General features: G+C 43.0%; 3 protein-coding genes and 1 non-coding gene across 4 annotated transcripts; all 4 read left to right on the top strand.

Moving 5' to 3' along the window:
- Nucleotides 1-24,103: 24,103 nt before the first annotated feature.
- LOC135542155 (leucine-rich repeat neuronal protein 1-like) lies at nucleotides 24,104-36,893 on the top strand. Its single transcript, XM_064968865.1, has 3 exons — nucleotides 24,104-24,273; nucleotides 24,399-24,497; nucleotides 33,676-36,893. Exon 3 carries the CDS (start codon nucleotides 33,925-33,927, stop codon nucleotides 36,085-36,087), a length of 2,163 nt encoding a protein of 720 aa, XP_064824937.1. The 5' UTR covers nucleotides 24,104-24,273; nucleotides 24,399-24,497; nucleotides 33,676-33,924; the 3' UTR covers nucleotides 36,088-36,893.
- Nucleotides 36,894-75,569: 38,676 nt separating this feature from the next.
- LOC135542824 (U7 small nuclear RNA) lies at nucleotides 75,570-75,622 on the top strand. Its single transcript, XR_010456143.1, has one exon. It is a non-coding gene; the product is annotated as a U7 small nuclear RNA (small nuclear RNA).
- Nucleotides 75,623-102,260: 26,638 nt separating this feature from the next.
- On the top strand, nucleotides 102,261-252,316 carry LOC135542154 (inositol 1,4,5-trisphosphate receptor type 1-like). Its single transcript, XM_064968864.1, has 62 exons — nucleotides 102,261-102,381; nucleotides 107,546-107,659; nucleotides 115,523-115,593; nucleotides 134,152-134,267; nucleotides 134,794-134,880; nucleotides 140,784-140,942; nucleotides 144,428-144,526; nucleotides 145,562-145,645; nucleotides 145,755-145,901; nucleotides 148,615-148,710; nucleotides 148,980-149,024; nucleotides 150,365-150,519; nucleotides 157,282-157,381; nucleotides 157,474-157,634; nucleotides 157,907-158,048; nucleotides 158,189-158,347; nucleotides 158,486-158,658; nucleotides 160,225-160,344; nucleotides 160,548-160,742; nucleotides 160,923-161,174; nucleotides 161,292-161,433; nucleotides 161,530-161,683; nucleotides 161,884-162,074; nucleotides 162,271-162,403; nucleotides 162,638-162,692; nucleotides 162,802-162,967; nucleotides 163,187-163,351; nucleotides 163,460-163,531; nucleotides 163,673-163,810; nucleotides 164,009-164,134; nucleotides 164,245-164,445; nucleotides 164,612-164,863; nucleotides 165,062-165,187; nucleotides 165,506-165,634; nucleotides 167,293-167,413; nucleotides 167,610-167,794; nucleotides 171,478-171,626; nucleotides 172,749-172,860; nucleotides 173,609-173,644; nucleotides 180,128-180,169; nucleotides 182,701-182,748; nucleotides 183,315-183,444; nucleotides 187,409-187,596; nucleotides 201,847-202,036; nucleotides 202,336-202,610; nucleotides 203,375-203,575; nucleotides 203,938-204,048; nucleotides 206,681-206,776; nucleotides 206,885-207,022; nucleotides 209,414-209,512; nucleotides 210,139-210,331; nucleotides 223,593-223,715; nucleotides 228,610-228,785; nucleotides 228,939-228,945; nucleotides 229,300-229,451; nucleotides 229,538-229,727; nucleotides 229,955-230,047; nucleotides 231,745-231,893; nucleotides 232,550-232,715; nucleotides 239,590-239,750; nucleotides 248,961-249,122; nucleotides 250,833-252,316. Exons 2-62 carry the CDS (start codon nucleotides 107,568-107,570, stop codon nucleotides 250,920-250,922), a joined length of 8,286 nt encoding a protein of 2,761 aa, XP_064824936.1. The 5' UTR covers nucleotides 102,261-102,381; nucleotides 107,546-107,567; the 3' UTR covers nucleotides 250,923-252,316.
- Nucleotides 252,317-260,566: 8,250 nt separating this feature from the next.
- LOC135542153 (class E basic helix-loop-helix protein 40-like) lies at nucleotides 260,567-264,572 on the top strand. Its single transcript, XM_064968863.1, has 5 exons — nucleotides 260,567-260,954; nucleotides 261,084-261,147; nucleotides 261,289-261,396; nucleotides 262,152-262,275; nucleotides 262,442-264,572. The coding sequence occupies exons 1-5, from the start codon at nucleotides 260,878-260,880 to the stop codon at nucleotides 263,296-263,298; spliced, it is 1,230 nt and encodes a 409-aa protein (XP_064824935.1). The 5' UTR covers nucleotides 260,567-260,877; the 3' UTR covers nucleotides 263,299-264,572.
- Nucleotides 264,573-288,358: the final 23,786 nt, after the last annotated feature.

The raw sequence follows: 288,358 nt of genomic DNA, 5'->3' as shown, positions 1-288,358 counted from the left end.
CAATTGTAAAGTACCCTTTAGTAAAGTCTAACAGACACCCAATCAGTTTGCTGCCTGGTCTTGGTAAATTAATTTAGAAAATTGTTTGACCAAATACATTTTTTTTAATTCTGATAAAAAGTTAAATATTGACATCCAACTTGTACTGTACTGACTCAGATGACTGATAATTGGTTAAAATAAATGGATAATGAGATGATAGTTGGAGTTGTATTGTTAGATTTCACTGCAAACTTTGATGTTATTGATCATAAATTGTTATAAAAAAAACTCACTTGCTATGGCTTTACATCACCTGCCATCACATGGTCAGAAAATTATTTATCCAATATAACCAAGAGAGTGTTTTTCAATGGAAGCTTCTCTAACATCAGATATGTATAGTATAGTGTCCCTCAGAGCAGTTGCCTTGGGCCATTACTCTTCTCTATTTTTACAAATGATTTGCCACTAGTCTTACACAAAGATGGGGAGGGGTATGTCTGTTCTAAAAATATTTTAACACAAAAATCAATTGTACTAATTGTTCAGGCTCTGGTCTTGTCCTATCTTTACTACTGTCTGGTAATATGGTCAAGTGCAACAAATAAATACCTAGCAAACCTGCAGCTGGCTCAACAGAGAAGCACACCTTGCACATATAGAACTAACATCAACAATATGCATACCTGTCTTTCTTGGTTAAGGGTTGATGAGAGATGAACTGCTTCTCTTCTAGATTTTATGAGAAATATTATTGTGCTGAAAATTCCAGATTGTCTGCATAATCACATAACATACATCTCAGACACCCATACATACCCCACAAGACATATCCCATACATACTTCAGTCCCCAAGTCCAAAACGAATTCATGGCAACGCACAGTATAATACAGAGCCATGATCGCATGGAAATCCCTTTCATCTCCAATTATGGAAGCAAACAGCATATAATGACATTTTAAAAATATATCAAACAACATCTCATGGCACAATAGGGTCTGTTCTTGTCTATCAGTGTATCAGTTTTTGGTTACTGCTCGGGTTTTATGTTTTTGTGTGCCCCCCAGGAGCAATAGCACATTCCCGGTTCTAGCTTGTATGGCTCCCTGGGTGAACCCCCTAATACTGAAAGAGAAGGATTGCTGTTTGAAATGTGGTCAGGTTAGGGGAGGTGGAAAAACTATTGTTATCCATCAATGATGATAACCCACCAGGTATAGACAACCTTAACGGGAAACTATTGTTATCAATAATGATAACTCACCAGGTATATACAACCTTAATGGGAAACTATTGTTATCAATAGTGGAGTTTGGAGTGTGACTGTTTGAGGTTGTGGACAGGTGTCTTTTATACTGATAACAAGTTCAAACAGGTGCCATTAATACAGGTAACAAGTGGAGGACAGAGGAGTCTCTTAAAGAAGAAGTTACAGTTCTGTGAGAGCCAGAAATCTTGCTTGTTTGTAGGTGACCAAATATTTATTTTCCACCATAATTTGCAAATACATTCATTAAAAATCCTACAATGTGATTTTCTGGATTTTTTTTCTCATTTTATCTGTCATAGTCTAAGTGTACCTATGATGAAAATTACAGGCCTCTCTCATCTTTTTAAGTGGGAGAACTTGCACAATTGGTGGCTGACTAAATATTTTTTTGCCACTGTATGTCTATGTCCTGGGAAATATTCTTGTTACTTCCAAACGCATGCTAATTGCATTAGCCTACGCTAGCTTAACCGTCCAGTGGACGGGACACCGATCTCGAAGATGTTAACGATTTCGTACAAATCAGAAAAAAATGCAACAATGTCTGTGAAACTATATATTCACAGGTATTATGAATGAATTGGGCTTTATCTGGTAGCATTTCGTAGTGTGACTGATTTTACAAAGTTGTACAAAGTTAGAGGTGCGCTATTTGATAGATTCCACCACTCCCCTACCTCGGACTTCCAGTGGGGAGACCTGAGGTCAACCTACACCCGCCCCCTCCCCATCTCGTACTTCTGAGTGGGAGACCTTCCCAGGCAGTAGCCTGCCTAGCTCACAAACTAGAATCAGTGCGCCCACTCCGACAAGTTAATTGACCCACAGTCCTAAACTGTGACATGATATCATTGACGTGATGTGCAAATTAGCGATAAAAAACTGATTGCGTAAATGTGACCATTCCAAGTTTTTTTGTGCGGGCGCCCCGTGCCGCCCCCAGAATTGATGCTAGACAGAGATACATGGGACTCCTACTGCTTACAGACATTGGAAATCCTATTTGTCACAGAACTTTGTGTGGAGCTGAATTAGTTTAAATAAAAAGGCTTCTGGTAGTAGAACATTGAATTACATTATTAGAATGAACAATAAGGAAGAGAATATTGGAATTGAACTTTGCTTTTGGTGGTGAACAATCATAGAGAAATATGACGATTTACCTGTAATAAGGTCTTTCCTACCCTCCCTGATCAGAGCCTTCACATGGTGTCATCAGAATCTGGCGCTGAATTGTTCAACAGAATTCATAAGGTTAAGTGAGAACAGCTCAGTGGAGGCAATGGCCTCTTAGGAATACAAAAGGACACGAAAGGTGCCCTGTCTAATGCAGAAGAGACACTATATTTGTATTTTGCACTCACCCAGTTCTGCGGCCTCAGCACAGTGAGTTCTCAAGGAGAAACAGACACACTTCCTGGGTCCAGGGAGGACTTTTGCCCAATGCTCTGAGGCAACCTCCTCTTTTTTTCTGCTGTGTATCACAATGGCACCCTGCCCTCCTACCTCAGACACCACTGTCAGGTACAGGCACTGCAGAATAGTGCGAGATAAATCTGGATCTCGGAGAAGCATTCTCCCGTGTGTCTGAGATGATACTCCCCACATGGGGCTCCCATAGTCACAGTGAGTAATGTGTTTCTGTAGTGGCCTATGGATGGGGAATACAGACGCATGGTGCCGTCAGAGATTAGATCTACTGCAGTAGATTAATACAGTTTATGCAGTGATGTAGTTGCTGTATGCTTATGTCCTCAGGGGTCTGGTTTACACGTTGGTTTTAGGGGAAACTGCACTGCAGAGAGGTGATGAGCTCCACACTATGCTGCTGATTCTATCTCTTTCTTACCTTCTTGAGGGGTTTGACCTCACTACATTTGTCTTTGAACTTTTGAGTTGCACTGGCCTTACAATTTGTTGGCTGTTAATGAATGACTGAGTGATTAGGAAATACTAAAAAAAGGTGCTACTGTATATAGAACCTTAAAGGGTTCTTCGGCTGTCCCCATAGGAGAACCGTATGAAGTACCCTTTTTGGTTCCAGGTAGAACCCTTTCCACAGAGGGTTCTACGTGGAACCCAAAAGGATTCTACCTGAAAAAGGGTTCTAGCTGGAACCTAAATGGGCATTCCTAAGGGCACAGTTGAAGAACTCTTTTGGAACCCTTTTTTCTAGGAGTGTAGAGCTGTATTGTGATGCATGTCACTCTGATGTCATTAGTAAGTAGCATGTCACTGTGCCTCCAGCCCTTTTGTATGCAAAGGTCACTGTAATCAATTGCCATTCGGAGACAGTAGGGCCTTTCAAGACTGAAAATTAAATTCCCATCATAGTATAAAAAATCACTTCCCCACGAAATACCATGCTGGGCAGAACAGATCATAGGCAGAGCATAAATAGCCATTTGAATTATGGATGGCAGCCATTTCCTTTCCATTTTTCACTGTGATTGTTTTTCTCTGCCTGGCATGGGTATAAAGGTTAATTGCATTATGAAGTGGCCATCACTGCTTTTGTTTTCCAGCGCACAAGGCAACAGAGTACAGATTATTCAGTATCATTGCACTGTTCCTCATTCCTCAATAAACCTACTCATATCACTGTTAGTCCTGGTTCAGGATTTTCCCTATTGGAATCAGACTGGGACCAGGCTCTGTGGGAAACGAATGGTCATGCTGGTCCATGTACCCTCACCACTCAAGACTAATTGATCAGCTTTGTTCTCTTAGCTGAGACTTCAGGCTTCCGCTTGAACGGTCAGCATTGTTGGCTTTACTCCTCTCTGTTTGTATCTTCATCCATCACCAACCAACATGGCTTATTGAAAAGGTGACCAGGCAGGCAGATGTTCTAAACTATAAGAGGCCTGCACTCCACCACACTCTGAATACCGAGAATCACTGGAGGCATGAAGCTTATGCATTTTTCCCCCATGCATGCCTGGGATAAAGCGCCTCACACAGGGCTCTACCGTGGCGTAGCCCATCCCCATTCACTCCCCATAGAGCCCAGGATCAGAGTCCCACGGCAGGGTCAACGTGACAGGTGCTGGATCATGAATATGGATGGAGCCTCTCCATCTGCTCCACTGCCGTCTGTAAACAAATAGACAGCGCTGGCTGGCGTCTGAGGCTCAATGAGTAGCACTGCCAGACCAACATGGCATTGGTTATACATGTTGGCCTGGGAGTTTGGCTATTCAATAAATGTTTAGCAAAAGTGCAATGAACAGACATATGAATATGTGATGACACAACAATTTAAGATAATAAATAAATCACTACAGTACTCAAAGCAAAAACCTTTACTGTGAAAATGTTAAATAAAAAGCTATGCCAGTTTATAATGTTACATATTTTGATGTATGCCTCACTTAGGCCTAGGCCTCTACATTTTGTTCACTGCTTCACACTGAGTGGGTGTTAAGGATGTGGGAGATTGGTCATGTAATTGCTGGGGGGATTTGTTTCTTCGATAACAGTCCCCTAGGGACTTATCAGCCTGTGTCTAAGTCCGCCTAACTTTCGGCCCTTTTCTATCCAGCTCGGTTTAGTCACCTGATAATGATGTGGAAGATACTAGATGGCAGTATAAACAACAGAAGATCCCCTGTGTTGTTAAAAGTGTAATAAAGGGAACTCTGCCGATCATAAATAGTTTGCAGGACGCGTGGGGGTGTGTAGAGAGAGTGATAGAGACACAGCGACAGAGAGAGAGATGAGGAGAGACATCATGATGCTTATAATAAAGGATTTTAGAGATAGTACTTAATTAAAGAGAACTAATTTTGAGGCTTGGTGGGTGAGGAAGCCAATCAGACCAGAGTTGTCTGGCGATCTTGATAAGATTTCAAGCTGTTTTCCATGGGGTTTAATGTTGGTTGTTAGTTGGGCTCTCTATGTGTGATCCCCATGGGGCAGGGCTCTAAGCTCCTTCGTTCTGAAGTGCCAGTCAGGGGAGGGGACGGAATACATATGCATCCCCCTTTGCAAATGTCACCACGATGTGTTTAAAAGAGCAGCACTGTGTTCTCCCTGCCGAGGAGCAGCAGGTGTAACAATAATCTGCTTTGTACAGCGTTTTCAAGCAGCTTAGTGGTAGCAGGGTTTTGCTATTCATACAGTACAATGGCAATCCTCAGACTTCCTTCAACAGCTTTCTTATACCCCAAATGTCTGGGCATTATTCCAAAGCTCATTTTCCACCAGTAAGTGCAACTTCTGTCAATTTCAATTGATGTTTTTTGTTGTTTCTTTCTTTTGTTCAACTTTCAAGCTCAAATGTGGGTCAACCCCACGAGAAATTTCAGAGGACACAGTCCCAATTTTAATTATTATTTTTAGTCTATATTTTATAGGCCCACTGTTAGCTTATGTCTTTGTTGAGCTCTTTTGGAGTAGCTGTTCTTTCTTTGCTTGTGTGTTTGTGTTCATTAAAAGCTTATATTCATTCGCAAACATGCGATGCCCAAACGTACCTACTTCAATCTAAGATAAGCATTGAAAAAGAGAAGAACAGATAATAAAATGTTTACTGAAATCCAAAACTAGAGTAGAAATCTGTGGTTTGGACATTATAATAACCCACAATACTTTGGGCTTCTACTGCAGTCCACGGTAGCATTTAGCAATCAGTACCACTGGAGGACAAATAACAACCCCTGAAGTATGGTCATGGCTAGAAGGGATACAACTCTTGTCAAACCTGATGTAAATTCAAATCTGGCAAAAGTTATTTACATCTCGTCAAACCCCTGAGGTATGGCTGAATCTTGGAAGATGACCCACTCACTGTTCAATTGAACAAACTTATTGTTTGGGCATCTCAGTCTCTAATGTTCAACACTACACTGTGTGACAAGTAGGAGGGGTATACCACTTCTCTATGTTGAAAACCCTGTAGCTGTAGTAGTTAGAAGTTCACAATTGACACACGTCATATTTTTATGACCAAAGGGAATAGCTAAATATGGTTTTGGTTTGTTATGTTTCCATGATGAAATGAGTTAAAAAGCTTTACCACATTTTCCTGAACCTTTGTAGTATGATATTTCAAATAGGGAGAAAACTTCTCTTAACCTGAGTGCTGCTCAAATAAAGAGTTCCTGCATGGTGTTCCCTGGGGCTCACACTTGATGTTCTTTGAAGAACAAGTTTAAAACGCGTATATCAAACTCAGAGTTTAATTTCAGCCTAACAGCAGTGATGGGGATCACTTGATATTGTTCATAATGATGAATAAATGACAAAAAGATCCTTACCACTGGCTGTGACCGAACAATTCTAACCTTTCAATGTTTATTACTGTACAGTCAATAAAATGTATGGGCCATGTGGGTGACATCTATAAATGAGAGCTGGTACAGATACATTTTTTCTGTATTATCTATGTGACATTGGCAAGCACTGCAGAGTTTAGACATCCTGGTTGATCCTCTGTAGCAATCATTCCACCGGATATGTGATGGAAACGGAGTAAAAACAAAAGAACAAGAGAAACAATCAAATGAAACAAAACTAAAAGTTTTCAGTGCCAGACTCCCAGCAGACATAATCTGTCAATGATCAGATTATAAGGATTACAGTATGTTGTTTAGACAACGTTAAGTATTTTAAGAGGATTTCTGGTTGGTGTACTGTCTTTAGGAAAAAATAAATTCTCCATAATCTCTGGCAGACGTTGGGGTATGAATAGAAATATCATAACACTTACTATAGGGTTTATGGAATGGAATGCTGTGATAGTAATATCATTTAGTATTCAAAACGCATTACCTTCGGGATTAGTGCGAGTGTGGAAAAAAATCCTGTGTGTACAATGTGTTTTTAATGTGTGCATATTGAACATTCATTCAGATTCTCTCGTACTCTCAAAGGAATATTTATGGGGATGGTTGAGGTACAGTTGAAGTCGGAAGTTTACATACACCTTAGCCAAATACATTTAAACTCAGTTTTTCACAATTCCTGACATTTAATCATAGTGAAAATGTCCTGTTTTTGGTCAGTTAGGATCACCACTTTATTTTAAGAATGTGAAATGTCAGAATAATTGTCACAACAGATTTCCTCCTCTTCCTCTGAAGAGGTGAAACAAGGATCGGACCAATACGCAGCGTGGTAGGTGTCCAATGTTTTTAATAAGAAAAACACAATATAAACACAAATACAAAAACGTGAACTAACCGAAACAGTCCCATGTGGCACAAACACTGACACAGGAAACAATCACCCACAAAATGCCCAAAGAACATGGCTGCCTAAATATGGTTCCCAATCAGAGACAACAATAAACACCTGCCTCTGATTGAGAACAAATATAGGCAACCATAGACTTATATAAACACCTAGAATGAACACAACCCCATAAATCTACAAAAAACCCAAGACAGTACAAACACCCTAGATGAGACAAAACCATACATCACCCATGTCACACCCTGTCCTCACCAAAATAATAAAGAAAACAAAGATGACTAAGACCAGGGCGTGACAATAATAGTAGAGAGAATGATTTATTTCAGCTTTGATTTCTTTCATCACATTCCCAGTGGATCAGAAGTTTACATACACTCAATTAGTATTTGATAGCATTGCCTTTAAATTGTTTAACTTGGGTCAAGCATTTCGGGTAGCCTTCCACAAGCTTCCCACAACAAGTTGGGTGAATTTTTGCCCATTCTTCCTGACAGAGATGGTGTAACTGAGTCAGGTTTGTAGGCCTCCTTGCTCGCACACGCTTTTTCAGTTCTGCCCACAATTTTTCTATGGGATTGAGGTCAGGGCCTTGTGATTGTCACTCCAATACCTTGACAATGTTGTCCTTAAGCCATTTTGCCACAACTTTGAAAGTATGCTTGGGGTTATTGTCCATTTGGAAGACCCATTTGTGACCAAGCTTTAACTTCCTGACTGATGTCTTGAGATGTTGCTTCACTATATCCATGTAATTTTCTGTCCACATGATGCCATATATTTTGGGAAGTGCCCCAGTCCCTCTTGCAGCAAAGCACCCCCTCCCCCCCGTGCTTCACAGTTGGGATGGTGTTCTTCAGCTTGCAAGCCTCCCCCTTTTTACGCCAAACATAACAATGGTCATTATGACCAAACAGTTCTATTTTTGTTTCATCAGAGCAGAGGACATTTCTCCAAAAAGTACAATCTTTGTGCAGTTGCAAACTATAGTCTGGCTTTTTTTTATGGCGGTTTTGGAGCAGTGGCTTCTTCCTTGCTGAGCGGCCTTTTAGGTTATGTCGATATAGGACTCGTTTTACTTTGGATATAGATACTTTTGTACCTGTTTCCTCCAGCATCTTCACAAGGTCATTTGCTGTTGTTCTGTGATTGATTTGCACTTTTCGCACCAAAGTTCATTCATCTCTAGGAGACAGAACACATCTCCTTCCTAAGCAGTATGACAGCTGCGTGGTCCAATGGTGTTTATACTTGCGTGCTATTGTTCGTACAGATGAACGTGGTACCTTCAGGCGTTTGGAAATTGCTTCCAAGGATGAACAAGACTTGTGGAGGTCAACAAATTTTTTCTTATGATTTTCCCATGATGTCAAGCAAAGAGGCACTCCTCCAATGGACTAAAATTATGTCAATTAGCCTATGAAACTCTTCTAAAGCCATGACATAATTTTTGGGAATTTTCCAAGCTGTTTAAAGGCACAGTCAACTTAGTGTATGTAAACTTCTGACCTACTGAAATTGTGATACAGTGAATTATAAGTGAAATAAGCTGTTGGTAAAAAATTGTTGGAAAAATGACTTGTGTCATGCATAATATAGATTTCCTAACCGACTTGCCAAAACTATAGTTTGTTAACAAGAAATTTGTGGAGCGGTTGAAAAATGAGTTTTAATGACCTAAGTGTATGTAAACTTCCGACTTCAACTGTATGTGTGCACATAGGATTTTGCTTAGTGTAAATAGAGAGGCAGAATCAACTCTAGTCTCTATTAGTCCCCTTTACATGCCCTTTGCGGTCCTGATACAGGTGTTTTCAGAGGTGAACTTGTATTAAATTTGCCCTGCAGTACTTGTCTGCCAGTGTCCGTGGTGCTGATATCACCATGAGATACTCATGCTGGGACCCATAATTGTGTGAGTGCTGTGCAGCAATTTCTGGAAGAGGTTACAACAAATACACACTGGGAGTATAACAGCCTCACAGCTGCAGGCTACATTTTATCCTACAGGCCCAGGGTTATTACGTCTATACACATTAATACAAAAAATGGAGCTGGACAGGATAAGGTGAATTCACCAATTTGTAAGTCGCTCTGGATAAGAGCGTCTGCCAAATGACTTAAATGTAAATGTAAGTCCAAGCCAGAAAACACAACTGGTAGGATCATGAATCTAGTGGGAGCATATTCGTTTTCTTCAAAACATCTCTCCTTTTGCCACATTTCAGGCTTCAAACATAAAGATATAAAACTGTATTTTTTTGTGAAGAATCAACAACAAGTGGGACACAATCATGAAGTGGAACGACATTTATTGGATATTTCAAACTTTTTTAACAAATCAAAAACTGAAAAATTGGGCGTGCAAAATTATTCAGCCCCCTTAAGTTAATACTTTGTAGCGCCACCTTTTGCTGCGATTACAGCTGTAAGTCGCTTGGGGTATGTCTCTATCAGTTTTGCACATCGAGAGACTGAAATTTTTCCCATTCCTCCTTGCAAAGCAGCTCGAGCTCAGTGAGGTTGGATGGAGAGCATTTGTGAACAGCAGTTTTCAGTTCTTTCCACAGATTCTCGATTGGATTCAGGTCTGGACTTTGACTTGGCCATTCTAACACCTGGATATGTTTATTTTTGAACCATTCCATTGTAGATTTTGTTTTATGTTTTGGATCATTGTCTTGTTGGAAGACAAATCTCCGTCCCAGTTTCAGGTCTTTTGCAGACTCCATCAAGTTTTCTTCCAGAATGGTCCTGTATTTGGCTCCATCCATCTTCCCATCAATTTTAACCATCTTCCCTGTCCCTGCTGAAGAAAATCAGGCCCAAACGATGATGCTGCCACCACCATGTTTGACAGTGGGGATGGTGTGTTCAGAGTGATGAGCTGTGTTGCTTTTACGCCAAAGATAATGTTTTGCATTGTTGCCAAAAAGTTCAATTTTGGTTTCATCTGACCAGAGCACCTTCTTCCACATGTTTGGTGTGTCTCCCAGGTGGCTTGTGGCAAACTTTAAATGACACTTTTTATGGATATCTTTAAGAAATGGCTTTCTTCTTGCCACTTTTCCATAAAGGCCAGATTTGTGCAATATACGACTGATTGTTGTCCAATGGACAGACTCTCCCACCTCAGCTGTAGATCTCTGCAGTTCATCCAGAGTGATCATGGGCCTCTTGGCTGCATCTCTGATCAGTCTTCTCCTTGTATGAGCTGAAAGTTTAGAGGGACGGCCAGGTCTTGGTAGATTTGCAGTGGTCTGATTCTCCTTCCATTTCAATATTATCGCTTGCACAGTGCTCCTTGGGATGTTTAAAGCTTGGGAAATCTTTTTGTATCCAAATCCGGCTTTAAACTTCTTCACAACAGTATCTCGGACCTGCCTGGTGTGTTCCTTGTTTTTCATGATGCTCTCTGCGCTTTTAACGGACCTCTGAGACTATCACAGTGCAGGTGCATTTATACGGAGACTTGATTACACACAGGTGGATTGTATTTATTATCATTAGTCATTTCGGTCAACATTGGATCATTCAGAGATCCTCACTGAACTTCTGGAGAGAGTTTGCTGCACTGAAAGTAAAGGGGCTGAATAATTTTGCACGCCCAATTTTTCAGTGTTTGTTTTGCTAAAAAAGTTTGAAATATCCAATAAATGTCGTTCCACTTCATGATTTGATTAACAAGAGGTTAAGCTTTTAAATGATGCATGACACTTGTATTTTCATGAATGTTTAATATTACAATTTTTGTATTTTGAATTTTGCACTCTCCAATTTCACCGGATGTTGTCGTAGGTGTACCGTTAGCGGTTCAGTAACATTTAACAAGAAACACCTGTTAATTGAAATGCATTTCAGATGAATACCTCATGAAGCTGGTTATTAAGAGAATGCCAAGAGTGTACAAAGCTGTCAATCAAGGCAAAGGGTGGCTACTTTAAACAAATATTTTGATTTGTTTAACCTCTAGTGACACCCCATCCTGTGAACGGGACCGTTGTCATCATCTGACACTAATTAGCATAACTCAACGGACATAAATATTACTAGAAAATATTCCTATTCATGAAAATCACAAGTGAAATATATTGAGACACAGCTTAGCCTTTTGTTAATCACCCTGCCATCTCAGATTTTCAAAATATGCTTTACAGCCAAAGTTAAACAAGCATTTGTGTAAGTTTATCGAAAGCCTAGCATAGCATTTTGTCCAGCTAGCAGCAGGTAACTTGGTCACGGAAATCAGAAAAGCAATCAAATTAAATCGTTTACCTTTTATGAGCTTCGGATGTTTTCACTCACGTGACTCCCAGTTAGATAGCAAATGTTCCTTTTTTCCAAAAACATTATTTTTGTAGGCGAAATAGCTCCGTCTGTTCTTCACGTTTGGCTGAGAAATCGACTGGAAATTGCAGTCACGAAAACGGCGAAAATATTCCAAATTTGCTCCATAATATTGACAGAAACATGGCAAACATTGTTTATAATCAATCCTCAAAATGTTTTTCAAATATCTATTTGATAATATATCCATCGGGACAATTCGTATGTCAGTAGGACCGATTGGAGTAATGGCTACCTCTGTATCCTACGCGAGAATCTCTCTGGGAGCATCAGGTGACCACTTGCGCAATGTAGCCGCCTACGGGTATTCTTCAACATAAATGTGTAAAACTATGTCACAATGCTGTAGACACCTTCGGGAATACGGAGAAAGAGTAGTGGTTGATAGCCCATTCACTGCTCAATAGGGACACATTGGAACAAAGCACTTTCAAAACATGAGGCACTTCCGGATTGGATTTGTCTCAGGTTTTCGCCTGCAACATTAGTTCTGTTATACTCACAGACAATATTTTTACAGTTTTGGAAACTTTAGAGTGTTTTCTATCCTAAGCTGTCAATTATATGCATATTCTAGCATCTTGTCCTGACAAAATATCCTGTTTACTACGGGAACGCTTTTTTCTCCAAAAATGAAAATACTGCTGTCACCCATTTTGAAACTAACAGCAGCTCTTTGTTAAGTGTTAATGTCAACCCCCCCTTGGGTTGTGCCGTGGCGGAGATCTTTGTGGGCTATACTAGGCCTTTTCTCAGGATGGTAAGTTGGTGGCTGAAGATATCCCTCTAGTGGTGTGGGGGCTGTGCTTTGGCAAAGTGGGTGGGGTTATATCCTTCTTGTTTGGCCCTGTCCGGGGGTATCATCGGATGGAGCCACAGTGTCTCCTGACCCCTCTTGTCTCAGCCTCCAGTATTTACGCTGCAGTAGTTTGTGTCGGGGGGCTAGTGTCAGTTTGTTATATCTGGAGTACTTCTCCTGTCTTATCCGGTGTCCTGTGTGAATTTAAGTATGCTCTCTCTAATTCTGTCTTTCTCTCTTTCTTTCTCTCTCTCGGATGACCTGAGCCCTAGGACCATGTCTCAGGACTACCTGGCATGATGACTCCTTGCTGAATGAAATCCATCTGATGTTTACTCCTGAGGTGCTGATTTACTGCACCCTCGACAACTACTGTGATTATTATTATTTGACCATGCTGGTCATTTATGAACATTTGAACATCTTGGCCATGTTCTGTTATAATCTCCACCCGGCACAGCCAGAAGAGGACTGGCCACTCCTCATAGCCTGGTTCCTCTCTAGGTTTCTTCCTAGGTTTTGGCCTTTCTTGGGAGTTCTTCCTAGCCACCGTGCTTCTACACCTGCATTGTTTGCTGTCTGGGGTTTTAGGCTGGGTTTCTGTACAGCACTTTGAGATATCAGCTGATGTTAGAAGGGCTATATAAATACATTTGATTTGATTTGATTTGAAGTGCAGCATCTGGTTGCTCGTCATTACACACCACAGATCAACAAATATTATTCACGTCAACAACACAGGAATCACTACAAAATGTATTGTATAACCACTTATACACAAGGCCCAGCCTTTGAAACGTTGGTTTTCCTAGATATGGCTACTAAACTCAGCAAAAAAAAACCATCCCTTTTTCAGGACCCTGTCTTTCAAAGATAATTCATAAAAATCCAAATAGTTTCACAGATTTTCATTATAAAAGGTTTTAACACTGTTTCCCGTGCTTGTTCAATGAATCATAAACAATTAATGAAGATGCACCAGTGTAGCAGTCGTTAAGACTCTAACAGCTTACAGATGGTAGGCAATTAAGGTCACAGTTATGAAAACTTAGGACACTAAAGACCACTTTCTACTGACTCTGAAAAACACCAAAAGAAAGATGCCCAGGGTCCCTGCTCATCTGCGTGAATGTGCCTTAGGCATGCTGCAAGGAGGCATGAGGACTGCAGATGTGGCCAGGGCAATAAATTGCAATGTCCGTACTCTAAGACAGCGCTACAGGTAGACAGGATGGACAGCTGATCGTCCTCGCAGTGGCAGACCACGTGTAACAACACCTGCGCATGATCGGTACAGCTGAACATCACACCTGCGGGACATGTACAGGATGTCAACAAGAACTGCCCGAGTTACACCAGGAACGCACAATCCCTCCATCAGTGCTCAGACTGTCCGCAATAGGCTGAGAGAGGTTGGACTGAGGGCTTGTTGGCCTGTTGTAAGGTAGGTATTTCAAATAGGGAGAAACATCATCACGGGAAACGACATCACGGGAAACGTCGTCGCCTATGGGCACAAGCCCACCGTCGCTGGACCAGACAGGACTGGCAAAAAGTGCTCTTCGTTGACGAGTGGGGGTTTTGTCTTACCAGGGGTGATGGTTAGATTCGCGTTTATCGTCAAAAGAATGAGCGTTACACTGAGGCCTGTACTCTGGAGCGGGATTGATTTGGAGGTGGAGGGTCCGTTATGGTTTAGGGCCGTGTCACAGCATCTTCGGACTGAGCTTGTTGTCAATGCAGGCAAACTCAACGCTGTGCGTTACAGGGAAGACATCTTCCTCCCTCATGTGGTACCCTTCCTGCAGGCTCATCCTGACATGACCCTCCAGCATGACAATGCCACCAGCCATACTGCTCATTCTGTGCGTGATGTCCAGCAAGACAGGATTGTCAGTGTTCTGCCATGGCCAGCGAAGAGCCCGGATCTCAATCCCATTGAGCACGTCTCAACATCTCACAGCATGAACTGGAAAATCTGGTGCAGTCCATGAGGAGGAGATGCACTGCAGTACCTAATGCAGCTGGTGGCCGCACCAGATACTGACTGTTACTTTTTATTTTGACTTTGTTCAGGGACACATTATTCAAATTCTATTATTCACATGTCTGTGGAATCACATGTCTTTGGAACTTGTTCAGTTCATGTCTCAGTTGTTGAATCTTGTTATGTTCATAGAAATATTTACACATGTTAAGTTTGCTGAAAATAAACGCAGTTGACATTGAGAGGACGTTTATATTGTGATCACTATATCCGATGGATTTGGATACCGCTTTTAAACTAATTTCTGCTGCATTAGTAAGATATGATCAATACATGTTGATGATTTCATTCCTGTACTGTTTGTAAATACCATGGTACGTTGACTGATAACCTGAACCAGGTTGTAGGCACCAGTTACAGTTTGAAGCTTTCTCTTGAGTGGGCAGCTTGATGAAAACCAGTCAATATTTAAATCACCCAGAAAGAATTACCTCTCTATTGATATCACATACATTATCAAGCATTTCACACGTTATTTAGATACTGACTGTTAGCAATTGGTTGTCTATAGCAGCTTCCCACCAGAATGGGTGGGTGAGGCACATTAACCTGTAGCCATATTACTTCAACAGTATTTAACATGAGATCCTCTCTAAGCTTTACAGGAATGTGGTTCTGAATATAAACAGCCACACCTCCACTTTTGGCACCACTTTATAATCAAATGTATTTTTAAAGTGAGTTTCAGAGACTGTCAGAATATGAATGTAATCTGTTACATCTTTCGCCTGTTTCTTCAGCTACAAATGTTAACGTGGGCTATTTTTAACACATTTATGGGATGCTTAATTATGTTTCTTGCTTTACTGGGAAGTTTAGCAGAGAGAGACATATTCAGGTTATTTTATTAGTGCAGGGTGAGCTGCACATGGTGGACTTCCTACTAGGGCACACCACCTTAGTAGTGGTAACAGTATTACTCTGGTTCATAGGCATATTATTTTTTTAAACCTTTATTTAACTAGGCAAGTCAGTTAAGAACAAATTCTTATTTTCAATGACGGCCTAGGAACAGTGGGTTAACTGACAGATTTGTACCTTGTCAGCTCGGGGGTTTGAACTTGCAACCTCCCGGTTACTAGTCCAACGCTCTAAATAGCATACAATAGCTACAGGATCAGCAGAGGCCTTCCGGGCAGTAAAAGGGATATAAAGTTGGATAAAGGCAACCTTGTGAGGGTTAAAAAGCTTAAATTATTTACTCATGTCAGCCACGGAAAATGAGAGCACAAAGTCCTCGTCAGCGTCGGGGCTTGATGATGTTTTCCTCAAAGGGGGCGAAGAAGGTGTTTCGCTCGTCCATTGTCTGGAGTCCCTGCCACATACGTCTCGTGTCTGAGCCATTCAATTGCAACTCCACTTTGTCCCTGTACTGTCGTTTTGCATCTTTGATTGCCTTACAGAGGTCATAGCTGGTATTTTTGTACATATCCATATTCCCAGTCCCCTTGCCAAATGCAGTGGTTTGCGCTTTTCCATCTTCACAAATGCTACCATCTATCCATGTTTTTTTCTTGTTCTCATCATCACAGTGGGAACAACATCCTCTATGCACTTCCTGATGAACCCAGTCGCTGCGTCAGTCTATACGTGGACACTATTCTCAGAATCAACCGAGAACATTTCCCAGACTGGGAAATTAGCAATGATAACAATGTTCCAGGGTCTGTGTTACGTATGTAGCACAGGAGATGTGTGGATAGAATTTCAATATCGTTTTCCTTAGATTTCCTTTATTGAAGTCCCCTGATACCATAAATGCGGCCTCCGGATATGAGGCTTACAGTTTGCACATAGTCCCTTCAGAGCCGTCGCTGTGTCTGCTTGGGGGGGAATATACAGGTACATGGCAGTGAAGATGATCCAAAGAATATTATCTCGGGAGGTAATGCGGTCAGCATTTGATGGTAAGGTATTCCCGATTGGGAGGACAAATGGACTTAAGTTTCTGTAAAAAAAAAAAAAACGTTCTTTTCCCCAGAGAGTTCTTTCTTTCTGTCTGTGCGATGGAAGGAGAACCCTGTTGGCTGAAGGGACGGGACAATATATTCGTAGAGTGCCATGATTCGGTAAACAGAGTATGTTACAGTCCCTGATGTCTCTCTGGGAGGAGATCTTCACCCTGAGCTCGTCTACTTTATTGTCTCACTACTCTGTGGGAGATGGCCGTACAGTATAGCAGCCCATGAAAGGCACATGTGTAGATACTAGATAGAGGTTATTCAGTATTTAAAAGGCGTGGTCCTGTGCATGTGCTGAGTAAATTAATTTATGCCATCTCCAGTGATGCAGAGGCAGTGGACCTTCCCCAGGAGAAATGCTGGGGGATTCCTGTGGATGTTTAGCTGATGACTACACTACCACCATCTCTCATGAGTGACAGCTTACAACAAAACTCTCTTACTGGATGTTTATTTATTGAAATACTCAGGTACTGAGGTGGTTCACTTCCAGCTCCTCCATTTTTATGAATTTATCTAACCTGAATATTTCTGTTAGCTATGCATTGTGTGTATGTGTGTGTGTGTGTGTGCATGTGAGTGTGCGTTTGTGTGTATGTGTGTGTGTGTGTTTAAGAGAGAAGGATAAAAACCTTTTAGACCTGAGGGAGAAAGAGAGAGCGTAGGCAAGCAGAAGAGATGAGATTCCCCCAGTCAGGGAAAGGACAGGCTGCATAGCCAACGTCAAGCTATCAAATCTGCCTGGCAACTGTAGCAATGCACGCATTATTAGTCTATCTGCGATATCTTCTCTCCCTGCCTGTCTCCTCCCATCCCTATCACTGCACTACCCCTGACCTTGTTATCCCCAGACATCCACTTTGTGATTCTCACTTTTGACCCACAGTCACTAGCTACTACATTGCCTGAGGATAGAGCAATTCTGAACACAGAAACACTAACATTTGGTATTTTCTCCTCAACGCCACCTGGGTGGTTATTTACTGAAAGTGAGAGGAGGAGTGAGGAGTGGGGTGAGGGGGAGGGGGGGGCAGTGAGGAATCTCATACCTAGAGGCACACAATTCGATGTACACATACTGTACAGTGCCTTCAGAAAGTATTCACACCCCTTGACTTTTTCCACATTTTGTTGTGTTACAACCTGAATTTAAAATTAAATAGTGATTATTTTTTTAATCACTGGCCTACACACAATAACCCCAAAATGTTAAAGTGGAATTCTGTTCTTCAAGATTAATTAAAAATGAAAATCTAAAATGTCTTGAGTCATTAAGTATTCAAGCCCTTTCATATAGCAAGCCTAGATAAGTTCAGGAGTAAACATGTGTTTAATAAGTCACATAAGTTGCATGGACTCGCTCTGTGTGCAATAATAGTGTTTAACATGATTTTTGAATGACAACATCTCTGTACTTACAATTATCTGTAAGGTCCCTCAGTCGAGCAGTGAATTTCAAACAAAGATTCAACCACAAAGACCAGTGAGGTTTTTCCAATGCCTCTCTCAAAGAACGGCACATATTGGTAGATGGGTCAAAATAAAAAAAGCAGACATTGAATATCCCTTTGAGCATAGTGAAGTTATTAATTACACTTTGGATGGTGTAGCAATACTCCCAGTCACTACAACGATACTTGCGTCCTTCCTAACTCAGTTGCTGGAGAGGAAGGAAACTGCTCAAGGATTTCACCATGAGGCCAATGGCGACTTTAAAACAGTTACAGAGTTTAATGGCTGCGATAGGAGAAACCTGAGGATTGATCAACAGTATTGTAGTTACTCTAAAATATTAACCTAATTGAAAGAGTGTCAAGAAGGAAGTCTGTAGAGAATAAAACTATTCCAAAATATGCATCCTTTTTGCAACGAGGCACCAAAGTAATATGGAAAATCATGTGGCAAAGCAACTCACTTTTTTGCTCCTGAATACGAAATGAGTTCCACTCTCCATATTTTCAAGTAGTGGTGGATACATCATTTTATGGGTATTCTTGTAATTGTTAAGGACTGGGAAGTTTTTCAGGATAAAAAATGAATGAATTGGACCTAAGCACAGGCAAAATCCTAGAGTAAAATGTGGGTTAGGCTGCTCTCTACCAGACACTGGGAGATGAATTCACCTTTTTGCAGGACAATAACCTAAAACACAAGACAGCATTTATGCTGGAGTTGCTTACCAAGAAGACAATGAATGTTCCTGAGTGGCCGAGTTACAGTTTTGACTTAAATCTGCTTGAAAATCTATGGCAAGACTTGAAAATGGTCGTCTAGCAATGATCAACAACCAATTTGACAGAATAATTGTCAGGATTTGGCCAGGGTTGTTCCGGTTTTTGGTCACTAGATGCCCCCATTGTGCTTTTTGACCTTTTGCTTTCCCTTGATCCCCATTATTATTTGCACCTGTGCCTCGTTTTTCCCCTGATTGTATTTAAACCCTTAGTTTCCCTCAGTTCTTTGCTCTGTGTTTGTATGTTAGCACCCAGCCCTAGTATTCTGTGTACTCTTGTTGATCCCGGTGGACGCTCTTGTGGAATTCTGTTTTTTGTTCTTGTTTATTTATTTTTGAGTATCTTTTGAGGCTTTTTATGCTTTACCTACCACCTTGTGGATTTACCTTTTTGTCTTGGAGGATTACCTTGTGGATTACCTTGTTCTTGTGGAATTCCTTTTGAGGTTGTGGAGTTACATGTTTTCCTGAAGGACTTCACTTTTTACTTTATTAAATACACCGTCTCAAGTACTGCTGTGTCTGCCTCATCTTCTGGGTACTGCTGACTATTCGTGGCTCAGTTGGTTAAGTGACTGTTTCTCACTCTGGAGACCCGGGTTCGTAACCGGGTCCTGACAATAATGGGCAAATATTGTACATTCTAGGTGTGCAAAGCCCTTAGAGACTTATCCAGAAAGGCTCTGTAATAGCTGTAATCTCTGCAAAAGGCAATTCTAACACTTATTGACTAAGGGGGTTGAATACTTATCTAACCAAGATATGTTAGTGTTTTATTTTTCCTTGCAGAGTATTTTGTGTAGTTTGTTGACAAAAAAAACAATAAAATTCATTTTAATCCCACTTTGTAACAGAACATGTGGAAAAAGTCAAGTGGTGTGAATACTTTCTGAAAGCACACACACTCACACATTATTTTTGTCATGCTAATGTTATAGGTGTTCATCTGGAATATGAGAGCTCATGAATCTAGCATGTCTCATGTTCAAGTCCTGTGACTTTAAATGGAACTAATGTCACCAGATTGTTTATGTGCTGGTTAAGGGGAAGTATACAACTGTGGATTCCTCCAATAGATGAAATGATAACATAACCTTCTTTTCTATTGGCCAGAGCTTTGAAACTAGTATGTCTAAACTGCCATAATCCTGCATCCTTTATTACAAGCAAGAATGGGACGTTGAATGGAAATTAAATAACGTAACAGTAACATATCTGCAATTTGCACTACCTCTGCCTCAGGTAGCAGATTAAGAGGACAAGTTGGTCTCAATATCCTGCAGAGGCTCTGGCTTAAGCCTGCCCTACATTCTTATTATCATCTCCGAGTGAAATATGAACAAACTTCAATCAGCCAGTGGAGGCGAGAAGTGTGGTGTGAGGCTCGACTGTTGTAGGAAAAGGGCTGGAAGAGCCTTCAGAGCTATGCAGAGCAGAAAAGACCTTTAAACAGAAACTAAAGAGGAAGCGAGACACCAACCCCCTCCATGTTTTTTTCTCTCTCTTTTTTCAGTTCAATGAAAGTCAGTGAATTAAGTACACCAGTCCCAGCTGCAAATGCGTTGGTGTCTATGGGAGACACACCCAGTTCAGTAGACCGGAGTGAACTATCTTAATTTTCCACCACCTTCGCTTTGTACAAGTCTGGGAAGAGCAGGGCTGTGCTCTGTTGCAGGAAAGACCAGTGTGATCTGTGGTGAATGTTGAGAAGATCATGTTCAAAGAGAGAAAGGTCACGATGTGCTGCAGTGGGACGATGTTTGACTTGTCCAAGAGGAGGAGTGTCTGAGCTCCTTCCCACTCGATCACATTCAGTCAGTAGGGCTGCAGTGTGAAGAGAGATACTGTTGTTACTTCTGAAGAACAGTTATATGAGGCTGAGTGAATGTCTCCATCTGGTGCTGCCTCCTCAAAGTAGTGTCAGTAGGCATGTACATGGCTAACGGTCAGTGGTCCTGACAGGCTGACCTCCTGGCTGAGTCACGGTTAAATGCCATGTCACTTTGGCCAGGCATCATGCTCACAGTCTGACCAGACTCTCCCACAGCACCTCTCACTTCGACTTGACACATCATCCTGGAAATGAGTAACGATCAGTCACATTAATCACGCTCTCTGTTATCACTGTCCATCATCAGACGTGAAGTTAAACTGATGGAAACAAATTCACTTGATACAGCTATCTATATCAACGCACTCCTAAACAGTATTAGTTACCAATAAGTATTCCTTACATGGTCCATATTCTGAACTGTTTTAGTTCTCCTCACACTCCCTAACATTTCACATAAAACATCACAGTCATTCAGTTGCAGCTGGCAGCTATGAGTGATAGCTTTTTGGCCATTCCAGAGACTGTCCCTTTGTGAGATTAAGGGATATTATAAACGGAGACACCAAGCACAAATGTGTTTGTTGTTTGTCCTCCCGAGTACCCCTTTAACGCTTGTTATGCGATGTGGACTTTAGTATTCACAGAGAATCATACTGGAAGCAGATGACAACACCTGATAAACCACACTGTTTACCGCACAAGTTAATGGGAGGAATCAATACCCGGCATCGATACTGTGAATACAAAATCTTTGGAATGAAAGCAGGACACGCTTGCCAAAGAGTCTATCACAACTGGAGCAACTATCTGTGTGTCGTGATCTTAATGAGACAATATAGTCTTTACCGCCATTATATTCTCTTTTGTGTGATATGCCCATTTGACTACACCAAGGACCATGTATCAAGACCTTGAAGAACTACACAACAAGACCTTCAAATCTACTGTCATGACCGGTGGGAGATGTCCCTTCGAGACGTTCCTCAATGAAAAGGCTGTGAAGTTCTCATGAGTAACAATACATCATAATTTTGCTTTAATTACAAACAGTCGATGCCTATGATCACCCCAATGTTGCATTTTTCCGATATGAACAGACATGAATCATCAAAAAGCAGCTCCACTGTCATATAGCACCACAATACACCTAGAAGAGGTAGCGGTGCAAGATGGAGCCTTCTTCCTGACATTCCTCCCTACCTTATTTGGTCAATCCATCTGCCCATCCAGCTCCAGACAGCCTGTGCTTTCACTGCAGCCTCTCTCTATCAGGGCCAGAGCTGGCCATCTGTCTTCATCTCTCTCCGTGGACAGGGACGGACAAACAGGGCCCTGGGAGGAGTCAATAAGAACTTTCCTCCCTACCTGCCTCCTCCCTGCCCACCTCTCATGTCACCTCACCAAGAGTGTTTTGAAGCAATGGGTCTTGCACAGTCTGCAAGATCTACTTCTGGTCTACAGCTAAAACGGTTTAGTTTATCTTTCCAGAAAGGATGAAAGCTCAGGGTCATTTTTTAAAGGCTTGGTATCAGTCCTTTTTATATCATGTTTGACCAGTCAATCAGTTCACAAACACATAAGTCTTTTCATGCCTAGGGATCGTAGAAAGAGGATAGATTAGGTTCAGGATTAAATCTTTAAATCTGTTATGATTTCAGTCTCAACCTGATGTGTTCACTTTCAACTGGAATGAATCACTGAGCCTAGACTTGGAATAGTTAATCTTGCCAGTCATGAACCTTAGATTTCAAGAGTGAGCATGTCTCATCTATCTTATGTTGTGGAGTGCATTGGGATCACGGTGCTTCAAAGTGAAGAACACTCAAGGAGAGCAGTCCAAGTGACATAAAGCCTCACTTTCTTGAAAATAAACTTGACCTTTTTGACATTTACAGAGCAGGGTAAGGGGTGTCTACCAGAAAAAAACATTTAGGTCTACTGTATTCAAAATGACATGGATTGCTTGGAGTGCATAGTTCTTGTTCTAATAAAGAAAAGCTCTCCAGCAACACATGGATGTGAAGAGAGCAGGAGATGGATGGAGAATATAGGTGGAGGAGCAATTATTCATGCAGGTCTTCCACTTCAACCCTTTCAGCTTTCACTTGGCTCCCCTCTGATTTGTTGCCATGTACTTTGAGACATGGCAACAGGGTTGTGTTGCATGAGCAGGTTCACACAGCCTCGTGTGTTCCTGAACCTGGAGTGGGTTCATCCCTCACTAAAAAGATTCTCAGCATCATTAATTTTTTATTTTAACAAGGAGTCTACACTGAGACATGTTCTGGTGCCTAAGTGGTAACAGAACACCCTATTTTAATAAGATCTGAGAATTTTTTATTTATTTTTTAACCAGGCAAGTCAGTTAAGAACAAACTCTTATTTTCAATGACAGCCTAGGAACCGAGGGTTAACTGCCTGTTCAGGGGCAGAACAACAGATTTGTACCTTGTCAGCTCGGGGATTCGAACTTGCAACCTTTCGGTTACTAGTCCAACGCCCTAACCACTAGGCTACCCTGCAGTGAGCTGCATTAAAACTAAAAGCGAATTTACCTAATTCAGTGGTGACCTGAGGAACCTCAAGAGTGAACCAACCCTATGAATGCGTTTTGTAACTCACGTTTTTATACTTCAACACCGAAGTTAGGCAAGTCTGAAGCTTGTGTAGGCCTAGCAGAGCTTTGTAAACAAAGAGGGACTAATGAAGTGACCTACAGGACATTAATGAGGACCAGCCAACCTTTTGACACAGGACGCAATGATGCATACTAAAACTGCCCCCTGTGATAAATGTGATGCCATCATACACTATTGCGCAAATCTTAATGCTGCAACTACAACACTGGTTAATGTGTTGGGTCCATTACATCTGAGTCACTGCCTAGGGAGACCTGAAAAGATCTGGTTTGGGATTCAAATCCTTTTCAGGTCTTGCCATGAACCTAGGGTTCTGTCTATCTGGTCTAAAATATGTGAGACTGTCAATAATTAATCAGCCAATTCAACTTTGCTGAAGGTCTGCAATATATCTCTATTCAAACAAAAAGACCCCTCCAGTTATTGCTGACATTTGCTAAAAGTATACAATGTTACACAGTTCAAGTGAAGCAACAAATAGAATGGGTTGCATATTAAACAACTTTAATCAGAGCAACTTAACAACCGCAAAACAAAGAGGCACATTGTCTCCTTGTCAAGCTGGGGCAACAGACGTAGCATTGCAGTCTGGATGAAGGAGGGGGCCGCAGGCAGAAGACATTCTCACAAGGAAAATCAAGAAAAAGTGCCCCCCTTTGCGTTTCTCTATCCACTCCCCTCGTTCTCCAACTGCGCAGCCCTAGCGCCTGCCTTTGTCCCCATCACAACAATCATCGAACAGATGGTGCTATGCTTGGGCGAGAATGACAGGCACCAGCCAGCAGCCAATCGCGTAGTCAGGAATCAGCTGACTCGTCTGGACAGCGCCAGGTGCTGTTTTCATATTTTCCTTGAAGGAGCAGTGGGCTACGGGCGAAGAGTAGAATATCGGCAGGCAACTAGTCAATGTGGCTTCAGTTGGCGTTTGGATGTCTCTGCAATCTGCACTATGCTCTGCTCGAAGGTTAGCTTACCTGAGTTGCTGCTTGAATCACATGGAATAGGGGAAGATTAATTGTACATGATCATATTTAAGGAATCCGTTCATGCTATCTATGTATTTATTGTATGCATTTGTTGGGGATGTAGGCTGTTGACGCATAGAGGTGAAGGCTATTTGCACAAACCTTACTGATGTCCAAAGAAACTGGATGCAACTGAGAAGAGAGGGGATTGCATGTCAACGAGGTGAGGCCAATACTTAAAATTATTGCTTTAATTAGGCTACTGTTTGAACAAAGTCAGAATATATTAAACGGAAGCTGTTTATTTTGTAGCCTGCCATGCTCTTTCGAGGTATTTTGCAGTAGTATGAGAACAGGTGGATGTTATGAAAACTGGAACTCCGTGGCTGTGCACGGATTGTCTGACACTTACCTTCACAATAAGGTTAAACGTGGCCGAAAAAACAGGGGTCATAGTATCAATTTTCTGTGAAGGACATTTCCCTAACAAAATTGTATTTGTTTGCCAACAACCTACCGTTACTGCATCACTGCCAGGGCATGTCTTGCTGTGCATGGGGTGGAGGGACCCAAGGCAATAGCCTTTTATACGACATAATACTTAATAGGCAACCGATTTCTATAATAATGTAATATCAGGCGATCTATATAATTGATCAGGATTAAGACTACTCTGCCTGTTGTTTTATATCTGCATCTATTTTTCTTGTAATTATATTCCGGTCATTCACAGTCAGAATTATACAAATTTCAACATCTCAATGCGTCAGATAACGTGCTCGGAAACAAACTTTGATCCTCGTGTGGCTGCGCATACATGTAGGTAGGCTCGCGTGGTGCACGCAACGTAGGGAAAATGTGATTTGCATATAGATGCGAAAGCATGTGGGCAGATGTCTCGATTATTTCATTAGTCTATATCCGCAGAATTCGAACAGGCAACCGGTCTGTAAGAAAAAAAAGTTAAATGTTTCAAGAATATCTAAGTGAGAACAGGTTGTACAAGGGGGGCAGGGAGTGGGGTAGCCTATTGTCATTGTATATACGCGTCTGCTGTTTTGCAGCTGTTGCTCCTATGCAATAGCTGAGGTTATTAACTTAAGACTATTGTCTCACAAGCTTCTTATTCCCCCTTTGTATGGCCGACAGTTTTTGTCAACACTAAGGCTAGGCTATGGTAGTGGAGCAGTATCTTTGGCACTGTTTTAAAACAGTAATCAACAGTAGAAAAAATAACAAAGATGATCCCAGCCCATACTTCGATAAAAAGCTGAGGGATGGGGTTGGAGAAATGTAACCACTCTCAAATTCATAGACAGAGCTATGGATTCAAGGACTGACCATCCAAAATTATAGTTTTAACCGAATCCAATTTGTTATCGGTCAGTCTGTTAAAGTTGTCTTTTGTTATCACTTAGCTACAGACTTTCATTGTTTTATACAATATCACTCATTGCTGTGGTTTCAAGTTGCCTATGCTAGAATTGTCAAGTCATCACTTTGCCTACTGAGCCTCAGTCAGTGTTGGCAGTATGGCATAGGCTGTCAGTGTTGAGGATGACCTTTTTCTTACAGCAGTTCAAAGAAAGAGATGAGTAATGCTAAAGACACAACACTTGACCTTGTTGTGAGCCCCATGTGATATGTCAAGTTTACAATCCAAGACCAGAACTGACAGTGAACAGCGGGCAAATCCATTTCTCAAAACTCAAATAACAAAGTATTAGAGGAGGGGCAGAAGAATGGCAAGGTGCCCGATGAGGGGTCTGGCCTTTTCTTCATTCTCCCCTGGGGGTATAACCCTTCCCTCCCACTCCACGCACACACACACACACACACACACGCACACGCACACAAACACACACACACACACACACACACACACACACACACACACACACACACACACACACACACACACACACACACACACACACACACACACACACACACACACACACACACACACACACACTTTACTGTGAGAACACTCTGTGACAAAGGCCTGCTAATAGGGTGCGTGTGTCTGTCCACCAGGCAGGGTTGTTAGGAGTCGCTGAGAAAGCCACAATGCTCTCCACCATGGAGAAGTGTGTTCCCTTGGGGCTGGGGCTGGGGATAGGGGGGCTGGGGATAGGGGGGCTGGGGAGGGGTGGGTGGAGGGTGTTGCAACACATTAGTCTTTGTGTGGATCTCAGAGATAAGGCAGGCACAGGCTCAGCAGCTGTTCAACTAATTCTGTCCTCATAATCAGCTGAAGAAATCATTCTGTGCAGAATGGAAATTTTACAGTGGGCTTAGTGGTGGGGGACATTACTGTTTTATTTTCTCAGTGCGAAGGACACAGGCTACAAATACGAGCATACATTTCAGGTAACGCTTCACTTTACAGTGTTCTTAATACCGGAAAGACTCAACACACCTCTCTCACAGATATCTTATGACTACAGAGATGTACAATATTAATATTTGTCATATTCTAATCTAGCCTATAATCAACATGCATCTTCTCATGTTGACAGGACATGAAGAGGCTGAACCATTTAATGCAGGACATAACTTGAGTCGGCCAGTTGATTCTGCTCCTCGTATCATACTGTACAACATACTTCCCTCCCAAACTCTCCTGTATGTAACTTATTTCACCTCTCCCACCCTTTCAGGGGAATATAGTTATTTTAATACTTACTGTTCTTAAAAATCTTCTCTGTGCTAGCTACCAATTTCCTTTCCCAATCCCAGCCCACCAGACTCTTACGGAGGTGTAAATGTTCATGGGCTTTTAGGAATCAGAATAATGGATTCTGAGCACCCTTCAAGCCTGCCCCTCGAGTGCCTCAGGACTTATCAACCCTTTTCGTTGTCTTTGACTTCATGTTTACACTACTCAAATGAACCAGTGTGTTGAAAATCTACCTTCTCATTTTGTATTGCTCATTGTTACTCAATTATAGAGTTAGCATAGGACTCCCAACTGGCGCAACGGTCTAAGGCACTGCATCTCAGTGTAATAGGCGTCACTACAGTCCCTGGTTTGAATCCAGGCAGTATCACATCTGGCCGTGATTGGGAGGCCCATAGGGCAGGGCACAAACCGGCCCAGATAGGCCATCATTGTAAATAAGAATTTGTTCTCAACTGACTTGCCTAGTTCAGTAAAGGTTACATTTGAATATTTAAAAACATTTATTTGTCGTTCTGACCCTGAACAAGCAGTTAACCCACTGTTCCCAGGCCGTCATTGAAAATAAGAATTTGTTCTTAACTGACTTGCCTGGTTAAATAAAGGTAAAATAAAATAAAATTTAAAAAAACATGGAGGGCCTTGTGTCTGCAGGTTTTTATTTTTTCCTTTCAATTAAGCCCTAGATAATCAGGTGTGGGGAGTTCCTTACTAATTATTGACCTTAATTCATCAATCAAGTACAAAGGAAGGCAGCGAAAACCCGCAGACACTCGGCCCTCTGTGGAATTAGTTTATTCACTTGGTTTAGAGGGAGTTCTCGAGGGATTGGTGATGGTGGAGAATTGACTTAAATTTGATTGTCCCAAAGGGAAGCCTTATCTTGTTTATTTAGATGTCAGAATTATGGGATGGGATTTCATGTCTTCTATTGCTCACATCTCTGTGAGTAATATGCACTGTGTACACAGGATTGAAAGTAAACACCCTTCTCATGGAAAAATGGATTTCACTCCTCATTACATATCAAAGACCTGGGAACAAGCAAATCCTTAACCATCAGCATTCAAAAAGAATCCTGTAACTCAAATATTTCTCAATTGTCAATTTGTATTCATGTATTCTTTGCATGATTCAGTTTTATCTGACAACTAGAGGTACTGTAGTGAAGTGACCCATTAGATTTTCCAGCACAGTCTCTTCTATTTGATTACACAGATTTGTATTGTAATGTTTAACTATATAACAAGAGTACAGCTAACATTTGATTTTTTTAAAGCTCTGTGTTGTGTGTCTATTATGTGTAGTCTGAGTGTCTGTGTAGCAGATATTTACTGTGCGGTTGTCCTCTTGGGGTTTGATTGAAGTATTTTATACACTGTAAATGTTGAATTTTCCCATACATACTTTTGTTTAGTTTTACCATCCATTCAAGAACACCCTTATTTCCATTACCACCCATTCAAGGACACACAGTCAGACCATGAACGTCATTATTTTGTCGCAGTCTCTTTATATTTAAAATGGAGTACATCAGATGAAAGCCAACATGGAAACGTTCACACGAAACAGAATAGCATACTGTAACATTGACTGCAATAACTTGGTGTTGAAAACATATTTTTGATTGACACTGTTTTGCGAGTTGGCATTCAAATCAAATCAAAGTGTATTGGTCGTGTACACAGTTTAGCAGATATTACATGTTGTAGCAGGTGCACCAAGGTAGAAGTAGTATGTGTTCTTGACAAAGGACAGAGAGTTTTCTGGATAGACAATGGCAGGTGTATCGCTCATAAATAGTCCTTTTTATGGTTGTCATATGCCATTTTGGCTCATAGCAGACAAGCTACCACTACTGTGCGTACCAGTAACCACTGATGCCCAAGAATCATGTATACCAAGGAATTTTGCACTTACATATCATGTGCTAAAGTAGCTTTATACCCATATGAATTCATACACATACACATCTCAGGCTGTACTACAATATCACAGAAAATTGTGATCTTCAAATCACTTACCCATAGGATCACATAGTATTAACTGTGACTGCTGTATTTAGGTGAAGTACACCCATTGAAAGATACAAAGGCTGTCGTGATTCAAAATGAATAGCTTTCTCTTTCTTTCCTTCCATGTAGTGTTGTTTTCTTCCCCCCTGCTGTGTGGCTGTGGAAGCCAGGTTTCAAGGCTGAGTTTCCTCTGGCTCTGAGCCCTCTGGGTCAGGAGAACACGGTCAGGGCTGTTTCAGGGTAGTGTCAACGTGGCTCTACAGCTGTTTATTAACACAGCATTGGCCAAGTTCACAAGCTCTCTTCAGCTGTATTGTCATGGTTCCAGGCAGTAATGATACACCCACACCACTTAAACGTTCATATACATTTTTTAAATGTGTCACCCCCGCCGCCCGCTCCACCTGCCTTATAAAAATAAATTGTTTCCAATATAATCATATTGATACTTGTACATGTTTAATGACACTTATCTCGGTCTGACAGAGATAAGTGGACACAACAATATTTGTTTTGTTTTCATTGGTTTCAACTGTTGTCAGGGAAGCTACAAGAGTAAAAGAAACAAAAACGTGTATGTGTTTAATCTTTGGCTTAGACCTTTTAGATAATATTTAAACTGAAGCCCTTGTCTGGAATACAAAGACTTACATGAAATGATGGCCTCTTAAATGTCACCTCTCACAATGAAATGGTCCCATCTCTAAGGTCATTCGGAGTCATGAACAGAATCTCAGATTAACCCCATTGTGATAAATGAAGGCATTATGAGAGAATCTATAACTACAGTAGGAGTAAATTGAAATATCAGATTTAAACCAATGGTATCAATGGCAATCCTTTAGCTTGTGAAAACTGTTAGGCTCCATATTTATTGCCTAAAAATTCAGGATTTAAGAACTTGCATAACTTTGTCACTTGTATGTGTTTTTGAGGCATTGTGGGCTACTTCTAAGCCTATTTAAGCCTATCAGTAATGGCTGTCGGAGGACTCTGTTCTGGCTCAACCTTTGTCTCAAACGGTGTGTTCAGAATACATACACTACTATCATGCTGTAGTGCATTAAAAGCATTAGTGCAATGACATAAGGGTCCCATAATAAGCAGTTTTCTTACATTTCAATAGAATGGTTTGAATATGTTGTTTTTCTGTGAATAGTCAGTGAATAACATAATTCGATCGGCTACAGTTGTTTTTAATTGAAGTAGTTAGACAGTGAGCTGTATCTCGGGGCGGCAGGTAGCCTAGTGGTTAGAGTGTTGGGTCAGTAACCGAAAGGTTGCTCAATCGAATCCCCGAGTTAACAAGGTAAAAACCTCTCGTTCTGCCCCTGAACAAGGCCGTTAACCCACTGTTCCTAAGCCATCATTGTAAATAATGTTTTTTTCTTACTTGCGAATTTAAATAAAGGTTAATAAAATAAATAAAAAATCTCTCCTGAGTGTTTCAACTGTAACATTTCCTTGGATTGATCTCCACCTCTAACTAACCACTCACTTATTCTGCTTTAGCTTCAGGAACATGTCTGTATTACCCTTATTTCACCCTGTCCCAGGAGAAAAATCCATTACATTACATTTTTTACATGTAATGTAAAAAAAAAAAATAATGAAAAATCCCCTGTGCAGGAAGAGCTTAAACTTGTTTCATGTCACCCTTGTTCTGTTGCCAAGCAGTTTTGCACTCAGATGAATTAGTCAGCTCTTTAGTTCCAAAGCCTATTAGCGAGTGTTGACCACAGACTCTGTTAGGTTAAGAAGGCCTATGACAATGCAGTACTCACTCACTGAGATTGATACCTCCTTTAGTAAATTCACCTAGTTAGGTTACAGGGTTTCTTAAGTGTTGCTCAGATTATAATGCCCTACAGGATTCCACCATGGTAGAGCCAGCTAGCCCATCTACATTATATACTTTTACTACACATACAGAACAGGTTGGTACTCAAAGAGTTAAGCACTATTTCAAATAGTCTGAATGTTCCGGTAGTTACAGAAGGAATCAGTGCTTATTGATTTCCACTTGCCACATTCAGAACTCAATTACAGAACCTTGTAGTTGCTCAAGTGGGCATATGTGCTTGCCTCTCCTCTGCAAAATCACTAACACTCTTTAGTGATGGGAGCAAAAGCCTAGGAACCAACTCAATTATCAGTGAAATCATTATGTTCAAGAACATTACCACAATTAAAGTCAATGTTAATTGATATCACATATTAACTTGAGGTTTAATAGTATTGTGGCCTATTTGTTAGTCAGCACTGTATGGTATGGCAGATGCCAGTGCTCCTGTTATGCTCCTCACAAGACTAGATTCTCGATTTACAAGTCCTTCTCCTGAAATTCCTGTCCTTGGACAAAAGTAGTTCTGGATGAATAACTGACAGTTGAGGCTGAGGAGAAGTGTGATGTATGCTTTTTACAAAATACTGTACTTGCAATGCTCACTGAAGGCTTCTCTCAGAAATACACAACACATGTTAAAGAAATCCACCATATTCCTGTACCAAAACCAGGACACAGGGGCTCTTTCATTAATAATCTAGGAACATATTTTTGCCATCATTTATTTTCTTCAGAGGCATGGAGAATACTGACATATCTCAGAGTATTTAATGATGTGCGGAGACGCTAATGATCTATTGCTGATGGGCCTGCTGGATAGATGAAAGCACTCAAGTGAATTTGATCTGTGTCCAAGTATATACAAGTTTTTTATTTAAATATTAATTGTGCCTGCATTATAAGGATCTGATTTAGCATTTTTCCTCAACTGATGATGCCGCATAATTCACATTAACAATCTCTCAGGGAGATGAAGATGTATTACGACAGCCAAACAGAAGGTTTGCTCTCAACATCATCATGAGCTGTGTTACATTCATGTTCTATTTAACATGGCTGACATGTCACTTCTGGTTAACATGATATGACTAGACGTATGATACTCTTACATTTACCCCAGACACTACTTTTCACCAACTCCCTGTCTCATAAATCAAATTGTTTATGCTATGCAGTTGAAGTCGGAAGTTTACATACACTTAGGTTGGAGTCATTAAAACTTGTTTTTCAACCACTCCACACATTTCTTGTTAGCAAACTATAGTTTTGGCAAGTCAGTAAGGACATCTACTTTGTCCATGACACAATGAATATTTCCAACAATTGTTTACAGACAGATTATTTCACTTATAATTCACTGTATCACAATTCCAGTGGGTCAGAAGTTTACATACACTAAGTTGACTGTGCCTTTAAACAGCTTGGAAAATTCCATAAAATTATGTCATGGCTTTAGTAGCTTCTGATAGGCTAATTGACATAATTTGAGTCAATTGGAATTGTACCTGTGGATGTATTTCAAGGCCTACCTTCAAACTCAGTGCCTCTTTGCTTGACATCATGGGAAAACTAAAAAAATCAGCCAAGACCTCAGAAAAAAAATTGTAGACCTCAACAAGTCTGGTTTATCCTTGGGAGCAGTTTCCAAACACCTGAAGGTACCATGTTCACCTGTACAAACAATAGTACACAATAAACACCATGGGACCACTCAGTCGTCATATCGCTCAGGAAGGAGATGCATTCTGTCTCCTAGAGATGAATGAACTTGGGTGCGAAAAGTGCAAATCAATCCCAGAACAACAGCAAAGGACGTTGTGAAAATTCTGGAGGAAGGTACAATAGTATCTGTATCCACAGTAAAACGAGATCTATATCAGCACAACCTGAAAGGCCGCTCAGCAAGGAAGAAGCCACTGCTCCAAAACCGCCATAAAAAAGCCAGACTACGGTTTGCAACTGCACATGGGGACAAAGATCGTACTTTTTGGAGAAATGTCCTCTGGTCTGATGAAACAAAAATAGAACTGTTTGGCCATAAGGACCATCGTTATGTTTGGAGTAAAAAAGGGGAGGCATGCAAGCCAAAGAACAGTATCCCAACCGTGAAGCATGGGGGTGGCAGCATCATGTTGTGGGGTGCTTTGCTGCAAGAGGGACTGGTGCACTTCACAAAATAGATGGCATCATGAGGAAGCAAAATTATGTGGATATATTGAAGCGACATCTCAAGACATCATCAGTTAAAGCTTGGTCACAAATGGGTCTTCCAATGACCAAGCATACTTCCAAAGTTGTGGCAAAATTGCTTAAGGGCAACAAAGTCAAGGTATTGGAGTGGTCATCACAAAGCCCTGACCTCAATCCCATAGAAAATTTGTGGGCAGAACTGAAAAGGCGTGTGCGAGCAAGGAGGCCTTACAAACCTGACTTAGTTACACCAGCTCTATCATGACGAATGAGACAAAATTCACCCAACTTATTGTGGGAAGCTTGTGGAAGGTTACCTGAAACGTTTGACCCAAGTTAAACAATTTAAAGGCAATGCTACCAAATACGAATTGAGTGTATGTAAACTTCTGACCTCCTGGGTTTGTGATGAAAGAAATCAAATCTGAAATAAATAATTCTCTCCACTATTATTCTGACATTTCACATTCTTAAAATAAAGTGGTGATCCTAACTGACCTAAGACAGGGAATTTTTACTTGGATTAAATGTCAGGAATTTGTATTATATGTATTTGGCTAAAGTGTATGTAATTTTTCTACTTCAACTGTATATGTGTTCCTGGTTGTCCATGCATTAAACTAAACTGTACAGTAACCCATAGTCTTTTTTTGTCTTTGTTTTACAGACTCACCGTGCAGTCCTGAGGTTTTGATGAAAGAAACACTCTGAACAGTGGGAGGCTCACTGTAACTCAGGGACTGTTTCACTGGAACCCCCTGCACATCTTTTCCCACCTGGACCATTTTACAGGGATATAACTACAAGTCAGCAAAACCTCTGGTTAATGACAATAACACAGCTCCTGCCAAGGTCATCAACCTTTTCTGGTGTCCAACCCTCTGTGGGTTTGGACCGGTGAACACAGACAGACAGCATGGCTAGAGGGAGATTCATCTACTGTCTACTAGGGCAGTTGTTGTCTGGCCTGATTCTGGCGTCCGTTGGTCTATCCTCCATCCAGAGAGATAATGAGTGTCCCCAGCTGTGTGTGTGTGAGATCCGACCCTGGTTTACCCCCCAATCCACCTACAGAGAAGCCACGACGGTGGACTGTAACGACCTCCGTCTCACACGCATTCCAGGCAACTTGTCCAGCGACACTCAGGTGCTCCTCCTGCAGAGCAATTACATCGCCAGAACCAGTGAAGAGCTGGAGCAGCTCTTCAACCTGACAGAGCTGGACCTGTCTCAGAACAACTTCAGCAGCATCCACGATGTGGGCCTCACCAACATGTCCCAGCTCACCACACTGCACCTTGAGGAGAACCAGATTACTGAAATGCCTGACTACTGCCTACAGGACCTCAGTAACCTGCAAGAGCTCTACATCAACCATAACCAGATCAACATCATCTCCCCAAACGCCCTCTCTGGTCTGCACAATCTGCTCAGGCTCCATCTCAACTCCAACAGGCTCAAGGCCATTGACAGTCGCTGGTTTGAGTCAACGCCCAACCTTGAGATCCTCATGATCGGGGAAAATCCTGTTGTTGGCATCCTGGACTTTAACTTCAAGCCGCTTGTAAACCTGAGGAGCTTGGTTCTGGCTGGAATGGATTTATCAGACGTCCCTGGAAATGCCTTTGTGGGACTAGACAACCTAGAGAGTCTCTCCTTCTACGACAATAAGCTAATTAGAGTTCCTCAGAATGCCCTTCAGAAACTACCTAACCTCAAGTTCTTGGACTTGAACAAAAATCCTGTGCACAAAATCCAAGAGGGGGACTTTAAGAACATGCTGAGGCTGAAAGAGCTGGGCATAAACAACATGGGGGAGCTGGTCTCCGTTGACCGCTTTGCCGTCGATAACCTCCCTGAGCTTACCAAGCTGGAGGCTACTAATAACCCCAAATTTTCCTACGTGAACCGCCAGGCTTTCCGTGACGTCCCTGCCCTGGAGAGCCTCATGTTGAACAACAATGCCCTTAACGCCCTCTACCAGTCCACTGTGGACTCCCTGCCCAACTTGCGTGAGATCAGCATCCACAGCAACCCCCTGCGATGTGACTGCGTCATCCAGTGGATGAGCTCCAACAAGACCAGCATCCGCTTCATGGAACCCCTCTCCATGTTCTGTGCTCTTCCAGTCGAGGTCAGAGGTCAGCATGTGAGGGAGTTGCTCCAGCAGGACTCAGCAGAGCAGTGCCTGCCCATGATCTCCCACGACAGCTTTCCCAACCACCTGAACCTGGACATAGGCATGACTCTGAACCTGGACTGCCGTGCCATGTCTCAGCCTGAGCCAGATATCTACTGGGTCACACCTGTAGGCAACAAGGTGATGGTGGAAACCCTGTCTGATAAATACAGCCTCAGTAGCGAGGGAACACTGCGTATCTCTCAAATCCAGGTCGAGGACTCTGGCAGGTATACCTGTGTGGCTCAGAATGCTGAGGGGGCGGACACTCGGGTGACTGCTATTAGGGTGAATGGTACTCTCTTAGACAGCACCCAGTTGATGAAAGTGTACGTGAAGAAGACTGAGTCCCACTCCATTCTGGTTTCCTGGAAGGTCAACTCCAACGTCATGACCTCCAACCTCAAGTGGTCATCTGCCACAATGAAGATAGACAACCCTCACATCACCTACACAGCCAGGGTCCCAGTGGATGTCCATGAGTATAACCTCACACACTTACAGCCCTCTACCGAGTATGAGGTATGTCTCACCGTCTCCAACATCCACCAGCAGACACAGAAGTCCTGTGTCAATGTCACAACGAAGCACGCTGCCTTCACTGTGGAGATATCTGACCAAGGCACTAACACCGCTCTCGCAGCGGTCATGGGTACCATATTCGGCATCATCAGCCTGGCCTCTATGGCTGTGTACATTTCCAAGAGGTGGAAGAGGAAAAACTACAATCACTCCCTGAAAAAGTACATGCAGAAAACATCTTCCATCCCCCTCAATGAACTCTACCCTCCCCTCATCAACCTGTGGGAGGCGGACAGTGAGAAGGAGAAAGAGGTTTCCTCCTCATCAGAGACCAAACCAGGCCAGGTGGACACAACACGGAGCTACTACATGTGGTGAAAGCCACTACATGTGGGGTAAACCAGAAATAACACATTTTAGGAGCACAAAGTCACTTATTTTGCTTCTTTGTGTGACAGTAATATGAAATATTTTTTTGCAGTTTTCTGCTTTGCTCATTTGAGGCGAAGAACAGACAGATATTTCAGACTTTTTAGTATAGTGTATTGCCTTTCTCCTCTTGGCCCCTTTTTGACAGTCGATATGGCAGCTTTGTTTAGCTCCCAGGACTTGGTAGTCATTGTGCTTTATTTTGAGTACTTGTTTTGATATCATAGCATGGGTATTGTCATGGATTCAGTCTGGATCAACTTGCTGGAGCTGGAATTGGATCCATTTTGATTTCTTTCTCTGGAAGTATTCTTAGAGAATACAATGGTTTTTTTCTCATAAAACAGTTTAAGTGTTAACTGTTGTACAATGCAATATATAAACCAATTTGTCTATGGACTACAATATAAGCTGACAAAGTAAGTTTAGACTTGATATACTGTCTATTGAATAATGTTAGCAATTGTTCTGTAATGTTGTATCAACTATGATTTGAATGACTTTTTTGACATTAACAAACAGTAATTTTTTATTAAGAACTTAAGTTTGCAGAGAAAATACCATAAACCAGCAATAGAAATATGAATGTTTAATAACTAGGTAAGTAGACATAAAGCTTTTTAAATTATCAGAATATTATTTTTGATTTTGCTAGAATCATTCAACGATCACTAAGTTTGTTGTGATTTACACACGCAAATACTGTATGTTGTATATTGAGGAGCAAGCAAAAATAAAATACTTTTTTCCTCATATTTTTTATACCATTTCCAGACCTTGTGTCATTATTTGCATGTTACATCATATATAGTAAAAACAGGCTCTGGAATAATATATTAATTTCAAACCTTAAGCATTTACTTTGACAACAAAGACGGTGTTTACCATAATTCCATATGACTAAAATGAAAACATGTAACGCGGGGCAGATGGAAAGATGTGTTTTACATTATGACATTATGGTAAATGATGCATTATATCAGTTTGAGTGTAGGTGTAGGCACAGTGTAGATTGTGATAAAGAGAGATGGAGTGGAGAGATACTAACTACAGAGGCTGAGATGCTGCAAAAGCAATTATCAGAGCGTAATTAAAATCTGCCCCTTCAGTCTCCAATTATTGCTGCAAAAAGCCTTTGAGGAGCAAACAGCCCTAAAAAAACACAGATGAAAGATTTTGGAAACCAGGAAGAGGACATATGGGAGTAAATGGCAAGACAAGCCTCCCAAAGTGATGAAGACCACCGGGCAGAGGACAGATCTTCAGTGTTCACACTGCCATTTAATGACATATAGGGCAACAGTGTCCTCCCTTGCCATGCCCACTCTCCAGGATGAGATGAGATGGGTGTGGGCAGCTTTGAGGGGAGGAATGAAGTGGCTGAGCTTAGATCAAAGGAGGATGAGATGATGGATAATGGGCACTATTAAGCAGCACAGAATGCTGCATTATCTTACAGTCAGCAACACAGCTTTATTCAGAGAGATGCTAGCAGCTCCCAATTGTCTGCACCCTCATACTGTATGAGCAGAGCCTGTTCCAGGCATAAGCGACATAAGCGGTCTCTTAGGGCCACGGCCGCTCAATCGGGGTCTCAACTTACTATTGAGAGTAAGAAGAGTAGAATACACCAGGTGCAATCATAGATTCCTATTGGTTAGACCAACGTTGAACAGTCCTTACAAAGGGTGCTGCCTGTTTAAGTTTCTGACTATAGGTGGGGAGGAGCAGAATGGAGGCATGATCTGATTTGCTGAAGGGAGGACACTGATCAAGAATGTGTGATGTGTGTGTGTAGCACAGGAGATGTGTTGATAGAATTTCAGTAGCGTTTTCCTCAGATTTCCTTTATTTAAGTCCCCAGATACAATAAATACGATTTATGCGATATGTGGTTTACAGTTTGCACATAGTCCAAAGTATGTTACAATCCCTGATGTCTCTCCGGAAGGAGATCCTCGCTCTCAGCTCATCTACTTTATTGTCCTGGGTGATATATTCGAAGTGGTGGATGGTATGCACACCGCTTGAGTTTGACTACGGCCCCACTTGTTCTTCACTGTCTTTGGCATCAGCGTTTTGGTGCAGGCCCCGTGATGAATAAAACTGTGTCTGGAAGTTCAAACAAAGGACCCTGGTCAGGGAAGTAACATTTTTGCTTGAATTTCTGGCGAGTGACCGCCAATCTAATGTCCAAAAGTATTTTCCGGCAGTAGGTAATAATACAAGGAACTTTCTGAGCAAATCATGTAAGAAATAATACAAACATTTAAAAGAATACTGCAAAGTTGGCTAGGAGCTAGAAATAGGGTGAACATGTCTATTGGCACCATCTTGTTATAAATTGAGTAACACGAAGTGACACTTTGGATTTAGACACACCAAAGAATCAATAGAATCCTCAAAGTAATGACATACTAAAAGGAAGCTAATAATTGTATTTAATATAGATCCCTCCCTCGATAACAGTTTGCCACTGGGGGGAATGCTCAAGGCCCTTGCATATCTATGTAATGAGTGATTTTCAAGATGGTGACATACAACTGAGGGACAAACAGTAAAATCTAATGTTTTTTGAAAACATAATTTTTTATAATACAAACAAATACAACAACTTACAGACGCACACAAACAACGACTACATCTCATCTGACCAGAGCCACATTCTCACACCTTCATCCCAAGTGTCTGCATTATTGTTTTCCACTTGGCCTTAAGTTGTACCAATTTTTTTTTCTCAGTCGCCCATGCTATTTCAATATTTCAATAGTAAATCATTACATTTTTCCATTGTGTTAATGATTGCGGATTGATTGATTTCCAAGTTTTTAATATACGTTTTTCAACATGAGTGGTGAGAAGAGAATGGTCCAGACCATTGGGCATCTCACTACACCCCCATATGCCATGTCTTAAAATATGCAGACAGACAGATTAACCCTCCTGTTGTGTTCGTTTCATGTTAATTCATTCTGTGTTCCTGGTCCAAAACGACTGCCCCATTGTAGCTGATTATAAATCCATAATAATACATACATTATCAACCTAATATTGTGTTAGATCTTTTTATCAACTTAAGTTCTTGTGAACATTACAGGTTTTGAACTTTTGATTTGCTATTTATGGCCTGTAGGCCTCATTGACCTGAGCTCATTCAACTCGCTTTTGAGTTACAAAAGCATAATGTATGGATTATTTTGACTATAACAAATACTCAGATGAAACACATTGTGCTATTTATCACAGACTACATTGTGTCAAAGTTTAAAGTTTAACAAGGACTCTCCTTCTCACCAGTGTCATGATCAAAGATATGATCAAGAGCCTCACATACAGTATATCTGTAACGTCTCTTGTCAGAATGAGGATCGGACCAAAGCACAGCGTGCTAAGTGTTCATGATATTTATTGATCAAAACACTCGAACAAAATAACAACGGGAATAACGAAAAGTTCTGTAAGGCAAATAAACTATACAGAAAACAACTTCCCACTAAACACAGGTGGGAAAAAGACTGCCTAAGTATGATTCCCAATCAGAGATAGATAGCTGCCTCTGATTGAGAACCACACTCGGCCAAAAACAAAGAAATAAAAAATATAGAAATAAAGAAACTAGAATGCCCACCCTAGTCACACCCTGGCCTAACCAAAATAGAGAACTTAAGCTTCTCTATGGCCAAGGTGTGACAATATAGTTTGGTAATTGTGCTGCCACAGAATGAATTCTGAGCAAGGCCTCAAAAAAGCGTTATTTATACCAGAGCGGTGAGAAAAGTTCTATATATTATTGAAACAATATTGCGATTGTTTGTGAGAATGTCAAAAGGTGTGGTTCCTGTGGGGAAAATATTATATTGGGGAAAGGTTCCCGTGGGGGTTGCCATGGAAGCCAAGAAGAAGAGTGAGGTGTGTGTGTGTGTGTGTGTGTGCTCAAACACACATGCATGTGGGGGTCTGGGAGAGGAAGTGTGTCCATCTGATGAATGAGCATGTGCCTGAACTCAATTGTATACACTAATTGTAGTTTCACCAATTCATTTCTAATGACCGGTCATTTTGACTGGGAACACCACAGGTGTACAAAGTTAAATAAAACACTCAAAATGTAATGAAAATCATCAAAATGTATTTTGTGTGTTCAGATGCTCTGTGTGGACAATGTCATGGAACTTTATGACAATCAGATTAAATGAACTACATTTTTCAGAGAGAAAATTTGGAAATCGGTCCAATTCGACCAGAACACAGTAAGAGGGTTAAAAGTATGTTTACATTGTAATACCTTCTAATTTCTAGCTCCTTCCATAACTTCTGGACTTTATTGCATTCACAGAAGGCATTGATAATTGAGTATTTATTAGTTTTACACTTATAGTAAGATATGACTCTGCCGTTGTTCTGTAGATTATGTGAATTTTGTCTCTTGTATAATAAATCGATACGTTTGTTTAAACTGGAATACGTGTACATTTTAGTTAACTGTAATTTCGTTAGTTATGCTTCAACTTTCTCTCCATCTTGTGAAAACATCAGTACTTTTTAAGTCTTTGTTCCAATAGTTTATATTTTTTTCTAAGAGATTGTCAGTTGGATATGCTCTTTACATGGTTTTATATATCTATTATATATCTATATTAATTTGTGATTCAAATAAGATTCCCTCAAGGTTGCTCTGACGTCCAAAAGATTTAAAATCCAAATTTCATGAAATGCAAAAAGTTGCATGTATTTGAAACTATCTACATTGGTCAGTCCAAAATTACTTTTTAATTCTGTCATGGAAACATATTTATTTCCTGTTACCAGTTTACATTCCTTTAGTTTTCCATGTAGACCAATTTATCAGTGAATTCTGAAAAACTATCCAAGGCTTGCTTCATAAAGGTTTTGCTTTTAGGGTGTTATATTGGTTCTTGTAGAATACATTTAATTTCCCTCCATATTGATATATTGTTCTTAACTATGAAGCTGTTAATGTTCTCAGCTTTATCCTTTGAAAGTATAAAAAAATATTGAACATGCACATCTTCAACATGAACATGTACATCTTCAATTAGTGCATTTATGTAACTATGTAAAAGTAAAAGCCTTGAGTAGCGAGTTGACACAATTTCCAGTCTGGAAGGTTAACCCCCTTAAATAATTTTGTTAACTTTCTAGCATTAAAAATAATAGATATAGTCAGGTCCAACATTATTGGCACCATTGATTTAGAGGAGCAAGAAACACTGTATAAAATACTGAGCTATATTAAATGCTACATATAATTATATTATTTTATACTAATACAAATGCTCAGGTCAATAGATTTAGTTGAACATGTAATACAAAAATTCTCCAAGATATTTTTTAATTTTTAATTTTATTTCACCTTTATTTAACCAGGTAGGCCAGTTGAGAACAAGTTCTCATTTACAACTGTGACCTGGCCAAGATAAAGCATAGCAGTGCGACAAAAACAACATTTACATTTACATTTACATTTAAGTCATTTAGCAGACGCTCTTATCCAGAGCGACTTACAAATAAATGAATTCACCTTCTGACATCCAGTGGAACAGCCACTTTACAATAGTGCATCTAAGTCATTAAGGGGGGGGTGGTGAGAAGGATTATTATCCTATCCTAGGTATTCCTTGAAGAGGTGGGGTTTCAGGTGTCTCCGGAAGGTGGTGATTGACTCCGCTGTCCTGGCGTGTGAGGGAGTTTGTTCCACCATTGGGGGCCAGAGCAGCGAGGACTGGGCTGAGCGGGAACTGTACTTCCTCAATGGTAGGGAGGCGAGCAGGCCAGAGGTGGATGAACGCAGTGCCCTTGCTTGGGTGTAGGGCCTGATCAGAGCCTGGAGGTACTGCGGTGCCGTTCCCCTCACAGCTCCGTAGGCAAGCACCATGGTCTTGTAGCGGATGCGAGCTTCAACTGGAAGCCAGTGGAGAGAGCGGAGGAGCGGGGTGACGTGAGAGAACTTGGGAAGGTTGAACACCAGACGGGCTGCGGCGTTCTGGATGAGTTGTAGGGATTTAATGGCACAGGCAGGGAGCCCAGCCAACAGCGAGTTGCAGTAATCCAGACGGGAGATGACAAGTGCCTGGATTAGGACCTGCGCCGCTTCCTGTGTGAGGCAGGGTCGTACTCTGCGGATGTTGTAGAGCATGAACCTACAGGAACGGGCCACCGCCATGATGTTGGTTGAGAACGACAGGGTGTTGTCCAGGATCACGCCAAGGTTCTTAGCGCTCTGGGAGGAGGACACAATGGAGTTGTCAACCGTGATGGCGAGATCATGGAATGGGCAGTCCTTCCCCGGGAGGAAGAGCAGCTCCGTCTTGCCGAGGTTCAGCTTGAGGTGGTGATCCGTCATCCACACTGATATGTCTGCCAGACATGCAGAGATGCGATTCGCCACCTGGTCATCAGAAGGGGGAAAGGAGAAGATTAATTGTGTGTCGTCAGCATAGCAATGATAGGAGAGACCATGTGAGGTTATGACAGAGCCAAGTGACTTGGTGTATAGCGAGAATAGGAGAGGGCCTAGAACAGAGCCCTGGGGACACCAGTGGTGAGAGCGCGTGGCGAGGAGACAGATTCTCGCCACGCCACCTGGTAGGAGCGACCTGTCAGGTAGGACGCAATCCAAGCGTGGGCCGCGCCGGAGATGCCCAACTCGGAGAGGGTGGAGAGGAGGATCTGATGGTTCACAGTATCGAAGGCAGCCGATAGGTCTAGAAGGATGAGAGAAGAGGAGAGAGAGTTAGCTTTAGCAGTGCGGAGCGCCTCCGTGATGCAGAGAAGAGCAGTCTCAGTTGAATGACTAGTCTTGAAACCTGACTGATTTGGATCGAGAAGGTCATTCTGAGAGAGATAGAGGGAGAGCTGGCCAAGGACGGCACGTTCAAGAGTTTTGGAGAGAAAAGAAAGAAGGGATACTGGTCTGTAGTTGTTGACATCGGAGGGATCGAGTGTAGGTTTCTTCAGAAGGGGTGCAACTCTCGCTCTCTTGAAGACGGAAGGGACGTAGCCAGCGGTCAGGGATGAGTTGATGAGCGAGGTGAGGTAAGGGAGAAGGTCCCCGGAAATGGTCTGGAGGAGAGAGGAGGGGATAGGGTCGGGGCAGGTTGTTGGGCGGCCGGCCGTCACAAGAAGCGAGATTTCATCTGGAGAGAGAGGGAGAAAGAGGTCAGAGCACAGGGTAGGGCAGTGTGAGCAGAACCAGCGGTGTCGTTTGACTTAGCAAACGAGGATCGGATGTCGTCGACCTTCTTTTCAAAATGGTTGACGAAGTCATCTGCAGAGAGGGAGGAGGGGGGGGAGGGGGAGGAGGATTCAGGAGGGAGGAGAAGGTGGCAAAGAGCTTCCTAGGGTTAGAGGCAGATGCTTGGAATTTAGAGTGGTAGAAAGTGGCTTTAGCAGCAGAGACAGAGGAGGAAAATGTAGAGAGGAGGGAGTGAAAGGATGCCAGGTCCGCAGGGAGACCTCCATTTCCGCTCGGCTGCCCGGAGCTCTGTTCTGTGAGCTCGCAATGAGTCATCGAGCCACGGAGCGGGAGGGGAGGACCGAGCCGGCCTGGAGGATAGGGGACATAGAGAGTCAAAGGATGCAGAAAGGGAAGAGAGGAGGGTTGAGGAGGCAGAGTCAGGAGAAAGGTTGGAGAAGGTATGAGCAGAGGGAAGAGATGAAAGGATGGAAGAGGAAAGAGTAGCGGGGGAGAGAGAGCGAAAGGTTGGGACGGCGCGATACCATCCGAGTAGGGGCAGTGTGGGAAGTGTTGGATGAGAGCGAGAGGGAAAAGGATACAAGGTAGTGGTCGGAGACTTGGAGGGGAGTTGCAGTGAGGTTAGTGGAAGAACAGCATCTAGTAAAGATGAGGTCGAGCATATTGCCTGCCTTGTGAGTAGGGGGAAGGTGAGAGGGTGAGGTCAAAAGAGGAGAGGAGTGGAAAGAAGGAGGCAGAGAGGAATGAGTCAAAGGTAGACGTGGGGAGGTTAAAGTCGCCCAGGACTGTGAGAGGTGAGCCGTCCTCAGGAAAGGAGCTTATCAAGGCATCAAGCTCATTGATGAACTCTCCGAGGGAACCTGGAGGGCGATAAATGATAAGAATGTTAAGCTTGAAAGGGCTGGTAACTGTGACAGCATGGAATTCAAAGGAGGCGATAGATAGATGGGTAAGGGGAGAGAGAGAGAATGACCACTTGGGAGAGATGAGGATCCCGGTGCCACCACCGAGTTACACATAAATAAATGTACAATCAATAACACAAAAGAAAATAAAAATAGAAAGATCTACATACAGTGTGTGCAAATGGTGACAAGTAGGGAGGTAGGGTAATAAATAGGCCATAGAGGTGAAATAATAATAATAATAATTACAATTTAGCATTAATACTGGGGTGATATATGTGCAGATGATGATGTGCAAGTAGAGATACTGGGGTGCAAAAGAGCAACAGGGTAATTAATAATATGGGGATGAGGTAGTCTGGTGTGCTATTTACAGATTGGCTCTGTACAGGTACAGTGATCGGTAAGCTGCTCTGACAGCTGATGCTAAAGTTAGAGAGGGAGATATAAACTCCAGCTTCAGTGATTTTTGCAACTCGTTCCAGTCATTGGCAGCAGAGAACTGGAAGGAAAGGGGGCCAAAGTAAGTGTTGGCTTTCGGGATGACCAGTGCAATATACCTGCTGGAGTGCGTGCTACGGGTGGGTGTTGCTATGGTCACCAGTGAGCTGAGATAAGGCGGGGCTTTACCTAGCAAAGACTTAGATGATCTGGAGCCAATGGGTTTGGCGACTGATATGTAGTGAGGGCCAGCCAACGGGAGCATAGAGGTCGCAGTAGTGGGTAGTATATGGGGATTTGGTGATAAAACGGATGGCACTGTGATATACTACAGGGTTTGCTGAGTAGAGTGTTGGGGGCAATTTTGTAAATGACATCGTCGAAGTCAAGGATCGGTAGAATAGTCAGTTTTATGAGGGTATGTTTGGCGGTTAGGAGGCTTTGTTGTGAAATAGGAAGCCAATTCTAGATTTAATTTTGGATTGGATATGCTTAATGTGAGTCTGGAAGGAGATTTTGCAGCCTATTCTAGGTCAGAACCGTCCAGAGTAGTGATGCTGGACGGCGGGAAGGAAGTCGTTAGAAGTAAGTACAGATTATTTGCACCCCCATTTTCAGTACTCCACAAAACTGCGCTTGCGAGGTTAACGGCACTGAGCCTTTTTCTAAAATGTTTTATGAGATTGGAGAACACATTGGGAGGAATCTTAGATAATTACTCCATAGACTTTCTTTCCAGATCCTTTATATCCTTCGTGTGTGCTTATGGACTGCCCTCTTCACTTCAAACGACAGGTTTTCAAATTGGGTTCAAGTCCGGAGACCATTGGCCATTTATTTGTGTATTTTGTTATTGTCTTGCTGGAAGATTCACTTGCGGCCAAGGTTTAGCCTCCTGGCAGAGGGAACAGGGTTTTTGGCTAATAGTGGTAAGTGGTATATTTGGATTTGTATCCCTTTTTTGTACCTACTGTCTTATTTATGAAGGTCAACAACCATTTGTCTCTTTTACTTTGTGAGTTGTTTGCTCTCAGTAAAACAAGGAATCCATGGAAGGCCATAATACAGTTCCTTAAACTGAGATACATTTTTTTTAAAGTAGAAATTTAATGCAGATTAATCATTGTTTGCAGCACTGCACATACATAAACGCACAATGGGAACTGAGGCTGATAAATCAGGATTCTGCCTATTTTAAAACTCTTTACAGAGCAACTGGCAGGTATTTTCTCTTTCGTTTTTAAATCCTCTTTGGATCAGCAACATGCACCTACACTCTGGAAAACTTTACCATAGTACCCATCCCCAAATTGACAAACGCATCTGTAATAAATTACTACAGGCCAGTGGCATTAACGTCCCTGGTTAAGAAGTGTTTTGTGAAGCGGATTAAGATACAACAGCGTCTTATTTGCCTTCAGTTTGCTTTTGTGACTGGTGGTGGTGGGGGGGGTTGTTGATGCCCTCCTTATGCTACTGAACCTTATTGTATCTACAATCACCTAGAGGGTCAAATGCCATGCTAACGTCTTATTTGTTGATTTCTCTTTGGCGTTTAATACAATCCATCCCTCCACCTTGGCTCAGAGACTGACAGACAATCTATCATTGGATGGAAGCCTGGTGCTGTGGATCCTGGATTCCCAGGGCAATAGGACACAGCAGGTCAAGGTGGGACAGTGGATGTCAGACAAGCACACCACTAGCATGGTCTCTCCTCAATGGTGTGTGCTTTCTCCGCAGCTGTATACCAATGACTCTAAAAGCTCCTACCCTGGAAGACAATTGATTAAGATTGCAGACAACACAGCACTGGTCAGGCTAATCCAGGATGAGGAGAAGGAGCACGGGCCAGTCTTGGAGAACTTTGTTAAGTGGTGTGATGACTCTCACTTAGTGCTGAACACAAAAAAAGAGAAAAGAAACACATATTGACTGTAGGGGAAACATAACACCCTCCCCACTGACTGTTGTTCAGGGGCAATACATAGAGGTAGTGTAGGAGTATAAAGATTTGGGTGATGTACACAGGGTTGGGGTGTAACGGACTACATGTAATCTGTTACATGTAAGGCATTACAAAAAACTGTAACTGTAATCTGTTACATTACCAGCAACAATTGTAATCAGATTACAGATACTTTTGAAAAACTAGATGATTACTTAGAGGATTACTTTTAAATACAGAAAGGATGTTTGCAAAAAAATATTTGACATTTCTCTGTTTTCTCAATGACATTCAAATGAGCATTGAAAAAATGGCGTAAATTTATGTTTGTTCCACCTGAGCGAGTCTGACCACAAGTTAGAGACCACTGTGATGACACACCAAATGTGTTTGATGGATCAAGGGAAAAGAGCAGGAATAGGCTTTTGTAGGCTACAGTCCAAGCTATGTCTTCCAATGGTGCGACTGCTGTTGGGATCCAAAGATGAACCAACTTGAATAAACGCTTGGAGGTAAGGATGACAGCAGTGGTGTAGTCTATGGCGATACGGATCACTTATTATTGATATCTACAGTATATATATATATGTGTATATGTGTATATGTATATATGTATATGTATATATATGTATATGTATATATATGTACATATATGTATATATGTATGTTTATGTATATATATATGTATGTATATGTATATATATGTGTATATATATATATATATATATATGTATATGTGTATATGTATGTATATATATATATGCATATCTATGTATATGTATATATATGTATATATGTATGTATATGTATATATATATGTATATATGTATGTATATGTATATACATATATATATGTATATGTATATATATATATATATATATATATATATATATATATATATATATATATATATATATATATATATGTATATGTATATGTATATATATATATATATATATATATATATATATATATATATATATATATATATATATATATATATATATATATATGTGTATATACATACATGCATATGTATATGTGTATATAACCATAGTTCCTGTTTCCAAGAATACCAAGGAAACCTGTCTAAATCACCCCGTAGCACTCACATCTGTAGCCATTAAATGCTTTGAAAGGCTGGTCATGGCTCACATCAACACCATCATCCCAGACACTCTGGACACACTCCAATTTGCATACCGGCCCAACAGATCCACAGATGACGCAATCTTTATTGCACTCCACACTGCCCTTTCCCATCTGGACAAAAGGAATGCCTACATGAGAATACTGTTCATTGATTACAGCTCAGCGTTCCACACCATAGTGCCCTCCAAGCTCATCACAAAACTAAGGACCCTGAGATTGAACACCTCCCTCTGAAATTGGATCATGGATTTCTTGACGGGCTGCCCCCAGGTGGTTTTGGTTATTGAACTACATTAAGTGAAGTGGATTTACAGCCAGTAACAGAATTGCGGTAAAATAATTTCATCATGTGTCCCTGATCTGTACTATACTGTAATGCATAATTATGTATGTCATTCTCTTCATGGTGATGTATCATAATAGGTACAACAAGGTAGAAAAATGCAATGTCCTCTGTTGCATATTTGGGTATTATTCTACACTCGGGCTATTATTGTAATGAGCTCTGCCACCAAACAAAACCAAATTTGGTTTGTCCAAATCGGACCAAATCTGAACCAAACATAGATGTCAATGTTTCAGAAGTTTGGACATCAAAGTATAGCACAGTGAAGCACAGTACAGTACACTATAATACAGAAGAAAGCATTCAAGTAGAGTTCTGTATAGTACAGTCAAGTAGATTAGAGCTCAGTACAGTACAGTACAATAAAGTACATTATAGTTCAGTACAGTACCGTGTATTATAGTGTAGTCAATTTAGTGTTCTCTACTGTGCACTGTATTGAACTCTACTCCACTCTATTCTACTCTACTGTACAGGACTTTACTGTACTGTACTGTACTCAACTCTACTCTACTTTTCTTTACTTTTCATTCATGTACTGTACTCTGCTGTGCTCTACTGTACTGTAATGTACTGTACTGTAAATTTGACATTTTGAGAAATGGAATGATACAGATAAGCAGGAGCAACAAAAACGCTTTGAAATTTGATGTTTGGAGAACATAGATGAACGATTAATTCTACAGTGAGACAGTGAGAGCTTGTTGGATATATGTAGTTACCTTGAACATCTTGTGGTACAGTACCTCTTAAACTTTAAGTCCCCTATTTCGGGGAGTTAATAAATATATGAAATAATTTAATATAATTTAAACAAGACCACTTTCTCTTGATCACAGAGGGACAAAATCAGAGGAAAAGCAATGATTCAGCAGGCATTTGAATGGCGTCTGTGCGTCGCTCAGAGGACGCTGGGCAGAAAATGCTCTGTCGTCAGTTATATGAAATGTTGCTAATTTTGTACTGTCACGAAGTATAATCATATATATGTCACATATATTTTACAGTTCTAAGAAAGGTGAAATATTATAGAAAGTTGTTTATAATTTGATTGTTACTATATTTAGATAGCATTTAAACAATTTCAAGCCTTTACTCCCCCACTTTTGTTGAATAAGAAAAAACTTACTTTTTCATATTTTCATACACTATATATACAAAAGAATGTGGACAACCTTCAAATTAGTTCATTTGACTATTTCAGCCACACCCGTTGCTGACAGGTGTATAAAATTGAGCACACAGCCATGCAATCTCCATAAACAAACATTGGCCTTTGAATGGCCTTACTGCCACCTTTCCAACAAGTCAGTTCATCAAATATCTGCACTACTAGAGCTTCCCTGGTCAACTGTAAGTGCTGTTATTGTGATGTGGAAACATCTAGGAGCAACATTGGCTCAGCCGCGATGTGGTAGGCCACAAAAGCTCACAGAACAGGACCGCTGAGTGATGAAACGGGTAGCTCGTAAAAATCACCTGTCATCGGTTGCAACACTCACTACCGAGTTCCAAACTGCCTCTGGAAGCAACGTCAGCACAAGAACTGTTCGTTGGGAGCTTCATGAAATGGGGTTCCAAGGCTGAGCAGCTATACATAAGCCTAAGATCACCATGCGCAATGCCAAGTATTGGCTGGAGTGGTGTAAAGCTCACCGCCATTGGACAATGGAGCAGTGGAAACGCGTTCTCTGGAGTGATGAATTACGCTGCCTCATCTGGCAGTCCGACGGACTACTCTTGTTTTGGTGGATGCCAGGAGAATGCTACCTGCCCCAATGCATAGTGTATACTGTAAAGTTTTTCATTGTTAGGGCTAGGCCCCTTACTTCCAGTGAAGGGAAATCTTAATGCTACAGCATACAATAACATTCTAGGCAGTTCTGTGCTTCCAACTTTGTGGCAGCAGTTTGGGAAAGGCCCTTATCTGTTTCAACATGACAATGACCCCGTGTATAAAGCAAGGTCCATCATAAAATGGTTTGTTGAGCCTCCTGAGTGGTGCAGTGGTCTAAGGCACTGCTTGAGGTGTCACTACAAACCCAGGTACCGTCCCATGCTGTGTCACATCTGGGAGTATCATAGGGTGGCGCACAATTGGTCAGCGTCGTCTGTGTTAGGGGAGGGTTTGGCCGGGGAGGTTTACTCAGCTCATCGCGCTCGAGCGACTCTTTGTGGCAGCCCGGGTGCCAGCAGGCTGATCTCGGTCATCAGTTGAACAGTGTTTCTTCTGACACATTGGTGTGGCTTGCTTCCGGGTCAAGCGTGCGGGTGTTAAGGAGCGCGGTTTGGCGGGTCATGTTTTAGAGGACGGATGACACAACTTTCACCTCTTCCCCGTTGGGGAGTTGCAGCAATGAGACAAGATCAACAATGGATATGATGAAAAGGGGGGTAAAAACATATATATGGTTTGTCGAGATTGGTGTGAAAGAACTTGACTGGCCTTCATAGAGCTCTGGCCTCAACCCCATCGAATACCTTTGGGATTAATTGGAATGCCAACTGCGAGCCATGCCTAATCGCTCAACATCAGTGCCCGACCTCACTAATGCTCTGGTGGCTGAATGTAAGCACATTCCCGCAGCAATTTTCCAACATCTAGTGGAAAGCTTTCCAAGAAGAGAGGAGGCGGTTATAGCAGCAAAGGGGGGACCAACGCCATATTTAATGCCCAAGATTTTGGAATGAGATGTTCGACGAGCATTTGTCCACATACCTTTGTTCATGTAGTGTATTTTTTATCACATTAGTATCAGTATCACTCAATCAAGGGAAATATAGTATTCTTTCTAATGAAGAAGAAACAGGGTCCTGAAAGAGAAATGTCCCTGTCTTTCAAAGATATTTCGTAAAAATTCAAAGAACTTCACAGATCTTCATTGTAAAGGGTTTAAACACTGTTTCCTATGCTTGTTCAATGAACCACAAACAATTCATGAACATGCACGTGTGGAAAGGTCGTTACGACACTAACATCTTAGGGTAGGCAATTAAGGTCACAGTTATGAAACTTAGGACACTAAAGAGGCCTTTCTACTGACTTTGAAAAACACCAAAAGAAGGATGCCCAGGGTCATCTTCATGAATGTGCCTTAGGCATGCTGCAAGGAGGCTTAAGGTCAGGGCAATAAATTGCGATGTCCATACTGTGAGATGCCTAAGACAGCGCGACAGGGAGACAGGATGGACAGCTCATCGTCCTCGCAGTGGCAGACCAAGTGTAACAACACCTGCACAGGATCGGTACAGCCGAACATCACACCTGCGGGACAGGTACAGGATGGCAACAACACCTGCCTGAGTTACACCAGGAATGCACAATCCCTCCATCAGTGCTCAGACTGTCCACAATAGGCTGAGAGAGGCTGGACTGAGGGCTTGTAGGCCTGTTGTAAGGCAGGTCCTCACCAGACATCACGGGCAACATCGTCGCCTTTGGGCACAAACCCACCATCGCTGGACCTGACAGGACTGGCAAAAAGTGCTCTTCACTGCCGGGTCGCGGTTTAGTCTCACCAGGGGTGATGGTCGGATTCGCGTTTCTCGTCAAAGGAATGAGCGCTACACCGAGGCCTGTACTCTGGAATAGGATCGATTTGGAGGTGGAGGGTCCGTCATGGTCTGGGGCGGTGTGTCACAGCATCATTAGACTGAGCTTGTTGTCAATGCAGGAAAATCAACGCTGTGCGTGACAGGGAAGACATCCTCCTCCCTCATGTGGTACCCTTCCTGCAGGCTCATCCTGACATGACCCTCCAGCATGACAATGCCACCAGCCATGCTGCTCGTTCTGTGTGTGATTTCCTGCAAAACAGGAATGTCAGTGTTCTACCATGGCCAGCAGGAGCCAGGATCTCAATCCCACTGAGCACATTTGTGACCTGTTGGATCGGAGGGTGAGGGCTAGGGCCATTCCCACCAGAAATGTCCGGGAACTTGCAGGTGCCTTGGTGGAGGAGTGGGGTAACATCTCACAGCAAGAACTGCCAAATCTGGTGCAGTCGTTGAGGAGGAGATGCATTGCAGCACCAGATACTGACAGTTACTTTTGATTTTGATCCCCCCCCCCCTCTGTTCAGGGACACATTTTTCAATTTATATTAGTCACATGTCTGTGGAACTTGTTCAGTTTATATCTCAGTTGTTGAATCTTGTTATGTTCATACAAATGTTTACACATTTTAAGTTTGCACAATCTTTGGCTCAACTTACCCCATGGCCATTGGCTCAACTTACCCCAAGGCAAACTTTTTGACGATATTAGCCCATGCAGCTACAAGGATGTACTTTCATGTTAGGTTTAGGACCTTATATTGAAGCCTATAGAGACCCCCAACTGATGTATAGAACAATCTACTTTGGTTTAGATTCAAGCATCATTAAACTTCTAACACAATAAATGAATTTGTCTTTGTGAAAATCACTTTTTCCATGTGGTTTCTCTCATTACAGACTCCTAAATATTTGGTCAAATGATGAATTTTGTGTAGTTTCCTAGAAACAAGAGGTGTCTCAACTAACCCTTTTAACTCCATTTACCCCACTCTCCCCTATTGTGTACTTCAACTTGTGTCCTCAAAAGTGACTAAACCTCAGCAATTTATAACAGTTTTTTTTACCAGAAATGTGAGAATTACTACGTGTTGTTTATGATAAATAATTTGGGATGACTATTTAGTCGGAAATCTAAATTTTCACATTACTTAACTAATGCAAACCTAATGATCATGCATGATCTGATATGTGTTTATGAGCATCTGAGGATTGGAACAGATTTGTATTTTTTTGTTGTAATGGCAATAAATGCTTTCTTTTGAAAATGTGTGTGGTAGTCTGCGCCATGTCTCATCTCAGCGGCCTGTTTCCATGACAACCCCTAGCTGTTACTACCTACAGAAGGTGGCTGGCAGCAGTCTGAAAAAAAAGCCCCAAGGCACAGAGCCTAAAATACCACTGACAAGGTTAACTCCCTGCAGGCAGGGAACTACAACAACACCATGTTCCCTTTCAAAGGTGTGCAGAGATTTTCTGTTGTTGTTGCCTGTATACCACTACTTAATTCTAGGCATCATGTCGCTGTGTAAGCCATGCTTTTGGAGGAGTGTTGAAAAACCTAACTTGGGTCAAAGTCAGGACAAGTGTTTACTGAGAGCAGCTGTGATTTCATTGGGTTGGATTTTTCTTACAATTCATGGCGCAATAGATAAACGCCACAATGCACAGGTTGGCTGTGTCTGTGTTTCTGCAAATACAGTGAATCATTTTCATTTGTCATATCTGACAGAATGGGGTCACCCTATAACTGTGGCGCCAAATGGAGATCAAATTTAAAGAGATTAATTTGGCAAGGTCTCTGGAGCAATAACTGAAACCAGATTAAGCCATCCCAAATGACTGAAACATGAGCCTAATACTGTCTGTTGGCACGGTGTGTGGGAATACAGCTGGAGATTTGTCATATTCATGTTTCAGCCCAGGGCATGTTCGAGGTGTCTGGTGTGTCAGTGCTGGTGTCTGGTGTGTCAGTGCTGGTGTCTGGTGTGTCAGTGCTGGTGTCTGGTGTGTCAGTGCTGGTGTCTGGTGTGTCAGTGCTGGTGTCTGGTGTGTCAGTGCTGGTGTCTGGTGTGTCAGTGTTGGTGTCTGGTGTGTCAGTGCTGGTGTCTGGTGTGTCAGTGCTGGTGTCTGGTGTGTCAGTGCTGTTGTCTGGTGTGTCAGTGCTGGTGTCTGGTGTGTCAGTGTTGGTGTCTGGTGTGTCAGTGTTGGTGTCTGGTGTGTCAGTGTTGGTGTCTGGTGTGTCAGTGTTGGTGTCTGGTGTGTCAGTGTTGGTGTCTGGTGTGTCAGTGTTGGTGTCTGATGTGTCAGTGATGGTGTCTGGTGTGTCAGTGCTGGTGTCTGGTGTGTCAGTGTTGGTGTCTGGTCTCTTTTTACTGCCCCGCTGGAGTGTGAAGCTGGCAGCAGTGCAGCCATCCAGAGCTGAGGTGACCTTCCGTTTCCCTCTGACTCCTGACTCACAGCCCAGCCATCAGCTCTCCCCCAACAGGCCCATGGCCTGCGGCCCTCGCTGAGAGAAATTAATCAAAATGTAATCTTTCTGCTCAGCATGAGGAGAAAGCCAAGGCCTGTGCCAGGACCTGACACTTTTTATTAGACCAGCTCACTTAACAGAGGTAGTTCCTTCTTTAAGAGGCAGGAATTAACTTACATTAGGGCCATATTTGTTCAGCAGCGTTCAGAACATACTAAAGAGAAACTGAGTTCAAATGATACATACTGTCATAGAGGTACACTTCTATAAATTCTGACTTTGGCCAATTTATTATTATTGGCAAGGGAAGAAGACCGCTGTTGAATACCTTCATTTATCATTTTTTCCCTCGTTTTTTAAAATGGAATACATTAATTTCAAAGAAGAGGTTGTCAATTTATGAGAGGCGTCTACTGTATGACGATTGCAATAGCCAGGATGGAGGAAGTCACAGCAAGCAGGAGAAATCACTCAGTAACAACTGCCATGGTATTCTCAAAAGTGAATTTTCAGCCAAGACAAAAGGTTACGCAAATACAACATTGTATGATTGACATGAAACACATTTTCACATAACACATTTTATTAAGCTCTTAGTCATTCCATTTGTTTTCCCAATTCCGGCATAAAGTTAGCAATAAAAATGTCAGCACAAATAATGGCTAGGATTTGCCAGAAATTGAATAGTTGTGCCTTATGCTAAAACAAATTGAACTCCATGGAATCTTGAGCGACAGAGCAATTATACTCCTTTATATCTCAATGAGGCTTTTATGCATACCAGATATGAATCATGATTTCTGTCATAATCTAAATAATGTCAATGATTATAAGCCAATACAGGCAGGCACTGTGAATGAATCTTACTCCAGATTCATTGGAAAAGTTATTGATATCTTTGTTAGCATCCAAAAATGCCTCACTCTGAGTAAACTGATGATGGCACATTACAAATTCCTAGACACACAATGTCACTTTTAACAGTAAAACTGGTGACATTTTCCTCCATTTAGTTGTAAGCTTCTCTTTCTCAAGTGGCCTGCCTGTCACCACCAGTACAGGGGGGTTGTTACCATGACAACATTGACTTCTCTTCATCTCCCTTTGGGGGTTTAGGCAGATTTTATTTACAGGCTGCTGATATTGTTGCTAAAAAAGGCCAATAATTCTAATTGAATTACTAATGCCTTGATAAGGAACACAATTACCTTGTCCACGTGAAGAGTTTGGGAAGGAATGGGCTTCGATTTAATGCTCACCAGATTTATGTTCCTGAACAGAACCACATGGTTTTCTAGAGCTGAGGGATAATGGTAAGGTGTCCTGTAGGCCATTAAAAGAAGGATTCGGAAGCCTTATACTGTAAACGCTTAGGAACTTTGGCTGTCCCCATAAGAAGGACCTTTCAAGAACAGCCAAATACCTCTTTAGGAGCCCTTTTTTCTAAAGGTGTATGGCTGGCAGCTTCATTTCAGGTATTTTGGACATTAATAGAGTATGTATACCTTTGTTTTCCCTGCTCATCGTGAAATCTCTATCATAGAGTAGCATGCTGTCTGTTGGTCAACCAATATAGTCCAAGGACAAACCTCCATAATTGGCATTGCTTTTCATGGGTCTCCCAAGTTTGTCACGCCCTGGTCGAAGTATATTGTGTTTGTCTGCATTTATTTGGTCAGGCCAGGGTGTGACATGGGTTTTTTTGTGGTGTGTTTTGTCTTGGGGGTGTCTAGCATAGTCTATGGCTGCCTGAGGCGGTTCTCAATCAAAGTCAGGTGATTTTCGGTGTCTCTGATTGGGAACCATATTTAGGCAGCCATATTCTTTGAGTATTTCGTGGGTGATTGTTCCTGTCTCTGTGTTTGTTGTCACCAGATAGGCTGTATAGGTTTTCACGTTCCGTTTGTTGTTTTTGTTTTGTTCGTGTTTTTTTGTCGTCATTAAACATGTATAAAAAATACCACGCTGCATTTTGGTCCGCTTCTCCTTCACCAGACGAGAACCGTTACAATGTTAAAGACTTTGTTCTTGTAGTCAGCTTCGATAATAATGATGGATGGATATAGAGTGGAACACAGGAGACAGAGATGAAGGACAACAAAAGACCCAGAAGCTCTGCAGAGCAAAGAGTTGTAAGCAGAGACAGCTAAATTGTCCCTCAAATTGCTGTGATAAGAGAGAAGACTTTGCTAAGAATTGCACTTTGACATTTTCATGGAAGCATTTAGGGGTCTGCCTGTGTCTACAGCTGGACATGTGATGGGCACTACTCATGCTAGTGTAATGGAGGTTGTTCCAGACTAAAGTTAAATTTTCTTGTTTCCTTCATTTGTATGACATGATTTCACCCCGACCCAGAGTGCAATGGGATGATCTGCGGAGAGAGAACTTGTCAACTTGTCATCCCTTCCCTCCCCATCTGTCTCCCTCTCTGTCTCTCCTCCTCAATATCAAATCTCTCTCTCTTTAACTCTCTCTCTACTCCTCAATGTCCATTCTCTCTTTCTCTCTCTCTCTCTCTCTCTCTCTCTCTCTCTCTCTCTCTCTCTCTCTCTCTCTCTCCCTCTCTCTGTCTCTTTAGACTTTGTTAAAGATAAAAGATATAGAAAGTTAATCTTCTCTCAAAAGCAGTTATATAAATGAGCTTAATATAAATGACTGCTTATTCGTATGCCTAAAGTACATTCCCAGGGTAGAAGTGATCTAATCTGAGTGTTCTATATTCTCCTGGGTGTGTCTGTTGACTGAGAGTGTTCTAGTTCTGCCCACATATAGGTCTCTGCAGTGATGCACCCTTTGTTGTGTTCATTGGGCATCAACTAGCTATTGAATTAAGAGCTCAGTGAAAGTACCCAATCTACTTTATTTCAGTATTGTTAATCATCTGTTAAATGCATAGTAAATCGGGTGGACTGATTGTGCTGTTGTTGTGTTTTCTCCCAGGGCCTCATTAAAAGATTCAGTTGGCTTGAAGTGCAGTGTGTGTTCGTCTCACCGTGAGAGTAGCTTTGAATTCATCAACTTTTCATCTGTGCGCTGTTTCCAGCTAGCAGGGTGGATCTGGGCCAATTCCGCCTGAGAGTCAGACTCGGCCGACATCATGTGGCCTGAGTCTGGGCCGCCTTTGGCAGTAGTACTTGTGGCTCGGAGGTGAGGATTGAGCTCGGTCCGATTCCGGTAAGAGTTATCTGGCCCAAATGTATTACTTGGGGCTCGGGACGATTGTGGCTACTCTCTGGCAGATGATTACACGGGCTACTTTATATAATTAACATTTCATTAGTTATTTATTTTTCCATATTTTCTCATTGTTTCTGTGATCAAAAAATAAAATTAACATTTCAATTAAATTCTTTATGAGTCCTGTTTAAGTAGGATTTCCGTATTTTCTATACTTTGTGCAAGGCAATTGATAAGCATTAAAAACTTTGTAGATGGGGCCTCCCGAGTGGCGAAGTAGTATAAGGCACTGCATTGCAGTGCAAACTGTGTTGATACAAATGCTGTATCGATACCCGTGTTGTCTGAGACTGGGAGGCCCATGAGGCGACGCACAATTGGCCCAGCATCGTCCGGGTTAGGGGAGGGTTTTGCAGGCCGGGATGTCCTTGTCCCATCGCGATGTAGAGACTCCTGTGGCGGACCAGGCGCATGCATGCTGACACGGTCACCAGGTGTATAGTGTTTCCTCTGACACATTGGTGCGGCTGCCTTCCGGATTAAGCGTGCATTGTGTCAAGAAGCAGTGCGGCTTGGCGGGGTTGTGTTTCGGGGGGACGCTCTCCCGAGGCCGTACGGGAGTTGCAGGGATGGGACAAGACAATTGGATATGACGAAAAGGGGTTAAAAAATAAAATATAAAATTCAAAAAATATATTTGTGGTTGGGTATAATTTGTATATGTATAATGGATAATAGTAATATTTAAAATGACTGAATCAGGTAATTTTGTATACATTTATTTAAAATTGCATCGGGACGCTTCTGGGGGGATTCTGGTAAGATGCCGGCAAAGTCGTCTGAATTCTGGTAGATGGAAATGGCCCGATGTACTTGGGCCCATTCTGGCCAGTCATTCATTTTAATTCCGGCCCGCGTCCGACATCCAATTCTAGGCTGATTCAATCATTTCCGGCCCCCAGGAAGAGGGCCGCTTCTGGGTCGATTCCTCATTGCTAGCTGCGTTCTGTTGTAAGTTTGGTTAAAATTAATTCCACTCAAAAGAAATGTGATGAGGTACAACTAAGCAAGACATGCAACAGTTTAAATGTGTTGTATCGATGGCATAATTAAGCAATACGGCCAGAGAAGGTGTGGTACAGTACATGGCCAATATACCATTGCTAAGGGCTGTTCTAAAGCATGACGCAACACGGAGTGCCTGGCTACAGCCGTAAGCCGTGGTATATTGGCCACATGCCCCCCAAAAACCTGAGGTGACTGGTATTACTGTATAAACTGGTTACCAATGTAATTAGAACAGTAAAAACATTTATTTTCATACCCGTGGTATATTTCTCTGATATACCACAGCTTTCAGCCAGTTTATAATTCATAAATAAACACAGATGAGAGTATGACTGGGAAATATGTGTGTCCACAGGTCTCTACTTGGCTGTAAAACTGTCAGTTCTAGGAGAAAAAGGCTATTAATCCCCGCTCCAATTATACCCTGGACTCCGACTTCATAGGCTGTCTTCCTCTCGTACTGCCTTGCAATATTTATGGGCCTCAAAGATGGTCCCACTCCATCTTCTGATGTCCTAATTTCTGAGAGAAGGGAAGCCTTAAACCAATTGATCTCCCCATTGTGTGTGAAAGTGCAGTGGTCGAAAAAGAACCCAATTGTCATACTTGAGTAAAAATAAAGATACCTTATAGAAAATCACATAAGTAAAAATGAAAGTCACCCAGTAAAATCCTATTTGAGTAAAATTCTAAGAATATTTGGTTTTAAATATACTTCAGTATTAAAAGTAAATGTAATTGTTGAATTATACTTAAGTATCAAGTAAAAGTATAAATAATTTCAAATTCCTCATATGTTTAGTGAGTCCACCAGATCAGTGGCAGTAGGGATGTCCAGGTATGTTCTCTTGATAAGTGTGTAACATAGACCATTTTCCTGTTCCGTTAAGCATTCAAAATATAATGAGTACCTTTGAGTGTCAGGGAGAATGTATGGAGTAAGAAGTACAGGAATGTAGTGAACTAAAAGTAAAAGTTGTCAAATATATAAATAGTAAAGTAAAGTACAGATACCCCAAAAAACTACTTAAGTAGTACTTTCAAGTAGTTTTACCTCAGTACTTTACACCACTTTGAAAGGGTGTGTGTTTGTGTGTACCTGAATACATGTGCATATATGTGTGTGTACGCACTTTCAGGCCCTAGTTTTTGCAACATTAGCCAATATCCTTACTACTGTCAGCATCTTTTTGCCTGACATTATGTCGCTTCTGGGTATTCTGAGCCATAAAAAAAGGGGTCACAAAACATCTTGTAATTTCGAATCCATGTCTTACAATGTAAACGTCTCTATATGCTTAAACTATTAGATATAAGGCACTTTCTAGCTGGACTTCTTGCCCAAGGCACAACAATTAGGTAATTCAAGAGTGAAGATATACCTGACTGGCGAGGAAAGGTATCCACAGACACAATGCTGCACTATACAGGCCAGGTTACATGTAGAAGGTTGTGACTCTCTCCTCATAGAGATTGTTTTATCATGTGTGAATATTGTCTCCAGTGAGGCTTTGCAGTTTCTTTCTTGTTTATCTGAAAAACAATTTGGCTTAATTACATTGATTTGAGCCAAGGGGCCATGCTCGTTATGTTTTCAAATTGAATATGGACCAAATGGTAATTGCATTTGCTTGTGATAAAAACAGGTCAGAAGCTTTTCTCCTTTTACTCTAAAACGTTTTACAGTACTGTGATGCGATGACATTGAGGATATTCCACAATAATGTCCTATTGTCTGCTGCGGCAATTATTCTCTTTTTGTCATTGGTGTAAATGTACTTCTCCCACAGACAGCCCATTTCATGCATGTATGGTTTCCGTGGGCAGTTGACGGGCTGAGAGAGAGAAATATGGAGCCACGGTGATTGTAAGATCATAATTGAAGAACGGCTGGACTTGAGCAATACTCGGTATATATTACAAAGTTGCATATCATCACTCATTACTTAAGTTGTACACTAGACAGGCACTGGTGCAGAAGATGATTAATGGAATATGATATCAAAACTGGGTTTCCTACCCTCTGTAAGTGTTGATAGTCCACAACTGTGGTTTAGATATTGATTCAGCAGACAGCATCCGTGGGTAATCTTCATAGCCATGTGGCTAAGATAGGGCGGTTTCGTGAAAAGGGGTCGGGACGTGTACAGTACAGAAGGGTTATTTCCCTTTGACAGCAAACTGCCCATAACATCTTCACCAATATGGTCTCGGGAACAGTTCATTTTCTGTTGCATTCAGGAACAAGTATGTTGCTTAAATTATAGTCTGTTAATTGTCCAACACTCACTGTTGATTTCTTACTGATCTGACGGTCTTCCATGAACGTCAATTTCTCCACTAAGGGTTTCAGAACCCTGGAAAACAGTCCTGCAGATTCCACATACTGTAGGTTTGCTATGTGGGGAGTGGGAAAGTGAAAGAGAGACTCTCGCTGGGTATTTTCATTGCAGAGCTCAGAAAAGTGGTCTATTACTAATTGCTGTGCTCAAATAGCAGAGCCCTCTACCAGAGCGACAATGTGCACCTATTTTGGTGACTGGGGGGAAAGTTATAGCCCAAACGCACTGAAAGCCAATTCTTATGCTCATAAGGCTTTTCAGTACAGATACAAGGTTCCTAAAACAACACAATCGTTATTGTTAATTTATGGCTAAATATATGCTTTTCTTAGTATTTCAACTTCCACCACAGGAGTAGACTCTGTACTGAGCTCCTCTGAGGCAGGAAGTATCAGTGGGAAACTAAAAGACCTGAACATGATCGCGGAAAAGCAGCTATTGACCCATTGAGGCCCCTGTGCCGTGAAAGTACTTACTAGAAGAAAATTAATCGTCTGAACATCAAAATGATGTTTTAATAGGAAATAAAAACGTCTCAATCTTTACTGCAAATAAATGAATGAGATCACCTTGTTGGAATTAGATCAATGTGACAGTGATACACACTGCCCACCAGGGCCGGCTCCAGGCATAAGCGGCATAAAGGGTTGCTTAGGGCCCCATGGCTGCTTGGGGTCCCCTAATTCCCTTTTAGGAACTCAGAGGTCTGAGGTCTGAACTTACTATTGAGAGTAAGAATAGAAGAATGCACCTGGTGCAATTTTGGTTGGCCATCATTCAGCAGTTTTTCCCTTGTTATGTCAGTCATTGACCGTCACTCAATTAGCCATGTCAGCAAAACAAATGTAATTGGTAGTTAGTCTAGCCCAGAGCCCTAACCTCCAGGAGCCCATCACTGATTTTGTTAGTCATTCTCTCTCAGATATCATTAACATGGCGTAAGTCATGGTAAAATGTGCAGAATTACAGGAAATTTGCTTTAAAACTACAAAAATGTCTTTCCACTCTATGGCAAAATGTGTAGAATTGCAGAATATTAACTTTAAAACCCTCCACAAACAAATATCCCCATCAAAATTTGTCTGTTTAAGCTAGAGATATGTTTTATTTGCATCCGCCAATTGCAACCGTACACATCTGCGGTTGACTGCCGAGCTACAGCGGTGTTTGCCAGACCATGAGAGATCCCCAAAACCGTTCTGCTCATGAAAATGTCTGTTGTTTTCCGAATGGTTTGGCCTACAAACATATATGACCACTCTATGGAAAGATTAGTCTTTCACAAACACGATATAGTGTTTTCCGTTTTTTTATCGCTCACGAACATGTTGGTTTTGGTGGTGGAAGCTGTGATCCAGGTGAAAAAAAAAACTTTATTTAACCAGGCAAGTCAGTTAAGAACAAATTCTTATTTTCAATGATGGCCTGGGAACAGTGGGTTAACTGCCTGTTCAGGGGCAGAACGACAGATTTGTACCTTGTCAGCTCGGGGGTTTGAACTCGCAACCTTCAGGTTACTAGTCCAACGCTCTAACCACTAGGCTACCCTGCCGCCCCATGAAGGGGAGGAGACAATTGAGACATGGATTATGTATGTGTGCCATTCAGAGGGTGAATGGGCAAGACAAAAGATGTAAGTGCCTTTGAACGTGGTATGGTAGTAGGTTCCAGACACACCGGTTTGAGTATGTCAAGAACTGCAAAGCTGCTGGATTTTTCATGCATAACAGTTTCCTATGTTTATCAGAAATGGTCCACCACCCAAAGGACATCCAGTCAACTTGACACAACTGTGGGAAGCATTGGAGTCAACACGGGCCAGCATCCCTTCTTAAAACATTTCCATATAGCTTAGTATAACTCCCCTCCTCCCCCGGCTTAGACATGGCTTAGACTGTTTAATACCAAAATAAGGGGTTAAATACATGTAAAAAATAAAAATAAATCTTATACAGTGCATTCGGAAAGTATTCAGACCGGTTGACTTTTTCAAAATGTTGTTACGTTACAGGCTTAGTCAGTTTTTTCCCTTAAATTATCTGTCTGCATTTATAACATTTTAACGAAACTTCCTGTTTCCATCACAGCTGTTGTGATTTTTTATATATGGTATTACTTTACACTCATAAAAGCTGCGGATGGAAAAGTGGTTACAGAAGTTTCTAAAGGGTCTGTAGTCAGTTAAATTTGGGGTCTGTGTTTTACCAGGTGATTGAGGTGAAGAGAGCCACTGGTGGGATGGCACACTTTCCTTGACATCACCACTGGTCTATTCCCGAGAAATAACAAATATCCCCATTTGTCACCTCTGTGTTTTATGACTTCATTTGTCTGTGCATCGATCTGGCTATAAAATGTGTCTGGAGAACATCGAAACATCATAATAACAACTCATAGTTATCTTTTCAAGCGCCAGTGATTTAGAGATGTCAGTTTTACTGTAAAAAGAAATAAGACTGAAGAGAGGGAAACAGTTGCTATAGGACACCATGATGGGGGAAACCATATAACCTATCCAAGGTACACTACCATTCAAAAGTTTGGGGTCACTTTGAAATGTCCTTGTTTTCTATGAAAACATACATGATGAATAGGAAATAAATTTGCAAAATGAATAGGAAATATTGTTAAGACATTGAATAGGTTATAAATAATGATTTTTAATTTAAATAATAATTGTGTCCTTCTAACTTTGCTTTCATGAAAAAATCCACCATTTGCAGCAATTACAGCCTTGCTGACCTTTGGCATTCTAGTTGTCAATTTGTTGAGGTTATCGGAAGAGATTTCACCCCATGCTTCCTGAAGCACCTCCCACAAGTTGGATTGGGTTGATGGGCACTTCTTACATACCATACGGTCAAGCTGCTCCCACAACAGCTCAATAGGGTTGAGATCCGGTGACTGTGCTGGCCACTCCATTATAGACAGAATACCAGCTGACAGCTTCTTCCCTAATTTCTTATTGCATAGTTTGGAGCTGTGCTTTGGGTCATTTTCCTGTCGTAGGAGGAAATTGGCTCCAAATAAGCGCTGTCCACAGCGTATGGCATAGCATTGCAAAATGGAGTGACAGCCTTCCTTCTTCAAGATCCCTTTTACCCTGTACAAATCTCCCACTTTACCACCACCAAAGCACCCCCAGACCATCACTTTGCCTCCACCATGCTTGACAGATGGTGGCAAGCACTCCTCCAGCATCTTTACATTTTTTCTGCGTCTCTCGAATGTTCTTCTTTGTGATCCGATCACCTCAAACTTAGATTTGTCTGACCATAACACTTTTTGCCAATTTTCCTCTGTCCAGTGTCTGTATTCTTTTGCCCATATTAATATTTAATTCTTATTGGCCAGTCTGAGATATGGCTTTTTCGTTGCAACTCTGCGTGGAAGACCAGCATCCCGGAGTCGCATCTTCACTGTTCATGTAGAGACTGGTGTTTTGCAGGTACTATTTAATAAAGCTGCCAGTTGAGGACTTGTGAGGTGTCTGTTTCTCAAACTAGACACTCTAATGAACTTGTTCTCTTGCTCAGTTGTGCACCAGGGCCTCCCACTCCTCTTTCCATTCTGGTTAGAGACACAGCGTTCTCGCATGGAATAGCCTTCATTTCTCAGAACAAATATAGACTGACGAGTTTCAGAAGAAAGCTATTTGTTTCTGGCCATTTTGAGCCTGTAATCGAACCCACAAATGCTGATGCTCCAGATACTCATCTAGTCTAAAGAAGGCCAGTTGTATCGCTTCTTTAAATCAGCACAACAGTTTTCTGCTGCGCTAACATAATTGCAAAATGGTTTTCTAATGATCAATTAGCCTTTTAAAATGATAAACTTGGATTAGCTAACACAATGTGCTATTGGAACACAGGAATGATGGTTGCTGGTAATGGGCCTATGTATGGCTATGTAGATATTCCATAAAACAAATCTGCCGTTTCCAGCTACAATAGTCATTTACAACTTTAACAATGTCTACACTGTATTTCTGATCAATTTGATGTTATTTTAATGGGGAGAATAGTGCTTTTCTTTAAAAAGCAAGGACATTTCTCAGTGACCCTAAACTTTTGAACGGTGGTGTATTTAACATCATGTTCAGTTGAGAATGATGCTATACAAGACTTTAAACAGAGGATTGACTCCATTGACATCCCACCTTGAAGTTACTGAGCATAGTCAATATGTCTTTAAGACAATGTTAAGGTCAAACACTTCCAAATGAGGAAATAGACTATTTTGTCTCCAGAACTTAGCAAGCCTCTGGTAAGACAGTGTAGAGAGATTACTGTACCCCATCTGTAACATCGATTTTGAACCATGACAAGGTAAGTGGAAGTAGACAATAGGAATTACATGGGATTCAAGGAGTAAAGATGTAGGTTAATGGGTGAAACCTGGTTGAGCTTGGCTGGACATATCAGTCACTAGTGACTCAAGGCCATGGAATGGGAAATTAACCATACTTATTTAGTTTGATATGATACACAAAAATCTAGCTGTATTTTAGCATTAATGTCATGTTCATTATTTATCCCCATATTAGCCTTATGGATTGAATTTCTATCTTATATTTGTAGGTTCTATTGATTGCTTGTCTTTGTTATTGTCTAAGCTGTACTGGCAAATGGCTGTGTTTCTATTTTCTGCAGACGCACCCAGACGTATCATCATCCTTCTAGTCTGGCACTCAACCACAGTACCATGAGGCTAAGGTCCTGCCCTCTCTATTACTTCACATTGAGGGTGAAATGCTTTTGAAATCCGCAGAGTTTGCTCCATTATCACCTCCACCTTTTCATCTGTCTCTGTGAGAGACATACATCGGTGGAATGGCCCTCTTCTCTCCTCAACCCCCTCGGCAAGCAGGCAGCAGTAACCTGCAGAGTCAGAAAAGAAGAGAAGAGAGAAGCAAGGAAAAGGGAGCTGAGTAATAGTTGAAAAGTCACTGATTGCCTGTGCAGTGCTGTGGAGAAAGATCACCATGAAACTCTGTGAGTCTCTCACCAGGGGCTTGTTCAGACTTGCAACACAGGGCATACACTATGATTCTCTTGGTTCCCCCTGTGTTAACATGAAAGACTCCTCAGTGTCCTGACCTCTACAACTGTATGAAAATCTAGTGTGCAGTTTTGTTGCTGCTGTGATGTTCATCATCAACTATTTTAAGAGTTTATTTTTACTGTGAAGATAAAACTTTTAATTTTGCTCTATACTTGAGCATTTTGGATTTCAGAATAAATGTTTCATATAAGGCGACAGTAAAGTAATTTAATTAAGAATATTTTCATACATACGGTATCTATTTAACTGTTTAGAAATGAAAGCACTTTACTTTACTGTATGTGTCATAAGTATTTGGGTAAATTCACTTATAGTGCATTAAAGTAGTCAAACGTTTTAGAATGAAATCCCATATGCCTAGCACGCAAGCTTGTTACTCTACAAACGTGTTGGATGCATTTGCAGTTTGTTTGGGTTGTGTTTTGGATTATGTTATGCCCAATAGTAATGAATGGTAAATAATGTATTGTGTCATTTTGGAGTCCCTTTTATTGTTAATAATAATATAATATGCTTTGTAACTTTTCTACATTCATGTGGAGGCTACCACGATTACAAATAATCATGAATGAATCGTAAATAATGAGTAAGAAAGTTAGAGGCATAAATATCATACCCTCCCGAAAATGCTAACCTCCCATATTATTGGTAATGGTGAGAGATTAGCATGTCTTTGGGGTATGATCTTCGTGTATCTGTAACATTCGAACTCATCATTATTATCACGCCCTGATCTGTTTCACCTGTCTTTGTGCTTGTCTCCATCCCTCTCCAGGAGTTGCCCATCGTCCCCATTATCCCCTGTATTTACCTATGTTTTCTGTTTGTCTGTTGCCATTTCGTCTTGTTTGTCAAGTTGACCAGCATTTGTCCTGTCAGCTCCTGTCTTTTCCCAGCCTGTCTTTTTCTTCGCCCTCCTGGTTTTTGACCATTGCCTGTCCTTACCCTGTAGCCGCCTGCCTGACCCTGACACTGAGCCTGCCTGCCGTCCTGTACCTTTGCCACTTTGCTGTAATAAATATTGTAACTTCGACACGGTCGGCATCTGGGTCTTACCTTATCCTGATATTAGTCACGATTTATTAATGATTATCCGTCATCAGGGTAGCATCCACATTAATGTAACATCCCTGACTCTTCCTACGTTTTTTGTGAATTTTTGCCATGTGAGTAAATCATGCTGCCCGTAACTGTTGCCAAGCAGCAGAGGAAGTATTCTGATGAGTCTACGAGGGCGAGGAAATGCAATCTTAAGCCTTTCTACATACACACAACCCTTCATGTCACCTCTGTGGAGAGGGAGGGAAAGTTTGTCAATGTGTCATGCTACAGTATGTCTACGGTATGTCTACCAACATCTGTAATGTGTTTACCCACATGAAAAAAGAGCACAGGTTACTATAAAATAGTACTTACTGTAGAATACTATACTATACTCTGTAGTATCCCTTGATCATGTGTAGTACTTACCATAGGATTTCGTATTATACTGTAGAATATTATACTACACACTGCAGTATCCCACTCGATAGTGTAGTTCCTACTATACAATTTTGCAGCATACTGTAGTATACTACAAATCTATACTAGCCTCAATTACAGTGGGGCAAAAAAGTATTCAGTCAGCCACCAATTGTGCAAATTTTCCCACTTAAAAAGATGAGGCCTGTAATTTTCATCATAGGTACATTTAAACTATGACAGACAAAATGAGAAAAAAAAAATCCAGAAAATCACAATGTAGGATTTTTTATGAATTGATTTGCAAATTATGGTGGAAAATAAGTATTTGGTTAATAACAAAAGTTTATCTCAATACTTTGTTATATACCCTTTGTTGGCAATGACAGAGGTCAAACGTTTTCTGTAAGTCTTCACAAGGTTCTCACACACTGTTGCTGGTATTTTGGCCCATTCCTCCATGCAGATCTCCTCCAGAGCACTGATGTTTTGGGGCCGTTGCTGGGTAACACGGACTTTCAACACCCTCCAAAGATTTTCTATGGGGTTGAGATCTGGAGACTGGCTAGGCCACTCCAGGACCTTGAAATGCTTTTTACGAAGCCACTCCTTCGTTGACCGGGCGGTGTGTTTGTCATGCTGAAAGACCCAGCCACGTTTCATCTTCAATGCCCTTGCTGATGGAAGGAGGTTTTCACTCAAAATCTCACGATACATGGCCCCATTCATTCTTTCCTTTACACGGATTAGTTGTCCTGGTCCCTTTGCAGAAAAACAGCCCCAAAGCATGATGTTTCCACCCCCATGCCTCACAGTAGGTATGGTGTTCTTTGGATGCAACTCAGCATTCTTTGTCCTCCAAACACAATGAGTTGAGTTTTTAACCAAAAAGTTATATTTTGGTTTCATCTAACCATATGACATTCTCCCAATCTTCTTCTGGATCATCCAAATGCGCTCTAGCAAAGTTCAGACAGGCCTTGACATGTACTGGCTTAAGCAGGGGGACACGTCTGGCACTGCAGGATTTGAGTCCCTGGCGGCGTAGTGTGTTACTGATGGTAGGCTTTGGTCCCAGCTCTCTGCAGGTCATTCACTAGGTCCCTCCATGTGGTTCTGGGATTTTTGCTCACCGTTCTTGTGATCATTTTGACCCCACGGGGTGAGATCTTGCGTGGACCCCCAGATCGAGGGAGATTATCAGTGGTCTTGTATGTCTTCCATTTCCTAGTAATTGCTCCCACAGTTGATTTCTTCAAACCAAGCTGCTTACCTATTTTAGAGTCAGACTTCCCAGCCTGGTGCAGGTCTACAATTTTGTTTCTGGTGTCCTTTGACAGCTCTTTGGTCTTGGCCATAGTGGAGTTTGGAGTGTGACTGTTTGAGGTTGTGGACAGGTGTCTTTTATACTGATAACAAGTTCAAACAGGTGCCATTAATACAGGTAACGAGTGGAGGACAGAGGAGCCTCTTAAAGAAGAAGTTACAGGTCTGTGAGAGCCATAAATCTTGCTTGTTTGTAGGTGACCAAATACTTATTTTCCACCATAATTTGCAAATAAATTAATCAAAAATCCTACAATGTGATTTTCTGGATTTTTTTTCTCTCATTTTGTCTGTCATAGTTGAAGTGTATCTATGATGAAAATTACAGGCCTCTCATCTTTTTAAGTGGGAGAACTTGCACAATTGGTGGCTGACTAAGTACTTTTTTGCCCCACTGTATGTGTAATACTTACTATAACATTTTGTGGTATATTGTAGAACACTATAGTAATGTCCGCAATAACACTACCATTTTTAAACTATAGTAATACTACAGCATTTAATTTACATATACCCCACCCATTCCTATCACCCATATCCCAGCTCCTGGCTCCATGGCAAACAAATGCTTTTAAAGGAGCCCCATTCTCCAAAACAATGGCAAATTGCCATGGAAGGCAGGATGCCAGCGACAGACCACAGAGTCAAATAACAATCAAAGGCCTATCAACCTCCATCACCTCAGAGAAAATCAAAGAACTACAACATCAAGAAGTTGCCACACAAATATCAACAGGATCATCAGTAGGAGGACCGAACAACCTATCACCTTTGACAGGGACCATCTAACCTGGCCTGAAGACTCCTCTCACCTGCTACTTAAAAAATGGTTCTTCATGGGTTTCTTTCATTACATGGTAGAAAAACCCCACATCTCTGTCCATGTTACACAATATTTTAACTGCCAGCTTTTCAAACACACTGCACAGAATTGCACTAACACCACCAAGTGTGTGAGATGTGGAGTAGAACACTCACACAAAATGTGCACCATAGAAAAGCATGATGCCAAATGTGCCAACTGTGGGGGGGAGCCCATTCTGCTGCCCTCCAAGCAGTGCCCTACCTACCTGGCCTTGGGAGGCCCCAATTAGCCTCTCAGTCCAGGCTTGGTCCCAGCCCCAAAACCAGGCCCGACCTGTCTAGAGGGCACTGACCAAATGCATTGACCTCCAAATTGAACTCCTTGGCCTATGCAAGGATAACTCCCTGTACAGCTCAATCTTGAAGAGTCCGGAGGAGCACCTCAATAATTTGCACTTTACTGCCTCAGCACATATTTAAAAAAATATATTTTAACTGTTCCTAATTGATAATTTTTTTAAATGTTTTACATATTAATATCAGGGGACTCTGGGCCAAAAGAGAACTTTCAACAGGTTATAAATTGAGAGATTTCCATGCTGCTTCTATTAAATTAAATGTTTTTATCAACCAAAGTGGACTTCTCTTCACAAGGATATCATATCCTAAGGAGGGACAGGACCCAGAGTCACAGGGGAGGAGTGGCTCTCCTGATTAAGAGTTTACTCTCCTTCGTCAAAACATCCATCATATTAACCCCAGATCAATTCAAGCTAAACTAATGAATCACAACCAGAGTCAGGTTGACCAACATAACAAGCCTGACTCTGGCCTCCAACTACTGCCCTTCTGGAATCATACCCTCCTCATCTTTTCCACCTGCTCCAGCAAGACAAACTCAGAATTATGTGAGATTTCAATTCCAAACACATGTCTTTCAACAGCAAATCTATCAACCGGGCGGGTAAAACACTCCACTCCATCCTGAATCCAAATGATCTTGTCTTATTAAGCAATGACCAGCCCACCTTCTACTCAACATCATATAAAATCACTGACACAACGCTGGACCTCTGTTTCTGCACCCACGAGCCTGCTGCCAAGGTAGCCATGTTCTCGGCATATGGAGATGTAGGAAGGGACCACTTACCAATACTCACTTTGCTCCCGCTCCATACCTAACCTGCAGGAAAAACAAAGAAATATGAGTACAACACAGCAAACTGGCAAAAATATAGAGACATAGTATCCACCAAGAACTCTGACCTACCCCCCTGTAACCCTGAACGGTGGAGCTGTGCCAGATTCTCTTTTCTGCCAAAGAATCTTCTGTCAAACACCAAAGCCATTCCAAACATCCCAAACCTCTTCCCCCTCACCTCATCCAGTCGAAACGGAAGGCACGTAGAGATTACATGAAGTACAGATCTGAGGAAACAAAAAGAAAAGTAAACCAGCTACAAATCCAAATAAGAACATTACAGGCTAAAGAAAGAGAGAGCTACTAGGATAGATTTTTCTTATTTTTTAACTAAACACAGATCCAAAACCCAAAACCTTCTGGCAAAAAGTTGACATGTTAAATGGCAGGGCAAACAGCTCAAAAGTAACATTGCTGAAACACAATGGGAAGATTGTCAAAGAGGACAGTAAAAGGGCTAACATATAGTATTAATAGACCACCTACAGCAAGTCCATTCCTGTCCTCCAGGCCCCCTGTTCGACCTAGAGTGGAAGGTAATTGTTGACCGGCTTTACTTGGGTCATCGTGCTCTAGCGGCTCCTTGTGGTGGGCCAGGTACCTGCAGGCTGACCTCGGTCATCAGGTGAACGATGTTTCGTCCGCTGGCTTCCGGGTTAAGCGTGCAGGTGTTAAGAAGCATGGTTTGGCGGTTCATGTTTCGGACGATGCATTTGCACCCTGAGTCCGTTGAGGAGTTGCAGTGATGAGACAAGATTAAAATTGGGGAGAGGGGGCAAAATACATATAAACAAAACATTTAGAAATCGCCTCCTTCTTTCCTTAGTCAAATCTCTGACTTGCTCACCCAGCCCTTCTCACAGGCCATTTCCCCAAACCCTGGAAATCAGCCTTGGTTACCATGATCCCCAAACCCAACAAAGAACCCCATCAAACAGCCAGCTAGCCTTCTCTGTAGTCTAGGTGAGTTCCTCAAGAGGGTCTTGGCCGACAGGCTTCTGAAACATTTTGATCAGTGGTGGTCGGTGACTGTTAAGATGAGGGAGGATAATAATTTTTTATGAGCGTGGACTTATTTCTATTACAATATTGGACGACTGTCATTCATATTACATTCACCCAGCTATATGATACTCACATTTTCCTTGTACACATCCTGAGGTTACTACGACCTAGCCTATGAATGACCGTTTACAACGTAGGTGCACAGATCAGAGAATTATGAGTAATCAAGGTGACAGGCTGTTACGAGGAGTGGAACAGGGAAACCCAACACCAGACTCAGACAAGGAGACTGGGATGAAGTAACCAAGGTATTTTTGGTAACAGGGGGAAGATAGAGTGTAGGTCAGGAGAAGCTTGGACGGGTTGCAGGTAACCAGGTGAGGCGGTTGAGGCTGGAGCGTGAGGGGTTGGGACAGGGTGTTACGGTTTTCTAGGTGTGAAGGAGAGTCGGACCAAAATGCGGCGTGTAGATTGCGATCCATGTTTAATAAACTCAAGCAACACGAATCCAAATACAAACACTACAAAAACAATAAACGTAACGAAAACCGAAACAACCTAATACTCGTGCAAACTAATACACAACGGACATAAGGACAATCACCCACGAAACCCTCAAAGAATATGGCTGCCTAAATATGCTTCCCAATCAGAGACAACGATAAACACCTGCCTCTGATTGAGAACCACTTCAGACAGCCATAGACTTATCTAGAACACCCCACTAAGCTACAATCCCAATACAAAACACACCACATACAAAAACCCATGCCACACCCTGGCCTGACCAAATAAATGAAGAAAACACAAAATACTTCGACCAGGGCATGACACATGGTGAGCAAGTCCGGAGGGGAATCCAAGGGAGCAACAGAGTGGGGAATCTAGGGCAAAGTAGCAGGATGAGGAGACGTGTGACTGGAGACAGGAACCAGAGTCAGAAAGGGCAGAGCTGTCTGCGGGGAGGAAAACCGTGTCAGGCAAGGAAAACAGGCACAGCAGGATAACAGGATCTAAATAGTAACAAACAGCTAGAAACTTAGACTGACTGAGCAGAGATGTGGATGTGGCAGGACTGAGTATTTGTAGAGGTCTTGATTATGGAACAGATTGCAGCTGGTGGAGATCTGCTCTGACTCCAGCACACCTGTCTCCACCCACACACACACACACACACACACACACACACACACACAGAGGGAGAGGAAGAGGGAGAGGGAGTGAGAACTGGGGGAGCAGCGGCAGGTCAAGGAGACACAGGATAAGCAGTAGAGGGCGTGGCAGGAGCAGATGTAACACAGACAGCGACACATTAATTACCGCCTTGCTCACTCCTGCCTGCATCTAGCTGATCTAGGGAGTAATCATTAGTCCAAAAGTTGCAAATGAGAGTTTCTCTTGGACAAATTCAGCCATGTTTATACCTTTTTTTGTTTTGTTTGCTTCCGAGTGGCCCAGCCAGAGCCCGGACCTGAACCAAATCTAACATCTATGGAGAGACCTGAAAATAGCCATGCAGCAACGCTCCCCATCCAACCTGACAGAACTTGAGAGGCTCTGCATAGAAGAATGGGAGAAACTCCCCAAATACAGGCGTGTCAATGTTGTCATACCCATGAAGACTCAAGGCTGTAATTGCTGCCAGAGGTGCTTCAACAAAGTACAGAGTAAATAGTCTGAATACACATGTCAATGTGATATATCAGCTTTTAATTTTTCATGAATGAATTCTAAAAACCTGTTTTTGTTTTGTCATTGTGGGTTATTGTGGGGAGATTGATGAGGGGAGAAAACAATTTCATCAATATCCGAAGGATGCTGTAACCTACCAAAATGTGTACTTTCCAAAGGCACTGTAAATATAGTAATACTACAGTATTTATACCATAGTATACTATAGTACTTTTTAATGTGGGTACTTATTATTACTTTTTCCCCCATTTTTTTGTTCTTCTTTTTTTACCTTTACTTTCCCAGTTTTGCTTGTTTGGCAACCTCCCTAATGTTTTTTCCCCACAAGTTGTGCCCCTCTTTGTTTCATTGGCAGTAGGACTGTGGCCTTTGATGAACTGTGAGAACCATGATGGCAGGCCCCTTTGAGAGGCCTGGGGAGTTGGCATAGGGAGAGTCCTAGTAATCAAGCCCTCTCAGGCTAAAGAAGGGAGAAGGGGGAGCCTTTGAAATGTCCTTTGTTCTCCAAAGTCAAATTAAACAGTGAGCAGCATGCCACCGAGCAACTTTCCTTACTAGCTGAGAGCAGCATCACTGGCAATTTGAAGAGAAGCCAATAAACACAGGAGCAGAGAGAGCACTGGGGTGTTGTTGATCATTTCCCCAAAGGACGTGGTCTATCATGCTTTTGGATCATTGGCTGTCCAACCAATTGTATTATGCCCTCAAAGCCCAGGTCTTCTGTGTTGTTGTCTTCTCATTAAATCCAAAAGACAAAGGAGTTAATTAAAGATCCCCCAACAAGCTCTGTCATTAAGAGAACGGGAGGTAAGGGATGTGCTTCATGAGAGCCTCACGTTGTCAAGTCATATTAATCATGTAGAGACCCTCATTGAGAAAAACAAGCTGGTACTTCTGGTACATTTTTAGAACCGATTTCCAACTGAGAAATCCAATCAAAAACACATTCCCTCTTACGCATATTTTTCTTCCTCTATTGTATGGGATAGCAAACTTTCAACGGTAAATGTAATATATTTGTCCAGACTGTTTCAGTTTACAGCACTGGCGGAATCCAGAGAGATACACTTCATGCTGTGTGTGGGTTGAATATAATACAGTCTTGCTAAATACTATTTGATCCTGTACCATTTGCTTATTTTCAGCAGACAGGGAGGCAGGAGCAAGCAGTAAAATTACAAAGTGCTGATGGGAGATTTCATTGTGTAATATATTTACATATTGCTGACTGGACAGACTTGGGCTCATCGATCAATTAATCATCATTGCATGACAGCCATCAATACTCTACCCAGTGCTCTACCCATATCTAAAGTTAGTTTCCCTAAAAAGGTAATTTTGTTGGGGAGCATCCAGTGTCCTCGTTAATGCCATAACTGCAATAGTTTTGCTGACAGTAGAATCCAGTAGAATTCAAAATAACAAAATGTGTTTTTGCACAAGGACATTGTAAAGGAATTAGGATAGGGGGGGTATTCTCAGAGGAAGATGACACAGGGTCAGTTGTGTGTGCAGCTGAAATGCCAGCCAGCAATGTGACCTCTCCCCATCTGCTTCCTTCCGCCACCTGAGAAAAATATTTTAAAATATATTAAATACCTCAGTAATGTCCGCAAAAACACTACAGTCCGCAAAAGCACTACTTTATTTAACTATAGTAAATACTACAGTGTATAATTTGCATATGCCCTGCCCATTCCTCTTCCCGTGTCCCAATTTGTGTCGCCCATAAGTGAAAAACCTACAAGCCAAGTATAGTTCATATTGTGTTACATACAAGTTATATAAAAGAGCAGAAGCTATATCTATCTATCTATCTATCTATCTATCTATCTATCTATCTATCTATCTATCTATCTATCTATCTATCTATCTATCTATCTATCTATCTATCTATCTATCTATCTATCTATCTGCCTGCCTGCCTGTCTGTCTGTCTGTCTGTCTGTCTGTCTGTCTACCTACCTACCTACCTACCTACCTACCTACCTACCTACCTACCTACCTACCTACCTACCTACCTACCTACCTACCTACCTACCTACCTACCTACCTACCTACCTACCTACCTACCTACCTACCTACCCACCCACCCACCCACCCACCCACCCACCCACCCACCCACCCACCCACCCACCCACCCACCCACCCACCCACCAACCCACCCACCCACCCATCTACCTACCTACCGGTTATAGAAAAGAGCAGAAGCTTTGAAGCTCCCCAGTCTTACCTACCTACAGGTTATGAAAAATGTGCTCTTTTAGTATTTCTCCGGTAGGTTTCCTCATGGAGAAAGCCTCCACTTCTTTGTCAAAGATAATAAAACTGAAAAACTATAATACATACTACAGTCATATCTACAAAAACACTACAGTAAATACTACAGTATGCTACAATTTGCAAAAACTACATTGATTACTTAAGCAATATGGCACGAGGGGTGTGGTATATGGACAATATACTAAGTATGGCTGTTCATATGCACGACGTAAAGCGTTGTGCCTGGATACAGCCCGTAGCCATGGTATATTGGTCGTATACCAGAAACCCCCAAGAGGTCTTATTGCTATTATAAACTGGTTACCAACGTAAATAGAACAGTACAAATATTGTCATACCCGTGGTATACGGTCTGATATACCACGGCTGTCAGCCAATCAGAATTCAGGACTCTACCCACCCAGTTGATAATATACTATATAGCACAGTTTTCTTTTACTTCAGTATTTATACTATTGTTAACAGTAAATACTACAGTATACTCCAATATACTACAATAAATTATACTCTTTAGTCTGCAAAAACACAACAGTATACTATAGTATTTTTTTGTATACTGTGGTATGATTTCCTTCTCCATTTCCTCTCTCCTCCCCATGGATCTAAGGAACAGATGGAGCACGGTGCTTCCAAAGCCCCATCATTACAGGATGGATTATGTCACTGGCAGGAGCCTTCCATTGTTGTCCATTTGGTGTATCGTTATCTCCAAGGTAACAGGGGTGGCTTCCAAAGCTACATTGTGCCAGGCGTCCCCCTGTTGGAGTGGAAGAGAGGATCCTCGCTCCTTACTCACAGGCTGCTGTCTCCCTCACTCTCCAGCTGGGTTCCACTTCCAACAATGCGTGTTTGTGCTCTTATGATGTAGGAACCACAGGACACTGTTTCCTCATATGGCCATGTTTTTTATTTGGTCTATATTACCTCTGAATTCAATTGTCTCATACACACACACACTTTTCTTTAATGAGTCAGTGATTCATTACATGATGTTCTGGCTGTAAGTGGGTCTCTTTGTTAAGTCTCATAGCGCCACTTACTGCAAAAATTGCAGCAGTGCGATAGTGTGCTTGTGCTAGAAGGCCGCAAGCTGGCAACAATTGTAAAACATTAATCATAGACTTTCCCTAAGTCTCTCCTTGGACTGGTGCAGTGCCCTTTCTATATTGACATTGGGCGTGTTCAAGTGGATCACTTTTGTCAAGACGTTGACCATCGTTGGACACCACCTTTCAAAGTGTGTTGCTTTATGGGTATAAAGATTGTCTGACTTGTGACTACATGTCAACTGTATGGCCTTTACAACAACCATGTGATCAAAGGTCATGAACTTTCGACAGGAGTCGACTGGACAGTTGCTCCTCACCAACTGTAACTTGAAGTCGGAACCAAAGCATTGTGGGAGACAACTTTTTTCTGTTTTTTTTCTAGGCCAAAGGCGCTACAGACTCCTCAATTGTTGATGTCGCCACCAATCATTGGTTATTATATATGCATGTTTACTGTTTTGGGTGAATTACTATTTAGAGCTTAAATACATCTTCATCCTTACATTCTTGCAATCTAATTACATAGGCCTATATGTGATCCAAATGTGGGGGCAACATTGTAAAACAGAGTGCATGTGGGTTGGTTTCTGTATGTTTCGACAGACATTTTTAAAGGACAGACATTTTCTACATGCTTTAGCACTTGGCGGTCCCGTTCTGTGAGCTTGTGTGGCCTACCACTTTTCGATTGAGCCATTGATGCCCCTAGACGTTTCCACTTCACAATAACAGCATTTACAGTTGACCGGAGCAGCTCTAGCAGGGCAGAAATTTGACGAACTGACTTGTTGGAAAGATGGCATCCCATGACGGTGCCACGTTGAAAGTCACTGAGCTCTTCAGTAAGACCATTCTACCGCCAATGTTTGTCTATGGAGATTGCATGGCGGTGTGCTCTATTTTATTCCCCTGTCAGCAATGGGTGTGGCTGAAATATGTGGCTGTCCACATACTTTGTATATATAGTGTATCTGTTTTTTTGCATTGTACGCCTCTCAATCTTCCGCCTCCGTCTATGTCACACTTCCACATCTGCGGTGAATGGTGACAGAGCTAGAGCTGTGTTTGTCAGACCATCCCTTAAAATCGGACGCCTCACAAAATTGTCTGTAGCGTCTGAAACTGTTTTTCAAACCCCTCTACCGGAAAGACGAGACTCTCACAAACACGTTGCTGTTCCCATTTTGCTCTACGACCCCTACAGGCGTCTTCGAACCCAACTTCTGTCTGTAGCGTCCGAACAGTTTGGGCTACATACTAATATGTGAAAAGGTGAGACTCACAAGAGTATGTACAGCGGTTGTTTTGCTCTAGGACGCCAACAAGCCTCACAAGACTCGTCTGAGTTCCCCCGGTACCATGTATGGACATCTGCATGGAGACTGTTTAGTGACAAAAATAACGGACGTGTAAAAAAAATGTTTCAATTCCAGATCTATCTTACATCTCTCAGATATAGGACAGACACTTCGTAACTCTGTACTCTATATCATCGACTGCATCCTTATGTAATACATGTATCACTAGCCACTTTAACTATGCCACTTTGTTTACATACTCATCTCATATGTATATACTGTACTCGATACCATCTACTGTATCTTGCCTATGCTGCTCTGTACCATCACTCATTCATATATCCTTATGTACATATTCTTTATCCCCTTACACTGTGTATAAGACAGTAGTTTAGGAATTGTTAGTTAGATTACTTGTTGGTTATTACTGCATTGTCGGAACTAGAAGCACAAGCATTTCGCTACACTCGCATTAACATCTGCTAACCATGTGTATGTGACAAATAAATTTGATTTGATTTGATAACAATATGTTTGTATGGGCTAATAGTAGTAAGCCCAAATTCAATGTTTAATCAAATGATTTTAGTATATATTTTTTGATACTTCAAGAGGTCTTAAACTTCCAAATAAAATAGCATAATAACCCTTGATATTACCTTCTTAAAACAATTCCAAATAATAGCCTAGTAGAGCCACCCATAACTTATGGTTTACTGTAATAATGGGTTTAAAGGGGGCGTGTGTATGTGTGTGTCTCAGTCACCAGATATCAACCGAATTGAATGCATACAGGAGATTCTGGAGCGGAACCTAAGACGCCGTTTTCCACCACTATCAACAACACACCAAATTATGCAATGTCTTGTAGAATAATGGTGTCGCATCCCTCTAATAGAGTTCCAGGCGCTTGTAGAGTCTATGCCAAGGCACATTGAAGCTGTTCTGGAGGGTCATGGAAGACACTATGTTGATGTTTCCTCTATTTTGGCAGTTACCTGAAGATCTTCATTCAGGCTGTCTAAACTATTTTCTGCCAGCTGGTGGCAGCACAGTATCATCACTAGACATCCTTTAGACATTCTGGACAAAATAGAGAATCCAAAATAAGCTCACTTCTGAAAGCTGGTGAACTGCCCCACTATACAATTTTCTTACACGTCTTTCTCTTTGAAGATTTGCACCACTGCATGCTAAAAGAAGCAGAGCTATGCTGGATTGGATGCTATTAAGGATTGAAAAAACTTTTACTCTAACTATCTCCTCCAGCCAAGTTAAATCCTCCAACGCCAATAGCTTGACTGGTTGTTTAAAAAAACAAATATTGGCCTGATTACCTTTGTATCTTATAAAACATCAGTCCCCTTTTCATCTGTCTCTTTGGTTTCAGTATTCTCCAGAGAATGTCCAGTGGCCAGGACGTCACATACAGTGCCTTGCGAAAGTATTCGGCCCCCTTGAACTTTGCGACCTTTTGCCACATTTCAGGCTTCAAACATAAAGATATAAAACTGTATTTTTTTGTGAAGAATCAACAACAAGTGGGACACAATCATGAAGTGGAACGACATTTATTGGATATTTCAAACTTTTTTAACAAATCAAAAACTGAAAAATTGGGCGTGCAAAATTATTCAGCCCCTTAAGTTAATACTTTGTGTATCGGTTTTCATGCGGTGAAAGAGAGTCGGACCAAAATGCAGCGTGTAGATTGCGATCCATATTTAATGAACAAAACGTAACACGAATCTAAATACAAATACTACAAAACAAAGAACGTAATGAACGTAACGAAAACCGAAACAGCCTATACTTGTGTAAACTAACACAGAGACAGGAACAAGGACACTAAGGACAATCACCCACAAAACACACAAAGAATATGGCTGCCTAAATATGGTTCCCAATCAGAGACAACGATAATCACCTGACTCTGATTGAGAACCGCCTCAGGCAGCCATAGTCTAACGCTAGACATCCCACAAAACCCCAAGACAAAAACACACCACAATAACCCATGCCACACCCTGGCCTGACCGAATAAATGAAGAATAAACCTAATATATTTCGACCAGGGCGTGACAGAACCCCCCCCCCCCTAAGGTGCGGACTCCCGGACGCACATCAAAACAATAGGGAGGGTCCGGGTGGGCATCTGTCCATGGTGGCGGCTCCGGCTCCGGCTCCGGCGCAGGACGTGGAACCCACTCTATAAATGTCTTAGTCCCCACTCCTCGCGTCCTAGGATAGTCAACCTTCGCCGCCGACCATGGCCTAGTAGTCCTCACCCAGAACCCCACTGGACTGAGGGTCAGCTCGGGACTGAGGGGCAGCTCGGGACAGAGGGGCAGCTCGGGACTGAGGGGCAGCTCGGGACTGAGGGGCAGCTCGGGACTGAGGGGCAGCTCGGGACTGAGGGGCAGCTCGGAACAGAGGGGCAGCTCGGGACAGAGGGGCAGCTCGGGACAGGGGCAGCTCGGCACTGAGGGGCAGCTCAGCACTGAGGGGCAGCTCGGGACTGAGAGGAAGCCCAGCACTGAGAGGAAGCTCAGGCAGGTAGTTGGCTCCGGCAGATCCTGGCTGGCTGGCGGATCCGGAAGAGTCTGGTTGACTGGCGGATCTGGAAGAGTCTTGCTGACTGGCAGATCTGGAAGAGTCTGGCTGACTGGCGCATCTGGAAGAGTCTGGCTGACTGGCGGATCTGGAAGAGTCTGGCTGACTGGCGGTTCCGGCAGATCCTGGCTGACTGGCGGTTCCGGCAGATTCTGGCTGACTGGCGGTTCCGGCAGATCCTGGATGACTGGCGGTTCCGGCAGATCCTGGCTGATTGGCGGTTCTGGGCAGACTGGCGGCACTGGGCAGACTGGCGGCGCTGGGCAGACTGGCGGCTCTGGGCAGACTGGCGGCACTGGGCAGACTGGCGGCACTGGCGGCTCTGGGCAGACTGGTGGCACTGGCGGCACTGGGCAGACTGGCGGCACTGGCGGCGCTGGGCAGACTGGCGGCGCTGGGCAGACTGGTGGCACTGGCGGCGCTGGGCAGACTGGTGGCTCCTTGCAGACTGGCAGCTCTGGCTGCTTCATGCAGTCTGGCCGCTCTGGCTGCTCCATACAGACTGGCAGCTCTGGCTGCTTCATGCAGACTGACAGCTCTGGCTGCTCCATGCAGGCTGGCAGCTCTGGCTGCTCCATGCAGGCTGGCAGCTCTGGCTGCTCCATGCAGGCTGGCAGCTCTGGCTGCGCTGAACAGGCAGGAGACTCCAGCAGCGCAGGAGAGGAGGAAGGCTTTGGCTTCGCTGAACAGGCGAGGCGCACAGTAGGTCTGATGCGTGGTGCTGGCACTGGTGGTACTGAGCCGAGGACACGCACAGGAAGCCTGGTGCGGGGAGCTGCCACCGGAGGGCTGGGGTGTGGAGGTGGTACTGGGTAGACCGGACTGTGCAGGCGCACTGGAGCTCTTGAGCACCGAGCCTGCCCAACCTTACCTGGCTCGATGCCCACTCTAGCCCGGCCGATACGAGGAGCTGGAATATACCGCACCGGGCTATGCACCCGCACTGGGGACACCATGCGCACCACTGCATAACACGGTGCCTGCCCGGTCTCTCTAGCCCCCCGGTAAGCACAGGGAGTTTGCACAGGTCTCCTACCTGGCGTAGCCCTACTCCCTGTGAGCCACCCCCCAATACATTTTTGGGGCTGACTCTCGGGCTTCCTAGCCAACCGTGTTCCCTCATATCGCCAGCTCCTCTCTCCGGCTGCCTCTGCTCTCCTCGCTGCCTCCACCTGTTCCCATGGAAGGCGATCCCTTCCCGCTAGGATCTCCTCCCATGTGTAGCAACCCTTGCCATCCAATATATCGTCCCATGTCCAATCCTCATTGCGCCGCTGTTGCTGCCTTTGCTGTTTCTCCTGTGGCTCCTGCCTGTTGACACGCTGCTTGGTCCGTTTGTGGTGGGTGATTCTGTAACGGTTTTCATGCGGTGAAAGAGAGTCGGACCAAAATGAAGCGTGTAGATTGCAATCCATGTTTAATGAACAAAACGTAACACGAATCTAAATACAAATACTACAAAACAAAGAACGTAATGAACATAACGAAAACCGAAACAGCCTATACTTGTGTAAACTAACACAGAGACAGGAACAAGGACATTAAGGACAATCACCCATGAAACACACAAAGAATATGGCTGCCTAAATATGGTTCCCAATCAGAGACAACGATAATCACCTGACTCTGATTGAGAACTGCCTCAGGCAGCCATAGACTAACGCTAGACATCTCACAAAACCCCAAGACAAAAACACACCAAAATAACCCATGTCACACCCTGGCCTGACCGAAAAAATGAAGAATAAACATAATATATTATTTCGACCAGGGCATGACACTTTGTAGCGCCACCTTTTGCTGCGATTACAGCTGTAAGTCGCTTGGGGTATGTCTCTATCAGTTTTGCACATCGAGAGACTGACATTTCTTCCCATTCCTCCTTGCAAAACAGCTCGAGCTCAGTGAGGTTGGATGGAGAGCATTTGTGAACAACAGTTTTCAGTTCTTTCCACATATTCTCGATTGGATTCAGGTCTGGAATTTGACTTGGCCATTCTAACACCTGGATATGTTTATTTTTGAACCATTCCATTGTAGATTTTGCTTTATGTTTTGGATCATTGTCTTGTTCTTCCAGAATGGTCCTGTATATCATCTTCCCATCAATTTATACCATCTTCCCTGTCCCTGCTGAAGAAAAGCAGGCCCAAACCATGATGCTGCCACCACCATGTTTGACAGTGGGGATGGTGTGTTCAGAGTGATGAGCTGTGTTGCTTTTACGCCAAACATAACGTTTTGCATTGTTGCCAAAAAGTTCAATTTTGGTTTCATCTGACCAGAGCACCTTCTTCCACATGTTTGGTGTGTCTCCCAGGTGGCTTGTGGCAAACTTTAAACGACACTTTTTATGGATATCTTTAAGAAATGGCTTTCTTCTTGCCACTCTTCCATAAACGCCAGATTTGAGCAATATACGATATATGATTGTTGTCCTATGGACAGAGTCTCCCACCTCAGCTGTAGATCTCTGCAGTTCATCCAGAGTGATCATGGGCCTCTTGGCTGCATCTCTGATCAGTCTTCTCCTTGTATGAGCTGAAAGTTTAGAGGGACGACCAGGTCTTGGTAGATTTGCAGTGGTCTGATACTCCTTCCATTTCAATATTATCGCTTGCACAGTGCTCCTTGGGATGTTTAAAGCTTGGGAAATCTTTTTGTATCCAAATCCGGCTTTAAACTTCTTCACAACAGTATCTCGGACCTGCCTGGTGTGTTCCTTGTTCTTCATGATGCTCTCTGCGCTTTTAACGGACCTCTGAGACTATCACAGTGCAGGTGCATTTATACGGAGACTTGATTACACACAGGTGGATTGTATTTATCATCATTTGTCATTTAGGTCAACATTGGATCATTCAGAGATCCTCACTGAACTTCTGGAGAGAGTTTGCTGCACTGAAAGTAAAGGGGCTGAATAATTTTGTACCCCCTATTTTTCCATTTTTGATTTGTTGAAAAAGTTTAAAATATCCAATAAATGTCGTTCCACTTCATGATTGTGTCCCACTTGTTGTTGATTCTTCACAAAAAAATACAGTTTTATATCTTTATGTTTGAAGCCTGAAATGTGGCAAAAGGTCGCAAAGTTCAAGGGTGCCGAATACTTTCGCAAGGCACTGTATACCCCAGTGAGGTAATTCTTCCTGGATTCTCCTGCTACACCCACTCCTGCCTGAGAGAGAGCTCCTCCTGCCTGCAGACATACTGACAGACATACGACAGGCTGTCACCAGGAACAGAGGAGATCAAGTAAATTGGTACTGCAGGCCTGTGCTTGAGTGTAACGCCTTGTGTGGCTGTAGTGAGGTCTGCAGGTAACCGGGTGGTCCAGAGAGGCCTGGGGTTCAGGTTGTGTGTCTACCCCACAGAGGACAGGGGCTTGGGGGTGCGAGCTCTGGAGCCCATTTCCTGTGGGACCTTTGTGTGTGAGTACGCTGGGAAAGTGCTCGGCTTTGAGGAGGCCAGGCGTAGAAAGCTTGCACAGGGGCCTGAGGACACCAACTAAATCATTGCTGTGCGGGAGTATGCTGGATAGGGCCCAGTCAATGAGACCTTTGTGGACCCTATTGTGGTTGGGAATGTGGGGCAATTTCTGAACCACTCCTTCCAGCCCAACCTGTTCATGGTGCATGTCCAGGTGCACTCCCTGGTGCCCAGGCTGGCCCTGTTCACTTGCAGGGACATCCACCCTCAAGAGCTCACATTTGACTATAATTTTATATATATTTGACTATATTAACACACTCTATGGGTTGGTTCAGAGTGACCCTGGGACAGAAGCCAATGGGACAGATACCCTCCAGAGGAAACCATACTGCTGTGGTGCCCAGAACTGTGCCCAATTCCTGCCACTGGACATACCTGTTCTCAACAATTAGATAGAGGAATGTGGTTATTTGTTTCATATCTGTAAGTTGATGTTTTGTAACTTGAAGTGATCGTGTTGTACTGGAAAGGAGAGACATTTTGCACAGAACCCTTGCTTCTTATTTTTATTTTGGTCAAATCCAACTCTCCAGTTCTAATGCACGTGTTATTTTATTAAATGTAAATTCTGCACCCAGTGTGTCAGTTGATTGCTAACAGCATCGTCCATCATTGTAGATATAGATGATTCTCTATGACACATCAGTTGCTCCACCTACACAGTCTGCTGATGTAGTCATCCTGTCCGTACCAGTGTGCCATCCATCTGGATTAAAGGGGCAATCCGGGATTGCTCCATTTTGGACTCATGTAACCATTGATTCTTGAATAATATAACGGATGGGTTACGACAGCTTCGGCTATTATACCCTATCAGAACCCAAAATATAAGCCTAAACATGCACTGCTTCAAAACATGGCTAAAATCTCATCGATGGTCAGTCCTTGCAACCATAGCTCGGTCTATGAATTTGCGAGTGGTTACATTTCTCCAGGTCATCTCTCAGCTGTTAACCAGAACAAGTGTCACAGTGACCGCTTTGTTTTTCTAAATCCTGGATTGACCCTTCTATGATGACCCCCCCACTGTTCTCTCACGATTGCCAACTATCTCACTGTCCCCAACTCCTTTCTGTTGGATGGCATCGCTGGTCTGATATAGAGATACAGCATTTCTGTCAAAAAGTATAAACTCCATCTGTGTTGAGCAGACCAACTAAAAGCTCTCTCTGTCAGAGAGTACTTGTGCTATGTGGGGCATGTCCCACCAGACCTATCTATCGAAACACTTCAGTCCCCAAGTCTCATCATGCCCTGCCTGGACTGTAAGCCCTCGCCCGACAGCAGATGAATCTACCAGATCTTTATGCCAACCGTCTGATATTGACTACAGTAAAAGACGGGTATGGCTTTTTAGTGGTATGTACTATACTAGGGTTTCCCAAACTCATTGTTCTTGCCCTAGCACTACACAGCTGATTCAAATAATCAAAGCTTGATGATTCGTTGGTCATTTGAATCAGCTGTGTAGTGTTGGGGGGGGGGAGTTTGTGAAACCCTGTATTATACAAATCTTGTGTGTTCCTAGATTGGCTTTTAAATGTTGTGTGCAAAGGTATTTCCGTGTCAATAGAGATGATTCCCACATCCATTTAACCTTCAATGATAAAGAGCATAGAAGTCATGGGCATCGAGTCTTCATCCCTGAACTTTACAATTCTCTATGTATTTCTGTATTCTTTCAACACAGTGCCACCCTTGAAGGTATCTTCAGCTTTTCATTGGAGCCAAATCTCCAGAGGTGTGAGACATTAAGAAGGGCCGGAGGGTATTTCAATATAGTAACGGGTCTTATTCCCCTGCCACGGGAGGGGCCACTGTGTCCCACTTTACTGTGACCATTCTTAAATGAGGCCTCTCTCCTCTCAAATGTCCCCACTTCCAGTCTAGACCCGCTTTCATACCAGCTGCTTATTAATATCCACATCTGGGTTAATTAGTACAGATACCATGGCGTGTTCAGACCAGAAATGAGACCAGCGCTCCAGTCACGTTGTGGGGCTGGGCGGGGGGTCGAGCAGCTCGGCTCAACCACTAGGTGCATTTTTACTTCACCCAGGTTAAAGCGTGGGCGGAATTGGAACATTTTAGACCATCTTGTTGGTCCTAAAATGAAATCTCTGCCCAGCCGGGGCACCAGCCAGGCAAGCTTAAAGAACGCACCCATCCTCTCTAGCATGTTGGGTAGATGGTAGGCCTCAGTCAGTGTCAGAGAGAGAGATGAACTATAAAGGATGTTATGCATCAACCTACATTTTCTCAACTCTATAATGAGGGTTCCCTTTGCTCTATATTGTTTAGTTTGTTATGTTTGGTTCTGATTGACCATGGGAACGCTTCTTCTGCCATTCCACTCCTATCAGAGGTGGCACAGTATATCAAACACCTGTGACCACTGAGATTTGTCTTTCGTCAAGGTAGGGGTCAGGTTGGTCTGTGACAGTAATTTTTTCACCAGGAAGCATTTTTCTTTCACCTGAGTAATTCTGTGTCCGAGCGTTCCAGAACACGTCGAAGCAGAGACCTAATCCTGTTTGTAATACTTGATTTATGTAATTTTGTGAGTAAGCAAGCGACCCCTTAAGTCCCTATGGAAACAGGATGTGTGTACAGAAGGCGATTGGACAGCAGGGTTGTGTGCATGGTGCCGGACAAGCAGTCTTCCACACACACTGTTCAGGACTGGAGCTGGAACTGAGTGCCTCATTCCCAGAACAGTCACCTAGCAACCAGCACTTAACCACATGATGTGAACTTCCTCATGGTGATTGCAGTGGGCAGCTGCTACAGCACAGCCTTGGTCACAGTCACACCAGTCGCAACACTTAAGACGGACAGACATTGATTGTAGACTACAGTACGTTACGCTGTCCTTCTATGCTAAGACTACAACTTGTGCAATACCTGTACCATTTATTTTTGACATCAAGAAAAATGTCTACGGCCGAATGTTTTGGTCAAAATGTCTTCTAAAATGAGCGTGTCATAGCCTTGTACTTTTTCTTGTCCTAGATACATATATAGTGTTAGATACGGGATATTTATTGATCGAGTTCATCATTAATCATTTTGAGAGTTTAAATGAGTTTAAACTGAAATACTTCAAATGAGAAAGATGATCAAAAATAATAACTTGACTGGCCATAGTCAGGTCCATACGTATAATCAGAAGAACATTGAAGCCAGTGTGGTGGTACTTTCTTTTGTGTGTGTCCACTGACACAATCTATCGCCCTGCAGCTCTAGGCTACAACTTAACAGTGCCTGTTCCACTAATGCTAGGTTATAAAAGGATGCTATGATAGAGACATGATAGAGACAACAAGTAGTGGGTGTATAGAGTCTATTTCAGAATGGTCAGTCAGAAATATGGTCTGGCAGCCTGTCATTACTGAAGTGGAGCACCTCTCTAATGAAGAAACAGATGTCATTGCCACCGAACTTGGGGCCCCCAAAAAAGATCAAGTCAACACGGATAAAAGAGATCTGTTGGGGCCATATCTAATTTCAAGAAAATTGTTCCAATAACGTTATGGCTTTTTCAGGGCCTTGGAGTTGTTTTGTAGACAATAATCACTGCACTGCTTTCACATAGTTGGGGATGTGACATGACCTGATTGCGCTGACACATATATGGATATAAGGTAGTCCGAAAAGGACATGGACCACTGGAAAAACATAGTATATAGATCATGGGCCAAGAGTCTTCCCAGCACAGACCTGACTAACGAGACATGCTGTCAGCAGTATAGGCCAAAATGTCATCTATATAAACCACTATGCCCCGTCCCAGCATGTCCCGAAACACTTTGTTAATAAAGGCCTGGAAGACTGAAGGTGCATTAGACAGGCCAAAAGGCATTATAAGATACTAGTAATTGCCCATGGTAGTGGAAAAGGCCATTTTCCATTCATCGCCAGCACAAATGCGCACCAGATTGTAGGAGCCCCTCAAGTCCAGTTTCGTGAAGTACAGCACCCCGTGCATTTGTTCGATGATGGTTGGAATGAGGGTTAAAGGATAGCTGACCTTGACGGTGGCTTTATTCAGAGTTCGATAATCAATGCAGGGGCGCAGTCCCCCATCTTTCTTCTTCACAAAAAAAGCTTGTGGAGGCTGGTGACGTTGAGAGGAAGATAAAACCCTGCTGGACGCTCTCCTGTACGTAGGTCTCCATTGGACTCGGTCTCCGTTTAGGTGAGGGAATAGATGTATCCTCTCGGGAGGGCTGCGTCAGTCAGGAGGTCAATGGCACAGTCCCAGGGGTGATGAGGAGGCAGGCATGTAGCCTGGGTCTTCGAGAAAACCCTGTGCAGATCCTGGTACTCCTCCGGTAAATCCACTTGAGGTGGTGTGGTCTGGAATTTACACTGTAGTGGTGTTGACAGACACTGCGAGACACCTCCCCTGACACTCCTGTGACCAACCCAGCAGTCTCCTCTCAGACCAGGAAATAACAGGGTTAAGCCAACTCAACCAGGGGAGACCTAAAATAACAGGGTGCATGGGGGTGTCTATAATCAAAAAGGTGATCTGTTCTAAATGAGTGTCATGGATCAGCAGAGAAACGGGAACCGTGATGTGATGTATGAGCCCTGTCCTTATTGGACGATTATCCAGGGCTCTAACCGGAATGGGTGACTGTAGTGGAACCAAAGGGATGCGTAATGCAGTGTCAAGTGCGCTGTCTAACAGATTCCCGGCAGCTCCAGAATCAATCAGAGCTAACGGGAGTGAGGGGCTAAGGTATTCAGAGAATTTGATGAGTTGACAGAAAAGGAGGGGAGATCTTGCATCCTGCCTGGATTGGAGCAGGGGAATTCCCTGGCTTGTCACCTCCTCACCTATTTGTGGATAGAGGGCAGGTTGGGGAAAAATTACCCCTTTCTCCACCAAAGGAGCAGAGGCCCAGATTCCTCCTTCTCCTACGCTCGGGAGGACACCCGTAATAACAAGTGCACAAAAATACACATAGCACCAAAATAAAACCACCGAATAAAACAGAGCACAGGTACTCACAAGACCAACAGACATACTGTAGGACAGTGACCGACATGGACAATCGGGAACAGAGGGCACACATATACAGGAATGGGAACCAAGTGTGCATAATGAGACAAGACAGTCCGGGGTCGGTGGTGATGACCCAGTTCAGTGACACCTAGAAGGCCGGTGATGTAGATCTCCGGAAACTGGTGAACAGAATGAGCAGGAGTACCGGGGAGATCCATGACAATATTGTGTATCATTGAACCAAACTACCCACCTGAACCTGCAGACCCATTGGCGTTTTCTATCTAAGCTGTAACAATCCTATTACCAATGTTCTCTCTCACCGCTACAGTCAGTGACAATCTCTGATAGTACAACATGTCTGGTGATTCAATGGAACATCGCTGTCTGATTTTTGCACACATTCATTTGAGTTGAATTGTCCCTTTTTTGTTAAAAGAAGTGTCATCTGTTTATTCATGGAAACATATACAGCGGGAGAGTAAGACAGACACGTACGTGTATAGTATGTATAAACATGGAAGTGAAAGCATGTCAGTAGCTCTGTCTGGTTCGTCGCCAGACTGGATCCAAAGAGATTACCTGCTGTTAAAGGGTATTACTGAAACAGGGTTAAAAGGTGTTCTGTGGGTTAAATAGGTGAGTTCATCATCACCCCTGCATGGCTCTCTGGACGTTCTCCTTGTTCAAGGTAGGTGCTCCTTGGTACAGTCTTTACACTCTTGAAATGTGGATCATTAAATGTAATTCAATCAAACACCACCTGGTAGACAATTTGTTCTGGTACATCTCTATTATGCTGAAATCAAGAGATGAGTTAGTATTTTGGTCTACAAAACACTGAGCAGAATGAATATCCCATGATATCAAGCATGTGATCTCCCCTTCTTGAAGTGATGGGTTGTGTACTTCCTTTGACCAAAGATGCAACTAAATTCTAAATTCCTGCAAAGAATAATGTGTGGAGAAATACATAAGATAGAAACATCATTTTTCACACTTTGAGAGCAGCAATAGATGTAATAGCACCAACCACTAGGCCTAATTAGAATGTCTCTGTAGCTGGTTTAATAAGCACATTTCCATAGGGGATTGCAAGGCCATTATAATGGCATAATTGTATTTTATTTTTAGTGAGGAAGAACTCTACCCTGTAGGGCACAGCACCAGTTCCTGTTCTTTTGACAGCAGGACCCAAATGAAACTGAACCAAATAAATACAAAAATTAAATAAAAGAACCCTAGGCATGTACTTTGAAGAGAGGAGAGGGCAGTGATCTTCATGAGAACATGACATTAGACATTTTAAAAGCAACCATATGTTGAATCTTTTGGGCATAAAAAAATTTTGTATTCAAGTATTCATCCTACATTTTCTTAACATAAATTATATTTGTATTTTTTCTACCAACTTCTTCATAGCAACTTCTGTCCTGTTTCTGTCTCTCGCATCTGCATGGAACTAAATTCAAAACCCAGAAACCTGTCTGTCCGCAGGCTGCTGTACTACAACACACTGGCCAACAGCATTTGAAACATCAGATTTTATCAATGGGTGCATTCTACCTAATCTGGCATTTATTTTTACATTTCCGGCTTGGTTGATGGGATGCAAATGAAGAGAGGACAGGGAGGAGAGGAAGTTGCTATGAGAGTGCTCAGTACTCCCATGCAGGCAAGGCTTAGAGTAGAGTAGGGTACTTCTGAGATAAATAAACCAACCAGCCATGACTGTTCTTCCTCTGTCTCACTGGGATCTGATCCTACAGATGGAAAAGATATAGCTGGTTACTTACCTTGAAATGAGATACATTTTGAAAAACAGAACACTTGACCCAGCTTTCCTATACAGTAGCTTACTGTTAAACAGTGGTCACCAACCTTTTATGAGTCAAGATCACTTTCTGAGTCAAAATGCAAGTCGACATCTACAGTACCACTCAATTTTGTTTTTTAAACATGGCTTAAAAAATATAAGCTTAGGCACATAAACCAATTAAAACAGTTCTGGAGGTTTGTGCAATGGGCTATAGGCTTAATACATTATAACTGCATATTTGCTAGGCTTGAATTGCCCTGTGTTCTCTTCAGACCATTTTGAATCTATATTTTCAAAAATCTGATATAAGACTTGTAATACACTATAAATACACAAGTATGTGGATACCACTTCAAATTAGTGGATTCGGCTATTTCAGCCACACCCGTTGCTGACTAAGTATAAATTCGAGCACACAACCATGCAATCTCTATAAACAAACATCGGCAGTCGAAAGGCTTTAATAGAAAGCTCAGTGACCTTCAACATGGCACCGTCATAGGATGCCACCACACAATCTCATAGAACTGGACCACCGAGTACTGAAGCATATAGCGAGTAAAAAATAATTTGTCTACCGAGTTCCAAACTGCCTCTGGAAGCAACAGAAAAACTGTTCGTCAGGAGCTTCATGAAATGGGTTTCCATGACCAAGCAGCCACACACAAGCCTAAGATCACCATGCGCAATGCTGAGCTTTCCGATGGTGGTCAGTCTGAGGGGAGGGAGCAGCGGTGAGGCTGCCTTTCACGCAACTCACCGTGCCTCCGCTCACTTTCTTTGGGGACACAGACTTTTCTTGCTGTATTCGTTGAGTCTCCATGGTTTTAAAAGTGTTTAAATCTCACAGTATCAACTTTGCTGTACGTTTGAGGTTTCTTTTTAAAGTCTGTGGCTTGAGGAAACTGTATAGACAATATCTGAGTTATCTGATTGGCCAGCGGTAGGCCTATAGGTGCGCTTGATTTGCTTTCTGGGCCTGCCGGGTAGGTGGAGTTCTACCTTCAGACACATTAAATGGTTCAAAATAGGAACTCTTTGGCTTCACGGCGCTAATACTGCTGAATCAAGTGCACCTACTGCCAACAGCGTGAAAAAAATGTAAGAAAAAGGAACACAAGGCTTTATCGTTTTTTGCAGAGATGTTTTCAGGTTTCTCCAGAGATGTTCGATCAGGTTCAAGTCCGGACTCTGAATGGGCCACTCAAGGACATTGAGACTTGTCCTGAAGCCACTCCTGCGTTGTCTTGGCTGTGTGCTTAGAGTTGTTGTCCTGTTGGAAGGTGAACCGTCGCCCACAGTCTGAGGTCCTGAGCACTCTGGAGCAGGTTTTTAATCAAGGATCTCTCTGTACTGTTCTCTGTTCATCTTTCCCTCAATCCTTACTAGTCTCCCAGTCCCTGCCGCTGAAATACATCCCCACAGCATGATGCTGCCACCATGCTTCACCGTAGGGATGGTGCCAGGTTTCCTCCAGATGTGATGCTTGGCATTCAGGCCAAAGAGTTATTGGTTTCATCAGACCAGAGAATCTTGTTTCTCATGGTTTGAGAGTACTTTAGGTGCCTTTTGGCAAACTCCAAGCGGGCTGTCATGTGCTTTTTACTGAGGAGTGGCATCCGTCTGGCCACTCTACCATAAAGGCCTAATTAGTGGAGTGCTGCAGAGATGGTTGTCCTTCTGGTAGGTTCTCCCATTTCCACAGAAGAACTCTAGAGCTCGGTCAGAGTGACCATCGGTTTCTTGGTCACCTCCCTGACCAAGGCCCTTTTCCCCAGATTGCTCAGTTCGTCTGGGCAGTCAGTTCTAGGAAGTCTTTGTGGTTCCAAACTTCTTCCCTTTAAAAATGATGGAGGACACTGTTCGTAGGGACCTTCAATGCTGCAGAAATGTGTTGGTACCCTTCCCCAGATCTGTGCCTCAATAAAAATCCTGTCTCGGAATTCCTTCGATCTCAAGGCTTTGTTTTTGCTCTGGCATGCACTGTCAACTGTGGGACCTTATTATTACTTACATTGTCTTCAGAAAGTATTCATACCCCTTGACTTATTCCATTTTGTTTTGTTACAGCCTGAATTCAAAATGTATTAAATGTATTATTTTTCTCACTCATCTACACACAATACCCCATAATGAGGAAGTGAAAACATGTATTTCGAAAATGTTGCAAATTTCTTGAAAATGAAATAAATAAATATCTCATTACACAACATTTGAGGACCTAACAAAACAAAAACGGACAGCTTGAAACAGCTTGAATACAACACCTTAATGACCCATGAACCATAAAATGCACTAACTAGACTTAAACAGAACTATTACGAACATGGGATAAGGCAGGAAGTTACTTGGCTGGCAAATAAAAAGGAAGGAAGCAAAGAGAGACAGATTCAATTACATTACCTAGTACTGTTGTCGTCTTGAGCTCTGATGATGTGAACTTGACGTTCAAGATTATTTACGAGAACCTACATGTCTGAAGGAGGTTTGTCAGAAGTGATGCAGGGGTTTCTGGATAGAGTAACATTAAAGTCCTTGACTAATGAGGACAGAGATAATCGGGAAGAGGTCATTACATCTGATGAAATTCGGGAGGCCATTTTTAGCATTGTGTGGGGGCACCTGGGCTGGATGGATTTTCCATTGCATTTTACAAGGCTTCCCTTCCCAAGTTAATTGAGCCACTCTGTAGTATGTTCAGCCATGCTATAGTGACAAGCAAGCTACCAGACACTCTAGCGCTATACCTCATTACTATATTGCCTAAGCTAAGGAAAGACCCCACCCAATGCAGCTCCTATAGGCCCATATCCCTACTTAATACAGACTATACAATTATTGCTAAACTCATAGCCCATAGACTCGACGGGGTGTCATCGGGGCCTGGTTAATATAGATCAGACAGGCTTGGTACGAAACCGATCGCTGTCAGACAATATTACGAGATGATTAATTATGATGTATTGCGTGGAGGGTAAACAGGAGCCTGTAGTGATGGCTGCGTTGGACGCAGTAAAAGCATTTGATCGGGGCTTCTGGAATATAGGTCGAAAATATGTTGGGCTTATCAGACTACTATATAACCGTCCTGTTGACCATATTCTGACTAACACAAATAGCTCTATACACTATTGTCACACATAGAGTGAGTCCATGCAAATTATTATGTGACTTGTTAAGCACATTTTTACTCCTGAACTTATTTAGGCTTGCCAGAGCAAAGAGGTTGAACAGGTGTTGACTCAAGACATTTCAGCTTTTCATTTTTAATTCATTTGTTAACATTTCTTGAAACATAACTCCACTTTGACATTATGGGGAAATATTGTGTAGGCCAGTGACACAAAATCAAAATTGTATCTATTTTAAATTCAGGCTATAGCACAACAAAATGTGGAAAAGTCAAGTGGTGTGATTGAATACTTTCTGAAGGCACTATAGTCATAATGCGAGCATTAGCTGCACAGACAATTCCAGATTTTCTTTGTTTCTTTGGTTGTAATTGAGTTTTCCCCTGCTATTATAATTTTTGTATCAATACTAAGATAAGATTAAAGACTGGGCCCACACAGAAATAGCAACCCTGAAACTCTGACATGGCTTGTGAATCAAGAAAACCATCTATGGTTACACCCACACAACATTGGCAGAGGAATGGCGTCAGGCCGGAACAGTCAGACACACACACTGGTTTTGAAACCGTAACACACACACACACACACACACACACACACACACACACACACACACACACACACACACACACACACACACACACACACACACACACACACACACACACACACACACACACACACACACACACACACAAACATTTAATATTTTACATTTTAATCATTTAGCAGATTGCACATTCACTCAAATCTCTGAAACACACACCCACGCATGGGCAATACATTTTGTTAACCTACTCTCTGTTTAACATTCTGTGCATGAAGAATATTTGCATTGTAATTTTTGTGAGAACAGAAAGGAACAGAAATGCTATCAGAAACAGACACATGTCCCAAAGTCCCAAAGGCCATATCCACCACAAGCCAGACTGTCAGTGTTTATGTCATCGCAATCGCTCGGCTTCCTGTCTAATGACCCGCAGTTTGTTAAAGGTGTCAATTAGTTGATTTCGTTTAGATGTGTAGGCCTACTGTGGGTAGAATAAGCCTCCCTACTGGGCACAAACTTGTTGAATACAACATTGTTTCAACATAATTTGTCAACGTATTGTGATGTGGAAATCACATTGGATTTGCAAAAATGCATCCAAATCAAATCAAATCAAATTGTATTTGTCACATGCGTTGAATACAAAAGGTGTAGACCGTGAAAAGCTCACTTACAAGCCCTTAACCAACAATGCAGTTTTAAGAAAAATAAGAGTTAAGAAAATATTTACTAGTAAAAAAATATATATATAAAAAAATAAACACATTAAAATAACAATAATGTGGCTATATACAAGGGGTACCGGTACTGAGTCAATGTGCAGGGGTATAGGTTAGTTGAGATAATTGAGGTAATATGTACATGTAGGTAGGGGTAAAGTGACTATGCATAAATATTAAACAGCGATTGGCAGTAGCGTTAAAAAACAATGGGGGGTCAAGGCAAATAACCCAGGTAGTCATTGATTAACTGTTCAGTAGTTTATGGCTTGAGGGTAGAAGCTCCTAAGGAGCCTTTTGGACCTAGACTTGTCATTTCGGTACCGCTTACCGTGCGGTAGCAGAGAGAACAGTCTATGACTAGGGTGACTGGAGTCTGACAATTTTGGGGGTCTTCCTCTGACACTGCCTGGTGTAGAGATCCTGTTGTTTTCAGGGTGAAATTTCAACCACAGAATTATATCATCATGATAACCAATTTTCAACATAGACAAACCTTGTATAAAATATGTTGAATTTGTGCCTTTGAAACAACATCAGATCTTCAACGTTATATCCACTATCAGAAAACAAAAACAGTAGGCTGGGCAGTATCTCCTACTGGAGTGTTGATCAATCTACATTAGCAATATCCATTTGGTCTCTCATTCAGTGTTTTAACCAAGCTCTGCTTAGCTTGGATATTTGTCACTGACTACTACCACTGTGCTATTGTGAGATTGTTGAGAGATTTTGTAATATCTAAATAGATTCAGTGTTGCTATCAAAGTCATTCCAAAGGGAAGGTTAAACCGAACATATAAGTCACATACATGTATCATCAATGATACTATATAGGCTTACAACTATTGTTTCAATTCAACCCAGGGTCCAACTAAAAATTATCAACAAATATAGTCCAAGGGTTTCAAACTTTGGTTCAAATGTAAGTTAATTAATAATTAATATTTTGGATTCACGTCTCCATCTCGAAGAAAAATAGAAGTTAAAGTATAGGACTAAATCAACTAGTCCTATTCTTTAATTTAGATTTTTGGTTGAGATGGAGATATATCAATTATTCATTTGTAGACAAACTGGAATTAAAAAAAGACTAAGTCAGCGGCACAAAAAATACTGTACATCTCCTTTAAATGTTGATATTTGGTTGTGTGGACAACACTTTGAAATACACTAACACTTTTGAAATACAGTAAATAGCTAATTAACCTTTTGACAACAAAAGAACAGGACTAAGCCAGTGAATCAGATGAAACTATCCAAGGATTAGATACACCAACTTTAAATGTTGATATTTGGTTTTTATTTGGTAGAAATTCCTTATTTACACAAGTTTTCAGACCCTACCAGACTCGAAATTATGCTCAGGTGCATCCTGCCACTCAGTACAATGCACATGACAGCCCATTTGGAGTTTGCCAAAAGGCACCTAAAGGACTCTCAGATCATGAGAAATGATATTCTCTGGTCTGATGGAACCAAGATTGAACTCTTTGGCCTGAATGCCAAGTGTCACGTCTGGAGGAAACCTGGCACCATCCCTACAGTGAAGGGATCACTGTGGTGGTGGCAGAATCATACTGTAGGGATGATTTTCAGCAGCAAGGACTGGGAGACTAGTCAGGATTGATGGAAAGATGATCGGAGCAAAGTACAGAGACATCCTTGATGAACACCTGCTCCAGAGCACTCAGGACCTCAGACTGGGGCGAAGGTTCACCTTCCAATCAGACAACAACCCTAAGCACACAGTCAAGACAATGCAGGAGTGGCTTGGGGACAAGTCTCTGAATGTCCTTGAGTGGCCCAGCCAGAGCCCAGACTTGAACATGATCAAACATCTCTGGAGAGACCTGAAAATAGCTGTGCAGCGACGCTCCCCATCCAACCTGGCAGAGCTTGAGAGGATCTGCAGAGAATATTTGGAGAAATTTAGAAATCAGAGTGCTCATTTGTCTGAAAAAGTGTTTAGGCAGAGACGTAGCAGAGTTGGAACAGATACTAAAATGTTGCCAAAACAATTAACTGTCACGCCCTGACCAAGAGATACTGTTATTGTCTCTATTATGGTTTGGTCAGGGTGTGATTTGGGTTGGGTATTCTATATTCTATTATTTATATTGTGTTTTGGCCGGGTAGGGTTCTCAATCAGGGACAGCTGTCTATCGTTGTCTCTGATTGAGAACCATACTTAGGTAGCCTTTTTCCCCCCTGTCTTCGTGGGAAGTTGACTTTGTTAGTGGCACTATAGCCCTCTTAAGCTTCATGGTCGTTTTGGATTGTTTATTGTTTTGTTGGCGGCATTAGAAATAAACTAATGTACGCTCACAACGCTGCGCTTTGGTCCACTTCTTCCTTCCAGGAAGATGGCCGTGACATTAACACACCCAATTAGTGAAATTGGTATATCGCACCACCAATCCAGTTCTTCCCCAGCCTTTTAAAGTGAAGGCACATCACATACTTTATAGGTGTTTGCCATTTCTGTGGGAATTTGCAATCCTAAATAAGTCAAAGCTGAAACCTCCAGGAAAAGGTTTGATTTAAGATTGAAAAGCAAGTACAGTAGTGGTTAGATTGACTCACTCACGGCTCAGACTTTTAAGAATGAAGGGAACCTCTCAATGACTAAGGTACACTTGCCAGGAATAAATCAAACTGTATTGACATAGGGACAATAGCAATTTATGAAAGTCCCACTCAGCCACTCAGTTTGGTAATGTAGGCAGAGAAGAATATGAAGTGAAACCCAGATGGTGCTCAGTATACATAACTAACTAACTGACAACTCATGATGATTTTTGTCAGACGTCATTGACTTCTGGACTCCGGATACTGGTAGGGAAGGAAGAGAAAATGCATATTGGAAAACATAGTGGTGTAAGGGATTTTACACAGGGATGTAATCCTTTGTAGGCACTGAGTATTATTGTTGACAGACTAAGCTCTCGCATGGGGATCACGTCCAACTCCTGTATGATTTAAAATGGTCATGAGAAATACTTAAGGGGGAAGGATAATAGGTGGACCAAGTGTGACCAACATTGAATATTTCTGCAATGACTAATACATTTTTATTATGCAGTGTAGCAACTTGAGTACAACCTGCAGTGCACGGAGACCGCAGTCCCTTCAGAACTATTACTCTTATCATGCCTTCAACTGTATCAAAGTGACGTGTTGCATGACACTCCAAATTCATTTGGTGGAGGTAAACACCATTAATACATGAGTCACACTGATCAAAGTGACACTACAGTAAGGTGTACCGCAAAGGGTTTAAATTATCTTCAAAGCATCCGCTAAAACGTTTATATATTCTATCGATCTGCAAACAAAGCGAAAGCGGAGTGTGAGGTGGGTGAATGTGGGAAAAGGAGATACCTGAGGGAACAGCTCTCATAGGGTAACAGATACACTGGCACTCTCACAGATGCTGAACCTGAATCATTATCCCTTTAGAACCTGCAGTTTTCAAATGAACATGCTCCATGAACAAGATTTGAAGATACTGAGCCGTGAGTGTGTGTACGCATGTGTGTGTGCGTGCATGCGGGAGTGCATACATGCATGTGTGGGTGTGTTTGTGCTTAAATACATGGTAATAATATAGCAATGGAAATATCACAGGCCAGATGAGAAAATGGACTTAAGTGATGTGATAGCTAATTATATGTCAAAATGCTGACATAAATAACTAATGCACCTTATCGTTAAGACATCCATACTAAGAAAACTTGATGGACAATATTAAAAGCGATTCAACAGATACTTTTTGTGGGCTACTGAATTCCAGTGGGAGATAAAACAATCTCAAAAAGTGATCTTAAAGTTATTTTTATTGGAAAATCAACAGTTGCTTAAGTGGGGTCTGGAAACAGTCAGGGGATCACTTCAATTTATTCAATTCATCTGGGAAGTGTTTTAGTAGCTTCAATGTTTTTTCATGTTTAATCCGGAGTACATTGACGAGTCTGTGTTCCAACTCCAGCAGGAAAGAAAATGGAAAGACAAGATTTTAATGGGGCAAATTAAAATAAAGTAGATCACTCACACCAAGTCAGAGCTACAAAACTTGAAATCAAAGACAGAGTTTTTTCGCTAGTTGAGAGACAGAGAGGACAGAAACTAAATTGGCGTACCATAACCAAATGTACATTCATGCCTTTGATTGTTGATGTTCATTGTCCACCTCAGCTGAAGGATCACTTCAGAACACTAGATGCTCACTAAGTTGCAGCATGTGTACAATACAGTTGCGTCTTCAGGATATTCCATCCATGGCTAGGAATAATGATATTTTCCTGTGTGAACAACAGCCTAGAGGGAATAAACCATGCAGCCTCAATTGTTGAGGTGTCTGACCCCGGTAAATTGTTGAGGTGTCTGACCTGGTTGAATCCTATTTGAAGCCTAGTTTGTGACAGTGGTGTTTTTGACAGCAGGTTGTCCACACAAACGCTGGGCTTCTCTCATTTCCCTTCCAAGACCGACATGCACAGCATGAGGCCTCACTATAAGGGAGAGTGTATGTTTTGGACATTTCTGTTTTGAACATGGCAACCAACCTATTATACACAGTTATTTCCTACAAAAACATCACTAAATCTCAGGGATTTTATCCTCCATCGTCATCATGTGCATGGTAAAAGCAATGTTTTGTCCATTACTACACTAGCTTATGAGTGTTACGGTTTTCTTCTGGTGAAAGAGAGGAGGACCAAAATGTAGCGTGGTTATTCATAAACATCTTCAATGAAAGATGAAAATACAAACAATTTACAAAAACGAAAATACAAAACTCCTAGACAAGACAAACACATAATCACCCATGTCACACCCTGGCCTAACCACAATAATAAAGAAAACACAAAATACTAAGGCCAGGGCGTGACAATGAGCTAGATCAGGAACAGTTTTGAAGCTATTTTTATGTTGCCTTTCTGATGCTATTTATTCTGATGCTGTACACCCACATACCTTTCATATCTATTTGGACAGTGAAGTTAAAATGTGTACAGTTGGCTCTATACTGCAGGATTTATAATTTCAGATCAAATGTGATGAGGCGACAGTGCAGAAGGTAAACTTTTATTTGAGGGTATTTTCATTAATATCTGTTTTACTATTTAGAAATGAAAGCACTTTATGTATGTAGTCCCCCCATTTGAAGATGGCTAGTCACTTACCATTACCAATCATGGGAATGTAGCATTTTTGGGGGGTGTTTGATCTTTGTAACTTTCTCACTTATCATTATTCACGATTTCTTCATGATTAATATTAATAGTTACGGTAGCATCCACATTCATGTTGAAGTGTTCAGATACATATTAATTTAAAAAAAATAAAAGTGAATCATAAATGACAAGATACATTATTCAATATTCAGTTCCTGCTGGGAAAAACATAATCCGAAACACAACCAATACAAACTGAAAAAGGATCCAACAAGTTTGTAGAGTCACAAGCATGATGCATTCATTGCATGCTAGGAATATGGGAACAAATGCTAAACATTTAAGTACTTTAATACACTATAAGTGAATTTGTCCAAATTACTTACAGTTGAGGTTGTAAGTTTACATACATCATAGCCAAAAACATTTAAACTCAGTTTTCACAATTCCTGACATTTAATCCTTGTACAAATTCCCTGTTTTAGGTCAGTTAGGATCATCACATTATTTTAAGAATGTGAAATGTTAGAGTAATAGTAGAGAGAATGATTTATTTAATATTGTATTTCTTTCATCGCATTCCCAGTGGGTTAGAGGTTTACATACACTCAATTAGTATTTGGTAGCATTGCCTTTAAATTGTTTAACTTGTGTAAAATGTTTCAGATAGCCTTCCACGAGCTTCCCACAAGCTTTGGCCCATTCCTCCTGGCAGAGTTGGTGTAACCGAGTCAGGTTTGTAGGCCTCCTTGCTTGCACACCCATACATTTTCTATAGGATTGAGGTCAGGGCTTTGTGATCCAATACCTTGACTTTGTTGTCCTTAGGCCATTTTACCACAACTTTGGAAGTATGCTTGGAGTCATTGTCCATTTGGAAGACCCATTTGCAACCAAGCTTTAACTTTATAAACTAATGTCTTGAGATGTTGCTTCAGTATATCCACATAATTTTCCTTTCTCATGTTGCCATCTATTTTGTGAAGTGCGCCAGTCCTTCCTGCAGCAAATCACCTCCACAACATGATGCTGCCACCCCCGTGCTTCACGGTTGGGATGGTGATCTTCGGCCTGCAAGCCTCACCCTTTTTCCAACAAACATAACGATGGTCATTATGGCCAAAAAGTTATATTTTTGTTTCATCAGACCAGAGGACATTTCTCCAAAAAGTATGATGCAGTTGCAACATGGACTTGGTCTTTTACCAAATAGGGCTATCTTCTATATACCAACCCTACCTTGTCACAACACAACTGATTGGCTCAAACACATTAAGAAAGAAGACAAATTCCACAAATTAACTTTCAAGAAGGCGCACCTGTGAAATGCGTTCCAGGTGACTACCTCATGAAGCTGGTTGAGAGAATGCCAACAGTGTGCAAAGCTGTCATAAAGGCAATGGGTGGCCACTTTGAAGAATCTAAAATCTAAAATATATTTTGATTTGTTTAACACTTTTTTGGTTACGACATGATTCCATATGTGTTGTTTTATAGTTTTGATGTTTTCAGTGTTTTTCAACAATGTAGAAAATTGTAAAAAATTAAGAAAAACGAATGAGTTGGTGTGTCCAAATATATATATATATATATATATATATATATATATATATATATATATATATATATATATATATATATATATATATATATATATATATATATATATATATATATATATATATATATATATATATATATATAGCGAAAGGGGCGTTTCTTCAAAGTGCATGTGGAGGAGGTAAGAAGGGGATTGCCGCTGAGGACAAATTCAGCTGTCAGAGACGTGGTGTTCTCACTGGAGTGTCAGCCGGCTATCATGGAATTAAACGAGGACAGCGCAGTAGAAATTCACGTTTGCTGATCCTTCCTGAATCTCTTCTATTTTCGTCGCATTCTTCCTTTTGTGAAGGTAAAGTCCTATGCACATCCTCATCCTGTAGCTTAGTTTTGCGAGGAGCATCCTCATCAAACGTCAATTGTCAAGGAAGTACAGTACGGCTAACCCATAAGTTGTAGCTAGCCTACCTCGACATAACGTTAGTAGGCTACGGCTTCTACCGTTTTTATTGCATTGCATTTCAAGTTCACCAAAATGGGCCTGTATAGTAGAATTAAACCTGAAATTTAAGACGTCAAAATTTCCGAGTGTTTTAGACTCAAAGTGACATGGCAGCTGTAGGCAATACTGACACAATATAACCAAGCTGTAAATGTGTGGTTTATGCGACTCGGTTGCATTTGACAGCTTCACTCAGGATGTAACCATGTATCCTAGCAAGCAAGCAAAGACTGGCAACGTAGCCCAACATTGTAATTACAATGTATCAATATAGTCATTGTCAAACAAATCTAATGTTTGGGATTAGTGTTAGTGTAAATGTAGGATTAGTCTAACTTTTTATCTGTATTGATTCATTTAGTTTCATCCTGATGATTCAGAAGCCTATCTCAAGCAATTGTTGCCTACATCAATGACAGCGTAGGTAAACAAGCCATGCAACAGTAAAATAGAATTGTCAGATGGTTGTTTCTGATGGAGTCAGATAGACATATTGCCACATTGTAGATGGCTATAGTATTTGCGTCTGTTTGGATGAGGTTTCAATTGGGGATGTTGATGACGAGGTGCGCTGCCTGTTTACAAACAAGTGTTTTTCACTGGGGATTTGGACAGGAATTATTATTACTAATGGATAGGTCTACAGACATTTCCATTTGGACACTTCTGGGAATTAGAGTTGTAGGTTTGTCAATGTGTTCCATAAAGATGAGTGTGCTTGTGAATGTAGAGTTTTAAAATAGGCTTATATTTTCTTTGAGTTTTCGTTCATATAGCCTCTGTGGGCTATCACTCACTTCGCAGCTATCTGCATGAGCTGTGTTGGTTGTTGAACACTATCATTTGAAACAATTTATGATCAAGTCAAATTGACCTAAAACAAATGTGATGTACAAGAGGACTTCTGTCCTAAATTACTAATGTAATGGACTATCGTCCCATGCAAAAGCCCAGGGATATGTAAATGTTAAACAGATAATGAATGCAAAGACAATTTAGATTACACCAGCTCTAGTTCAGAGGTTATATGGTGTCTTGTAGTGCATACTATAACAAATGTCACCTATTAATGCATTTAATCCAATATTATTTTCTGTTCAGGTTTGTTTTGAATGTAGCATCGAATTCTTAACTGTCAGTCAGAGGTTCTCAACAGAAGTGGTACAGTGTCACTGCAATCAGTATGCAGTGACTTTGGCCCTGTGCTCTGACCAGTTTTTCTCAGGGCCGCATTCATTGGTACACACTGTTTCCATAATGATTTCAATCACTTTTTGACTGCACCTCTTTTGATTAGAACGAAACCTTATATACATGTTTGCCCATGGTAGAAGTGGTCTGAAAGTTACATTTTGGACTAGAATACCAAAACAATCAGGAGATAGAGGTACCTAAAGTTGACCCATTTTACATACCCTACCCCACAATGAGACATCCATGTCTTCATCACGTCAAATATTAAAAAATAATTGTAAACTCAAATTCATCTCATTTTCACATGTTGTAGCTTAGACCCTATTTTACATCATCTGAGGTGTTTGTGTTGTGCCAGCCATGCATGCTCTTGAATACAGGGTGCGTGTCATTTCAATCATAGAAACAGAATTCTGAGAATGGACCTATCCCTTCAGACCACTGCAATTTAGCTGGTACTCTATTTAAATTTAAATTGAATTGAAATTGCAACTTCCAATTACTACCAGAAAGATGGCTGACTTCCATAGGAATGTCTTTTCTATTATCTATATTTCTATGATTTCATTAGGTTTCCTATGGAAGATTGACAGTTTAATTTAAAACAATAGATATTCCCAATCAAGTCAACATTCTGTCATGTGTGGAGCTCCAACCAGCTTTGTGGTAGGACTTGAAAGTTTACATTTTAATTGTATTTGCATTTTAGTACAGTTATAAGCGACATGACACCCACCCTGTATTCAATAGTATACTGTGTCTCAACCGATGGTGTGCACATCACAAACACCTCAGACGATGTAAAATCGAGTCTGATCTACATACACTGTGTCACTGCTTTTGTTGTGGGAAGGAGGAGCGGACAAAAATGCAGCGTAGTTGTGATTCATTTTATTTAATACGGAAACTATACACGATAAACTAACAAAATAACAAACGGATGAAAACCGAAACAGCCCTATCTGGTGCAAAACACAGAGACAGGAACAATCACCCACAAACACACAGTGAAACCCAGGCTACCTAAATATGGTTCCCAATCAGAGACAATGACTAACACCTGCCCCTGATTGAGAACCATATCAGGCTAAACACAGAAATAGACAAACAAGACATCCAACATAGAATGCCCACTCAGATCACACCCTGACCAATCAAAACATAGAAACATACAAAGTAAACTATGGCCAGGGCGTGACACACTGAGTGTACAAAACATTAAAGACACTTGCTCTTTCCATGACAATGAGTGACCAGATTCATCCAGATGAAAGCTATGATCCCGTATTGATGTCATCTGTTAAATCCACTTCAATCCGTGTAGAAGGGGAGGATACAGGTTAAATAAGGATTGTTAAGCTTTGAGACAATTGAGGCATGGATTGTGTGTGTGCCATTCAGAGGGTGAATGGGAAAGACAAGATTTAATTTGTTTTGAACGGGGTATGTTGGTAGGTGCCAGGCGCCCCAATTTGTGTGTGTCAAGAACTGCAACGCTGCTGGGATTTTTACACTCATCAGTTTCTCGTGTGTCAAGAATGGTCCACCATCCAAAGGATATCCAGCCAACTTGACACAACTGTTGGAAGCATTGGAGTCAACATGGGCCAACATCCCTGTGGAATGCTTTCGACACCTTGTAGTGTCCATGCCCAACGAATTGAGACTGTTCAGAGGGCAAAAGGGGGTGAAACTCAATATTAGGAATATGTTCCTTTTTGTTTTGTCCACTCAGTGTATATGAACATGAACAATTTCGTTATTCACGTATTCTGAGTAATTGACGTAAAATATATATTTTTTAATATAGAAATTATGAAATAGTTTACCAACCCTTTTTGTGAGCTTTCAAATAATATACATCTCAACCATTTATATTTTTCAGTGATGTAGACATTGATGTCTCATGTTAGGGTAAACTTTGAGCACCTCCATCTCCTGAATGCTTTGGCATTCAGGTCCAAAAAGTTACTTTCTGACCACGTCTACCATGGGCAATCAATTATGGAAGGTTTTGCTGGAATCAAATGGGGTGCAGTCAGAAAGTGATTGAATTCAAATGGAATGACCCTTATTTAATTCTTGCTCTGTACTGTATTGTGTGTGAGAGATTTGGCTGTGTTGACACTAGAGGTCGACCGATTATGATTTTTCAACGCCTATACCGATTATTGGAGGACCAAAAAAGCCAATACCGATTATTCGGACTATTTTTATTTATTTATTTGTAATAATGACAATTACAACAATACTGAATGAACACTTCTTTTAACTTAATATAATAGATCAATAAAATGAATTTAGCCTCAAGTAAACAATGAAACATGTTCAATTTGGTTTAAATAATGCAAAAACAAAGTGTTGGAGAAGAAAGTAAAAGTACAATATGTGCTATGTAAGAAAGCTAACGCTTCAGTTCCTTGCTCAGAACATGAGAACATATGAAAGCTGGTGGTTCCTTTTAACATGAGTCTTCAATATTCCCAGGTAAGAAGTTTTAGGTTGTAGTTATTATAGGAATTATAGGACTATTCCCCTCTATACCATTTGTATTTCATTAACCTTTGACTATTGGATGTTCTTAGAGGCACTTTAGTATTGCCGGTGTATTGCCTCTCCTCGCTCCTCCCTGGGCTCGAACCAGCAACACAACAGCCACCATCGAAGCAGCGTTACCCATGCAGAGCAAGGGGAACAACTACTAGAAGGCTCAGAGCGAGTGACGTTTGAAACGCTATTAGCGCGCGCTAACTAGCTAGCCATTTCACTTCGGTTAGACCAGCCTCATCTCGGGAGTTGATAGGCTTGAAGTCATAAACAGCGCAATGCTTGACGCACAACGAAGAGCTGCTGGAAAAACGCACGAAAGTGCTGTTTGAATTAATGTTTACGCGCCTGCTTCTGCCTACCACCGCTCAGTCAGATACTTAGATACTTGTATGCTCAGTCTGATTATATGTAACGCAGGACACGCTAAATAATATCCAGTAATATCATCAACCATATGTAGTTAACTAGTTATTATGATTGATTGTTTTTATATGATAAGTTTAATGCTAGCTAGCAACTTACCTTGGCTTACTGCATTCGCGTAACAGGCAGTCTCCTTGTGGAGTGCAACGAGAGAGAGGCAGGTCATTATTGCATTGGACTAGTTAACTGTAAGGTTGCAAGAGTGGATCGCCCGAGCTGACAAGGTGAAAATCTGTCGTTCTGCCCCTGAACAAGGCAGTTAAACCCACCGTTCCTAGGCCGTTATTGAAAATAAGAATGTGTTCTTAACCGACTTGCCTAGTTAAATAAAGGTATAAAAAATAAAATCAAAAATAAATAAAAAACTCAGCAAATCGGCGCCCAAAAATACTGATTTCCGATTATTATGAAAACTTGAAATCGGCCCTAATTAATCGGCCATACCGATTACTCTGTTGACCTCTAGTTGACACCCTTCGTTCGCCTACGTCGACACACAAATACACACAGCATGCACCAAACTGTTTGTTTGATTGTTTAATATGTAAACATGGGCCATATCTTGGCATACAATAGCAATGCTTACTTCCCATTCTCCACACTGTACAAATCCAATACATATCCATTCGCACACATGTTTGGCAACACTTTACCTTATGTTGCCATTATACCTATGTAACTACACAGTAGTTACTATAGTAACAATGTTGTAATTACACTGTAATAGCGGTATAGGTTATTTAATACATAATATACAATTAAATATGCAGTATTTATCGGTGTAAATGACTGTACATCTGTGTGGTTTATTTGTCATGCTAACTCTTGTCTGTTCCATCTTTTCCAGGCACGGTCCTGGGTGAGGCAACATGTCGGACAAGATGTCCAGTTTCCTCCACATAGGCGACATCTGCTCCCTCTATGCGGAGGGCTCCACCAGTGGATTTATCAGCACTTTAGGGTATGTCTGTCTGCCTACTGTTTTACAGCTGCATATGAATCCCATCCCTCTCAACTTGAATTCTCATTGAAACCCCACTGATATTCATGAAAAACATTATCTTTAATTGAATAGATGCATGCCCATAGACTCATGTCTGTCACAGTACAGTACACAGCCAAGATCAGACACCAGTCTGTGCACATGTACGCATGCAAATACACAGACAGATCCAGGTACCAGTGGAAATATGAACCTTATTGGTGTTTGAAGCCAGGGAGACAGCTGGATCTGCAGCCAAGGTGATAAGGTAGAATAATGGAGGGATTTAGTTAATTGCTTAGTCTGAGTCATGGCTTTTACTTCACAAGTTTAATTATGTTTGCTCCCCCAATGTTATTAGCATAATAAATCCGTGCTAATTCCATTCTTATGGAAGAAACATTGTGGTGGTGAAGTGTATAATAAGAACAGCAAGATTGCAGAATTCTTGTCATTGAGGTGATACTGTTCTATGCCCTTAGAACACACTTTGATAAATGGCAAGGCAGAGAGTGTTTGGAACTGGAGTGTGAGAGGCAGAGAGTGTTTGGAACTGGAGTGTGAGAGGCAGAGAGTGTTTGGAACTGGAGTGTGAGAGGCAGAGAGTGGTCACGTACTTTTGGAGTCCAGCTGATGCAGGATAGCAGTGGAAATGGGGGGAAAAGAGAAGTGAGGGTGTTATTAGCAAATAAGAGAGTGAGATGAAGGAAAAAGAGAAAACCATAGGAAAGATGAGTGTCAGGGAAGAGAGGGATGGGGTTGAACGAGAAACATGTTATACTGAATGGGATAGTGTCAATGGGACACGATGCAGGTGATGTCATATTGTGGGAGGTTTATGGGATGTATTGGCTCTCCTCTTTCTCCCAAGTTGTACCATTAGTAAACCCTGAAATGATGGGCCTAAGTGGCTTCAATTATTTTGCTTCCTGTGTTTGAATTTAAATATTGAGAGCTTATACAATGAACTAAAAATTGATAAAATGTAAACTTCAGTTCTTCCTCTAAGTGCTGATACCCATTTATCAAAGAGAATCAGAGAGCATTTTTGCACCTCAACTTTCATCATGGCCAAAGTGAGGGTTGAGGGTGATCATTGACTGAACCGTGACTGGATTCACAAAAGGCTGATGGACTTGACAACACTTCTGGAAGGTTATAAATTATTTCAGCCTCTAGTTCTCTGGCGTCAGAGCAGCTTGACTGCCTCCTGTTCCTCCTCCATTTTCTGCTCCTGCCATTTTGTTGTTCTTTTCCCTCAGTGAAAATGAACACGGCATCTGTATTGCCCTTTCTACCCTTAGCCTCCTTGTTTAGCAGTCTTAACCTCTAGCGTCGAGCAATCCCGTATCCGGGAGCGTAATCATAGCCTCAAGCTCATTAGCATAACGCAACGTTAACTATTCATGAAAATTGCAAATGAAATGAAAGAAATATATTCACTCACAAGCTTAGCCTTTTGTTAACAACACTGTCATCTCAGATTTTCAAAATATGCTTTTCAACCATCGCTACACAAGCATTTGTGTAAGAGGTATTGATAGCTAGCATAGCATTAGCCTAGCATTCAGCAGGCAACATTTTCACAAAAACAAGAAAAGCATTCAAATAAAATCATTTACCTTTGAAGAACTTTGTATGTTTTCAATGAGGAGACTCTCAGTTAGATAGCAAATGTTCAGTTTTTCCAAAAAGATTATTTATGTAGGAGAAATCGCTCTGTTTTGTTCATCACGTTTGGCTAAGAAAAAAAACGGAAAATTCAGTCATTACAACGCCAAACTTTTTTCCAAATTAACTCCATAATATCGACAGAAACATGGCAAACGTTGTTTAGAATCAATCCTCAAGGTATTTTTCACATATCTATTCGATGATAAATCATTCGTGGCAGTTGCCTTTCTCCTCTGAACTGAATGGAAAAGTGGACGCAGCTGGAGATTGCGCAATAATTTCGACGGAGGACACCAAGCGGACACCTGGTATATGTAGTCTCTTATGGTCAATCTTCCAATGATATGCCGACAAATTCGTCACAATGCTGCAGACACCTTGGGGAAACGACAGAAAGTGTAGGCTCATTCCTGGCTCATTCACAGCTATATAAGGAGACATTGGAACACAGCGCCTTCAGAATCTGGGCCATTTCCTGTTTGAAATTTCATCTTGGTTTCGCCTGTAGCATTAGTTCTGTGGCACTCACAGATAATATCTTTGCAGTTTTGGAAACGTCAGAGTATTTTCTTTCCAAAGCTGTCAATTATATGCATAGTCGAGCATCTTTTCGTGACAAAATATCTTGTTTAAAACTGGAACGTTTTTTTATCCAAAAATTAAAAGAGCGCCCCCTATATCGAAGAAGTTAATCATACCTCGTCACTATCTGGCCCTCTAGTCCGTTTCTGCCGTAACATTGACTCTTAACAGCATAATGAAGCTTTCTTGCTCCTTGCTCAAACAAGCAAGGTGTTGAAGCAAACACGTCTTAGTTGCCTCGACACTAGTGGTGGGGAGTTGACTCCAAAAGGATAGATTCCTCGATTCCTTGCCCGTCAACTCCCATTTCCGGGTGTCAAGCTAGGAATTGACTCCTAAGATTCAGTAGTTTTGCAATGGAGGAGACGAGTAGTTGCCATAGGCTACTTCCGAGAACACAAACTTGCATCTTTCACAGCACCTTCTAGCCATGGGTACACTCGCAATGGCTGCCTGGTATGTGATGCAATAATTTCCATGATAATGTAGAATAAACATTTTAAATGATGTTAACTGATGTGGTTCATGCAATGGAATATAATTTTTGTAATGTCACTTAAGTTGAATCAACAAATCACAACACGTATTTTACTTCCTGCTTTGCGACACGCAGTTGCCAGAAGCCATCTATCTAACCAAACGTGGAACTCATATCTAAAATCACAATTTTGCTCATCTGCCATTTTTTTTGTTAATCTGTTTTTAATTCTGAAAATTATAGTAATTTATTAAACTTTTAAAGCGCTTTTCACAGAATCTCAAAGCACTTGTTAAGCAAAATAAACAAGTTGTTCAAAAATAAGTATAGACTACAACAGTAGCTAGATCAAGTCTGTTTTGAAAGCATCTTGAAGAATCCCGCAGATGGACAGCTGTCGTCATGAGAGGATCGGGAAATGCATAGCTAGATGGTCACTCCATCAAAAAAGATCACTCTGCTATCCGTAGCTATGATGCACTGGCTACAATGGCAAACCATGTGCGATCAGCTGATCAAACTTGCCCCAGCTAGCAGCCTAGTGCTAGCTTGTTTGAATAGCCATTATGGTAGCTCGTTTGCAGTTTGGGTGTCAGTGAAACTTTATGGAGTGAAAAGTACACAAATTCTTTAGGAATGTAGTGAAGTAAAAATTGTCAAAAATATAAAAAGTAAAGTACAGATACCCCAAAAAACTACTTAAGTATTTTTACTTAAGTACTTTACACCCGTTACATTTTGAATGCTGAGCAGGAAAGGAAAATTGTCTAATTCACACACTTATCAAGAGAAAATCCCTGGTCATCCCTACAGCCTCTGATCTGGCAGACTCACTAAACACATGCTTTGTTTGTAAATTATGTTGGAGCGTGCCCCTGGCAATGTTGGAGTGTGCACTTGGCAATGTTGGAGCTTGCTCCTGGCTATGTTAGAGCGTACCCCTGGCTATGTTGGAGCGTACCCCTGGCTATGTTGGAGCGTACCCCTGGCTATGTTGGAGCGTACCCCTGGCTATGTTGGAGCGTACCCCTGGCTATGTTGGAGCGTACCCCTGGCTATGTTGGAGCGTACCCCTGGCTATGTTGGAGCGTACCCCTGGCTATGTTGGAGCGTACCCCTGGCTAAGTTGGAGCGTACCCCTGGCTATGTTGGAGCGTACCCCTGGCTATGTTGGAGCGTGCCCCTGGCTATGTTGGAGCGTGCCCCTGGCTATGTTGGAGCCTGCCCCTGGCTATGTTGGAGCGTGCCCCTGGCTATGTTGGAGCGTACCCCTGGCTATGTTGGAGCGTACCCCTGGCTATGTTGGAGCGTACCCCTGGCTATGTTGGAGCGTACCCCTGGCTATGTTGGAGCGTACCCCTGGCTATGTTGGAGCGTGCCCGTGGCTATCCGTAGATTTTAAAAACAAAAAAATGGTGCCTAATATAAGGAATTTGAAATGATTTACACTTTTACTTTTGATTCTTAAGTATATTTAAAACCATATACTTTAAAACTTTTACTCAAGTATTATTGTACTGGGCAACTTTCACTTTTACTTGAGTTATTTTCTAATAAGGTATCTTTACTTTTACTCTGGGTACTTTTTCCACCTCTGCTAGTTTGCAAGCTTGTTGATGAACACCAAAGTTTTTGGACTATTCTTAGAAATCATCATGTATCTTACTTGCTACTTTGTAACATTTGGCCAACATGATAATGTGTCAGCTAGAGCGGTCAGCTGAATCATGGCAAAACAAACTGCCTTATCAGGAAAGCTAATTTGTGCTATTAGATAGAATTTCACTACGCTAGCTAGCTAGAGGGTGCATTATGCATTGAATGTGTGAACTGCCGTTTTCATATGGATTGATTTGAGACTGGTTCAGCCAGCATGCAGACACTAGCTAGCACATTTTCATGCACATTTAGAGTTGAATAAATAACCTATTTTTAGTGATCCTGTCTGATGTGAGACAATTCCGGTACTCTTGCAATGTCCACCCATTATGCCACCATTGACTTGAATGGGGACGCCCGTTCTATTCATTCTATTTCTATGGCAGCACACATGGTCAGGAGCGGAGGAGAGGAGAACATCTGGGTCTAAAAATGGTACTTACGTTGACCGCGGTCATTTGGCTGGTCAATTACTGTCTTCCAAAATCCCATGAGTGTCAATGCCCTACTTGTCAGTGCTCGTTTATATAGCAACAGCAGGCAGTGTACAGGAGGCTGTGATGCTGTTGGTTGTCTCTGTGTATCATACTGACCACTGAGAGACAGCTGTATAATGAGCCACCTGGTCTGCAGCTGATTTAGAGAGGACTGTTCTGTTTGCTACTGTACCAGGGGCCTATAATCATTCCTTGGCTGGCTGCATCCTGGAACACAAAGCAAGACTGAAGCCCTCTGGTGATTTTACATATCCGCCATTACACCTCTTGACAGGCTCAAATCAAAGTTTATTGGCTGCATACACAGATTTGCAGATGTTATCACAGGTGCAACGGAATGCTTTTGTTTCTGGCTGCAGCAGTGCAGCCATCCCTAGCAGTACAAAACAATACACACATAATCCAGAAGGTCCACAAAGAATTTGCACAAATTATCAGGACGAGCAATCAAAACAATCTCTGCATACAAATCCAGTTGAATGACATCTTGCAGGAGTCATTAATGCAGATAGGCCTGAATCTTTCCATTATCGGCACAATGCAGTTCATCCATGTGATACATGGACAAAATATTAGTAATTTGATATGTAAAACAAGTACAACTATTGTAACCCCATTCATTCCCCTTGGGGAGATGCTTACAGTGTATTTAAAAAAAAATCGAAACATAAGAATGTCCTACAGTACGATACATAGTCTACACACTGCATGGGCTATAAAAGGAAAATGCTGCCTGGACTGGATCCAGAACCCCATGGAGGTATCATATTTATATTTCAGACTACCTGCTAAGCATCCTGTGTTTTGCAGCCAGTAGTAAATCTGACTGAGCTATTATGAAAAGGATTTTCATGGGTTTTATAACTGTGTAGTTACACTAATTACTACAGTAACGTTGTAGTTACATATTATTTTACTAAGTGCTTTGTAATTGCAAAATAAGGGAGTTGAGCGTGTTTTGCTATTTTCCAGGTAGTATATGCCTCTTGTGTAATAAAGAAAAAGCACCAAACTTTGTTATTATTATTAGTTACACAATATTAGCCCATGTAACATGTCAATACAATGTTGTGACTAGTGTAATTACAGCGTAACTACACAGGTATGAGAGCAACAAATGTTATTAAAATGCTAGATCCTAATAGTGTAAATGCTTCAGCAGAATTCTCCAAGAATGAGGATCAATAACAGGCCTAATTCTGATTCTTGCATTGCTGCACCAACATAGGAATCAAACAGAGAGTGTTCGAGGAATGCCAATCCCAGATGTTCAGGTGTTCAGATTCCAAGTGCCTCCAATATTAATTCAGCTGTGTTGGTTCATAAGGCACAATGGTTTTAGATGTTTAGGAGTTAAGTGTGAATAGGCGTGTATTACAAACTATTATTTGTAATAATAAGGGGGAAAAATGCTCTTGAAACCGGGAGTTTTAACACCCTAAAAGGTTTCTTCACAGGCAAAGCCCCAATCCTTTTGATATTTCACCAGCTTCTCCCAAACCAAATATTTATTTTCATAATAACCCCTCAAATATATATATACATTTAAGCCAGGAATCTCTGCCGAAGCTGTTCTTGCTCTGTTTATTTTTAGCTCAGAAGGTTTGGCTTAGGTCTGAGTGAGCAGACTGGCTTAGCATTGCTGTGAATGCCCTTACAGCAGGTAGCGGATGAAACACAGCTCACATCCACTGTTTAGGCAGTTTGGTCTCAGGCCTTTATGTCCTTATAGGTTCTCTCAATGTGCAGCCTCCAGAGAGGGCAGCTGGATGCCTCTGCTCTGCTTAGCCAAAATTGGGCATACTGAGTTTGATGGGCAGCTCCCACAGCAATCTGCCCTCTACAATTCTTGACCAATATTCCTTTTGTTGATACAATGAAGTAGTGGTATTATGCATTGTGATGCTGATTGGTGACACATGCAGGATAGCCTGGATCAAAATGACAGTCATGCTTAGGAGTGAAAGAGACGGGTGTAATAATGAAGATGGAGACTAAAGGGGCAATCTGCAGTTGCTACATCCATTTCTGCAATTCAAATTATGTATACCCATTGATTCTTAAAGAATATACCCCAGCAGAACCCCAAAATACAAGCTTGTTTTACTCCAATGTTTGTAAACAATGTAAATGTAGGCCTAAACAAACACTATATAGCCTTAAAACATGGTTCAAACTGTCATTTTAATGTCATGCATGATCAGTCCATGGATGGTCAGTCCTAGCCTCCAGTCAATCCTTGCGTTTGTTACCAAATATTGATGAGCCCGTGCGCCAGTGGCAGCAGTGGCATCACCCAAGTGGGTGCTGCACTAATGGTGGTGCTGTTTGAGCACGGAGTGGCTGCTGGGTACGGCGAGGTGCGCTGCTGAGGCTGCGGCCCTATCTGTCTTTAAGCACCTGGCTGTGACTGAGATGCTTCCTCCTCCATCGATGTTTCCTCTACGCTGCTCCATTCACGATCCAAAGTGCTTGAACAACCCTCCATGACCCATCCGTCAGACGTCTGAACTTGCTGGATTAGCTACCTAAGACATTTATTGGTTCACTTTGATTTCTTGGCGTGTATGCAATTCAGCTTTTAGATGCCATGTATACTGAAATAAAAGTCAACTCAGTATCCATAGCTCTGTCTTAAGAATTTAAATGTGGTAACATTTCTCCTGTCCCATCCCTCAGCCTTTTCCCAAAACAGCGGTGGGGTGCCCAGCTTTGTTATTGTTTCATCTTCAAATTTCCTTTAAAGTATTTAAAAAATCCATTTAAAGTATTGAGCGACTCAACATCATTATTTGTACTGTGTATGCACGTGCATCAGTAGCATCCACTGCTGAGGAGGAAAATTGTAGCTGATGTTATTGTTTGTCTGTTTTTGGAGGCTAGATGGATGTGCAGTCAGAGAGATTAATATTCTGAGTGTTTGACAGCTGTCATTGCTCCTCCTGTCCCCAGGCTTGTGGATGACCGCTGTGTGGTACAGCCAGACACAGGCGACCTTAACAACCCACCCAAGAAATTTCGAGGTAAGGACTATCACTCTGTTCAGTCTGCTGTTCAAGTGCAAGCACTCAACCAATATTGTTTGCTCAAACAATCAGCAAGGAGTTAAGGCATCGCTTCATGTGACCTTTTTTCACTATAGCTTGCTCTGTCAGTCCAAATCAAATAATACTTTTATTTGTCACATGCTTTGTAAACAACAGGTGTAAACTAACAGTGAAATGCTTACTTACGGGCCTTTCTCAACAATGCAGAGATTTTTTTATAATTTTATAATAGCAAAATAATAACAAAGGCAATAAATATACAATGAGTAACGATAACTTGGGATAAAGTGAATAGGCAACAGGATAGATTTTAAACAATAGAAGCATCATATGTGATGAATCAAAAGAGTTAGTGCAAAAAGGGTTGATGCTGATAGTTCAAGTAGCTATTTGACCTCTTAAGCCCCTTTTTTCCCCCAATTTTAGCCTAAAATGACATACCAAATCTAATTGCCTGTAGCTCAGGCCCTGAAGCAAGAATATGCATATTCTTGGTACGATTTGAAATGAAACACTTTGAAGAGTATGGAAATGTGAAAGGAATGTAGTAGAATATTGTAACGGTTTTCATGCGGTGAAAGAGAGTCGGACCAAAATGCAGCGTGTAGATTGCGATCCATGTTTAATGAACAAAACGTAACACGAATCTAAATACAAACACTACAAAACAAAGAACGTAACGAAAACCGAAACAGCCTATACTAGTGTAAACTAACACAGATACAGGAACAAGGACACTAAGGACATTCACCCACCAAACACACAAAGAATATGGCTGCCTAAATATGGTTCCCAATCAGAGACAACGATAAACACCTGCCTCTGATTGAGAACCACTTCAGACAGCCATAGACTTAACTAGAACACCCCACTAAGCTACAAACCCAATACCAACACACCACATACAAAAACCCCATGCCACACCCTGGCCTGACCAAATAAATGAAGATAAACACAAAATACCTCGACCAGGGCGTGACAAATATAACACAATAGATCTGGTTAAAGATTATTCAAGAATTAAAAAGCAGTTATTTTGTATTTTTTTGTGTACCATCATCTTTGAAAAAATGTACCATCATCTTTGAAATGTAAGAGAAAGGCCATAATGTATTATTCGCGCCTGGCAGGTTGAAATATGATTGTCTGTGTTTGTTTGATGGGGTGCTGTCCTCAGATAATAGTATGGTTTGCTGTCGCCGTAAAGCCTTTTTGAAATCTGACACGGTGGCAAGATTAACAAGAAGTAAAGCTTTAATTTGGTGTATTGCACTTGTGATTGTATGAAAGTTAAATATTTCTAATAATTTATTTTGAATTTGGCGCTCTGTTGTCAAATCAATTCCGTTAATGGGATTAACTGTGCAGCTGTATAACTTTTTGGGGATCTGAGGGCCCATGCCAAATCTTTTCAGCGTCCTGAGGGGGAAGAGGCATTGTCGTGACTTCTTCACAACTGTGTTGGGGTGAGTGGACCATGATCATTCTTTAGTGATGTGGACACCGAGGAACTTGGACCTCTCTGCCCCTGTAACGACGTTCCTCTGTTGAAGGAGGAGCGGACCAAAATGCAGCGCGGTGGTTACTCATATTAATTGTTGAAAAATGACTAGACATGAAAATACTGAAATGTACAAAAACAACAGACGGAACCATGAAAAAACTATACAGCCTAAACTAAACACAGAGACAGGAACAATCACCCACAAAACACTCAAAGAATATGGCTGCCTAAATATGGTTCCCAATCAGAGACAACGATAATCACCTGACTCTGATTGAGAACCGCCTCAGGCAGCCATAGACTTCGCTAGACACCCCACAAAACCCCAAGACAAAAACACACCACAATAAACCATGTCACACCCTGGCCTGACCAAATAAATGAAGATAAACATAATACATTTTGACCAGGGCGTGACAGAACCTCCCCCCTAAGGTGCGGACTCCCGGACGCACATCAAAACAATAGGGATGGTCCGGGTGGGCGTCTGTCCATGGTGGTGGCTCCGGTTCCGGCGCGGGACCCCACTCTATAAATGTCTTAGTCCCCCCTCCTCCCGTCCTAGGAGAGTCCACCCTCGCCGTCGACCATGGCCTAGTAGTCCTCACCCAGAACCCCACTGGACTGAGGGGCAGCTCGGAACTTAGGGGCAGCTCGGGACCGGGGTCGCAGCTCGGGACTGAGGGGCAGCTCGGGACTGAGGGGCAGCTCGGGACAGAGGGGCAGCTCGGGACAGAGGGGCAGCTCTGGACTGAGGGGCAGCTCTGGACTGAGGGGAAGCTCGGGACTGAGAGGAAGCCCGGGACTGAGAGGAAGCCCAGCACTGAGAGGAAGCCCAGCACTGAGAGGAAGCCCAGCACTGAGAGGAAGCTCAGCCAGGTAGTTGGATCCGGCAGATCCTGGCTGGCTGGCGGTTTTGGCAGATCCTGGCTGACTGGCGGATCTGGATCTGGCTGCGCTGAACAGGCGGGAGACTCCGGCAGCGCAGGAGAGAAGAAAGGCTCCGGCAGCGCTGAACAGACGGGAGGCTCCGGCAGCGCAGGAGAGGAGGAAGGCTCGGACAGCGCTGAACAGGCGGGAGACTCCGGTAGCGCTGGAGAGGCGAGGCGCACTGTAGGCCTGATGCGTGGTGCTGGCACTGGTGGTACTGGGCCGAGGACACGCACAGGAAGCCTGGTGCGGGGAGCTGCCACCGGAGGACTGGTGTGTGGAGGTGGCACTGGAGGACTGGTGTGTGGAGGTGGCACTGGATAGACCGGACCGTGCAGGCACACTGGAGCTCTTGAGCACAGAGCCTGCTCAACTTTACCTGGCTCGATGCCCACTCTAGCCCGGCCAATACGAGGAGCTGGTATGTACCGCACCGGGCTATGCAAACGCACTCCACAGCATAACACGGTGCCTGCCCGGTCTCTTTAGCCCCCCGGTAAGCACAGGAAGTTTGCGCAGGCCTCCTACCTGGCGTATCCATACTCCCTGTGAGCCACCCCCCAAGACATTTTTGGGGCTGACTCTCGGGCTTCCAACCGCTTCGCCGTGCTGCCTCTTTATACCAGCGCCTGTCCGCTTTCCCCTCCTCCAGTTCTTCCTTGGGACGGCGATATTCTCCAGGCTTAACCCAGGGTCCTTTACCGTCCAGTTCGTCCTCCCATGTCCATTCCTTCTCTCGCTGCACCTTGGGGCGGCTACACTCCCCTGGTTTAGCCCAGGGTCCTCTCCCGTCAAGGATTTCCTCCCAAGTCCAGAAAGTCTTGTTAACCTGCTCCTGCTGCGGCTGTTGCCTGTTACCACGTCGCTTGGTCCTGTTGTGGTGGGTGATTCTGTAACGACGTTCCTCTGTTGAAGGAGGAGCGGACCAAAATGCAGCGTGGTGGTTACTCATATTTATTGTTGAAAAATGACTAGACATGAAAATACTGAAATGTACAAAAACAACAGACGGAAACGTGAAAAAACTATACAGCCTATCTAGTGAAACTAAACACAGAGACAGGAACAATCACCCACAAAACACTCAAAGAATATGGCTGCCTAAATATGGTTCCCAATCAGAGACAACGATAATCACCTGACTCTGATTGAGAACTGCCTCAGGCAGCCATAGACTTCGCTAGACACCCCACAAAACCCCAAGACAAAAACACACCACAATAAACCATGTCACACCCTGGCCTGACCAAATAAATGAAGATAAACATAATACATTTTGACCAGGGCGTGACATCCCCCTCCATTACAGCCCTGTTGAAGTGGATAGGGGCGTCCTCGGGCCCATTCCTGTAGTCAACGATCAGCTCCTGGCACCACACTGCCAGGTCACTGACCTCCTTATATGTTGTCTCATCATCATCGGTGCTCAGGCCAACCAACCTTGTTTCTTAAGCAAACCTAATGATGGTGTTGGAGTTGTCCGTGGCCACACAGTCAAGGGTGAACAGGGAGTATAGGATGGGATAAAGCACGCACCCCAGAGGGGTCCACGTGTTTAGGGTCAGCATGATGGATGTGTTGTTGCCTATCCTCACCACCTGGGGATGACCTGTCAGGAAGTTCAGGATCCAGTTGCAGAGGGAGGTGTTTAGAGTCAGGGTCCTGAGCTTAGTGATGAGCTTTGGTATTGGTCGCTGCAATAGTCAATGAACAGCATTCTCACAGTAGGTGCTCCTCTTGTCCAGTGTGGAGTGCAATAGTGTGGAGTGGATCTGTTGGGGCAATATGCGAATTGGAGTGGGTCCAGGGTGTCTTGAATGGTGTTGTTAATGTTAGCCATGACCAGCCTTTCAAAGCATTTCATGGCTACAGATGTGCTACAGGGCAATAGTAATTTAAACAGGGTATTTTGGTGATCTTGGACACACTATGGTGTTCTGCTTTATTAAACGTAGGTATTACAGACTGGGTCAAGCAGAAGATGAAAATGTTGCCAGCTCGTCAGCGCATATTTTGGGTATGCGTCCTGGTAATCCGTCTGGTCCCGCGCCCTTGTGAATGTTAACCTGTTTAAAGGTCTTACTCATGTTGGGTACAGAGAGTGAGATCACAGAGTCCTCCGAAACAGCTGGTGCTCTCATGCATAGTTCAGTGTTGCTTGCCCCAAAGTGGGTATAGAAGGAATTTAACTCGTCTCGTAAGCTCGCGTCACTGTGCAGCTCACGTCTGGGTTTCCCTGTGTAATCCGTGATAGTTTGCAAGCCCTGCAAAATATGCTGAGCGTCAGAGCCGGCACAGTAGGATTCGGTCTTTGTCCTGTATTGATGTTTTGACTGTTTGATGGGTCATCAGAGTTCATAGCGGGATTCCTTATAATCATCCGGATTAGTTTCCCACTCCTTGAACACGGCAGCTCCTACCTTTAGTTCTGTGTGAATGTTGCCTGTAATCCATGGCTTCTGGTTGGGATATGTATGTAAGGTCAATGTGGGGATGACTTCATCGCTTATTAATGAAGCCGGTGACTGATGTGGTAAACTCCTCAATATTATAGGATGAATCCAGGAACATATTCCAGTCTGTGCTATCGAAACAGTTCTGTAGTGTATAATCTGCTTCGTCAGACCACTTCTGTATTGAGCACTGGTACTTTATATTTGAGTTTTCGGACAACTTCCGTATTGAGCACTGGTACTTCCAGTATGAGTTTTTGCTTGTAAGTAGGAATCAGGATGATAGTTATGGTCAAATCTGCCAAATGGAGAGCTTTGTATGTGTTTCTGTGCGTGGAGTAAAGGTGATCTAGAGGTTTTTTTCACTCTAGTTGCACAGGTGACTTGCTGGTAAAAGTGAGTGTCCCCTGTTCTCTGATAACATTACACTGGACATGATGTCAGCTGGAAAAAGCTGTTTAGATTCTCTTCTCTGAGGCCATCATCATTACATGGGGATTTTAACTAAGTACTGTATGTTTAACCAAGTGGTTTGTGCTCCGTGTAACCATTAGATCAGCAGTAGTTGACACTGAGGAGATATAAAAGGTATTTTGAGACATGGAGATGTGACCCTTGCTCCTTTGTTATGAAATGTGAACTGGTGTCTTTGTGTAAATTAAGCTGTAATGAAGATAATTAACCTTGCATTCACCTGCCACCCCTCAGCCCCTGACTGAAATGTGGCACTAGGCTACATTACAGTACAGTTAGTACACCACAATGTGTCACCTAGTGAGAGGCCTGTACCCTGTGTTAACTCTGAGGGGAAAGTATGTTTAACTCTGCTGCCCTTTGTTCTTTCACCACTAAAACCTAATGAGAAGTTTCATCTATATTATTTTATCTGGCAGTGGCAGCATTTAAGAATTAAGCTTTGTGCAAATGTATCAAATGTCTTTGGACTGTAAAACATTCTGTAAAGTGATTGATGGCGGAGTGCCATGTTTCTTATAGTTATTGAGGCTGACGTGTAGAACTAGCCAGATGCAGTCCATTTCCTGCAAATGTAAGCAGTGTGGATTATGCTAGGACATCTCTCAGAGCTAAGTGTTCAGAGACTGTCTCGAAGTCTGAAACAGGATTGTGTGTGAGTAAAATGTACTATTTTCTGGCAGTTTCTCAAGGCATTTGGGATTCTTCTACTACAAGTTATGAGTCATGCTTTTGATCAATGTTTGACATTAATGAACACAGCCCAGGGGTTCTTGCATTAGATCAGATTGATCTTCATACATCTTTCATGACAGGTCTGATAGACTTCACTGTTCATTTCCACATTTCCATCAACAGGTGAGCGAGCACTCAGTTAATATAGATTGATGCAGTAGTGCGGATGATGCATCCAACTGGGTGTTAGACTCCAATGTGTTTCCAGGGTTTGGTTTTGCCTGAGTGTTGCTCTCAGTAATGTTGTCTGTGAAGTCGCAAACTGTTTGGTGGTTTTGAGGCCCATTTGTGATAGCCAAAAGCAACCCCTGGTGTCTTGGTTCCAATGCAAAGCCTTATTCCCAGCTTGCTGTTATTGGGATTTTGATTTTGATAGGCTGAGGCAGCAGCAAAAAAAGTTTGTTTGTTATTTAGTTAACTTTGCTTTCACTGGAACTAGAGCTTCATATCTTCAGAGGCATCTTAATTCATGAACAACAACATTGTCCTGAAATAAAACACGTTGATACATCTACGAGTGTATTTTGATGGCACTGCTGTTTTAAACCCTACCACATTTAATACTTAGACGTTCCGGAATTCACTTTTTATTGCTTTAACATATCAAATCCAATGTATAGGTTTAGTCATTCAACAACATCAAATAGTCGGAGGACTCAGAAAAATGACTGTGATTAGTGAAGTGAAAGTACATTGGGACTCGTGGGGTTCATCATAAATTGCCATGGCTGTTTGAACTGGCACGGAGTCAATCCTATTGCCATAGAAATGGCATATTGACCTTTCCCAGATGGAGATTTCAACAGTGGATGAAGTTATGCTACAAAATTGCTATTTTTTTAACTCATGTTGAAGACATAGGCTTGTGCGTAATGCAAATGCTGAATTTCATAATTTATTGTATACTGGCAGCCTACATAATAAGATAATAGACTACACTCTCATTTATAGCACTTTGATGAAAACTACATTAGGTTATTTTGGAGAAGCTATGAATTTGTACGATTGGTTGGAAATGTTCTGTTTTGAGCTTTATTCTCAGACTTATTCTCGGACTGTTACTTCCCCCCCACTAACTCAAAACCATACAGGCTAGAAGTTATTGGGACTTTAAGACTGATCAGTGATGTGTCAGACAGTAAAGCACCTGAAGTGTTTACAGTAGAAGCCTCCCTGCATCTCAAGGTCAGTGCAGCAGAATGATTCTGGCATCAGCAGGGAGGGCCATCTGGGAGTGGTTGTGAGACTCCTGCTGATGGGCTCCTGAAGGCGCTGGTTGCATACTGTCTCGGTCTCTAATGGAGCCCTTTTCAAATGAGCACAAGTCCTTGGCAGGCCTCCAGAGCAGACCTTTAGTAAATTATTTGAGTGAATTGACGTGATGGCCAATGTGAGTTACATTTACTCGAATCAAGGTCATGTAAATTTAATTGACCTTTTTATTCCTGAAAATGATGAGCCCCACTTTACTTTATATAGCACATCCGTGTCATTGTCACACAAATCACTCTCTATTTGTGACTGACCAGCTCAATTTGGTCTTATGTAGCAAAATTATTTGAAATTGTGTTTTTTACATTGGATAAATGTAGAGATTCAGAGCGAGAAAAGGGTATATCATACACTAGTGTTGAGTAACAATGGGAAAGTAATTCTGCTTTGAAAGTGATAAACTTGTATCGCCACTTTTGAGAAAATGGCCCTTGAATGTTTTGGTACACCCACTAGAGTGCTCTTCTTTGTCTACACCCATTCAGCATCGTTCACAGCTTCTTAAGCTTTAGCCCCACCCATCTCTTTAAGGATTCACATGTGAGGCCATGTGCTATATAGAGTGAGTACGGTAGTGTACTAAACAGACAAAGATTTCAAGACTAAAGGCTGGTTTATACTGCGTCTATCGACATGTCTGTAGATAGTTGTCGCAGTGAACATTCTAGTGTTGCCCTACATCAAACTTGTCATTGTCGCTATGAATATGTATAAACACAAAAATGACAGGCAGCATGACATCAACAGCCTGGTGGTCCGAAACCCATTTGTTTAAAAATGTCAATCTAGCAAACCAGGCAACCAAAAGCAACTTTTTAAACAATGTTTTGGTTAGTTTCTAGCTTGTTAGCTAGCTAGATAACGTTGAATTAGCTGGCTAGTCAATTCAAATAATGACCATATATAGCTGACAACGTCTTAACTTTAGCTAATTTGTATTCGCTATTACAGGAAAATAAACTCAAAACAAGATCATTATTTACAAGTTAATGGTGAGCTAATTACAGAAAATGGCTTATTGTTGTGAGTTTGACGAAATAAAAGCAGGCCATTCTAACATAGAATTTTAGAACTTGTACACTGTCTCGTTGGCCTAACGTTATATCCTAATTTGACTTTGGTGCAGGTCATGTTGCTCTTCACATTACCATCTCTGGTAAACACACACTATATCAAAGTTTATTTGTCACATGCACAGGATAATTACAGAAAGTATAAATGGTACAGTGAAATGGTTACTTGCATAGTGGAGTCTTTTGTTTGGACGTGGAGGTAGCTAGCTAGCTGAACAATGATTCATAATCCCAACTCATAATGTTCCTACCCTTCATGAATCTAATGGTAGCTAAAGCTAACCAACTAACTAGGTTCAATGTTAGCTAGCTAGCTAACATCAGGCTATAACTAGCAATGCAAATGTCTCTGAGATACAAATAATATTACTACACAGATCATACACGTAACGTTAGCTAGCGAGCAAGCCAGCTAACGTTAGCTAGTTAGCTAACAGTACGTTTTAACTTACAATGAAAATGCCTTTCTGACAGAATTAGAAACTTATAGTATCTGAAAATGTAGCAAGCTAGACTCTCTTACCCGTATACATGGGATGAATGCTTCTCCCTCTCTGTCATGGATGACATGGTTACTCTTAGTTTGAAGATATAATCCAGAGACAGGTATTTTATACAAAGCCTTCTTCTGTGTGTTCTCTTTTTGACTCCCTCTGCATTATTACCTACACGTACCGAGGTGTCTACGTTTAAATGCCTCTCCTGTAAAGTAGTGATGCTCGACATATGCTTAGTTTCCTGAAGCGAGTCACAGTTTATGTCAACCTTCAGGTTCAATGGTGACAAAATTAAGAGGTGGTGTGTAATGAAACACACCACAGCTACTATTGTACAGTGCATTTGGAAAGTATGCAAACCCCATGACTTTTTCTAAAATTTGGTACATTACAGCCTTATTCTAAAATGGATTAAAAAAAATGTTTACCTCATAAATCTATACACAGCACCCCGTAATGACAAAACACTTTTTTTTTGCAAATGTATTCAAAATAAAAATAGATACCTTATCGACATAAGGATTCAGACCCTTTGTTATGAGACTCAAAAATTAGCTAAGGTGCATCCTGTTTCTATTGATCATACTTGATGTTTCTAAAACTTGATTTGAGTCCACCTGTTGTAAATTGAATTGATTGGACATGATTTGGAAAGGCACACACCTGTCCTTATAAGGTCCCACAGTTGACAGTGCATGTCAGAGAAAAAACCAAGCCATGAGGTCAAATGAATTGTCGTTTGACCCCCGAGACAGGATTGTGTCGATGCACAGATCTGGGGAAGGTTACTAAAGCATTTCTGGAGCTTTGGTCCCCATGAACACAGTGGCTTCTTCCTAGAGCTGGCCGCTCAGCCAGACTGAGCAGTCGGGGGAGAAAGGCCTTGGACAGTGAGGTGACCATGAACCTGATGGTCACTCTGACAGAGCTCCAAAGTTCCTCTGTAGAGATGAGAGGCTTCCAGAAGGACAACCATCTCTGAAGCACTCCACCAATCAGGCCTTTATAGACTGGCCAGACGGAAACTACTCCTCAGTAAAAGGCACGACAGACCGCTTGGCGATTGCAAAAAGGCACCTAAAGGACTCTCAGACCATGAGAAACAAAATTCTCTGGTCTGATGAAACAAAGATTGAACTCTGAATGCCATGTGTCACATCTGGAGGAAACCTGGCACCATCCCTACGGTGAAGCATGGTGGTGGCATATTATGCTGTGGTGTTGTTTTTCCAGCGGCAGGGACTGGGAGTATAGTCAGGATCGAGGGAAAGGTGAATGGAGCGAAGTACAGAGGGATCCTTTATGAAAATCTGCTCCAGAGCGCTCAGGACCTCAGACTGGGGCAAAGGTTCACCTTCCAACAGGACAACAATCCTAAGGACACAGCCAAGACTATGCAGGACTTGCTTCAGGAACAATCTCTGAATGTCCTTGAGTGACCCAGCCATAGCTCAAACCTGATCTAACATCTCTGGAGAGACCTGAAAATACAGTGCCTTGCGAAAGTATTCGGCCCCCTTGAACTTTGCGACCTTTTGCCACATTTCAGGCTTCAAACATAAAGATATAAAACTGTATTTTTTTGTGAAGAATCAACAACAAGTGGGACACAATCATGAAGTGGAACGACATTTATTGGATATTTCAAACTTTTTTAACAATTCAAAAACTGTAAAATTGGGCGTGCAAAATTATTCAGCCCCTTTACTTTCAGTGCAGCAAACTCTCTCCAGAAGTTCAGTGAGGATCTCTGAATGATCCAATGTTGACCTAAATGACTAATGATGATAAATACAATCCACCTGTGTGTAATCAAGTCTCCGTATAAATGCACCTGCACTGTGATAGTCTCAGAGGTCTGTTAAAAGCGCAGAGAGCATCATGAAGAACAAGGAACACTGTATTATACTGTATAATGAGTATTGGTAGACATTGGCAGCAGGGCCCATTCCTATCTCCAGCTCCTTTTCCCACTGACCTCCCTGCCTTATTTGGCAATGTTGTCTAACTGGCGAAAAATGAAGAGGAAGGAATAATTCTACTTTTAGGAACTTAATTAGAGACTAGGCTACCTAGGAACTTTTTAGTTGTCTTGATCCTGCCCTCCCTGCTAAACATCTGTCCTAAATGTTAATATTTTTTCTCTTAGTCAGAAATAGAGCACAAGGTCCTGCACCCCCCATTGACTTTTCCCACCATGTCCAGCCATGTCTTGTGCTTTTGTATTATAATAATACATCATGGTGTTTGATTAGATGCAAGACCAGGCAGTTCATTTTAGCAAGACAAGTGCAAAGTGTGTTCATGCCACAGTACAGAAGGAAAGCCATATGCTGATTTCCTGGAACCAAACCAGACCTTACATCTCTGACATACAGAAACGCACTCACTCAGGGAGCAGCATTCTGTGCTTGGTTGGAGATTGATCAATACTCAACTGTGATACTAAACTCAGCAAAAAAAGAAACGTCCTCTCACTATCAACTGCATTTATTTTCAGCAAACTTAACATGCATAAATATTAGTATGAGCATAACAAGATTCAACAACTGAGACATAAACTGAACAAGTTCCACAGACATGTGACTAACAGAAATTGAATAATGTGTCCCTGAAAAAAGGGGGGGGGGTGAATATCAAAAGTATCAGTCGGTATCTGGTGTGGCCACCAGCTGCATTAAGTACTGCAGTGCATCTCCTCTTCATGGACTGTACCAGATTTGCCAGTTATTGCTGTGAGATGTTACCCCACTCTTCCACCAAGGCACCTGCAAGTTCTCAGACATTTCTGTGGTGAATGGCCCTAGCCCTCACCTTCCGATCCAACAAGTCCCAGATGTGCTCAATGGGATTGAGATCCGGGCTCTTTTTTGGCCATGGCAGAACACTGACATTCCTGTCTTGCAGGAAATCATGCACAGAACGAGAAGTATTGCTCGTGACATTGTCATGCTGGAGGGTCATGTCAGGATGAGCCTGCAGGAAGGGTACCACATGAGGGAGGAGAATGTCTTCCCTGTAACGCACAGCCTTGAGATTGCCTGCAATGACAACAAGCTCAGTCCAATGATGCTGTGACACACTGCCCCAGACCATGACTGACCATCCAACACCAAATCGATCCCGCTCCAGAGTACAGGCCTCGGTGTAATGCTCATGCCTTCAACGATAAACAAAAATCCGACCATCACCCCCGACCAAATCACCATCACCCCACCGCGACTCGTCAGTGAAGAGCACCTTTGCGAGTCCTGTCTGGTTCAGTGACAGTGGGCTTGTACCCATAGGCGACGTTGTTGCCGGTGATGTCTGGTGAGGACCTGCCTTACACAGGCCTACAAGCTCTCAGTCCAGCCTCTCTCAGCCTATTGCGGACAGTCTGAGCACTGATGGAGGGATTGTGCGTTCCTGGTGTAACTTGGGCAGTTGTTGTTGCCATCCTCTACCTGTCCCTCCGGTGTGATGTTCAGATGTACCGATCCTGTGCAGGTGTTGTTACACGTGGTCTGCCACTGCGAGGATGATCAGCTGTCCATCCTGTCTCCCTGTCGTGCTGTCTTCGGCGTCTCACAGTAAGGACATTGCAATTTATTGCCCTGGCCACATCTGCAGTCCTCATGCCTTCTTGCAGCATGCCTAAGGCACGTTCACGCAGATGAGCAGGGACCCTGGGCATCTTTCTTTTGGTGTTTTTCAGAGTCAGTAGAAAGGCCTCTTTAGTGTCCTGAGTTTTCATAACTGTGACTTTAATTGCCTACCGTCTGTAAGCTGTTTGTGTCGTAATGACTGTTAACATCTGCTAACCATGTGTATGTAACAAATAAATTTGATTTGATTTAAAGAAATAATGGAACTTTAGTTTAGCGAAACTATACAAAACACTTAAAGATCGCTAGGTATAGGCCTACTGATGTTGTTTTTTTAAAGTCTGATGACCTACAAGTGTCCAAACAAATGTGGAAAGATGAAAGTCTGATTCAGCAGATACCATTAGTTAGCAAGCTAGCTGTACCAGTTTTAGCTGTCTAGCTAGTTTTTTTTCACTGCACTTGCAGGCTCAGTAATATTATATTAAAGCCAGTCCCTTAATAAAATTGGGAAATAGTCTATTACCAAAGTACAGTTGTTCCTGGAGTGCTTAAGAACTTTTGAAGCTGTCATTTCTCCAAAACACGAAATAAACGCCTGTTAAGCAGCAGTTTGTTTCCTGCCATACTAGCTCTGGGCCTGGTTTCCCGATAGCTATGGGCGAGTGTTTTAAATCAAATTAATTTATAAAGCCCTTTTTACATCAGCATGTGTCATAAAGTGCTTAAACAGAAACCCAGCCTGAAACCCCAAAAAGCAAGCAAGCAATGCAGATGTAGAACGGTAGCTAGGAAAAACTCCCTAGAAAGGCAGGAGCTTAGGAAGAAACCTAGAGAGGAACCAGGCTCTGAGGGGTGGCCAGTCCTTTTATAACTGTGCCGTGTGGAGACCAGGTTGACTGTGGACAGCCAGGAATCATCAGGCCAAGTAGCCCTGAGGCATGGTCCTAGAGCTCAGGTCCTGAGGGGGGGCAGGGAGAGAGGGAGAATTAGAGGAAGCATACTTAAATTCACACAGGACACCAGATAAAACAGGAGAATTACACCAGATATAATAGACTGAAACTAGCCCCCCTGCTCATAGACTATTGCAGCATAGATATTTTTCCCGTCCAACAATAACCCTGGACAGGGCCAACCAGGCAGGATATAACCCCACCCACTTCGCCAAAGCAACGCTCCCATACCACTAGAAGGATATCAACAGACCACCAACTTACTATCCTGAGACAAGGCGGAGTATAGTCCACAAACATCTCTGATACCGCATGAACCAGAGGGGGCGCAAACCCGGACAGGAAGATCATGCCAGTGACTCAACCCATTCAATTGACGCACACCTCTTAGGGACGGCATGGAAGAGCACTAGTGAGCACTAGTAAGCCAGTGACTCAGCCCCTATAATATGGTCAGAGGCAGATAATCCCAGTGGAGTGAGGGGAGCCGGCCAGGCAGAGACTGCAAGAGCGGTTTGTTGCTCCAGTGCCTTGTCGTTCACCTTCGCACCCTGGGCCAGACTACACTTAATCATTGGACCTACTAAAGAGATGAGTCTTCAGTAAAGACTTTACGAAGATGGAAAAAAGCTGCCCCTGAAGTATTCATGAAGTGTTCGTCAAAAGAGAGATCAGGGTCCAGAGTAATGCAGAGGTCCTTCACAGTTTTATTTGAGACGACTTTACAACCATCAAGATTAATTGTTGGATCCAACAGCAGATCTCTTTGTTTCTTGGGACCTAGAACTAGCATCTCTGTTTTGTTTAAGTTTAAAAGTCAAAACATTTGTCGCCATTCACTTCCTTATGTCTGAAACACATGCTTTCAGGGTAGGCAATGTTGACATTGTGCTTCCGAATCACCAAGAGGTAGAATATATATAGTGAAAACAATAGTGGTTCTAAAACGGAACCTTGAGGAACAACGAAACGTACAAATTAAATCCAATTTTACTGGTCACATACACATGGTTAGCAGATGTTAATGCGAGTGTAGCGAAATGCTTGTACAAATTATTTGTCAGAGTTTAATTCATCACTGCTGAAGTGAAAGCCATCCTCTCTTGGGGAATTAAGATTTTTACTTAGTTTTGCGACAGTATCGAAAAATAAATTATCCTCAATTAGGTTGGAAAAATAGGATGATCGAGCAGCATTGAGGGCTCTTTAATATTGTACGGTATTGACTTTCCAAGCTATTTTATGGTTCTGTCTTTCCATTACAATTTTCTGGAAACATGGTATTTTCTGTATACCAGGGAGCTCATTTCTTGTGACAAATGTTTTTTGTTTTTAGGGGTGAGACTGCATCTAGAGTATTACGAAAGGTTAAATTTAGATCCCCAATTAGGTGGTAACCGATTTTTATACTCTGATGTCCTTGGGTAGGTGGAGGGGGTCTGGAAGTACATCTAGGAATCTTTGAGTTGTCCGAGAATTTATAGCGTGGCTTTTGATGATCCTTGGTTGGGGTCTGATCAGATTATATGTTGCGATTGGAAATGTAATAAGATGGTGGTCCGATAGTCCAGGATTATGAGGAAAACATTTAGATCCACAATACTTGTAACACAGGACCTTAATTAGATCTAGGGTATGACTGTGGCAATACGTGGGTCTGGAGACATGTTGGACAAAACCAACTGAGTTGATGACCAAAATAAACTGAGCCGAAAGCCTTTCGGAGTGGGTCTGTGGACTTTTCCATGTGGATATTGAAGTCACCAAAAATGTGAATATTATCTGCCATGACTACAAGGTCCAATAGGAATTCAGGGAAATCAGTGACGAATGCTGTATACGGCTCAGGAGGCCCGTAAACAGTAACTATGGATATCAATATCCCTATACTTTCTACATTCACCAGATTTAGCCAGCACCCTCTTCAGATTAGCCTTTACGTCTGTAGCCCTGCCCCCTGGTAAACAGTGTTTGATCGCTGGATTATTATTTTTAAATCTAATATTGCGGGTAATGGAGTAGCCAATGACAAGGATTTTAAATTTGTCAGAGCTAATGGTAGGAGGCTTCGGTGGCTCAGACCCCATTGTAACGGGTGGAGGAGAGACCTTAGAAGGCTCGGCATCTGACTCTGACTCATTGCTTAATGGGGAGAACCTGTTTAAAAGTTTATGTTGTCTGAATTAGCGACACCGATTGAGCATGCCGACAGCATTTCTTACCAGAAGCCTTGAAAAAATTGTCCAGCTGCGGGGACTGTGCGGGTCGGGGGGGGATTTATACTACTACCTGTACTTACTGGTGACAAATGCTGTTTCATCCTTTCCTACACTTAAATTGCCCTTGCATATGAAGCTGGGCTTGCAACTTGGCTGTCCTCACCATGAGGCGATAGCTCTCCTGTAGATTATGAGTACAGCGACTGAAATTAGACGGCATAGAGTTAATGTTACTACTTATCTTTTCGGCTGGTGGAGATCCTGTAGAAACATTTCCAGATAAAGCGTCCTGGGTGGAAAAAGTAGGGAAAGAATTATGAAGTTCAGTGAGGAAAAAAGTTCAACGTTGGTAAATGGGTTAAATGCATAATTTTAATTAAACGGTTATTAAAAGTTTAAAAAAATAAGTTTGGCAGGTATCATCAAGCAGCACGGGGGCAACGCAGAGATGTGACTTCACAGTTAATTTTAAAGATGCATCGTTCTTATAACTGCCAAACAACTCACATCACATAGGGAGAACTTTCAATAAGTGAGTTGTTGGAGCATGTGTTGATACTGATAGGATCGAAAGACATGCAGCGCTGATCTTGGATCAGCTTTTCTTCATTCAAATCTTACCTTAACATTAGAATTATTCTACAATACTGGAGACGGATCAGCTCTTAGAAAGATATTATTGCCTATTTGGCTGGCTGCAAACTTTGCTGCTAATTCTAATGCTTACCCTATAATGATGCATTAATCACAGATTTGGCACATCATTGCCCACATGTTGTTACACATTATGAAATATATTGAGGGGAAAATTACAGACAGTAGCATACAATAAGTAAAATAGAACTCAATTGATTGAACATGAAATGTATTTCAATATGATCTAAAAACGGTATATAGGCCTATGTAGCCTATACTGTATTTAGATTTTATTTGCAGTCATCTGTTTTCATTCATCTTTTTATTCTTTGCTTGTTTGTAACCATTTCAAAGACAGTGTGGAGATTTAGTGGTGCTGCTATGAAGGTTCTAAAAATGAATTTAGCCTTAAAATGATTTTGGGAAACCAGAACAAAAATTCAGCCTACATTGAATGCATGAAGTGAATACTGTGCTGGTAGTGAACTACTTTTAAAGGCAATGTCAGAAGTTCCTTCTGGAACTGAAGATCTAGTGTATTGTGGGCATCTATTGCAAATTTTGGTTCCAGAGTTATTGGGATTCCAGAGAAATTACTCTGAGATTGGTCATTAATGGATATGGATGTAGAACAATGTAGCTCTTGTGCGGTTCTGAAAGTCCTATCAGCCATGGCTACAGATCCCCCTGCACAGTGAGAGGATAGCATTCTCTCGCAGTGTTTTACAGGCTTTGAATTTGAATTATAGCAGAGTCCATTGAGGGCAATTCAAGCGATGACCTCAAGTGATGACATGACCAAGTGCAATGGCATCAGCATGTTTCAACCTTATTTGCCTAAGTTTCCTCATGGGGCTTGGGGCAAAGTTGGTTTGCGATGGAGCAGTGTACTCGTCTTCACCCCAGCTCTCCAGCCTCTCACAGGCCTCATCACTCCTCCAGGTAGCCACAGCAACAGGACTGAGACTCCATGCAAGACTCCGTGTGCCTGAGCACTGAACAGAGGGAAAGTGTACCTGGCTAAATCCTAAGATCCCTGTTGAGTATTAATAGCCCTGTTAAGCTATTTAAAAGGACTGGTTTCCATGGAGCTTTAACCCAGCGTTTTAAACCTCACCTCTTCCTCTCTGATGTGGGATTGGTACATTGCAACAGTAATTGCTTGGGTGACATGTCTGACACTTAGGTATGTTTCTCTAGGAAATATTACCCGCTGCTAGGACAACTCATTCCTGTCAGTGATAGACTGTCTCTGATTGTATTCATACACTTCTCAGAGAGCTGTGATAACATGGATGGAAGGAAAAGGCGATGGTATTTGAAGAATGTCACCTGTTGACCCTTTTATCATTGGATCATCACAGTCTGGCAGAGTATGCTGTATTTAATGTGACTGTGACAATTTTGTACTAAGTATTATATATAGTAGTATATTGTTTAAAAAAAAAAATTGTACAGTGGGCCTGCTGTGTAAACTTCCATTTATTTGATAAATAAGTTTCAATGGCCTGTTTTATGTTGATTCCTGTCTGTTCCTCAATGTTTGCACTGTGGGTTGTGTCATACTGTACCCTGCCATTCCCTGCACAGTTTGCCAACTGTTGTTAAAAAAAATAAAAAAACACAACCCTTCCTTCGTACTGTGTGTCATTTGCTTACACTCCTCCCAATTCTGTCCTCCTATCCTAATTCCCCTAACATGGTCTTCTTCAGTCCTTAAACCCACTTCCTCTCCCTCGCTCATTTAGCTAACCCTCTCTCCTATTGTCCCTGGCTCTCTTCTCTTCACCTCCTCCTGTGCTTATCCATCCCGCTCTTCCCCCTCCCCCACCATGCATCCCCATGACAGCTAATCCCTGTACTGTGGCGTTCGTTGGACAAGTTTTGTGGTGGCGCTTGGCGCTCACTGGAACGGCAATTTTGTACACCTGTCACAGATAATCAGGTCCCCCATTTTGCCTTGCCGGTAGCCAGCCTTGGGGACTGGAGGAGGAACTAGGGTTTTCTGTCAGGACTCACCATCATCCTGTTGTATTGATTTAGAGATATTTATGTTGTTATACTGACAACCAATTACTCCTCCATGCCCTTTTGGTAAATATTCCCACCACTTTATTCATCATGCACTCAATGTTATGGATTTGATGATAAATCAGCACATCTTTTCTCTGACTCTCCTTATCTGTTCTTCTTTCCAGACTGCCTTTTCAAGCTGTGCCCCATGAACAGGTACTCTGCACAGAAACAGTTCTGGAAGGCAGCAAAACCAGGGGGAAACAGCACCACTGACACAGTACTACTGAACAAACTCCACGTGAGTACCCTCATCCCACTGGTTTCTATTCATTGTTTTCTAACACAACTGCTTCCCATTCTGCTTTCTGGTTCTAATCTGCATGTGTTGCCGTGTTGTTGAGGTCGAGAAAATCATTACAAGTGAGACACTCCACTTTTATTACACACCATAAAGCCAGATCGGTATTTCATAAAGTACTGCATCTTATTCTTCATGTGTTTTTGGAGCACTAAATCTAAAGGCATGGACAGACCGGTAGGATTGTCGAGCGTCTCTGGCCCAAGAGTACTTCGCACCTCTGAACAGAGTACTGGCCGTAATTTGCATACCAAGTGCAAACCGATTCTACATGTAGAAACAAGTGAAAATGACGGCAATCACCAACGGTGGGTGGTCCCATTTAAACACACAGCGTAGACAGCAAGCGAATGAACAGCGAACATCCGGCCCCGAACTGTGCAGACCGACAATCGGTCTGTTGAGTTTTCTCTTTCGTTTGTGGCTATTGTATTGTCTGACATAATATTTTATCCCTATGTTTCAGCATGCTGCTGATCTGGAGAAGAAACAGAATGAATCTGAGAACCGAAAGCTGCTAGGAACTGTAATCCAATACGGAAATGTCATTCAGGTATGACCAGGAAGAGTAAGGGTAACGTGGTAACAAGGATATTGAGTTTGGTATAGCCATACCGTGACAGTGCCATTAAGGTTAGTGAAGAGCCTGGAGCAGGCAATACAGGTCAAAGGCAATACAGCTCCTCCATTAATGCAGACAATTATCATCCAGGCCTTATCATCCTCTGCATATTTGACCAGTGAAAGTTTACGACACAGAAGTGAGATTATCAGGTCACAGGGAAACCGGTCTAATGGACCACTAGAAGTAGATGTGCTCTATAGTAGGGGAGAGTGGGTTAAGTTGAGGTCCCTTGTTTCTAGGAAACCATACAGAAAACCAGTAATTTGATCAAATATTTAGGAAGAGGTCGTAATTTTGTGGAGTCTGTGAAGGAAGAAACCACATGGAAAAAGTGGAAAGCAAGTTTGGTCCCAAAAATGTATTTTCACCAAGTCAAATTAATGCATTGTGTTAGAGGTTTAACGATGCCAAATAAACCAAAGTAGATATTTAGTTATATTTTTCTATTCATAAGTTGGGGTCTCTATAAGCTTCAGTATGAGTTCCTAAACCTAGCATGGAAGTGTATCGTTGTAGCTGTGGGGGTTAACATAGTCAAAATGTTTGCCTTGGGGTAAGTTGAGCCAATGGAAGTTCAGCAAATTAGAGTGTTTTCTTCCCAGGTGTAATGTAAGGTATTATAGCTGAGATATGAGGTAAGAACAGGGCCTGGAATATGTTAAAAGTTAGGTGTTAAGCCTGTGTTAAAAGATGCTTAAAATGATTAATATACAAAAAAGCGATTGTGTTGAAAACTGTAATGTTCACATAAATTCAGATTTTTTGGGGGGGATACACAACATCCTGAAATATATGTAGATATCTTTGTTAGAAAGAACAAACATTTTTCCTTGAAGGAGTGATGCCGAATGTAAAAATGGCTCAACTTACCCAACTCTCCCCTGTCAAGTGACAGACCCATTGTATTAGCGATATCTATCATCTAAAAAGGCAAAACACCTGCATATATTTTAGGACAGCTATCTCCTGAAAAATGGTGCTCATGCTTTCAGAACTGTATTTGAGGAAGTTGTATAGTAGGCCCTTGGGGTTTATGTGTTTTAGGGGTGTGATGACAGGAAAGGTATTGAGGGCTGTAGGGTACAGCCGGGCTCCTCTGCCAGTGTTTAATATTTAACACAGTCTTACTACACTAGTAAGTGGGTAGCTCAACACTTGAGAGAATGCATTGTAAACGCATATATCTGTAATTGTCTGAGACATTTTGAACTACTCGTTTTTTCAGTCGCTGCTTTCTCCCTCAAAACAAACAACCACAGTCAGAAAGGTTGGTTAAGGTCTAGTCTCACAGTACCAATCAAATGTATTTATAAAGCCCTTTTTACATCAGCCGATGTCACAAAGTGCTATACAGAAACCCAGCCTAAAACCCCAAACAGCAAGCAATGCAGATGTAGAATACCTGCTTGAGGCGTTGAGGCTGTTTGAGGTCAATAGAGTAAACATGCTTTATTTATTGGTTGAAATTATGGAGCAATGAAGGTCCATGAGAAATAAACTCAGCAACAAAATAAACGTCCTCTTCTCTGTCAACTGCATTTATTTTCAGCAAACTTAACATGCGTAAATATTTGTATGAACATAGCAAGATTCAACAACTGAGACATAAACTGAACAAGTTCCACAGACATGTGACTAACAGAAATTGAATAATGTGTCAAAATCAAAAGTAACAGTCAGTATTTGGTGTGGCCACCAGCTGCATTAAGTACTGCAGTGCATCTCCTCCTCATGGACTGTACCAGATTTGCCAGTTCTTGCTGTGAGATGTTACCCCGCTCTTCCACCAAGGCACCTACAAGTTCCCGGACATTTCTGGGGGGAATGGCACTAGCCCTCACCCTCCAATCCAACAGGTCCCAGACGTGCTCAATGGGATTGAGATCCGGATTCTTCACTGGCCATGGCAGGACACTGACATTGCTGTCTTGCAGAAAATCACGCACAGAACGAGCAGTATGGCTGGTGACATTGTCATGCTGGAGGCTCATGTCAGGATGATCCTGCAGGAAGGGTACCACATGAGGGAGGAAAATGTTTTCCCTGAAAAGCACAGCATTGAGCATTGAGATTGCCTGCAATGACAACAAGCTCAGTCCGATGATGCTGTGACACACTACCCCAGACCATGACTGACCCCCCACCTCCAATCAAATCAAATAAAATGTATTTATTTAGCCCTTCGTACATCAGCTGATATCTCAAAGTGCTGTACAGAAACCCAGCCTATAACCCCAAACAGCAAGCAGTGCAGGTGTAGAAGCATGGTGGCTAGGAAAAACTCCCTAGAAAGGCCAAAACCTAGAGAGGAACCAGGCTATGAGGGGTGGCCATTCCTCTTATGGCTGTGCCTGGTGGAGATTATAACAGAACATGGCCAAGATGTTCAAATGTTCATAAATGACCAGCATGGTCAAATAATAATAATCACAAGGCGGGGGGCGCCAACCCAGACAGGAAGATCACATCAGTGAATCAACCCACTCAAGTGACGCACCCCTCCTAGAGACGGCATGAAAGAGCACCAGTAAGCGAGGGACTCAGCCCCTGTAATAGGGTTAGAGACAGAGAATCCCAGTGGAGAGAGGAGAACCGGCCAGGCAGAGACAGCAAGGGTGGTTCGTTGCTCCAGAGCCTTTCCGTTCACCTTCACACTCCTGGGCCAGACAACACTCAATCATATGACCGGTTGAGACCGAGTCTGCGTCTCTCACATGGGTAGGAAGTCCATTCCATAAATGATAAAGCCCTGCCTTTTGGATAAAGCCCTGCCTCCAACTGTTTGCTTAGAAATTCTAGGGAGAATTAGGAGGCCTGTGTCTTGTGACCGTAGCGTGGTAACAGGCAACAGCAACGGCGGCGCAAAGAGGAATGGACATGGGATGATGTGTTGGATGGCAAGGGTTGCTATACATGGGAGGAGATCCTGGCGGGAAAGGATCGCCTTCCATGGGAACAGGTGGAGGAAGCTAGGAGAGCAGAGGCAGCCAGAGAGGAGCCGGCGATATGAGGGAACACGGCTGGCAAGGAAGCCCGAGAGGCAGCCCCAAACATTTCTTGGAGGGTGGCACACAGGAAGTATGGCGAAGCCAGGTAGGAGACCTGAGCCAACTTCCTGTGCTTACCGGAGGGCTAGAGAGACCGGGCAGGTACCGTGTTATGCTTTGGAGCGCACGGTGTCCCCAGTGCGTGTGCATAGCCCGGTGCGGTACATTCCAGCTCCACGTATCGGCCGGGCTAGAGTGGGCATCGAGCCAAGTGCCATGAAGCCAGCTCTACGCATCTGGTCTCCAGTGCGTCTCCTTGGGCCGGCTTACATAGCACCAGCCTTGCGCACAGTGTCCCCGGTTCGGGCTATTAGCCCAGTGCGGGGCGACCGGGACCATTCAACCAAGAGCTCCAGTGCTCCTGCACGGTCCGGTCTATCCGGTACCACCTCCACGCACCAGCCCTCCGGGGGCAGCCCCCCGCACCAGGCTGTCTCTCCGTCTCATCCTTACAGGTGGTCCCGCCTGTCCAGTGCTGCCGGAGCCTTCCTCCTCTCCTGCGCTGCCGGAGTCTCCCGCCTCTCTGGCGCTGCTAGAGCCTTCCTCCTCTCCAGCGCAGCCGGAGTCTCCCGCCTGTTCGGCGCTGCCAGAGCTCCCGCCCCTCAGTCCATAGGCGCTAGAGCCCAGTGCCGCCAGTCTGCAAGGAGCCGCCAGTGCCGCCAGTCTGCAAGGAGCCGTCAGTGGCGCCAGTCTGCAAGGAGCCGCCAGTGGCGCCAGTCTGCAAGGAGCCGCCAGTGCCGCCAGTCTGCAAGGAGCCGCCAGTGCCGCCAGTCTGCAAGGAGCCGCCAGTGCCGCCAGTCTGCCAGGAGCCGCCAGAGTCGTCAGCCAGTATGGAGCTGCCCCTCTGTCCAGAGCTGCCCCTCTGTCCTGAGCTGCCCCCCTGTCCCGAACTGCCCCTCTGTCCCGAGCTGCCCCTCTGTCCCGAGCTGCACCTCTGTCCCGAGCTGCCCATCAGTCCCGAGCTGCCAGAGCTTCCACCCCTCAGTCCCGAGCTGCCAGAGCTTCCGCCCCTCTGTCCCGAGCTGCCCATCTGTCCCGAGCTGCCCCTCTGTCCAGTGGGGTCATTTAGAAGGTTGCCGTGGTTAGGAGGCCACGGAAGCGGACAAGGAGGCAGACTAAGACTATAGTGAAGTGGGGGCCACGTTCAGCACCAGAGCCGCCACCGCGGACAGATGCCCACCCAGACCCTCCCCAATAGGTTCAGGTTTTGCGGCCGGAGTCCGCACCTTGGGGGGGTACTGTCACACCCTGACCATAGTTTGCTTTGTATGTTTCTATGTTTTGTTTGGTCAGGGTGTGATCTGAGTGGGCATTCTATGTTACATGTCTAGTTTGTCTATTTCTATGTTTGGCCTGATATGGTTCTCAATCAGAGGCAGGTGTTAGTCATTGTCTCTGATTGTGAACCATATTTAGGTAGCCTGTTTGGTGTTGGGTTTTGTGGGTGATTGTTCCTGTCTCTGTGTTTGCACCAGATAGGGCTGTTTTGGGTTTTCACGTTTCTTGTTTTGTCAGTTTGTTCATGTGTAGAGTCTTATAAATTAAACATGAATAGAAACCACGCTGCATTTTGGTCCGCCTCTCCTTCAAGTCAAGAAAATCGTTACAGATAGACTATGTACAGCTGCAGCGATCGGTTAGCTGCTCAGATAGCAGATGTTTGAAGTTGGTGAGGGAGATAAAAGTCTCCAACTTCAGTGATTTTTGCAATTCGTTCCAGTCACAGGCAGCAGAGAACTGGAACGAAAGGCGGCCAAATGAGGTGTTGGCTTTAGGTATGATCAGTGAGATACACCTGCTGGACCGCGTGCTACGGGTGGTTCAACAGATCTCTTTGTTTCTTGGGACCTAGAACAAGTTGTCTGAGTTTAAAAGTAGAAATAATGGCAGAGAAATAAGTCGACCTCATTCTAGAGTACAGGCCTCGGTGTCACGCTGATTCCTTCGACAATAAACGTTAATCCGACCATCACCCCTGGTGAGACAAAACCGCAACTCGTCAATGAAGAGCACCTTTTGCCAGTCCTGTCTGGTCCGGCAATGGTGGGCTGTTGCCGGTGATGTCTGGTGAGGACCTGCCTTACAACAGGCCTACAAGCCTTCAGTCCAGCCTCTTTCAGCCTATTGCAGACAGTCTGAGCACTGATGGATGGACTATGCATTCCTGGTGTAACTCTGGCAGTTGTTGTTGCCATCCTGTACCTGTCCCGCAGATGTAATGTTCGGATGCACCGATCCTGTGCAGGTGTTGTTACACATAGTCTGCGATGATCAGCTGTCCGTCCTGTCACCCTGTAGCACTGTCTTAGGACTCTCACAGTACGGACATTGCAATTCATTGCCCTGGCCACATCTACAGTCCTCATGCCTCCTTGCTGCATGCCTAAGGCACGTTCATGCAGATGAGCAGGGACCCTGGGCACCTTTCTTTTGTTATTTTTCAGAGTCAGTAGCAAGGCCTCTTTAGTGTCCTAAGTTTTCATAACTGTGACCTTAATCGCCTATCGTCTGTAAGCTGTTAGTGTCTTAACGACCATTCCACAGGTGCATGTTCATTAATTGTTTATGGTTCATTGAACAAGCATGGGAAACGGTGTTTAAACCTTTATGTTTCTTTGGGGATATCTACGAATGACCACTGTGCCAATATTTGATATCTAACTCCAACTTTCCTTGTAGATACACTCCATGATAGACTCAGACTGTGACATGCATCTGTACATTTATTATGTTTACATGCATGGATGAGTTTATAACTGTGTCTGTTGTTTGCCACTGTTTCAGCTGTTGCACTTGAAAAGTAATAAGTACCTGACGGTGAATAAACGACTCCCTGCCCTGTTGGAGAAGAATGCTATGAGGGTGACGCTGGACTCTGCAGGCAACGAGGGCTCCTGGTTTTACATTCAGCCCTTCTACAAACTGCGCTCCCTGGGAGACAGTGTGAGTGTCTAGCCCAGGGTTGGCTGTAGTGTGGGTCAAAGGTCAGATAGGAAGTCTTGTCATGTCTCTCTATAGAACAATGATAAAGCTTAGACAACAGCCTTTATTCTCAAGAGCAAGACGTGATGCTCATTGATTGTTCTGATTCATAGCTATCGGTATTGTTCTCTTCAGGTTTCAATTTCTTAATTGGTGGATATGCCTAGCATTTTAACATTCAGGCTAGCTGGTCAAAGTTGTATTGTCAGTAGGCTTCTAGATTAAGAGTGATTAAGAGCTTAACATGTAAAGACCTCACTGAAAGTTCACATGGTGAGTCTGGCACACAAGATTCTTAAAGCTCCTGGCGTCAGTGGCCACAGCAAAAATCATTAACACAGGGATCTCTCGGACAGCACTCTGTTAACGCCTGATGCTACTTAAGCTTACCTGCTTTATAAATAGAATCAGCGGTGTATAGAATTGACAAGTTGTACGAATACATGAATATATCATTACCTATTTTGACATTGTGATGGATTCAGGGTGTGTACTAGTTCAATTGCAAGTAGGCTACCGTAGGTAAGTTCATTAGCTTTAGCCATTAGGGTATTTCTGGCTGAATGATTCCTGTGCTGATAAGATGGTCCACTGTGGCCACCTAGTGCTTGGTAGCCAACATGGTCTGATGTGAACAAGTCAACCAATGTGTTATCATTATTTGCCTGGTTTTAGATAGCACCAAGCACTAGTTATATACATTAAGAGGATAGTGGATGTTGACAGGAATTAATTATGCGGTGGTAGTGCTCAGACATCTCAGACCTGTGTGGCAGGACATCATGTGCGGCAGCAGGATTTCACCTGGCTGTTATAAGACCACAGCTGTTGTCACGTTCATCATATGAAGGAGAGACGAAGGCGCAGCGCGGTATGCGTACATTCTCTTTATTAAAATCATGAACACCGAACAAACTAACAAAATAAGCAACAAAACGTGAAGCTATACAATAGCGTGCTGACAGGCAACTACACATAGCCAAGATCCCACACCAGAAATTCGGAAAAAGGCCTGCCTAAATATGATCCCCAATCAGAGACAACGATAAACTGTCTCTGATTGGGAACCATATCAGGCCAACATAGACATACAAAACCCCTAGACATACAAAAGCCCTAGACATACAAAAAACCCTAGACAAACAAAAACCTAGAGTACCCACCCTAGTCACACGCTGACCTAACCAAAATATATAGAAAACAGAGATATTTAAGGTCAGGGCGTGACAGCTGTTCTCTTTCATTGTGCAATCAACAGTTGCCAAAGTCGAGCTTCTGGTTATCTTGAAGGGCACCTTTCCTCTGCTCTAAACTAATCTGACCCCTCCCTGTGTGCGTGTGCCTGAGCTGTAGTGTATAGCAGCTCTGCTGGGACCTCTGTAGATCAGCACACTGGAGAACAGTGTTTTCTACATGATCATATATACACTGCTCAAAAAAATAAAGGGAACACTAAAATGACACATCCTAGATCTGAATGAATGAAATATTCTTATTAAATACTTTTTCTTTACATAGTTGAATGTGCTGACAACAAAATCACACAAAAATTATCAATGGAAATCAAATATATCAACCCATGAACGTCTGGATTTGGAGTCACACTCAAAATTAAATTGGAAAACCACACTACAGGCTGATCCAACTTTGATGTAATGTTCTTAAAACAAGTCAAAATGAGGCTCAGTAGTGTGTGTGGCCTCCACCTGCCTGTATGACCTCCCTACAATGCCTGGGCATGCTCCTGATGAGGTGGCGGATGGTCTCCTGAGGTATCTCCTCCCAGACCTGGATTAAAGCATCCGCCAACTCCTGGACAGTCTGTGGTGCAACGTGGCATTGGTGGATGGAGCAAGACATGATGTCCCAGATGTGCTCAATTGGATTCAGGTCTGGGAAACGGGCGGGCCAGTCCATAGCGTCAATGCTTTCCTCTTGCAGGAACTGCTGACACACTCCAGCCACATGAGGTCTAGCATTGTCTTGCATTAGGAGGAACCCAGGGCCAACCGCTCCAGCATATGGTCTCACAAGGGGTCTGAGGATCTCATTTCGGTACCTAATGGCAGTCAGGCTACCTCTGGCGAGCACATGGAGGGCTGTGCGGCCCCCCAAAGAAATGCCACCCCACACCATGACTAACCCACTGCCAAACCGGTCATGCTGGAGGATGTTGCAGGCAGCAGAACGTTCTCCACAGCGTCTCCAGACTGTCACGTCTGTCACATGTGCTCAGTGTGAACCTGCATTCATCTGTGAAGAGCACAGGGCGCCAGTGGCGAATTTGCCAATCTTGGTGTTCTCTGGCAAATGCCAAACGTCCTGAACGGTGTTGTGCTGTAAGCACAACCCCCACCTGTGAACGTCGGGCCCTCATATCACCCTCATGGAGTCTGTTTCTGACTGTTTGAGCAGACACATGCACATTTGTGGCCTGCTGGAGGTCATTTTGCAGAGCTCTGGCAGTGCTCCTCCTGCTCCTCCTTGCACAAAGGCGGAGGTAGCGGTCCTGCTGCTGGGTTGTTGCCCTCCTACGGCCTCCTCCACGTCTCCTGATGTACTGGCCTGTCTCCTGGCAGCGCCTCCATGCTCTGGACACTACGCTGACAGACACAGCAAACCTTCTTGCCACAGCTCGCATTGATGTGCCATCCTGGATGAGCTGCACTACCTCAGCCACTTGTGTGGGTTGTAGACTCCGTCTCATGCTACCACTGGAGTGAAAGCACCACCAGCATTCAAAAGTGACCAAAACATCAGCGTGGAAGCATAGGAACTGAGAAGTGGTCTGTGGTCACCACCTGCAGAACCACTGCTTTTTTGGGGGTGTCTTGCTAATTGCCTATAATTTCCACCTGTTGTCTATTCCATTTGCATAACAGCATGTGAAATGTATTGTCAATCAGTGTTGCTTCCTAAGTGGACAGTTTGATTTCACAGAGTGTGATTGACTTGGAGTTACATTGTGTTGTTTAAGTGTTCCCTTTATTTTTTGAGCAGTGTATGATAATGATGGCAGTTACACGCACACAATAAAGTGTGATGCATATTTAATATAATGTTTCGATTAAAACGTTTACATGCTTTGTAAGAAGAGCGATTTCCCTAAATAATCCTGTTTTACATGGACGCATCTGAAATCCATCTACCTGAAAGCACTCTGAAAATGCAGGAAAACGCCAATTAGGATATGCAGAGTAAGGTGTTTATATGACTATTGCAAAATCTGCCTACTGCCATAATCAGTTTAATATTGAATTATTAGTGTGCATGTAAAATACTCAATGACACACAATCAGACTGTCTCTCTATTTGTTGTGTCTCGGTGTCAATGTCTCTGTATGTACGTGTGTTTGTGTGTGAGCATGTGTGGCCGTGATATTCTGTGTAGTTGATTATACTGTGTGTGTATAATAATGCTATTGATTGCTCCCCGGTCTGTCTAGGTGGTGATTGGAGACAAGGTGGTCCTTAACCCTGTGAACGCTGGACAGCCCCTTCACGCCAGCAGCCATCAGCTGGTTGACAACCCAGGATGCAATGAGGTAGAGTACATGTTTCATCTTGTGGAACAGAATCCATATTGGGAAAGTCTCTATTGTTTTATTAACTAAGGTGTCCCTGCACATTTCACTTCCTTGAGTAGTGCAGGTTTTAACTATGCCGAGTACTGTGCTTTGTTATTGTTCATTCTGTCCTCTCAAAGATGAGGAAACACATTCATTAGTTCCTGTCTTATTTTTGTTGCGTACTAATCATCCTTGCTATATGTGAAGAATGGATTGTAAAACGGTCATATTGTCTTGAATTAATGAAGTGATGGTTGTTTATGCTAGTACATACACCATTCTTAAAGCTCAACAACCATAAAGACAAATTACAGTTGCACCCCCTTTTGCCCTCAGAACAGTCTTAATTCGTCAGGGTGTGAACTCTACAGGGTGTCAAAAGCGTTCCACAGGGATGCTGGCCCATTTTGACTCTCATGCTTCCCACAGTTATGTCAAGTTGGCTGGATATCCTTTGGGTGGTGGACCATTCTTCATACACACGGGAAACTGTTGAGCTTGAAAAACCCAGCAGCGTTACAGTTCTTGACACTCAAACCGGTGCTCCTGGCACCTACTACCATACTCCGTTCAAAGACACTTAAATCTTTTGTCTTGCCCATTTACCCTCTGAATGGCACACATACACAATCCATGTCCAAGGCTTAAAAATCCTTCTTTAACCTGTCTCCTCCCCATCATCTACACTGATGGAAGTAGATTTAACAAGTGACATCAATAAGGGATCATAGCTTTCACCTGGCTTCACCTGGTTAATCTGTCATGGAACGAGCAGATGTTCCCAATGTTTTGTACACACAGTGCATATTTACTGAGCTTCTCCATTCCTGCAAGCCCGTACAATTCCTGCAAACCCACATGCACAAAAAGGTGCAGGCTCATTTGTTTTGATGTCACTTTTTTAAGACAAACTTGATGATGTGAATAAAAGTCTATCCCAACCGTATAACTGAAAATGAAACCAAGTATTTCCTGACACAACTCACACATGCTTATCATTTTGTTTTTCAGGTGAACTCTGTAAACTGCAACACAAGTTGGAAAGTAGTTTTGTTCATGAAATGGAGTGACAACAAGGAGACTATTCTTAAAGGGGTAGGTACTCTGATTAGTTGATTGAAATGTATTGGACACAAAACACAAACAGGGTAGATGGCTCTCCTGCCCTCATTTTACTGACTGGTGTCTGTGTTTGTGTTGCCAGGGTGATGTTGTTCGGCTGTTCCATGCAGAGCAGGAGAAGTTCCTGACATGTGACGACTTCAAGAAGAAGGAGTACGTCTTTCTCAGGACTACAGGACGCCAGTCCGCCACCTCCGCCACTAGCAGCAAGGCATTGTGGGAAGTGGAGGTGAGCATAGGACAATGAGATATTAGATACATGGAGAAATTCATGGTACACAATCACATATGACACTGATATTTAAGGATATGGTTTTTACGATAACTGCATTGCCATGACATTCTGTAGGTTGTTCCAAAGCTATTTTTGCAGTGAAACTATTCTAAAATGCTACTTAGAAACAGAATTTAGAATGTCAGTTTGCAAAGAAAGTGTGATTTATCAAACCATCATACGGGCATCATACGCACACCTGTAGGAGATCTCCTCAGTGCTCGTGCACAACCTTGTCTATTTGCATTGCGAAACCCCACTAATGAACCATATATGGTCAAAATCATCCCTTTAAAGCCTGTGGGAAATATACAACGCCGTACCATGATATACAGTACAATGGTGCGACCCAAAAAAGCTAAGAAGCATAAAACCTTTCCGAGACCTGAAATAAAGGTGTTGGTGTCAGAGGTTGAATACAACCAAAAGGTTTTATTTGGCTCGCTCAGTTGCGGCTTGACCAGTAAACATTTGAACAAACAGAGAGGCCCATTAGGATAATTCAAGTTGCTTTATCAATGGCAAATATACTTCAAATGAGTAGGCAACACTCACCAATAAGCCATTCATCCTCAACAGCTCTCTCCTATAGGCGTAGAGGCCAACATTGCTGTTGTGCAGAATAAATGAGCCGCGCATTGCACCTGGACACCTTGCCACCACATTCAGCAGCGTCATTTGTGCGTCACATAACCTATCACCTGCACATTAATTGAGTTGAAGCCTTTTCCATAGTTGAACTCGTTATGGGATGGGGCTTTTATTGCTCCGTTGGTATCTGGGAACCCATTAATTGAGTTGAAGCATTTTTCCATAGTTGAATTCGTTTTGGGATGGGGCTTTTATTGCTCCATTGGTATCTGAGAACCCATTAATTGCAAAGAAACCCCTCTTGACCGCAAACTGTTGTGCGATGTTGTGTGCCTGTGGCCAAAAAACAGAGGGTCTTTGCAAAAAAACTATATCTGATATTCCAATCTGTACTTTCTGTAAATAGGTCCCACCTGTCACAAAAAAATGTGCTCTCTGTGTAATGCAGCCTGTGTCAAACAGAGCAAGATCAGTTATCTCGCATTCATTTTTCCCATTAACTTCAACAATGGTTTCACTTTCACACGTGCCTTTTCATTTAATAATTACTGTACTTTATATGGATTATTATCATAACAAAATGCACTGATGTGGTCAAATTACACTACATGACCAAGAGTATGTGGTCACCTGCTTGTTGAACATCTCATTCCAAAATCATGGGCGATGAGGCCTGGCTCGCAGTTGGCACTCCAATTCATCCCAAAGGTGTTCGATGGGGTTGAGGTCAGGCTCTGTGCAGACCAGCCAAGTTCTTCCACACCGATCTTAACAAACCATTTGAATATGGACCTCGCTTTGTGCACAGGGGCATTGCCATGCTGAAATTTGAAAGGGCCTTCCTCAAACTGTTGCCACAAAGTTGGAAGCTCTGAATCATCTAGAATTTCATTGTATACTGTACCGTTAAGATTTCCCTTCACTGGAACTTAGGGGCCTAGCCCGAACCATGAAAAACAGCCCCAGACCAATATTCCTCCTCCACCACACTTTACAGTTGGCACTATACATTAGGGCAGGTAGAGTTCCCCTGGCATCCACCAAACCCAGAATAATCCATTGGACTGCCAGATTCATCACTCCAGAGAACGCGTTTCCACTGCTGCAGAGTCCAATGGCAGTGAGCTTTACACCCCACTCCAGCCGACGCTTGGCATTAAGCTTTTGTGCGTCTGCTCGGCCATGGAAACTAATTTCATGAAGCTCCTGACAAACAGTTATTATGCTGACGTGGCTTCCAGAGACAGTTTTGAAATCGGTAGTGAGTTGCAACCGAGGACAGATAATTTTTACGAACTTCAGCACCCGGCGGTCCCGTTCTGTGAGCTTGCGTGGCATTCCACTTTGCGTCTGAGCCGTTGTTGCTCCTAGACGTTTCCACAATAACATCACTTAAGTTGTCTGTGGCAGCTCTAACGAGGCAGAACTTTGATATACTGACTTGATCGAAAGGTGACATCCTATGACGGTGCTACGCTGAAAGTCACTGAGCTCTACAATAAGGCCTTTCTACTGTCAATGTTTGTCTATGGAGATTGCATGGCTGTGAGCTCAATTTTATACAGTTGTCAGCAACGGTTGTGGCTGAAATAACCAAATCCACTAATTTGAGTGGGTGTCCACATGCTTTGTATATGTATGTATATGATATAGCCTGTTAACATACTATGTTGCATGAATTCACAATGGAAATACAATGAAATCGAATAATTATTGAATTCACACATTTTCAACATATATTTTCCCCATTCTCTAGGTTACTCTTGACAAGCAGTTTCCTCATTCCCCCACTTGACACTGTGCATACACATGGTCATGGCTGTGTGTACATTTACATACACTCTCAAGCAAGTGTTCCCATTTTTAAATCTCACACTTTGCGTGGAAATGTTCCCATGCCTGGTTTAAGCACATGTTTTTTTTTTCCTACACATGATTGATAAATGAGGCCCCTGGGATGGAGAGAACCAGGTGAAACCATGTGGGTCGTCCTGCATCTTATAAGATGTTTTTACTCGTGTGTTATCAGTCCAGACAGCTGTTTCTCATGCTGTCAGGTTTTGCATTCTTTTATCAGGTGGTCCACCATGACCCTTGTCGGGGCGGAGCTGGTTACTGGAACAGCCTGTTCCGGTTCAAACACCTTGCAACAGGATCGTACCTGGCTGCTGAGGTGAGTCCTCTCACACCCGACTGTAGTCATATTACATGATAGTCTACCAACCAACCACTTGCATGGCTCAATTGATTAATACCTGGGATTATAATGTGTACCATCATCTTGCAGTGCTTCAGCATGCGATCTGAAAGTCTTAACAACGGGGCTTGATTTAGTTGGACCTGATCTACTTTCTATTCACTTATAAGAGGACTATGTATTGCCTCTTGCTTCCTCACATGTTGGAGTTAAGTATCCCATTCTGGCTCTTGATATCTTTTCAGGTGAACCCCGACTATAAGGAAGAATGTCCTGAGCCCAGATCCTCAGTAAGTCAACCAGAGACTACTCTATGTCTGTGTTTCATGTCTGAGCCGTGTTTGCTCTGACTTGCCCTATCTACCGCTGATCTACACTTTCAACTCTGTGTTGGATCTTGTTTTTCTTTCCAGGTGGTGGATTCTGTTCCCTTTAACTTCCAGGTACTGTGTCTGTCCTGGTGTGTTTCATCCTCTGAAATACTTCATTGATGAATTGAGAGATTCTTTAACCGTGATTTAATAGCGAATTCACCCTCTTGAAGAGAACTCAAACTAAATCTTGGTCTGACTTCCTTAATTCGGGTCTCTCCATACAAGCCACTGTTTGTGTGTAGTGTGTTTTGAGTAGTTCTTATGAAAACCATTTTCTATCATCACATTTTGAAGATTTTTCTGCATATTCTGAAAGGAGAGCGTCCACTTGTAATAGGTTTACAAATTCAATGGCATTGGCAGTTGTAGTAGATCTCCACTGGATGTCATCATACCATATTCTCTGTGTATGGTACTGGAGCTCAGCCATAGATGGCAGTAGAACACCATCTATTACTCTGTGTGGAGTGTGGCTATGGAGGGAATATGCCAAAGAAATATGATCTTCTGGGTTAGAATCCAGGGTCTGTCTGTCTTTCCATAGTTTGATTCAGTTTCCTTCTTATTGAATTACATTCATAACAACTCACTTATTATATAAGCCCTTAGCCTAGATTAGTGGTTCCCAAACTGGGGGGGAGGGGGCTCCTTCCATCATTGGGGAACATCCCGGAACTGTTTTTATTTCTAGATTTATATATCATATACATCTAAATGCATTCTGAATTGAATTAGCCTTTAGATCAGTCAACTTGACAGGATGCGTCAACAACACATTAGCTCTTCTAAAATGGCAAAAGGTCTTTGAGTTGGCGTAACTCCCATCTCAACGTAACTTCTTGCTCAGTCCTCATCTGAGTGGTACTGATGAGTACTCAAGGAGAGATGTGTTGGTTGGTGTATTTGTCTTGGGGGATGGAGGAAAAGAGGGAGTTAGGTTAGTCAATTATCCCAATATCACAATAATGATTAACTTGCCTTACTGTACTGTAAAGCTGGAAATTAGAACATCTCTGACTGCAGTAACCTGAACAGTGTTGCAATGCTTTAACTTCTTAATGTGATCCATTGATATAGCACTGATTTAAGTTATTGTTGCCATGCATAAGTCTTAACTAGAAACAGGTTAGAGGAAACATATCTTCATTCCTCATTTGTGTTACACACAGTCACAGTAATATTGAAATGATGAACTGGACTGCTGTGTTGGGACTTCAATATGAACTAACAGTGTCCTCTTTATACTGTACCTCTAGTTGGACTCGGACCACGAGGCCCTGAGAGCGCGCTTGCGAACCCCCCAGGAAAGGGTCATGTACCAACTGGTGTCTGTTCCTGATGGCATGGACATCTCCTCCATCTTTGAGCTGGACCCTACCACCCTGAGAGGTGGGGACTCCCTAGTGCCCAGGTACACAGTCAAATATTACACCCCTCCAACCTGATAGTTTTTTAAATTGTACCTTTATTTAACTAGTTAAGTCAGTTAAGAACAAATTCTTATTTTCAATGATGGCCTAAGAACAGTGGGTTAACTGCCTTTTTCAGGGGCAGACATCAGATTTGTACCTTGTCAGCTCTGGGATTCGATCTTAAAACATTTCGGTTACTAGTCCAACACTCAAACCACTAGGCTACTTGCCGCTGTGATCTGTCTTTCATCACATCTTCAAACAACCTGGTCTAAATAGCACAGGTGACGCATGATGCAAATCTGTCTGGTGCACTCTTTATCCCCACGTTATCCCCACGTGAACCTGTACCGTCAGGTTATTAGGGAGTGGTCCAGGGTTACTTGGGGTCAAGGGGAAGTAGTGGGCAGGACTCTATTTCCTCCTGTAGGGGCCGTGTTACAGGCTGCTGCTGACAGTCACGTGTTGACTGGATGGGGCACCCACCCGTGACGCATCTTCATAAAGATGGAGAAGGGACCTCAGGGGTGTCTTATCATGTAGCCTAGTTAGTCTGAGAAACCAAGGAGCAGCGTTTACAATTTCAGAGAGGACCATTCCAGGGCTATTGTGGGAAAGCTAAAGAAATGTTCAGTTGTTTGTCCTTTGATGTGAATAGAAGGTTTGCGGGACAGCATAGCTCAGTGGTGCACATGATTCAATTTTAGAACTTTTGTTTCCAAAGTGATCCTTAGTTCTAAGATGTCTCACCATCTACCACAAGAATGTGCTGTTGTGTTTTCTCAAAATCAGTCAGAATTCTGACCTTGCTGAGGTGATAGCGGACATTGGCCATTCATTCCACTTTCTGTGTGTGCGTGTTTGTAGGAGGGAGTCCAGTTTGTTTTCTACTATCTAATAATAGTCAGGAAAGTCCCGGTATGGTTTGAAGCAGGAAACCATGGTGATGAGGCAGACTGCAGCACTGCAGGCTTGTTCAGGAGAACCAGAAGATGTCGCAACATGTCTTGATCTAGCCACCTCCCGGTCCCCTAACTAAACACAGAAGCCAGATGTTGAATAACCATCCATCTGCCCCCACACAGAAAACACACCGTCATATTTCTCATGAAGTAAACTGCTTTTTCAGACGACTACTTCCAAATACATGGGAATGATCAGGTTCTGTCCATATATTACCGCAAATATGGACATCAGACAATGTGATATTAAGGTGTGCTCGATCCAATGTATTTATAAAGCCCTTTTTACATCAGCAGATGTCACAAAGCGCTATACAGAAACCCAGCCTCGTACCACATGTTTTCTCAACATAAAGTGTCTTAATAGGACATTGGGCCACCACAAGCCAGAACAGCTTCAATGCACCTTGACCTAGATTCTACAAGTGTCTGAAACTCTATTGACTGACACACACACACACACACACAGACACACACACACAGACACACACACACACACACACACACACACACACACACACACACACACACACACACACACACACACACACATACACACACACACTAGTGTGAGTAAAATGACTAGCTCTCTCATGTGCGCAACAGGGCGTAGATTTCTGACATACCATATGTCTATATTTACCTTTGCTGTGTTCCTTCTTCTTCACCCTTATTGACTGTATCATGTGCAATGGCGGTGTTTGCTAAAATAACAATAGTGTGGTTGTTTCTGTCACCAGCATCACATCAGATAAGGCCAGCACCTCTCACTGTTGTGTCAAAGCCTGCATTGTGTAACGTTGTCAGGTGCGTGCTTGCCTTCTGGCTACTATTGGCTGCACCCTCCCTCTCGGCTCCTCCTCCCCTCCCTTCCTACCTGAAATAACCCATGTTCTTCAGGACACGAGTAGGCAGGCTGGGCTTTAGGTATAAGTCATTAGAGTGAGCATGGTGGATGGTCTACACAAAGGTAAGCCTGTTAGCCTAATGGGTCATTACGCAACCATGCCAAGAATACAGCCAGTGTCTGGTGTACTGTCTGTGCCTATGGCCAGAGAAGGTGGACACCAGAGTATGTGAGCGAGGAGCGGCGAGTGCTCAATTTGACTGGAGCACGGAGCGAGATTCCCAAAGGCTGGAGTGTCGGCCTTCTTGCCCCTGCTCCAATTTCGCTCCAATAGCGCTAATTTCACGAGCTCAGGGCATGCCCGGCCCAATATGCATTTGTAGTCTACTTGTGTGCCGCTATAGCCCCTTGCTTTAGCTACTGTAATGAAGTTTGCTAAATATTTTCATAAATAAACTAATAAAACAGACAGGTGCAAAATCAAGGTGATTTACAAAGATGAGAACCAAGAGCAAGGGACGGAGTGCTGTGATTTAATGTCCACAACTAAAGAATCGTTGTCACGATTTTCGTCGTCGGATGAAAAGTAGTCGGACCAAAGCGCAGCGTGGTAAGTGTTCATGATTTATTAATAAAACTGAACACTAAATAACAAAACAACAAAGAGAACAAACTAAACACTTCTGTCTGGTGCAGAAACACAAAACAGAAAACTACCCACAAAGCATCGGTGGGGAAAAGCTACCTAAGTATGGTTCTCAATCAGAGACAACGAAAGACCCGCTGCCTCTGATTGAGAACCACACCCGGCCAAACACACAGAAATAGAAATCATAGAAAAAGGAACATAGAATTCCCACCCAAATCACACCCTGACCAAACCAAAATAGAGACTTAAAAAGCCATCTACGGTCAGTGCGTGACAATCATACTGTATTTTTTTCTTTATCTAACTAGGGAAGTCAGTTAAGAACAAATTCTTATTTTCAATGATGGCCTAGGAACAGTGGGTTAACTGCCCTGTTCAGGGGCAGAACAACAGATTTTTATCTTGTCAGCTCGGGGATTCGACCTAGCAACCTTTCGGTTACTGGTCCAAAGCTCCAACCACTAGGCACCCTGCCGCCCCATATCCAGAAATCTTGATGGTGTAGCCTACTTACCACGTGCACGTGCTAAAAGAAAGGAACAAGGTGGGAAGCTAATTAAGTGTAATTTCTAAACAAAAACAATCTGATCGCTTAAAAGTTTCCTTCATTTTTGTTATTTTATCTATACAATATGCCATAATTGATTTTGGCCCAATAGGCCTGTCATATTCCAACTTTCAAGGAGATTTCCATTTTGATTGGGTTATTTTGCCTAAAAACCTTTAGGCCTACCTTTAGGCCTGGCCTTCTTTAGACTAGTTGAGTATCTGGAGCAACAGCATTTGTGCGTTCGATTACAGGCTCAAAATGGCCAGAAACAAAGACCTTTCTTCCCGAAACTCATCAGTCTATTTTTGTTCTGAGAATTGAAGGCTATTCCATGCGAGAAATTGCCAAGAAACTGAAGATCTGGTACAATGCTGTGTACTACTCCCTTCACAGAACAGAGCAAACTGGCTCTACCAGAATAGAAAGAGGAGTGGGAGGCCCCGGTGCACAACTGAGCAAGAGGACAATTTCATTAGAGTGTCTAGTTTGAGAAACAGATGCCTCACAAGTCCTCAACTGGCAGCTTCATTAAATAGTACCCGCAAAACACCAGCCTCAACATAAACAGTGAAGAGGAGACTCCGGGATGCTTGCCTTCTAGGCAGAGTTCCTCTGTCCAGTGTCTGTGTTCTTTTGCCCATCTTAATATTGCATTTTTATTGGCCAGTCTGAGATATGGCATTTTCTTTGCAACTCTGCCTAGAAGGCCAGCATCCCGGAGTCTCCTCTTCACTGTTTATGTTGAGGCTGGTGTTTTGCGGGTACTATTTAATGAAGCTGCCAGTTGAGGACTTGTGAGCCAGTCAGTAGTTTATTGACAAGTTTTTCCAACACCTTTGATAAACAGGGCAAAATCTAAAAAATAAAAATAGTTTTGAAGTCTTCACTATTATTTTTCGATGTAGAAAATATTAAAAATAAAGAAAAGCCTTGAATGAGTATGTGTTATAAAACTTTTGACCGGTAGTGTGTGTATATGTATGTGTATGTGTATATATATATCAGCCTGGTAAGAGTGGCCAAAAAGGTGTTTAGCATCTCCAGTGGCTCTGCAAGCGTGGAGATGATATTTTCCGCTGTTGGTCTGCTCTCCCTGCACCATCAGAATGAGCCTGAAGCCACAGACTCTGGACAAACTGCTGTTTCTAAAAATGAATTCAAAGGCACTGTAGACCGAGTCTAATAAGGCATTTTTTCATTTAATTTGTATTTAATTCTAAGTAAGTCACAGGGCTATATGTGCAATTTATAGACTAAAATGAGTTAACACAATGAAATGTTGTTTAAATGCTGAGCGCCTAATGACCCTGACTCCTACCAGACTAGTGTGCCGTACTCGCAAATACTTCACAATGTATTTCTTTGTAGGCTATAGCCTTGAGATAATTGAAATAATATAGCCTAAATAATTCATTTCTTTTTTAGGCTCCCTGTCTGCCTCCTGACCTATTTAGAGTGTTTATATGCAGTTTAATGACATGTTGCCTATCCGAAATTTTGAGTGCTTCTTACGTTCACCTTTTTCATGTTTATTAAAATACTTTTCATTCAATTCTTATGGTTTGGTTTCAGTAATTCAAAACCAATTGGTAGGTCCAGTTAGCCACAAAAATAAATGCCTCTGTACTCCAAATGTTACCTTTATCCAAACCGATACATTGGGAAGATTGAAATACTGCTTTTTCCCCCCCAGAAAACTGCCCCTTTTGTCCTCATGCTAGGTAGCAGTAGCTACAGCAGCCATTATGAATGGCACATCGCGTTGAACAACAAAGAAGCTGATTTGCTGGCACTGCTGTTTTGGCACACAAAACATCAAAGTATTTGTATTTTGGAACTAGATTTTCATACATCTTGTTTGTGGATGTTACAGAAAGTCATCACACCCACTAGTGGTGAGAGCCCACTCTAAACGTAATTACCATTATCAATAACTAAGTTGGTTTTAGGTGGTTTGAAAAACCAATTGATATACAGGACCAGTTATTATTTTCTACATTGTAGAATATTAGTGACGACATCAAAACTATGAAATAACACATGGAATCATGTAGGAACCAAAAAAGGGTTAAACAAATCAAAATAAATTTTATATTTGAGATTCATCAAAGTAGCCACCCTTTGCCTTGATGATAGATTTGCACACTGTTGTCATTCACTCAACCAGCTTCACCTGGAATGCTTTTTCAACAGCCTTGGAGGAGTTTCCACATATAATGAGCACTTGTTAGCTGATTTTCCTTCAATCTGTGGTCCAACTCATCCCAAACCGTCTCAATTGGGTTGAGGTCGGGTGATTCTGGAGGCCAGGTCATCTGATGCAGCACTCCATCACTCTCCTCCTCCTTTGTCAAATAGCCCTTACACAGTCTGGAGGTGTGTTGGGTCATTGTCCTGTTGAAAAACAAATGATAGTCCCACGAAGCGCAAACCAGATGGGATGGCGTATCGCTGCAGAATGCTGTGGTAGCCATGCTGGTTAGTGCGCCTTGAATTCTAAATAATCACAGACAGTGTCACCAGCAAAGCACCCCCACACCATCACACCTCCTCCTCCATGTTTCATGGTGGTAACCACACATGCAGAGATCAACCGTTCATCTTCTCTGCGTCTCACAAAGACACAGCGGTTGGAAACAAAAATCTCAAATTTGGACTCATCAGACCCAAAGTACAGATTTCCACCGCTCTAATGTCAATTGCTCGTGTTTCTTGGCCCATTCAAGTCTCTTCTTTTTATTGGTGTCCTTTCGTAGTGGTTTCTTTGCAGCAAATCAACCATGAAAGCCTGATTCACGCAGTCTCCTCTGAACAGTTGATGTTGAGATGTGTCTGTTACTTGAACTCTGTGAAGCATTTTTTTGAACTGCAATTTCTGAGGTCAGTAACTCTAATGAAATTATCCTCTGCAGCAGAGGTAACTCTGGGTCTTCCTTTCCTGTGGTGGTCCTCATGAGAGACAGTTTCATCATAGCACTTGATGGTTTTGCGACTGCACTTTCAAAGTTCTTGAAATATTCTGGATTGACTGACCTTCATGTCTTCAAGTAAAGTAATGAAGTAAGTCCATAATATGGACTTGATCTTATACCAAATAGGGCTATCTTCTGTATACCAATTCTACCTTGTCACAACACAACTGATTGGCTCAAACGCGTTAAGAAGGAAAAATATTCCACTAAGTATTAACAAGGCACACCTGTTAATTGAAATGCATTCCAGGGGACTACCTCATGAAGCTGGTTGAGAGAATGCCAAGAGTGCACAAAGCTGTCATCAGGGCAAAAGGTGGCTACTTTGAAGAATCTCCTGTCCTGACTCAGCCATCTATATCCATGCAGAGTCACCATGCACGGTTGTCTACAGTTGAGTTCTTGCATCAAGAGCAGATTCTGAGAAATTGAGTGACGTACGTTATTGAGCGTCCCATTCTGTCCTCACAGGGCTTGGTTTAATAAGACAGCATTTTTTCCCCATCCAAGTTGAAAGAGCATTACAGACGGTTGGTATTCCCTAGTAATCCCAAATACTTCTGCAAACAATATAAATGTTTAAACAAAGTTCACTTTTCAAGGCTACTGTAAGGTTGACACCGGAAAAAATAATCACCTGAAGAATTACTATCCACAAACATAATTTTGCATATAAAGGCCTCTTAGTAGAATTATCATAGAGAGGTTGACTAGTTTAGTGGACTACTGTTGTTTTTTGTGTTGGTGCGGTCCTCTGAGTTGCTCTGTCCTGTTCCCTCAGGAACTCTTTTGTGAGGCTCAGGCACCTCTGCACCAACACATGGCTCCACAGCACCAACAACCCCATTGACAAGGAGGAGGAGAAGCCTGTCATGTTACGGGTAAGTGGCTGGGAAGGATAGTAGTGTGTGACCTTTGATCGGACTTGTAAAATCGATTTATTCAAAGTATGTTTTACACGTCGTTCTTTTAGATTGGCACATCAGCGGTTAAAGAAGACAAAGAGGCCTTTGCCATAGTGCCTGTCCCCCCAGCGGAAGTCAGAGACTTAGACTTGGCCAACGATGCCAGTAAAGTGTTGGCATCCATTGCTGGGAAACTGGAGAAGGGCACTATAACACAGAATGAGAGGAGGTAAAGTGTGTGTTTGAAACAGATGTTGTACAACATTGTTGTAAATATCTGGTAGGTCGAAAGTCATTTTAGAAATTGCTGTTGGCCTTTTAACATTTGGTAGAAGTATTATTTTTCATGTTGAGATGTGTCATCATTTTAAGGTCCACTGGGTATTCCATAGTTTTTCTCTTTTAGCTATTGTCTGTGGCTCCTGGCTGTAGGAGTGGGTGTTATTTGGGTTCCTGGTGGAACCATTTATTCCTCCCTGGCCCTGTCTCTCTGGTCTCCAGGTTTGTCACTAAGCTTCTGGAGGACCTGGTCTTCTTCGTGTGTGACATCCCCAACACTGGCCAGGACGTGCTGGAGATCATGGTCAACAAGCCCAACAGAGAGAGACAGAAACTCATGAGGGAGCAGAACATCCTCAAACAGGTACAGCTCATTGTACTCCGTGGTAGTATCATCTACTTTGGGCTTGGGGTACTTGGGGTACAATGTTAAGTTGACCTCTCCACTTTGTCAATTTGAGTGTCACAATTTAAATGACATATGGAATCCATATCCCTCTTTAGATTTTCAAACTTCTCCAAGCCCCGTTCACGGACAGTGGGGATGGTCCTATGCTGCGATTGGAAGAGCTTGGTGACCAGCGCCATGCCCCCTTCAGGCACATCTGCAGGCTCTGTTACCGGGTATTACGACACTCCCAACAAGACTACAGGAAGAACCAGGTCGGTGGGCAGAACTGGTTGATTGCATCAATCAACTCAGACACACAGCAGAAATGTGCTAGCTAAAAGGCTAAATATACTTAACCTGTTAGTTGTGCATTAGAATGGTCCTGACCCTCACTGACTCCCCCGCTACAGGAGTACATAGCCAAGCAGTTCCGCTTCATGCAGAAGCAGATAGGCTACGACGTTCTGGCTGAGGACACGATAACTGCCCTGCTCCACAACAACCGCAAGCTCCTGGAAAAACACATCACGGCCGCAGAGATCGACACCTTTGTCACCCTGGTCAGGAAGAACCGGGAGCCCAGGTGAGACCAAGAGGACGGGGCGATAGGATGGGGGCATGCCATGGGCCTGATTCAGAAGGTTGTCTGTGGGGGGAAGTTTGTTTGTACAGCACCAGCCAGGGAATGTAGTAGATGTAGATGTATTCAAATGTATGCATGAGGGTATCAGAGGATGGGATTGTTTTGGACCCTGGCACTGGAGGTAATTGCTGTCATTAGTGCTGTCGAGCTCTAGTCTTGTGCTGCTGGTGACATGAGAACCATGCTGATCCAAGGGTCTGGATAAAGGGGGCTTTTATTGGGGTCTGATGGAGCTGGGAGGGGGACTGTGTCGGGACTGGAGCCTTCTGTTTCCAGCAGCACAGGGCTGTAGCAGGTCATAGAGCCTGAATAAGCCTACTCTGGGAGCCTGTACGGTGGATACTGGCTAGTGCACTGTTGTAGACCCCGTAGTTTTCAAGTTTTAATGTCACATGCCTTTCAAAACCCAACAATACAAGGATCAATAACAATGTATTATGAGGAAAAAAACACAAGAATATCAAGACTATCACCGTCATGTTATCAGTCAAATTGATAATTGTGTTGGAATCATGCGTGGCTACACTTTCGATGGTGAACAGGGAGTACAGGAGGGGACTAAGCACACACCCCTGTGGGGCCCCTGTGTTAAGGGTCAGCGTGGTGGAGGAGATGTTTGCCTACCCTTACCATCTGGGGTCGGCCCGTCAGGAAGTCCAGGTTCCAGTTGCAGAGGGAGGTGTTCAGACCCAGAGTCTTAAGCTTGGTGACGAGCTTGGAGGGGACAATAGTGTGTAGTGAATGAACAGCAATCTCACATAGTTATTCCTCTTATCTAGGTGGATGAGGGCGGTGTGGAAAAATTGAGATTGCGTCATCTATGGAACTGTTGGGGTGGTATGCAAATTGGAGTGGGTCTAGGGTGGCTGAGATGATGAAGTTAATGTGTGCCATAACCAGCCTCTCAAAGCACTTCATGATTACAGAAGTGAGTGCTACAGGGCATTAGTCATTGTAGCATGAAACCTTAGAATTCTTAGGAATAGGAAGGATTGTGGTCATTTTGAAACGTTGGAATTACAGACTGGGGCAAGAAGAAGTTGAAAATAACTGTGAATATGCTTACCAGCTGTTCTGCGCATGCCCCAAGAGCGCACCCTGGAGTACCATCAGCGGAAAGACCCTTCCCACGTCTCACACCCGGCTCAATGTTGTTGTCAAAGCATGCATTGAGTTTGTCTGCTAGAGAGGCATTGTTGGGCAGGGTTGGGTCTTCCTTTGTTATCAGTAATGGAATTTAGCCACATGAGGCGGGCGTCTGTGTATTATGATTCGACCTTATTCCCATATTGTCCTTTTGCTCGTTTGTTGACTCTGCGGAGGTCATAGCGGGTCTACTTCTTCTTGTCTTCGGCCAAGGTTGTCTACGGTAGCTCTGTGTGCGGTAGCCCTGTTCTTTAGTTTAGCACCAGCGTGAGTGTTAATCCAGTGCAGTGGTGTATGCCTCCTCCTAGGCAGCTGGACCTGTATGTTGACCATCCCCTTCTCTTTGACCTTCATCTCCAGGTTTCTGGACTACCTGTCTGATCTGTGTGTGTCCATGAACAAGTCCATCCCAGTGACTCAGGAGCTCATCTGTAACGCCGTGCTGGACCCATCCAACGCAGACATCCTCATCGAGACTAAGTAAACCCCACTAAAAACATGAGCGTGGGGATGTGCGTGCTTGAACATTATACTGATGCTTTCTAATTAGATTGGCTCCAATATAGTGTTATTAGTAATGCTATTGATTATGGAAACAAAGACCGACGTGTGTTTCAGTATTCATTGTTTTCTGCAGTTACTTTGCACTATGTTGACTGTCTGTTTTATTTGCCGCCGACCAGGCTAGTTCTGTCGCGCTTTGAGATTGAGGCTGTAACAATGGGGGAGAATCCCATAGAGACGGAGGAGGACGAGGAGGAGGTGTGGCTCTTCTGGAGGGACAACTGCAAGGAGATCAGGAGCAAGAGTGTCAGAGAGTTGGCCCAGGATGCCAAGGAGGGCCAGAAGGAGGACCAGGAGGTGGTCAGCTACTACAGGTCGGGGTTTAGCACCTTACAGGGTTCAGAAGGATTTAAGGTTGGATTATGGGTGCAATGACATGTTTGGATGTACAGTATGTAAAAGCATATGGGACAGTTTGATTGTCTATGTACATAGCCTGCTTTCAGACTAATACCCCGACCAGATGTTAAAGTATGCTCCTCTCCCCCCTGCAGGTACCAGTTGAATCTGTTTGCGCGGATGTGTCTGGACCGTCAGTATCTGGCCATCAATAAGATCTCTGGCCAGCTAGACGTGGACCTGATCCTGCGCTGCATGTCTGACGAGGACCTGCCCTATGACCTTAGGGCATCCTTCTGCCGCATGATGCTGCACATGCACGTGGACCGCGACCCCCAGGAACAGGTCACGCCAGTCAAGTACGCACGCCTCTGGTCCGAGATCCCCTCCAAGATCGCCATTGACAAGTGAGTGGGGTTTTTGAACGTGTTATTAGGGTCCTGTCAGCGATATTCTGCATTACCTGAGCTCCTCTATAGGCTACCTCTGAGCCTTTACACAAGAATGTTCTCTCACTTTCTAAGCTACGACAATGATGGGACCACCAGAGATGAGATCAAAGAAAGGTTCTGCCTGACCATGGAGTTTGTGGAGAACTACCTGATGTCTGTGGTGTCTCAGAACATCCCTTTTGACGACAGAGAGAAAAACAAGCTCACCTTCGAGGTAGTTTTCTCTGGAAACATCACAAAGTGTCAACCAGAGAGAATGTATAATATGGGGAATTATCTCACTTCCATTTTCACTTTTCTCTGTTAAAAGGTAGTGAACCTGGCAAGGAACCTCATTTACTTTGGCTTCTATAACTTCAGTGACCTGCTGCGACTGACTAAGATCTTATTGAACATCTTGGATTGTGTTCATGTCAGCACCATTTACCCCATTACCAAGCTGGAGAAGGGAGAGGAAAAACAAGGTGAACACCCGACTTCTTTTGTCTGTCAATTGGTATTGGCTGTTACTGATGTAGTGTAATTGAGGTGCACTCTCTCCACTCTCTCCCTCTCAATACCCTTCCCTTATATGAGGAATCATGTGGGAGTTAATTAGGTTTGGTTAATGTGTTGTTTGTGAGTAAGCACCCCAGTGTTTTTGTGTGTATGTGTGTCCCCACAGGCAGTAATGTGATGAAGTCTATCCATGGGGTGGGGGAGCTGATGACCCAGGTGGTCCTTCGCGGGGGGGGCTTCCTCCCCATCACCCCCACCCACCAGCCGGAGGAGGGTGTGGTCAAGACCCAGACAGAGCCGGAGAGGGAGGACATCATGGTGATGGACACCAAGCTCAAGATCATCGAGATCCTGCAGGTAACGTCATCTGGTCTTTTATATAGATTTTCTGATGTTGTTTCCAAATATCTTGGCTTTGATTTCCCATAGTATCATATACAAATGTGTACAAAATCTAGATGAAGGACCTATTTTCTCCGTATGATTATTCTTAGTGGTGAGCTCCAAAGCCTGGTGTTTTAACTAACTGATGTGCTCTGTTCCTGCCCACCAGTTCATTCTGAATGTGCGGCTGGACTACAGGATCTCCTGCCTGCTCTGCATCTTCAAGCGGGAGTTTGATGAGAGTAACCCTCAGGGTGATAATACATCGTCTAGTGCTATTCAAGATGGAAATAATATGACAGGTCAGCATACTGAGAACCATAGCCTTGCCTTTTCTTTCTTACTGCTTTTACCCTCAAGCTACAGACACTACAGACATAACAGATGCCACATGTCCTTACACCCTTAGTATTTGTATTACATTTTTATATTCAGATATTTTTCAAAGTTCATTTGTGGAGTCGATGGTTTCTAAAGTGAAGTATAGCCTTCAAACGGGTTTCACAAGAATGTAAATGCTTCATTTGTTTTGTTAGGGGCTCTAGATTTTGAGAACATAGAAGAGCAGGCAGAGGCAATCTTTGGAGGAAGGTAAACCCTCTCATTTTAAAGCAATGCAGTGTCAGTCTTTGTAAAAGGACTGTTTTTAAGACTGGGATACTCAGTCCTCAGTGTCTGAGCCTGGTGTGTTGCTCTGCAGTGAGGAGAACACCCCTCTGGACCTGGATGACCATGGAGGGAGGACCTTCCTGAGGGTGCTACTGCACCTCACCATGCATGACTACCCTCCCCTGGTGTCTGGGGCCCTCCAGCTGCTCTTCAGACACTTCAGCCAGAGACAGGAAGTCCTCATGGCTTTCAAACAGGTAGGCCTCCGACCAAACCCACAGATGCCACAGCCACAAGAACTCACAGGTTTACTGTATCAGTTTTCCACACACTCATCAAGAATCGTATCTTTAGTTAGAAAGGCATCATATGAATGAGCATTAAAGTCATTTGATTACAAGGCAATTAAAGGCCTAGCTCGCTGTGGAGATAAAACTTAAGTCTAAACTGAGTTATAGCGCTTCCTCTTCCCTTAGGTCCAGCTCTTGGTGACCAGTCAAGATGTGGACAACTACAAACAGATCAAGTCCGACTTGGACCAGCTGCGCTCCATCGTGGAGAAGTCGGAGCTGTGGGTGTACAAGAGGCAGGGGGACGATGACGGAGGGGACGGACCCTCAGAGTCCGACCATAAAAAGAAGGTATTTGGTCAAAACTTCCCAACGATTATTGTACATCTCAATTATTTTTTTGGGGAATGCTTCACATGAATATGAACAAGCTCTCATTCTAACTCTGTCCATGTGCAGGGGGATTCAGGCGGCTCCGACAAAAAGAAGGAGGAAAGCAACAGCAGTTACAACTACAGGGTTATGAAGGAGGTACCATCTTCTTCATTTTCTCTCATCTCTGAGTTGGTGGTGTAATGAGTCATTGCCTTCACTCTTTTAAGATGTTGTCAGTCATTGGAGATGTATAAGGCAGACAGTCTCTGAGCCCCTTCTCTCTTCCCCTGTGTTCAGATCCTGCTGCGGCTCAGTAAGCTGTGTGTCCAGGATGGAGCATCGGGGAAGAAGAGTAAGAAGCAGCAACAGAGACTATTGAGGAACATGGGGGCCCACAGTGTGGTGCTGGAGCTACTGCAGATCCCCTATGAGAAGGTACTGGAGAATATGATGAGCCAGACCTATACTCTCAACACATCCTGACCAAAAAGGCATGAAGAAAACACTAGAGCATTTATGCCATAGAGTTGTACAGTACATAAGCTTGGTCAATCATTTAATTTGTGGAAGGTTTGAATGATAGCTGCAGCTCTTTGGATTTGTGTCTGCCTGTACTTATGATGAACACTCCAGGGCGAGGACGTCCGTATGCAGGAGATCATGAAGCTGGCTCATGAGTTCCTCCAGAACTTCTGTGCAGGGAACCAGCAGAACCAGATCCTGCTGCATAAGCACATCAACCTATTCCTCAACCCAGGGGTGAGTGGACTTTCCTGGGGAAAGGGTTAGGGCTGGGAGGAACCAGTGGTACTCCATCCTTCCCATACCAAGTCCACTAGTTTGATGCTTCTATTTCACCTTCTCTTTAGATTCTGGAGGCAGTCACCATGCAGCACGTTTTCATGAATAACTTCCAGCTGTGCAGTGAGATCAACGAGCGCGTGGTGCAGCACTTTATCCACTGCACCGAGACGCATGGCCGCCATGTCCAGTACCTCAAATTCCTTCAAACCATTGTCAAAGCCGAAAACAAGTTCATCAAGAAGTGTCAGGACACCGTCATGGCTGAGGTGGGACACCATAATTACAGTGCACACATGATTCTAATGCAAATGTAACACATTATGCATTTTAGCAATATAAACCTGTAATACTACCCAAACAGAAATGTGTTCAAATCTATATCATGTGTCAGCAGCATCTGATAACTACAGTCTCTGTCTTCCTCCTGCTCAGCTGGTGAACTCGGGCGAGGACGTCCTGGTGTTCTACAACGACCGTGCGTCCTTCCAGACCCTGGTCACGATGATGCGGTCGGAGCGGGATCGTATGGATGAGAACAGCGCTCTGAGGTACCACATCCACCTGGTAGAGCTGCTGGCTGTCTGCACCGAGGGAAAAAACGTCTACACTGAGATCAAGTGTAACTCTCTGCTGCCTTTGGATGACATAGTGAGGGTGGTCACCCATGAGGACTGCATCCCTGAGGTGAGTGATTGACCGAAGAGCTAAAAGGCATGCATTGGTAGTCTACTGAAATGATAAAGAGCCTGGTATATATGTTGTATTCATGTGACTCATTTGAACATTTGCTTCTTGCAGCAAGTTAAATGACCATTCTGGGCTCTTTGGATAATTATGTACTTAGGCACCTATGAAGTTGTTCATTCTTAACTTTTTCTCCAGGTGAAGATAGCCTACATCAACTTCCTGAACCACTGCTACGTGGACACAGAGGTGGAGATGAAGGAGATCTACACCAGCAACCACATGTGGAAGCTCTTTGAGAACTTCCTGGTGGACATATGCAGGGTAAACAAACACACATCACCTCTCTTCCATATCTGATGGCGAGTCAACAGGCATGCTGGTGACATGTTACTGAGACCTGGTTGATAGCCTGATGTGCATTCTATAGGGAGACTCTCAAAAATAAAGTTAGCCTTATATGTTCTCCTGGGAGTGTTCTGCTGAGAGGCACTGTGAGATCACAGCGTGGAGTAACAATATTCTATCCTCCTTCCTGTGAGGATCCAGGAAATGTGATCCAGTGAATGCTCACCCATTACCCACGTCTATCTGGTGAGTGAATCAGGTTGACCTTGGTTGTCCGTTGTCTGCTGTCTGTAGGTGTGCAACAACACCAGTGACAGGAAGCATGCAGACACGGTTCTGGAGGGTTACGTGACAGAGACCGTCATGAGCATCGTCACCACCTTCTTCAGCTCGCCCTTCTCTGACCAGAGCACCAGTCTGCAGGTAACCATGACCACCGTAACATATAACACTAAATAAAAGCAGTTGAATGGTGGATATTCTACGATGTTGGGAGAAATCTGGTCATCAATAATTTTCTGTTGATAGTGATCGGTGTTAACTTCCTCGTCTGTGTGTAAGAAACATTATCCCCAAAGGCTCTACACTGACAGTTAACATGCAATATATGACATTTTGCTTCAAATAGCTGGCACGCCAGGTGTATGTAAGTATGAGTAAAAGTCCCATTGTAATTGGTTTTCCATCCCCTGGGTGTGTTCCTTACCAGCAGTCATAGAGCAGCCAGACGTTTCCTCAATGTCTGGTCTTCACAGAACTGAGTCAGCACCTTCCAAGAATTCTCTACAGATGGCGTGTGCAAATGCTTTAGAATCCTCCCCTCAGTTCCTTCACAGATCTTTAGGCTTATTTTCACAAGATAACTGGGATGTGTTTGCTGGGATATAATTGCAAATGTCATGTAATGAATGGTAAATCACTCTGTGGCCTACTATATATGGTTGGGATGTATGACATGTGGAGGAGAAGATTTGTCCACTTCACTCTAACGGTTTTGCAATCCCTCCTGGAGTTGTCTAGTAATACCAATTCCTGTAAGGAACTATGTTTTTGTTTAGATTGTTTTAGGTTTAGTTTCTCTTATAGTCATTTCCACATCCTTTTCAACCCATTTCCTCTACCATCCCACATCCCATTAGACTCAATACACCAGTTGATGTGAACCGCCATAATGATATCCATTCCCTTCTCTCCCATGACAGGCAAGCATTCTGGGAAAGATAACTGAGGTATACAGTATGTTGTACCGTAGGTTTGTGTGCAGCTGGTTCACAGGGTGTTGTTTGGTCCTGGTGGTAGCGGTGATACTGTATGTATTAGACATTGGTCTAGTAGTAGTTGGGACCTGAGCTGATCCTGGTGATAACCAACAGGCATACTAGAAGTGTTAGACCCTCTTACATACTGTATGTTATAGCACCTTTACAGTACATACTGTTCAAGGTTTGGGAATTGTACGGGCAAACAGGAGAAAACGCTTTGAAACGTAAATAAACGTTCAGGTAATACTTTCTCGGTTTCAAAGGTTTTCTCTGATTTCTTCCTGCTGAACATGACTCAATTTGTGTCTGATGGCACCCTCACGTTGGGGAAACTGGATTCTAGAAATATGGTTTGTGATAAACCACAAAAGCCTTTGTTGATCACTGCTGGGGATTTTAGCTTTGTTTAATGTGCAGCTTCTTACTTGTCTTTTGATGTCTTTTCTCCTCTCATATCTACTGTCTTTACTTCCTGTCTGTCTGTCTGTCTGTCTGTCTGTCTGTCTGTCTGTCTCGCGCGCGCTTTCTCTCTCTCTCTCTTGCGCACTTTCTCTCTCTCTTGCGCTCTCTCTCTCTCTGGCGCTCTCTCTCTCTCTCGCGCTCTCTCTCTCTCGCGCTTTCTCTCTCGCGCGCTCTCTCGCGCTCTCTCTCGCGCTCTCTCTCTCGCGCGCTTTCTCTCTTTCTCTCTCTCTCTCTCTCTCTCTTTCTCTCGCGTGCTTTCTCTCTCTCTCTCTCCCGCGCTTTCTCTCTCTCTCGCGCGCGAGCGCTCTCTCTCTCTCTCGCGCGCGCTTTCTCTCTCTCTCTCGCGCTTTCTCTTAGACTCGTCAGCCGGTGTTTGTACAGCTCCTGCAGGGGGTGTTCAGGGTATACCACTGCAACTGGCTCAATCCCACTCAGAAGGCTTCCGTTGAGGCCTGTATCAAGGTGCTCTCTGACGTGGGTAAGATACCTGCAATTGGCCTCCACCTGTTACCCAAACACTGTCTTGATAAAGTCAGAGAAGTACATCTCTTTATAGTCACAAGCCAATGAGCTCATTTTATCTGTCATCTAGAAGAAAAAAATACATACTTCAAAAAGAAGAAAAAAACGAGCATCCCTCTTAAGTTTGCGTCCTACTGTTTCATTTCACACAGCCAAGAGCAGAGCCATTGCGATCCCAGTGGACCTGGACAGCCAGGTGAACAACCTGTTTGTCAAGTCCAACAACGTGGTCACCAAGTCCATCTTGAGCTGGAGACTCTCCGCCAAGAACGCCCCCAGGAGGGACTCCAACGCTACTGCGTCCGTTAGCTACAGGAACATCATAGAAAGGCTGCAGGTGAGGATTCAGGAATACAGTGCCTTCAGAAAGTATTCACACCCCTTGACTTTTTCCAAATTTTGTTATGTTACAGCCTCAATTTAAAATGGATTACATTTAGATTGTATGTCACTGGCCTACACACAATATCCCATAATGTCAAAGTGGAATTATGTTTTTAGAACATTTTACAAATGAATAAAAAATGAAAAGCTGAAATGTCTTGAGTCAATATGTATTCAAGCCCTTTGTAATGGCAAGCCTAAAGTTCAGTCGCAAAAATTTGCATGGAGTCACTCTGTGTGTAATAATAGTGTTTAACATGATGAATACCACCTCTCTTTACCCTACACATACAATTATCTGTACATTTCAAACACAGATTAAGCCACAAAAAACAGAGAAGTTTTCCAATGCCTTGCAAAGAAGGGAACCTATTGGTAGATGGGTAAAAAACAAACAGACATTGAATATCCATTTGAGCATGGTGAAGTTATTAATTGTACTTTGGAAGGTGTATCAATACACCCAGTCACTACAAAGATACAAGTGTCCTTCATAACTGAGTTGCCGGATAGGAAGGAAACTGCTCACACCAATGGTGACTTTAAAACAGTTACAGAGTTTAATGGATGTGATAGGATAAAATTGAGGATGGATCAACAACAATTGTAGTTACTCCACAGTACTAACCTAAATGACAGAGTGAAAAGAAGGAAGCCTGTACAGAATAAACATATTCCAAAACATGTATCCTGTTTGAAATTAGGCACTAAAGTAATACTGCAAAAAATGTGGCAAAGAAATTAACTTCATGTCCTAAATACAAAACGTTATGTTTGGGGCAAATCCAAAACAACACATCACAGCATACCGCACTTCATATTTTCAAGCATGATGGTGGATGCATCATGTTATGGGTATGGTTGTCATCGGCAAGGAGTAGGGACCTTTTTTTGGGATAAAAATAAACAGAATAGAGCTAGACACCTACAAAATCCTCAAAGAAAATCTGTTTCTGTCTGCTTTCCAGCAGACACTGGGATAACAATCCCGCTATGCCCTCCGATGAACTATCAAACAAGCAAAGCGTCAATACAGGACCAAGATTGACTCTTACTACACCAGCTCTGTCACTCGTCAGATGTGGCAGGGCTTGCAAACTATTACCGACTACAAAGGGAAACTCAGCCGTGAGCTGCACAGTGACGTGAGCCTACCAGACGAGCTAAATGCCTTTTATGCTCGCTTCAAGGCAAGCAAAACTGAAGCATGCATGAGAGCACCAGCTGTTCCCGGACGACTGTGTGATCATGCTCTCCGTAGCCAATGTAAGCAAGACCTTTAAACAGGTGACCATTCAGACAGATTATCAGGGCATGTACTCAGAGCATGCGCGGACCAACTGGCAAGTGTCTTCACTGACATTTTCAACGTCTCCCTTACCGGGTCTGTAATACCCACATGTTTATAGCACCATAGTCCCTGTGCCCAAGAATGCGAAGATAACCTGCCTAAATGACTAGCACTCACGTCGGTAGCCATGAAGTGCTTTGAAAGGCTGGTCATGGCTCACATCAACACCTTCATCTTGGAAACCCTAGACCCACACCAATTTGCATACTGCCCCAACAGATCTACAGATGACGGAATCTCAATCGCACTCCACACTGCCCTTTTTCACCTGGACAAAAGGAACACCTACGGTATGTGTGAATGCTGTTCATTGACTACAGCTCAGTGTTCAACACCATAGTGCACACAAAGCTCATTACTAAGCTAAGGACCCTGGGACTAAACCCCTCCCTCTGCAACTAGATCCTGGACTTCCTGCAGGGCCGCCCCAGGTGGTAAGGTTAGGCAACAACATATCTGCCACGCTGATCCTCAACACCCGGGCCCCTCAGGTGCATGCTTGGTCCCCTCCTGTACTCCCTGTTCACCCACAACTGCGTGGCCAGGCACAACTCCAACACCATCATTAAGTTTGCTGACGACACAACAGTGGTAGGCCTGATCACCGACAACGATGAGACCTGGCAGTGTGGTGCCAGGACAACAACCTCTCCGTCAGGGTGAGCAAGACAAAGGAGATTGTGGACTACAGGAAATGGATGGCCGAACAGACCCCCATTCATATCGATGGGGCTGTAGTGGAACCTGTCGAGAGTTTCAAGTTCCTTGGTGTCCACATCACCAACATGGTCCAAACACAAGAGAGCACGACAACACATTTTCCCCCTCAGGAGACTGAAAAGATTTGGCATGGGTCCCCAGATCCTCAAAAATGTCTACAGCTGCACCATCGAGAGCATCCTAACCAGTTGCATCACCGCCTGGTATGGCAACTGCTTGGCATCACTGGGGCCAAGCTTCCTGCCATCAAGGACCTAGATATTAGGCGGTGTCAGAGGAAGGTACAAAAAATTGTCAAAGACTCCAGTCACCCAGGTCATAGACTGTTCTCTCTGCTACCGCACGGCAAGCGGTACCAGAGCGCCAAGTCTAGGTCCAAAAGGCTCCTTAACAGCTTCTAATAAGCTATAATACTAGCTATAATAATATAATATAATACAATGCTATTTACATTGACCCCCCCCTTTATTTTTACACTACTGATACTCGTTGTTTATTATCTATGCATAGTCACTTTACCCCTACCTACATGTACAAACTACCTCAACTAAACTGTACCCCCACACATTGACTCGGTACTGGTACCCCCTGTATATAGCCTCGTTATTGGTGTGTCATTTTGTGCTACTTTTTATTGTGTTACTTTAGTTTATTTAGTAAATATTTTCTTAACTCTATTTCTTGAACTGCATTGTTGGTTAAGGGCTTGTAAGTAAGCATTTCACAGTAAGGAATACCTGTTGTATTCTGCCATGTGACAAATACAATTTGATTTGATTTGAAATTCCCCTTTCACCAGGACAATAACCTAAAACACAAAGCCAAATATTCACTAGAGTTGCTTACCAAGACAACGTTGAATGTTCCTAAGTGGCCTAGTTTCAGTTTTGACTTAAATCGTCTTGTAAAACTATGGCAATAATTGAAAATGGCTGTGATGAATTGACCAGTTCCCAGAAACAGAATTAATGGAACTGCGTTAGTAAGGAATGACCTGTAATCCCCCAGAAAGCTAATCTAGTGTGTGTGTTGCAACTTCTTTGTACCCATCACACTGTATACAGTAACTCTACCAGAACCCCTCCCGCCTTCCCTTCCCACCTACGCAAAACAATGTCTACATCAACACACAGTGTGACGCAACTGTGACAGTTTTCTTATTTCCATGGAGTTTATCATGACTCTGACTCATGGGGATATAGAGCGGGGTGAGGGGAGTTGGATTAGGCTGGTCTGTTTTCGAGGTTTTTGGTAAACCGTGGTCTACTTCTGCTTTTATACAGTTTTTTCCAGTGTGCAGTCTGAGACAATAAGGTCACAAAGTTCACCATGGTGTTTTTCAGTTTTGTCAGCTTCCCTGTATCTTGTTTGGTCACGACTTCAAATGTAGGGGCTGGAATCCAGGCCCCAATCTTATACAGTTCGGTTGGGCCTCATCTAGACCTACCACTGGTGTAACACTCAGTGTGCCAATGCCCTGAGTGTGCCTGTGCCCTGTCTGTGTCCTATTTCTGTTCTGTTACCTCTCTAACCATGCCTGTCTTCTGCATTGCTCTGTATTTAAGGACATAGTGTCGGCTCTAGAGGACCGTCTGCGTCCTTTGGTCCAGGCTGAGCTATCTGTCCTGGTGGATGTGCTGCATCGCCCAGAGCTACTCTTTCCTGAGAACACAGATGCCCGCAGGAAGTGTGAAAGCGGTGGCTTCATTTCCAAGTAAGAGTCATGTACCCACTAACCACTGCAAGCCACCCACCTCCTTGACATGCTGACTAACAATGGAAGTGCCTCTTGCCATGTCCAGTGATAAACCACAGTCTGCAATCTTCTTAGAAATTGCGACATTTTTTTCCACAGCAGTTGTAAACCAACTGAGGTTTTAGCCACTAGAAATTGATCTAGCTGTGGTTTAACTGGGCAGTCTGCACAGTCTCCTGATACTGTCTCAGTGTTGAGGAATGCGTTGTGCTCTTTCATACTGTACCTGCTGTACTGTAACTAGAGTTGGGACACTTATCATGTACAAGTGTACAGTAACTGAATCCATCATTGATCAGGGCGTGCTGCTCCAAACATGCTACTGTAGTGACCTAGGACTTTGTTTTCACGTGTCCTGCCCTGAACCTACTGGAGCTCTGTCTCCCTCACACAGGGCTCCCTCCCTCCCTGCCTTACACGGGCCAGGCCATTCCTGTGTCTGTTGTGTTTGATAAGGGCTGAGATTGGATTACTGGGCATGAGGGCGGGCGTCTGGGCTTTTTGAACAGGTGCCGGCTCAGGGGTTAGCCTACTGTAAAGGGCCGCAGGCAGGGGGGATTAATGTGTGGAGTAGCACGTGAGATACCACATGTTCACACTGATTCAGAACAATGACTTACATTTCAAAGGTAATGCAGTACAGTACTAACCGTAATATGTACAGTAGAATACAATGGGACCTTTAGGAAAGCTTGTATGCCGGTAAGAAATTGGGTCTAATGAATTTCATTGAAGTGTTCATACACATGATTGATCATTTGGACTGAAACACTCAATGAATATCAATGAATACAAGTCACACAGCACCTGATCTGATTAACATCACCTCTAAGACCCACGTGAGGTCAATCTCTACCCCTAGCATTTATGACCAATAATGAATTAAGCCAATCAATTACGATATGTCAAGCAAACATAATATTATCTCTTAATTACTCAAGCTTAACAGTAAATACTATAGGGGTGACTCTGAAATCAGGGTTTGTTATCACTGAAGTGTTTTTGTGGGGAGGGGAGTGCAGTTCTGTACAGTGCAGTATGTGTGATACACCTCTCATCCTGTCCCTGTCCTCTGCCCAGGCTGATCAAACACACCAAGCAGCTACTGGAGGAGAATGAGGAGCGGTTGTGTATCAAGGTGCTGCAGACTCTGAGGGAGATGATGACCAAAGACCGTGGCTATGGGGAGAAGGTAAATGGCCGTCTTCACCACCACCTCACAATACTTCCCTTGTTCTCTCTACACTGGGTTTTATCATGAGCGGAAACTGAGTGCTTTCTAAGAGGCCTGGTATTCTGTAGCTCTTTACAGAGGTCAGTGCAAAGGTCAGAGGTTAACAGCAAAGCTGGAGGTTAAGTTTTCCTCTGCTGCCCTCTGCCTTCCCCCCAGATGATACTGGTAGTACATTATGTCTGTGTTGGTTGGGATGAGTCTTTTGGTTTGGTTTAAAACCTACAGTAGCAGCTGTCCTTCTGCAGGAATAAGATGCCAAGGGTGTGTATATATGGTATCCTCAGTGTTTTTCCTATTGGCACAGTCAGACACACACATAAACCACAATGGATTAGTGTCCATCTGAAAATGACTTGTCTATGTTTGGTGGTTGGGGACAGTTCCAGTATACTTTAACAGCACCAGCATGCTGTAATTGAACTTTAACTCTAATACACCATTAACACTAATACAGCATTTACTGTATGGGCTGTAAATGACTCTCTGTACTAATCTCTGATTAATGACCTTGGTTCACTCTGCTTTCTGTTCTGTTGGGTGAGGGCAAACCATTGCTTTGAAATGCAGTAACCTGTGTGTTTTTACTAACTGACTGACTGACTGACATGGTGTGGGGTTTCGTACCTACTGTTTGTCTGTTTTCAGCTGCCACCCTTCCTCCTAACCCAGCTCTACTAACTCTGCCTGTATACCTCTTCTCTTCCAGCACATTGCCTTTGATGATGAGATGGATGTGGCTGAGGTTGATCATTTTCCTTCTTTCGTTAGGTTTCTGTCTCGTACTAGTCGTGTGGTGTAGATAGATGTGCCTGTGCTGGTGTTTTTTCTGTCTTGTTATGTGCTGCTGACTTCAGAGTAGCTTCTTGTTTCCGTGTGTGTTACCGTGCCACTAGCATGCTAAGCACTTTTTGGTGTTGCCAACTTGCTACACTCCAAAGTGTCTGTATTGTAGTCAGACCTGGGTTCAAAATACTCAGACTCAAAATCACTCCCACGCATTTAACCCAGGTATCGGAAAATAGTATTTCAAACAAGTATTTGAAAATACTGTCAAATACAATTTGGCAGACTATTTGGTTTTTACAATTAGCCATTCTAATACTCCAATAAAAGTGCTTGCTTTGGGCTGTGTGTTTGAGAATACTCAAATACACCAAAAAAAGTATTTTAAATGCCAGATGGTTTGTTCCAAGAAAAAAGTGCCTTTTGCATCCCTTCGATATTTTAAGTAAAAATTATGCACCAATATTGCAATTTAAAAGCCTTTTATATTAAATGACGTGCCCTTTTAATATATACCACATGGAGAATTCAATAAATCTGATAGTTAATATGAATAAAGATTTGCTAAAGTGCCAAAATTCTACATTTTGACATGTCCCTCTGCACACCCTCTGTGACTTCTAGGACTTTAACCCACTTAACCCCAAAATGTCTCCCAAGTTTTCACCATCATTGTAAAGCCCTAGTTATTTTGTTGCTTTCACAAAACTTGCTTTAGCGTCAGATATTGAAGATGATTATTTATTTCATGTGATTAGTTATTCATTTTACGTCTGTCTCTCATTTTAAGGTCAACCCTGTCACATGAACTGAACTCTCCTATTAATATGATGAAAACTCTTATTTTTTTGAAATATTTATTTATTCATTTTTACAAAAGAAACACAACATCTAACAATCAAATCATAGTGTAGAAGCAGGTGAGCTGGTTCTACTATTTTGAGCAATTGTCTGGTGTTTTGAGGTGGAAAAGTGAGTGGGGTCGAGCAGAACACATCAACCAGTAGACAGGCTACAAATGCTTTAACAATTATTTTTTTCTGTAAAGTTTGCGTTCAACTGCCTTTCCCTGTTGTACGCAACAAGCTTCCATTCACCCAGTCACAAGGGGATTTATGGATGATTTATGATGAAATTGTCAACCCTGTTACTGTCAACCCTGTTACGGTCAACCCTGTTACTTTATTTGGCAATTATTATAGTAGTATTTTTATTTAACCTCTTGAGATGGAAAACACTTTTTTAAAATTAAGGTTAACATATACACATTAGGAAATGTAAAAATGAGGTGAAATCATATATATATACAGTGCCTTGCGAAAGTATTCGGCCCCCTTGAACTTTGCGACCTTTTGCCACATTTCAGGCTTCAAACATAAAGATATAAAACTGTATGTTTTGGGAAAAATCAACAACAAGTGGGACACAATCATGAAGTGGAACGACATTTATTGGATATTTCAAACTTTTTTAACAAATCAAAAACTGAAAAATTGGGCATGCAAAATTACACAATCCCCACTGTCAAACATGGTGGTGGCATAGCATCATGGTTTGGGCCTTTATGGAAGAGTGGCAAGAAGAAAGCCATTTCTTAGATATCCATAAAAGGTGTTGTTTAAAGTTTGCCACAAGCCACCTGGGAGACACACCAAACATGTGGAAGAAGGTGCTTTTCTTCAGCAGGGACAGGGAAGATGGTTAAAATTGATGGGAAGATGGATGGAGCCAATTACAGGACCATTCTGGAAGAAAACCTGATGGAGTCTGCAAAAGACCTGAGACTGGGACGGAGATTTGTTTTCCAACAAGACAATGATCCAAAACATAAAGCAAAATCTACAATGGAATGGTTCAAAAATAAACATATCCAGGTGTTAGAATGGCCAAGTCAAAGTCCAGACCTGAATCCAATCGAGAATCTGTGGAAAGAACTGAAAACTGCTGTTCACAAATGCTCTCCATCCAACCTCACTGAGCTCGAGCTGTTTTGCAAGGAGGAATGGGAAAAAATTTCAGTCTCTCGATGTGCAAAACTGATAGAGACATACCCCAAGCGACTTACAGCTGTAATCGCAGCAAAAGGTGGTGCTACAAAGTATTATCTTCAGGGGGCTGAATAATTTTGCACGCCCAATTTTTCAGTTTTTGATTTGTTAAAAAAGCTTGAAATATCCAATAAATGTCGTTCCACTTCATGATTGTGTCCCACTTGTTGTTGATTCTTCACAAAAAATACAGTTTTATATCTTTATGTTTGAAGCCTGAAATGTGGCAAAAGGTCGCAAAGTTCAAGGGGGCCGAATACTTTCGCAAGCCACTGTATATATATATTTATTTATTTATTTATTTTTTGACCAAGTTACACTACTCAAAAGGCATCCAATTTGTGGAACGGCCCAGATACAGATGTCCATGTATTTGAACGCAGGTCTGATTGTAGTCGTCTGCTTGAAGTTGAATTATGGTCGTTGTGTACATAGATCCACAGGTCTTTATACAGTTTTTTTCAGACTGGAATTGCATGTTAGGAATCTGGTATTTTTGGAAACAGTGCACACAGACCATAATGGCAGACCCTGAGGGGGGGGGGGTGTTGATCATACCCAGACTCTCTTTGGATGGTGGTCAGAGGGACAGGGTGGTTCCCCCTAAATTCCTCATCACCATTACCACAGCAGGTGTGTGAGTATTTATACACGTGAAGCTATCCCTTAAATGTAGTGGCGGAAACCAGAGCATACCAACATCCATAGAGGGTAAGGGGGTTGGTGTGTGCAGGTGTGCTGGCTACTGTATATGTACATTCAGGTCTGTGTTTCTGTGTCTGTGTCTGCCTTAAAGACAGTGGAGATATCCTTTTTTTTAACCTTTCATCTGCTACTGTATCTGTCTGTTTAGGGACTTTCAGAGAGGCTGGGACCAGTGCCATATGGGAGGGTCTAACTTCTTACTTAGAAGTGATTATAGTTCCTGGATGTTACGCAACAGTTAATATTACCCTTGTCAATGGCAAAGCACCAGACTACAGTACACCCCATTCCAAAGCATACATTGAGAGGGTATGGCATATAAGAGCACAGCTTTCAACCATAGATTGTATTGTTTGTTTGTTTTTTTACCTTTGGAAGATATCATTTAGTTTAAGTTGCAGTATTACTGCAGTTAAACTTTTTGGTCACAACAACATTTTCTACTCACAACTTCAAGCACTTGATTTATTGTACTGTTAATGAGCACAAGAATGGAATGAGTTACTTTAGGGTGTGAAACTTCATTTCTGAAAAAAGGAAAGAAAACAAGGAAAGGTAAACATAGATATCAGACTGAGTGGCTGTTGGAGAGCCTACACTCTAAGCTGCAAGTCTGCCAGGAGATCACATGCTCACATGAGTGTATTTTCTCTCTCTACTCCTCCTTCCCTCCCTCCATGTGGTATCCAGTGTTGGAAATCCCCAGCTGCTTCCCCTCCCAAAAACAATCCCTGACGCTCCCTCCTAAAATGGGAGTGAACAGATAGACTGCTTCTTTGTTGCTTCAACGCCCCCTCCCCGTTTTACTGTCTGAAGAATGTACACACATACTTTACACACACACACACACACACACACACACACACACACACACACACACACACACACACACACACACACACACACACACACACACACACACACACACACACATCCAGCACATGCATGGACCTAGGAGGGCCCTACTGTGGGATGCAGTGTCCCATACCCCAGGCTGATCCAAAGCCCACACTTCCCCTCTGCAGCGGAAACAGCAGCAGCAGCACTGAGCTGTCTGTCAGTTAGCTGTTCCGTAAGCCCTGTGTTAAGCTTGCTGCGCTGCTCGGTATGCCAGCTCCTCTGTGGCTTCCCACTGCTACAGGAAAGCTCTGCCATGCAGTACAGTACTCTCCTTATTAATCTGAGAAGCATAGGGTACTGTAGTACCCTGAGTCGGTGTGCGTGTTTGTGTCGGGGGTGGGTGGGATAGTGCAATAGGGTCAGCAGAAAGCAGAGATAATATGGCTTTAGGTTGGCGATATGTTGTGTGCTGACCTGGAGGGGGGTTACGCAATAGAGATGATTTCTATGCAGGAGAGGGCACGACGGTCTGTTTGTCTCCGCATGTGTCTCTCTTGCTCCCTCGCATCGCTGTGTATTCCCGTGCCAGTGGACCTCTATCTTCTCATTATCCCTGGCAAACTCTCTGTCTCCCTCTCTCTCTATTTATATCTCTCTACCAATCTTTTTCCTCCGTCTTAGTCTCTCCCTGTTCGCTCCTCTCATGGCCGTTCTACATCCCACAGTGCTGGTGTCCTCTGCCTCAGCGTTTCCCTGCTTATCCTCAGCTATACTCAGAGCTGCTGCAATGTGTGTGAGGCGATTTGAGGGAACCTTGGTTGTTTCTCTGATCCCCTCCAACAGGGAAAACTATAGGCACTTTTGCTGGCCATGCAGCTCTGTCCCAGGTTCCCTGCAGCCTGCCTTCGTCCTGCACGATGCTTGGGCTCCCGCCAGCTCTCAGGCAGCCGTTATGTAAGAGCTAGCATATCCCCCTCCCCCTGAAATTCACTCTCCACTGATGTGACCTTCAGAAGTAATTGGCAATAAAAGTGTGGCGGAGCTGTTTACTGAGAGACTGGCAGCGCCTCGTGTTGGGCGGCGCTGGGGCGGGCAAGGGAGTGTTAACTGTTTCAAGCCCGCCACTGATGTAATGGTGTCAGACAAGAACAAAATAAATAATCTCTCTGTCCTCCACCCTTATCCCCCTTTATCTCCTATGATTGTCTTCCTGTTTGTCTCTCTTTCTTGTTGCCTGTATGTCTCCCTCCCTCCCCCTGCCTATTTATTCTTTGACCTGTAATCTTCCATGCTAGGGGATAGGAGGGTGGGGGGAGGGGGTGCTGGGGTGCCTATGATAGTCACTGTCACTAGGAGAGAGGCCCGGCAGATTATATAATAAGGAGAAGGAAGGGGTGGGATGATTCTGACTACAGACCCATGTGACACACCCTGAATACAAGTGCAGAGACAAGTGGAAACTCCATGGGGGAGTCGTCTCATCTTTCCACTGCTGAAATGTGATTGTAACTTCCATTAAGATGACCTTATGTTTGGCCCTGTATCGCAGTGGAGCAGTGATTCAGTGATTCAGCCCACTATACCACAATATAGTTTACGTCATACAGTCTGAGAAAACGTACAAGTGGGACCAATGTTGGCGGTCATGGGTCTAGCTGTGTCCAGGGCTGATGCCAGCAGTTCCATGGGAAAAGCATGGGCGACCCCCAGCGTTCAGATTCCCGGGACTCATGGAAGACAAATCAGGGCAGATAAGGCCCATAATGATTGTCATGCTCCGCCACTGAAAATGTTGACGGATCGGTAACCCATTGAAAAGTAGCTTTATGATGTTGTGCTTTAATTGGATTCGACAAGTGAATCAGGGTTAAAACCTTTTGAGCCTTGTTTGCATCATCCTTTTTCCTGTGCAAATGGATGTTTACGTAAACAGGGGCCTGATAAGGGGAGATTCTTGTCTAGTCTCACAATTACTCAGAGTCAGCATGACTGCGTTACTGAGGCACTGTGGTCTGTCTGTGTATCTGTCTCTGCCTTTTCACTTTGCACCATTTAAATGTATCACATCCGTCTGTCTGTCTCTCTCTTCCTAAAAGTCCTTTTTAACATTGGTGTTCAAGACAGCCCACAGAAAATCAAATGTCTCTCTTTTCTCTTGGGGCACTTTGTCAAACATTGAGTATGAACAAAATCAACAAGTCAGCATTAGCTAATGTGTTAGGTTTTTAAATGTATTGGTACATGTTTTGTTTCCATTTGCATGTATTATTATGCACTGTATCACTAATAGGCCTACTTGTAGCGCCATCATGCCACTAAAAGCCATAGCTGCAAGTCTGGTTTGTGCCTTAAAGCCCTTGGCCTTCATTTTAGGACCTGCAATTTCTAATCTGCTCACATTAACTAAACAGTCCATTCATTGTCCTACGTCAAGGTGTTCATTTTGCTATGCAAGCAACTGGGAGAAAGCAGGGGCAACCCAATGCAGGCATATGAACACAGGGAGAGTATAATAGTGATGTTTGATTATATAACACAGACACGTGCTCTAATAACAGCAGAGACTTAGCATAGAAACGTCAGATAAGGGCATGTTTGTTGTCCCCTTCGTCGTGGCTGGCTTTGAGTCATGCGCTTTTATTGCTGTTGGGCACATGATGGGCCAACTGATCAACTGTAACCAGCCAGACACACAAGGAGGTCCTTGGTGAAGCGGGCATGGCCTTGTTCTGTTTGCACTGTGAGGCAAGTGACCTGAGAGCTGCCTGAGGTTAATTTGCCCATGGACTGTGGTCTAACCCAGACCTTGACTAACCCAGACCATTTGTCTTATCTGTCTATCTATTCAGCTGGCCCCTCTGCCGGCTGAACCTGAAGTCCCTGCTGCAGATGTGAGTTCAACACCCATATTGCCTTGGCCTCAGCACAGCTTGGGCCTTAGCACTCTAATATGGGTTATTGTAGAATATAGATAATCTGAGTCATCCATCCTCCCCGCTCATCAAGATGGAAACAGTCAAATCCTTTCCCTTTTCAGAGCCCACTCACCAAAACACACAGACGCAAATGTTTCCCCTTGTGGATTTTTAATTATGCTGTGAACCGACCCATGTACAGTGAGGGAAAAAAGTATTTGATCCCTGCTGATTTTGTACGTTTGCCCACTGACAAAGAAATGATCAGTCTATCATTTTAATGGTAGGTTTATTTGAACAGTGAGAGACAGAATAATAACAACAAAAATCCAGAAAAACGCTTGTCAAAAATGTTATAAATTGATTTGCATTTTAATGAGGGAAATAAGTATTTGACCCCTCTGCAAAACAGGACTTAGTACTTGGTGGCAAAACCCTTGTTGGCATTCACAGAGGTCAGATGTTTCTTGTAGTTGGCCACCAGGTTTGCACACATCTCAGGAGGGATTTCGTCCCACTCCTCTTTGCAGATCTTCTCCAAGTTATTAAGGTTTCGAGGCTGACAAACCTTCAGCTCCCTCCACAGATTTTCTATGGGATTAAGGTCTGGAGACTGGCTAGGCCACTCCAGGACCTTAATGTGCTTCTTCTTGAGCCACTCCTTTGTTGTCATGCTGGAATATCCATCCACGACCCATTTTCAATGCCCTGGCTGAGGGAAGGAGGTTCTCACCCAAGATTTGACAGTACATGGCCCCGTCCATCATCGGTGAAGTTGTCCTGTCCCCTTAGCAGAAAAACACCCCCAAAGGGGTGGTGGGGATGGTGTTCTTGGGGTCATAGGCAGCATTCCTCCTCCACCAAACACGTTGAGTTGATGCCAAAGAGCTCCATTTTGGTCTCATCTGACCACAACACTTTCACCCAGCTGCACTCTGAATCATTCATATGTTCATTGGCAAACTTCAGACGGGCATGGATATGTGCTTTCTTGAGCAGGGGGACCTTGTGGGCGCTGCAGCATGTCAGTCCTTCACGGCGTAGTATGTTACCAATTGTTTTCTTGGTGACTATGGTCCCAGCTGCCTTGAGATCATTGACAAGATCCTCCCGTGTGGTTCTGGGCTGATTCCTCACCGTTCTCATGATCATTGCAACTCCACGAGGTGAGATATTGCATGGAGCCCCAGTCAGAGGGAGATTGACAGTTCTTTTGTGTTCCTTCCATTTGAGAATAATCGCACCAACTGTTGTCACCTTCTCACCAAGCTGCTTGGCGATGGTCTTTTAGCCCATTTCAGCCTTGTGTAGGTCTACAATCTTGTCACTGACATCCTTGGAGAGCTCTTTGGACTTGGCCATGGTGGAGAGTTTGGAATCTGATTGATGGATTGCTTCTGTGGACAGGTGTCTTTTATACAGGTAACAAACTGAGATTAGGAGCACTCTCTTTAAGAGTGTGCTCCTAATCTCAGCTCGTTACCTGTATAAAAGACACCTGGGAGACATAAATTTTTCAGATTGAGAGGGGGTCAAATACTTATTTCCCTCATTAAAATGCAAATCAATTTATAACATTTTTGACATGCGTTTTTCTGGATTTTGTTGTTGTTATTCTACCTCTTACTGTTCAAATAAACCTACCAAATTAGGTTTAATAAACCTACCAAATTATAGACTGATCATATCTTTGTCAGTGGGCAATCGTACAAAGTCAGCAGGGGATCAAATACTTTTTTCCCTCACTGTATGTCCTGTTTCCCTCCCTCCATTCATCCCTCCATTCCTCTGTAGGTTTTTGAGTGAAGAACAGTTTCCTTACCTTCTTTCTGTCGGATTGTGGAGCAGCGTGCTGGGTGTTTTTCCATGGCAGATGGGAACATGGGTTTACACTGTGTCAGTACCACTACTAGTACACTGCACTGACTCCGTTATGTCATCTGGAAAGGGATGGGTTTTTTCTCATGGTTTGAGTTGCGTTTCTGCCCCTTGCAGCCTGTTGCTCCCTTGTGTATTAAACATGGTTTCATTTGTGCTGCAACTGCAAAGTAACAGTTGAGTCACTCTGAGCCATCTAGTTTGTTGGTTGAAATAACCCAATATCAAAGGTTTGAACAGCAAAGTTTACGCCTTGTTTTAGCATTGTGAACGTAAAAAAGTTTAAAGTGATTATGAGATGTGAAGTTAATGGGATGGTTGTAAATAAATGTTATTTTATTTCTAACAGCAAGCCACCTTGTTATTCAATTTTCTTCTCTAACCGTTGCTTAAGACTAATTTCACGAAGCCTTGCATGATTATGTTCCTACCCCACATCCACCCCAACACACCACCCACCTCCCTATGTTAACTGCATGAAATCATTTGGCTCAGTTCCCTGCATGTAAGGAAGGTGACTAATGTGCACAGTATTAACACCCCTCTCTTGTTTTGTTTTTGTTATCCCCTAATTTTCCTTTTTTGGACTTTTCTTTGATTTACTTTCTGCTAACTCACCTCACCCTTAGGAGCTTGATCCCAACCAGCCCCAGAAGCAACTGGAGGACCAGAGAAGGGTAGGTACAGTCCAGTACGGTCTGATCCTCTCCGTTCCGGAGTCCGCCAACCTGCTCTGTCTGGCCCACCACAGCTGGCTGTCCTGATGCACTGATGCACCTGACCTGGCCTGCAGCCACTCTGCTTCCACAGCATGCCCACCTACTCACAGGGCTACCCCCCCCCCCCTCACTAACGAACTGGCCACTGGATGTGGGTGTCAATGCGTTTCAGGAGGAATATTAGGGAAATGATATGTACTGTATATGAGTTGGAAGACTGCTTTTGAGACACACTGTATGAGGCGCAATGCACAATCAGAGTTGAGTTCAGAGGTCAGATTTTTAGCATGCTTTGCCTCTTGCCTGGCAAAGGTTATAAACAAAGGCAAGAAAACAATATTTTCTAAGACGCACACTGTTTCCACTGATTAAAAATGCAGGGTTAATATCTTGAGACTGACTGTATGAGGGTGCCAGGCCCAATCAGAGTTGAAGTATTCTAAGCTGATAACACTGATTTTGGGAGTCCTTATCTCATGATGACGATTTAGGGTCAATCGTCTGACAGCACCTCTATCCACCAGGGTGAAGCTCTGAGGCAGATTCTGGTGAATCGTTACTATGGGAACATCAAACCTGGGGCCAGAAGAGACAGTGTGACGACGTTCAGCAATGGTCCTGTCCCCCCTGGAACAGAAGGGAAACCTCGAGCAGGTACCTGTCTGTCTCTGTATCTCTGTCTCTGTCTCTCTGGATAAGGTGGTACGGACTGGCTGAATATCTCAATATCTCAGTGTAAGTTTTCAAATCAGGGTGATGAGTCATGGTTGGTCTCTTCTCCATGCTTGGAGAAAAGGAATGAGTTCCTTCTTGTTCACGCTCCTGCCTCAAATCAAATGTAATTTGTTGCATGCTTTGTCAACAACAAGTATAGACTAACAGTGAAATACTTACTTACGGGCCCTTCCCAACAATGCAGAGAGAAAAATAGAAAAATTATAGGAAAAAATTATAACACGAGGAATAAATACACAATGGGTAACAATAACTTGGCTTTATGCATGGGGTACCAGTACCAAGTCTATGTGCAGGGGTATGAGGTTATTGAGGGCAACAGGATAGATAATAAACAGTAGCAGCAGCATATGTGATGATTCAGAAGAGTTAGTGCAAAAACGGTCAATGCAGATAGTCTGAGTAGCTATTTGGTTCACTATTTAGCAGTCTTGACTTGGGGTTGGAAGCTGTTCAGGGTCCTGTTGATTCCAGCCTCGGTGCATTGGTATCGCTTGCTGTGTGGTAGAGAGTACAGTCTATGACTTGGGTGGCTGGAGTCTTTGAACATTTTTAGGGCCTTCCTCTGACACCGCCTGGTATAGAGGTCCTGATTGCACGGAGCTCGGCCCCAGTGATGTATTGGTCCGTACACACTACTGCCTTGTGGTCGAATGCCAAGCAGTTGCTATACCAAGCGGGGATGCAGCCAGTGAAGATGCTGTCATTGGTGCCATTTTTGAGGATCTGAGGGCTCATGCCAAAGGCGTTGTCGTGCCTTCTTCACGACTGTGTTGTTGTGTGTTGATCATGTTATTTCCTTTGTGATATGGACACCAAGGAACTTGAAGCTCCACTACAGCCTCGTCGATGTGGAAGGGGGCATGCTCGGCCCTACATTTCCTATAGTCCACGATCAGCTCCTTTGTCATCGACCTTTGTCATCGACTGCATCCTTATGTAATACATGTATCACTAGCATCGACTGCATCCTTATGTAATACATGTATCACTAGCCACTTTAACTATGCCACTTTGTTTACATACTCATCTCACATGTATATACTGTACTCGATACCATCTACTGTATCTTGCCTATGCTGCTCTGTATCATCACTCATTCATATATCCTTATGTACATATTCTTTATCCCCTTACACTGTGTATAAGACAGTAGATTAGGAATTGTTAGTTAGATTACTTGTTGGTTATTACTGCATTGTCGGAACTAGAAGCACAAGCATTTCGCTACACTCGCATTAACATCTGCTAACCATGTGTATGTGACAAATAAAATTTGATTTGATTTGGTCTTGCTGACATTGAGGGAGAGGTTGTTGTCCTGGCACAACACTGTCAGTTTACTGACCTCCTTTAGGCTGTCTTATCGTCGTCGGAGCTCAGGCCTACCACCGTTGTCATCAGCAAATGTAATGATGGTGTTAGAGTTGTGCATGGCCACACAGTCATATTTGAGCAATGAGTACAGGAGGGGACTAAGCACCCAACCTTGAGGGGCCCCCTTGTTGAGGGTCAGCATGGCGTATATGTTGTTGCCTACCCTCACAACCTGGGGACGGCCCGTCCGGAAGTCCAAGATCCAGTTGCAGAGGGAGGAGTTCAGTTCCAGGGTCCTGATCTTAATAATGAGCTTGGAGGGCACTATTGTGTTGAACACTGAGCTGTAGTCAATGAACAACATTCTCACACACTGTAGGTATTCCTCTTATCCAGGTGGGAGAGGGCAGTGTGGAGTGCAGTAGAGATTGTGTCTGTGGATCTGTTGGGGCGATATGCGAATTGGAGTGACGTCTGGGAGGATGTGAGCCATGTCCAGCCTTTCAAAGCATTTCATGACTACATATGTGAGTGGTATGGGGTGATAGTCCCTGTGCCCAAGAATGCCAAGGTAACCTATGGTGGTCTGCTTGACCTACGACCTTGTGAATGTTAGCCTGTTTTAACGTCTTCCTCACATCGGCTACGGAACACAAAATCACACAGTCGTCCAGAACAGCACGTGCTTTCATGCATGGTTCAGTGTTGCTTGCCTCGAAGCGTGCATAGAAGGCATTTAGCTCATCTGGAAGGTTTGCGCCATAGCCAGCGTAGTAGGATTCGATCTTTGGCTGTTCAACCACTTTTGGAGTTCATAGTGGGATTTCTTAAAAGCATCCGGATTAGTGTCCCGCTTCTTGAAAGTGGCAGCTTTAGCCTTTAGCTTAGTGTGGTTGTTGCTTGTAATCCATGGCTTCTGGTTGGGATATGTACGTACGGTCACTGTGGGGATGACGTTGAAGCACTTATTAATGAAGCCGGTGACAAGCCGGTGACTCCTCAATATTATCGGATGAATTCCGGAACCTATTCCAGTCTTTGCAAGTGAAACAGTCCTGTTTCCCAGAGGTTTAAAATCAACAACTACAAAAACTCGAGACTTCCTTAACATTAGAGATTGCGTACCAGCTGTTGTTAACAAAGAGACACACCCCTCCCCCTCATCTTACCCAAGGCTGCCCGACCGTTCTTGACGATGCATGGAATAGCCAGTGAGATGTATTTTATCCATGTTCTTGTTCAGCCACGACTCCGTGAAACATAGACTATTACAGTTCCACAGGTCCTGTTGATAGGATAGTCTCGACCGGAGCTCATCCAGTTTATTCTCTAGTGGCTGTACGTTTGCCAACAAAGAGAGTTGAGGAGGTTTATTTGCATGTAAACATAGTCTAGTCAGGATGCCAGTTTGTCTGTCTCTTTTGCGCTGTCACTTCCTCTTTCGAGTCCTGGGGATTAGGGTCTGTTCCGGTGTAATCAGAACGTCCAGAGCTGCCAAATCGTTGACGTAGAAATTGTCATCCAAATCAAGATTAATGATCGCTGTTCTGATCTCCAGAAGTTTTTGGTCATAGGAAACGATGGTGGAGTCATCATGAACAAAAAAAAGTTAAGATCAGTGTAAAAAAAAACACAAAATAGGTCAGGAGCCCGTAAAACGGCTGCTATTCATTACAGCTCCATTTTAATTATGCCTGCCTGCCCCTGTTCTCCATTAAGCCTTTGGACCCGGGGTCTGTCCCTCAGCATACGAGCCCTCTCCTCTGGCTGAGCCAGGCCGTGCTGTTGCCAGGCGACCAGAGAGATGGGCTCTAGATTAGAAAGTCCTGTGGAGTGTGGACACACCTGCTCCCACAGCCAGAGAATGGCCCTCTGGGTAACATTATCACACGTCGACTTCCTCGTGTGGCTGGAGAAGTCATCATGACTGGATGAGGCTAGCTAGTCTTAGCCAGGAAATACAGCTATTTTCAAGGGACTGAATGATGATCACTATAGTTGTGGCATCCCATCTTTGGTTTAGTTGTCCATCAAAATTAATTTCATTACATTATATAATAAGCAAATGATGCAGTGAATCAATGAAGAGGAAAGAGACAGATGGATCTATTCATTCTGCCCATTTGACAATCCTCTTGATGTAATTCAATTCCAAAGTATTTGGTCTGTAATGTCTTTTTCTTTATGTGTGGGACCCCAGTAAGACTAGCTGTCGCCATTGGCGTCAGCTAATTGGGATCCAAATAAATCCAAAATCTATTGAGTGGTGGAATAGTAGTTTTACTCTCATTTAGAGTGGCAAAGTTCTCCTGTATACTGTATGTCCTTCCTCATTGTTCAGGCTCTTGATGGCTCTCTCCCTGTACCTTTCTCCCTGTCCCGCTCTCCCTGTCTCGCTCTCACTGCCCTTCTCTCACTGTACCTTTCTCCCTGTCCCTCTCTCCCTGTCCCACTCCTCCCGTCCCTCTTTCCCTGTCCCTCTCTCCCTGTCCCTCTCTTTCTTCCTGTCTCTTTGTCCCTCTCTGCTTATCCCTCTCTTTCTGCCTCTCTCTCTGTCCCTCCCCAGTGGTGAGTTCAGGGGCGGCCGCGGCCCAAGGGGAGCTGACCCTGCATGAGGTCCAGTGCCGCCTGGATAAAGAGGGAGCATCCGACCTGGTAATTGACCTCATCATGAACGCCACCAGCGATCGTATCTTCCAGGAGAGCATCCTATTAGCCATCGCCCTGCTGGAGGGCGGTAACACGGTCATCCAGGTGAGAATGAACCCGTGCCAGGTGCATAATGTAATATGAATAGAACATGCTAGAGAGGCGGTAGAGGGAAAGAGACTGGGCCCAGAGGAGGAGAGCAGGAAGTGGAGGCAGAGCTTGAACTAATGATCTGTCTGGTGGGAGAAGTCCAGGCTCCAATGTGTCACCACAGAGTTTCAGAACAACCCGAGACTTCCGGGAACGCTTGCGAAACAGACCATACAGACCAGGTTGGGGTCTGGAGTTTGAGAAGTCAATGAGAACAGTGAACGATTCTTCTTTAGTTGTTCATTTTCTCTAAACCTAAAGGTACAATCTAGATTCGAGCCAATGTTTTAAGTAGTTGATCATGTTATTATTCCAACCTAGTGAAAGTTTTCATTTTCATAAAAAATAACTTTATATCGAAGGAGGAGCTCAGCTTGCCAACTTCGCATTGGCATCACCTACAAGTGTGATCGGGATTTGTATTGGAGAAGTAGTTGTAGCCTATCTTCATGATGTACTGTCTTTGGTGTCACCACCTCCTCTCCTCTCAGCCAGTCAGCCAGGGGTTGCTATAGCAACACAGTCCTTCACTTCTCTAACCTCACAGCAAGATTGAGAGAGGAACAGGGGATGGTGGGGGGAGGGTGTGCTGCTGATTGTAGGCCAATTACATTTCCCTGCTTATCGCCCACGTTTGTGTGTGCGTGGGCTTGTATTTGCATAGTAGTTCTACCTGATGAACCCTGGCTTGGCTTCACACAGCTCAGGCAGTGTACTCAAAGGCACTCACATGACTCTCAGGTTACATAACCACACCATGTCCCTGGCTTATTAATACAGAGAGCCTCAAATCATTCAGACTTGGCTTTTAACTGGGTAGCACTGTACTGTCAAAACAAGGGAAGAGGAGCAGCCATGGGAGCCCCAATGTTCCAGACAGAGCAAACACCTGTAGAATAGCCATTCCCTAGGTAGTATTCCACCATCCCACTGGCTAGACTCACACAGATCCGCATACAAAAATGCAAATCCAGGCAGGTGTTTTCATGTAGATCTATGGAGTGATAACGCCATTCAGCTACTTGGCTTTTTTTTTTTTTAATTGAACCTTAACTAGGCAAGTCGGTTAAGTACAAACACTTATTTACAATGACAGCCTACCAAAAGGCTTCCTGCGGCGATGGGGGGTAGGGATTAAAAATACAAATAAATGAAATAAAAATATAGGACAAAACACACATCACAACAAGAGAGACAACACAACACCACATAAAGAAAGACCTACGATGACAACATAGCATGGCAGCAACACATGACAACTCAGCATGGCAGCAACACAACATGACAACAACATGGTAGCAACACAAAACAGGGTACAAGCATTGTTGGGCACAGACAACAGCACAAAGGGCAAGAAGGTAAAGACAACAATACATCACGCAAAGCAGCCACAACCGTCAGTAAGAGTGTCCATGATTGAGTCTTTGAATGAAGAGATTGAAATAAAACTGTCCAGATTGAGTGTTTGTTGCAGCTCGTTCCAGTCGCTAGTTGCAGCAAACTGAAAATACAAGCGACCCAGGGATACGTGGGCTTTGGGGACCTTTAACAGACTGTGACTGGCTGAAAGGGTGTTGTATGTGGAGGATGAGGGCTGCAGTAGATATCTCAGATAGGGAACAGTGAGGCCTAAGACGGCTTTCTATTGTGCTAAGATCAGCCAGCAGTGTGTGCCATGGGCGTGTCTTCCTTTTGGCTTTGTGGCAATGCTTTCTTTTGAAGTTTGGGTTAGTGTTTGCAAAGTCATCTGTGTCGTGTGTGTTTGGTGGTTGCCAACCCCATGCGAGAGTGTTAATTCTGAAGAGTTTCTCACTGCAGTGTGGGCGAGTGTGAGAGTTGAGCAGGGGAATTACTGCAATTACTCAGTGTGATACTTCTGTCGTAAGGGAATCAATCGCTGATCCTCCTGCCTGCCTTTTTTTTTTTTTTAGGTAAAGCGTATTTGTTTATAGAACAATTTTGTCACAATGATCTCATTTCCTCCCACTCTTAAACACCATTTTGCTTTCCTGCACTCCCACTGGGGTCTTGGAAAAGCCCTCCCTTCAGGGAAGCATTGCAGATAGCTGCCAGGGAAAGTGATTCTTCCTGCTTTGTAGCCAAGGAGCCTGCTCAACTTCAAACAGGGCTTCTTGTTTCATAATGCCAGTTTGTTTTTTTCCTTCTTGTTTTGCAGGGGACAAGTGAGCTTTGTTGCGGGGTCACATATGGTGCTGAGTCAATCTAAAACATATCAGCAGACGCATCACATTTCTTCCTGTTGCATAATGCTGGGCCCGCTGCCCCTCTTCGAGGACAGAAGGGCTCTTGTTGTCCAAATGAAAAGCAGGACAAAAACATGCCACAGATTTATCCATGCAGTTTGTTTGTTTGTTTTTGTGATAATCTGGGGCCGTCGCCAGGCCAACGGGATTTGCTTTGGGAAAGAGGGAGGGAGGGAAGGGAGGAGGGAGGGGTCGTATGAAGTGCCAAAGTGAAGGCAGCGTTGGGAGCAGAGCTGCAGCACTGAGCTGTGTGTCCCAGCCATGCTGGGGGAAAGGGTCCAGGTCCTCTGCATCCCTCTCCTCTGTGTGCTCCCACCACTGGGGACATTAACTTCATGCGACGAGCAATCCCGTATCCGGGATCCTATTTATAGCCTCAAGCTCATTAGCATTACGCAACGTTAACTATTCATGAAAATCGCAAATGAAATGAAATAAATATATTTGCTCTCAAGCTTAGACTTTTGTTAACAACACTGTCATCTCAGATTTTCAAAATATGCTATTTAACTATAGCAAAACAAGCATTTGTGTAAGTGTATTGATAGCTAGCGTAGCATTTAGCGTAGCATTTAGCGGGCAACATTTTCACAAAAAACAGAAAAGCATTCAAATAAAATCATTTACCTTTGAAGAACTTCAGATGTTTTCAATGAGGAGACTCTGTTAGATAGCAAATGTTCAGTTTTTCCTGAAAGATTCTTTGTGTAGGAGAAATCGCTCCGTTTTGTACATCACGTTTTGCTACCAAAAAAAAAACGAAAATTCAGTCACCACAACGCCAAAACTTTTTCCAAATTAACTCCATAATATCGACTGAAACATGGCAAACGTTGTTAGGAATCAAATCCTCAAGGTGTTTTTCACATATCTCTTCATTGATATATATCGTTCGTGGAAGTCTGCTTTCTCCTCTCAATCACATGGAAAAATACTTGCAGCTGAAGTTTGCGCACCAATTTCGACGTAGGACACCGGGCGGACACCTGATAAATGTGGTCTCTTATGGTCAATCTTCCAATGATATGCCTACAAATACGTCACAATGCTGCAGACGCCTTGGGGAAACGGCAGATATTGTAGGCTCGTTCAGGGCGCATTCACAGCCATATAAGGAGACATTGGAATACAGCGCTTCAAAAATGTTGCACATTTCCTGTTTGAAGTTTCATCTTGGTTTCGCCTGAAGCATCAGTTCTGTGGCACTCACAGATAATATCTTTGCAGTTTTGGAAACGTCAGAGTGTTTTCTTTCCAAAGCTGTCAATTATATGCATAGTCGAGCATCTTTTCGTGACAAAATATCTTGTTTAAAACGGGAAAGTTTTTTTATCCACAAATGAAATACTGACCCTAGAGTTCCAATAGGTTAACTCTCTTAACATGCCCACTGATTATGTTCTCACCATACTAATGAAAGACTTTCCTATGAAGGCTCCTGCTTACTCTGATTTCTGACGAGATGGCTGTCACTGACACGGCTTGTGTAATTGGGATTCCAGGCCCAGCTGTAATTATGGCTTTCATTGTTTGTAATCCATTTGACTCCCCTTTTAGAAATGTTGTGGGTAGTCAGTCACACCATTTTGTGAACATGAAGCGTATATGTGAGATTATGTTTTAACTCCTTGATGCCTTTCTCTGGCTTTCTCCTGGGATATCAAATCAAACATGGAAGAAGCTTCCTGCTCCCCAACATTACTCACGCAAAGCCACCTTCAGTACGCACACCTGCCTTTCCCCACCACACGCATCAGCGCTCATTGGACACACGTGGACTCAATTACTTGTGTCATTTCCTTCACTATATCTGTCTGTTTTCAAGCTCTGTTCCCTGCTTCGGGATTGTTTGTCATATGTCCTTGTTTACACGTGTGCTGACGCTGTTCCTGTCGTTTTCTATGTCTGTTCCTGAATAAATGTTTGACTCCCCGTACCTGCTTCTCATCTCCGGCGTCAGGTCCTTGCAGTATGGACATGCCCATCATTTATGGCTACTCCAGTCCAGAGACATAGTCCCGTGTAAGGCTCTGCTCCAGAACTGACCCAGGTCTCTCTTGAAAAATAGATTTGTATCTCAAAGAGACTAACCTGGTTAAATTAAGGTAAACATTTGTTTTTGTTTTTGTTGAAATCCAAATAAGTCATACAGTAGTGATAAGTGCCAATTAGATTGCAAAGCTGCTTGCTCTGTCTGGAAGGCTTTCTGGCCCATACTGATGCCCACACTATTGGCTTCTACACTGGCAGTAGGCAGAACAGCCTGCAGGCTATAGTGAGATCATTGTAATGTATCATGGGATAAACTGCATTCCTCCTCTGTAAAACCTGAAATTAGGTCATTGTTCAGTATTTGACTCTTTAATTTAACTTGAATTGTTTGTTCTTTGCATGATGGAACATTGCCTTGAACAAGCTTCCTGGTTCACTATCAGTTATTATCAGTGCTCAAACGCCAAACCAAACTTTATGTTCTATTTCCGTCTTTGTCTTGTGAGAGGGATATAAAAAACATAACTTATTAGAAAACCCATCCCTTCAAGCCCGGAACTTCTAGAAAAATGTATTAATAGAAATGTCAGAGAGAGACAGGAGGCTGGAAACTGACATCTCATTTTGAGTCATTCTGTCAGAGCCACATACTGTAACTGCTTTGCTTACAGGCTAAGGAGGCTGTAACTGCTCAGTCAGCCTGTAACTGCTCTGCTTACAGGCTGACTGAGGGGTGAAGGATAATTTTATTTACTACACATGGGCATGCTACCAGATGGTTTAACTAATTGCCTAATGGATGTGTGATCTCATTTCTGGACTGTATTCTGAGGATATGTTTGGTTGCCTGTAATTAAAATAACAATTACACAGTATAATGATTGAACTCTGCTTTCTGACTGACCTATCATTTCACAGGGCTGTCTGGTCACTGCGCACCTGTCTACTAAGCCTATCTCTGACAGAGCACGCACCACTGTTAAATATTTACTTATGTTGACAGCTTTGATGAAAGCTTTGCACACTCTTGGCATTCTCTCAACCAGCTTCATGAGGTAGTCACCTGGAATGCATTTCAATTAACAGGTGTGCCTTGTTAAAAGTTTATTTCCTTAATGATTTTGAGCCAATCAGTTGTGTTGTGACAAGGTAGGGGTGGTATACAGGTATACTATTTGATTAAAGACCAGATGACCTGAACTCCACAATCACCTGACCTCAACCCAATTGAGATGGTTTGGGATGAGTTGGACCGCAGAGTCAAGGAAAAGCAAGTTTTCATCAAGGATCTCTCTGTACCTTCCTCCATTCATCTTTGCCTCGTTCCTGACTAGTCTTCCAGTACCTGCCGCTGAAAAACATCCCGCCAGCATGAGCCTGCCACCACCATGCTTCCTCTTAGGTATGGTGCCAGGTTTTCTCCTGATATGACGCTTGGCAATGAGGCGAAAGAGTTCAATCTTGGTTTCATCAGACCAGAGAATCTTGTTTCTCATGGTCTGAGAGTCCTTTAGGTGCCTTTTGGCAAACTCCAAGCGGGCTGTCATGTGCCTTTTACTGAAGAGTGGCTTCCGTCTGGCCACTCTACCATAAAGGCCTGATTGGTGGAGTGCTGCGGAGATGGTTGTCCTTCTGTAAAGTTCTCCCACCTCCACAGAGGAACTCTGTTAGGCAAGGACATCAGCACAAGAACTGTTCGTTGGCAGCTTCTTGAAATCGGTTTCCATGGCCGAGCAGCAGCACACAAGTCTAAGATCAGCATGTGCAATGCCAAGTGTCGGCTGGAGTGGTGTAAAGCTCGCCATCATTGGACTCTGGAGAAGTGGAAACGCGTTCTCTGGAGTGATGAATAACTCTTAACCATCTGGCAGTCCGACGGACGAATCTGTGTTTGGCGGATGCCAGACCTGCCCCAATACATAGGGCCAACTGTAAAGTTTGGTGGAGGAATAATGTTATTGGGCTGTTTTTCATGGTTATGGCTAGACCTCTTAGTTCCAGTGAAGGGAAATGTTAACCCTACAGCATACAATGACATTATAGATTATTCTGTGCGTTCAACTTTGTGGCAACAGTTTGGGGAAGGCCTTTTCCTGTTTCAGCATGACAATGCCCCCATACACAAAGCGAGGTCCATACAGAAATGGTTTGCCGAGATCGGTGTGGAATTACTTGTCTGGCCCTCAAAGAGCCCTGACCGCAACCCCATCAAACAAACACCTTTGGGATGAATTGGAATGCCAACTGCGAGCCAACATCAGTGCCCGACCTCACTAATGCTCTTGTGTCTGAAAGGAACAAGTCCCCGCCACAATCTTCCAACATCTAGTGGAAAGCCTTCCCAAAAGAGTGGAGGCTGTTATAGCAGTAAAGGGGGGACCAACTCCATAATACTGCCCATAGTTTGGAATGAGATGTTCGACAAGCAGGTGTCCACGTACTTTTGGTTATGTAGTGTATGTAATGTATGTAGTGTATGTAATGTATGTATGTAATGTATGTAATGTATGTATGTATGTATGTATGTATGTATGTATGTATGTATGTATGTATGTATGTATGTATGTATGTATGTGCAGTACCAGTCAAAGGTTTAGACACACCTACACATTCAAGGGTTATTCTTGTTTTACTATTTTCTACATTTTAGAATAGAACAAAACTATGAAATAACATATATGGAATCATGTAGTAATCAATTTTTTTTGTTTACAAATATATTTAATGTTTTAGATTCTTCAAAGTAGCCACCCTTTGCCTTGATGACAGCTTTGCACATTCTTGGCATTCTCTCAACTTGCTTCTTGAGGAATGCTTTTCCATCAGTCTTGAAGGAGTTCCCACATATGCTGAGCACTTGTTGGCTGCTTTTCCTTCACTCTGCGGTCCAACTCATCCCAAACCATCTCAAATGGGTTGAGGTCGGGTATTTGTGGAGGCCAGATCATGTGATGCAGCACTCCATCACTATCCTTGGTGAAATAGCCCTTACACAGCCTGGAAGAGCATTTTGGGTCATTGTCTTGTTGAAAAACAAATGATAGTCCCACTAAGCAAAACCAGATGCGATGGTGTATCGCTGCAGAATGCTGTGTTAGCCATGCTGGTTAAGTTTGCCTTGAATTCTAAATAAATCACAGACAGTATCACCAGCAAAGCACCATCACACCCACACATGTGGAGATAATCTATTCACCTACTCTGCGTCTCATAAAGACACGGCGGTTGAAACCAAAAATCTCACATTTGGACTCATTAGACCAAAGAACAGATTTCCACTGGTCTAATGTCCATTGCTTGTGTTTCTTGTCCCAAGCAAGTCTCATATTATTGGTGTCCTTTAGTAGTGGTTTCTTTGCAGCAATTCGCCATGAAGGCCTGATTTACACAGCCTCCTCTTAACAGTTGATGTTGTGATGTGTCTGTTACTTGAACTCTATGAAGCATTTATTTGGGCTGCAATTTCTTGAGGCTGGTGACTCTACGACTGCACTTGAAGAAACTTTCAAAGTTCTTGAGATGTTCTGTATTGACTGAGCTGCATGTCTGTCGTTTCTCTTTGCTTATTTGCCATAATATGGACTTGGTCTTTTACTGAATAGGCAACCTTCTGTATACCCCCCTACCCTGTCACAACACAACTGATTGGCTCAAACGCTTTAAGAAGAAAATACATTCCACAAATTAAGTATTAATAAGGCACACCTGTTAATTGAAATGTATTTCAGGTGACTACCTCATGAAGCTGGTTGAGAGAATGCCAAGAGTGTGCAAAGCTGTCATCAAGTGAAAGGGTGGCTACTTTGAAGAATCTCAAAAACAAAATATATTTCCACACTTGTTTTGGTGTAATTTCATAGTTGATGTGTTATTTCATAGTTGTCATGTATTCACTATTATTCTACAATGTAGAAAATAGTAAAAATAAACCTTTGCCTGTACTGCATTCAGAAAATATTCATACCCCTTGACTTTTTCCACATCTTGTGATGATATAGACCTATTCTAAAATGGATGAAATAGTTTTTTCCTCCGCATAAATCAACACACAGTACACCATAATGACAAAGTTAAAACAGGTTTAATTTTTAATTAAGAACCTTACTTCGTACTTTGATGAAGCACCTTTGGCAGTGATTACAGCCTCGAGTCTTCTTGGGTATGACGCTACAAGCTTGGCACATTTGTATTTGGGAAGTTTCTCCCATTCTTCTCTGCAGATCCTCTCAAGCTCTGTCATGTTGGATGGGGAGCATCACTACACTGCTATTGTCAGGTCTGTCCAAAGATGTTTGATTGGGTTCAAGTCTGGGCTCTGGCTGGGCCACTTTTAAATTTTTTTATTTTGCCTTTATTTAACCAGGTAGGCAAGTTGAGAACAAGTTCCCATTTACAATTGCGACCTGGCCAAGATAAAACACTTAAGGGCATTCCGAGACTTGTGCCGAAGCCACTCCAGCGTTGCCTTAGCTGTGTGCTTAGGGTTGTTGTCCTGTTGGAAGGTGAACCTTCTAAGGTCCTGAGCACTGTGGAGCAGGTTTTCATCACGGACCTCTCTGTACTTTGCTCCGACCATCTTTCCCTCGATCCTGGCTAGTCTCCCAGTCCCTGCCGCTGAAAAATATCCCCACAACAATATCCTGCCATCACCATGCTCCACCAATCAGGCCTTTATGGTAGAGTAGCATCATAAAAAATTATGTCATCATGGGGTGTGTAGATTGATGAGGGGGGGGGCTGTAACATAACAAAATGTGGAAAAATGCAAGGCTTCTGAATACTTTCGAAGGCACTGTATATGTATGTGTATATTCCTATGCGGTGGGATTCTTTTTAAGTTGACGATCTTTGTGTTTCTGTCTTTTCATTTGCCAGAGTGGTGCAGTTGTCCTCGTAGTCTGATGTTGCTTGGTGTGTTCTACTTGTGGCGTGGAGTTCCCAGTTTTTTTGTTTTTATGGTGCATATTTTTTTAGGTTTGTTTTCATTGTGTCTTTGTATGTTTTATTTTGCCCTCCTTGCGTCCTCTTCCCCTCTGCCAGGTGTCCTAGGATTTATTTTGGTGGACGCCTGAGAGAAGGTTTTAAAGACATTCTACTCAAATGCATGAAAATGTCATTATGTTAAGATCATACAAATATACACGGAGTGTACAAAACATTATGAACACCTTCCTAATATTGAGTTGCACCCTCTTTTGCTCTCAGAACAGACTAAATTTGTTCGGGACTCTACAAGGTGTCAAAAGCATTCCATAGGGATGCTGGTCCATGTTGACTCTAATTCTTCCCACAGTTGTGCCAAGTTGGTTGGATATCTTTTGGTTGGTGGACTATTTTTTTATTATCACGGGAATCTGTTGAGTGTGAAAAACCCAGCAACATTGCAGTTCTTGACACACTCAAACTGGTGCGCCTGGCATCTACTACCATTCACAGTTCAAAGGTATATTGTCTGGCACATTCACACTCTGAATGGCACAAATTGTCTCAAATCTTAAAAGTCCTTCTTTAACCTGTCTCCTCCCTTTCATCTACACTGATTTGAAGTGGATTTAACAAGTGACATCAATAAGGGATCATACCTTTCACCTGGATTCACCTGGTTAATCTTTGTCATGGAAAGAGCAATGTTTTGTACACTCAGTGTCACACACTCAGTGTGACACGTTGTGTCTTGTCACTCTGATCTTAAAGGTATAGTGCAAATTTTGGCAACTTTTCTACTTAACTAAAGTCCGATGAACTCATCAATACCATTTGCATGTCTCTGTGTGCAGTTAGAAGGAAGTTGAAGGTAGCTTCGTGAGCCATTGCTAACTAGCGTAATTATACAGGAACAGCTATTATGCTTGCTGTTCCCATAGACTTCCAGTAACACTAGTTAGCAACTTCCTTTAACTGCATTCAGAAACAAAATTGTTTATAAAAATATGTGTTTTACATAAATCATATTTTTTGGGAGTGGCACCAACTATTTAACAGCGGCTGCCCGTCATTGCTAAATGGAATATAGGGGAAACTCTGTGTGTGTCTTATGTAACAGATGAAGAGGCCCACTATGGCAGCATCTCCACCTGGCCATCTCCCTGTGTGAACCCTGGCCTGCCCTGTCATGGAGGGGAACAGGTGTCAATGCTGTTACTCATGCCGCAGCACGGTGATGTCCACTGACGCCTGCAGTGCAACTTCATTTATTGCCACTGGCTCGGACTCACTCTCTTTTCAGCAACCTCCTTGAAAGCCAATAAACCCAGTTTCTGCTGCCCTTCATTTTTTATTTATTGTTTACCTTGAGCTAAAACACTCTTCAGCAATCAGGCTATTTTCTCCACCTCAAAACTTTAGCTAACAAATATTATTCGGATATCCCTTCCTGAGACTTTTCACAGTGTACTCACACACTGTTCTCTTATTAGTAATCAATGATCTCGCTTATTACTACCATACAGTGTTCCAAGCACTCCTTATCTCCCTCCTACAGTTCCACCATGCTGATGGCAGTGGCTGGCAGGGTTTGTGATTGGATACTGGTTGGTTGGTTGGTTGATTTGTTGATTTGTTTGTTTTTCTATCCTCATATATGACCGGGTCTCTGTAGAACTCAGAGTGAAGTGAAGTGCCACAGCATTCTCCCTCCCAGCACGCTCCTCTCCCAGAGCGGATCACCGTGGTTACCAGCTGGGTGGGTACGGTACGTTGCCCTGCAATGATTACAGCCTCAGCCATGTTGCTCACTGAAGCTTCAGGAGAGGAGGCAAGGGAGCGAGGGAGCCAGCGATATAAATAGAGCTTACATAACTGCCCCTTGTTGATGCCAAGAGCCGGGACAGCAGTGAAGAGGAGGAAAATAAAAAAGAGAACGATAGGAATGCATAATGACCTTGTTTTATGTGGCGAGAGACCTGGGGGCGGGGCTCAGCCTACTGTACGTGACGGTGAGCGCCAGGGTCGACAGGGGCCTCGGGGGGCTTTTGATGCGGAGGGCTTAGTGCACCCAGTGGGCCTTGCAGGCAGGATCTAAGCTGCTGCAGAGGACAAGCTGGTGGTTTCCTGGAAGAATGAATCACCAGGTTGATGGTGCATGCCCAGGGATAAATAAGCTTACCACCACAGCCATGCTGGTTATTAGACTCTAGAGGGCTATAGTACAGATGCAACAGGTGCGTGCGTGTGGCTCTGCTGCACACTGCTTCAGATGGTAAAGGGAAAGGTTATTGTTCTACTCTTTCCCCATTCCCTGCTGCAGGAAAGGTCACAGCCCTCATGCCATGGGTATGTTTTGTACACATTAAATGTATCCTTGTTTGAAATCTGTCATGCATATGGTTAAAGGCGGGGCCGCAGTCCTGTGGTTGTGTGAGGGAGGGGATTAAATGTCACTTGGCAATGTCCAAGTGCTATTGAGTATCACCTGCAAATGGCACCTTAATGCCTAGGCCAGGGTTCCTGGCTGGCGGGTGGTTTTATGTGGCCCACAAAGTTTTCAGAGCCCCAAAAAGATATATATATATATATATATATATATATGTCTGTGTATATGTATATACATATGTATATGTATATGTATGTATGTATATATGTGTGTTGACATAAAAGACACCAGGAAATCACATCCACGTGATTTTAATTTAAGAAGTTTCTTCCCAAGTATTCCCACACATGGTAGAGAGACACGACATGGTTGTATACAAATGTAAGCAAGGTTTTAAATAATTGTTTTAGTCAAACAATATATTTGTTTGGGCTTCTTGCGGTTCATTTGCGGTCTACAATTGATTTGTAATTATGTTCTGGTCCCCTGACCATCCACTCAAGAAGAAACTAAATAATAATAATCTAGACCAGTGGTTCTCAGCTGGTTTTGCTCGGGGACCCGAAATTGACAATTGAATGATGACCCAATATTATGGACTGTTGATGATTTCATTGTATTATGTTGTGTTGCAGACCATGCCATAATGTTATTTTCCCAAGATATGTTTAGAAACCTGTTCAAGATAGTAGTGTTGCAGAGAATTGGAAACTGATAGGCAATACTAGTCAGCAAACTGACAAATTCCTACATATGTGCAGATAGAGCCACAGAGCAACAGCCAAGTTGCCCTGATAGGGTTTTTCCTTAGCCAGCTCTATTCCTTCTGCTGCTGCTGCTGTTGTTGTTTTCTTGGAAATTGTCATAAGGCAGTCAGGTGTTGACATAATTATTGTCATCCAAGCGATTTGAGATGAAATTACTTGTTTATGGTCACAGTCATGAGGGTTTTCCCATTTGATCTGGGTAATGTTGTTATAAAGTTGCTTTCTGGCAGTTGTCCCCTCTGTATGGTAATGGGTGGAGGTTTGCCTGCTTACATAACCACTGCTGATTTCTGATCACTATCAATGAATGACCGTGGTTTTGTCAACAAGATTGACTTAACCACATGTGTTCCTTTTTACAGTTTTGTTGTTTATTGGAAAGTTATTTTAAAGGGGTAGAAACTACTTCAGGTAACTTCATCTGAACTTTGTGCTTACTCTCGGGTCATGTTTACTGGTGGAATTCTATGAGTACTGTTTAATGCATGCACTGTTTTACTATAACATTTTCTGGTTTTCCTTCAACTTCTGTACACTGTATGTTCCATTATATCAGACAGAGGGACTTCAATGAGTTGAGTCTCAACCTGGAAAGAATGCTGGTTATGTAAGAGGTTTTCAAACTGCCCCAGAATTCATGCGATAACTCCTGCCCGCCTCTGGTCTCCCCTCCCTCCCTCTTCCCTCTCAGACCAAGCACACACTTCGTGCCACTCGGGTGCTCAAAAAGTAGGGCAGGATTTTCCATCGAAATCAAATCAAATGTATTTATATAGCCCTTCGTATATCAGCTGATATCTCAAAGTGCTGTACAGAAACCCAGCCTAAAACCCCAAACAGCAAGCAATGTAGGTGTAGAAGCACGGTGGCTCTGAAAAACTCCATCTCTTCTTTACCTTCATTTCCCCCCTTGTTATCTGATGTAATAGTGTTTGGGCTGAGGTTTGTTTGCAGTGGCTCCCTCCCTTCAACCACTCAGCTGATTGCAACCCTTATGTAAGGAGGGAAAATGGGACTGGATAATAACAGCTAGAAAAAGCAAAGTGCCATGCATGGAAGAAAAAGTTGTCAAATTAGTGTGCAAAAAATACATTTGTTTTTATAGGTTTTGCAGTGTTAGACTGTAAACATAAAGTCCTATACTTTCACTTGAAGAGTTTTATTCTGGTGAAAAGTACTTGATGCTGAATTTGGTTAAAGCCACCTTTGTTTGAGTTGACAAACTTCCTGTGATTGCTGTGTACCTGGCTGTGTTTGCTGTATGACTTTGTGTACAGTGCAGCCTGCTCTGCACAGTGCCGGTAGAGTTGTGCACTTTGGGCAGAGAGCAGATGGTGTGAAAACAGGTGAGCACATGGAGGCACTCCAGGTTATTTCCTTGGCAGAGGGCTGAGGGTTATTTAACAGAGCTTCAGTGAGAGAGAGCCTCTGGGTGCATAGCAGACAGACGTGGTCGAACTGCCAACAAATGGAACAACAAATATACCTGACCTTTGAGCTGTCTACCTTGTATTGCTTTATTTTTTTATTTTACCTTTATTTAACAAGGCAAGTCAGTTAAGAACAAATTCTTATTTTCAATGACGGCCTAGGAACAGTGGGTTAACTGCCTGTTCAGGGGCAGAACGACAGATTTGTACCTTTTCAGCTCGGGGGTTTGAACTTGCAACCTTCCGGTTACTAGCCCAACGCTCTAACCACTAGGCTACCCTGCCACCCCTTACAATGGGAAACATGTAGATTATCTGACAATATTATCATAATACCTCACTATGAATCCCTCTCACTACCACTTCCCATAAAAACACAGAGTGAACTCAAACAGAACCTCTTACATTCGCATTTACTTGTTCTTCTTGTCCGTCTTCAGAAATCCTTCTTCATGCGCCTGACGGGGGAAAACAAGTCGGAGATGTTCTTCAAGGTGTTCTATGAGAGGATGAAGCTGGCCCAGCAGGAGATCAAGGCCACTGTGACCGTCAACACCAGCGACCTGGGCAGCAAAAAGAAAGAAGAGGAGCCCCCGGACAAGGACACGCCCACCGCTAAAGGAAAGAAAGGTCAGGGTAGCAGGCCTGGTGTGAACAACATCCTGTTCCTGTCTACTGAGACAGTCAATCCAGTGAATTTACTGCACTCAGAACACAGCACAAATTATACATCAGTCATTCACAAACACATACAGCTGTTTCACACTGCAGTGCAAATTGGGACCCAATGATGAAGCTCACGTTCTGTGACAGCTACATCTCTGCTCCTGTGTGCAATGTGCAGTGAGACTCTCCCATGTCTTACTCTGTTGTACTCTGGTGCCCTTCGGTGTGTATGTCTCTGAATTCTCCTGTTCCTCTCTCTACAGGGATGGAGGTGGCAGTGGTGTCTACGGTGGTGGTTGCTGTGGTGACAGAGGAGGTCAAGGAGCAACTGGTGGAGGCCTCCACGGTCACTAAGAAGGCGTTCACAAGGTACCGGCGTGAGGCCGAGGCCGAGGAGCATCTGGCTGCCGCTGAGGGTCAGGGCCCTGCCAGCACTCCAGACGACCAGGAAGGGGAGATGAGTGTCATTATCACCATCATGCAGCCCATCCTGCGACTCATGCAGCTGCTGTGTGAGAACCACAACAGGGAGCTGCAGGTTGGTCAGCCACACCACCAGGGGGCACTAATCTGGTTTACATTACACAATTTAGCTATTAAAGGGGGGCTGCGATGATTGCTCAGGCCCCATGGCACACTTACCATTTCAGTGCTGGTAAATTTCAATCACCAGATCTTTATACAGAAATGAAACCATATGGTGAAAATAGACATCCGTTGGAACAACATGATGCAACTGTTTCCATATCTGGTAGCGCTTGGTCTGGTTTCGCTATGAGGACGATTGTGTTTGGAAATGGGGACGTCCAATACCTCAGACTGACAGTGAACTTCCCCCACTTAACATCCTCTGTGCAGTAAGGTCAAGGCTCCACATGATTGACGGATAGCTGGATGCTGAATCACCGTAGCTCGTCATCAGTTGTGTAGTTATATGGCCTGGCTGGATTGATCCTGAGCCAAACACACAGTGGGCTAAAATTATCAGGATTTAATGTCACTGACATGTTTAGACTCACAAGTTAAAGATGTGTCTCATCATTAGATAAACCAGCCATTGAATTAAACTCTTAGGCAGAAAGCAACCGTAACAGGTAGCTTTTTTAACACAGCACATGAAACATTGATAATTGGTCATTTCTGTTGATATTATACTCAAAGCCAGTACTTTTGAGTTTCAGTGGAATAAACCCATTTGTTCATAGAGGGATCTGAGCTTATTGTTCATATTGCCAATGTTTAGAATGAACATGTGAATTAGTGTGTTTCTAATTTTGAGTCGTGTGTAACTTTCCTCTCCAGAACTTCCTACGGTGTCAGAACAACAAGAACAACTATAATCTGGTGTGTGAAACTCTGCAGTTCCTGGACTGTATCTGTGGCAGCACCACGGGAGGCCTGGGGCTACTGGGACTCTACATCAATGAGAAGAACGTAGGCCTTATCAACCAGACAGTAGAGAGCCTCACAGAGTACTGCCAGGGACCCTGCCATGAGAACCAGGTGGGCATACACACACATACACACACACACACACACACCGGTTTTACCGAGATCAAAGCTTTGTTTTATATGTGCACATGCAGTATCATGAAACATTGTTGTCAAATGACCCAGTGTTTGCATATAACTGATGGTTCTATTTCAGTAATTGCAGGGTTGGTCTTATTTGGCAGTGCTTTACTTGGCTTTTACATTCTCTTTACAAGCCCAGCTAGGTCCCAGTACACAGCTGCATGCTAAGAGAAGGCTTTCCTTGCAGGATCATGTCAGACTAAACAAAACCCTTTTTGTAATATTGTTTTCTGGTAAATGTCACATCAGTCCCAGAAATGCAAAAAGTTTCCTGTCTGTTTCTTTGTCAGAACTGCATCGCCACTCATGAATGCAACGGAATCGACATCATCATCGCTCTGATCCTCAACGACATAAACCCCCTGGGCAAGAAGAGGATGGACCTGGTGCTGGAGCTTAAGGTATGGACACCCTGTCTCGGTTTGGTAGTCAAGTTGCACCCTGTTATGTTTTCCTTCATTATCCATTTGGCATATTTATTTGTTTTGTATTTGTAATCAAGGTAATTAAGGTAATTTCAAAGTAATTTCTAATCAAGTAATTAAGGCAGTTATACAATTTTAAAATCATTACAATACATTTACAACAGATTTCACAACACATTAAGTGTGTGCCCCAAGCCCCTACCACATAGAGTATCTCCAACACAAAATCCATTTATGTGTGTATAGTGCGTATGTTATTGTGTGTGTGAATGCATGTGTCTGTTTGTGTTGCTTCACAGTCCCCGCTGATCCATAAAGTGTATGTTTATCTGTTTTTTTCATCTAATTTTACTGTTTGCATGAGTTACTTGATGTGGAATAGAGTTCCATGTAGTCATGGCTATATGTAGTACTGTGCACCTCCCATAGGCTGTTCTGGACTGTAAAGGGACCTCTGCTGGCGTATCTTGTGGGCTATGCATGGGTGTCCGAGCTGTGTGCAAGTAGTTCAAACAGACCGCTTGGTTCATTCAACATGTCAATACCTCTCACAAATACAAGTAGTGATGAAGTCAATCTCTCCTCCACTTTGAGCCAGGAGAGATTGACATGCATATTATTAATGTTAGTTTTCTGTGTACATCCAAGGGCCAGCTGTGCTGTCCTGTTCTGAGCCAATTGCAATTTTCCTATGTCCCTCTTTGTGGCACCTGACCACCTGACTGAACAGTAGTCCAGGTGCGACAAAACTAGGGCCTGAACGACCTGCCTTGTTGATAGTGCTGTTAAAAAGACAGAGTAGAGCCTTATAATGCACAAACTTCGCCCCATCTTAGCTGCTGTTGTATCAACATGTTTTGACCATGACAGTTTACAATTCACTGTTACTCCAAGCAGTTTAGTCACCTCAACTTGCTCAATTTCCACATTATTTATTACAAGATTTTAGTTTTTGAAATATTTAGGACTAACATATTTGTTGCCACCAATTCTGAAACTAACTGCAGCTCTTTGTTAAATGTTGCAGACGTGTCAGTCGCTGTAGTAGCTGACCTGTATAGTGTTCAGTCATCCGCATCCGCTTTACTCAAAGCCAGTGGCATGTCATTAATAAAGATTGAAAAAGGTAAGGGGCCTACACAGCTACCCTGGGGAATTCCTGATTCTACCTGGATTATTTTGGAGAGGTTTCTATTAAAGAACCCCCTCTGTGTTCAGGTAACTCTTTATCCACAATATAGCATGGGGTTTAACCTCTTGATACTCCCCACCCCGGATCCGGGATCGTGAATAAAGCCTCAGGATCATTAGCATAACGCAACGTTAAAGATTTTTCCTGAAAGAATCTTTGTGTAGGAGAAATCGCTCCGTTTTGTACATCACATTTGGCTACCGAAACTAACCGAAAATTCAGTCACCAAAACGTCAAACTTTTTCCGAATTAACTCCATAATATCGACCGAAACATGGCAAACGTTGTTTGGAATCAATCCTCAAGGTGTTTTTTCACATATCTCTTCATTGATATGCAGTTCGTGGAAGCCTGCTTTCCCCTCAGAATCGCATGGAAAAATACCAGCAGCTGAAAAAGACGCACCAATTTCGACGGAGGACACCGGGCGGACACCTGGAAAATGTAGTCTCTTATGGTCAATCTTCCAATGATATGCCTACAAATATGTCACAATGCTGCAGACACCTTGGGGAAACGACAGAAAGGGCAGGCTCATTCCTCTCGCATTCACAGCCATATAAGGAGACAATGGAAAATGGAGCCTCAAAAATCCTGCTGGTTTCCTGGATGGTTTTGCCTGTAGCTCCCGTTCTAGGGCACCCACAGAGAATATCTTTGCAGTTCTGGAAACGTCAGAGTGTTTTCTTTCCAAAGCTATCAATTATATGCATAGTCGAGCATCTTTTTGTGACAAAATATTGCGCTTAAAACGGGCACGTCTTTTTATCCAAAAATCAAGAGGTTAAAACACATACGTTTTTACAGCAGCAGACTATAATCGATGTCAAAAGCCACACTGATGTCTAACAAAACAGCCCCCACAATCGTTTAATCAACAATTTCTCTCACCCAACCATCAGTCATTTGTGTAAGTGCTGTGCTTGTTGAATGTCCTTCCCTATAAGCGTGCTTAAAGTCTGTTGTCAATTTGTTTACTGTAAAATAGCATTGTATCTGGTCAAACTAAATTTCTCCCAAAGTTTACTAAGGGTTGGTAACAGGCTGATTGGTCGGCTTTTTGAGCCAGTAAAGGGGATATTACTATTCTTAGGTAGCATAATGACTTTTGCTTCCCTCCAGGCCTTTCTAGTAGGCTTAAATTAGAGTCCTGTGTGGCTCAGTCGGTAGAGCATGGCGCTTGCAACGCCAAGCGTCGTGGGTTCGATTCCCGCTGGTGCCACCCATATGTAAAAGTAGTGGCCCCAGCCGACTTGTAAGTCGCTTTGGACAAAAGCGTCTGCTAAATGGGATATATTATATTATATTAAATCTTTGTTTCAATGCATTTTTTAACCTTCAGCACTCATGACAACCTGAATGTTATCCATCCTCCTGATGTTCTGTCTCGCTTGCACCGCTCTCTTTCTGTTCCAGAATAATGCATCCAAGCTCCTCTTGGCCATCATGGAGAGTCGCCACGACAGTGAGAACGCAGAGAGGATTCTATACAACATGAGGCCCAAAGAACTGGTAAGTGGCATACACAGTATTGGTTGCAAGATGCACATGCAGCACAGCACAGAGGACAATGTTAAGGCGAAGTTATCTGACGGTCTGGTTTGTGACGTTCATGTGCAGGTGGAGGTGATAAAAAAGGCCTACATGCAGGGGGAGGTGGAGCCAAATGAGCCTGCTGAGGAAGATGAAGATGGCGAGGAAGAGCATGCAGCCTCTCCACAAAACGTGGGCCATAACATCTACATCCTGGCTCATCAGGTACTGTAGATCACTTACTGGCTGCATGCAATTGTCCACCCCCATACAGTACCCCTGTAACAGCTACACAACCTATAGTCATAATTACATCAGAACACTACTCCTTCCTTCCACTCTAACCCCCCTGAGGCACAATACAGCTCTTTGCACGATTGTGTCTATTCATGTAGTTATGTGGGTGAACAACACCGACAGTTACAGTTCATTCGGAAAGTATTCAGACCCCTTGACATTTTCCACATTTTGTTACATTAGTCTTATTCTAAAATATATTTTTTGTTTTAATTATCATCAATCTGCACAAAATATCCCATAATGACAAAGCAAAAACTATTTTTCAGGCCAATTTGAGCAAATTTATATAAAAAAAAAAAAAAATGAAATATTACATTTGCATAAGTATTCAGATCCTTTACTCAGTACTTTGTTGAAGCACCTTTGGCAGCAATTACAGTCTTGAGTGTTCTTGGGTATGACGCTACAAGTTCGGCACACCTGTATTTGGGGAGCCTCTCATGCTCTGTCAGGTTAGATGGGAAGCGTTGCTGCACAGTTATTTTCAGGTCTCCAGAGATGTTCGACCGGGTTTAAGTCCGGGCTCTGGCTGGGCCACTCAAGGACATTCAGAGACTTTTCCAAATGCCACTCCTTGTCCTTGTCTTGCCTGTGTGCTTAGGGTTGTTGTCCTGTTGGAAGGTGAATCTTCACCCCATCCTGAGGTCCTGAGTACACTGGAGCAGGTTTTCATCAAGGATCTCTCTGTACGTTGCTCTGTTTATATTTCCCTCGATCCTGACTAGTCTCCCAGTCCCTGCCACTGATGCTGCCACCACCATGCTTCATCGTAGGGATGGTACCAGAATTCATCCAGATGTGATACTTGGCATTCAGGCCAAAGAGTTCAATCTTGGTTTCATCAGACCAGAGAATCTTGTTTATAATGGTCTGAGAGTCTTTAGTCACCTTTTGGCGAACTCCAAGTGGGCTGTCATGTGCCTTTTACTGAGGAGTGGCTTCCGTCTGGCCACTCTACCATAAAGGCCTGATTGGTGGAGTGCTGCGGAGATGGTTGTCCTTCTGGAAGGTTCTCCCATCTCAACAGAGGAATGCTAGAGCTCAGTCAGAGTGACCATCGGGTTCTTGGTCATCTCCTTGACCAAGGCCCTTCACCCCCGATTGCAATGTTTTGCTGGGTGGCCAGCTCTAGGAAGAGTATTTTATTATTTTTTACCCCATTTTCTTCACAATTTCGTGATATTCAATTGGTAGTTAGTCTTGTCCCATCGCTGCAACTCCCCTACGGACTCGTCATAGGCGAAGGTCAAGAGCCATGCATTCTCCGAAACATGACCCTGACAAGCCGCACTGCTTCTTGACACACTGCCTGCTTAACTCGGAAGCACCAATGTGTCGGAGGAAACACCGTCCAGGTGTTGACCGAAGTCAGCTTGTGTAACAGTATAACTTTAGACCGTCCCCTCGCCCATACCCGTGCGCGAACCAGGGACCCTCTGCACACATCAACAACAGTCATCCACGAAGCATCGTTACCCATCGCTCCACAACAGCCACGGACGGCCCTTGCTGAGCAAGGGGAACTACTACTTCAAGGTCTCAGAGCAAGTGACGTCACCGATTGAAACGCTATTTAGCTCGCACCGCTAACTAGCTAGCCATTTCACATCCGTTACACTTGCAGACGCCCGGCTCGCCACAAGGAGTAGCTAGAGTCGCGATGGGACAAGGAAATCCTGGCCACCCTACTCTCCCCTAACCCGGACGAAGCTGGACCAATTGTGTTCCGCCTCATGGGTCTTCCAATCATGGCCGGCTGTGACACAGCCTTGGATCGAACCCGGTCTGTAGTGAGGCCTCAAGCCCTGCAATGCAGTGCCTTAGACTGCTGCACCACTCACGAGGCCCCCACTAGGAAGAGTCTAGGTGGTTCCAAACTTCTTCCATTGAAGAATGATGGAGGCTACAGTGTATTTAATCTGTTTTATAATAAGGCTGTAATGTAACAAAATGTGGAAAAGGGGAAGGGGTCTGAATACTTTCCGAAAGCACTGTATGTAGATGAAAATGTTGATCCCAAGGCATGATGCCCTGCTGGCTAGTGGGTGAACGCTGAACAGAGTCTACATCCTGTACTTGGAGCACATTTACTGTCAGACACGGCAGAGATCAGTGTTAGTCACCTGTCCCCACACATAGCACGTTCCATGCCACCTGCCAGATAAAATTAAGAAAAATAGACACAAAAACATGAAGTTGGTGACTTAGAAAACCCTGATAGGTCAATTTGGACTTATGTCTGTACAATGAATATTCACAACTATAATGTGGTACATCACCTAACCACATTGGTACATTCATACAATGTTGTTCCAGTTGGCCCGCCACAACAAGGAGCTGCAGGCCTTGTTGAAGACCTATGGGGAGGGGGATGAAGCCCTGGAATTCTATGCCAAGCACACAGCTCAGATTGAGGTCAGTCATTTTAGTCTGATTCAGGAGAGTCAGCTATTGTGGCTCTGCCCCTGCCGGTGCCCTCTCCCTGCACTGAAAAGTTCAATTTTTTCCACTGTGTTTTTACTATGTCATTTTCTGTTTTATTACCCCTGTGTTCAATATGGTGGATTGCAACATGTATTTTGTCATAAATATGTTTTGACTTTTTATTTCCCTGCTCATGTGACAGTCATGTTATATTTCTTGGCCTGCTTTTCATACTGTTAGTATTTTGTTAGCATATGAAAATGACTAGCAGCATTGTTATGTTTGCACCTGTTCCACTGTGTGCTCAGCAAGGGGAAAGAATGCTGTCTGTTGACAAACCTCAAACCTGGAAGAGCTTATCAAAATAGTGTAGTGTTGCAAAGTGCTTTTATACACACAGCCACTTATACACACTCTCTACTCCTCCTCCTGTGTATAACATTACTGTAGCTAAAATATGTCTTAGCCATTTCTCCAAGGGGAAGAATAGTAACCAACATGCCACTATCTAACCAAATAGTTTGGGGCCTACCTAGTCCAGGACCTAGAGTTGCCCATCCCCCCCTGAGAGAGAATGTCTGTGACAGGCAGTGTTGGCTGCATGTGGTTGTGTCCAGATTGTGCGGCTGGATCGCACCATGGAGCAGATAGTCTTCCCCGTGCCCAACATCTGTGAGTTCCTCACCAACGAGTCCAAGCTGCGGGTGTACTATACCACAGAGCGCGATGAGCAGGGCAGCAAGATCAACGACTTCTTCCTGCGCTCTGAGGACCTCTTCAACGAGATGAACTGGCAGAAGAAGCTGCGAGGTACTCAAGAGCCAACCACTGGTAACGCAAACACGGTTCCCTGTGCGTCCCTCTCCCTACCTCTCTATACTAGGTACCTGCTTTACATGCCCTCAGCCCTCCCTGACCCCTCCAGACCCTTCAGGAGACCCCCCAGGCTAAGTTGGGTTCTCCCTCCGTGGGCCAGGGAGGGGAGATGGCATGTAAAGGTTGTATGTTAAGTTAGAGCACCTAACATAAAGTGGATAAAGGCTAAGATATTTACAGTGTAAGGTTGGAGTGAAATGTTCACATGACAGAGGGAGGATTGTTGAGAATGTGGGTGTGACTTTCTGCAACGTCTCGTAAAGAATTATGAAATTCTTGATTGACTCCTGTTCACGCCCCTCACATACCACTGTTTTCACAAACAGCTACAGTACTGTACTTTTGTTTATGTTCCCAGCCCATACATTCACATACAGTTACTTATGATGGGTTGTTGTTTATGTCAGGTGAGAATTCATCTTTCTTATCACAGAAACACACATGCACACAATCAGATGGGATATATTTGAATTCTTTACTAGACTGAGTACATGCCATGGCCCTGTCTCATAGGAAGTGAATAGATAGCTAGACGAGAGGATGAGCTGCTCTGAGAATAGGGTATAATGAGATTGGAGGTCAGTCTGGGTGGGTCTTGACCAGGGAGAGTCAGTCCAGGATCCAGCAGACCATCAGACACAACTGCTGAACCCAGGCCCACAAGGGTTCAGGTAGCACAGACTGAGAGCAATCAGGTCATGAGCCATCTATAGGACTGCTGGAGAGTGTGGTGGAGGACAGGACCAGATTAGGCCTACATGATGAATGGGAACCAGATGCCATGAGAGGGACTGGGGGAGAGAGTGATTCAATAGATTGGGAGAATAAATTATTTTTTGTAAAGGTAGAGAGTTAGACACTTAGAGAATAAGATTAGCGTTCTCAGAATCTGTTTGCAAACAGTATAACACCCTAAGCCTCATGGGAGGTTAAAAAAATGAAGAAAAAAAACAGTCCTACAATAACTCATGGTGTGATTGTTGATGCCCTCATCCCAAGTCCACCCACAAAACATCCCCCATGTTACACATTCAGTAGGGCGTCTCCCTATTGACACACAGTTCCTGATTCTTCCACCCCCCCCCCCCCTCTCAGGCTGTGAACGCTGTATGACTGCACTCTTTGTTTCCTCAATGGGAGCGTGTTTCTGCCTGCCTGTCTGTCACTCTGTGAGCCCTGTACTGTTTATAAAAGTCCCCACCCTCAGTTCCTCTTTTCAAATGAAGAAGCTGCCTCCAAAATAGCAGCCGCCGCACAACCGTCCGACCCTCTGATCAAAAACCATGTGGGCAGAAGGTGAGGCGAGCGTTGCTTATGTTGGCCGGGGAAGGGATTGGCGGTCATGAGTGTCCAAGTTGGATGTTCAAATCCCTGGATCAAGTACTGAACACACTCCAAAATCACCCCATAGGATTTATGTACACTAAATAAGCCTGCTAATTGGCTTAGCCCCCTTTCCATTATTTAAATTATGTTTTTGCTTTGTTGTTTAGTGTGTATATGAACCTTGCAAATTTCCTATCTGACCCTACCCTTATCTATTTAAAAATAAACTGATAGTGAACCTTAGCCTGAACATAATTCTTGTTTAATGTAGAATTAACCTTCAGTTGGATACATTTTTATTTTATTTCACCTTTATTTAACCAGAACAAGTTCTCATTTACAACTGCGACCTGGCGAAGATAAAGCAAAGCAGTTCGACACATGAAACTACACAGAGTTGCACGTGGAATAAACAAACATACAGTCAATAATACAGTAGAAAAAGTATATACAGTGTGTGCAAATGAGGTAAGATAAGGGAGGTAAGGCAATAAATAGGCCATGGTGGCGAAGTAATTACAATATAGCAATTAAACACTGGAATGGTAGATGTGCAGAAGATGAATGGTAAATACAGTATGGGGATGAGGTAGTTGGATGGGCTATTTACAGATGGGCTATGTTCAGGTGCAGTGATCTGTGAGCTGCTCTGACTGCTGGTGCTTAAACTTCTTGGCGCTCCCATCCCATTAGCGGGATCATTTCGTCAACATCCGCTGAATTGCAGAGCGCCAAATTCAAATTAAATTACTAAAAATATTTAATTTTCATGAAATCACAAGTGCAATATAGCAAAACACAGCTTAGCTTGTTGTTAATCCACCTGGTGTGTCAGAATTCTTTTTTTACATTTTTTTTACAGCTAAAGCAAACCAAGCGTTTATGTAAGGACATTTCTCTCAGCAGACAAAACATTACAAACAGCTAGCAGCAGAGTAGATTGGTCACGAAAGTCAGAAAAGCAATAAAATGAATCGCTTACCTTTGATGATCTTCGGATGTTTGCACTCGCGAGACTCCCAGTTACACAATAAATGTTCCTTTTGTTCCATAAAGATTATTTTTATGTCCAAAATGCCTCCATTTGTTTGGCGCGTTTTGTTCAGAAATCCACAGGCTCGAGCGGTCACGATGGGGCAGACGAAAATTCCAAATAGTATCCGTAAAGTTAGTAGAAACATGTCAAACGTTTTTTTATAATCAATCCTCGGGTTGTTTTTACAATAAATAATCGATAATATTTCAACCGGACCGTAACTTTTTCAATAGGAGAGAGAGAGAAAATGTCTGCTCCAAGCTGTTGCGCATGCAAAACTCTGCTGGCACCCAGCCATCCACTGACGCAATGTGATTGTTCTCGCTCATTTTTCAGAATAAATGGCTGAAACTATGTGTCACACCCTGACCATAGTTTGCTTTGTATGTTTATATGTTTTGTTTGGTCAGGGTGTGATCTGAGTGGGCATTCTATGTTGTGTGTCTAGTTTGTCTGTTTCTGTGTTTGGCCTGATATGGTTCTCAATCAGAGGCAGGTGTTAGTCATTGTCTCTGATTGGGAACCATATTTAGGTAGCCTGTTTGGTGTTGGGTTTTGTGGGTGATTGTTCCTTTTCCTGTCCTTATGTCTGTCGTGTGCTAGTTTGCTGACTCTCTTTCACCTACAGAAAACCGTGACACTATGTCTAAAGACTATTCACCCCATGTGGAAGCCATAGGGAAAGGAATCTGGTTGATATCCCTTTAAATGGAGGGAAGGCATGGCAATGGAACAGGGAGCTTTCAAAATAAGAGGCACTTCCTAGTTGGATTTTCCTTATGTTTTCGCCTGCAATATCAGTTCTTTTATACTGACAAACAATATTTTGACAGTTTTGGAAACTTTAGAGTTTTCTATCCTAATCGGACTATTATATGCATATTCTAGCTTCTGGGCCTGAGATATAGGCAGTTTAATTTGGGTATGTTTTTCATCCAAACATCACAATACTGCCCCCTACACTCAACAGGTTAAAGCTATTGAAGGAGATATGTGTCTCCAGCTTCAGTGATTTTTGCAGTTCGTTCCAGTCATTGGCATCAGAGAACTGGAAGTAAAGGAGGCCAAAGGAGGAATTGGCTTTTGGGGTGATCAGTGAGCTGAGATAAGGCGGGGCATTACCTAGCAGAGACTTGTAGATGACCTGGAGCCAGTGGGTTTGGCGACGAGTATGAAGTGAGGGCCAGGCAACGAGGGCATACAGGTTGCAGTGGTGGGTAGTATATGGGACTTTAGTGACAAAACGGATGGCACTGTGATAGACTGCATCCAATTTGTTGAGTAGAGTGTTGGAGGCTATTTTGTAAATGAGATCGCCAGTGACGAGGATCTGTAGGATGGTCAGTTTTAAGAGGGTATGTTTGGCGGCATGAGTGAAGGATGCTTTGTTGTGGAATAGGAAGCCGATTCTAGATTTAATTTTGGATTGGAGCTGCTTAATGTGAGTCTGGAAGGAGAGTTTAGAGTCTAACCAGACACCTAGGGATTTGTAGTTGTCCACATATTCTAAGTCAGAGCCGTCCAGAGTAGTGATGCTGGACGGGCGGGCCGTTGCGGGCAGCAATCGGTTGAAGAGCATGCATTTAGTGTTACTTGCATTTAAGAGCAGTTGGAGGACACGGAAGGAGAGTTGTATGGCATTGAAGCTTGTCTGGAGGTTAGTTAACACAGTGTCCAAAGAAGGGCCAGAAGTATACAGAATGGTGTCATCTGCGTAGAGGTGGGTCAGAGTCGGCCCGAGAATTGAACCCTGTTGCACCCCCATAGAGACTGCCAGAGGTCCGGACAACAGGCCCTCCGATTTGACACACTGAACTCTATCAGAGAAGTAGTTGGTGAACCAGGCGAAGCAATCATTTGAGAAACCAAGGCTGTTCAGTCTGCCGATAAGAATGTGGTGATTGACAGAGTTGAAAGCCATTGGCCAGGTTGATGAATACGGCTGCACAGTATTATCTCTTATCGATGGCGGTTATGATATCGTTTAGGACCTTGAGCGTGGCTGAGGTGCAACCATGACCAGCTCTGAAACCATATTGCATAGCAGAGAAGGTACGGTGGGATTCGAAATGTTCGGTAATCTGTTTGTTAACTTTCGGATTTGGGTGAGGGAGAAATGGGGAGGCTTGGGCGAGTTGCTGTGGGGGGTACAGTGCTGTTGACCGGGGTAGGGGTAGCCAGGTGGAAAGCCTGGCCAGACTTTTTTTTTTTTTTTTTTATTGTTTATTGTGTTATTGGCTTGTTTATTGCTTACTCCATGTGTAACTCTGTGTTGTTGTCTGTGTCACACTGCTTTGCTTTATCTTGGCCAGGTTGCAGTTGCAAATGAGAACTTGTTCTCAACTAGCCTACCTGGTTAAATTATGGTGAAATAAAATTAAAATAAAATATCGGTGGTGACTGTTTCCTAGCCTCAGTGCAGTGGGCAGCTGGGAGTAGGTGCTCTTATTCTTCATGGACTTTACAGTGCCCCACAACATTTTTGAGTTTATGCTATAGGATGCAAACCTCTGTTTGAAAAAGCTAGCCTTAGCTTTCCTAACCGCCTGTGTATATTGGTTCCTAACTTCCCTGAAAAGTTGCATATCATGGGGGCTATTCGATACCATTGCAGAATGCCACAGGATGTTTTTGTGCTGGTCAAGGGCAGTCAGGTCTGGAGAGAACCAAGGGCTATATCTATTCCTGGTTCAAACTTTTTTTAATGGGGCATGCTTATTTAAGATGGTGAGGAAGGCACTTTTGAAGAATAACCAGGCATCCTCAACTGATGGGATGAGGTCAATATCCTTCCTGGCCAGGTCGATTAGAAAGGCCTGCTCGCTGAAGTGTTTTAGGGAGCGTTTGCCAGTGATGAGGGATGGTCGTTTGACCACAGACCCATTACGGATGCAGGCAATGAGGCAGTGATCGCTGAGATCTTGGTTGAAAACAGCAGAGGTGTATTTGGATGGCAAGTTGGTTAGGATGATATCTATGAGGGTGCCCGTGTTTACGGCTTTGGGGTTGTACCTGGTAGGTTCATTGATAATTTGTGTGGGATTGAGGGCATCAAGCTTAGATTGTAGGATGGCCAGGGTGTTAACCTGTTGAAACTCCCCATCCCGGATCCGGGATCGTGACTAAAGCCTCAGGCTCATTAGCATAACGCAACGTTAACGATTTCTGAAGATCGCAAATAAAATGAAAATAATGCGTCTGCTCTCAAGCTTAGCCTTTTCTTAACAACACTGTCATCTCAGATTTTCAAAAAATTCTTTTGAACCATAGAAATTGACTAATTTGTGTAAGAGTATGCTAAGCTAGCTTAGCATTTTGAGTAGCATTTAGCACGCAACATTTTCACAAAAACCAGATAACCAAATAAATAAAATAATTTACCTTTGAAGAGCTTCAGATGTTTTCAATGAGGAGACTCAGTTACATACCAAATGCGCAGTTTTTCTTGAAAGCGTCTGTGTGTAGGAGAAATCGTTCCGTTTTGTACATCGCATTTGGCTACCGAAACGAACCGAAAATTCAGTCACCTACAACGTCAAACTTTTTCCGAAATAACTCCATAATATCGACCGAAACATGGCAAACGTTGTTTGGAATCAATCCTCAAGGTGTTTTTTTCACATATCTCTTCATTGATATATCGTTCGTGGAAGCTTGCATTCTTCTCTAAATTCCATGGAAAAATACTTGCAGCTGACTTTTGCGCACCAATTTCGGCGCAGGACACCGGGCGGACACCTGGTAAATGTGGTCTCTTATGGTCAATCTTCCAATGATATGCCTACAAATACGTCACAATGCTGCAGACACCTTGGGGAAACGACAGAAAGGGCAGACTTACTCCTCTCGCATTCACAGCCATATAAGGAGACAATGGAAAACAGAGCCTCAAGAATCCTGCTCATTTCCTGGATGCCGTCTCATCTTGGTTTTGCCTGAAGCTCACGTTCTAGGGCACGCACAGAAAATATCTTGGTAGTTCTGGACACGTCAGAGTGTTTTCTTTCGAAAGCTATCAATTATATGCATAGTCGAGCATCTTTTTTTGACAAAATATCTTGTTTAAAACGGGAACGTTTTTCATCCAAAAATGAAATAGCGCCCCTAGAGCATCAAGAGGTTAAGCATGTCCCAGTTTAGATTACCTAGCAGCACGAGCTCTGAAGATAGATGGGGGGGGAATCAGTTTACATATGGTGTCCAGAGCACAGCTGGGGGCAGAGGGTGGTCTATAGCAAGCGGCAACAGTGAGAGACTTGTTTCTGGAAAGGTGGATTTTTAAAAGTAGAAGCTCAAATTGTTTGGGTACAGACCTGGATAGTATGACATAACTCTGCACGCTATCTCTGCAGTATATTGCAACACCGCCCCCTTTGGCAGTTCTATCTTGTCGGAAAATGTTATAGTGAGGGATGGAAATTTCAGGGGTTTTGGTGGTCTTCCTAAGCCAAGGATTCAGACACGGTTAGGACACGGGTTGGTTGAGTGTGCTAAAGCAGTGAATAAAACAAACTTAGGGAGGAGGCTTCTAATGTTAACTAACATGAAACCAAGGCTTTTACAGTTACAGAAGTCAACAAATGAGAGCACCTGGGGAATAGGAGTGGAGCTAGGCACTGCAGGGCCTGGATTAACCTCTACATCACCAGAGGAACAGAGGAGCAGTAGGATAAGGGTACGGCTAAAGGCTATAAGATCTGGTCGTCTAGTACGTCCGGAACAAAGAGTAAAAGGAGCAGGTTTCTGGGAGCGATAGAATCAAATCAAATCAAATATATTTATATAGCCCTTCGTACATCAGCTGATATCTCAAAGTGCTGTACAGAATCCCAGCCTAAAACCCCAAACAGCAAGCAATGCAGGTGTAGAAGCACGGTGGCTAGGAAAAACTCCCTTGAAAGGCCAAAACTTAGGAAGAAACCTAGAGAGAAACCAGGCTATGTCCTCTTCTGGCTGTGCCGGGTGGAGATTATAACAGAACATGGCCAAGATGTTCAAATGTTCATAAATTACCAGCATGGTCCAATAATAATAAGGCAGAACAGTTGAAACTGGAGCAGCAGCACGGCCAGGTGGACTGGGGACAGCAAGGAGTCATCATGACAGGTAGTCCTGAGGCATGGTCCTAGGGCTCAGGTCCTCCGAGAGAGAGAAAGAAAGAGAGAAAGAGAGAATTAGAGAGAGCACACTTAAATTCACACAGGACACCGAATAGGACAGGAGAAGTACTCCAGATATAACAAACTGACCCTAGCCCCCCGACACATAAACTACTGCAGCATAAATACTGGAGGCTGAGACAGGAGGGGTCTGGAGACACTGTGGCCCCATCTGAGGACACCCCCGGACAGGGCCAAACAGGAAGGATATAACCCCACCCACTTTGCCAAAGCACAGCCCCCACACCACTAGAGGGATAGCTTCAACCACCAACTTACCATCCTGAGACAAGGTTGAGTATAGCCCACGTGATCTCTTTCAATAATGACAGGAATGGAGGCCATTATCCTAGTGAGATTGCTAAGGCGAACACCGCCATGTTTAGTTTTGCCCAACCTAGGTCGAGGCACAGACACGGTCTCAATGGTGATAGCTGAGCTGACTACACTGACTGTGCTAGTGGCAGACTCCACTATGCTGGCAGGCTGGCTAACAGCCTGCTGTCTGGCCTGCACCTTATTTCATTGTGGAGCTAGAGGAGTTAGAGCCCTGTCTATGTTGGTAGATAAGATGAGAGCACCCCTCCATCTAGGATGGAGTCCGTCACTCCTCAGCAGGTCAGGCTTGGTCCTGTTTGTGGGTGAGTCCCAGAAAGAGGGCCAATTATCTACAAATTCTATCTTTTGGGAGGGCCAGAAAACAGTTTTCAACCAGCGATTGAGTTGTGAGACTCTGCTGTAGAGCTCATCACTCCCCCTAACTGGGAGGGGGCCAGAGACAATTACTCGATGCCGACACATCTTTCTAGCTGATTTACACGCAGAAGCTATGTTGCGCTTGATGATCTCTGACTGTTTCATCCTAACATCGTTGGTGCCGATGTGGATAGCAATATCTCTATACTCTCTACACTCGCCAGTTTTAGCTTTAGCCAGCACCATCTTCAGATTAGCCTTAACGTCGGTAGCCCTGCCCCCTGGTAAACAGTGTATGATCGCTGGATGATTCGCTCTGAACAAACTTTATTTGACTCTTTGCAAACTGGAATCCATACATCCTGAGGCTGCATTCATTGTAGCTGGGGATTTTAACAAGGCAAATCTGAAAACAAGACTCCCTAAATTGTATCAGCATATCAATTGCGCAACCAGGGCTGGCAAAACCTTGGATCATTGCTATTCTAACTTCCACGACACATATAAGGCCCTGCCCCGCCCTCCTTTCGGAAAAGCTGACTACGACTCCATTTTGTTGATCCCTGCCTACAGACAGAAACTAAAACAAGAAGCTCCCACGCTGAGGTCTGTCCAACGCTGGTCCGACCAATCTGATTCCACACTCCAAGACTGCTTCCATCACGTGGACTGGGATATGTTTCATATTGCGTCAGACAACAACATTGACAAATACGCTGATTCGGTGTGCGAGTTCATTAGAACGTGCGTTGAAGATGACGTTCCCATAGCAACGATTAAAACATTCCCAAACCAGAAAGCGTGGATTGATGGCAGCGCAAACAACTGCTTTTAATCAGGGCAAAGTAACCGGAAACATGACCGAATACAAACAGTGCAGCTATTCCCTCCGCAAGGCAATCAAACAAGCTAAGCGTCAGTATAGAGACAAAGTAGAATCTCAATTCAACGGCTCAGACACAAGAGGTATGTGGCAGGGTCTACAGTCAATCACGGATTACAAAAAGAAAACCAGCCCCGTCACGGACCAGGATGTCTTGCTCCCAGGCAGACTAAATAACTTTTTTGCCCGCTTTGAGGACAATACAGTGCCACTGACACGGCCTGCAACAAAAACATGCAGACTCTCCTTCACTGCAGCCGAGGTGAGTAAAACATTTAAACGTGTTAACCCTCGTAAGGCTGCAGGCCCAGACGGCATCCCCAGCCGCGCCCTCAGAGCATGCGCAGACCAGCTGGCTGGTGTGTTTACGGACATATTCAATCAATCCCTATCCCAGTCTGCTGTTCCCACATGCTTCAAGAAGGCCACCATTGTTCCTGTTCCCAAGAAAGCTAAGGTAACTGAGCTAAACGACTACCGCCCAGTAGCACTCACTTCCGTCATCATGAAGTGCTTTGAGAGACTAGTCAAGGACCATATCACCTCCACCCTACCTGACACCCTAGACCCACTCCAATTTGCTTACCGCCCAAATAGGTCCACAGACGATGCAATCTCAACCACACTGCACACTGCCCTAACCCATCTGGACAAGAGGAATACCTACGTGAGAATGCTGTTCATCGACTACAGCTCGGCATTTAACACCATAGTACCCTCCAAGCTCGTCATCAAGCTCGAGACCCTGGGTCTCGACCCCGCCCTGTGCAACTGGGTACTGGACTTCCTGACAGGCCGCCCCCAGGTGGTGAGGGTAGGCAACAACATCCCAACCCCGCTGATCCTCAACACTGGGGCCCCACAGGGGTGCTTTCTGAGCCCTCTCCTGTACTCCCTGTTCACCCAGGACTGCGTGGCCACACACGCCTCCAACTCAATCATCAAGTTTGCGGACGACACAACAGTGGTAGGCTTGATTACCAACAACGACGAGACGGCCTACAGGGAGGAGGTGAGGGCCCTCGGAGTGTGGTGTCAGGAAAATAACCTCACACTCAACGTCAACATAACTAAGGAGATGATTGTGGACTTCAGGAAACAGCAGAGGGAACACCCCCCTATCCACATCGATGGAACAGTAGTGGAGAGGGTAGTAAGTTTTAAGTTCCTCGGCATACACATCACAGACAAACTGAATCGGTCCACCCACACAAACAGCATCGTGAAGAAGGCGCAGCAGTGCCTCTTCAACCTCAGGAGGCTGAAGAAATTCGGCTTGTCACCAAAAGCACTCACAAACTTCTACAGATGCACAATCGAGAGCATCCTGTCGGGCTGTATCAACGCCTAGTACGGCAACTGCTCCGCCCACAACCGTAAGGCTCTCCAGAGGGTAGTGAGGTCTGCACAACGCATCACCGGGGGCAAACTACCTGCCCTCCAGGACACCTACACCACCCGATGTTACAGGAAGGCCATAAAGATCATCAAGGACAACAACCACCCGAGCCACTGCCTGTTCACCCCGCTATCATCCAGAAGGCGAGGTCAGTACAGGTGCATCACAGCTGGGACCGAGAGACTGAAAAACAGCTTCTATCTCAAGGCCATCAGACTGTTAAACAGCCACCACTAACATTGAGTGGCTGCTGCCAACACACTTACTCAACTCCAGCAACTTTAATAATGGGAATTGATGGGAAATGATGTAAAATATATCACTAGCCACTTTAAACAATGCTACCTAATATAATGTTTACATACCCTACATTATTCATCTCATATGTATACGTATATACTGTACTCTATATCATCTACTGCATCTTTATGTAATACATGTATCACTAGCCACTTTAACTATGCCACTTTGTTTACATACTCATCTCATATGTATATACTGTACTTGATACCATCTACTGTATCTTGCCTATGCCGCTCTGTACCATCACTCCTTCATATATCTTTATGTACATATTCTTTATCCCCTTACACTTGTGTGTATAAGACAGTAGTTTTGGAATTGTTAGTTAGATTACTTGTTGGTTATTACTGCATTGTCTGAACTAGAAGCACAAGCATTTCGCTACACTCGCATTAACATCTGCTAACCATGTGTATGTGACAAATGAAATTTTATTTGATTTTGATTTGTTTTAAGTATAATACTGCGGGTAATGGAGTCGCCAATGACTAGAGTTTTCAATTTGTCAGAGCTAATGGTGGGAAGCTTCGCGTGTCTCAGACCCCGTAACGGGAGGAGTAGAGACAAGAGAAGGCTCGGCCTCTGACTCCGACTCACTGCTTAATGGGGAAAACCGGTTGAAAGTTTCTGTCGGCTGAATGAGCGACACCGGTTGAGCATTCCTACAGCATTTCCTTCCAGAAACCGTGAGAAAGTTGTCCGGCTGCGGGGACTGTGCCAGGGGATTTATACTACTATCTGTACTTACTGGTGGCACAGACACTGTTTCATCCTTTCCTACACTGAAATTACCCTTGCCTAACGATTGCGTCTGAAGCTGGGCTTGTAGCACAGCTATCCTCGCCGTAAGGCGATCGTTCTCATGTATATTATGAGTACAGCGACTGCAATTAGAAGGCATCATGTTAATGTTACTACTTAGCTTCGGCTGTTGGAGGTCCTGACGAACCATGTCTAGATAAAGCGTCCGGAGTGAAAAGGTTGAGGAAAAAAAACTAAAATATAAACGGTAATTAAAAAGTAAAAACCGTAAAGTTGTCAGGTAGCAAAATAGGTTGGCAACAAAACGCACAGCAACACGTAAACAAGTCTGCAAGTTGTGACCGGAAATGACGTGTTTAAGCACCTGAACTCAATCAAGGGCCTCAGAAGGACGTCGCGACGGGGGAAGTCTGTTTATAGCCTCCTCGTGCGTTTACGTCGGTAGACCAGTCGTGAAGGATTAGTAGGCTTCTGTGTTGTAAAGGGGACCAGTCCAATTGGCCACATAGGTATAGTGGCCCAAGAAGTTGTCCGATGGACCTATTCAGCTAACAGCCGATATGCTCTAGACAGCTAGCGGGCCGCAGCTAACAGGCTAAAGACACGAAAATGGAAACACTGCTCTGGTGTATAAGCTTATGTAACCATTGTATGTAGTACTATCATCATCACTCTTTGATTATTTGAATCAACTCTCTAGTGGAAGGGCAAAAACCAAAATGTGTACCCCTTGGGGTCCCCAGGACTGAGTTTGAGAAATGCTGCCCTACTGGGTTGAATGCTTCAGCTGACACAAAAAAGGCAAACAGTTCAATGAAGTGAAGACGTGCCACTGGGGTGTATTATTTGCTGCGAGAAAAACTGACAAGTGAATCACCCAATCACCCATGATGTTTGGGTACGAGTTAACAGTAACCTTCCTACAACTGTAACCAAATACAACATTCCCCCCCCTCTTTCAAAAATGTCATACTAGACAAAATTCTAACCCCTAGTGGTATGTCTTATATTTGAGATTTAGCTCTAGATGCAATTGTGATTTTTGAAGGGATACTTCAGGATTTTCCCTAGAGTCAGATAAACTTGTAGATAAAATGTTTGTCTCTGTGCCCAGTATGAAGGAAGTTGGAGGTAGTTTTGTGTTAGTGCAATGACTGGAAGTTCTATGGGTATCTACTAATAGATATTATAGACTTCCAGTCATTGCACTAACATTTGGTTAGCAGTTGTGCTAGCGCTTGTTAGCAACTTCCTTAAAACTGCATACAGGGGCATTACAAATGGTATCCATGAGTTCACCTGACTCCTGAAGTATCCCTTTAAGAACCTCTCCATTGTGCATAATAATATTAATAATTTATAAAGTGCTTTTCGTTAAACAGAATGATCTCAATGAGCGTAAGTGGACAATCCTCCAATGAATGCTCTGTCAAATGTGTTTACACACTATAGATACTGTATGTGTATGTGCATCTCCTGTGATGTGTTCTGTGAATCTTGTCTAAGTTTGGTGAGTGCAGCAGTATTGTGATGGTGGTGTAGTTGTAGCATTGCAATGTTTTCTGGTGTAGAGGTGATCCCAATGACTATGTATTGACCGAGTGTGTTGGCCCTCTTCGTCCCTTCTCCAGCCCAGCCCATTCTATACTGGTGCTCTCGTAACATGTCCTTCTGGAGCAGCATCTCCTTCAACCTGGCCGTGCTCATGAACCTGCTGGTGGCCTTCTTCTACCCTCTGGAAGGAATCCGCGGAGGTCAGTGAAGTTCTCTCCTCCTTCTCCCCTACCTTCTCTCTCGCTCAGCTAAATAATCTGCAGGGTATCTGTGCCAAACGATGGCTGATTTCTGTATGTGTTCTCTGTTTAATTCTACAAGTGTGACTGTTACCAAACAGGACATTGAAGCAAATGACAAGCACAGACCATTAAAGCAAGGGAACTACATTACAACGCACATTACACACAAACTCAAGTTGTTTTGGAAGGTGAATTGAGCATAAACTTGGTCACCACTGTTTTCAAACTGTTCTCTGAAAATATTGTGATTTCACAATACTGTACATTTCAACAGTAATTTATGCTTATTTTGTCATGCTCAGGATGACTTAGCTAACAGTTTGAAGCAAGCGTGTTTGTAAAGCTATATTATGAGTGCATCACGGTTATGTGGCTACCTATTCCACACAATGTCTTTGAGATAATTATTTGAATATTTAAAACAATGTCTTTCATACATTTATGAAGGTAACCTTTACCTCTGATCTGTGATGCAAGGCTGGATTCCTGTCTCATGCCTGTGGTTTAGGTGTCACTGGCATCACTTATTAATGTCAGGTCCTCTGAATCAGGCCCTGGCCTGATTATTGATATGGGGTTTGAGCTAAACACACACCCACACGCACACACACATTAACTTAATTAACCTGTCACCAGACTCCTGTCTTCACTCTGATGCTGACGAGTCTTCAGTCAGGATCCATTGCCATGTATCTGTCTCTCAAGTTTCAAGTTTTATTGTCACATGCGCATAACACAGCAGGCGTAAACCAGTACAGTAAAATGCTTAACTTGCGAACTCCTTCCCAATAATGTGCAATAAAGGTAGTAATATAGTTAAGTGATAATGCCCGAGAAGCCAGTGTTTTGAGGGTAGGATAATGCCGAAACCGAGACATGGTTGAGACCCTGCAAACCGGCCCAACATATTAAAATAATTATTGACATATTTTCATTAAAAAAATATTTAGATGAATGTATTCATACTATATCATCCTTCCACAAGATATAGTCCCAAAACAAATCTAGGGTTGCTACCCAAGCCGGGTGGTCGTTTGTGCTATTGGTTCGGTTGCTAGAGACGCGACCCAGTTGATAAGTCTTTTTGTTCTGTATCTATGGACTTGACCAAGTCATTCGTTCTAAATGTTCCATTTCTATACTGGCTGGCAACATTTTTATCCCTTGCTTGCTAGCTTGCCAACTACGGCTAACTTACAGTCACATCAAATAGTGCAGACAGAACAACAACAGTTGCTGCATTTGGCTGTTTTCTAGAGACATTTATTTGGATACATCCATAACAATGCGCTAATGAGGCACGATTTCGCCTGGCATAGAAAATGTGCTCTCTCGTTAGGACACTGTAGTTCAAAGGAGCTAGCCAACAACACAGCTAACACAATAACTTCAAACTGAAGCTGGAAACACTGCAAACTAGCTACACTTCATTTTGTTTTACCTTTTTTCAATTGACATTTCTTTGTGTACATCCATAAAATGATGCTGATTTAATGATTTCGACTGGCTGAGAAAGGCTGCCTCCCTCTATCACTCATCCCGACCCTTACACGTTCATTACTAGGGGACAGTTGGAGATCGAATTTGAATATTGAAACAATGTTGCAAATGTCAGAGGGACAGACAGTAAGGTTTAATACATCTCTGCTGTTAAAAACTAATTGTTAGTCTAAAAGAAATGTGAGATAATGTCTATATGCTTTTTATAGTGGAGATCAAGTTTATAACTTCCCTGCTTGGGCTGATGAGAAACTTGATTGCGCAGTCAGATGGAACAGAGTAAATAGGCATTTACATGTCATAGATTTAGCCTGTGGTATCTTGTGAAATAGACACCGGCTGGAATGCGCTTTTAACTAATCAGCATTCAGGATTAGACCAACCTGTTGTATAAATAAGAAATAAAACATGAAATGTGAAATGTGACAGAAGAAAAAAAGAAAAACACAAGAATGCAGTTATTTACAGGTCGTATATACAGTACAGGTCTTATATACAGGTCGTATATACAGTTACATATCTTATATACAGGTCTTATATACAGATATTTTATACAGGTCGTATATACAGTACAGGTCGTATATACCGATCTTGAACATCATTGTATCTGTGGAAATAAATATAAAGAAAACGATGAATACACAATACAAGTAATACTCAATGAAAAGATCTCAATTGCATAATCCTCGCATCCTCTCTCTTTGTCTCCTTCTCAAAACCCCTTGGATGAGAACGCCTTCTGACCTTCTCCTCCAATGGGTTTTGAGAAGGAGACGAGGAGAAAGGACATGAGAAGTATGCAATTGAGATCTTAATATCTTATAGGATCAGTGCATTTCACTGTGCCCCAGACTGTGAAATTTGACATTTCTTTTGGAACATATGGTCAGGCAAGAGCATAGCCACTCATTAGGCTTAGGTATTGAACATGGCATAATTGAGCTGCTCTTGTAGTTGGCCCAGGCGGGGCTTAGAATTGATTTCAAGCTTTTAAATCCTATCTTTTACCTTCACTGTATGCCAGTGTGCAAGGGGAAACTGTTGCCCCTGTGCAATGTCAGAATTGAATAAACAGGATTTATTTAGTCATTTTTGAGACATTTTCACATAACTGCCTTTTCTCTCCATCTCTCTCTCTCTCTCTCTCTCTCTCTCTCTCTCTCTCTCTCTCTGTTAGTCTGTGGTGATGTGTAAAACACAGCCCCAGTCATTAAGGCCTTTATTGTTCCAGGGCAGAGTTGCCGAGAGAAGACCCACATTGTGACTCGCATAAACTTTACATTGTTCTGTCTGGGGTCAAGCGGCGCAGTCCCTTTTGTTTTGAACTTCCTCAGAGAGAGAGAAGCGAAAACGCTTTTAGCTTAGAGCTAGAATACATTCATGTGGTTTCCAGTGTCTTCAAAGAGATTAGCATCAGACTGTAGGGTTCAGCTCAGGACATCAGCGAGGGCGGATATGATTTTGGCTTAACATAATTTAACTTTTGTGGGCTCCCGAGTGGTGCAGCGGTCTAAGGCACTGCATTTCAGTGCTAGAGGGGGCACTACAGACCCTGTTCGATTCCAGGCTGTATCACAACTGTGATTGGGAGTCCCATAGGGTGGCGCACAATTGGCCCAGCGACGTCCGGGCTAGGGTCTGGCCGGGGTAGGCCATCATTGTAAATAAGAATTTGTTCTTTACCGACTTGCCTAGTTAAAAAAAGGTTTAAAAACAAATTAATTAATGATGTAGCCAGCCATCATGTGCATAGAAGCTTGGCTCTTCAATCATTATTACTCAGTAGTAAATCTTAAACACATATACAGTTAATTGGTCCATAATAATGTCTCTCCGGATGTATGCCAGCTCTGATGCTGCTCGTTGTTAATGTTCAAACCAGCTGCTTGTAAAAGAGAAGTGAACTTCAGTGGCCTGGTAGACTTTTACGACTTTAAACAATGCTAGTTTCTCTAAAGGCCCGGTGCATTTACAGTGGTGAGCCTTGCCCAGAGCTCAGCTGATGCACTCTCCTATAAAACAAGTCAGAAAAAGCCTAGCAGTCATTCCATAGTGTGCTGCTTGTCCTAGTCTGCTCAAGACTTCCCAGGGAAGTGTTTGTCTGGAGAGGACCTGGTTGAGCTGTATGCTTCGTGCCTCTCCACTCTTCTGGAGGTGGGTCAGTGTGGCATGGCTGGCATAGCAGCTGCCTGTTGGGAGGGAGAATACTTGAGCCTAACTTAGCCATGTTAACACATGAAACTCCTCTCTTGTCTTTTGACCACGTGTCCACTCTGAGAATCTGCTTTGAAGTCTGTTCCCACAGACCTGCTTGTTTGGCCTTTCAAGATATCAGACAATGTGTGTAGAGGAGGTGTTGAGCAGTGGCTGCATCCTGCTCTCATTCTGCTTTACTCTGGTAGTGGAATCATTTGGACTTTTTGGAGAGAAAGGAATGGGGTTTGGAGAGGAGGCCTGTGACGTCCATTCCTCCCTCCGTGGCGGCGGAGTCTAGCTCCCTGGCGTGCTGTCAGCCGGCAGGCCTGGGATCCCTCCCAGACCATCCCTCATGAATTTCTCAGGAGCCAGTGGTATTTTTAGCGGACCCAGTTATGTAACGAGCACCTGTCATGTGATCTCTCCACGGAGAGGAGAGGAGAAGAGAGGGGCACGGACAGGGAGGGAGTGGGAGGAAGCTGAAAACTTGCCTTTGGCTGGGGCCTGGAAGTGAATACGGCAAAGACGACTGACCTTGTTTTCAGCTTAACACACGCACACACACATGCACAGATGTGTATACACACACACACACACACACACACACACACACACACACAAACAAACATTTATTCGACTGACTTTGTCCTTGTGTTGCACAGAGCAGAGCTGGGACTAAGCCACCAAGTTAGTGCCAGGTAAGCTCATTATAAAGCTTCACTGAGCCACAACGATCTGATGTCACACTTTCCGTATTATGTAACTGTTAGTATCGTAATGCTTTAGAGCTCTGCCTCATCTCCCTGGGGAGAAGAATGTGTCTGAACATGTCCAACAGGTGAAATTACTGCAGAGGGATATCCCTCACTGGAGGCCAAGAACATATTATTGTTTGCCCCGTTAATACTATCATTACAGCAGTTGGATGAGCCAGTGCTTGTAGTGTTGGCTGCTTTTTTCTTTTGAATCAACATTTAATGTAAAGAGATCTTTAACTGGATCTACTTTTAAAAGTGATGTAATTTACAGTAAACCTATGTGTTACTGTAGGTATATTATAGTAGGCATCTTACATGGACAACACTATCCACGTCCCATCCCGCCCTCCTTTTTAACCCTACTCTTGCCTCTCTCCTCTCCCACCTCCTCTCTCCAGGTACCCTGGATGGTCACCTGTCAGCTCTGCTGTGGATCGCCATGCTGGTTTCCCTGGCCATTGTCATCATCCTGCCCCAGCCCCACGGCGTCCGGGTCCTCATCGCCTCAACCATCCTCCGCCTCATCTTCTCTGTGGGCCTGGAGCCAACCCTCTTCCTCCTAGGGGCCTTCAACGTAAGTGTGTCTGCAAGTGTGTGTGCCTCTGTGACTGGATGGGTTTCTGGTCACTGGGTCCTTGCTTTTACGCCTGCCACGTTAGGTCACAGTAGCCTCTGTGCCCTCAAACACCCCGTCCAGTGGCCTCACCTCGCCCGTATGTGAGGTGAGGTGTGTAGTGCGTCACTGTGGGATTCCACAGAGCTGTGGCACTCTTGTCAACCAGGCCAACTAAACACTAAATGACATGTCTTCTAATGAATAAATACCTGTTGGATAGATGCATGACTCATGCTTTTACACAACATATTTTTAAGTCACCGATGTCAACTTCACTGTGTTCAAGTCCACCTCTTATTGACCTGTATCTATGCCAGTCTCTCGAAGTTGTTTGTGTTTGTCTTCTATGTCTGGTTATTTCTGAATATCCCTCCCTTGTTTTTGCATGCCATTATTTACCTTTTAAATTAACCTGGCAAAGTTGTTGCTCAATCCCTCCATGTTTTCCACTGTTCCTCAGGTGGGCAATAAGATGATCTTTTGATGAGTTTCGTGGGGAACAGAGGGACGTTCACTCGGGGCTACAAGGCCATGATCATGGATGTCGAGTTCCTCTACCACCTCCTCTACTTGATCATCTGTAGTCTGGGCGTCTTCGTCCATGTCTTCTTCTACAGTCTGCTGGTAAGAACTGGATTCACTCACTCACTCAATCACTCAGCCCCCCCTGCTTCCCACTAAGCTGTGTTTTTCTCTTGTCTCTCCTGCAGCTCTTTGACCTGGTGTACAGGGAGGAGACGCTGCTGAATGTGATCAAGAGTGTAACCCGTAATGGCCGCTCCATCCTGCTTACAGCCGTGCTGGCTCTCATCCTGGTCTACCTCTTCTCCATCGTGGGCTACATCTTCTTCCAGGATGACTTTCTACTTAACATTGACAGGATACCTAATAAAACACTTGGTAAGGTCAAAGAGCAGGCGCTCCCTATGTCACTTAAAGTTCCCAAACAGAATGGCTTCCTCAGTCTATCCTCCCCACCCTGATTGTCACATTTAAAACTTGTACCAGGTTTCCTGCTGTAAATTTAAGTCTGTAAGGCCTAATATGGTCCCTCGTTTGCAATAGACAATGCTGAGCCAAAAAAGGCGCAAAAGTTTCTCCTGACCCTATGATTTCCTGTTTGGCAGAGAGTGGAGCCAGTATGGTGGGAGAGTTCCTATCAGCAGAAGTGTGTCGGAAGGACAGTGGGGAGAACTGCTCCACAGAAGCTGTTGTGGATGGTATGTGCTCAAGAGAAAGGAAAATGTGTGTGCGCGGGCTTCTGCATCCTCACAGACCCCTAAGTCTACCCTCCTCCAGAGGAGAAGCTTCCCATAGTTCCACTGAGCCGTAAATGTGTACGGCCGGGCAGTCATGAGATTAGGCCTGGTTTAGGGAGGGGCATGAGTACCCGAATGACATCAAAACTCCATCTCTAACCAGAAATATTTTTTCTTTTCAAATATTGTAGAACTATTTGTCAAATGTATTTCATAACTCTTGTCAAAGTTAAATGTGTTACATTGAGATAGAGCTGGGTTAACTATCACATTACAACTTCTTTATTTAAGATTTTTTAAATATTTAAAATTGAAAAATATAAATGGCAATTATTTGATGGAAAATGCTTCTGATTTGCTCTCGGGGGGGGGGGGGTTTCAAGCACATAGCGAGAAGTGGGCACTATCAGCATGGCCGCCAAATGCATGGCCGCCAAATGTGAGTGTGAGGTTTCAAAGTATTTTGATCAAACTGATAATATTTGACCCATGTGCAATGCAAACTATGCAATATCAAGCTCTCCTATCACAGCACAACTAGCTCCATGAGATATCATATGCACAAAGAAACATTCAAAGAAGGGGGCCAAGCAGCAGAAATCTCGCATCACTTATTTTGCCACTGCAAAGTGCCGTGATCCCTTACTTAACCTACCTTTTATGTAGTCCTTTTGATTCCTAACATAAGGCTTCTACAAGCAAGCGGCATGGCTGAGGCCACTGCCTTTTTGAAGATTGTGTTCCACGGTGTAATATAAACAGTTGATATTATTATTAAATGTATCTTAAATTGCACCTTTTTTTTCTCAATATATGTGAGGACATTTTGCAATTAGGATTTGTTATCTGTAAAGGTTATGATAAATTATGCATTATTGTGCACAGTTGGCATATAGATAAATTGCAGGTAGCCTAGTGGTTAGGAATGCTGGGCCAGTATCCAAAAGGTTGCTATTTTGAATCCCTGAGCCTACTAGGTGAAACATCTGTCTGTGCCCTTGAGCAAGACACCTAACCCTGGGCTAGGGGAAGCACACAGGGACTTAGGCCATGCCATGTGCGTCTGCTGCTGGAGGACCAGGGTCCAGAAGAAGGGGAGAAGAGGTCAGGGGTTAATTGCCATCAGACCCAGGGCAGGTTGACGGGTTCGCTCTGAGAGGGCGCAGGGGGCAGCTTGTTGGGATCCAGGCATTCTAACGGACCCTGTAAGACTTCTTTAGAAAAATCTCCCAAATCAAAGACGATCTACATGCTGCCTTAATGTGCTCAGACAACCTTGTATGAACCTTGTCAGGCTCTGGGGATTCTGGGTTAAAACCTCATGGAGGCCACCGCCACCATCACCACCATCCAAATTAATGATGCTTGTCTGGTGACTTGTTGTTTTGTGAGAACAGTTTGGAAGGGTCAGATCGGTATTGTCTGTGGTTCCTGTGCTGGGATGTGACAGGCAGTGGAAGTTTCTATTGAGTGAGATGTTTTGTTTGCACAACATTTTCCTAATTGACGAGTTATTGTTTTCTCCTCAAGGCAGAATTTGCTATGAGGTCTTGTATATGAGAAATGTGGATTTGAGTTAGAGGATGTGGATTAAAAGGGTTTGTGGATTTGTTGTGGATATACTATGTGCAATACATGTCCCCGATGTCCCTCTGTAGCTGCCATAGCCACCCAACCGTCGGCAGTAGTGATCGAGGACAAGGAGAGGTCATGTGACTCTCTACTCATGTGTATTGTCACTGTCTTGAGTCACGGCCTGAGGAGTGGAGGTGGTGTGGGGGACGTCCTGCGGAAGCCATCCAAAGAGGTATGCAAATGCCCATGTTGAACACAACACCTAAGGCTGGTACAATTATCTTATAATTGTGTTACTGACAATTATGGACAATAACCGTAAACTAAAAATAATAATTGTCTTATTACATTCATTTTAGGAGAAGTGGGGATTCAACTTTATATTGAAGTGGATATACTAGTTTACCCAATAGCAGTTTTTTATTTTTACACGAAGTGGGTAAAGTTGGTCATTGTTTTACGAGCAGAATGGCACGGTGGGGGGAGCTTAATTTCAAAAACTTCCAAGCGGTAAAAACCATTTGTTTTTGGGACAGGGTTGTCACCAAAGCTGTGTTGTATTTGTAGCTTATTTTCAAAGATGCATTACAAGTTCAAAATATTTTTCAACCAAAATGACAAATATGACAATAACCGTGTCCATTTGCATGACAAGTAATCGTTCCATAATCGTCACAGCCCTAACAACACCAAAACATTTACATGTCCCACAGTTCCAGACTTGGGAAGAAACAAATACATTTTAGCTTCATTACAATCTCAATTATTGGGACAACTTTGCTGTAGTCGTGTTTCTTAGCCGCAGTTTGTTTTTGACAGTTGACTATTTGTAATGTTCAGATGTGTGTTATCAAACGTTTTTTTTTCTGTATTCTGTGTCTTTGGTAGGAGCCTCTGTTTGCTGGCAGGGTGATCTATGACCTGCTCTTCTTCTTCCTGGTCATCATCATCGTCCTCAACCTCATCTTCGGAGTCATCATCGACACCTTTGCCGACCTCAGGAGTGAAAAGCAAAAAAAAGAGGAAGTCCTGAAGACGACATGCTTTATCTGCGGTGAGTGGCCCTACCTGGACCTGGCTTGGCTCTTCTGGACTGTGTCCAATGCTAGTGATCAGTGGGCTGACGCTCGGCCTGAGACTGTCTGCTAATCTATCATGGTGGTAGCTACCATTTTGAGCTTGGGTTGGAATGACTAGTGGTTGTGGTCTGAAGAGTCGGAAGCAGTGCAATTTCAGAACAAGGTTTGCAGTGCAGCGAGCGTTGGAGGAGGATGAACAGACATTGCAGATGAGTGGTCTCAACCTGCACTTTAAGCCTGTCTGAGGCTGTTAATGTTGCATGCCTCACAGCTGGCCTGTGGCAGAATGGGGGCTGTTTTGCTCATCTCAGCAGTGTAAACAACAGAACGCCTTCTCTTCCCAGAACCAGAATGGTTAGTCATGGCTGATGTGTAGGAGTAACTTCCTCCTGTTGCCAATGCAGATTCTTGACCATGTTGGTGTGCTGTGCAATGCAATGGCAATGTACTGGATCACATCACCATATACAAGCTATTACTGCAGCTTTAGTTACTGTAGCCTATCCATTTTAAAACATTTTCCATTCCATTTTAGATATTGCAAGCATGATTGTAACAGGTTGGTGTTACTATAGGATGATTCCAAGCCAGCGGGAGGAGAGCATATATTTTTGTATCTCTTAACAAGCTTTTTACATTTGTATCACAAAACATTTTGGGGGGAAAATCATTATGAAATTGGGCATCTTAGGCCCTTTTTAGACCTATACATACATGCCTCCTGTAAGACCCTTCTATCTGTGAACGGTACATGATACAGACATAAAACATCTCAGTACATTATACTCTGAAAAACAAATTTTCACATTCAATTATTCAACATAAAAAATATGAATATCTCAAAACTACCCTTTTAGATTTAGTTTATTTTTAGACATATTGTTTGTAACAAAATGCTCTTCACATAAGTCATATTTCCAGAGTGGTACTTTTATCATATGATTAATTTTATACATAGAAATTGACATTATAGGTCAATAACCAATCACAGCCAAACAATAATTGATCATAACATACATCTAACACTAAATTGATCATACCTTCAGAATTAGCAGAGAGCCCACTCTGGAAATGTCATGTACTTGTAGAGTATATTGTTCCAAACAATATGGACTCTATTTTCGGCTGCCGTTAAGCCAGTACATTGGTCAAACACACTCATTTGCAATTGACCTGTTAAAGCCGACCCTCTTCTATTTCCCTAGTGCCAGGATTGGTAATTTCCCCGTTTTATATGAGCTCACTTGTTCTGGGGTGTGAGGGTTGGAAATATTTGAGATGTGTCCCTAAAAAAATGTGCCAAAGTGCCAGTTTCAGGCAGCACTGGTGGGGATATTTAAGACCAACCAAAAGCTGGTTTTAGCAGGTAACACGGTTGGTGATGGCATGGCTTTTGACAGCGGAAGCGCAGCCAATCCAGCCGTGATGCACAGTGCCCATAACAACAAGAGTTGTAAACCTCGTATTTAGAAACATACATAGAAACAGTTTCTTTCATTTTATTAAAAACCAAGCATAGCGTCCCCTCTCGATGAAGGCATTTTTTATTCATCCTGCAAATGCTTTCGCCAAGTAGTCAAGACTATTGATAAAGGGTTTGGCTCTTGAGACTGCTTTGAAATAAATCTTAATCACCTAAGCTTGATTAAAAGATCAAGTTTAGCAGCAAAATATTTTTTTTTATCTATGTAGGCTATTGTACATTGCATCGCAGTGCTAGTTGTGTCACTAGAGATTCTAGGTTCGAGTCCAGGCTCTGTCGCAGCCGGCCGCGACTGGGAGACCCATGGGGCGGCGCACAATTGGCCCAGCATTGTCTGGGTTAGGGGAGGGTTTGGTCAGCAGGGATTTCTTTGCCCCATCGCGTACTAGCGACTCCTGTGGTGGGCCAGGCGCAGTGCACACTGACATGGTTGCCAGGTGTTCGGTGTTTCCTCCGACACATTGGTGCGGCTGGCTTCCGGGTTAAGTGGGCATTGTGTCAAGAGGAGGATGCACGGCTCTTGACTTTCGTCGGTACGAGAATTGCAGCAACGAGACAAGACTGTAACTACCAATTGGATGCCACAAAATTGGGGAGAAAAAGGGGTACATTTTAGTTTTTGTTTTCAATTATTTAAAAAAAAATACATTCAGCAAACACTGGATGATTTTGTTTTACTGTTGCTGTTACTGTTACTCGTTACTGTAGTCTATGCTATTTAATAAACCGTATCAATCCACAATGGACTAGGAAGAGAATATTCCATACCCCAAGCCAAATTGGAGTTGATGACAATGCAAATATCGTCAACAACCTACATAACTTGAGACAACAGCATACAGTATTAAATGGAGATTTAAAGAACATAAATGGTTAAAGAAAAGTGTCATAAATAAAAACATATACCATTTTCATTTAAACCATTTTCAACGTCATATTCATCATCTCCAGCACCACCCCAACATCAACATATGTGACTCACCACCTGGATTCGGTCCTATGTAGCAAAATTTGAAAAAGTGTTTTTGTTTTACATTGGATAAAAGCTATATAGTTTTTATCCAATGTATATCATACACTACAGTTAAGGGACAATGAAAAAGTAATTCTGCTTCGAAAGTTGTAAACTTGTAACCCCACTTTGGCCCTTGAATGTTTTGGTATGCCAACTGGAGAGCACTTCTTTGTCTACACCCATTCAGCATCTTTCACACCCTCTTAAGCTTTGGCCCCACCCATCTCTTTAAGGATTCACATGTGAGGCCATGTTCTACACAGAGTGAGTATTGTAGTAAAAAAACAAAGATTTCAAGACTAAAAGTGGTAAAAGCAGGAGTGTACAATAAGGAAACTCAAGGTAAAAATACACTATCTAGTACTTGGCCTATATCCTAAACTGACTTTGGTGCAGGTCATGTTGTTCTTCACTTTACTATCTCTGGTAAACACACACTATATAAAATACAATGTAAGTTTATTTGTCACATGCACAGGATACAGAAGGTATAAACAGAACAGTGAAGTGGTAACACGACCGGTCAAAAGTTTTAGAACACCTACTCATTCAAAGGTTTTTCTTGATTTTTACCATTTTCTACATTGTAGACATCAAAACTATGAAATTAACACGCATGGAATCATGTAGTAACCAAAAAAGTGTTAAACAAATCAATATATATTTTAGATTCTTCAAAGTAGCCACCCTTTGCCTTGATGACAGCTTTGCACACTCTTGTAATTCTCTCAACTAGCTTCATGAGGTAGTCACCTGGACTGCATTTCAATTAACAGGTGTGCCTTGTTAAAAGTTCATTTGTGGAATTTATTTCCTTAATGCATTTGAGCCAATCAGTTGTGTTGTGACAAGGTAGGGGTGGTATAAAGAAGATAGCCCTATTTGGTAAAAGACCAAGTCCATATTATGGCAAGAACAGCTCAAATAAGCAAATAGAAACAACAGTCCATCATTACTTTTAAGACATGAAGGTCAGTCAATACGGAAAATTTCAAGAACTTTGAAAGTTTTTGAAAGTGCAGTCGCAAAAACCATCAAGCGCTATGATGAAACTGGCTCTCATGAAGGCTGCCACAGGAATGGAAGACCCAGAGTTACCCCTGCTGCAGAGGATAAATTCATTAAAGTTAGCAGCCTCATAATATGCAGCCGAAATAAATGCTTCACAGTGTTCAAGTAACAGACACATCTCAATATCAACTGTTCAGACGAGACTGAATCAGTCCTTCATGGTTGAATTGCTGCAAAGAAACCACTACTAAAAGACACCAATAATAAGAAGAGACTTGCTTGGGTCAAGAAACACATAATGGACATTAGACCTGTGAAAATGTGTCCTTTGGTCTGGAGTCCAAATGTGAGATTTTTGGTTCCAACCACCGTGTCTTTGTGAGACGCGGTGTGGGTGAACGGATGATCGCCGCATGTGTATTTCCCACCGTAAAGTATGGATTAGGAGGTGTTATGGTGTGGGGGTGCTTTAATGGTGACACTGTCTGTGATTTATTTAGAATTCAAAGCATACTTAACCAGCATGGCTACCACAGCATTCTGCAGCGATACGCCATCCCATCTGGTTTGGGCTTAGTGGGACTATCATTTGTTTTTCAACAGGACAATGACCCCACACACATCCAGGCTGTGTTAGCGCTATTTTACCAAGAAGGAGAGTGATGGAGTGCTGCATCAGATGACCTGGCCTCCACAATCCCCCGACTGTGGATTATTTCAACCAAAATAAGATGTTTGGGATGATTTTGACCACAGAGTGAAGGAAAAGCAGCCAACAAGTGCTCAGTATATGTGGGCACTCCTTCAAGACTGTTGGAAAAGCATTCCAAGCAAAGCTAGCTGATAGAATTCCAAGATTGTACAAACTGTCATCAAGTGTGGCTATTTGAAGAATCTTTGTTTCACACTTTTTTAGTTACTACGTGATTCCACATGTGTTATTTCATAGTGTTGATGTCTTCACTATTATTCTACAATGTAGAAAAGAGTACAAATAAAGAAAAACACTTGAATGAGTAGGTGTTCTAAAACTTTTGACCGGTAGTGTATTTGCATAGTAGCAATATCAAAAACAGAAAGTGTCCAAAAAATATATATTTTTTAAATATTTTAGAATTATTAGATGACGCTTACCCAGACACACTTGTCTAAATGAATGGGTCATGTGAAAGAAATGTCAAGACATGTTCATGAAATACAATAAATGGCTGTAATCACCCCCAGACACACCTGGCTAACTTGTAATCATCTGACGAAGTGGAGTTTTTTGTTTAGCTAGCTAGCTAGCTAAACAATGAACCGGCATAATCCCAACTCATACTGCTACCAATACAAACGTATTGTCATACAGTTTCTGTGGTCTCTGTTTGTGGTCTGCAGGTAGCTAAAGCTAACCAACTAGGTTCAATTTTAGCTAGCCAACATTAGGCTAGCAATGCAAATGGTTTCTGATTCGAATAATAGTACTGCAATGATCATACACATAGCGTAACGTTAGCTAGCGAGCCAGCAAGCTAAAGGTTGCTAGTTAGCGAACAGTAGGCTTTAACTTGCAATGAAAATTACTTTCTGCCAAAATTAGAAACATATCATTTCTGAAAATGTAGCTGGACTCTTACACATATACATGGATGAACGCTTCACATCACACAGGAACCATTTAACTTAATTTTGTTTGTAGCTTCATCTTGTTTGCCAGCGTTGTGTCAAGTCACTCCGGTTCACACTGACTGTGACGTGCATAAAGTAGCCCATCACAACTTTTTCCAACTGATCTGTCAATAGCACCTGCTAAATTCAGGGCATCAATGTTGTTGAGAAAAGTACCAAAACTTTTGTAGTTCTCGATGGCTAACATTATATCTTTCAAGATAGCCGTGGTAGAAAGGATTATCAACACATACTGAGCAGCTAAAGTTGTAGACAGAAGCGCGCTACATGGCAGACCAATCCAAAGTCATCTCCCGGCATGTTCAGCCCATCCATTATCTCAGCCAATTCATGGCGAGCAGGAAGGTTCCTGCCTTTTTCCGTGGCTAAACCAAATACGCTCGTAATTTAACAATTTTATTTGTATTTACAGACGGAATACAAGTTTGTTATTAAGGCACAAGAAAGTTCACAGGAAGTTCACCGAGGGCATTTCTGCAAAGACATTCAAATGCCTCTCCTGTGAAGTAGTGATGTGCGACATACGCCTAGCTTCCTGAAATGGGTCATGTGAAAATGGCACGTTTCTATGTTTTGTAGTAAAAAGAGATAGAAGAAACGTGTTTCCAATGACATCATCGGTGTGCATCATGTGATTTTAACCTATTATGAGTAGGCATTGCATACTAATTGCCTACTAATTGGTTGATAATGTCATTGGAAACACTTATCTTCCCCTTATCTTTTTTACTACAAAACATAGAAATGCACCATTTGCACACATATTGATGTTTGGGTAGTGCTGGGGAAGATCAATATGAAGTTACATTTAAAAAATATATTTTCCTTTAAGCCATGAATTGATTGATTTGGCCAGTGAGTGGCCAAGCCCTCGTCACACCTATCATTTATTTATTCATCAAAACAGAGCCCTTTCGTGCCACCACCAGCTATTGCACTCATAATTCCAGCATTGAAAATGACAAGAATATTTCTGAAACACCCCCAGACCTATAACACTACTGCCTGCCCTAAAACTGACTGTTGCTTTAGGTTTGTTAAAATCGAACACTGTGTCTTAAAATTAACAAATCTAAAAGTGTAGTTTGGAGATATTATGTTTTAATGTTTATTAAATGAATGTGAAAAAAAAAATCAGAAACGAAACATAATGCATATTTTAGGGCACACTATGATGAGTATATTGACACTAAGATTTTGTCTGTATCATGTGTGTTTTACAGATCATAGGGTCTTACAGAAGCCATGTATAGGTCTGAAAGGGGCCTAAAATGTACACTTTCATAAGGATTTTCCCAAGTGGTTTGTGATGCAAATGTAAAAAGCTTTTCAAACATCCTTCCTCCAGATGAAGATCTTATGTGAAAAGTTCCAGTTCAATCTGAGATATCAAAGATATTTTGAACCACCCATTTAGCAGACGTCTCTGGGCCTATTCTATTCTCTCTCTGAAATGCATTGTGTTCTTTTCTGCAATGACGCAACTTCCCCGTGCTATTGTTGTGCAGTCAGTCATTCCAACTAAGGTCATGACAATCACCAGACTCATAATGATTGACCCATTATTGCCACACATGCATTGTTTGTTTACAGATGAAGAATGCAGTAACTGGCATGCATGTGTCTTCTTATTTGAGCATTTGTTTTTTGTATGTCCCCTCATGTGCAGGCCTGGAAAGGGACAAGTTTGACAACAAGACAGTGACATTTGAAGAGCACATCAAGGTGGAGCACAACATGTGGCACTACCTGTTCTTCATAGTGCTGGTGAAGGTGAAGGACTCCACAGAGTACACAGGACCAGAGAGCTACGTCGCTGAGATGATCAGGGTACGACTAGACTACTAAGCATAGTACCAGCCAGCTTATTACGAATGAGATTCTTGATTTTACACATCAAAATAGGCAGGGGTGTGGTCATAAATATATCTCGAACAGGGAGTTTGCAGTTCTGCATGACTTCATCAGAGAGGCTCACATATCTGAGCTTTGATCAAATGTGTCTCCTGCGAATGCAGGTCAGCTCCTATACTAAATAAAGAAATACATTTTGGCATGCAGTTAAATATCTCTGTCCCGTGGTGAGAATACATCTAAAAAAATCTTCAGAAATAGAAAACCACAAGCACCAATACATTGTCGACTTTTTAAAAGTCATCCTCCACCCTGTTTTACCGTGTTACACCCTCTGGTCCATCGATATCGCCCCTGTCTGGTTACTGCCAGGAGGTAGCCTCGTGATAGCTGCTGAACAGTGTGGGAAACCCCTCCCTTCCACAATGTCTGCTGTGTCTCCTATGCCAACCAGGCCTGAGGTTATTGCACTGAAGACCTAATTACCTACTCTTCCAAAGGCATGGAGGCATCTCGAACACATACATTGACATTTAGACTGAAGAACTCCACGGGAGGTATAGTTCATTCCTTGGTGTCTTTAGAATTGTTTAAAAATATGTTGTTGCTCGATGAGTTTTGTTCAAATTCTGTTCTTGAATGTCAGTAGGCTAGTGATTTTAGTGATTTCATGGAGAATTATAGCTGTCAAAGGAAAGCCCCTTCTTCAACAGTGGTAACTTTCCTGATGCAGTCGTGCTGGTGTTGGCTTCTGACACAGTTTTCAGGCACTATTTGGCCCAGTTCTCGGTTTGAGGTGCACTGCGAGGTCTTATGAGGAGTCATCTGATTTGGGATTAACTAACCCCCTCTTAGCCTTGGACCCTACTGAGCCAAACAGAGCTTGTCGGGGACACATTGTGGTCCAAAGGAGGATTTAAAGTGACCTCTGCTTGAGAGAGGGCACATGGTGTGTTAGAATCCACTGACCCGTCAACTCGAACAGTGAACCACAACTGGACTCACGCAACATGTTTGATCATGTGGGGCCTCCTGCTCTGGGTTGGGAGCTAAATTAGGTGTCTGCAGCACGGCTCTCGGGAGAGCTCAGACATGGTAATTTATTGCAAGAAGCTGAGTTTAGAGAATTCACAGCTTAGATGTTAGCTCTCCAGCATCAGGAGGTTCATGCATGTCTGCATGCAGGCTCTGGGCTATTAATGGATCAAAACTTTTACCAAGAACTAAGTTAATAGCTTGTATGTGTGTATATGTGTGGGTATACAGTTGAAGTCGGAAGTTTACATACACCTTAGTCAAATACATTTAAACTCAGTTTTTCACAATTCCTGACATTTAATCTTAGTAAAATGTCCATGTTTTAGGTCAGTTAGGATCACTACTTTCTTTTAAGAATTTGAAATGTCAGAATAATAGTAGAGAGAATTATTTATTTCAGCTTTTATTTCTTCACATTCCCAGTGGGTCAGAAGTTTACATACACTCAATTAGTATTTGGTAGAATTGCCTTTAAATTGTTTAACTTGGGTCAAATGTTTTGGGTATCCTTCCACAAGCTTCCCACAATACATTTTGGCCCATTCCTCCTGACAGAGCTGGTGTAACTGACTCACGTTTGTAGGTATCCTTGCTCGCACACGCTTTTTCAGTTCTGCCCACACATTTTCTATAGGATTGAGGTCAGGCCTTTGTGATGGCCACTCCAATACCTTGACTTTGTTGTCCTTAAGCCATTTTTCCACAACTTCGGAAGTATGCTTGGAGTCATTGTCCATTTGGAAGACCCATTTGTGACCAAACTTTAACTTCCTGACTGATGTCTTGAGATGTTGCTTCACTATAGCCACATCCTTTTCCTCATGAATCATTCTATTTTGTGAAGTGCACCAGGCCCTCCTGCAGCAAAGCACTCCCACAACATGCTGCCACCCCTGTGCTTCACGGTTGGGATGGTGTTCTTCGGCTTGCAAGCCTCCCACTTTTTCCAACAAACATAACGATGGCCATTATGGCCAAACAATTCTATTTTTGTTTCATCAGACCAGAGGACATTTCTCCAAAAAGTACAATCTTTGTCCACATGTGCAGTAGCAAAACCGCAGATAGATACTTTTGTACCTCTTTCCTCCAGCATCTTCACAAGGTACTTTGCTGTTGTTCTGGAATTGATTTGCACTTTTCACACCAAAGTACGTTCATCTCTAGGAGACAGAACGCGTTTCCTTCCTGAGCGGTATAACGGCTGCGTGGCCCCATGGTGTTTATACTTGCGTACTATTGTTTGTACAGATGAACGTGGTACCTTCAAGCGTTTGGAAATTGCTCCTAAGAATTAACCAGACTTGTGGATGTCTACAAAAACAAATTCTGAGGTCTTGGCTGATTTATTTTGATTTTCCCATGATGTCAAGCAAAGAGGCAATGCGTAGGCCTTGAAGGTAGGCCTTGAAATGCATCCACAGGTACACCTCCAATTGACTCAAATTATGTCAATTAGCCAATCAGAAGCTTCTAAAGCCATGACATCGTTTTCTGGAATTCTCCAAGCTGTTTAAAGCCACAGTCAACTTAGTGTATGTAAACTTCTGACCCACTGGAATTGTGATACAGTGAATTATAAGTGAAATAATCTGTCTGTAAACAATTGTTGGAAAAATTACTTGTGTCATGCACAAAGTGGATGTCCTAACCGACTTGCCAAAGCTATAGTTTGTTAACAAGAAATTTGTGCAGTGGTTGAAAAACAAGTTTTAATGACCTAAGTGTATGTAAACTTCCGACTTCAACTGTATGTACGTGTGTCTGTGTATATATGCTGAAAGAAAGGAAATTATTTTTGTCCATTAAAATAACATTAAATTGATCAGAAATACAGTGACATTGTGAATGATGTAAATTACTATTGTAGCTGGAAACGGCTGATTTTTAATGGAATATCTACATAGGTGTCAGAGACCCATTATCAGCAACCATCACTCCTGTGTTCCAATGGCACGGTGTGTTAGCTAATCCAAGTTTATAATTTTAAAAGGCTAATTGATCATTATAAAACCCTTTTGCAATTATGTTAGCACATCTGAAAACTGTTGTCTGGATTAAAGAAGCAATAAAACTGGCCTTCTTTAGACTAGTTGAGTATCTGGAGCTTCAGCATTTTTGGGTTCGATTACAGGCTCAAAATGGCCAGAAACAAAGACCTTTCTTCCGAAACTCGTCAGTCTATTTTTGTTCTGAGAATTGAAGGCTATTCCTTGAGAGAAATTGCCAAGAAACTGAAGATCTCGTACAATGCTGTGTCCTACTCGCTTCACAGAACAGCGTAATTGGTCTCTAACCAGAATAGAAAGAGGGGTGGGAGGCCCCGGTGCACAACTAAGCAAGAGGACAAGTGCATTAGAGTGTCTAGTTTGAGAAACAAATGTCTCACAAGTCCTCAACTGGCAGCTTCATTAAATAGTACCCACAAAACACCAGTCTCAACGTCAACAGGATTCTGGCCTTCTAGGCTGGTGTTTTGTGGGTACTATTTAATGAAGCTGCCAGTTTAGTTTAGCCTTATTCTAAAAATGATTAAATAAAAAGTGTTCCTCATCAATCTTCACACAATACCTCATAATGACGAAGCGAAAACAGGTTTTTAGACATATTTGCAAATTTATTTAACAAAAAAAAAATGTTTTAAATGCTTTTTAACTTAAGTATTCAGACATTGCTATGAGACTCGAAATTGAGCTCAGGTGCATCCTGTTTCCATTGATCATCCTTGAGATGTTTCTACAACTTGATTGGAGTCCAGCTGTGGTAAATTAAATTGATTGGACATGATTTGGAACGGTACACACCTGTCTATATAAAGTCCCACAGTTGACAGTACTTGTCAGAGCAAAAACCAAGCCATCAGATCTAAGGAATTGTCCGTAGAGCTCAGAGACAGCGATTACAGCTTTGAGTCTTCTTGGGTATGACACTACAAGCTTGGCACAACTGTATTTGTGTAGTTTCTCCCATTCTCCTCTGCACATCCTCTCAAGCTCTGTCTGGTTTGATGGGGAGTATCACTGCACAGCTATTTTCAGGTCTCTCCAGAGATGTTCGATCGGGTTAAAGTCTGGGCTCTGGCTGAGCCACTCAAGGACATTCAGAGACTTGTCCCGAAGCCACTCCTGCGTTGCCTTGGCTGTGTGTTTAGGGTCTTTGTCCTGTTGGAAGGTGAACCTTCGCCCCAGTCTGAGGTCCTGAGCGCTCTCAAGCAGGTTTTCATCAATCTCTTCGTACTTTGCTCTTTTCGTCTTTCCCTTGATCCTGACTCGTCTCCCAGTCCCTGTCACTGAAAAACATCACCACAGTATGCTGCTGTTGCCACCACCATGCTAGGTTTCCTCCAGACATGATGCTTGGCATTCAGGCCAAAGAGTTCAATCTTGGTTTCATCAGACCAGAGAATCTTGTTTCTCATGGTCTGAGAGTCCTTTAGGTGACTTTTGGCAAATTCCAAGCGAGCTGTCCTGTGTCTTTTAACTGAGATGTGGCTTCTGTCTGGAAACTGGTCGGATTTGTGGAGTGCTGCAGAGATGGTTGTCCTTCCGGAAGGTTCTCCCATCTCCACAGAGGAACTCTGGAGTTCTGTCAGAGTGACCATCGGGTTCTTGGTCACCTCCCAGACCAAGGCCCTTCTTCCCCAATTGCTCAGTTTGGCCGGGCGACCAGGTTTAGGAAGAGTCTTGTTGACTCCAAACGTTTTCCATTTTAAAAATGATGGAGGTCACTACGTTCTTGGGGAACTTCAGTGCTGCAGAAATAGTTTGGTACCCTTCTCCAGATCTGTGCCTTGACACAATCCTGTCTTGGAGCTCTATGGACAATTCCTTCCACCTCATGGCTTGGTTTATGCTCTGACATGCACTGTCAACTGTGGGATTTATATAGACAGGTGTGTGCCTTTACAAATCAAATAGAATCAGTTGAATTGACCACAGGTGGACCCAAATCAAGTTGTAGAAACATCTCAAGAACGATCAATGGAAACAGGATGCACCTTAGCTCATTTTCAAGTCTCATAGCAATGCTTATGTAAATGTGATATTTCTGTTCTTTATTTTACATGACTTAGCAAAGAAATCTAAAAACCTGTTTTTGCTTTCTCATTATTCGGTATTGTATGTAGATTGATGAGACAAACAAACAATTTAGTACATTTTAAAATAAGGCTGTAACATAACAAAATGTGGAAAAAGTCAAGGGATCTGAATACTTTCTGAATGCATTGCATGTAAAATGTATATGCAAAATGTGTGTATATGTTCGCAAGAAAGCTGTAAAAAAGGAAAGTTATTTTTGACCACCGAAGAGGGGGATGGATTAATAAAAGAAAATACATGTTTGAGCTTTTAGAATCTGAGAAGTGGAGGAATCGGTCACATTAGTTATCCTCTTATGATGTCACAACTCAACACAGGAGATCTTTCTTCTTCATTTGACATGGTATGGGAAAAGGCTCCCTATGTTGGTGTAATAGGCTTAATACTGTATAATAGTTCTATTGATACATTTCCCCTTCTTTCTCCCCTGGTTACCCTAACAAGCATGACAGTGTCTCATGATGATGCTGTCTGAAGTGGTGAAGACACCTCATATGCACAGAGGGGATTTAAGAGATCAGGGGGTGTAGATAGAAGTCAGACAAGTCTGACAATGACTGGGACTGACGTCAATTGCAGAAAGCCTTGGCTGAAGTGTCGGGTTGAAGGCTTACATTTATATTGCTTGACTTGGGTACGCCAGAATCTGTTGCCCTCATTATTATTGCGGCCCATGCTCGCTGCTCCGAGATGCATCCACATCGTAATTTGAACTTTGAATCGCATTGATAAGAGAATGCTTTAGAGGCATTTCAGAAGAAGAGGAGTGAAGAAGGAGTTTTCCCATTGTGTTTTGCACATTGTTTCTATTTCTTTGTTTGGTCTATTTTGAAATATGATCTGTTTCTTTAATTTGTGTGGAAGAGTAGTAGATGTGGTGGGTTGTCAGTATGTCAGGTGGCCTGTGGCTTGCCTGTGACGTTTCTGTTGCTGTCAAAACCACACAGCATCCTGTTTCTCTGTCATGGCCCTTGTGGTTCTAATAATGGAAAATGAATTTCTGTCATTTCCATTGAGCTACTGTGAAGATTAATTTAATGTCAGCGGTGACATCGGTCTGAGACTTACTGGAAGTGTTTTCACTTGTAAACACTGAGAAAGGAAAAGGGGTTTTGGGGGGCTGGGCTGTCAAACTGACTCTTGACACAGACAGCAAAGGGCAGGATGATCAATCTTGCTGTACTGCACGCCTCTGCCCCTTTCTCATCCAAGTTAAGCCTGGCACTTTGATTACAAATTGATTTCAGACAAATAATGTTGACACGATTTTACTTATGTCATTATGTCTGAGCTATACATTCTTTTTCTTGAAGGATTTGTTTCTACGTTCAGCAGTACACTAGCAGAGCAATCTAGTATACTGTGTCGGTGCATTTCTAGTCTATTATAGTAGGTAGATGTCCAATACAGAGTACGCATGTACATGATCACATGTGGGAAAGCAGCATTGTGCTGCGAGGGGGGTGTGGAGTTGAGCATGCACACAGCTCGTCTTTCCTCATCTCAGAATGAGTCTCTGTGTGATTCCCCTGTCCTGCTGTTTGTCTGACCTAGGACTAGCCTGTGGCCCATGCAGCCGCCACTCTCGCCCCCGCATCTCAGACTACACCACTGAAACCCAGGGACTTTTCCAGCCATGCAGCTGTGCTCACAACCAGCGACAGTGCAGGTGCTACCCAGCACGCTCCTGTTCAAGCACACAATCTACTGTTCGGTTTGTAGTTAAGCTAACTGTAATGCAATTTTGTAGGGTCTGGGAGTGCACATGCATGTACATGTAGCTAAAGGAGTGACTATATTTTAATGGTATGCATCTACCAACGTGTGTTTTTGTTGATGGGACTTCCAGACAGACCGATTCACACAGCCTCCGTTTGTTTGAGGGCAGGTTCAGACAGTGCACAATAACATTGGTATGTAGTAGCCAAGTGCTGGAGGAGATGGAGGGGTGACAGAATGTGCTCAGAGTGGCCCTTTGCCGCTCGCCTGGATGAACGCAGCGACCCTTTCACTGGCTCAAGGCTCTGAAGTGACTGGCCGTCACACTTACTGTGTTCTCCACGCGTAAACGTTTGTGCACTAGGTGCGCTGGGCATGCCTTGTACAGTATGTTTTCCCTTTTCTATTTTTAGAAGCCATCAGTTTAGTCATGCAATTCCACTCGAGTAGAGCAGATGAGCATAAGAAATTAATTGAGAGGTATTGACTGATTGATAGCTGTTGTGTTTTGATGTGTACTGTAGGCTACACACTAAGGAGGAGCGTGGAAACTTTTTACAAATGAGGATAGAGGCAAAGAGTCGTTACAAATCACTGTGGATGACTTGAGACGTTTTTCTTACCTCAACTATTTAGATGTGAAACTAATCAGTGGTGGTATTTGGAAAATTCAAGCAATTCTCATTTTGTCACTTAATGGGTGTGTTGTGTTAAACTCCACATTGCCACCGAAGAGGACGTTTACATGCAACAATATACCACATTAATGAAATGGGGAACTCAGCCTTATATTGCTAGTTAAGTCTGAGTAAATGTTCCTCTATTCGGCCCTCACACATCCAACCTGACTGTGTTATTGTATAATTAGATCATCATTTTTTAAAGGAAGTTGTCTCGGTAAGTTTGAACTCCCTGGTATGGAAAGTCCCCAACATTAATTCTATTACATTTTATTATAGTCTTGATAAGGACAGACAGACAGACAGACAGACAGACAGACAGACAGACAGACAGACAGACAGACAGACAGACAGACAGACAGACAGACAAAGAGGGATTGAGAGAAACACAAGTCAAAGAGGCATCTGTTTGCCAAGTGGAGCCGTAGCTAGCTAATATATTTGATGTCATTCTGACTTACCCTAATGTGTAAGGCTTTGTCAAAGAAAATCAAAGGCTGTTAGCATGTTATTGGTGAAATTTGATGAAATAAGTGTTCACCAGAAATGTAATTACACTGAACAAAAATATGAATGCAAGGTGTTGGTCCCATGTTTCATGAGCTGAAATGATCCCACAAATTTTCCATAGGCACAAAAAGATAATTTCTCGTCAATTTATTTATTTTTTTACAAATTTGGTTACATACCTGTTAGTGTGCAGTTCTCCTTTGTAAACATAATCCATCCCCCTGACAGGTGTGGCATATCAACAAGCTGTTTCAACAGCATTATCATTACACAGGTGCCCCTTGTGCTGGGGACAATAAAAGGCCACTCTAAAATGTCCAACACAATGCCACAGATTTGAGGGAGCATGCAATTGGCATGCTGACTGCAGGAATGTCCACCAGAGCTGTTGCCAGAGAATTGAATGTTAATTTCTCTACCATAAGCCGCCTCCAATGTCATTTTAGATCATTTTGTCAGTACGTCCAACTGGCCTCACAAATGCAGACCACGCGTATGGTGTCATGTGGGCGAGCGGTTTGCTGAGTCAACTTTGTGAACAGAGTGCCCCATGGTGGCGGTGGGGTTCGGTATGGGCAGGCATACAGACAACGGACACAATTGCATTTTATCGATGGGTATTTGAGTGCACAGAAATACCTTGACAATATCCTGAGGCCTAATGTGAGGTCAATTTTTTAAAGGTATATATTTTTTAAAGGTATATGTGAACAACAGATGCACATCTGTATTCCCAGTCATGTGGAATCCATAGACTATTGTCTAATGCATTTATTACAAATGACTGATTTCCTCATATGAACTGTAACTCAATAAAATCTTTAAAATTGTTACATGTTGTGTTTTATATTTTTGTTCTGCATACATTAAATTAATGACAAAATGTGATGAAAATATACCTTTTTTCCCTGAGCAAACAATTTGTAAAGATATTTGATTGATGTTTAAATGATAGGTTATTTAATCAATTCTGGGTAGTACATTTTTGTCCACTTTATGGAAGTGTTACGAAAATGTTACCAAATATTTTCTATATATTCTTTTATAATCATGATTAGAGACAAGAATTTAAATGTATTGTGCTCCAACAAATGTTCTAGTCATGCTTAAATAACATCTCTTCTCCCTCTGGTCACCAGGAGCACAACCTTGACTGGTTTCCACGGATGCGGGCCATGTCTCTGGTCTGTAGCGATGCGGACGGGGAGCAAAATGAAATCAGGAGCCTACAGGAGAAACTGGAGTCTACCATGAAGCTAGTCTCCAACCTCTCTGGACAACTGACTGAGCTCAAGGAGCAGGTGAGTCGACCCTTTTGCCTGTGACTAGATGGTGGTCTGTATAGATATTGCTATGAAAATATTACATTATTTCGATATTTTTCCATGTCATTTGTGTAGCTTTGATCTGTTTGATAGCAACTCGTTGCCTTGTAGGTGTAGAGCTTACTAAAATCAGAAGGCAATGACTCATAGTTCACAATGCTGCAGCTCATGTGGCCTTCAACCTGATCTGATTTACGTCATTAAGCAAGGATTAGTTCCACAATGACTTAGCTCACACTGTATTGTGGGCATCCTAGTCAGAGCTAGAGCGTCTTTAAATGCAGTAATTATATTTATGTACATTAATCTGGTAGACTTTATATGCCCATGGTCAGATTACAGTAAATTGGCAAGATGATAATGATGATCTTAACACCTTTTATTTCCTATTAACATATCAAAAATATTATTATAATAACAATGATCATAATGACAATGACTATCATTTAATTATACAACCTTTATTAGTTGTGTTCGTTTCAAGAAAATGTTACTGGTCATAAATCATTTCATCGAACTCTGCATACTGTTTCTTGTAAACAAAGTAGTATTTTGGTCTATCAATAAAATTAGACGTGTCTATGAGGAAGTGGGTGTTATCTAGACACTGACCCAGACAGAAGGAAATGGTTGTTGTGTGGCTAAAAGGTTTGGATGAGGGCACAAAAACCCTTTTCTCTTGATTATTCATTACTAAATATCTCCATAAATACATGTTCGGATCTGAATTGGTTGATGTCTACTTGGCTTTTGCACGTTTTTTTTCACGCGTACACAAACATGGACCAAAATATGAAAATTAGTTGACAGACAAATTCAGATTAAACGGTGCTTTTTTTTTTACATTGGACTGTTTCAGTCTTATTTTCCCAGAAGTTGCCATCAGTGCCTCCTGTCCCCTCCCTTGCCTGTAAGAGTCTTAAGCATGCTCCATGGCACTCAAAAGTGGCACAAACAAGAAAATGGTTTCAAAAACAACTGGCCCAGACAAGAGCTCCATCTGTTACATAATTCCAACGAAAATTGATTTAATTAGTTTGCTGTGGCACAAATAAAGAGTCACATTCTACTGTAACTGAGTTTAACCAGTGGCCACCCCCACAGCACTCTCACAAACTAATAATTAATTCCTTTTATAACGCTCATCTCATGACCAACAGCGTTTGTGAGGGTATTTATATTGCCTTTGCCATTGTATGTTTGCAATATTAAGATTGCAAAATCTTTTTTTAGGACACTTGTTTTGTTTTGTTTTAATACTTCAGTTTATTTAAAACGGATGTCGTCCCTAGTGCCATGAAAGCCAACATCTTGCATTATTACTCATGAGCCTGACTTGAAAGTAAAAATGTATTTTACTGGGGTTTCACTGCTGGTTGTTTGCTTACTGTGGTGTACATGTTGTTAGACAAGATGACGTTCTAAAAGGGTAGAAGGATACGTTTCAGATGAAACACTGAAACCCTCCCGTTAAACCCAAAAGCTTTCACTTCGTTGCTGTGCAGCATTTGCAGGCACGGACAGTTTTTTAGAACTTTATCTGAAAAAGAAACTTAGCATCAGCTTATTTGGAGGCTAGTGTTAGACACCGACAACCTTTAATCCGACAGAAGATCGGAGGTACAGATACAGAAAATTAAGAGTTGAACAAATAACCCAGCTCCTGTCCCGTGTGTTGTCCTCTAGATGACAGAGCAAAGGAAGCAGAAACAGAGAATTGGACTTTTGGGCCATCCTCAGCATCCTCAACACGCCAACCCCCAGCAACCTGCGTGAGGCTGAGGATGCCCCCAACCTAGCCACAAGACCCAGGAAGCCCTACTTCTACTCCTGCTTTGTGTTTGCATAGAGAACAGAGTGCAGAATCTTCACTTAGTGGTCACTCCCGCCTTCATACTGTAGCTACCGAGTGTGAGTGCGAAGCGTAACAGTAGGGAACACACTGACATAGCTAGTCATATAATTGTGATGTGTAGGTTAGCCCAAAAAGGTATAACTCAATCAAGAACACTCACCACACCCAGACACCCCATCTATTTCCCAGGCCATTTGGGATTGGTGCCAAATGTTTTCTATGTAGAAACGAAAGTGAATTCTCATTACATGGCCTTTACTGGGTGAACTTGAAATACAGCAGCGCTGTACCGGACACAGGAATAGGTAGTCCAACGTGAAGATGACACTGAGAGACATGGAAAGAAACATCTTTTTGTATATACTACTGGTATAGCAAGCAGTATTTAATGTCTTATTTTTGTATTTTGTGCAATATCACTACTTAAATATGCAACCACCTCATTGGTGTATGAATTTAAGTTGTTCTTTAAGTCATGCCTTATTTAATAGGGACAGAAAACATTTTCAAATGGGAGCTTTATTTTTTATTATTTTGCTTCAAATTAAATAGGGACCTGTTGTTAGACTTCACATATGGAAATTATTCCATGTAGAATAGCAGTTGGCTGGACAGATCAAGGTACATGCATTGTTCTGGGCTTTCTGATTTTACTTGTTTTATTTCTTTCAGAATGTTTCATAAAAAGTATTTAATACGCTTAATAGAGATATAGTATTGTCTGAGAGCAAGTATAGGTCTTGTTTTCGGCTTCCTTTCTGCAAATAAGAATGTGTCCTACCTTGTTGTACTATTTTATGATATTTGCTTTCTTATTTAACTGGGATAGTGGGAGGTGTTAGGACATTTCATCCAAACAAATGTAATATGTTAAAATATGACCAAGCTGTCATGATTTGTTAAACTTTCCACATTTTATTGCACTAAATATTATTAGCATCTATCGTCCAGGTTTGTCATGTTTTAATTATACACCTATCATGTGTGCCATTTGTCCCTTTATATTTGGCTACTGATTTACTCCTTGTGACAAAGTCATTGTGTTTTTCATTGTTTTATCGTTCAGCACATCTGTTGAGTTCTCAATTCTGCTGTTTAATACTTTTTTCAATTAATTTCTGTTTTTTTTTTTTTTACATTGTCGCTTAAGCCATTGTTGTTGTATAGGGACCTACGTTTTCAGAAAGGTAATATGGAATTTAAAGCGGTGTTACTGGAAATTAATGTTCAAAGGACTAATTTAAAATAGTTAAGTACTGTCAGAATTGTAAAATAATGTAGAATTATTTAATAAAATATACAGTATGTAATTCTCCTTTATATCCACCATTGAATCTTGTCACTACACAGTAGGCTAATGGGCTACTATATAGGAAAGGTTGTGGTTGAGATAAATCACAGATGCTGCCTAAATCTGCTTTTAATTCATTAGGCCTATAGGCATCCTATACATTTTACAGTGACTCAATTCTGTATAAGCAGTGTACTCTGTTTAACCTCAAGTTGCAGGGTAATGGGTTTATTTGCATGGTTAGTTTTTATCTGTGGGTGGAACTACTTTGAAATGTTCTAGACAACTAGCAAGTCAGTTTTGTAGTTAGCAGAGAGCCCAACGGCCTTCAATTTTTTCACGATTTATTTTATTTTTAAGATGAGTATTGTGGATCTCATTATTGAATTTCTAAATATATGTCCATATATACACATCTGGCCAGTGTCTTGAAGAGGTATTGACTTTAGCTTGATAATCAGTTACTTTGTATCAAATGTTGAAGGAAAGATGTATTCCAGTTTTGTAGTCCATTGCAAAATCCAGCTGCAAAGGTCAGAGGTAACATCATTTTCCCCCTATTTTTTTCACCTACTTCTACATTGTCTGCTTTTGTTATAGAAAATATTACTTAATTTGTATTCAACTATTTGTAAGTATTGTCACAAATATTGAGGAATTTATACACAGTATACAGTTCGAGTCAAATACTGGCAACCTTGCACTTTTTCAAGGGAGGTCAATGGAGCAGAATGTTCTGTTTTTTCTAAACTGGTTGTATGGTTACTTTTAACCCTGTAGGCACCTGCAATTTACCACAGGTGAGATAAATTACACATTAACGAGAATCACTTGCCTCTAACCAAATTAATTAGAATTGTGAATAATGTAGTCCTGTCCATTTTTGTGAAAAATATTAATTTCAGTTTAGATTTTTTTTCCTTCTTCTTGGTCCTGTGCATTTGTAAATCAAACAAATACACGTGTGAACACAATGTTTTCCCCTTTTTTTCTTTCTTAATTTAAATATATATATATATAAATTGTCAATTGTAACTACATCTGTATGCGGGCACTCTGGTGCACAGACGAGCACAAATCAAAAGAGAAAGTGTTGTAGAGTCAAATCATCCTCGCTGGGTGAAATGTAGCTATTCAGAGAAACAGAGCATGTTAAATGAAAGATAAATGGACTAGAGCGTGTCTGTAGACTCGAACATAAACAAGTTTACAGAATAGCCAACCTCAGTCAAAAAAGGAGTGTGTGTAATTGGCTGGAATTAAAACGGTGCGTCTAGCTTAATTGGGGGACTTCCCTGCAGGATTCCCCACATACCTAGGGGTTACTGAACTTGTGACTAATTATATAGGTTATATATTTATTTACAGTGCTTTGGGAAAGTATTCAGACTCCTTGACTTTTTCCCCATTTTGTTACGTTACAATCGCATTCTAAAATAGTTCATTATGACTACATTTACATTTACATTTAAGTCATTTAGCAGACGCTCTTATCCAGAGCGACTTACAAATTGGTGAATTCACCTTCTGACATCAGTGGAACAGCCACTTTACAATAGTGCATCTAAATCATTTAAGGGGGGTTGAGAAGGATTGCTTTATCCTATCCTAGGTATTCCTTGAAGAGGTGGGGTTTCAGGTGTCTCCGGAAGGTGGTGATTGACTCCGCTGTCCTGGCGTCGTGAGGGAGTTTGTTCCACCATTGGGGGGCCAGAGCAGCGAACAGTTTTGACTGGGCTGAGCGGGAACTGTACTTCCTCAGTGGTAGGGAGGCGAGCAGGCCAGAGGTGGATGAACGCAGTGCCCTTGTTTGGGTGTAGGGCCTGATCAGAGCCTGGAGGTACTGCGGTGCCGTTCCCCTCACAGCTCCGTAGGCAAGCACCATGGTCTTGTAGCGGATGCGAGCTTCAACTGGAAGCCAGCGGAGGAGCGGGGTGACGTGAGAGAACTTGGGAAGGTTGAACACCAGACGGGCTGCGGCATTCTGGATGAGTTGTAGGGGTTGAATGGCACAGGCAGGGAGCCCAGCCAACAGCGAGTTGCAGTAATCCAGACGGGAGATGACAAGTGCCTGGATTAGGACCTGCGCCGCTTCCTGTGTGAGGCAGGGGCGTACTCTGCGGATGTTGTAGAGCATGAACCTACAGGAACGGGCCACCGCCTTGATGTTAGTTGAGAACGACAGGGTGTTGTCCAGGATCACGCCAAGGTTCTTAGCGCTCTGGGAGGAGGAAACAATGGAGTTGTCAACCGTGATGGCGAGATCATGGAACGGGCAGTCCTTCCCCAGGAGGAAGAGCAGCTCCGTCTTGCCGAGGTTCAGCTTGAGGTGGTGATCCGTCATCCACACTGATATGTCTGCCAGACATGCAGAGATGCGATTCGCCACCTGGTCATCAGAAGGGGGAAAGGAGAAGATTAATTGTGTGTCGTCTGCATAGCAATGATAGGAGAGACCATGTGAGGTTATGACAGAGCCAAGTGACTTGGTGTATAGCGAGAATAGGAGAGGGCCTAGAACAGAGCCCTGGGGGACACCAGTGGTGAGACTAAGCAAAAACAGGTTTTTAGAAATGTTTGCAAATGTATAAAAAAAATGGAAATATCACATTTATATAAGTATTCAGACCATTTTCTCAATGCTTTGTTGAAGCACGTTTGGTATCAATTACAGCCTTGAGTCTTCTTGGGTATGACACTACAAGCTTGGAACACCTGTATTTGTAGGATTTTCTCCCATTCTTCTCTGCAGATCCTCTCAAGCTCTGTCAGGTTGGATGGGGAGTGTTGCTGCACAGCTATTTTCAGATCTCTCCAGAGATGTATTCGATCGGGTTCAAGTCCGGTCTCTGGCTGAGCCACTCAAGTACATTCAGAGACTTGTCCCGAAGCCACTCCTGCGTTATCTTGGCTGTGCGCTTAGAGTTGTTGACCAGTTAGAAGGGGAACCTTCACCCCAGTCTGAGGACATGAGCACTCTAGAGAAGGTTTTCATCACGGATCTCTCTGTACTTTTCGCTGTTCTTCTTTCCCTCGATACTTACTGGTCTCCCAGTTCCTGCCACTGAAAAACATCCCCACAGCATGATGCAGCCACCACCATGCTTAACTGTAGGGATGGTGCCAGGGTTACTCCAGACGTGACATTTGGCTTTCAGGCCAAAGAGTTCAATCTTGGTTTCATTGCTTATCATGGTCTGAGAGTACTTTAGGTGCCTTTTGGCAAACTCCAAGCGGGCTGTCATTTGCAGTCTTGCTGGTTCCAAACTTCTTCCATTTAAGAATGATGGAGGCCATTTGTGTTCTTGGGCACCTTCAATGCTGCATAAATGTTTTGGTACTGTTCCCTGACCTGTGCCTGGACAAAATCCTATCTCGGATCTCTACAGACAATTCCTTCGACCACATGGCTTGGTTTTTGCTCTAACATGAACTGTCAACTCTGGGACCTTATATAAACAGGTGTGTGCCTTTCCAAATCATGTCCGACCAATTGAATTTACTACAGGTGGACTCCAATCAAGTTGTAGAAACATCTCAAGGATGAATAACGGAAACAGGATTCTCCTGAGCTAAATTTCAAATCTCATAGCAAAGGGTCTGAATAGTTATGTAAATAAGGCATAGTATTTATTTTAGACATTTGCAAAAATTTCGAAAAACTGTTTTCACTTTGTCATTATTGGGTGTTGTGTGTAGATTGATAAGGGAAAGAATGTATTTATCCATTTTAGAACAAGGCTGTAAAGTAACAAAATGTGGAAAAAGTCAAGTGGTCTGAATACTTTCCAAATGCACTGTATCCTGGTTGAGTAGGTCTGACATAGGGAAAAATGGAGCAGACCAGGTCTGTAATTTGGAGTCTAACAGCCTATTTAAAATAGGCAATGGTCTATTACAATATTTACAGTGCTTAGTGAAACTTTACACACTCCTTGCAGTTTGCTGACTACAATGCAAAGTTTGCTGCATAAAAATGTTCTTAAATGTTATCTTAAAATAGATAAAATGTGTTTTTTGTTCCTATCGATCTACTCCACAATTTCAAAGTGAAAGAATAATGACTGAAAATTCTAGATCTACGTCTTGATTGCGTACGTCTTCACACCCCAGAGTTAATAGCCTACTTGGTCGAAGCACTTTTGGCAGCTATTACAGCTATGAATAATTTTGAATAAGATTCTACCAACTTTGCACAACGTTTTTTTCATCGCTCGAGCTCAATAAATTTGGTTGGGAATCATTGATGGACAGCAATTTTGAAACTTTGTTTCAGATTTTCAAGTCAGGAACAGTCAACACCTCTTGGAAACCCACTGGGCACAGAGGTCAAATCGACGTACAGTACCAGTCAAAAGGTTGGACACACCTACTCATTTCCTTTAGAGTAAATTTGTGGAATTTACTTTCTTCTTAATGCATTTGAGCCAATCAGTTGTGTTGTGACAAGGTAGGGATGGTATACAGAAGATAGCCCTATTTGGTGAAAGACCAAGTCCATATTATGGAAAGAACAGCTCAAATAAGCATAGAGCAACGACAGCCCATCATTACTTTAAGACGTGAAGGTAAGTCAATCCAGAACATTTCAAGAACTTTGAAAGTTTCTTCAAGTGCAGTCGCAAAAACCATCAAGCGCTATGATGAAACTGGCTCTCATGAGGGCTGCCGCAGGAAAGGAAAACCCGGAGTTACCTCTGCTGCAGAGGATACGTTCATTAGAGTTAACTGCACCTCAGAAATTGCAGCTCAAATAAATGCTTCATAGAGTTCAAGTAACAACATCAACTGTTCAGACGAGACTGCGTGAATCAGACCTTCATGGTCGAATTGCTGCAATGAAACCACTACTAACAGACACCAATAAGAAGAAGGGACTAGCTTGTGCCAAGAAATACAAGCAATGGACATTAGTCCGGTGGAAATTTGTCCTTCGGTCTGATGAGTCCAAATTTGACATTTTTGGTTCCAACCGCCGTGTCTTTGTGAGACGCGGTAGGTGAATGGATGAAGCACGGAGGAGGAGGTGTGATGGTGTATAGGGCAAGCTCCCCAAATACAGGTGTGTCAAGCTTGTAGTGTCATGCCAAAGAAGACTAAAGGCTGTAATTGCTGCCAAAGGTCCTTCAACAAAGTATTGAGTAAAGGGTCTGAATACTTATTTATGTGATATTTAAGTTTTTTTATTTGTAATAAATTTGCAAACATTTATACAAACCTGTTTTTGCTCTGTCATTATTTGGTATTGTGTGTAGATTGATGAGGGGAAAAACAATGTAATCAATTTTAGAATTAGGCTGTAGCGTAACAAAATTCATAATATTTTCTGAATGCACTATATATCGTCCAGACGTGCACATCTTACAGTTTAAGCCTACTAGGCTATTTACAATTAACGTCCATGAAAATATGTTGTCATTGCTGGGGACATACTGTAAGTGTGTTTGCTGTATGGCCACTAGGCAGACAGGCACGCTCATCTCATAAAAATAGAGGACTCATCTTTATATCCGTGCCATAGAGCCCCACCGTAGAGGTGTCATAATACCCATAAAACCAAACAGGGAAATGGCCCAATCGTTTCTCCACCATTCATTTTTCCCCATAGTGATTTTTTGAAACTCTTTAAAATAAGGGCTGTGTTTCATGTGGGCTTACCCTGGTGTGACGTTTTGATAACCATGTAAATTTCTCTCGGACAAAGTGACTTTTAGTAATATATTCGGCTCTATTTACTCTCAGATTCAAAAATGATAATTGGCATCAAAGTAGACATCAACAAGACTACAAATCCCTGCAAGCTCCTGCATGTCATCTCTATCTGACACCTTTGCTAACAGGTTTTGTGTCAATTTAAAACTTGCGCAAGACAGTTCACAGACTTGTGAATTTAAAGAAATGTTCATTTATTTATTACTAAATGTAGCTAACATTAGAAGCTACAATCCGCAATATTAAAGCTGATCTACCCCCTAAAAAAATAAATACAAATATCAAAATTGATAGTTAATCTAGAGAATCTTCCCTTTGCCTCAATTCGGCAGGCTCGTCCAGGTCATCATCATTAGCAGCTAATTAGCATTTCATTTTTGGGGGGTAGATACAAATCAAATACAGGCAAATATATTGATAAAAGTCACCTTATCCTAGAGAGATTTACATGGTTATCAAAACGTCACGCCAGGGTAAGCTTACACGAAACACATCCCTTATTTTAAGTGTTTCTAAAATCCCTTATGGGAGAAATGGTGGAAAACAGATTGGAACCATTTCCTTGTTTGACTGCTAGGTTTATGGGTATTATGACTCATACTGTGGTACTCTATTATAGCATCTGTGACAGCATGGGCAGTGCTACTGAGGCTACCACACATAGGAATCCTCACTCAGTTGACTACTTTGACTACTTTAAAATGGTGGAAGCCCTCAATGGCAATGTTCATGCTAAAATGGTTATATCCATGATGAGTACTTACACTATAGAGCTGAGACATAGAGAATGACAGCAGGGATCAGGGCTTCGTTCTGTAAGTTTTTACAATCTGGAACATTCAATTGAATTGAAAAGATGCTGTACTGAACGATCAGTTAAAAAACGGTGAGGTTGTGGGTTGGGAAATGCTGTCAGAATGGCCACTGCTCTTTAAATACATCACTCATTGCTTCAAGCCATATCTTGCCACACCCATCAAACTGGAGCAAACATACCTCATTCTGTTCAATAACTTTTTGTGGAACAAAAAAAACACTTCAGTACAAACTGTTCCACACCGTAGTAAACATTCAAGCGATCTTAAATCACCTCTGGTCTCGCGTGGCCATGAGGAGCTCAAGGTGACACCTTTGTGCAGCCGGAAACAACAAACCGATCTACAGCATCAAGAACGCAGGTGCACGTGCACACGCAAATGGGTAGTGTGTGCACAGCATGTCAATTCTGAGCCTATTGGCACATGCAAGAATACAGATCAGCGTGGAGAAAATAAAACAGGCAATGTGCCACCAAATAATTACTCCCACATGGCATTAGGTGTTTTATTATTGTATTATTATGTAATAGCCTACATACATTATTGACTGTACTATTAGGTTGGGTGGTTTAGTTTATTGGGGATTTTTGTCATGGCCATAGGCCTATGTGTATATAGGCTTTATCTAAACCTACAATTGAAAACCTACTGAACATAATAGTGTAAACAAAACAGATTTTTATTTTCACACTCACACTCACACAAATTGAATAGGAGGCTACACCAGAATGGAAATGTGTGTTCCTCCCTGCAAATTGCTTTCTGTGCATGTTTTCTCAATTGTAATAACATTTAGCCATAGAAGGTCTGACCTACTTTCCTTACATTTAAAAAAAAAAGAATAAGTTCAAAAAATATATAGTATTTTTGTTTGCTCATTCAGTCACAATTAAGGCCTAGTTCACATATTTGTATTTATTTGTTATTTATTTGTATTTCTAATTATCAGGGGGTTTCACAGTGTTTTGACAAGTTGGATGGATGTCCTTTGGGTGGTGGACCATTCGTGATACACACGGAAAACTGTTGAGCATGAAAAAAAAACAGCAGCATTGCAGTTCTTGACACACAAACCAACTACTACCTACCATACCCTGTTCAAAGGCACATAAATATGTTGTCTTGCCCATTCACCCTCTGAGTGGTGCACATAAACAATCATTGTCTCAATTCTCTCAAGGCTTAAAAATCCTTCTTTAACCTGTCTCCTCCGTTTCATCTACACTGATTGAAATGGATTTAAAGTGACATCAATAAGGGATCAAAGCTTTAACCTGGATTTACCTGGTCAGTCTATGTCATGGAAAGAGGAACCTTGGTCCTAATGTTTTGTACACTTAGTGTATAGGCCTATGTCATTATTCTGCATATGGAAGTTGTACATGAAAGTACAGCTGGCAGAATGTACAACATGCCAGTAGCCTTCATAAAGAACAAATCGATTGGGCTTTAATGTGTGTGGAAGGAATTCTGCCCTACTCTCTATCTAGTAAACATGGTCGACTTGCACGTTCCGCCTCGAGTTGTTTTAAAGTCTCGTGGCGTAGCTGTAGCATGGTGGTACACGTGACACAGCCAATGATGCATAAACCCAGCCCGCTAGAATAAGAGGGAGGGCTATTCTCGTGCAGATCGCACAGAAAGGGGATGGGTTGGAAGCGCCGTCCAACACGTGAGGCTCATGTGACGGAGGTAGGTCAGCTATCCAACGGAGAGACTGTCTCGTCACAGGGTTTATTTAACACGTAGACCAAACCACCCCTCTCTCACACATGTATCAGGGAGTAGAGCTTCTAAACCATTGCTGTGCTTGGATCTCAGAGTGACACCATCACATTGACAGTCTGCAAAGCAATAGCCCGTTGAAAGATTAATCTTTATAGAAAAAGTGTTAACTATTGAATAGAAGAACATAACAATAATAGCAAGAAGAAGAAGAAAAATATATATTTCTTAAATTACAATATTTGCTGACTATTGAAACAGATCTGAAGAAGCCTATTTTTAGGGTTGAATTTTTTGAAGACCAATATTTGGATTTAATAAAGACGCAACATGGAGAGGATTACAAGTGCACAACCTCCTCCTTGTATGGCAAAACACCAGTTGCTGGAGATGGCAGACATGCAAGGGTAAGTCCCCAGAACCAGCTGGTAATTTATGCATTATAACATTGCAAAACAACCTGGTATTGTTGTGTAAATAAATAAATAACTTTAAGCATGATTTCTTATCAATATTTTATTCTCATTGTCCTACAGAATGGATTTCCCAATGTACGTTTACAAACCGCGACGGGGTTTGAAGCGCGGGGAAGACAGTAAGGTATGCTACAGTTCTTTACTTTCAACATTTTGTTCATTTAGTTTAAGACAACATGTTCATATTTGGTAGTATATTCGTTCTTATTCCATATTGAATATATGTTACACATTGACTTACAAATGTATGCATGTTTCCCCGCAGGAGTCATACAAGTTACCCCACCGATTGATTGAGAAGAAAAGACGTGACAGAATCAATGAATGCATTGCCCAACTGAAGGATTTATTGCCAGAACATCTCAAACTCGCAGTGAGTACGACTTTCATGTGTACTGACTATGTAATAGCGATGCAAAAGGTCTGGCGCCACCTGGTTCACGTTTGCTTTGTTTGATCAAGTCATTGCCTTGATTAAGTCTGACATTTAATTCCAACATTTTGCCTGATATGACAAAGGAAAGTTCGATTATTATTATTCGATTTTTTTTCCCTCATAATTATTTCCCACTGTGAAATCGGGAGGGGACTGTGGATCTGTCTCCGTCCGTTCGTTCGATCGTACGTTAAACGCGATATCTTAGACAGCACGGGGCCAATGTTGACTAAACGTGGGTGAATTATGCTCTTTGCCATAGAGTTTGGTCAATTACAAAATTACACTGTTTGATTGGCCCAAGGCAGGAGCTATAGTAATTAACTGAAATCTGCATCATGTGTGGGGGATGACGTGTTTACTGTTGCCTTTTGTAAATTAGTTTTATTATTATTATTCATATTATTATTATATCAATAATTGTTCATTATCATACAGAAAAGTTTGGCTAATTATAATTAATTCATTTAACTGCCTACACATATTGACACAACGCCTTTAAAAACAATACATATTACATAAATAGTACATTGATCAACTATGCTTTTAAGTTATATTTATTGCATTGTGTTTGAATGTTTGTGTGTGCGGATTCCCTGCCTTCCCCTCTGTGGTGGTTTGTCCTTTGTTCAGCTGCTGAAAGTGTTACATAAGAAAGATCAACATGCTTATGGAAGGTTTTCCTGTTTTAGACTCTGGGCCATTTGGAGAAAGCTGTGGTGTTGGAACTCACCCTGAAGCATGTGAAAGCCCTGAGCACTCTCCTGGATCAGCAGCAGCAGAAAATCATTGCATTACAGAATGGCATGCAAATCAGTAAGTTTGACACCGTGAGAAACACTTGTTTCATTTTATTATGGGCTACACCTTATTCCCCCCGATCAATGGTATTATTTGTTATTGACATACCACCGAGACAGTGGTTTCATTGCCAAAACTGTAGTATTATTGAATATATCTGATATGACTTTGTTTCTCACAGGTGATCAGAGCAGTGTTAGCTCAGAGAACAGTGAGGAGATGTTCCGCCTTGGTTTCCACGTCTGTGCTAAGGAGGTCCTCCAGTACCTGGCTAACCAGGAGAGCAGCAAAGACCACCTGATCCCCTCCCACATGATCAGCCATCTCCAGAAAGTAGCATCAGATGTGCTCCAGGTTCCACCCAGGCCCCAGCCAGAAGAGTCTACCCACAAACCCGTCGAGAGCATGGAAAAGCCTGCTGGTCATCCGCCTAAGGGCAACGAGGGTAACGCCAAGAACTTTGTGTCTGTCATTCAAAGGACATACCCCCACGGACATGGGGAGCAGAGTGGCAGTGACACAGACACCGACAGTGGCTATGGAGGGGAACACGAGAAACGAGACCCCAAAGGCCAACACACAAGCTGCCACGGCAAGGAGGGGGAGCTCAAGTATGATGTGGCTGAGAGGATGGCAGGAGGTGGCATCAAGCAGGAGGGTGATGAGCCCCAGATCAAGAGGTTAAGAGCTGACTCCTCAGAGGATGAGTCTTCCTCTGGACAGGTGGTCAGCAGCCACGGAAGCTACATGAGCTTCTCCCAACACCAGACCCCACTCTGCATGCCCTTCTACCTCATCCCCCAAATGGCTGCAGCATGGCCCATGCTGGAGAAGTGCTGGTACCAAGGGGGCATGCCCCTTTTGTACCCAGGCATGAGTGGCTCTGCAGCCAGCTTGTCTCCAGAGAAACTACCCCAAAACCTGGTAATGTCGCCCAGGGCAGGTTCCCCGGCACACCACCAGGCACCTATGGATTCACCAGCTCTCTTCCAAGCTTTAAAGCAAGTCCCCCCCATGAACTTGGAATCCAAAGACTGATACACTTTTGTGTTTGCATCCTGCTCTATGAATATTTGGTGTTGAATGAATTGCCTGCTGGAAGGCATCCAGGGAATGGGAAAACAAAGACAAGAGCACCAGCAAGCAGCTGTTTCACCCCTCAGCCCACATTCTCCCTTTGAGAGCAAACAGCAACTGTTACACACAAACACAGTAGCCACCGCCCTCCAAGCTAGCACCCATACACTGAGTGGAGCCTTGGAGCCAGTCAGCACTGAAGCTCAGTCCCTTTAGAGGCTCAAATATGACCTGTTGCAAAGTTCTGAGTAACTGTAAAGAGATGGTCTACACAAGGACATGACAAAAGTGTTTGAGGGTGAGACTTACCGTGGGGATGGTTTCTCTGCACTTCTGTTTAATCTCAGAGTTAAACCCAGAATGTGATGCGCAGACAGCACAGCCCCCAGCCATTCGGACCTGCCCTTTGCACACATCAGTCTGTAATGAATGTAAGAATTGTAACGAAACCCCTGTAGATGCTGCTTGAGTTTCTACGTGTTGTAAACCTGTCATTGGAGGATGAAACTGAAACTGCAACAGACCGTCCTTTAGACTAGAATGCTACCAAATACGTCTCTGGTTTATGTTGACCAGGGTAGTCACAAAATCCATTGCTCCTTCTTCACCCACCAAGTGTACCTTGCAGCTAAATTGATTTTTATTCTTTAAACAAGTCAGGATGGTGTCACCGGACCTGATCTGCTTCACTCATGATGTAAATACAGAAGTGATTTTAGTTTTGAGTTTGTAACTCACTACCATTCGTGCAAGTAGTTCTTGTGAGGTGATGTCTTGTAATTATTTTGTTTATACTACTTGTACATATCTATTTTTGATACATGACCTACAGAGTGTATTTTCATTGTGACTAGACGGAGAGAGTTTTAGCTGGCCATTTTGCTGTATGCCAAGAGAATGTGTACATAGCATTGTGCTAAGACCTGATTTGCATCATGCTCATTATTAATTTCTCGTCTGGTCAAATTCTGTCCTGATCTAAGTTTATGCTGTTGCCTTTACTTGTTCATAGCAGACAACAATTATGGCGGATGTCTAACTGTATTTGTATTAATTATTGAGTCTGTGGCAAAGAGAGGAGAGTGAATGTAACGTTAAGGCAAAATGTTAGTTTTATATAGAACGAGGTACTTGGATTTGTATTTTAGGATCTAACAGATGGTTGCTTGTTGTACATATTTTGTTTAGTACTGTTGACATACATTTTTAAAGATATTAATAAAGATGTTTTTTTCCCCTGTGGAAATAAGTGTTTGGGTCGGAATCTTGGTAGAACACTTTAGCATGTTGCACAGCAAAGCAACCCAAACTGGCTTCTCATCCAGTGGCGGTCAGTGCCAATAAGATGAGGGAGGACAATTAAAACATTATTTAATTAGCTTGGCCTTTTCTATTACAGCATATTGGATAACAGTTATTCATACTCCATTCACCCAGTTCAATGTAACATTGATAGATCCAGGCTACATGATACTAGAATTTTCCCTATACCCATAAGGAAGTTGCTACTATCTAACCCATGAATGGAAGTTTACAACATAGTTACATACAGGTCGAAAGAAACATTTAAGGTGATAGACAGTGGCACATTCAATACCGCATTGCATAGTCTTACCTGCATTTAGCTCATCTAGGGTTTAATCATTTGTCTAACAGTTGCAAATGAGAGTTTCTATTGGACAAATTCAGGTATGTTTATCCCTGTTTCGTTCTGTTTGCTCCCATTTAAGTAACGCTTTTCAATAGAATTGGTGGAATGAATACACCACTGATCACACGTTAACAATGTTCACTTTCATAGCAGCCACGTTGTATTCCTTCTCGCATCTATGCGCTCTCCACCTCTCACCTTTTCCCTTTTGCTTGTGGACTTTAATGCATTAGCTGGATGTGACCAGGTTAAAAAGCCTTTCCAAAACAAACCATAACCACTACACACAGCCTACATCATTGTCACCATAATAGCTAAAGTAACGTTATAGTCAACATAGCTAATAGAACAAACACATTAGTAAACCCAATACAATCATGCAGTAACGTTAGTGTACAGTCAGTAAGCAGTTCAGTAAGCAGTTTAGCAGTTACACCAGTGGACCCCGGTGGCAATAAATTAATAAAATCAAAAGCTTACCTTAACTTGGAAGAGTTCCAGCGTTTGTGCTGGTTAGTCAATCAATCAAATATATATATAAAGCCCTTTTTACATCAGCTGATGAATCAAAGTGCTGTACAGAAACCCAGCCTAAAACCCCAAACAGCAAGCAATGCAGGTGTAGAAGCACAGTGGCTAGGAAAAACTCCCTAGAAAGGCCAGAACCTAGGAAGAAACATAGAGAGGAACTAGGCTATGAGGGGTGGCCAGCCGTCTTCTGGCTGTGCCCGGGTGGAGATTAAAACAGAACATGGCCAAGATGTTCAAATGTTCATAGATGACCAGCAGGGTCAAATAATAATAATCACAGTGGTTGTTGAGGGTGCAACATGTCAGCACCTCAGAAGTAAATGTCAGTTGGCTTTTCTTAACCGATCATTCAGAGTATCTCTCCCGCTCCTGCTGTCTCTAGAGAGTTGAAAACAGCAGGTCTGGGACAGGTAGCATGAACAGGTCAGGGTTCCATAGCCACAGGCAGAACAGTTGGAACTGGAGCAGAAGCACGGCCAGGTGGACTGGGGACAGCAAGGAGTCATCAGCCCAGGTAGTCCTGAGGCATGGTCCTCGGGCTCAGGTCCTCCGAGGGAGAGAAAGAAAGAAAGAGAGAAAGAAAGAGAGAAAAAGAGAATTAGAGAGAGAATACTTAAATTCACACAGGACACCGGATAAGACAGGATAAATACTCCAGATATAACAAACTGACCCTAGCCCCCCGAACATAAACTATTGCAGCATAAATTCTGGAATACTGCCATCTTCTGGGGAAAAATAAGACCTAAGTGTAATATTGTCTGAGTCTCAATAGTATAAGAAGTAAAAATGTAGATTGAGACCTCTGAGGTAGATATTATTGAGATGCAGACGTTATGGTCATATGACAGCTCGTAGCCTGTCTGGAGACTTTAATTGACCCAGACTCGCTTCTGCTGTAATGGTCGTCACTGGTTATAGTTGAAAAATTAGGGAGATAGAAAGAATGGTTGATTAATAGATAGATATGATAGCCTGAACAGCCTGAACAACGGTTCAAGAGTTACTTTTACTGTTGGTCGGTTATTATATGCTAATTTGAATTGTTATAGTTTATAAAGTTTTGAAAATGCTAAAGTTGTTTTAATGTTTGTAGCTGTAATGGTTAAAGAGTAGCTTGGGATTTTAACAAAGCAAATTTGAGAACAAGGCTACCTAAATTATATCAGTAGCATTTAATCCATGAGGTGTTATTCTAATTCATGCAAATTGAAATCATTTATAAAGGTGTCTGAGAATTTCAAGTTTTAAAGTTGGTATTGCTTAATTGGCCAAGGAGCTGGACATTTTTGAATAGCTACCACTAAATTCCTATGATTCTCATTCAAAACCATGTAAATTAATGCAAATTTAAAATGGTAATAGTTAAAAGAGTATATATTACATTAAAAAATGGCGCCGACAGAGATGATCGCCTTGCTTCGCGTCCTAAGGAAACTATGCAGTATTTAGTTTTTTATGTATTATTTCTTACAATGTTACCCCAGGAAATCTTAAGTATTATTACATACAGCCAGGAAGAACTATTGGATATTTTATTTATTTATTTATTTCACCTTTATTTAACCAGGTAGGCAAGTTGAGAACAAGTTCTCATTTACAATTGCGACCTGGCCAAGATAAAGCAAAGCAGTTCGACACATACAACGACACAGAGTTACACATGGAGCAAAACAAACATACAGTCAATAATACAGTATAAACAAGTCTATATACGATGTGAGCAAATGAGGTGAGATAATGGAGGTAAAGGCAAAAAAAGGCCATGCTGGCAAAGTAAAAACAATATAGCAAGTAAAACACTGGAATGGTAGATTTGCAATGGAAGAATGTGCAAAGTAGAAATACAAATAATGGGGTGCAAAGGAGCAAAATACATAAATTAAATACAGTAGGGAAAGAGGTAGTTGTTTGGGCTAAAATATAGGTGGGCTATGTACAGGTGCAGTAATCTGTGAGCTGCTCTGACAGTTGGTGCTTAAAGCTAGTGAGGGAGATAAGTGTTTCCAGTTTCAGTGCTTTTTGTAGTTCGTTCCAGTCATTGGCAGCAGAGAACTGGAAGGAGAGGCGGCCAAAGAAAGAATTGGTTTTGGGGGTGACTAGAGAGATATACCTGCTGGAGCGTGTGCTACAGGTGGGAGATGCTATGGTGACCAGCAAGCTGAGATAAGGGGGGACTTTACCTAGCAGGGTCTTGTAGATGACATGGAGCCAGTGGGTTTGGCGACGAGTATGAAGCGAGGGCCAGCCAACGAGAGCGTACAGGTCGCAATGGTGGGTAGTATATGGGGCTTTGGTGACAAAACGGATTGCACTGTGATAGACTGCATCCAATTTGTTGAGTAGGGTATTGGAGGTTATTTTGTAAATGACATCGCCAAAGTCGAGGATTGGTAGGATGGTCAGTTTTACAAGGGTATGCTTGGCAGCATGAGTGAAGGATGCTAAGTTGCGAAATAGGAAGCCAATTCTAGATTTAACTTTGGATTGGAGATGTTTGATATGGGTCTGAAAGGAGAGTTTACAGTCTAACCAGACACCTAAGTATTTGTAGTTGTCCACATATTCTAAGTCAGAGCCGTCCAGAGTAGTGATGTTGGACAGGCGGGTAGGTGCAGGTAGCGATCGGTTGAAGAGCATGCATTTAGTTTTACTTGTATTTAGGCCACGGAAGGAGAGTTGTATGGCATTGAAGCTTGCCTGGAGGGTTGTTAACACAGTGTCCAAAGAAGGGCCAGAAGTATACAGAATGGTGTCGTCTGCGTAGAGGTGGATCAGAGACTCACCAGCAGCAAGAGCGACCTCATTGATGTATACAGAGAAGAGAGTCGGTCCAAGAATTGAACCCTGTGGCACCCCCATAGAGACTGCCAGAGGTCCGGACAGCAGACTCTCCGATTTGACACACTGAACTCTATCAGAGAGGTAGTTGGTGAACCAGGCGAGGCAATCATTTGAGAAACCAAGGCTGTCGAGTCTGCCGATGAGGATGTGGTGATTGACAGAGTCGAAAGCCTTGGTCAGATCAATGAACACGGCTGCACAGTAATGTTTCTTATCGATGGCGGTTAAGATATCGTTTAGGACCTTGAGTGTGGCTGAGGTGCACCCATGACCAGCTCTGAAACCAGATTGCATAGCAGAGAAGGTATGGTGAGATTCGAAATGGTCGGTAATCTTTTTGTTGACTTGTCTTTCGAAGACCTTAGAAAGGCATGATAGGATAGATATAGGTCTGTAGCAGTTTGGGTCAAGAGTGTCCCCCCCTTTGAAGAGGGGGATGACCGCAGCTGCTTTCCAATCTTTGGGATCTCAGACGACACGAAAGAGAGGTTGAACAGGCTAGTAATAGGGGTGGCAACAATTTCGGCAGATAATTTTAGAAAGAAAGGGTCCAGATTGTCTAGCCCGGCTGATTTGTAGGGGTCCAGATTTAGCAGCTCTTTCAGAACATCAGCTGAACGGATTTGGGAGAAGGAGAAATGGGGAAGGCTTGGGCGAGTTGCTGTGGGGGGTGCAGTGCTGTTGACCGGGGTAGGAGTAGCCAGGTGGAAAGCATGGCCAGCCGTAGAAAAATGCTTCTTGAAATTCTCAATTATGGTGGATTTATCAGTGGTAACAGTGTTTCCTATCTTCAGTGCAGTGGGCAGCTGGGAGGAGGTGTTCTTATTCTCCATGGACTTTACAGTGTCCCAGAACTTTTTTGAGTTAGTGTTGCAGGAAGCAAATTTCTGCTTGAAAAAGCTAGCCTTGGCTTTTCTAACTGCCTGTGTATAATGGTTTCTAGCTTCCCTGAACAGCTGCATATCACGGGGGCTGTTCGATGCTAATGCAGAACGCCATAGGATGTTTTTGTGTTGGTTAAGGGCAGTCAGGTCTGGGGAGAACCAAGGGCTATATCTGTTCCTGGTTCTAAATTTCTTGAATGGGGCATGTTTATTTAAGATGGTTAGGAAGGCATTTAAAAAAATATCCAGGCATCCTCTACTGACGGGATGACATCAATATCCTTCCAGGATACCCCGGCCAGGACGATTAGAAAGGCCTGCTCGCTGAAGTGTTTCAGGGAGTGTTTTACAGTGATGAGTGGGGGTCATTTGACCGCTGACCCATTACGGATGCAGGCAATGAGGCAGTGATCGCTGAGATCTTGGTTGAAGACAGCAGAGGTGTATTTAGAGGGCAAGTTGGTTAGAATGATATCTATGAGGGTGCCCGTGTTTAAGGCTTTGGGGAGGTACCTGGTAGGTTCATTGATAATTTGTGTGAGATTGAGGGCATCAAGTTTAGATTGTAGGATGGCTGGGGTGTTAAGCATGTTCCAGTTTAGGTCCAGGATTCAGGATTCAGACACAGCTAGAACATCCGGGTTGGCAGAGTGTGCTAAAGCAGTGAATAGAACAAACTTAGGGAGGAGGCTTCCAATGTTAACATGCATGAAACCAAGGCTATTACGGTTACAGAAGTCGTCAAAAGAGAGCGCCTGGGGAATAGGAGTGGAGCAACGCACTGTAGGGCCTGGATTCACCTCTACATCGCCAGAGGAACAGAGGAGGAGTAGAATAAGGGTGCGGCTGAAAGCAATAAGAATTGGTCGTCTAGAACGTCTGGAACAGAGAGTAAAAGAAGGTTTCTAGGGGCGATAAAATAGCATCAAGGTATAATGTACAGACAAAGGTATGGTAGGATGTGAATACAGTGGAGGTAAACCTAGGTATTGAGTGATGAAGAGAGAGATATTGTCTCTAGAAACATCATTGAAACCAGGAGATGTCATTGCATGTGTGGGTGGTGGAACTAATAGGTTGGATAAGGTATGGTGAGCAGGACTAGAGGCTCTACAGTTAAATAAGCCAATAAACACTAACCAGAACAGCAATGGACAAGGCATATTGACATTAAGGAGAGGCATGCTTAGTCGAGTGATGATAAGGGTCCAGAGTGGAGAGGTTGGTTGGGGGTCACGGCGATCCAGACAGCCAGCCAGGCCATCGATAGCAAGCTAGCATAGGATGGACGTCTGTTATTAGCCACCTCTTGCGCTCCGTCAGTAGATTAGTGGGGTTCCGTGTGGTAGAGGGGACCAATCCAAATCACACAACAACAACAAAAATAAAAACAATAGATATAGCTAGAGGCCCAGAAGAAGAAAAAAATAACAATAACAATAAAAATAAATAAATAAATTGTCCGATTATCTATTCAGATAGCAGCTGATAAGACAGCTAATGGCTAGCAGGCCGCAGATGGGCGCCCAGGCAACGTCGCGATGGAGGAACCAGACGGATAACTCCCTCGGGTAGACAACGTCGGCAGTCCAGCCGTGAAGGCCCGGCGGGGCTCCGCGCAGGCAGCAAAACAGGTCCGTACAGGTGACCGCAGCCCAGGAGCGATTGATGGAACTCCTCAGCTGGCTAGCTCCGGAACAACTGATGCTCGCTCCGGAATCGACGAAAACTCCAACTAGCTTCCGATTAGCTTCTGGATTAGCTTCTGGCTAGCTCCTGGCTAGCTTCTGGCCAGTTTCCGGCCAGCTCCTGACCCAGCTTGTGATTAGCTTCTGGATTAGCTCCTGGCTAGCTTCTGGCTAGCTCCTGGCTAGCTCCTGGCTAGCTTCTGGCTAGTTTCTGGCTAGCTTCTGGCTAGTTTCTGGCTAGCTTCTTGGATGATTTCAGACTTGAGGTAAATAATACTTTTTTATACTCTTTTATAAATATAAATTGGTGAGGCGGGTTGTAAGGGAGTGTTTTGAGGATGAGTTTATGGAAAATTTAAATAAAAAAATGTCTGAAAAAAGTTGTAAATATATATATATACGGGACACGACAAGACGAGGACAAATGACGTCTGAACTGCTATGCCATCTTGGTAAGAACAGAGTGCCTTGCGAAAGTATTCGGCCCCCTTGAACTTTGCGACCTTTTGCCACATTTCAGGCTTCAAACATAAAGATATAAAACTGTATCTTTTTGTGAAGAATCAACAACAAGTGGGACACAATCATGAAGTGGAACGACATTTATTGGATATTTCAAACTTTTTTAACAAATCAAAAACTGAAAAAAATGGGCTTGCAAAATTATTCAGCCACTTCACTTTCAGTGCAGCAAACTCTCTCCAGAAGTTCAGTGAGGATCTCTGAATGATCCAATGTTGACCTAAATGACTAATGATGATAAATACAATCCACCTGTGTGTAATCAAGTCTCCGTATAAATGCACCTGCGCTGTGATAGTCTCAGAGGTCCGTTAAAAGCGCAGAGAGCATCATAAAGAACAAGGAACACACCAGGCAGGTCCGAGATACTGTTGTGAAGAAGTTTAAAGCAGGATTTGGATACAAAAAAAAGATTTCCCAAGCTTTAAACATCCCAAGGAGCATTGTGCAAGCGATAATATTGAAATGGAAGGAGTATCAGACCACTGCAAATCTACCAAGACCTGGCCGTCCCTCTAAACTTTCAGCTCATACAAGGAGAAGACTGATCAGAGATACAGCCAAGAGGCCCATGATCACTCTGGATGAACTGCAGAGATCTACAGCTGAGGTGGGAGACTCTGTCCATAGGACAACAATCAGTCGTACATTGCACAAATCTGGCCTTTATGGAAGAGTGGCAAGAAGAAAGCCATTTCTTAAAGATATGCATAAAAAGTGTTGTTTAAAGTTTGCCACAAGCCACCTGGGAGACACACCAAACATGTGGAAGAAGGTGCTCTGGTCAGATGAAACCAAAATTGAACTTTTTGGCAACAATGCAAAACGTTATGTTTGGCGTAAAAGCAACACAGCTCATCACCCTGAACACACCATACCCACTGTCAAACATGGTGGTGGCAGCATCATGGTTTGGGCCTGCTTTTCTTCAGCAGAGACAGGGAAGATGGTTAAAATTGATGGGAAGATGGATGGAGCCAAATACAGGACCACTCTGGAAGAAAACCTGATGGAGTCTGCAAAAGACCTAAGACTGGGACGGAGATTTGTCTTCCAACAAGACAATGATCCAAAACATAAAGCAAAATCTACAATGGAATGGTTCAAAAATCAACATATCCAGGTGTTAGAATGGCCAAGTCAAATTCCAGACCTGAATCCAATCGAGAATCTGTGGAAAGAACTGAGAACTGCTGTTCACAAATGCTTTCCATCCAACCTCACTGAGCTCGAGCTGTTTTGCAAGGAGGAATGGGAAAACATTTCAGTCTCTCGATGTGCAAAACTGATAGAGACATACCCCAAGTGACTTACAGCTGTAATCGCAGCTAAAGGTGGCGCAACAAAGTATTAACTTAAGGGGGCTGAATAATTTTGCACACACAATTTTTCAGTTTTTGATTTGTTAAAAAGTTTGAAATATCCAATAAATGTCGTTCCACTTCATGATTGTGTCCCACTTGTTGTTGATTCTTCACAAAAAAATACAGTTTTATATCTTTATGTTTGAAGCCTGAAATGTGGCAAAGGTCGCAAAGTTCAAGGGGGCCGAATACTTTCGCAAGGTACTGTAACAGCGACGTCAATTTACCAACATTACAACCAGGATTACGACTTTCCCGAAGCTGATCCTCTGTTTGGACCACCACCCAGGACAATGGATCTAATCCCAAAACAAAGGCGCCGCAGAAGGGGCAGACGGAGCAGCCTCCTGGTCAGGCTACGTAGACGTGCACATCGCCCACTGCTCCCAAGTATACTACTCGCCAATGTCCAGTCTTTTGACAAGAAGGTAGATGAAATTTGAGCAAGGGTTGCCTTCCAGAGAGACATCAGAGATTGTACCATCCTCTGTTTCATGGAAACATGGCTCTCTCAGGATATGTTGTCTGAATCAGTTCAGCCACCGGGCTTTTCCATCCATTGCGACAACAGAGATTAACACCTCTCTGGGAAGAGGAAGGGCGTGTATGATTCATGATGAATGACTCATGGTGTAATCATGATCACCGGACCTAGAATTCCTTTCAATCAAATGGCGCCATATTACCTCCCAAGAGTATTCGTCAGTTATCATCACAGCTGTGCACATTCCCCCTCAAGCAGACACCAAGACGGCCCTCAAGGAACTTCCCTGGACTCTCTGTAAACTGGAAACCATATATCCTGAGGTTGCATTGGGATTTTAACCTCTTACATCTATGGGGGCGCTATTTCATTTTTGGATGAAAAACGTTCCCGTTTTAAACAAGATATTTTGTCACAAAAAGATGCTCGACTATGCATATAATTGCTACCGTTCGAAAGAAAACACTCTGACGTGTCCAGAAATACAAAGATCTTCTCTGTGCGTGCCCTATAACGTGAGCTTCAGGCAAAACCAAGATGAGATGGCATCCAGGAAATGACAAGGATTTTTGAGGCTCTGTTTTCCATGGTCTCCTTATATGGCTGTCAACGCGAGAGGAGTAAGTCTGCCCTTTCTGCCGTTTCCCCAAGGTGTCTGCAGCATTGTGACGTATTTGTAGGCAGATCATTGGAAGATTGACCATAACAGACCACATTTACCACGTGTCCGCCCGGTGTCCTGCGCCGAAATTGGTGCGCAAAGTCACCTGCCAGTATTTTTCCATACGATACAGAGAGTAAAGCAAGCTTCCACGAACTGCATGTCAATGAAGAGATATGTGAAAAAACACCTTGAGGACTGATTCCAAACAACGTTTGCCATGTTTCGGTCGATATTATGTAGTTAATCCGGAAAAAGTTTTACGTTGTAGGTGACTGCATTTTCGGTTCGTTTCGGTAGCCAGACGCAATGTAGAAAACGGAACGATTTCTCCTACACACAGACGCTTTCAGGAAACACTGCGCATTTGGTATGTGACTGAGAGTCTCCTCATTGAAAACATCAGAAGCTCTTCAAAGGTAAATGATTTTATTTATTTGGTTATCTGGTTTTTGTGAAAATGTTGCGTGCTACATGCTACACAAAATGCTATGCTAGCTTTGCATACTCTTACACAAATTAGTCAATTTCTATGGTTCAAAAGCATATTTTGAAAATCTGAGATGACAGTGTTGTTAAGAAAAGGCTAAGCTTGAGAGCAGACGCATTATTTTAATTTTATTTGCGATTTTCAGAAATCGTTAACGTTGCGTTATGCTAATGAGCCTGAGGCTTGAGTCACGATCCCGGATCCGGGATGGGGAGTTTCAAGAAGTTAACAAAGCAAATTTTGAGAACAAGGCTACCTAAATTCTATCAGCAAATTGATTGCAGTACTCACGGGGATAAACACTCGATCACTGCTACTCTAACTTTCGCGATGCATACAAAGCCCTCCCCCGCCCTCCCTTTGGCAAATCCGACCATGACACCATCTTGCTCCTACCGTCTTATAGGCAGAAACTCAAACAGGATGTACGAGTGACTAGAACCGTTCAACGCTGGTCTGACCAATCGGAATCCAAGCTTCAAGATTGTTTTGATCACGCGGACTAGGATATGTTCCGGTCAGCCTCAGAGAACAACATCGATCTACACGCTGACTCGATGAGTGAGTTTATAAGGAAGTGCATTGGAAATGTTGTACCCACTGGGACTATTAAAACCTACCCTAACCAGAAACCGTGGATGGATGGCAGAATTCACACAAAACTGAAAGCGCGAACCACCGCATTCAACCATGGAAAGATGTCTGGGAATATGGCTAAATATTAACAGTGTAGTTATTCCCTCCGCAAAGCAATCAAACGAGCGAAGTGCCAGTACAAGGGCAAAGTGTCACAATTCAACGGCTCAAACACGAGACGTATGTGGCAGTATCTACAGGAAATTGAGGACTACAAAAAGAAAACCAGCCACGTCACGGTCATTGCTTCCAGACAAACTAAAAACCTTCTTTGCCCGTTTTGAGGATAATACAGTGCCACTGTCATGGCCCACTAACAAGGACTGTGCCCCCCCACCCCGCTCTCCTACAACATGCTCCTGATGAGGTGGCAGATGGTCTCCTGAGGGATCTCCTCCCAGACCTGGACTGAAGCATCCGCCAACTCCTGGACAGTCTGTGGTGCAACGTGGCATTGGTGGATGGAGCGAGACATGATGTCCCAGATGTGCTCAATTGGATTCAGGTCTGGGGAACGGGCGGGCCAGTCCATAGCATCAATGCCTTCCTCTTGCAGGAACTGCTGACACACTCCAACCACATGAGGTCTAGCATTGGCTTGCATTAGGAGGAACCCAGGGCCAACCGCACCAGCATATGGTCTCACAAGGGGTCTGAGGATCTCATCTCGGTACCTAATGGCAGTCAGGCTACCTCTGGCGAGAACATGGATGGCTGTGTGGCCCCCCAAAGTAATGCCACCCCACACCATGACTGACCCACCGCCAAACCGGTCATGCTGGAGGATGTTGCAGGCAGTAGAACATTGTCCACGGCGTCTCCAGACTGTCACGTCTGTCACGTGCTCAGTGTGAACCTGCTTTCATCTGTGAAGAGCACAGGGCGCCAGTGGTGAATTTGCCAATCTTGGTGTTCTCTGGCAAATGCCAAACATCCCCACCTGTGGACGTCGGGCCTTCATACCACCCTCATGGAGTCTGTTTCTGACCGTTTGAGCAGACACATGCACATTTGCGGCCTGCTGGAGGTCATTTTGCACGGCTCTGGCAGTGCTCCTCCTGCTCCTCCTTGCACAAAGGTGGCGGTAGCGGTCCTGCTGCTGGGTTGTTGCCCTCCTACGGCCTCCTCCACGTCTCCTGATGTACTGGCCTGTCTCCTGGTAGCGCCTCCATGCTCTGGACACTACGCTGACAGACACAGCAAACCTTCTTGTCACAGCTCGCATTGATGTGCCATCCTGGAGAAGCTGCACTACCTGAGCCACTTGTGTGGGTTGTAGACTCCGTCTCATGCTACCACTAGAGTGAAAGCACCGCCAGCATTCAAAAGTGACCAAAACATCAGGCAGGAAGCATAGGAACTGAGAAGTGATCTGTGGTTATCACCTGCAGAACCACTTCTTTATTGGGGGTGTCTTGCTAATTGCCTATAATTTCCACCTGTTGTCTATTCCATTTGCACAACAGCATGTGAAATGTATTGTCAATCAGTGTTGCTTCCTAAGTGGACAGTTTGATTTCACAGAAGTGTGATTGACTTGGAGTTACATTGTGTTGTTTAAGTGTTCCCTTTATTTTTTTGAGCAGTGTATATACTGTATATTTGTAAATGTTAGATTAAAAAATACGGTAGTGATTGAGTGTTCATATAAACTCAACAAAACAAAACGTCCCCTTTTCAGGATCCTGTCTTTCAAAGATAATTCGTAAAAATCAAAATAACTTCACAGATCTTCATTGTAAAAGGGTTTAAACACTGTTTCCCATGCTTGTTCAATGAACCGTAAACAATGAATGAACATGCACCTGTGGAACGGTCATTAAGACACTAACAGCTTACAGACGGTTGGCAATTAAGGTCACAGTTATGAAAACTATGGATACTAAAGAGGCCTTTATACTGACTCTGAAAAACACCAAAAGAAAGATGCCCAGGGTCCCAGCTCATCTGTGTGAACATGCCTTAAGCATGCTACAAGGAGGCATGAGGACTGCAGATGTGGCCAGGGCAACAAATTACAATGTCTGTACCGTGAGACGCCTAAGACAGGACTACAGGGAGACAGGATGGACAGCTGATTGTCCTCGCAGTGGCAGACCACGTGTAACAACACCTGCACAGGATCGGTACATCCGAACATCGCACCTGCGGGACAGGTACAGGATGGCAACAACAACTGGCTGAGTTACACAGGAATGCACAATCCCTCCATCAGTGCTCAGACTGTCAGCAATAGTCTGAGAGAGGCTGGACTGAGGGCTTGTAGGCCTGTTGTAAGAAAGGTCCTCACCAGACATCACGGGCAACAACGTCGCCTATGGGCACAAACCCACCATTGCTGAACCAGACAGGAATGGCAAAAAGTGCTCTTCACTGACAAGGCGGGGTTTTGTCTCACCAGGGGTGATGGTTGGATTCACGTTTATCATCAAAGGAATGAGCGTTACACGGAGGCCTATACTCTGGAGTGGGATCGATTTGGTGTTGGATGGTCAGTCATGGTCTGCGGCAGCGTTATCACAGCGTTATCGGACTGAGCTTGTTGTCATTGCAGGCAATCTCAATGCTGTGCATTACAGGGAAGACATCCTCCTCCTTCATGTGGTACCCTTCCTGCAGGCTCATCCTGACATGACCCTCCAGCATGACAATGCCACCAGCCATACTGCTCGTTCTATGTTTGATTTTCAGTAAGTCAGGAAAGTCAGTGTTCTGCCATGGCCAGCGAAGAACCCGGATCTCAATCTTATTGAGCACGTCTGGGACCTGTTGGATCGGAGGGTGATTTCCCCCAAGAAATGTCTGGGAATTTGCAGGTGCCTTGGTGGAAGAGTGGGGTAACATCTCACAGCAAGAACTGGCAAATCTGGTGCAGTCCATGAGGAGGAGATGCACTGCAGTACTTAATTTAGCTGGTGTCCACACCAGATGCTGACTGTTACTTTTGATTTTGACCCCCCTTTGTTCACGGACACGTTATTCCATTTCTGTTGGTCACATGTCTGTGGAACTTGTTCAGTTTATGTCTCAGTTGTTGAATATTTACACACGTTAAGTTTGCTGAAAATAAACGCAGTTGACAGTGATAAGGGAATTTACATGTTTAAGGTAATGACTGAAGAATTCCACCCTGAAACATAATTATTAGATTATATAACATATATCATGAATAATTAGATAAACGGAACTATTAGTTATTATTAGATTATGTATCATGTATAATGAATTAGAATGATAAACTGTAGTCTAATAAGGTTTGGTCGAGACAAGTAGAAAGTGGGTGTATGACTAAGACATAGAGAACAACATAGAGAACAAGTAAACTATGCATGACCTGACCTGGTTAGAATTCTGGGAAACTTACAACAGGAAAGGGAGTCCTGTCAAGGTTCCCTTAATCTCGGGGGGGTGGAACTGCCAGCTTGGTAGTGATAAACAGGAATGAGAACTGTGGGGAAGGATACATCCCACCTACTGTTTGTGTGTCTGTGTGTGTGTAATCCCCCTACGGTTTGTGTGTCGGTATGTTCGTAGTAGTAGATAGGGGGTGGGAGAGTTACAAAATTACATGTCTTTGCATTTTTTGATTTTAGAACGTTCTCGTGAATAAAGAGCCAACCTTTTGCGAAAACTGAGTCTTTGCCTAAATATTATTAAACCCAGGGTCTTACAAACCTTGGGGATTGGTCAAAGCTTAATTGATTGTTAGTTATTACCATTGGGATTGAAAATTCTCATGACAGACTGTGAGAGGATGTTTCTTTTTTTGCTAAGTTTAGATATACCATGATATTTGCATTGCTACTAAGTGACCCTCCAATTGTTCTCCACTATTCCACCCACTAAAGCCCCACCCCATCCCAAGTTGGGTTGTCATCCCAGTGACCGGCAGGCCACCCCTGTTCCATCGGATCCCTAGGCCCCCTGAGAGGCCAGGATACATCCTTTGAAAAGAAGAACAGAAGCAGATCAACAACGAAAAACATTTCCAATCAATTTTCTTTATATATAGATATTCAAAAACTATAGATATTAAAAAATCTCACGGATCTTACACACACACACACACACACACACACACACACACACACACACACACACACACACACACACACACACACACACACACACACACACACACACACACACACACACACACACACACACACACACACACACACACACACACACACACTCTCTACCCCTTTCCCCCATAATCAACCATAAGCTCAGATGCTCAACAGTTATTACATACCAGAGCCCAACTCAAGGAAGGACTTGTTTTTTGGTTCTAACCACCATGTCTTTGTGAGACGCAGAGTAGGTGAACGGATGATCTTTCCGCATGTATGGTTCCCACCGTGAAGCATGGAGGTGGGTGTGCTTTGCTGGTGACACTGTCTGTGATTTATTTATAATTCAAGGCAACTGATATGCCATCCCATCTGGTTTGTGCTTAGTGGGAATATCATTTGTTTTTCAACAGGACAATGACCCAACACACCTCAAGGCTGTGTAAGAGCTATTTGACCAAGACGGAGAGTGATGGAGTGCTGCATCAGATGACCTGGCCTCCACAATCACCCAAACTCAACCCAATTGGGATGGTTTGGGATGAGTTGGACCGCAGAGTGAAGGAAAAGCAGCCAACAAGTGCTCTGCATATATAGGAACTCCTTCAAGACTGTTGGAAAAGCATTCCAGGTGAAGCTGGTTGAGAGAATGCCAAGAGTATGCAAAGCTGTCATCAAGGCAAAGGGTGGCTACTTCGAAGAATCTGAAATATAAAATAGATTTTTGATGGTTAACATTTCTTTCCTTACTAAATGATTCTATATGTGTTATTTCATAGTTTTGATGTCTTCACTTTTATACTACAATGTAGAAAATGGTAAAAAGAAAATAAGTGAGTAGGGTGTGGCCCAACCTTTGACTGGTACTGTCTGTATATTGTATAGTTATAACTAATACTGTTTTACATGTGTGCATATCTTTGTCTTATAGAATCACATCAGTAAGATTCCAAGTAATTCGGATTACCACAATCATATAAACAGCTTCAAATGGAAACAGCTGTGTCTGTGTCTGTGTCTGAGTGTGTGTGTGTGTGTGTGTGTGTGTGTGTGTGTGTGTGGTGGTGACAATCAAGAGTACAGTGGTGGGCCTCAACATCATGTTCTAACCAGACAGCACTATAGAGAACCAAACCAATCAGTTAGAAGTATACAGTGGGTGAGGGCATTCACTGCCCTCCACTCAGATGGGTGAGAGCATACCAGCCAACCATTTTTACATAATCTTTCTAGCCGGATTTAGTGACCAGCAGTTTTTTTTACATGGTCTGCAACTTCTCAGGATTCAGTGACAAAGTGTTTTTTACATTGTCCATAATTTCTCCGGATTTGCGACCAATAGTTTTTATAGACTGGTTTTCTTATCCACGCCCCTACCTTTTTTGAAGGTGTCTGTGACCAACAGATACATGTCTGTATTCCCAGTCATGTGAAATCCATAGATTAGGGCCTAATGAATTTATTTAAATTGACTGATTTCCTTATATGAACGGGTACTCTGTAAAATCTTTGAAATGGTTGCGTGTTGCGTTTATATTTTTGTGCACTATATATTTAGGCTAGTTACATTAACAGTAAACTAACGCAGTAAATAAAAGGGGAATGGAGGCCCAAATACCCAAAACATGGCCTACAGCATACTACAGTGAGATGCGGCCAACCACAGCTGTCTTGCCAAACAAATACGCCTATACAATACATGACATTTCTGTGAACCCACACAATCAATTAAGCAATGCCAGCCTACCATAAACATGTTTCCAATATGTACAGTTCCCAGGAGGCTACCAAGAAATAAATAGATACATTCTATTATGGTTATGATGAAACATACTGATATGTAGCTATACTGTACCTAGAGGCGTTCTTTGGGTTCTTGCATTGAAATGATATTTAAGTCTACATATAACACACTATACCACAATAAACATAAAAGTTCAGATGCTTTTGACCAAGAAGTGACAGGTTCAATGGCACAAAATCTCTGCTGCCCTCTATAAGTTCCTCGGCATACACATCACAGACAAACTGAATTGGTCCACCCACACAGACAGCATCGTGAAGAAGGCGCCGCAGCGCCTCTTCAACCTCAGGAGGCTGAAGAAATTCGGCTTGTCACCAAAAGCACTCACAAACTTCTACAGATGCACAATCGAGAGCATCCTGGCGGGCTGTATCACCGCCTGGTACGGCAACTGCTCCGCCCACAACCGTAAGGCTCTCCAGAGGGTAGTGAGGTCTGCACAACGCATCACCGGGGGCAAACTCCCTGCCCTCCAGGACACCTACACCACCCGATGTTACAGGAAGGCCATAAAGATCATCAAGGACAACAACCACCCGAGCCACTGCCTGTTCACCCCACTATCATCCAGAAGACGAGGTCAGTACAGGTGCATCAAAGCTGGGACAGAGAGTCTGAGAAACAGCTTCTATCTCAAGGCCATCAAACTGTTAAACAGCCACCACTAACATTGAGTGGCTGCTGCCAACACACTGACTCAACTCCAGCCACTTTAATAATGGGAATTGATGGGAAATGATGTAAAATATATCACTAGCCACTTTAAACAATGCTACCTAATATAATGTTTACATACCCTACATTATTCATCTCATATGAATACGTATATACTGTACTCTATATCATCTACTGCATCTTTATGTAATACATGTATCACTAGCCACTTTAACTATGCCACTTTGTTTACATACTCATCTCATATGTATATACTGTACTCGATACCATCTACTGTATCTTGCCTATGCTGCTCTGTACCATCACTCATTCATATATCTTTATGTGCATATTCTTTATCCCCCTACACTTGTGTGTATAAAACAGTAGTTTTGGAATTGTTAGTTAGATTACTTGTTGGTTATTACTGAATTGTCTGAACTAGAAGCACAAGCATTTCGCTACACTCGCATTAACATCTGCTAACCATGTGTATGTGACAAATAAAATTTGATTTGATTTGATTTATCAGCACCATGGACAGAACCCTACACAGTGAAGCAAGATTAAAAAAACAACCAGCTAGATTATTTCAATCTTACCGTTGCAGCTTCCTTGATGTTCTGTGGAATTTCCAGAGTAAATCGATCATTCCATTCTCCCCCAAATCTTATTTTAAGCTCCCCCTCCAATGCCAGTTGGATTAGTTGAGCTTTGTTCGGGTGTGGCATGCTTCTTCTGTGCTGACTGAACACGTTTGTCAAAGTGGAAAATGAGTTCTTGCATGTGGCTTAGGATGCCCCAAAAGTCAGTATATATTTCAATGCAGTAACTACATTTGGCAAAGTGGAGAGATGCCCAGAGAATCGTTGCAGGATATCAAGTGGGGTCAATATGTCCTCATTGGAGTTAGAGCGAGCGATTTCAGTCTGCAAACATTGATGAGAGACACTAAACCCAGCTTCCACCAAATCTGTTTTGCTTAGACCCAGCAGTGGTTTCACCATTTTTCCATTTAGAAAGCCAAGGCTATCTGGGTCAACGCACAGAGGGTCTCCACTTGTTGGGTGTTGCATTCGCTGAATCGTTCTGACATTTCACCAATGACAGCATCCAACATGCTGAAGAACAGTTTTTTACACTCTTGTGTCAGGATTTGGCCAGGGTTGTTCCGGGTTTTGGTCAGTAGATGCCCCCATTGTGCTTTTTGTCCCTATGTTTTTCCCTTGATCCCCATTATTATTTGCCCCTGTGTCTCGTTTCCCCTGATTGTATTTAAACCCTTTGTTTCCCTCAGTTCTGTGCTCTGTGTTTGTATGTTAGCACCCTGCCCTAGTGTTCTGTGTGCTCTTGTCGATTCCGGGTGACGTTCTTGTGGTATTCTGTTTTTTGTTTTTGTTTATTTTTGGTGAGTTTCTTTTGAGGTCTTTTTGTGTTTTACCTACCACCTTTTGGATTTGCCATTTTTTGTATTTTAGGATTTTTTCTTTATTAAATACACCGTCTTAAGTACTGCTGTGTCTGCCTCATCTTCTGGGTTCTGCTGTCTATTCGTGGCTCAGTTGGTTAAGTGACTGTTTCTCACTCCGGAGACCCAGGTTCGTAACCGGGTCCTGACAGAAACACAGAGCCAAAAATGAACCCAGAGGCAGCCAGTTCCCAGGACCTTTTTGCCACGCTGTCCCACCACCAGGAGACTGTCCAACGCCACGAAGCCGCCCTGGTTCAGCAAGAGGCCTTAATGGCTAGACATTCTCATCTTCTGTCGGAGATGCTGACTTCCATTAAGCAAATATCTGATCGACTTACCCCGGCAACAGTTCCCGTCCCAGTACCTCAGGTTCACGTACCCATGGCAGTTAACCCCCTGGCTGAACCTCGTCTTCCACCTCCCCAACGGTTCTCAGGTGATCCAAGTGCTTGTAAAGGCTTTCTCACTCAATGTTCTCTCTCCTTTGAGCTGCAACCCTCGTCGTTTCCCACCGACCGGTCTAAGATCGCATATATCATCACCCTGCTGTCGGAAAAAGCCCTGGCCTGGGCTACTGCTGTGTGGGATGCCCATAGTTCCTGCTGTGCCAGCTACTCTGCCTTTGCTGAGGAATTCAAACGAGTGTTTCAAGGCCCAAGCAGTGGTTCTGACTCAGCCAAACAGCTCCTGACTCTCCATCAAGGTTGGCGCAGCGTGACGGACTATGCCATCCAGTTCCGCACGGTGGCAGCAGCGAGTGGCTGGAACAACGAGGCGCTCACGGTGTGCTTTCTGAAAGGCCTTTCCGACACTATCCAAGATGAACTGGCCACTCGGGAACCACCGGACAATCTGAGTCCCTGATCAAGTTGGCCTCACGCATTGACCAGCGTCTGAGAGAGAGAACTCAACCGTAGACCTCTAGCCCCTATCAGTCCCAGCTCCGAGTCCCCACCTTTATCATCGCTGGCTCCACCGGAACCCATGCAGATTGGACGCATCTCCCAGGCTGAGAGAGACCGCCGGATGAGGGAGCGACGCTGTCTATATTGCGGCAAACCGGGCCATTTCCGTTCCACGTGTCCCGGGCTCCAGGGAAACGCTCTGTCCCGTACAGACCGGGGGAACTGTAACGGGAAACATAACCTCCTCCCATCCGTCCAACTCCCGTCTGCTCATTCCAGTCACCCTCTCCTGGGACAACCACAAGCTTCACCTTCAAGCCTTGGTAGACTCTGGAGCCGCAGGTAACTTCATGGATGGTGTCTGGGCGAAGGAGAATGGCGTTCCCTCTGAACCTCTAAGTGACCCCATGAGGGTTACTACATTGGATGGAAGCCCTTTGGGATCTGGACTTGTCACTCATGTCACTACCTCCTTGCGACTTTCAGTTTCACAACACCAGGAATTGATGAACTTTCATTTGATCTCCTGTTCCGAGTTCCCTCTCGTCCTTGGATACCCCTGGCTTCACAGCCATAACCCTCACATCGACTGGTCTGTGGGCACTATCAAGCAGTGGGGTCCTACGTGCCAAGCTACTTGTATTTTCCAGAATTCCCCGAGTTCTACTCCCGAGTCTTTAGAATCCATCGACCTGACCCGAGTTCCCGAGTGTTACCATGACCTCAAACTGGTGTTTAGCAAACAGAGGGCCACCATGCTACCACCCCATAGACCTTACGATTGCCCCATCGACCTGTTTCCGGGCACTTGCCCCCCAGGGGTCGGATCTTTTCCCTATCTCCACCCGAACGAGCTGCTATGGATACCTACATCAAGGACGCTCTGGAAGCAGGCCTCATGCGTCCATCCACCTCCCCGGCGGGAGCAGGGTTTTTCTTTGTGGCCAAGAAAGACGTGGATTACGTCCTTGCATCGACTACCGGGGACTCAATGCCATAACCGTCCGTAACCGTTACCCGCTACCCCTTATGGCCACAGCCTTGAGCTGCTCCAGGAAGCAGTTGTTTTCACTAAGCTTGACCTGCGGAACGCATACCATCTTGTGCGGATCAGACCTGGTGACGAGTGGAAGACCGCTTTCAACACGCCTACTGGTCACTATGAATACTTGGTGATGCCCTTCGGCCTGACCAACGCCCCAGCGGTGTTCCAGCGCTCATAAACGATGTGCTTAGGGATATGCTTAACATATTTGTGTTCGTTTACTTGGATGACATCCTCATCTTTTCGAGCTCCCTTCAAGAACACACTAAGCATGTCAGACAAGTACTCAAACGCCTCCTGGACAGCCATCTGTACGTTAAGCCGGAAAAATGTGAATTCCATTCATCCCGAGTACAATTCCTGGGATTTGTAGTGGAACCCGGTCGAGTCCAAATGGACCCTAGGAAGGTAGGGGCGGTAGCGGATTGGCCCACCCCCAAATCCGTTAAGGATGTTCAGCGTTTCCTGGGCTTCACAAACTTTTACCGCAAGTTCATCAAGAACTTCAGCTTGGTGGCAGCCCCTCTCTCAGCTTTAACCAAAGGTGGCAATGCAAGGTTTTTGTGGGAAAAGAAGCTGAGACGGCCTTCCAAGGACTCAAGCAGCGCGTTCTCTCTGCTCCCATCCTGATACTACCGACTACGGATGAACCATTTGTGGTGGAGGTAGACGCATCAGAGGTTGGTGTTGGAGCTGTCCTGTCTCAGAGGGTGAAGACAAGAAGCTTCATCCGTGCGCTTTCTTCTCACACCGGCTTACCCCGACTGAGAGGAACTACGATGTGGGGATCGTGAACTCCTAGCGGTTAAGATGGCATTGAAGGAATGGAGACACTGGCTCGAGGGGCTTCTCACCCGTTTCAAGTGCTTACGGACCACAAAAATCTGGAGTATATCCAGCAGGCGAAGCGGTTGAACTCTAGACAAGCTAGATGGTCTCTTTTCTTCAATCGATTCCAGTTTATCCTCACCTATCGGCCCGGGTCGAAGAATCTCAAACCGGATGCCCTGTCCCGTCTACGCTCCTGCCATTCGAGATGACACGGACATGCCTGTCCTTCCTGCTGCTAAGATTGTGGCTCCGATCTCGTGGCAAGTTGAGGATACCGTGAGACGTGCTCAAGCTAGCGAACCGGACCCGAAAGGAGGCCCTGCCAATCGGTTGTTTGTCCCCAAGGCAGTGAGGACTCAGGTCCTTCTGTGGGGGCACTCCTCTCGCCTCACCTGTCATCCGGGCGTAGGTCGCACCTTGGAGTTCATCCAGCGTAAGTTCTGGTGGCCTACCATAAGAGAAGACGTTGCCACTTTCGTCAATGCCTGCCCCGTGTGCTGCCAGGGCAAATCTTCTCACCTCCGCCCTCAAGGACTCCTTCACCCTTTACCTGTTCCCCACAGACCCTGGTCCCATATCTCATTGGACTTTATTACTGGACTTCCTCCATCCCATGGCAATACTACTATCCTAGTCATAATCGACAGGTTTTCAAAGGCGGCCAGGTTCGTCCCTCTGACTAAGTTACCTTCTGCCAAGGAAACGGCTGAGTTGGTAATTAATCATGTGTTCCGAGTCTTCGGCATTCCTCAAGATGTGGTTTCTGACAGAGGTCCCCAGTTCGCCTCAAGGTTTTGGAAGGCCTTCTGCCAACTCATGGGAGCTTCTGCCAGTCTATCTTCAGGGTACCATCCGGAGTCCAACGGCCAAACAGAGAGGATGAATCAAGAGCTGGAAACCACCCTCCGATGTATGACTCGTGACAACCCGTCCACATGGTCATCCTTTATTGTTTGGGCCGAATACGCGCACAACACCTTGCGCTCCTCCTCCACTGGTATGTCCCTTACAGTGTCAGTTTGGCTATGCTCCTCCATTGTTCCCGGACCAGGAGGCAGAAGTCAGAGTGCCTTCAGCCTTGAGGTTCGTCAGACGCTGTCGGCTTATGTGGAGGAAGACCCGTCTTAATCTGATGCGTTCCTCACAGAGGTATCAACAACAAGCCAACAGACGTCGCCGTCCCGGGCCTACCCTGCGCCCCGGCCAGAGAGTCTGGCTCTCCACAAGAGACTTACCTCTACGGGTGGAGTCTCGCAAGCTGTCCCAAAAATACATCGGTCCCTTCAAGGTTGCCAGGAGAGTTAACCCAGTTTCTTATCGCCTACACTTACCCAGATCCCTTAAGATTAATCCCACATTTCATGTGTCATTGTTAAAACCTGTTGTTTTTTCTCCCCTTGTCCCGGCAGACAGACCTCCCCCTCCGCCTCGTGTCATTGGAGGCCAGCCGGCTTATACCGTCCACCGGATACTGGATTCCCGCCGGGTGCAGCGGTCCTGGCAGTATCTGGTGGACTGGGAAGGCTACGGTCCTGAGGAGCGCTCCTGGGTTCCTGCCAAAGACATCCTGGACCCTGACCTCATTCGTCAGTTCAGGGTTCACCACCCTGAGAGAGCTGGTAGGAACGTCAGGAGCCGTTCCTAGGGGGGGGGATTCTGTCAGGATTTGGCCAGGGTTGTTCCGGGTTTTGGTCAGTAGATGCCCCCATTGTGCTTTTTGTCCCTATGTTTTCCCCTTGATCCCCATTATTATTTGCACCTGTGTCTCGTTTCCCCTGATTGTATTTAAACCCTTTGTTTCCCTCAGTTCTGTGCTCTGTGTTTGTATGTTAGCACCCTGCCCTAGTGTTCTGTGTGCTCTTGTCGATTCCGGGTGACGTTCTTGTGGTATTCTGTTTTTTGTTTTTGTTTATTTTTGGTGAGTTTCTTTTGAGGTCTTTTTGTGTTTTACCTACCACCTTTTGGATTTGCCATTTTTTGTATTTTAGGATTTTTTCTTTATTAAATACACCGTCTTAAGTACTGCTGTGTCTGCCTCATCTTCTGGGTTCTGCTGTCTATTCGTGGCTCAGTTGGTTAAGTGACTGTTTCTCACTCTGGAGACCCAGGTTCGTAACCGGGTCCTGACATCTTGTCTCTTCTCTTCTGTCCTGCTGGCCTTCTGTTGCCTATTTTTGCCTGGAGTAATTTGTTTGGAGATGGAGAAGACTGTGCACCATGGTGACCTTCAGCAGCTATGTAGCCTCTAGTCTCACTTCTGTGTTGTAGGAACGTGTGCATTCGATTCCAGAGAGGAACTTGCCAATGCTGTCATAACTTTTAACAACCACTGGCACAGTAGCCAGGTGCCTGGTCCACCCTTGATCCAGTAGCCTTTTGAAGGTTTCTTCAGTGTACAGTGTAGCCACTGTTGGTTTCTTTAAGAACTTGTAGGTAGTCACAGGCATTAAAGAATAACAAATGGCACTTCTCTGTTTACTTCC

This window comes from Oncorhynchus masou, chromosome 6 (assembly GCF_036934945.1).
Source record: "Oncorhynchus masou masou isolate Uvic2021 chromosome 6, UVic_Omas_1.1, whole genome shotgun sequence".
In the NCBI taxonomy this organism is placed as follows: Eukaryota; Metazoa; Chordata; class Actinopteri; order Salmoniformes; family Salmonidae; genus Oncorhynchus; species Oncorhynchus masou.
The sequence above is the reverse complement of the archived record's forward strand: the minus strand, read 5'-3'. Positions and strand labels throughout refer to the sequence as shown.

Bases quoted from the DNA above. Each gene is read 5' to 3' on its own strand.
- LOC135542155 (XM_064968865.1), top strand. From the start codon at position 33,925: ATGGCTAGAGGGAGATTCATCTACTGTCTACTAGGGCAGTTGTTGTCT.
- LOC135542154 (XM_064968864.1), top strand. From the start codon at position 107,568: ATGTCGGACAAGATGTCCAGTTTCCTCCACATAGGCGACATCTGCTCC. The intron at 229,452-229,537 runs GTAAGAACTGGA...TCTCTCCTGCAG, and splicing joins TCTTCTTCTACAGTCTGCTG to CTCTTTGACCTGGTGTACAG. The intron at 232,716-239,589 runs GTGAGTGGCCCT...CCTCATGTGCAG, and splicing joins GACGACATGCTTTATCTGCG to GCCTGGAAAGGGACAAGTTT.
- LOC135542153 (XM_064968863.1), top strand. From the start codon at position 260,878: ATGGAGAGGATTACAAGTGCACAACCTCCTCCTTGTATGGCAAAACAC. The intron at 260,955-261,083 runs GTAAGTCCCCAG...ATTGTCCTACAG, and splicing joins GAGATGGCAGACATGCAAGG to AATGGATTTCCCAATGTACG. The intron at 262,276-262,441 runs GTAAGTTTGACA...TGTTTCTCACAG, and splicing joins ACAGAATGGCATGCAAATCA to GTGATCAGAGCAGTGTTAGC.